The sequence below is a fragment of the Cavia porcellus genome, unplaced genomic scaffold (assembly GCF_034190915.1).
Source record: "Cavia porcellus strain 051 isolate PalLab524CR breed Dunkin Hartley unplaced genomic scaffold, mCavPor4.1 scaffold_24, whole genome shotgun sequence".
NCBI classification, from domain to species: Eukaryota; Metazoa; Chordata; class Mammalia; order Rodentia; family Caviidae; genus Cavia; species Cavia porcellus.
In genome coordinates, this window is record NW_026947507.1 from 19,985,739 (window position 1) to 20,241,392 (window position 255,654).

General features: G+C 35.2%; 1 long non-coding RNA gene across 1 annotated transcript; it reads left to right on the forward strand.

Annotated features, from left to right (window-relative positions):
- The first annotated feature begins 29,530 nt into the window (after positions 1 to 29,530).
- LOC134472675 (uncharacterized) lies at positions 29,531 to 171,128 on the forward strand. The gene is made up of 4 exons (XR_010042591.1): positions 29,531 to 30,649; positions 90,314 to 90,415; positions 135,424 to 135,544; positions 170,911 to 171,128. It is a non-coding gene; the product is annotated as an uncharacterized LOC134472675 (long non-coding RNA).
- Positions 171,129 to 255,654: the final 84,526 nt, after the last annotated feature.

The following is a 255,654-nucleotide window of genomic DNA, read 5'->3' on the forward strand; positions in this document are numbered from 1 at the left end:
GAGAACAGAGCAAGAGAGAGAACACTAAATTGTTGGCTTTGCTTAAAGAAAAGATACCAGTATGATAAGACCTAAAACTATGTGAGTCTTAAAAAAGATAAATGCGAGGAAAACAAAGATATAAAAGAAAAGGGAAATATGGAAGGAGAAAAAAATCTTGATAATAAAAACACAAAACAAAAGAGTAGAACTTTGTTTGCATAACACAATAGTTTCCACAGAAGTGTACACTCACTGGTCAAAATTACTGTAATTAGATATTTAAGTATCTGTCTAAACATGTATAAAGTATGAGCTTTGGAACAACTGTGCAACCTGATAAATAAGCTTATATTCATATATACAGTATTACATTTAACAATGACATGCTATCTATTCTTTTGAATCATAAAAAAGGAAATTTATAGTAGGTCACAAAAACTACTATAAATTCCAGAGAGTGAACATCATGCAAACTGTGATGCAAACCATAATGCTACAAAATTAGAAATCAATAACAAAGGAGAGCTAAAATAGTCCCATATGTTTGCAAATTTTTTAAAAAAAAGACTACTAAAAAGACTGTTGCATGTAAACTATAAGCAACATAAAGATGAATGACAGTGAGACCACCACATATTAAAATTTATATGAAAATGTACTTAATATCTAGAAAAAATTTAAAGCTTTAAATATTTGTGTGCATGTATCAGAAAAAATATTTTTAAAATGAACTAATATTTGGTTCAAGAAGTTAGACAATGAGCAACTTAAACCTCAATAACTCAACATGGAAACCACAAGGGAAAGAGAAAAGCAACAAAATGGAATAAAGAGATGAATGATACAGCTTAAGCTTCGTTCTCTAAAAAAAGGGTAAATAAATGGAATGCCAGTGAGAAAATAAAAATAATTAGAAAATTTAAAAATGTACAGAATGAAAGCAGGATATAAATAGAAATAAAACAACAGCATAATAGTGTCATGCATGTCATTATGTTATTACACAATAATTTATATATATCAATATAGATTTAGGTTTATATATCAGTATAAGTTTATATTCAATATAGGTCAGATGAAACTATAAATCTTTAGTGGTAGGAACTGACAAAACTGATTATTAATAGTACAAAATTTCAGTACATAGTGAATAGTACAGAATCAGAACTGATAATTATCTGAGAACAACTACAAAGACAAGTGATTTCATATACAGCTACCAACAAGGTTCAAAGAAACACATAACTCTTACTTTAAAAATGATCAAGAAAATTTTCTTTAATATTTGAAACCTGTAAAAATCTTTATTTACATATCTATCCCTATCTATGTATATCTCCTATGTGTGTATGCATGTATCTCTTTGTTAATTCAATGACAGATATAACTATTACCACATTAAAATTCAAAGTTCAATTATTATTTTATATTATTTGAAAATATATGCGCTTCCTAAATCAAATGTTCTCTGATTCAACTCAATTATGTATTAAAATTTGATATACTATGATCAAGTAGGATTTATCCTAGAGTTACAAAATAAATTAAGAGAAGAAAATATATTAAGGCTAACCACAACAGATATAAAAAATTGACCATTTCAACAGAGAGAATGACTATGAAATAGAAGCTCTTGTAAAATTAGAATGTAGAACGTATCTTTAGTTTATAAAAGTTATTTTCTAAGACACTCACGGATAATATTGCATTTATCAATATTATTCCTTTTTAGTTCTGGGAGAGCAGCACGCTTTCAACCAGTGCAATTTTCAATAAGATACTTGGAATTATGGCTAACGTAATAAGACAAAATCAAGAAATATGAAATGCCTATATTAACTAAAAGATAGTCATGTGTAAATAATCGTTGCATAAGAATTAGCAGACAAACCATGGAATTAATATGGTAATTTAGCAATTTGTTAAATACATGATCAAAATCAATCCTTCTGTTCTCCTTTGATTATTCTTTTTTTTCTTCCAGACTTTCTCATGTTAAAAGTATTGTAGGACTTAATTCCCATTTTTTTTTCTCTGTACATGCTCTGGAAATTTGATGTAGTCCAGTAGTTTGAAATATTGCCATGTGTCTCTAAATTTATATCTGTATCCTATACCTGTCCTCCAAAAACTGTGCATGTGACTATCACTACCATATTTCTTTTTTATATTTACAGCACTTGCCACTTGAAACATTCCAAAACTAATTCCTGGTTTTCCCTACACCTCTATCATATCCTCATCTTGAGTTAACAACAACAGTTGGCTCCTTGAAATTGCTCAAATAAAAATCCTTGGAGACACCATTTCCTCCTTCCACATCCTACATCCATCCACATATAGATTCCATTATCTCAAACTTAAGGAAAATATTTAGGCTCTAATCACTTTGAACCATTTCCTGCTGTGTAACCTGGCCCAGGCAATATCACATGTCCCTGGAAAGAAATAGCTTTCAAACAGCTCCTGTTTATATCTCTATACAGCTATTCTCAGCACTGTAGCAGTTATCTTCCTAACTGTAGCAGAGGAAAACATCACTTCTCTACTCCAAACTGTGGATCATCTGCACCATCACTCAGGATGAAAGCTAACTTCCTTATAAGCATCTACAGGCCCTATGTGACCATGTGACTGGTACTCCCAGCTTACAATTTACTCTTCTTCCTGTAGCTCTTGTCTCTCAATCACTGCAGTCCAGTTACATTGGTGTACTCCAGTCTTTCTGTCCCTCCTTTTTTCTCCCTCTGTCCTTCCTTTTGTCTGCCTGTCCTTCTCCCCCTCTTATCTGCCTGGAGTGCACTTCTCCTTCCAGATACAGCTTATCTAACTCCCTATCCCCTTCGAGTCTTTCTCCAAACCTCACTTCTTCAATGAAGTATTTAAGACCATTTTATTTAACTCCAAAATGCCCCCCCACACACAGTGTTTGATTCCCCATAGCGTATAAGTTTTCTCCTGTCTTGTCCATAGGATAGTGATCACTGTATATGAAATGAAATTTCTATGAAATAACTAATTCATATACACAAAAATTCAAATGTGTATATACTAAAAAAATATGTGTATAAATATAAATGCAAAATGTCAAGACATTGTCAGAATACAAACACAAAAAAGTGAATGAAAAAAATAATTTTATTGATGTTTAACTATAAGTGGTAATAAAGAAGTATAGTGCAAAGTCAGTATTTAATAATATGTGATGTGGGTAAAATCACTAAATTGGTAACAGCCATTCCAGAAGTAACTTGACAGTTTTAGCTAATTAATGTGTTCAAAACCTTTTATGTCCTTGGTCAAACCCTGCAAAAAGTCTTATTCAGATTAAAAAAAGACATGAAGGACATTTGCCATGGTGCTCTTCATGGTAGAGTGCATCACACTGTGAGAGTACGTGGCAAACTGATTCTTCTTCAGCAGTATGTGATTCCTCTGTCTAGGACAAAAACAAATATTCATGGGAAATCTTCAGAAAATGAGAGACAGAGACAGAGAGAGACAGAGAAAGAGAGAGAGAGAGAGAGAGAGAGAGATTCTGTTGTTGGTTTCAGAGCTGAGTCCTATCACAAGATCAGTTTTGCTAGGAAGTTACTATTGGCCTTACCAAAATAGAGCCCGACTCCACCACCACTGAGCTCTTGTGTTTGCTGCAGCTTGTAGGCTTGTGCAACTTCTTATGATGCCCTCAGTGCTCTTCCAAATCTTTACCTAATTTTCTACACCTTTAAGAATTAATAACAGTAAGCTCTACATCCTTCCTGACTGACAGGAGAAAGGTAGAGGTGAAGGGAAAATCTTTCTACTGTGCTTTCTCCAAAGTAAAAGATGGAAAGTGCTCTGCACCTAATCTCATGACCTGGTACAGAAGGAGAATTAGCTGAGATCAAAGACAAAGTACAAGTGTAGAGCAAACTGAAAATGGTAGATGTCTGACTACCCTTTCTCCTCGGGAGCTCTTTCTCCACATATCTAATTTATCCCACACTCACACTTCCTGTCACCTGTCCTGTGTTATGACTATGCCTTGCACTATGACCAAAACCACATGTACATTTTCCCCTAGAGAAAGAGCTCCAAATTCAGTCACGAAATACTGCCTCTGCCTCATATCTGAACAACAGGAATGTCAATTCTTTCTCCAACTCTTTCTCGTTTTCATACTCTCCAAATTAGAGATCAATGAACCTAATACAATAATCACTGAGGGAATTCAGAAAAAAAGAAAAGAATTAAAATAATTGTTTATTTTATTGATTATAATGATTAACATGTAAATGATTGAAAGGAAAGTAAGAATATTTATTTGTACATTTATATAATGATTATAATGATTATGAACCCACTTTATAAACATACTCTTTAATACTATCAATTCAAATTACCTTTATCCTAGGTCCAAAGCCTCAGTTTGTAGTGGTTCTTTCACTGAGTTGCTTGTTGGATCTGAGCTCTTGCTGGTCATGACTTTACAGAGTTGCCTTCGGCTTCTATTAGCTCCTCTTATTGAACTTGGTCACACAATGAGGAATGTTGGGAGATGAGCTGGGGCCTTTCATAATCTTCCCTTTTAAAATATGTTTCAGCAACCTTATTTGCTTTTGATGGTAAGGATTAATCATCTCCCCTAACTCTGTAATTAATTTACTGAATAGTAAGGGATGAGTTTCCAAGCTGCTTGCCCAATGTGCTTGATGAGCTAGAAAGCCCTCTGCTGTACTGGCCCCCATCAAGCCTGAAATCCTTTCAGGTCCCCCCAGAGTATCCTCCTCCAAACTGCCCTGCATTCCCTTTGTCATGCAGAAATGCCTCTAAATAATGTAAATAAAACACAAAGACAGTTTCCCTTTAGTTTGTAGGTCACATAAAACTATATATTAAGTCTGGTTGGAAGCCCATCACTATTCTTTTGTTGTTGTTGTTTTGTATCGTACTGGGGGTTGAATCCAGGGCCTTCACACTGAGCTACATCCTCCACTCTTTCTGTTTATTTTTAATTTTGAGCCAGGGTCTTGTTAAGCTTCCAAATTGCTCCAGTTGGGCTTCAACTGTCTATCCTCAGTGTCATAGTTTTGGGATCACAGATGTGCCACTATACCCAGACAAATACATTGCATTTTAAGAATTCGTGGTTTGTGGTATGCAGAGTTCTTATTAAGCATCCAGAAATCTATTATCTCCTGCTTCTTAAAACCCACCAGGTTGATGTCACAAATGTAGTGGAGCAGTGTGATAACCTTTACGATAATAAGAGAATCAAAGTCCTTGAAAACTATACAACTTAGCTGCCTTTATTCAAAATGTATGTGAGGGTATAGAAAAAGAGACTGTGAAAACATGCATAAGCACACATGCAAACCTATATTCCCTTGAATATAAGGATATGTGTTTGAAACATTTATTCAGGTTCACTGGAAATCATCATGAAGAGGGTCTCTTCTTTTGCTAAGTCTACATTGCAATCTGGACCCCAAACTATTTGTCACTTTATAAGTGTTCCTTCTGACCAGTGGGCTGAAAAATCATTCCAGATTCCCATAAATTACTCAAAAAGTTACCACCCAGCAAAAACACTCAGACAGGTATAGTTTGCCAGTGCATAGTCTGATGGGTAAGGATGACTGTTCCTTTGAAAAATCTCTAGAAAGAATATATGTGTTGCTATGATTTTATTATTGAGTCACCTCAGGTCAGGGTTTTCAAACTAGTTTTACATCATGACAGAAAGTACTATTTCTACAGCTTGGGGGAATAGATGGAGAGACTAGAAGAGCTGGCTGTGCCTGCCTGTAGGTGTGTATGCTGCCCTTGCCCTATCTGTGTAGGACCAAGCGGGACAGTACCTCAGTGACCTGCAGCCCCTGCAGAGCACGCCAGGGTGCTGCACCCCTTGAGCGGGCAATGCTGCTCTACACAGAGCATTCTGGGCCAATGAACCCGCTCAAATATGGAAATCAAGTGTACAATTGAAATTCATGGTGTCATACTGGGTTTTTGCTCACTGGAATTAGAGCTTTTTATAGTTAAAAACATTGTATTATTTTAATGATTGCTTATTTGTTAGAACACAGAGATCCTATGTAAATTAACCATTATCAAAAAAATTTCTTCTCAGGGAAGTATATTCTGTTTAACATTCCAGCCTTGCTGTTTATTAGGCTAGTAACAACTATTTTATTCTCTTGTTTGTTTATTTGCTTTTCTTCTAAGACAGGGTCTCACTATGTAGTTCAAATTGGCCTTGAACTCACTATGCAGCACAGGCTGACCTAGAATGCATGGTGACCATCCTGCCTCAGCCTCCCAAGTGCTGGAATTAAAGTATAGGCCACCATGCCAGCTAATTCTTAATATTTAAGTTCCACTCCTTAGATAGGACAATCAAAGGTCTTCTTGTATTAGTGTTCTGAAGAAGCTAAAACAAAGCACCATAAACCAGGTAGAATAAACAAGACATTTATTTCTCACAGTTCTAAAGTTTGGGACACACAAGATCAAATAGCCAGTTGAGATTCTCCTGAGGGCTCTCTGGGAAAGAGGCAAAGGAGAGAGGGAGAGGGGTGTGGAGTGAGGGAGGGAGAGAGAAAGAGAGAGAGGGAGATTGAGAGATCTCTGGTTTGTGCAATAAATGCATTAATCCCATTATGAGACCACCCTCAAAACCTACTCTAAAGCTAAAAATTCTCCAAAAGCTCCATTTCTAAAAAACTGTTACCTTCGGGGTCAAAATTTCAAGCTATGAATTTTGGAGGGACACAATTCAGACCATAACATCTCCTATCATTATTGAAATGAGGATTTCTTCTAACTGTGATTTCCTGTTCATCTGTGAAGAACAGTTACCATAAAGAACTTTCCAAAGATTCTCTGACTCTCGCTTTACAAGCATGTTTCTCAAAATCCTAAGGTTAGGAATGTTTTGTGCCCTGTTGTGGGAACATAAGTAGTTTATTTACACTAAATTCGCATTAGCGTTTGTACCTCCCAAAGTATTTGGATTATCTTCTTACCTTAACAAGGTCATTCTGATGTCCCAATTTTGTTTATAGTAGATCAGCACAGAATTCAGACTGCGTCAGTTCTCTTGACTAAACAAACAAGTCTAGCTGCTCAAGCCAGCGTACAGAATTCAGAATCTCTGAAGAGTTCACGTATACTAATAAACTTAGCCTGAGTCTTCCTTCTTGGATAAATATCCTAATAATTTATACCCACATATTGTTCTCAGATTTTTGTTGAAATACATGAACAAATGCCTTGCATTGTTTTTTACATAAAACTTAACTTTCTGGAACACACTGAGACCTGGCTTTAAAGTGTGGGCACTGGGAAAGGCTGGAGGGTATGAGACGCGCTAGAAGCACAGATTTTCTACCACAAGGAAACTGGACGAGGTTATAGCGACCTTGCAGCAGCAGATGCACCAAAAGAGAAGTGAGAGGAACACGGATTAATAAAGCAGAGTCAGCTGGGATTGAGGAGCAGAGACCTGCTGATCACTCTAAACCTCACTCTAAGTCCTGAGGTCACCCTTCAGCTCCTAATCCCCACGCCACACTTTACCATTCACTCTGAGAAATCTGGCATAGCTATGAATCCAACCAATAGTACAATTTGGTGATCAAGGGCTCAAAATTTTGATGAATAAATCATATCAGGCATATGGTGGCATTTGTAAAGCCTATTAGCCTAGTTTTAAAAATTCCCCATGGTTTAATCTATTTCTAGAGTTGAGAATTTAAATTTAGTGATTTGAGCCTTCTATGCTTTTGTCTTTATGCAGTTCTATGCCATTGGAAGTCACATTGCCTTGAGTGCGGGAAGTCTTTACATCTTTCATATTCTTCTGAGACAGAAGCAATAGATTTCCTGGAAAACTTGCTTAATACATACCTCACTCCATGTAGTGATATAACTAGGTGGTTTTATCTTCATGTGGAGTGCTGCAACATTCCCTTCCAGGACTATGAGATTTTTGTTGTTCAGCCTCAGCTTAGCTCCCACGCATGAAAATATTTCACAAGCCTCAGTCATCTCTTCCTGCCACCTATAACCTTAGTCTCTTGTGCTAGTTGATATGTTAGGTAGAATTCTTTTACAAAAACAAATAAAATAACTGACTAATTTAGGCAAAATATTAATTATTGACCCAATATCAGATGATTATGGAAAACCAGCCTTAGAAAACTGACATGAACTAGGTTACAGAGGCAAGATCAAAACACATGAGCCACTTGATTAGAAAGATGACTTGCACTGTGGATGTCCCAGCTCTGATTTTGCTCTTGTTCGTATGATGCCCTTTTAGCCTCAAGAGAAAGGAAAAAAGCTGCTGTCTCTGACCATTTATGTATAGGATTGGTAGACACTACCTCCTAGCAAGATTCACACAAATTTCAGATATATAATAAGTTACTGAATGGCAAATAATTATATCATTATCTTTTTGTTCAGAAATGTACTATATGGGACAGGCATGGTGGTGCACACCTGCAATCTGAGCAATTGGGAGGCTGAGGTAGGAAGATAACTGTTAGTTGAAGACCAGCCTGGAAATTCAGTTTGTAAACTGAATTCAAGAAGTACTTAAACTGCATAGTAAAATACTGTTTCAAAACGACAAAAAAAGTAAAAAAGAAAGAAAGAAAAAAAGAAAAGAAATTTGCTGTATCAAGTTCTTTAATCATATTTTCTGTTTGTTGGCTTTAGAACTGTAGTTATATATCTTTTTCAAAATATCAGTAGGTACATCTTTATTGAGGTGAAAATCCAAATAATTGCCTCAATTTAAGCACAATTGCTACTTAATACTTTGCCATTGATTCCTACATCTGATGCTTTGTTCTTTTCATAGAAAACATGTCTTCTTGTACACTGTGGACAGCACAATACACTGTTCTGGTTTACATGCGTGTGTGCATGAGTGTGTGTTGATGTGTGTGTATGTGTGCATATGTGAAGGATGTCATTACTTTGGACTTTGAGGATGCTGTCCAATTTTTATTGCAACATAATACTTTTTACGGCTTTGGTGTTTTGTTTTACTTTGCTCAATCTCAAAGGAAATCTGTCCACACTAAGGACAAAGGAGAAACTTCTATACCATGGCTGCTATCTGTTTTAATAAAACTATGAACTGATAAATGTTTTCAGAAATTACAGCTCTGCACCTGCTGCTTCTCCTAGCCCCATCCAGAGAGGTTTTCTTACACTGACTAAAGCTCTTGTATATGGTAAAATGTACTCAATTATTGTATGCATTTGCTGCGTTCCAACAGTTGAATTTGGCAAATTTTTTTAAGAAAGAGAAATGGATACTAATGTAGGGTGACCTATTGTCTGATGATGGATCCATGTTTTGTGTGTAGGCAGTAGTAGGTTAATAAAAGTCATGTTTGTAAACCTTTTTCAAGTCAGAAAGTTCTCTGTATTTCAAGCTGAAAGTCACTACCGACGTCCACTAAGACAGATTGCTCTCCCTTTAATGAATTTGTAGTTAACTGAAAAACTTCAAAATTCTTATACTAGTTTCATTATGAATCTTAAATTTTTTGATACTATCAACTATTGACATCTTCTGTATCTACTATAATCTTAGAAAAACAAAATATTCTTATCTGAGACAAGTGTTCAGTAAAATTGATTCAGTGATAATTTATTTTTATGTCTCACTAAATAGACAATGGACCTATTAAGGACCAAGGTGATGTCATATTTTGATGTGTTTCTAGCGTGTATAATTATATATGTCATCTAGAACATGTTTAATTACTTTTCCTTCTTTTTTCCCCACCACTGGAGTTGAACACAAGGATTTGAACTGAGCTACATCTCAACATTTTGAAACATTTGTTAAATTGTCCACACAGGGCCCAAACTTGAGACATTCCACCCCAGCCCCTAAAAGCTTATATTCTTCATTTAAGAATATGTCCCTTAATATGTCCCAGGCAGAATGCATCACTCCTCTTTCTTGCCCGCCAGTTCTCCAGAGCTCCTTTTCTTCAGGTGTTGCAGAATTGATTAATGGTTTTTCTATATACTCAGATATTTTGAACTATAAATTGAGATTATCAATAATCCTTTTATTTTTCCTTCTACTACTATTCTTATATTTAACTCATTGCTAAGCATAGTCAAGTAGTTCAAATGTTTTTCAAATGTGCCTCTTCTTTACAGTCTTGTTGATTCATTCAAATCTGTATTTTCTCTTGATAGATAATCAGTTCTCTCCCATTTATGTCTCTTTTATGTGCTATCCTAAATTACAGTGCACCATTTTCTACAGCGTGCTCCCAGACTTCTGGCCTGATATTTAAAGCTTTTACTGTACTTCACAATGTATCACATCAATTTCCCATCCCACCTTCACTCTGTCTCTAGCCTTTCTTCTGTGAGTTTTCACAGCCCTGTCACTTGGCTAACACTCCTTTCTCCACACAAATGGACTTACCCTTGCCCTTTCTCTCCTCCTGCTAACCGGTATACCCAATTTGAAATTAAACTACAACCTTGGCCTGATTTCCCTCATAATTCATGATTTCACTACCTCTTTTTAAAAGTTACTAACTGATTTCAACATGAGTCTATTTCTTCTAGTATTACAGCATTCATCCTTCCGCTACCCTGAAACAGTGTGGGTATGTGAAAAAAGCAAAAGATAGATTTTTAGAATTTCATCACAGTTGAAATTATATAACAATATTTTAATGAAAATCACAAATACCACTGCTTCTTGAATTTTTCGTCCAACAAATCTTAAGTCAAGAATGAATTAACTAGCAACATTAGATTCTAGACCTAGGTTTACCTTGATTTGTGATTCAGAAGTTCTTATCTAAAAAAATGTCAATAATATATGTCTCTTATTTGCCCTACATGGAATTTTTGAGAAATTCTATATAAAATAATGGTAAATACTTGTGAGTATTATAATGCATTACAGCAACAATTGTAAGAAGACTTTCATATGTTTATGTGTGAAATATCAAAACCATTGCCATAGAGTCATAGGTTTTCAGGAAACTCTTCAAAAATTTTCAAGCCCTACCTGAAATTAATCATAGAGATATCTGAGTCATATAATTATTAAAGAATTTTAAGAGACAATATATAGCTTTAATTTTTAATTTCAAAGCTGTTTTAAGTTAAACTAATCAGGAAAAATAAGTTTATTAATTTCATGTCAACTTATAAATAGCTGGTGTTAGATTCCTCCACAGAATTGGTTTTAGAATAAAAAGGCAGATAGTGTGGGATACATTGAGTTCTTCAGTATAGTTGAGGTGACCTGAGAGTAGAGAACATCATTAGGAAGGCGAATTAAGAGAGTAGTTTTATTCAGAGGGCTCCTACTGTTGATCTAGCTGCCACACAGAGATGGTAATTTTATGTGCACTTCTATAAACTCTAGGTGATTGAATGAAAAAGCTTGAGGTGCATTCCAGACCTCAACCACAGCACTACTGTGATGAGTTGAGACTGCCAGTAGTTATGCCCTTTCTCTTTTAGAGACTGATTGTCTGTCTGTCTGTCTATCTGTCTAATCTGTATCTATCTCTAATTTCATTCTGGAATTCAGCTATGCCTGTATCCACACAACCCAAACATTGCCAAATTGGATTCCAAATGGATAAGAATTCATTTAGGGACATTCTTTCTAAGAAAGGGAAAACAATACACATTTTAAGTGTTTCATCATATTAAATAATTCATCATAAATTACATCCTTATTCTTTGTTACCCAGTTTCTCTTGCTTAGACATGTAGTGATTATATGATAAATTGTAATCCCCAAGCAGATCTTCACTTCTATCACCTTTGGATTTAATTGAACTCTAAACCTAAATAAGGGTTTCATGGCTGAATATGGTTCACTCCATTCCTGCAATTATTCTCTTGACACTTATTTTGGAAGTATTAAAATAATTTTCAAATTTGAGAGCAACAAATTAATAAATTGGCTAAAATTTCAAACCAGTAAATGTTTGCCAGGAATATTTTTATGTTGAGTCTATTCTCAAGAAAACAAAACAAAAACAACCCCGTCCTTTGCTTTTCTTACCACAGCTGTTATGTAGCGAAGAAGACCAGGACTTAGTAACCAACACCACTCTGTGATGACTGCTCAATCTGAGCTTGATTTATGTGTTAAGAGTAATGTCCTCTGTGGCAAGGGCATCCTTAGCAGCAAACTTTTCACCATGCCACATGTTTTCATGTGATTGTGGGGAGCAGCCATTAACCTTGTTTAGAATCTTATGGGACTTAATCATGGTTTATGCATCTCATACTTTGCATCTCTTCTAGCTGGCCTTTGATACTTTCAAAGACCAGTATGGTACTTTGTCCATCTTAGACAAGCTTCTAAACTCATTCTTTCTTTTGGGCATGGTTCTAAAAATTATGTGAGTCATTCATATTTCTAAACATTCTAATTCCAAATATATGCAATATACTATCTATCTGTTAAATGTTAATATGAAGATATGATAAAATATGGTGAACTTACACATTTTAAAATATCATTGTAGTAAAGGACATCATTAATCCCCCTCAAAATACTCAAAATCTTTCCCCTATCTTCAAACACGTGTATCCCATCATGCTTGCCACTTCATAAAGCACTTCTGGAAATCCTTTTATGGCTGCCTCAAGGTCCTAAATAGATTCAAAATATTTACTTTTCACGGTCATCTTGACGTAGAGGAAACAGCAGAGTTGGTGGAGTGCCAGGCTCAATGACTAGGTGGGTCAGGACACACAGCAACGTTTTTATCAGTTTGTCTTTCTGTTCAACAGCACTTGGCAGCCGCCTTAATAGTGCTTTTTGCTTTTAATCCTGCCTCCTAAGAACAGTCATGCAAGAGGACTTTGAGAACTGCTTCAGAAAGTGGCAAGAATGATGGGTTAAGTGTGTTAGAAGCAAGAAGGAATATTATGTAGGGGATTAATGTTAATGAATCTTCTATGGTAATACATTTTTTAAGATTTAAATATTCTCTACATATTTTAATCAACCTGTGTACATTCTATGCTCAAGGAAAAGTTAGACTGATACTATAACAAATTTGAAATAAATTTCCGTGCTTTACCAGCAGAGAAAATCTGTAAACTCTTTTCTTAGTTTCTGTACTAAAACAAAGGAAAAAAGAAATAATGTGTTATTTTTGTAAACAAGCACTTTGTTCACACGAACTGTCAATTTGTTTTGTCTGTCTTTCTGTGGGCCCATGCATTGTATGTTTTACCTGTGTCACAGCACCTTATCTCTGAACTCCCATTTGAGAGTTGCACAATCTCCACCTGTTATCACCACAATTACCCAAGGTGTTCACAGCCCTCTGCCTGCAGGTGCCTCGTAATGTGAAGGCATCGTTACCAGCGCTGAGCAGCTGCTGCCTCCACACATTTCCTCTTCCCATCATCCCTCTGTGCCTACCCTAAGCCCAGGCAGCAGAGCGACCAAAGGTACATGTTCTTGAGATGACTGACTCACAGCAGACACAGTCAATGGCTGTCTAACAGGAAGAATCTGATGGTCCCTAGGAAGATAATGAGGCATCAATACAACCCATGCTAAACAGAAAACCAGGCGTTTCAGGGTCTCGTGAGCTTCACCAGTGACTACCTGACTGATCCCTGATAAACCCCTTGAATTCTCTGAGATTCAATGTAAAAGACCTAAACTAAACTGCTCTTTATCATTCTGCGAGCGATTTATGGAGCTTCTCATTATACAAATATCTAAAATAAACAAGTCAGGGGAGTAAATACAGTGTGGCACTTGAAAAATTATCAATTTGTGTGCTTCCAGAAAAAAAATATTAAATTGCATCGTTAGCATACTTCTTTTGTCCAAATAATTTCCCAATGAACAACAACTATACAAAAAAAAACCCATAAAATTCTAGAAAAAGCATAATATAAATATTTTTCATGTCTCCATAGGAAGTCCTTTCTAAGGGAATCACAAAATCTCTTTGGTTTTGTGTAAGGACATATTGGTATGGGCAATGTATAATAATAATAATTTCTGGGGCTGAGGATTTAGCTCAGCGGCATAAGCGCCAGCCTGGCAAGTGTAAGGCCATGAGTTCAATCCCCGGTACCAGAAAAAAACATAAATAAATAAAAATTCCTGAATATAGTCAGAAGACACAATAAGGACATAATTGGGATAAACCTTGGGAATATGTATCTCACAGAGTTGATTTCTTTAATATGGAAATACATTTGGCAAATCAATCAATAAAACCATACTTCTTTTAAGTGGTTAAATGCAAAGATATGCTACATATAAAAAGCAAAAAAATTAGCTTTCAAAATGAGTTACTCAATGTCATTTAAATATTCAAATATTTTGGAGATAAGGATTGAAACACTATCATCTATGTTTTAAAAATGCATTGACTTGTTCTAGGGTGAAAAACAGGTAAACTAGATGTTCCCTAAGATTCATTAGGCTCTGAAATTATGTGGTCTCCTTGACTCTGCGATTCAAATGATTTTCTCTTCCCTGCTATTTTAGGGAATACCATGACTCACACTACCATGCTCCCTGTGAACACCTGACACTGTAGCACACTCTTTTCTTCACCTAAAGGGGCTGGGCCTGGCTAAAGGGAAAATACACATTTACTGAATTTAGATGAAATTCAGTTTTCTTACAAGTTTGAGGCTTCAACTCAGTTATCCAAGAGTTCGCTCCTGTTTGGACTTTCCCTCTCCCATTTCCTGCTCGACTTCTTCCTGTGTAATCTCCACTTCCCTTGTCCTCCCAGTCACCCTGCTGCTTGCTCACTTTTACTAGATGAGCTCATATCCTTAACCCTTCTTCTTCTGATCATACTTCCAACCCCAAAGGCCAATTTCTTAACCTGCCTGTGCTTTCTCCCACATTTTGGTGTAGGGGGAAGATAAGCCTCCTGTGCACAAAGCCCCTGTGTATGTGTTCTTATTAATTAATTAACTAATTAATTTACTTATTTGATACTGGGAGTTGAACTCAAGACCTCACACTTGCCAGGCAGGCGCTATGCTGCCGAGCTACATCCCTAACCCTGTGCCTGTGCGCTGAACCTCAGTCAGTACCTTCTAGTACCTCGTAATTAGGTTTGTTTCTTTTCTTTGGACCTTTAACATCTTCCACTGCTTTCTTCTCCTAGCACTGTGGTTTTCAGCCAGGAATAACTTTTCCTCATTTTTCTGCAGGGAATATCTGAGGATGTCTGAGGACATTTTGACTGTCTCAATTGTGGAACTCTTAGAATTTGTGTGTAAGACCATGGATTCTGATCAACATCCTGCAATGCAAAGGACGCTCCCCTGACCTTCACTTTCTACATGCACGGTGAAGTCTTACCTGGTCCAGTAGGGTCAAGGTTGAGGGACACGTTAAGCTATGTACATGTTTAATTGTTCTTCCCTTCCTCAATCCCTCTCTCCACATCTTTTTTCATCTTTTCTACCTTTCATTTTGTCTGCTCTTTCCTCTTCTGTCTTCCCCAGCACCCTTAAAATAATTACATTTTTAAAATGTTTTTTCCTGAGCCTTTTAATCTCATTCTAGCTGTTCTTATCTTTCCTTTTTAGCTCAGCCAAACTTTTGGCAAAAACAAAAGGACCAAAATCCATTGTTCTTCCTTGCTTATGTATCACACACCCAAGGCAATCTGGCTCAGGTCACCTGGGCTTTGAACCCATCTTATCAAAGGTCACAAATGAACTGATGTTGCTAAATCCTTAAAGAAAGAAAGAAATGACAAAAGCCTCAGCCATATCTCTGAATCTTCTCTAGGCCATTTGCTAATTTTTTTACCTTTGTCTTTAATATTTCTTTTCATTCTTTATTTTGGACATCTTACATTCCTAGATACAGCTCTTTGAGCATTTTCTCAATCTCTTTTTAGGTTTAAATACATATAATTTAAATTAAAAAGTTTATATTCTATCTCTTACAGTCTACACTTTCAGATATATTCTCTGTTACAAACTTTCTATCATCTAAAATCAATGACATATAAACAATATAACTTCACACAAACTAATTCTGTAAGAAGTCAAAGAAATATAACCAGACACTGGATAGGGTCTTAACTTGTACATCTCTAATGTACTTCAAATTTCATGCATGAAAAAGAAAATTATATTTTATACATAAAATAATGCCCATTCTTCTATATTTCCTATATCATTACAAACAATATTATCTAAGCAATTTCTGAAGCCACACATCTGGGAGTGATACCCTAACACTCCATATATTCAATCAGTAACAAGTCTTCTCAAATTGGCATCATTCCTATATCAAATATGCTCTATCCTATCCAGAGATGTCACTGACAGTGCCATGGTCTGGCCCCATCATCTCTCACTTGGATAATTGTAATACCTGTCAACTCATCTCCCTACCTCTGACCTCACTGAGCTGCTTCTCAGGCTGGCTTGGAAGACCATACTTTATCATGATTTTCTCTTTTGTAAAATCTTTTCATAGTTTTTTATCACCTGAATTAGACTATACGTTGTTTTACAAAGCAAAGAAAGTTTCAATGAGAAAACTCTTGCTAAACTCTTAAGCTCTGTATCTTTTTTTCCCTTCTACTTATGTTCCAAGAATGTGAAATTGCTTCTGCTTATCCAATCTCAACAAATTATTTTGTCTTCTTGTATTGAAATATTTAGTCTTTAAAACTCATGTTTCATGTTATTTTTGGTTGGATCCATTGGCATGTTTCATCTAGCCAACTTTTATCTTTCAAGATTCCAGCAGGTGTTATTCTAGAAAACTTGCTTTGGCCCTGTCTGAGAATTAGTTATTCTCCTCATTGTCTTTCCCCTTTTTTACTTTAAGTGCTATGCTCCACACATTTTATTGCAATTAATCATGTCCTGTTTAATCTGTCTTAAGTGTTTAATCTGTCTTAGTGATCAATGATGTAACATCCGAATCTGGATGAGGGCTTAGGGTTAGAGACTCTGAATATTAAGGAAAAATGGTAAACAAGCGGGTTACCATAAAATCTTAACTAACCAGCTACAAAATGCAGATAAAAAGATTTTGACTTCCTATTCACAACATGTATGAAATGTCTGTGTGCCCCTGATAGTTCGTTGGAAAGTGTGCAAACAATTTAGCTGGTGAAATATTGTATTAGTCATTTGCTGCAGTTAATAACACAGTACCACTGACTGAACAAGTTTTAATGAAAACAGATTATTTTATCTCATTGTTGGGCTTCTGGTTGAAGAACCACATGTGGTGATGGCCTTCACTCCAGCAGAGTCCTCCAGAGGTACAGACAAGAAACAGAGAGCTGCTGTGTGTCTATGCTCCACCTTTTGTCTCTTCTTTCTTTTTACAAAGCCATATATATTCAGACTTGAACACACGCTCTACAGACCTTATCTCATCCTAATTACCACCCAAACACCCTGTCTTTAAACATAGAAAGTCAGAATAAGTTTCTCTTCTACATAAGGATTAAATTCAATATATGAAGACTTAGGAGACACCCTCAAACCGTATTTGCATGACCACAGACATGTGTCAGATAAAGATAACACTAATAGCTAATCCTTAATCTTATTCAGTGTGGTATCATGCCATCATCACAGTAGTACACACTAGTGATTTATTCCACCCATGAGATTTCCTTTCTTAACATATCAGTGAATAGTTACTTTCCTCAAATAATTAGAATTCATTTTTTAAAAAGAACAAAATGTCATAACTTGTGTTCCAAATATTCAGTGCCTATAATACTTGCTCAGATAAAAAGTTCCTGTGGTCAATCATGTTTGTACAGTATATGTACTGAATCTCTCTTTTGGAGATGGAGAATATTTCATATTAAAATCTCTGGGTTTCATAGTAAGGAAATGTGCTTGTGCTTGCTGAATCTACTGTTCCACAAGCTCATATCGTCATGGAACTTTTTTTTACATGACTTATCTATAAGATCTCATGAAATTAGTGATCTTTGAAACAGCTTTGAGAAACACTAGCCAGAAGGGTAATTTAAAGAACATCAGCATACCCCATCCCCAATTCTCCAATCATCCCTTGCTCTATTTGGGGTGAGGTTCAGGGAAGGGGTTAAGAATGATGGCTGGAGAGATGGATATTCATTTCTAGAACTTGGTACGTTCCTTATTTATTCACAGTACTTTTGCCTACGTATATTTTGAAGGTCAGATTGCTCTTTACTTTAAAAACAAATTTGGTATCATTTTCCCATAAGATGTTATAGAATAAAAATAATACTCATGTTTTTGATGTAGAATTAGGGGGCAAAGCAAGAATCAGTCATAAAAGATCTTTCATCAGAATAATGTATGAAAATAAAAACATTGAAGACTATTTTGTAACCAGCCAGCATGACAGGCTTCTCTATTTCCTCAAGAATGTGCTCTATCTACAAAGGAACATTATGATGAAAAGAATTGAGAGATCACTTAACTTATTTGCTTAATTTCACCAGTGAGGACTTAAAGACACAAAGAAAATAAATGCCATCAAATATTACCTGAACCTTTAGAAGATTTGAAAGCACAGAGCGTGTAATTTCCATTTCACTGATTCCCCTACACTTTGTTTCCAGTTAATGAATTTAAGTCCAGGAATAGTGTTCAGGGTTGGAAGAAAATAAAATGCATATTGATAACTAACTTGATCACATTGCTTATGAAACGCTGTCACATTCATTATCGCATCTGACAGCCACATTGGCCTTGTAAAGTGAATTGGGCAGTCCTTGCCTCCTTAATCATCAAGATTTACAACCAAGCCTTAGGTGAGTTGATGTCTCTGAGTTTATGTCATGTTAAAATGTGAGGAAACCTAGTTATGCTTTCCAGAGCATAAGTCCAGGAACAGCTTATACAGACCACCGATACACTTTACCAAAACTATGATTCTGAGAAAATTGTTGCTGACTGGAAGTTGTACTCAGCTTTTAATTCTATTACCCATCAATTGGAATTCCAAACTCACATTGTTAAAAATAATCATTTCCAGAAATTCTAAATGCTTAATCTGAATTAGGTCTAAAATAAAAGATAAACTTTCTGGTGTATGAAGAGCTGTTCTAAAACCACTCTTCCAAAAGCTAAAGAAAACACAATTGGCACTGAAGTGGAGCCATTCTCCAAACAGCTCCCTTCAGCTGGAACGGAGATCCCACTACACACAAGTGCGTAGAGCTTCATGGAAGATTAGAAAACATCTTCTGCAAACAGCACTCCCAGAACTATGGAAACCAGGTTGATACTACGTAAACATTTTGCACTACTTTGTAAATAGATAAAAATATCAGGTCAGTTCGTGTAAACAGGCCAACAGCAGGAGAAATCAACATCCTTCTCAGATGGAACTCTGGATAAACAGAGACACATTATTAAGATTTAGAATTGTATTTGACTGACCCCATGTAAGTGACATATTTTTTTTTTCTGAAGTAAGGTCCATTTGTTGAGAAACTAAGGCAGGATAACAGTAAATTCAAAGTAGCTCATAGGAGACTTTAAGAACTAGTCCATATAAGTTTCATATATGCCTATTCTAAAGCATTAAGTTCTTTCTTACCTGTTCTGTTACACACATAATAATAAAACCTGTAAAATACGATTCCTGGTCTTCAAAAACATATCTTCTATAGTCAAAAATATTTTAAACTTGTGAAACACTTAAGAAAATATAGTCATTTATAATTTCCCCTTCCTATAATGAAAGCAGTAAGAGGTAGATAGAATATAATACACAGTACACACCTGTGCCTGCCAATATGTGTCTCCATGAGATAAACTGCTGTCTATAAGAACTGTTTCTAAGACACCTCTTGTGATTTGCCTTAAGTTGTCTGGCATTTTATTTAGTTACTTCTGTGCTGATGAGTTCGTGCAGGTTGCCATCACCTTTGCACAGGTGTAACTTAAGACAGAGCCTCACATCAGACACTTGCTGCTTGTCTCTAACTTGCTCTTCAATGAATTTTGGGTGGCACAGAAAACCTGCACGAACTGTTGACATTCATGTGTACATGCACAGAGAGACAAAAGAGTTAACACTGGGACAATCCTTGAAAAACAGAGCCATTTCCCAAGGGACTTTCCTCTATTATCTATCATAATGAGAGTTCTGAGAGTCACAAAGATGCTCAGAAAGTCACAGTGAAATCTGCAATATGTAAATTCAGTGGTCAACTTTAAAACATCTTTGTATGAGTGTTCTCTCCTTCCTGGTTTTACTGACCCTTGATTCTGTCCCTTGATCCTGCTACCTAAAGAATATCTTCTGTTTAAACTCCCCACCTACAAGCTTTATCTGAGGTCTGCTTCAGGGAACACCATAATACAATTTGAATGGGCCTTCAATATATAAATTATTTAATGCTGTTCAATCTAATTTCTATTTTTCACTCCTTTCAGTGATTCTTCCCTTAGACATGTGACTTTGAGAGTCTAGAAAAGATTTTAATTGAAAGATGAATCACTATCCTTTTCAAATCATTTCCTTTAATTTATACTTAAAATTTACATGGAACTACAGCTAACCATAAGAAGGAAAGAAGGAAGAAAGGAAAGAAGTCAGACAAGAAAAAAGGAGGAAAGGACAGAGGAAGGAAGATGAGGGGAGAGGAAGGGAAGGGAAGGAGGATGGGAGAAGGGGAACAAAGAGGGAAAAGTGGAAGAAATAAAGCCGTTTTAATTTCTTGACAGAATCTGAGAAACTAGCATTTAAAGAGATCATTTCCTATAGTTAAGTTTTTGCAAGAGCAGCAAATCTAAAATGTTACTTTTAACCACGCTTTCCTTTATTTCACTTACCCTCTGGTTGCTTCTTTTTCCAGTTTCTAACATTCTGGATGTTTATGGTGGTAAATGAAACAGAGAATCAGGGATGGTGCAGGTGGCTGAGGAGGACAGAGATTAGGTTCAGTCAGACCCAGAGGAGTCCAGATACGCACTGACCGTGGCTTTGGGGCAGCATGGGATGAGTCCATGGCAGTTGTTTCCTGTTGGTGCTCCCAGCTCTGGATGTAGCAGAATTTTCAAAGAAAGCTACAGGTGGAGGTTTCAGTGATCTGGCTTAGGAACGGTGGCAAGTTTCTGCTCACTTTTCATCACTCCTTCCTTCTGATTTTCTTTCACCCCTGAATTTCCCCGTTTTACTCTTTGTATCCAATTCCCTCCTACTTGAAATATAAAGTATAGTTTTATTCTCCTGACTGCACATTGACTGACAGTCTATGTTTACTGTAACAATATCCAGTATCATTCCTGATACAGAAGTATTTTCCCATGATGCTCAATTTTTTTTAACTTAGTTGATGAGTTTGCCTTGGATAATCAGGAATACACTCTCAGTTCTCTCAGTACATGCTCTAACACATGAGGTTGACTTGAATTTAGGAAAGATTCATTGGCCCTCAACAGGGAAAATCCTATTTTATAAATGTATATGGTGGCCATGTTAGTATAACACAAAAATATCAGATGTCAAATGGAAGTTTAGGTCCAGATGTTTTATACCCATGATGCCAAACATACATGCATTTGAAAACACCTCCGTGTTTGACTCCAACCTTCCAGGAAGCTTGACATGCAGCTGCAGCTTCGGGAGCCACTCAGATGGTTGTAACTGTTTTGCTTTTAGCATGTGCCAGCAATGCAGTATCGTATTTCCATCATGCGTATCTCTATGGCACTCAGCCCGTTACAGTGCCTTTAAGGAAGACATTGATGAGTCCTCTGTGGTTTCTGAGAGAAGAGGTCAACAGCGAGTGCTGTCAGAATTACATAGCACCAAGGGTAGACAAATAAAGAATGCTCAGAATACACGTATTAATATGCCGCAGTTAATATTTCTGCACAGTTTGTTTTCTCAGCAGTATTTTGCTGTCCAGGGACCAAAAAAATGTGTTTTGCTTTACAAGTGTGACATGATTGATGCTTCACTAGGAGAGACTTTTCATAACACAACAGATGTCTCCTGACATGAAAGTTATTGGTACAAGCGAACTACATTATTTCAATAATGTTAAAGCAAAAGATAGCAAGATAGTGTAGGGGAGGGCAGTGAAAAGACAGGGAAAGCATGCGTGAGCTAGAGAGGCAGGTAAACTCGGTCGGAATCTACAGGCGTAAGCCTACCATATTGACTTACTTCCCAGGACACCACGACAGCCCAGAGCCTTCAGAAGGTTAGCATGCGAGCTTTCAAAAGTAGGTGTCCTTACATATTCATTTGTCAATTTTTTAGCACTCTTAGGCTTCCACAACCTGAGTTAAGGTTCTCTTAACTTTAGTATATCAAAATGTCATCATGTACAAATTAAAAATGGTAATGCCCCTACATGATCATGGCAAGCTCAAAGCATCATAAAATATATGGCACATTGAACATTTAAATTTTTGTCCTGCTGATAATTTAGCTGTCAAATTTCACATATATATGTTTGGTGGAAGTGGCACATAGATTTAGAATTAATGAACCTGCTGGAGAAAGATGAGAAAAGACTGTTATGTGGGTCTCCATAGGAAAGGGAAGTCCTATATTTAAAAACAAAATAAAATGAAATAAAACACCCTTAAATTACAGCTGAAATTTATCTCATAAAAATTTGCATTCATTCATCTCATCAATACAGTTATCAATATCCTTAATATCTAACAATAAATCTTACTCTATTTCTCTACGCATGCAACTGAAAAGATGATGGTGCCTTCAATTATGCACAAAGTAATACATTGGGAGGGGGGTTTAACTATTCTTAGAATATTTTTCAGCAACTGGACATGGCTTGAATCTCTGTCTCTTATATTCAGAGTCTGAATGTGTTCACAAGCTATCATCTAGCCCTGGTTCCCTTTATTCCAGATTTGTTATTACCTACTATTATTTTTTGTCACATCTCATCAGTATTGAGTTTGTGTCTTAAGAAAGCTTAAAAGCATTTTCTCTCCATATTCCACTTTTGACTATTTCCAATTCTACTTACACAGCAGAGTTTCAGAGTAACCTGCTTTCAATCTTTTGCACGGGGCCTGCCAGCCTGGAAGCATTTAAAAAGATCCAGTGTTTTGGGGTCCTCTTACAAGACAGTATTGATTAACAATAGATCTTGCCAAACACACAACAACAATAACAACAAAGGCATACTCATCACTAGTTTGATCTCAAATTTTTTCAGTCAAAACTGTGAGTTCATCTAATAGTTTAGACATATTTTATATTCATCGGCATTCAATTGTCAGTAAAATAGATGTCCAAATTTCAGACACCCAGTAAGATATTGGAAATCCATGACGCCTTCTCACCTTTTCTTATAGAACAATTTAATAAACTTTGCTGGGGAATTTGAATCTACTTTCTCTTGTGACAGCTAATAAATATTTTAAAATTTATTATTTTCTTGAATATGAGTGATTGATATACAACAAATTCTGAAAGTCTCAAGGAATTTTGATAATTTTATATCATAATAAATTGAAACTTTCACATTGCCTTCCAGAACTGTAGACACACTATAAACTAAAATGTAAATAGAATGAAGAACATGTAGGTGTGTTTGTTGGAATTTCCTTCTGTAAATGTGTATTTGTGATAAAGCAAATAAACAAAAGCAAACATGAAAGCAGCACATTTAAAATTTAGAAGTAAGGACAAAGCGCATTGAGTTAATGCCGGTGTCAAACACTGGTTTTGTAATTCTTATAATGGTTTAGCTTAAGTTAAATTGTAACCTTCAGAATGAGAGCAAAACATTTAGGGAAAAAGAATGTAAAAATACAAAATAAGAGATTCCCCTGAACTATTGCTACCAGGAGAGGTGTTAATCTGTATACAACAAAAAAACATCAACATGGCTGGATTTATTTTTTAGAAAATGTACTTTGAGCCAGGGAATGAATTCTTCCCATGAGAAAATGCAGAATATAACCTTCTTCTTTGCTTCAGCAAAACAAGCAGTTCAGATAGAGCTGAGAATAAAATTCATGGGGCAGAGACTTTGGAATCCATCCATTCCCATGAAACATTCCCAGTTTGGCAACCGGCTCTCTCCAGAGCACTTTAAATTTGTGTAAAGCAGTTATTAATAAAGCTTTAATAGTTCGAGTAAACTCGGGCAATTGCATCAACAGATATGGTAAATCTGAAAATAGTTAGAATGTTACTGGATAGTAAAAAGCTAGCATAGTAGTGTGGAACATGTACAAGAATAAATCAAACATGCTAGAAAAGACACCTAGACCTGAGCAGGGCTATTCTCTCCATCCCAATAACAAACCGTTGCAAGTTCCCAGGGAAGAGGAAATAGACATTAAAACTCCTCATCTGAACATTGCACTGTATCCATTTGGTTCTCTTTCTAAGAGATAGCAGCAGACATTCTTAATGTACCCTGTTAAATATTTTTCTATAATCTCATGTTTGAACACTTTGAATCAGGAACCAGAAATAGGAACCAGATCAATGCTATATGTCACTGAGTATCTTCTTGTCTTATGAACACCTTCAGTAAATAAGATAGACCTCAGTTCAATTTACTAAAGTTAATTTTGACTTATTAAAACAAAAAATTTAATTTACATAAATCCATGAAGTTCAATTAATAGCTTATTTTATTAACCTTTTAACTTGTTTGTGAGGCTAAAGATTGAACTCAGGGTCATGTGACTGCTAGGCAAGCTCTCTACCACTGAGCTACATTTTCAGCCCACAAACTTGATAAGCATCAAAAGAAATACTTTGGATAATTATACTTAATTTTATCTATTACTTTACTGTATTTGGTTGCCTCCTCAAATACTTCTTACAAACCTATGTATTTAAGCATTCTTATAAGTATAATTAACTGACTTTTAAATTATAATAAAATAGTTTACTAATGATGCACTTTCTTGTATTTTGTTTAAAATTTTGAGTCTAACTCAAATTTTTATCATTTTGTAAACTGGAACATTAGTGAAATCTCATACTCTCTGAAACAACAATATCATTATAAATACTTAAATAGCACATACATTAAAGTAAATTTCAAACAATAAAAAATTTTAACACTTTGAATTTATTACTTTTTTAATTATACCTGATTGGGGTTAAACCATATGCCCAATATATTTAATATATAGATAAATTTGATTTTTGACTGAGTTCCACCACAACAGGAGAAATCATTTTTAACTGTCTTTTTTTTTCACTCTATTACCATCCATTCCGATTGGTTGGTTCTAGTAGCAGTTTGGTAAGAATTAAAATCTCTGTTTTGTAGTAATTTTTGCATTTCTGTGGTAAAAATACTCGCCATGAGCTCTTTCAAAACACTACAGATTTAATAATAAACATAAAATTTCCAGCATTTTAACCATTCGTTTTCCTGAGCTAGTATGAACAGGCTTTCACATGCTACTAGTTGTTTCCTATACTGTACGGCCCTGTACTAGTTATTAAATTTTTTTAACAGCAGTTTTTATTAGAAGTTCAGTTGTAGTAATAGACTTGAAAACATATTTGCTATATATACATGACTAGTAATAAAGTAAAGGGCCATAACCACTTTAGATATTACTTTGGTATTTCCCCAAAATGTTAAACAGAGTTACAACATTTCACAGTAACTACTCTTTAGGTATTCTTGGCCAAACGAAAACATATGTCATGCAAATATATATTATGATGTTGGTATATATATGCCAACATCATAATGACCACAAAAATTTGGAAACAGACCGAAGGTCCTTTGATTTATGAATCAATAATCAAAATGGGTTATACTCATACAGTGAAGTATGATTTAGAAACAAAAAGGAGTAAAGTAGTAAAACATGCCATAAAATGGATTAATCTAAAATATGCTTAATTAAATAAGCTAGACAGAAAAGGCCACATATTGAATAATATATATCGTAGCATCATATCTAAGTTTATATGTCTAGGAAATGTAAATCTGTGTAGACAGAAAGTAGGTTAGCAGTTTTTTAGGGTTAGACGTGGTGCTATTGAGGGCTTAGGAGTAGGAAATGATTGCTGGTGGATGCAACTTTCTTCCAGGATGATGAAAATATTCTAAAATTAAGATATAGTATTAATTGTGCAAATAAGTAAACAATAGAACCATTGAATTGTCCACTTAAAGCAAGTGAACTTTATGGCATAAGAATAGTATTTTAATAAAGCTGACCAAAATATGTATTTTCTGAAACAAAATAGTTTTATTTCTTGCCAGTGTAACAACTTAGAGATAATATGTGATATGGATATACAATGGCATACTATTCAGCCATAAAGAAGAACAAAGCCATGTCATTTGCCAGAAAGTGGGTGGAATCAGAGATCATCATGTTAAGCAAAGCAAGGAAGACGCAGGCAGACAAGTTTACCATGTTTTCTCTAGTATGGGGAGTAGAGAAAAAGAGATGACATTAAAGTAGAAGAGGACTGTTAATGAAGACACAGAGGTATGAGGAGAGAGAAGGTACAATAGAGGGTATTACAGAGGGCTGAAAAGATCAAACTACATTATATACACATGTAGAAATGTCACAATGAAAGCCATTGTTTTGTATAGGTAATATGAGCTAATAATCATAATAAAATGACAACAATGGCAACAAAAATAACAACAACCAGAGTTTAGTGGAGAGTAGAGGGAGGATTCTTCTCCCCTGGATTAACGAGACTTATTTTTCCATCTCCAAAATGTGGTTTCTATTTTAAAATCCAAGGCAGTTGTCCCCACATGTGCCATCTCTCAACCAGCAGGAAAGAGGAAAAATTCATAGTATTCCCCATTCAACATATTCTGATGGAAAGAATCCAGAAGAGCATAATACATTTGTACTTACAATTTACTTAAAAGGCCATACCTGTAACCAAATCTAAGACATATATTCTCCAGAAGAGTTACCATGCACCCACCCAAATCTCAGCACATCTAAATATTTGAACCAAGAAAAAATGGATATTTAATTTATCAAGTGAATCTGCAATACCCTCTAATGAAATAAGTTTACCTTATTGAGATAATTTGGGGTCATTAGCCCAAGAAAATGGATATTGCCTCTCAGACAATGATGTTTTACAATTCTTGCAAACTCTTATAATATGAAATATTAGTCTTATGGTCACCTGTAATAGCACTAGAGACTCAAAGTTCAAGTTTATTAACAAGTACTCTTGAAGAGTTTGCCTTTGAATTCTGATAACATCTCATCAAATTTTGAAAGCTGATTTGGATTTGTAACTCTCTCACCTCATCACTTTACCATTAAATTGGGTTCAATGAACATGTTTCTTGATTCTCTCACTAATTCTTTTCATATTCATCCTATCGGGTTACACTTCAACTTTATTTACACTTAAATGACTTTTAGTTGCATGTCGTATATCTATAAAAGCCACATTTGGCTCTTTAGTTGCAGATATGAAGGCACAATCATAACCAAGGTTTTAGGTTCCGAGGGCGAAGAACCATATTAATAGCATCACTAGTGAGTATAATCTTAAAGCTCATGCTTTCCTTGGTAGACTAAATTCAAAATCATTTTTGTTTCCAGTAAAGGAAGAACTGAGAATGCCTAGGGAAATTAGGATGTTAATCAGGTCAAGCATGTCACTATTGGTGAACCAAGAAAATAAATATATATCTAATAATGATTTCAATTGCTAACATACAAGAAGAGGGCTATCAATGACACATATGCTTTCCCCATCTATATAGACACTGTTATGACAATAATTCTTGAAGAAACTGGAGTCACATATCAGTGTGAACTTTCTCTACCTATTGGCAACAAAAAAAATGAGAAAGTACTCTTATAGCATATTATATAGTGATCACAAATTCCAGGAGTATTTATCTCTGAAGAAAACACATTTTATTTTCAGGAGAAAGAAAAAAAACTCTCATCTATAGTTCTTGCATGGTAATCTTTCGTATAAAAATTAAACTTAGGTTGTACTGTATGTGGCAGTAGGATTATCTTTTACCCTGTATATCTGCTATTTTCCTGATCTTCTGTATTATCGGATGCATTTTTCCAGGACTCCTCTGGTGAACACCTCCAGGTTTGATAAAGGCACAAAATGTAATCAAGACATTTGTCTTGTTTTTCCTTTATTTGAAGTGACTATAGATCCCTAAGTAGGGACGTCCCTAAGTGAGGACATACACTGTTGTAGGGAATCACCAACCCTATGTGCCCTTGTGTACATTGTAATGGCTGAATTTGGAGTGCTATTAGCAGACGACATGCACTTTCCAAGTTATCTTGTAACAGCACTTCTAGGAGATAATTTACACATCAGATGGAATATGCTCTTTGAGCTTCTGCATCAAAAGTAATTGTGCCTACTCATCGCATATGTGGGTTTCATTAAGGCAGCTTGTCAGCACGACAAATGATTTCCTTCATGTAAGCTTCAGCTTTAGAAGCCAATGAGAGAAAAATGTTCTTAAAATGAATACATGTGAGTTTTAGCTACAGTATTTATTTTTCTCCTTATATTCACCCATGTAAAATATATGCCTACAATCACAAACATATAAATGTGGCATGTATGTTTATATATGTGTATATGTGTACATATATATTTTATGCTTTAATACAAACTGAAAATTTTAATGAGACTCGAGGTACAGCCTATTTTTAAGAACCCTAATTCAGGTGTTTTCTTTCACTGCAGGTATTTTATTCTGTTTTTACTTTTATCCATTAAAATTCTGGATGGCTAGTCTGTCCTTTGCTTGATGTCGAAAAAGTGGAGATGTGAAATTAGCTTCAACTCAACAAGACAAAATATTTGAACAAGAAGCACTAATTTCTTTTAGTCAATAATAAATTTTGATACACGTGTCCAAACTTGAAATAAATTTTAAAGCTTACTTCTCCCTAGAATTGCTTTGTAACAGATGTGTGACTTAGTCAATGAAAGAATGGATAAAACTTTTTGAATTAGAATTCTGAAAGTTAGTAAGCTGGTAACCTATGCTTGCAGCAGACACAGACACCAAGGCTGCACGCCCTATTCCAGAGCGTGGGTGGCCAGTGATGAGTTAGTCAGCCCCATGGGTAAGACACTCAAAAAGTTGGAAGAGCTGGTCTTGGGTGGAAGAATTCATCAATAAAATATGGTGCCTTCATATACTGATTATTTTAAGCTGAAGGAAACTGAGAAAAGCACAGAAGTGAAATATTCTCTTTGATGTGTTCTTGTTCTTTTCTGTGGACTTTTCCCACCTTTCTACTCAGAAACCATATAAAGAAAAAATTCTGGCTCACTTCTCCTAAGAGTAGGTTTAAGATCTTTATTTTAGAGAGGTCTTACGCTATACCAAAAGGTGAAATTATCTGAATAAACTGGCCTTGCTAAGTTCCTGCCTTTAGCTTCTAAATCCCTTGTCCAATCACATTCCTACACACCTGTCTTTTTATCAACTCTGTGCATAAAAATTGCAGTTTTCTCTGGGTCTTTGAGTAATTTCTAAAGGTTTCTGGGTCGTGTATAATGTTATTAAATTAGTAATATTTTCCTTTGTTAATCTTTGTTGGGTGTCACCCATGAACCTTGATATGGATGAAGAATAGACTATTTCCTTCCCTAGAAAGGAAATAGATAAAAAGGAAAATTTTTTATGTAACCAGTGGAAATCTGGAGAGCATATCAGGCATGTGGCCAAACCAGGGAAAAGTGAGAGTAAAGTGTGAGTAGTACTTTCTCCTGACTAAACTGCTTAAATTTAGGATTTGTTCTTAATACTCAGAAACCTCACACTAAATGAATTAATATAAAAATAATATAAAATTGGTTGTCAGAAGTGGAACTCCAACAGAGAAAAAGAAACTATGAAAATGTTTAGGGCAACAGGGTAAATGATCCTATTCAGATTTCTAAGGCGAACACGGGGTTGATGACACACTGAATTTGAAAGTGGAAATTAGAATATTAATTTGTGAAACTGGAGATGTGGGAGCTGTGATTCCAGCTACTGCTACTTGGAAGATGAATTGGAGAAAATAAGCAAGAAAAAGGTCATTGGCAGGCAAGTATCTAAATGCTCTTTTTGATTAAAACAAAAATACAGTCAAAGGAATCACTTCATAACTCAAAACCCTATCAAACAAGAGATCAAATGTTACAGTCAAATAGCCAGTGGATTTTTCTTTTTTCATAGTTTGTAAATATCAGAAAGAAAATGAACAATGTCTACAATGACTGTATATGCTGATATGAACTATAAAATAAATGTCAGAATTATGATACTGAGTAAAGTTTTCTATTCTACATTTTCCTTATGTGTTAAATTCAAAATGTCTGTAAAAAAAAGAAAAGAATAAATGAAAATGAAATAATGTACATACTTCTCTTTCATACATTGCCATGGAAGAACCATCTGTAAACTTGTCAGGAGGCCAAAGTTTTCATAAGCGTGCCTACTAGTGACCATGCAGACTGCGGAAAAGAAGGAGGCCACCACGTGGGGAGCACTTTTTGCTTGCTTTAAATATGTGATGCCATATAAGCATGATAAAGCTTGAGTAAGTTGAGTGAATTATTGCCACTTTATAGCTGAAGACAGCAAAGCTCAGAGAACTTCACATGACTATCGCCTATTTTAGGAGAATCAATGTGCAGATTTCTCAACCACTGTAATTTTTTTTGGTGAGTATATTTCCATCTGAATCTTATACTGAGGCCTTTAATATTATCATGTTCAGATAATTCCAATAATCTGATGCTCATCTTGATCAGATATTCACTTAAGTCTACAAAAATCAAAGGCTTTTTGTTTTCCATGACAAAGCTAAAATTTTGCAGGGATTCTTGGGATCCTTGGTGAGTGACTTGAGAACTGTGGTTTGTGAGTCAATGGTTTTGTGGGTTGGCAGAAAAAGAAATTGTTGGGATGTTTCAAAGTGAGATAGTAATGGCACTTAAACTATATACAGGACAATCTATCATTAATACTATTGAAGACTATTTTCCAGGCAATGAGCAAATATTTTTAAATTACTAAGATGGTTAATTTGAACAACTCTGCAAATCTCTGTGTGTGGGTGTGGGTGTGTGTGTGTGTGTGTGTGTGTGTGTGTGTGTGTGTGTGTGTGAGATTCCTGCTATCTTCTGACCTAAAAGTAAAGATAAAGGTAAAAATCAAATCTTGGTTATATAAACAACCTTTTAAAATTTTGAATCCTCATCACATTATCTGCAATAATGCTTTCATATAAGAACCAACTAATTTTTAAATTAATGGCCTTTTACAGGATCACAGCTGTGTATGTGGACCTTAGTTTGAATACTTAGAAGGGGTGATTTTTTGTGAGCTAAATGAAAGCTGGAGCAGAAGTAAGAAACAAGGGATGGGAAGTATGCAGAATTTCCATTTCCTCACTTCAAGGACAAGGGGAAGGAGCCTGAAACCATATACCTGTGGCCTTATGGGGAGGAATGTAGCCATGGTCAACCTGTAAGCTAGTCTCAGAGAAGATGGGAAAATAAATCTACCTCTACTCCTGTCTTCTTTTACCTCGTGTAGCACTCCCCATTTGTCATGCCTATAGGACTCGCTGAAGTTAAGTTCTAGGATTCGAAGCAATGCCATGAAAAGCTGAAGAACAAGTAGGTATATCCAGAACAATTGCTTTTTCTAATTAGAAAGTATATCTTATTTGCAATGTGTTGTTTATTCTTTAATTCCTTCAATTTATACACATTTGTGACCACCAACTATATTCAAGCTGTGCTTCATCTAAAGAACTACTTAGGAAGAAAAATTGTGTAAAAATTGTCCATATTCTCAAGGAGCTTTCAGTATCAGAATAGCATACAAACAGTACTAGAATGTGATCCACAGAAGACAAGTCACAAGGACAATGTTAGGAGGATTAAGAATAAAAAAGAATGATTGAGGCAATCAGGAAAGACTTCATAAAAGGCATGACAATTGAGATCAGTCTTGTGGGATAGGTAAGGTCTTTATAGAACTGTTGAGCAGTGATATCTATCCCATATGCCAAGAAGACATAAGAAAATTTAAGCTATGTCTAGAAAGTCTGATGGGAATAAGGTGCTCCTTTAAGGAAGCAATGGGAGATAAAATCAGAAATAAACCAGGTAGAACGTGAATGCCTGTGCTCTCTCTCTCTCTTTCTCTCTCTCTCTCTCTCTCTCTCTCTCTCTCTCTCTCTCTCTCACACACACACACACACACACACATACATTGATGCTTTCACTTTCACATGTTCACTAAAACAACGCTGCTCTTCTGCAAAGCTTCAGCAAGGTCACATCTGAGTAAATGCAAACTTCATGAAAATGAATTATATAATTTGATATTAGTACTACTCTGGTAGGGAACAAAATCCAATATGCATATAGGGCATAGTTTTCTTTTCTCTAGCTTTATTATACATAAATGCTGCTTTCAAAGTACGATTGCTATTAGGATAAGAGCACCATCTAGTGTGTCCTAATCTTATGTTAAGTTCCAGATCTGTTTCTAATGCCATTAGACAAGAGTAATACAAATACAAATAAATAAAAGCCTAACCTTCACACGCATTTTTGTTTTTAAAATTCAGAATTTAATCAATTAAGATTTTGGAAGAGTGTGTGATACTTCTAAAGAGTATCCCTAAAAGAAAATTAATCTTTCTCATCATTAACTGAGCAGAGGAAAGCATAGAAAATAATCTATCATCACTTTTCTAGCATACCAAATCTGGCAAATAAAATGCAAAAAGAGAGACAAAAGACAATTTGATTCCTAATTTCAACGTTAACGTGCAAAGTCACATCCTTGCATATTAAACTTCAGTGATCACTGTTTATTATATTATTTAAAGCAACATAGAAGCTGGAAGAAAGATTTACTTTAGTGATTGTAATGTGAGGGTAAAATTTTCAGCTTTAAACAATTAAACAACATTAGAAAATAATCAGATAATGAACCCATAAAATTGACATGAAAATAATCTCCATCTCCTGTGTTCTGCTACTGCTTTGTTAACAGAAAAGCAAATAGAAGAGGGAGAAAAAGGGGTAACTGAGCCACAGATTGATGAGAAGGCAAAGAACAGGAAGCACACAAGAGCAGTGGGAATTCAGAAAGAGAAGAATGAAAGCTGTGGGTTTTAGCTCCTCGTTTCCTATCCTTTAGAATTCTGCATTTCAACATTAGACCAGAAATCCTCCAATGGTTTTGAACCAAGGCAGTAATCTCCTAATTTATCATTATTAAAAATATAGCAAAATAACCAAAAAGAATGTGTCTACACAAATTGATATTCATCTGAGACCGTGCCTGTGCCTCTCCCAGCCTTCTGCAGTGGACCCTGACAGCTTTAAACAGAGGATGCAGCTTTCTCTTTGGTGCCCCAGCCATTAAGCCAGTCTCCTATTTAATTTTTTTCTGTTGATACCTTTGAAAAGAGCTGATAGTTTGCTCTCAAATGAGAGCAAATACACCATTTCCTGAACAGAATGTTTCATGCGGTGAATGTAGGTTGACTGCTAACAAAGAACAAGTGTGCTGAGACTTTTTCCTACTCTTTATAGGTTTCTCCTTTCAGAGCCACTCTGGGGAGAGTTTCTCCTTAACTCAGGGTACCCTCCTACCCATGGTCAATGGCCAGGTTTGGTGATGGCTTCCTATCTCTGTGTCTCATTATAGACTGAATTTCCAGTATCACAATCAAATATTCTTGAAATGCATAAATATATTTTTGCAGTCCACAAAACCAGTATTAAATACACTTTCACTATAAGGAATATTGGTTCTTAAATCCCTGTGGAAATACCAATCCAGGTAGGGAGTTTTTTGGAAAAGTTCAATCTACATATTTGCTCTCAGACACACTAAATCAAAAATCCCTTGGGGCAGGGGAAGAGATTTGGTATTTCAGTGAGCCCACCAGGTGATTTTGCTCTCTCTAAATCCTCATGGACTCCCAGGCAGGTTTTGAGGGAGGTGTGGCACTGTACTGGTTGGTAAATCATCCACTGGTGAGTCTACCAGCTGTGTTATTGGAAGGCAAGTCATCAGGTGTGATACGGAAGGGAATATCTCCTCCCTTTCTGGTTCCTTCCTATTTTCTCTGTTTCCGGGCTACCAGGATCTCTCTCAGAGGGCATGAGCAACTTCCCTGCAACATCCCCTTCCATTGCAGTTTCTGTTTTGGAGCTGGCTGATGCTGACCATACACTATAACCTGGGCCAAAACAAACATCTCCTCTTTTAAGTTGCTAACCTCAAGTATTGTGTCTCAGTAATGAGAAATTCGCTAAGGCAACACTCTTATGAAAACAGCATGAATACCTGTATTGTTTTCTTTTTCCTTAAAGCTTTTCTGTGCATACTGCTTAAAACCGCTGTAGTTTGCCCTTTGCACAAGAAATCTTATCTATTGAAAGATTTCTACTGTTTAATTTTTAGCAACAATGATCCTTACAGTTTCTGATGCATTTATTCAACTGAAGAGGTCAAAGTTCTAAAATATAGTATCTTAGTTACTTTCTCACTGCTGGGACAATATATCCAACACAAACAACTTAAAGGAGCAAAGGTTTATTTTGGTTCAGTCCATGGTCTGGCTGGCTCCAAGGTAGAAACAACACATCAGCAAAGGCCAGGGCAGAGGAAAGAGGTTGAGGCCATAATGACCAGGGAGTACAAAGTGACAGGAGGATCCAGGAAGAAAGGGAGCCTTTTAGGTTATGCCTCCAGTTATCTGCCTCTTCGGAACAAGCTCCACCTCCTAGCAGCACAGTTAGCTGTAGATTAATCCCTCCCCACGATTTAGTCACCTTCCAAACATATGGATTTTAGGGGACATTTTAGATCTAAACCATAACACCTAAGATCTGCCATTAAAAATTGTGAAATAACATTTTGGTTACTAAAAGCGATAATACTCACAAAGACTTAACAGTTCATCCAGGGTTCACTCTCCAAGGTTCACATCTCTAGTGAGATGTGTTCTTTCATTTATTTCTTCTCCAGTTTCTTCCTTTCTAGAGTTTCTGAGTAGTTTAGTTTCTATCCTCTGTCCTCCTTTTGTGTGGTACTCTGATTGCTAGGGAAAACCATTCACCTGATCTCAGTATTCACTTCTCTGTCTCACTATTCCAATTTTTGTCTCTGATAGAAAGTTTCTTTCCTAATATTTATCTGCCTAGAAAGCTCTGATGCACCTTTCAAGATACAAATCAAATGTCACATCTGTCATGAGCTCTTTGCTGTACTCCTTAGAAGATGATCACGTTAGTCCCACCTGATGTACTGTGCTCTATCCATAGCATGGTGCACCTGACGTGAAGCACATCTATTCACTTACGTGTCTATCAACAAGTGCTGAGCACTTAAGACAAAACGCCTTCCTAATAGCTTTGTAGTACAGTACCCAGCTTTGAACAGTGTCAATAAGTGTTAAAAGATTTAAAATATGGCCTGTTCTAAGTAACTGCTCATTTGGGACTACAGGAGAGAAATCTAAAACAATAGTTTGAACAAAATATTTGGAATAGTTCAACAGCTTCAAGAGTGAAATGCCAAAGTCCTCTTTTGGCCTTAATGTGCGTTATTTGAAAACGGTTTCTGGTTTCTTAATCCATTACTAACAAAAAAAAGATATATATTTGACATGAAAATGTGTGTAAAGTGGCAGAGAATATAGACATAGCAGCTACAAATCTCTTTAGATTATTATAAGCACTCATCTGAGATTCTTCGAGATGTTTTATTTTGCTTTCCCTCTTGGCTAGATAACAGTATGTTCAGCAATGCTGCTCTCTGGGAATAAGAAACTCTATCAAACACTATTCATCATTTCCCAGTAAGTTACAGGAAGCTTCAGATTTCTTCAGTATTTCTTACAACTAGCAATGATTCCAAAGTTAGAGCAGTAATCTCTCTCAGAGGAATGAATAGACCTCAAAGAGGTCTTTGTAGAGCGCTTTCATATCAAAGGTTGTCGAGACATTTGTGAAATAACCCTAAAGGCTTATGGAAGTAAAGATACGTTTATCATAATTTAATATAGGCTCTACTGCAAAGTACCTCTCCATAGAAAATATAATTATTAATAAATACTAACCACTCGAGATACAGTATTTATCTCTTTACAGTAGCCAGATGCTTTACAAGATATTTATCCTACCCTAGTAAAAATAATATCATTCTCCTTCATAATTTAACATGAAAAATTCAAATTGGTAGAATAGACAACTTTAACTATTTGTACCTCTCATTTTGTCAAGAATGAAACTATTATTACTTTCTTAATTTCATACTGGGGTTTACTAAGGAGAAATTATTTGGACTTGATATTTTTTAAAGTTATACTTACATTGTGCACATACAGATTCTGAAATAAAGATATATGTCTCATGCAACTTTTGATAGTATAGAATATTATACTATTACCATCATTAGAATTCCCATTCATATATACTAAATAATCTCAGTGCAGCTAAATCTCACTAATACTAATGAACCTGAAGCAATAAAAAGTAAAGTTCATAATATTTGATAAATAAGTTTAGCAATATGATATTTTTATCAGTGTAGTTCTGATGTCATGAAGAAAGCCAAAAATCAAATATTAACATTAATAGTACATAAACTAAAAAATAGAGTTAGAATAAAACATTTTTAATGTGTTTTAGTGCTACTTCATCATTAACACACTGGAAAAATGCCCTGAACATGAAAGATTTGACAAAGTGAATTCCTTGAACATAAATACTACCAATGATACAATAGAAAATGAATCAGCTAAAAAAAAAACCACAAAAAACAGTAACAGTTGTAAGCCCAGTGATTGCAAAACGTATATTGATATCTTTTTAAATATACAGAAATCCTGTGCCCTCTGTTGACCTCACTACACACACAATTTAGGACCCTTATTGCCTTTTCATTTGTCTTTATAAGTTTTAAAATTTTCCTTGTGTTCCTCATTACACCATCATCTTATTTCTTCATGAAATTCCAGTAGCCATTGACTTTCTGTTATCTCATGGGTCAGTGTTAACTTCTGTCAAATTAAAATGCCCAGATTAGTACTGGACGAAAATATGCAACACGTTTGTCTATATGACTTGACAACTGGGTAAATAACCCGTATCTTATTAACAAACTACTGGATTCCAGTGGTGATACTGTGTCACTTACTTCAAATAATCTTATTAGCGTAGTTTTTGTGTGAATGTTGTAATAGTACTTGACAACAAGTTCACAAGAGCTCTAGATACAGACTGAAGTCTGGACAGCCTGCTTATTATCAGTTTTCACAGTTTGTGCTTTTTGTCTCTTTTTGTTCCTTTATTTTTAAAAATTGTTCTCAGTTTTGCAGTAGGTTTTCCTTTAGCATGTGGTCTTTTTACCTTTAGTGGGTTTAACAGTTTTGGCAGATTCATGCACGTACCTCGCATACTTTATCATTTTCTGTTCCATCATCGCCCTTGTCCTACCCTATTCCCTAATTTCACATTTTTGGGAGTTTCAATGTGTATAATGTTATTTTTTCATATCATACCGTAGTATCTATCCTTACATGTCCTCTCATTCTTGTTTTGTTTTTAATATGAAAAAGACAAAGAGAAGGAAAATGATCAATTAAAAATAATTCACAACCAGTAAATCAGTGATATTCTGTTGCTTCTCCTTTGATGGGTGGAAGACTGTAATAAAATTAGGTTTTCTTGCTTTCTTGCTGGCATTTTGTATGCATTAGCATGAATCAATTTCTAATATATTAGTAATATAGTATGTTTCATTAAGAACTACTTGATAAGCAGTAGTTTATTTGTACTATTATATAATTAAATTTATAAAAGATTATTTTATTATTCTATTTACTTATATTATTAAAAGTTACAATAATTAATAAAATATAGAAATATTTTTGTATGTTCATTAAATGATTTTTGTTATAAAATAAATAGCTATTGTCACTAAACATCTCACCAGAGTAGTAACATAATTCATTTATTTTTCAATTTTAAATATAAATATGTCAATATGTATGAAAAAGCAGTGAGTCAGTCAAATCAAGTTGAAGCAAAATAGCTACAAATATCTTTATAATTAAAGCGCAATTCCTTTTTTTATCCAGGGTAAATTATGTGCAGGCATGGAATGAACTCCAAGAATGTGTTCCCAAGAAAACACAGAAGAACAAAAGTTTAAAAAAGAATTTTAGTACAAGATACCCTTAAAATTATCAGTGACCTATGATGCTCCAGGGTTAGCATCATGTTAATCCTTTAAGGAAATTGACCTTACTGTTTATAAGACAATAATTTTGAGCTCCGATATCAACTCTGCAGCTCCTGATTTCAGTGTTTGGCAATTCAAAAATATGACAGCTTCCAAGGGCAGTGTATTAAAATGTTACATTTGGACCTAACTCAAACTATGTAGCATTAAATTTCTGCTGTTTGTCTGATCTCATTTTTTAGAGAGCAATTTTCCTTTAAATCAGGAATTAATGTATCTTTAAAAGACATTCACACATGATAAAATAGGTTTTATCAATCACAGATGTCAAATATCAATCACAACCTTTAGGTCTTTCTGAAAGTATTTTTATTCTTAAAAGTATTTTTAAGCTGTAATTTTGAACTTATTTCTTAGCTGTGCTTAAATTAAAGAAAAGCATAGACAAGACTGAGTAAGATTAAATAACCTATCTACTTTAGATATTGGTCAATAGTTGATAAGAACAAAAATAAACATTTTTCATTTAGCAAACTAGGCCTTTCATTGAAAAACAAATGACATATTAAAATATAATATAAATATTTGTTATTTTAAGGTAATAGAAATTTCCTTAAAATTAATATAAATAAAATCAGGAGACATGTATCAAGCTATAACCTTCAGCTGACCATATGATAGGTTCAGCAGTACATCAAAGTAAGCAAGCGAAGTTTAAAGGTTTGTAACTTCCTCCAATGCCATCCAGCAACTTATAAATCTCATTCTATAAGTTCCACACAAATTTACAATGTGTACAATTTTAGAATTTTAAAAAACATTTATTACAATTATTAATTCTATTGATTGTACAGATCAATGTTTGCATTGTGATGTTTCCATACGTGCACAGTTCCACCTATTTCCTTAAAAGTGACATGATTTTGTTCTAGTTTGCAGTGGAATAATACTACATTGTGTACATGATCCACATCTTTACTGATTCATCTCCTGATGGGTGTTAGGCTGATTCTATTACTTGGCTACTGTGAATAGTACCACAGTAAACATGGACATGTACGTATCTGTTTTATATCCTGGCTTGGTCTCCTTCAAATGTACACCCACACATGGTACAGATGGACCATAAGGTCTTTCTACTTTTCTTTAGACATTTTAAATGAACTTTATTGAGGTATAAATTATATTCAGTAAGTTATAAATTATATACAGTAACCACAAAAGTATGTAATACAATTTGATGGCTTTTGACTAATAACCATTTAACCCCTTCTTCTTTCAAGATATAGAACATTTCCTCATCTGAAATTTTCTGATCTCTCTTTGCAATCAATATACAATATTCCCTGCCTCATGTAAATAGTAATCTCATTTCTTTATATAGATTAAATTGTTCTATAAAATCATATAAATATAATCATAGCACATGTACACTTTTTGGGCTAGCTCTTTCAACAAAAAATAGTTTGGAAACAGCCATCACATTTCATTTCTGTTTTATTGCTGAGTAATATTTTACTATATGGATAACGCATTAGTGTCAGCTGTTGGTAGATAATCCAGTTATTTCCAATTTTGAGCTACGATGCATAAAGGTGTTATGAATATCCCTATAAAAGATTTTAAGTGATTGCTCTATTTGAATTCATGCTTAAAATATTATCATTTGTTTTCCAATTGTTATTTATGCTTGGATTCCTTTCTACCACCTTTTTTGAGTTAATCCAATATTTTAGTGTCTGCTGTATTTTCTCTATTGATTTCATAGACATATCTGTTATTACTTTATGGCTGTCATTTTAGGGCTAACAGTATTCATTTTGGTTTTTGTTATACAGCTAACACTGCATCCATCTACTTAGAGTTAATGTTGTATTTTTTTTAAGTCTTCTACACTGTCCATGGTAGTAACATAACTTCCCACTTCTGTTTCCCACCTCCAATTTCCACTTCTTGCTTCACATTTCACAAATGTAATTATCTTCAAACAATATAATTTTTTACCTCCCATATCCTTTCTTCACATGTATTTATCTTTCACATGTGTTTCAAACATGAAGCAGACTGTTATTTTTAAATTATGAGAAGAAAGTAGAATCATCTGAATTAGCCATTTTCAGTTTTTATTAATACTCTCTATAGATTTGTTTCCAGTCACTATAATTTTCTGTTGAACTAAGGAATATCTTACTGCAATGTTATGAGCTCAATGTTATAGGTAATGAATTCTAATTCTTATTTTTTTATATACTTGAAAGTAATTTTCTTTCTTTCTTAGTTTGAAGAATGTTTTAATTGACTGCAACAGGGGTTAGGGATATAGCTCAGTGGCACAGTGACTGCCTGGCAAGCACAAGGTTTTGAGTTTGATTTTTGCTACAGAAAAATGGATACAACATCTATAGTGATGATTTTTAAATATCACTTTAAATCAGCCATTCCATTGTCTTCGAGTTGACATTGTTTCTAATGAGAAATCTGTTATTTTTTTGATTGTAGTTCCCTTGTACTTAATCTTCTTCATTTCTGGGGTTGCTCTTAAGATTTATTCTATAGCATCTCAGCAGTACAGCTATAATGTGCTGAACTGTATTTCTTTATATCTATTATACTTGAAGTTTGCTCAACTATTAGTAGTTATAAAGTAGTAATTTTTACAAATTAGAAATGTTGTTAGAAGTTGTTTCTTCAAATACATTTTTATTTCATTGTCTCATTTTCTTCTCTAGAACTAAAACTAAACAAAAGCATATTACCATATTTTGTCCTATGCATTCTTTAAACTCTATTGTTGTTATGGACTGATAACTGGTGGTCAACTTAATGCCAGCTGGATTATTTCAGCATGCATTGAGTGAAGATGCTCCACTTGAGGAGGGTTACCAGGATAAATAGGTGGAGAAGAAGGGAGGTGTTGAAGGGATGAGGCATTAAGGAGGCATTGTGGGTTCTCCTACAAGTTTCTGTCTGAGCTGTTGGTTCTCCTGGAGAAGTTTTGGATAACACAATGAGCATTGTTTCCTGGCTCTGGAGGGGAAGACATGTGCTGCTTGGTCTCCAGGATGAACTCGTCATGCTGGCTTCGTCGCATGTACCCAACTATGCTTGTCGTTGGAGGAGCTCAGGGCCTCTGTGTCGCTGGGGACAGCTGTGGTGCCTTCAGAATAGTCCGCTCTTTGTTGTGAGTGTGACTTCTCGGCTCCAGCATAGAACCCTCATCCCACTAGCACAGCTCCTTCATCCTGCTGGCATAGACTTTCTGGCTTCCACCGCTGAGCCTTGGGTCTTCCCGTCACGGATCCGTAAAAGAGACTGGCATGAGTCCTTCTTGTGGGCTGTGGACCTAACGAGTTGGATTCGTGCGAGGCATTGTCCTGAGCCCTGGGTTTTTAATCTGGACTCATGTGGGACATTGCTATGGGGTTTAGGCTCTTGGCTAAATAATGTATGTCTTTGGTGTTGCAGATAGACTTCCTGCATTTTCCTGTGTTAACTTTTGGTGACCATTATAAAAATATTATAAATTCCACGTCTAATCCTAGTTGTTCTCTGTGTACAACCCCTGACTACAACAATTGTTTTCTTCAATATTTTTCTCATGAAATCAAATAATCTCTGTGTAACTGTCATCAATGTTTCTTATTTTTTCCATCTAGAAGTTTCTCTTTTCCAGTACACATTTTTACTTCTGTTACTACTCTTTTCCATTCCAGTATTTACAGTTTTTTTTGTACTTACCATTTTTCTATGGAGTTAAACTTCTCATTCATTAAGGTAATACTTTCTCTTTTTTTTTGAGAAAGTTATATTAGTTACATTAAATTCTTTGCTTAAATTCAACAACTAAGTTATCTCAGATGTAGCTTCTTTTGATCACTTTATTCTTGACTACAGATCAAATGTTCTAGTTTCTTTATATGTGCTGTGAATTTTAAACAAAATTCTGAACTTTTAAACTAATACATTGAGAAGATTCTGGTTTTTAAAATCTTCTTATATACAGTGCTCATTACTGTTATAGAAGGTGTTGTACCCCAAAACAAGGCCTTAAGATGTTTAAAAAAAAAAAAAGCGGGGCAAGACATCTTTTTAAAAAAAAGAGCACTTTTATTTAAACTGGCACCAGTGGCACAGTGCAGATGGAGTTTGCAAAGCTGTGCAACTGGATTAGAATTTGACAGAGTTTTATAGTGATTAAACCACAGAGTAAGGAGTGATGTGAAGCAAGCAAGAATGCAGAAGGCTTTTGTTCCCCTTTGCTTGGGGTCAGAGACATTTCACAGTTGGTGGTCAGCTCTTTCTTTCTTAATCTACAACCCTTAGTCTGCTAATCCCAGGAACATTTGTTTCTCACAAAGGGAACAAAGGTTGATACAGCAAGCAGGTTACTAGGGTGATGACACATACAGAACAGTATGATGACACGTCAGTTAATCTATAACTGTGTGGTTGGTGCTCCAGTCAGTCTTTTTAACTTTGCATTTTAGTTTTTTAGCATTTTAGTACAACAGAAGGTAGTTCAATTGCTACCTGATTATGTTGTAATTTGCAGACTAGAGCTTTTATTTTGTTAATGTGGATCTTCATAGACTACAAAGTAGAACTTTAATTCCTATCATTTAACAGAACTCTATCTCCAAACTGTTTTTGACTTTCTGAGTCTTGATTTTAAGCTTTGTATGAGAAAGCCTATAGTGTACTTTACTGATGGATTTGTCTTTGAACCTACTACAGAGATTTTACAGTGTTTAGCCAGTTCCAAGGTTCCATTTTGTTTCTTTCCTGTAGCAAAATGCCATGGTCTTCAGAAGGTAGATACTGAGATCCCTCCAGTGTATCTCTAGAACTGCTGTTCCCCAGTGCTGCTAATTTATAGTAGCTCTCTTCTAGTGTTAATCCAGTATTTTCAATCTCATAAATACATGATCTTTGCCTATTCATGTACAGTTCATTTCCTAGGTGTGGGCTGATGGTACTATCACGCACAGTATTCTGGAGCTGTCTCTTTACACATCTGTCTTATCTATCATGATTTATTCTATAGAGTTAAACTGCTTAAGCTGTCTTACACTATGCTCTGTGACTTCTTAGTGCTTCTGAGCATGAGAAGCACTTTTACAGATTTTAAATTCTTTCTACCATAGTCAGAAAAGTCAGTCTCAGGCAATTAGGGATACATAAAAGAAGGTTCATTCTAGCAGAAATGTCATCTTAAACTGCTGTTTCCCACTGTCTGGAAATATTTGCTTTATATATTTTCCCCGTTCAGGAGGTTATTATGGCAGGACTCTTTGAATGGTATCAGTCATTCCATCCAATAAATGCTGGTTTTGTATATTCACAGTTAGATACTAAATTTATATTAAGATTTTCATTTGTCTTGATGTGTTTATAATAAATCTTTATTAAAAAAAAATTAAAAATCTTTTAAAGGTTTCCATAGTTTCTTAGGAGAAATTATTAATCAGCAATATTTATGAAGCCCTGAAATAAGAATACAACAGCTTAATAATGTTCAAAAGTCTCTTTCATACTATTGTATTCTTATTAGAGGTATTAATTTCTTAGAAGTTTATTGGACACCTGAAATTAAAAAGAAGCTACAGAGATTGTTAGAGGAGCAAAGATTCTTTTATGGAATTAAGAGGATAAAATTTACAGTACAATGTAGAGATGACACGGATGCATCAGATAAAACATTAGAAACATTTCAAAAGTAAAAAAAAATAAATCAGAGTACAAGGTTCTTAATAAGTTAAATTAACAGAGGTAGAACTAAAAATAGTCACTGTTTATGGATGAAAGGACAAGGAGTAGGCATAACAACGTTAAAGATAAAGGATGAACACAAACGAGGCTGGAGAACTAAAGCTCTTTACAAGAAACAGTGAGCACATAAATTTGATTTAGAGTTTAAAGTAAGCTTCCCAGAAAATGGGAGTATTTTAAAGTAGACTAGAGACAAGTCTGAAATTGTGACTATCAAGATTTTTGCTTTATTCTTTGGATAGTAACAAATCATTGAATAATTTTGTAGGTGGAAAATGTTTTGACCTGAGTGAACATTAATGTGTTATGAGTGGATCGATGCCTTCAAATGATCCAGAATATTACTTAATCTACCATGAAAGTTTAGTACATTTTATGGTCATCTAATCACAGATTAGTCAAAACATAGCAAAATTTGCAACAATCAGTTATTTTTCATTGTGACTTAAAATCTTTGAGTCAAAGGAAATTTCAGCTCATTGAAATAAAATTAAAATACAAAGCAAAAGACCTATAAAAATAATTTAACTCATTAACAAATTTAATCATTATTTTAACATGTGGAAAAGTTAGATTATTTTTGCCTTGCCAGATGTCAAACTCATGAGCTACATGACATGTTCAGAGTGATTTTCCTTCAGAAGTCAGACACAGTAGTTAAAACAGGACAAATGACCTCCAGTCTGGATTCTGTCTTTTGGATTTTGTGAGCCTCAGCTATCTTATATGCAAATTAAAGAGCTATAGACATTTCCAGGGTCTCTTGAACTTTAAAATACTGCATTTCAAATAAAATACTTCTTAATATCTTGGTAAAAGTTTCCAAGTCATTTTCTTGTGCTCCTAAAAGTTGATATAGGAGCTCAGAAAGATCTCTTGCCTTCTAATACTATTTATATCCTCTTGTTAAAATTAGTTGATATTCAGCAACTTTAATTGAGCACCTACTACATATACAAAAACACTACTTTGAGCCTATGAGAAATACTATCAACCATCTTAAACAGGATCTTTAGCTTCAAGAAATGTATGAGCCCTAGTCTACATTAGAATGAAGGGGAAACAGTGGAGTAATCATAGCAAACTTTGAATCACAGACTTCTCTCATGACCAGCCAAACAGAGAATGCAAATGTCTAAATATTATCAGGGGGGACCTGTTTAGCACCTTCCATTTCTGTTAGAACACTGCTCCTGTCAAGGGCCAGCCATGTTAGTCTTCCAGAAAACATGAGTGCATCAACCCAAATGCACATTGCTTCCAAGAATGCCTGTCTCCATTTGTTGCAGGAAGACAACATTAAAATGGACATTCATGGCTGAGCCTCCAGTTAAGGGAAAACAGAAATTCTGGTTTAAAAAAGCAGAAATTTCTGTAATTTTCCTCTCCATGACCACATTATTCCTTTCTTTCCCACACCCTATCCCACAGTCTCCACGGATAAAGGGAAGAATGGTGACTTATTTATGCACCAGAAAAGCAATGTTTAAAAATACTTCAACCATAGATTCCTACATCTAATATTATAGAATTAATTTTTGAATAAATAAATTATAAAATTACTGGCAATTGTAGAGCAAAAATCGGTGAAATAATTTTTTGCCAGTGCAATAAAACAAAAATTTAAAAATGAGAATACCAATTTCCAACATAGATGCACCATAAAAAAACACTCTCACCTATGCTATGGAGATATAATTTGATTAAAAGGTTTGGAAAAGCAATTTAATGACAGTTTTTAAGAAACAAAGGTATTGACACTTCTGACCTAATAATTCTCCTAGAGTGATCTAATTTTTTTGAGTGGTGGAATAAAAATATCACATTTTATCAAGATTTTTTTCAATACTGGATTGAACTCAGGGCCTCTGCACTGAATTATCTTAGCCTTTAAATTTTTTTTTAATTTTATTTTGAGACATGATTTTGCTAGGTCAATCAAAAATGGATTCAAACTTGTGATCCTTTTACTTTAATATCCTTAATTGCTGGGATTGTATGCATGCACCACTATGCCTGGCTCTTACGAAGACTTTTGTGTTTTCAAGACAGTATTGTTAACTATAAGTACAATGTTGTACACAGATCTGCAGAATGTGTTTCATCTTACATGACTAAAACTATGACCTGTTGAACAACTTACTATTTCCATTGCTCCCAACCTCTAGAAAACATTTTCTACTTCGATGAGTTTAAGTATACCTCTGATAAGTGAGATCTTTTTGTATGTCTTTCTGTGACAACTGATGTTTTATTTAGCACACTGCCCCTAAAATTCATCTATGTATGTAATAGAGTTTCCTTTCTGTAATGGCTGAATAGTATTTCGTCTTATGTGTATATCACATTATCTTGTCCATTTAGCTATCATTGGGCATTTAGCAAATTTTCACCTCTTGGTAATTGTGAATGATGTTACAATGAACATAAGAAGTCCAAATATTTGTTTAAGATTCTGATTTCAATTCTTTTGGATAAGTATTTAGAAATGGAAATGCAGGCTCATATTGCTGTTCTATTTTTAATTTCTTGAGGAACTTGCGTTGGTTCCCACAGGAGCTGATAATTTCACATTTCTGCCTATAGTGAACAAGTTGTCCAATTTTTCTACATCATTTCCAACACTGTTATTTTGTAGATCTTTTGGTAATGGCCATTTTAATGGGTGTGAGGTGGTATGTCATTGTGTGCATACACCACTATGCCTGTCTCTTATGAAGACTTTTAAGTGTCCATTTCCATGATTATCAATGATATGCAGTTCTTATTTTTTGAACATTCATCCTGGTTTTGGAAAAATGTCTATTCAAATACTTTATTTTATTTTATTGGTATCAGGAATTGAACTTAGGACCTTGCATTTATCAGGCAGGTGCTGTGCAGCTCAGCTATAACCCCAGCCCCCTTAGTCCATTTCTAAGTTAGGTTATTTGTTTTGTTTGTTGGTAAGTTGTATGCATTGCTTTTATATTTTGGATACTAATCCATCATCAAACAAATGGTTTACAAAAGATTTTTCCCCTTCATTGAGTTAATCTACTCATTCCGTTACAGCTTAGTAATATGTTCCCCAAAGCTCATATGTTAGGGGTGTGGTTCCCAATGCAGAATTGGTAAAGAAGGAGCTTTTGAGAAATAACTGGTTCATGAGGGCTTTAACATCATCAATAGATTATTCACTACTAATGCCACAGCTCAATGGGCTTGTTAGGACAAGGTTCCTAACTACATGAGCCAGGTCACAAGAGTTAAGCCCAGTGTTTTCCACTCTGGTGCCTGCTTTTGTGTTTCCTGACTGCCAAGAAGTGGGCCGTGTTTCTGTAGCTCCCCCTTCTGCCCTGATGTTTTTACCTCCCCACAGGCTACAAGCAGTGCCACCAACCAAATATGAGCTAAAACCCTTGAAATCATGAGAACCCCTCAAGTTTATTTTGCCAGGCATTTTGTGACAGTGATAAGTGACCTGAATAACCATTTCAAAAATGATAGTGTGTAATCTATTAACTGGTTATATCTTACTGTATTGTTTTTTTGTAGTTCTGTATTACTCGTACCCTTACACTGTTTTGTTTTTTTCTGTTTTTTTCTCTTTTTTCCTTTTAAATAAATAAAAAAAAAAGCTGACCAACACACACTCTGTTGGTTGTTTTTCAACTCCTCAGTGGTACAGTAGCTTTTTAGTTTCATAGAACCTTGTTCATCTATTTTTGTTTTTATTGCTTGTACTTTTAACACATATATAAAAATATCATTGCTATATGCAATGGCATCAAGATTTTCTCCTATGAGTTTTACAGTTTTAGGTATCGTGTTTAAGGTTTTAATCTATCTAAAATTAATATTGTGTAAGGCAAAATTCTAATTTCACTCATTTACATATGGATATCTTGTTTTCTCAAAACTTTTGAAGATTATCCTTTCTCAGTATATTCTTGTCAAAGATTTGTTGAGTGTGCATGCATTGATTTATTTTTTGGCTTACTATTTTGTTCCATTTATCTCTATATTTGTCTTTATTACAGTATCATACTGTTTTGACTACTGTAGTCTTGTAGTATCTTTTAGATCTGGAAGTACAAGGTCACTAGACTTGTTCTTTGTTATAATTGTCTTGCCTACTTGGGCTCCTTCATGGTTCCTTATATATTTTAGGATTAAATTTCTAATTTCTGTGAAAATATTTCTGCAATTTTATTTGGGATTGTATTTAATTTTTGTATTGTGTTGTGTGGTATGAACATTTTAATAATATTTTTTCTAATCTATGGTTTGGATATAGTTTATCACACAAAGTATATGTGGTAGAAGGTTGACTGCAGCGTGGTGATCTTAATAGGTGGTGAGAGCTTCAAGAGGTAGGGTCTAAAAAAATGGGATTAGGGCAGTTACAGGCATCACTTTCAGAGGAGATTAAGCTACCATGTTTAAGGCTTTAATGTATTTAAATAACTCAGGCGACCCTGAGTTAGTGCTCTGAGAGGACTGTTACAGGAAGAGCAAAACTGGCTCTTTCTTCAGCTCTGACTGCTTTCTTGCCATTTGATCCCCACCTCCCACGCACATTTCCACTGTTCCCATTAGGTCTGCCATGAATTCCTCATCATAGCTAAGCTGACACAGCTACTATGTCTGAGCCTCCAGGACTGCAATCTACATAAACTTTTTTGACTTATAACGAGTCAAGCTCCGATAGTTCAGTATAACAATGAAAAACTGATGAGTACATATTCTACGAATGTGGATGCTGATTCACTTATCATGTCTTAATTTCCTTCAGGAATATTTCATATTTTGTATTTCCAGGGTGCAAGACTTTCACTTTCTTAGTTAAATTTATTCCTAAACATTTTATTGGCTTGATGTGATTTTAAATAGAATTGTTTATAATTTTCTTTTGTGGGTTTCCCTTTTGTTAGCCTGTACAATTGTTTTATAAAGTTACTTTTATATCCTATAGCTTCAACGATTTGTTGTGGAATTATTAGATCTGTACATACAAAATAATTTGTGAGAAAATAATTTTAATTCTTCCTTTTCGATTTAGATGGTATATTATTTCTTTTTGTTACTTATTCGCTCTCACCCATACTCTAGTACTCAAATAGAAATGGCAAAAGTGCACACCATTTGTCCTATAACCTTGGAGAAAATATTCAGTTTTATACCATTGATTGATAATATTGAGGTAATTTCCTTCTATTAAATTTTTATCATGAAAGAATATTAAATTGCTGAAAATGTTTTTTCAGTATTATTGAAATGTTCATATGATTTTTACTCTTCATTCTACTAATGTGGAAATACAGAATTTATTTCTTTTTAAGTACTGAACTATCCTTACATACAAATAATAAATACAGGTTATTCGGTACTACACTAAGATCTTTATAATGTGGTGCTGGATTTTGTTTTAATTTTGCTGAAAAACTATGAATCAGTATTCATCAGGTAAATCAGCCTATGGATTTATTCCTTCATTGCTTCATAAAAGTGAGTTTAAGCTTTTTGTCAGGTAATTAATCCATACAACCCACTTTTCCCAGGATCAGTTTCTGGAGTTTCCCTGGTTAGTTTGATTGTCATGCTTCCTATTTTTCTTCATTCCTTGTGACTTTGTGTTAGAGATCTTGCATTTAATGCACATCCTGGTATTATGTCTCAAGGAAGTGCCATGAATTTTCCTATCTTTTGATGCAACTGGTTTTGCACTTTCCTGGGTTTCAGGAGTTTCTTAACTGTCTTTGGAATTTTCACAAAAGAAATTGGTCTGTATATCATCATTAAATCAATGTCTTTATGTAGCTTCCTATTCAGTTATCATGCTGACATTTTATTAGAATTATTTCCAACTTGTGATAGTATCCTAACTGAAAGTATCTTAAGCTATAATAACAGAATCATGAATACAAACACCTGAAAATTGATGGCATGGAACACAATTAAAATTCAATGATGAAGTACAAAGCTCTTCATTTTCCTCTGTCATGTGAGGTAGATTGCTTTAATGAACAAAATGTCAAGGGAAAGACTACTTGTCAAGGCTGATCGCACTTCCTTTTCTCTGAACTGAGCGTAGTTTCTGGGAAATGCAATGATATTCTGATGTAGATCTCACGTATGCTCAACCTGATGGATGACATTGATTTCAACGCACTAACAAAACTAATTACTGTCAGGAAAGGGACTTCTGTTTTTGTGAAATGGGAGGATTTGCATACAGCAATGATGATGCACCTTTTAGAGACGAGCACCCAAACAACAGCCCAAAACCCACAAATTTATTCGTCACAAGTGCCATTACTGTATGTTTGTTCTAGGTTCACAACCATTGGCATATAGCAAACATCAAAGAATTTATCTCTGTATCCTATTCATAAAAACTATTTAGTACCTTATTATTTACAATAGCTAAAATTTTATAATGCACAACAATATCAATGGGGTAACAAAAGATTATATATTCATATGATAAAGTACTTTGAAATGGTTGAATTTTAAGTATGAATAAAAACATTACTACAGTCTTTTTAATTAAGTTTATTGGTAACTTTTAGATACACAATGATCACATTCAACATAGGGAAGTTGTGCCTGCACATAATATATCTTGATCCTTGTTTTTATCACGTTTCCTTACCTCTCATTCAATCCCTCATATCTTCTTTATTTACAAAAGCATAATTTCCATTATTTTCTTCTTTTCTCATTTTTTATTTTCCATTCCTTTCCCCTTATGCCCTCTTTCCCTTTCCCATTTGAACATTTTCTTCCTATTTTGCAATAATCATTATACATTTTTGCCCTTATTTACACTTTCAGTCTCTCACATGAGAGAAACAAGGCAATATTTATACCCGTGTCCTGTTTATTTCACCTACGAGTATGGAATCAAGCTGCATCCATTTACTGACAAATGTCTCAATTTTATCCTTCTTTATGACTGAGTAGCATTGCACATTGTATTAAAAACAAAACACATTTTCTTTATCCATTCTTTAGTTTACAGGCATTGGAGCTTTTTCTAAGATTCAGCTATTACAAATTGTGCTTCTATAAACATGAGTATGCGTGTATCACTATAGTATGGTGTTTTCAACTCTTTTGGGAAGATATTAAGAAGGAGAATAGCTATATCAAATGCAACCTCTAGTTTTAGGGGTTTTTAAAAATGTTTATTTATTTGTTTATTTATTTATATTTTGATACCAGGAATCAAACTTATGACTTTGCACTTTGCAGGCAGACATTTATGCCACTGTGCCATACAATGCCCCTAGTTTTAGTGTTTTGAGGCATCTCCACACTGATTTCCACAGTGGTTGCATCAGTCTACACCACCACCAACACTGGAGTGTGAACTGGTTCCTTTCCCCACAGCCCTCCCATCATTTGTTACTGGTTGATTTCTTGATAATTAGCCATTTTATCTGGAATGAGATGGAATCTCAGCATTGTTTTGATTTCTATCTCTTGAATAATCAGTAATACTCAACATTTTTTCAATATTTACTTGCCATTTCTACTTATTCATATAAGAAGTATCTTTATTTCAGAGGTCCATTTTTGAATTAGGTTTTTATATTTGGGAGATATGATTTTCCTGGGCTTTTTTTTTTTTTTATATTTTTGAGATATTAGTCCTTTGTTTTAGGAACAGTTGGTAACAATTTTTTCTCACTCTGTGGAATTTCTACTCACTTTGTGCAAAAGTTTTTTTTTTAATATGATAAGATTTCAGGTGTTGCCAATATCTACTTTGAGAAACTTTATTCAAATAAGATGGAAAACACAGAAAAAATGGGATAGACTTCTAGATGCACATGAATTACCAAAGCTGAATCAAGAAAACATAAAAATTCTAAATAAATCAATATAACTCAAATTGAAGATGAAATTGAAAACCAACCAAGACAGAAAATTCCAGGTCCTGATGGATTCACTTCTGAATTGTATAAGAAATTTGGAAAACATCTAATGCCAGTAGACCTCAAACTCTTTTATCAAATAGAAAGAGAAACAAGCCAAGGACAAAAATCACATGATCATCTCAACAGATGCAGAAAAAGCACTTCACAAATGCCAACACCCAATTTATGATTAAAAAAAAAAAACCTACAGAATAGTGAAGTAGATTGGCTATACCTCAATCTGATAAAAGCCATCTAGAACAAACCAAGAGTCAACATCATACTAAATGATCAAGCACTGAAAGCTTTCATTCTAAAATCAGAAACAAGACAAAGATGTCCACTGTCACCACTCCTATTCAACACAGTTCTGGAAACATTAGCCAGCACAGTTATACAAGAGAATAAAACAAAAGGAATAAAGGTGGGAAAGGAATAAATTAACATCATTATTTGTAGATAATGTGATAGTTTATATAGATGGCCCAAGAACTCCTTAAAAGACTTCTAGATTTAATAACCAAATTCAGGAGTGTAGCTAGATACAAAGTCAACACTCAAAAATCAATAGCATTCTTATACACAGATAATAAACTCACTGAGAGACAAATTAGGGGAAACACATTTTTCACAATAGCACTGAAAAGAACGACATATTTAAGAATTGGAGTAACAAACTAAGCAGATCTACAGGCTGAAAAATTATAGCATTCTGAGAAAGGAGATCAAAGAGGATGCCATAAAATGGAAATATATCCTTAGCTCTTCGTTAGGAAGAACCAACATGGTGAAAATGTCTATACTCCCAAAATTGTTAAACAGGTTTAATGCAATCTTGATCAAAATACCAATAGCATATCATACAGAATCAGAGAAAACAATCCTAAAATTTATTTGGAACCAGAAAAGATCTAGAATTGCAAAAACAATTCTAGGGAACAAAGGCAAGCCAGGAGTTATCATAATCCCTGACTTGAAATTATTCTACAAAGTTATTGTGATAGAAAGAGCACGGTACTAGCAAAAAATTTTAAAACAAAACAAAAACCTGAGGATCGATGGAACAGATTAGAAGATCGAGAAACAGCTCCAAACACACAGCCACCTTACTTTTGGCAAAGGAGCCAAGCATGTGCACTGGAAGAAAGATAGTATCTTTAATAAATACTGCTGCAAAATCTGCTTTCTGCTTGACAAAGACTAAAACTAGACCCATGTCTATCACTATTCATTAAACTACAATGGAAATGGATCAAAGATCTAAATATTAAAACAGAAACACTAGCTGCTGAAAGAAAGACTAAGTAGAACTCTTAAAGACGTAGGGGTGGACCAAGACTCTCTGAGGGGCTGGGGATTTAGCTCAGCGGCATAAGCGCCTGCCTTGCCAAGCAGGCAGTTGTGAGTTCGATTCCCGGTACCGATAAAAAAAAAAAAAAAAAAAAAAAGAGAGAGAGACTCTCTGAAACTCTAAGACACAGGAAAAGTTACAATGTTAAATGACCAATCATGGACATGATTCTCTAAAATTCTACCACATTTTCTGGTCATAACTAGAAAAAATCCATAGGAAAGGTCTAGAAAAAAATTGTAATATAGAGAACAGACATGTTAGATAGTGAGTTAAATTTTTTCTTTTTTTCATATTCTCCTATTTTTACATAATACGGACCTTGTGTTTTGAAAATAATAATTTTACTTTAATTAGGGATAAATATTATTTATTGTTTATATTTGGAATGAGTCTCATAATTAGAACATGAAAAGGAAAGGAGAAATTACAGGTGCACAATCTGTTTCAGAGCAGAGACTTAAATGGACAAATCGGGCTTCAACCCAGTGATGGAATTTTCACTTCTTTTGAAAGTGAAAATATTATTTTGTCAGGCATCGAGGATCTGGGAAGAGTTCCAACACTTCACGCTGAGATGCGTTTCTTAACCCTCCCTTTAAGTAATGCAGGGCACATGGGTACCTTGATTAACAATCCTAGGTGAGTTCACTGTGAAATAGCAGCGATCGAGTTCCAACAGCACCACGAAGGGATGCTTTTGCTCATTAACAGGATAGCTCTTGCATTTGGCCTAGAACTTCAATAAAGGCAAGAAATGAACGAGACTATGCAATCAAAACTGCATAAATAGGGCCATAGACACAGCTCAGTGCCGCAGCATCTGCCTGGCAAGAGGGAGGTCCTGAGTTCAAATTCAAAGAAAGAGCAACTACATAAACACTAGAAAGAGACTGCCAATTATATGGTACTAAATTAAGTAGAGTTTCTTTAAACTCTACCTGCTTTTTTTTTTTTTTTTAATTTGTTTGTACCTGGGACTGAACTCATGACCTTGTGCTTGCCAGGCAGGCACGTATGCCACTGAACTAAACCCCCAACTTGCTTTTTAGTGAAACTACAATTGAGAATTTTCAAGGTGTAAGAAACCAATAATAACTTCAGAAAACGATGTCCAACAGGATTCTTGTTGTAACTGTTCTTGCCACTTTAATTAAAATCCTTATTTTTGTTTGTTTACTTATTAAAGCTAGCACTTATATCTCAGGGTTAATTTTTAACTTTTTCATTATAGCCCTGTGAAGATTTTACCTCCCACTCTTCCTCTGTGCCTCACGGGTGAGCTAGCCCATCCAAGATTACAAAGGCAAATAATGAGAGTGCATCAACTAATTGGGTGGGAAAGAGCACGTAATTTTAGTATCCTAACTTAGACTGTTTTTCTGAGTTTAAAATTCATGCTCGCGAATGCTTTTTAATCACTTGCTTTGTCCTTGCTACATATAATGAGTGAATTCAAAAAAATTAGACACGGTCCCTCCACTCAAGGAGCATATAATGTGATTACAGAAGTGAATGTATAAGCCACTACTATGGAGCATGATAAAAACAATGAGGATTACAAGAGGGAAATTTACTAATTAAGCAGAAAGGAAAGAAATCATAGTTCATATTTAAAGCATGAAAGCCTTAGAGAAATTCAGGCTGAGAAATCTTTTTGTTTTAAATTATTTTCCGAAAAAGATATGCATTTCTGAAAGTGCTCACAGAAACAGGGACATGTCCAGCGAGCCTGCAGTCTAAGTGTGCGGGGGAGAAAGCAAGTTGTAAGCCGATTGTTCAGAGCGTTGGATGCCAAGCTAAGGACTGAACATTATTTGTAGACTAAGGGGAGCCAGTGGAGCATTAAAGTAGCAGTTTGGCATGAATGGGTCTGGATTTTAGTAAGATAAAGCCTGTGACAGAACGAGTGATGGATTTAAGGGGCGAGAAACCATAAACAAGGCGACCCGTCAGATATACTAATGCACAGGAGAATGGGAAATAAGCAAAAACTGTGGCTGTGGATATAAAAGCAGGGCATGCATTCAAAAGACAATCTAGAGTTAGATGAACAGCAATAGTAGCTAAATGCATGTGGCTTGTTTTTGTCTGTGTCCATCCCTGTATTAGGAATCCAGGCACATTTACCAATGAATCTTCATAGCAACCCTATGACATGCAATCGACTTACTAGGCCTGTCTTACAGATGGGGATGTGAAGATTAGAGAAGTTAAATAGCTGGCTGAGGGTCACACAGCTGGTCATTACAGAGCTGGGACTGAACCCAGGTCTAATTAATTTGAAAGCATAACAAATCCCTAAGATAAACAGCTTTTAACTTGCCTAGATGACCATTGGAAATAAAGAAAAAGAGGAAACCGAAGATAACCTTGTTATTTCTAACCTGGTGACCCTGAGAAAAAAAGCCTGATTATCTAGGTAAAGAAAAGCAGGTTTTGGTGAAAGGAGAGAGAGAAAAGAGAGAGAGAGAGAGAGAGAGAGAGAGAGAGAGAGAGAGAGAGAGAGAGAGAGAGAGACAAGAAGAAGAAGAAAGGAAGTTAGACAACTTTTGGAATCCAGTACTTATTTTGAATACTGAAAATACCCACATGTTTAATTGGAAGTTGAAAGTTTGTTTTGGGCTAGCAATATTGCATTTAGAGATACTTTCGTGGGTTTGTAGAGACCATGACAAAGATGAAGAATTGTGAAGATCGACAGTATATAGTTAGAAGACAAAGCTGGCGGCAGACATTCTAGGAATTGCTATACTCAAGGCATGAACACTATGATGTATCTGAGAAGCAAGAAAAGAAGGAGCAGTTAGAGATACGGCTAAAGAACCTAGAGAGAATGCAGGGTTAAGGAAACCAACTGAGAAGAGAATCTTGAAAAATAAATATTGGGGGAAACATCATTTTTCAAAGAATCATAGTTTCAGATATCAAAGAAAAATCATATTGAAAGAGACCCAAGAAATGTTTACTTGGTTTGGATTGCAGGAGACCATTGTTAACATTTTGAAAGATGATTTAGACAAAGGAAAGAGTTTGGTATCATATCACTGTGATGTGCAGTGTAAAGGGAAAATGAGGAAAAATGCATTTCTTTGACAAAACTGATTCTTCCTGGCAAGTGTGTTCATCTCTTCCCCAAATCTCATACAGAAAATATTTCAGTGACACAAAATCACAGTTATATTTTCCAAAAACAATCTATATTCCCCTAGGAGACATGTTTTACTCCTATAAGTCTCAGATATAAGCTTTAAAAGGACTCTTAATCATACAGTGAAAAGAGTGAGCTTTCTCTTCACTCCTGATATTTTCTTTCTTATAAAAGGTATTCAACCAGGGTAGCCTACTCCTAGCTGATTTCTCAATCTTTGTTAACTCAAACTCAGCCTAAGTGAGTCTTACCTTGTTTGTAAATTCGGGAAAATAGAAAATATATGCAGTTCAGCCTGCTTTCCATTTCTCTCCTTGGGAACAAGCCTCTGGGCAGAAACAGCATGATCGCAACTGCTTTTTCTAGAAACAGTGTGTTCCATCATTTATGAAGGTCAGGTTGGGGGCACAAATTTCAGGTCATCCACATTAGGTGCTTTAAATGGAAATTGAATAAGATAATAGGAGAAAGTCTAGGGAGGGAAATGAAATAAGCATACATGAGAGATTTAATTAGGTTTCAGTCATGTACTTTGAAGTCTGCCATAATTTTTTCAGAATGCCATGCTAAGATCTGTAGTGGCTTACATGCAGCCACCTAGTGACTGCTGTAGCAGAAACCAGAACCTTTAAGATTTATAGCACACGGTATTTTAATCTGGGTATTTGAATGCAGATTGTGGTGTGCTTCCCGTGAGAAAGCAGCTTTGTGTGGAGAGACGTCTAGAAGAACCTTGAGGAGGATGCTGGAGGCAGTGAAGGTCTGCAGTTGGGAAGGCACCCCAGAGACTGTTGGCTCTTGATCTAGACATTTCCTTGTGTGGAAAACCACCCCAGAGGAAAGCGGCTGCTGGGTGTGGTCTGAATGTACAAGGGCAGCAGAAACAAACACAAAGTTTTAAGGCAGAGCTGGATTTTTTTGGGGGGTGGGGTGGGGGATTGTCTCTAGACCTTGGTAAGGTTGCTTTTAAACCCAAAGACAACTGACTTGCCTGTGTGCTAGGAGTACTTCTGACAGTGTATCATTAATTGTTAGCACCTGGTTTGGAAGACAGCAATAGATCCATAATCACCTGCCTCAAATTATTTTTCTGAAGATGGCAGATGAGTTTTACTAAATGTCTTGCTGAGGACTTGCCTCTATTAAATTTACATTAACAAATCAGAGACTCTACTTAATTTGTACTAACGAAGCAGTGGCATCCTGTTGATAATAAAAAATAAGTTAGAATCTTTTTCCCATTTGTCTTTCTGAAAGCCAGTCTCTGAGATGGTACCCAATGATCCTTGCCTCTTGAAGCTCGAAACCATGTCTAATACTCTCCCCTGCAGGTCTTATTGGACTTAGTGACTCATTCATAACAAATGTCTAAGGCGGAAGAGACAGGTATGAGTCAGAAAGTGGGGCATGAATGACAGTATATGTCACTCATCTGCTTTCTGTCAGGTCACTGCTCTGAAGGAAGCTAGCTGTCATGTCATGCGGCCTGTCATGCAGGTGACGGAGAGGGTCATGTGGCAAGAAATCGAAGTCTTCAGCTAACTGCAAGCTACAGTAGGCTGCCTACAACATGAGCATTTTTGGAAATAAATCTTCCAAGGCTTCAGCTGCATACTTCCCTGATCCACAGCTGGACAGGCAATTGAACAGAAGACCCTGAGCTAGGACCGAACAGAAAAAGTGCTCTCAGAGTCCTAAAACACAGGCATCATGAAACAATACAATAATTGTTTTAGACTACCAAGTTTCAGGTTGATTTGTCTGCAGCCGTAGATAATTAACATTTCTTCTTTCACTTAAAAACAAGTGAGTCTTTACTACACTTTTATATAGTACTAAATATATATATATATATATATATATATATATATATATATATATTCTAAATAATAGATTGTACTTGGGAAAACTGTGAAGAATTCTTTTTTTAAAAATTGATATATGTCTGGGAAGTATATTTATAATCTTTTGTATCTTACTAATTCTGGGGCCTAACAGGGGAGTTATAAGTCTCAATATACAATACCTATTTTCATTTATTCAGGCACTGAGAAAGCTTCTGATACAGACAGAAGATAATAAAAAGAGGCGTTTTTACTTCTAACATTTGACTCATATTGTCAAAATTGTAGACAATAATTCCCTTAAAACTTTATGTTTAGTTTTTAATTTCTTCTTATGAATTTTGAAAACAAGAGAGGGCTTCTATCAAAAGTTTTCTAGCATCTACTACCATATCATTTATATATTGTATTCTTAATAATATCATTAAATCTCTTTGCAAGATTGGACATATTTGAGTATGAGAAGGGAACTGAGTACAGTTTCAGCCTTAAACAGAGTAACTCTGTGGTAGATTTAATTATTTGACTAAAGGACTTGTTTCAGAGCCTTCTCCAGACAAAACGTATCTTTCCCGTTAGTGGTTTCAAGATGATAATAAAGAAGCAGTAATTCCTCTTTGAGACAAGGGTAAGGGATCACTCTGCAAATTCATGGCCAAACTCTTCTGTATCTTGCTCTCCATTAGGGAGACCTGACTACACATACAGCAGCTAAGGTGAGGAAGAAGAAGAGAAAGTTAGAGGGTAATACTGGACTTTTCTCCCTGAGAAGGAGGTATTATCACCATAAAACCCACCCTTTCTCTGCCCTTTGTTTTCTACTGTCTGGCAGATCAGTGATTTATCTGATGAACAACTTTCAAAGGTGCACTTATCTGATGAATGAATTTTGCTTTGGACAGTGCTTAGCTCCATTGTAAACTTTCACTCCTGCTCCAGCAGCAGGCTATGGTACCCGTAGTACCTTACTGAGTGCCTTGGTTACTTTTCTCTTATTGTTGAGACAAAATACCTGACCTCCTGAACAAAGCAAGGGAAGGTTTATTTAGCTTACAATTTTTGGAAGTTTCTGTCCTTACTCAGCTGTCTGCAAGGCATGGTGGCACGGCTAGACAGCCATTTTGGTGGCCAAAAGCAACAAGAGTGAAAGAACAAAAGAGCCTCCTTCCCTCCCTATATTATATGCTAGTTACACACCCCTGGGCAGGTGCAGCACTCATTCCATCAATCCAGTGTTATGCAATGAGCCAGTCAGAAACACTAGCTTCATGTGTGTCCATGACTGCATGAGGCTTGGAGAGCCAACCAGTCACAAACCATAACACTATTAAAGTACTCTGACCAACTTGGTGGTCCATTACAAAGCCCATTTTGCCATGAAATCTTAGTTTTTATCAGTTAAAAGAAAGAAGCAATATTTTTATTTTCCACATACCTTACTCATGCTCATTTATTTCTCAATTTGCTTAAAACCTAACAATGGAAGTTGTCATGTCTTCTCAGGGAAGCCTCACTCCTATCAAAATTCAAATAATTAAAAAGATTTACTTTGAACTGAAAAAAGGATTTCCTTTTAATTGTATGTTTTTATTATGGTCATTTAATAAATTATTCAAATATTAATAAAACACCCCTATGTATTTTTATTAATTATGTAACAACAAATATCATGGAAAAGATATAATGGAGAACAGTATCTAGTTTGTGGTCCAGATTGAGGTTGGAGACAGGCAGATATGGCAGATATGGCCACAAACCCCAAGTCTGGCAAATTATTTAACTTCATGAAAGACTCTTTTTTCATATGTTTCTTTGTCTTTATTTATATAATGAGCAGCTACTTTGGAGGTTTAATGTGTAGGTAAATGAAATAATGAATGCAAAGTCAAGCACAAGTCTAGTGTCAGGGTACACCCAATTTATGGGTATAGTTACTCTTAGATCATAAAGTTTATTTTGTTTTATTGTATAATAATGTATTAGGCAAAAAAATTACACCTTTTTTTTACCCAGAGGATTTCTACACTATAAATTTTCTGAAGCTATAATTTTCATAAGGTATTTTTTTTCTTTCATGAAAAACTTGTATTTAGCTTACGATTAGTGAGTATCTCACTTTAGGCTAATGTCAGGTCATCTTCTGTCACTCTGTTTGAAATTCATAATATGCTCTGTGACACTAATTCAAACATTTTGTCATCTTTCATCACCACTTAGTTTGTATGGAATTTAGATCAGGGAAAAAATAATTGAGGTCAAGGAATAAATGTCCCTGTGGATATTGCTATAAAAAGTCTTTTAATACTTTAAATAAATATTAGATTTGAGTGTAGAATGTCCATAGTACAATTTAGTAAATTCTGGTTTTGTTGTCTGAGAAACAGTTTCCCATATAAATCCTTAGGGGACTTTTTTGGATGTTATTTTCTGGTTAAATTTCTCCACAAACTGGACCGTCTACCAATGAAGGGTCCAATTTTGAAAATGAAACTTTAATAACTTCTAATGCCTAAAATTCACCTATCTCCTTCCCACACTTAAGTCTGATGATGCCAAGCTGGAAGGAAATTCCTTACTCCATATCTTGTGCCCACAGGGATTCTTGTTGGCTCAAATTTCCAAACTGACCCAGAGACACTCTAAGAAACTTTGCTTAGATTCCCATGTGTGTACTATGTGATACTACGGACAATTCCTAGCTTCCAGTTTTCTCTCTTTGCCTCAGATCTCTGTCTCCCTCTGCTCTGGGTCCTGAATATTCAGAGAACACAGAGCCCAGGATAAGTCCCTTTTGTGCTTTCAATATAATAACATTCAAATCAAAATAAGTAACACTCAAAGAGACTTTTCATGACATAGCTTATCCATATTCTTGTTTTTAACTTTGTCATTGTTACATGGAATATAACAAACTCATAACTTTAGGAAATGAATATTCTCCCTTTAAATAAGGCAAAACAAAGCATGAATTTTCACATGTAATATTAAAGAGAATCCATAAAAGTAACAACATATGAGTGTTATAATTTTAATGAATTTTTATAAAGTATTTTGTTCACTATAATTAGAACATATTTATATTTCCTTACCAAAAGAAAATCCTTTCATAAGAGAAAATTACTTGTTGCCAGACATTAAGTGACTCATGAAAAAAATTTAGTAACAATAAATGTTGGCAAAAATGTGGGGAAAAAGAAATTCTTTTCCTTTGTTGGTGGAAATATAAACTTGCATAACTACTCTGGAAATCAGCATAGTGATTCCTCAAAAAATTAAAAATACAAATTCATTTTGACCTGGTGAAATCACCGTGGAAATCAGTATGGACATTCCTCAAAAAAGTAAGATTGTAAGTTCCATTCAATCTAGCTGCTTCTCTCCTGAATATTTTTCCCAGAAAAATTCTAAAGGTCATGTCACAGCAATATATGTGCACTCATGTTTATAGCAGCACAATTTGTAATAGCTAAATCTTGGAAACAACCTACATGCCTGTCAAATGCAGAATAGATGAAAAAGATATGCCATTTTTATACAATGGAATATTACTCAGCTATATAAAGGATGATCTTGAGGCTTTTATAGGTAAATGGAGGCAACTTGAGACCATACTCATAAGTGAAATAAATCAAACTCACATTTGTAAATATCATATTGTCTCTCTAGTAAAAAAAATAAAAACTGAAAAAGTAGTAAGATCCAAAATATATAATAGATATTGTGATAATGAAAGGGAAAGAAAGTGCTCTGAAGGATATAACTGTATGTATGTTTAAGTGTGTAAGATAGATAATCATATTACTAAGTTTTTGTTGGTTCATCAAACAGAATGGTATGCACTGTCATTGTTTGTCCATTTTTTATGCTTTGATTTTGTAACTTGAACAACTACTTCTAAAATAACAATATGTAATTATTGACTAGTGATTTCTTAGTGTTATTTTTTAAATTCTATATTATTTCTACCTTTTTTGTTTTCCTTTTTTTTTCTCTGAATAAAAAAAATTCAGTTTGACCCAGTTATCCCTCTAATCAATATCATCCCAAAAGAGTTAAAATTATAATATTACAGGGATGCATGCATATCCATGTTTACAACAGCATAATCTATAATGGCTAGATCTTGAAAACAATGTGTATGTTCATTAACAGATGAATGAATAAAAGAAATGTGGAGTACTACACTACCATAAAGAAAAATAAACTTGATGTATTCACAGGCAAATGGGTGCAATTTGAAAATATTAATGTCAGACACACAGGCTTAAATATCACATGGTTTCACTTAGGTCAGAAACATTATCTATACATGTTGAGATACATGTATATAGATAGCAAAATAGAAAAATTTGAAATGGAAATAGGAGGGAGAAGTTCAAATATTTCCCCAAATTATCTACCTATTCCATTGTTTCAAGGTATTTCAATATATATGCTAATTTATTTCATTTATATGACTTATTTCCCTAGATTACTGAAAATAAAAGTGTGTTGTTATCTATCTCTTTGTTTCTTTCTTATCAGAATATTTTTGGCTATGTCTTGTACTCTGAATGACTACTTTGAAAATAAAAATACACAGTATATTCACTAGTATTATTCTCCTTTTTAATGAACGTTTTCATAAAATAAAAGACAAAGTTACTTATTTATAAGAACTATCTTTGCAAGAATAAAGATATGTCTAATGTCTAGAGGAACATTTTTTGAACAGCTAAGAATACTGATACTTTAGTTTAAATTTCATTCACTAGCTTATATTCCATGTTTAATGCAGCATCATTCACATTAACCAAATAATGGAGGCACTCTAAATTCCCTTCAACTAATGAATGAAAATATTGTATATATCTATGAGAGTATTACTTAAAGGAAATGTGATACATACACAAATGGAGTTCTACTTAGCCACGAAAAGAACAAAACCTTGTCATTTGTAGCTCTGTAGTTAGAACTGGAGATCATTATGCTCATGAATAAGCCAGGCAGAAAGACAAGCAGCACATCTTACTTTTATGTGGAATTTTAAAAAGTTGATCTAGAAATCTAGAGTCAAATGGTATTTAGTAGAGGCTTGGAAGGGCAGGGTGAGGAAGGAGTTGAGAAAAGTTGATCAGTGGGTACGAAGTTACACTTAGATGGAGGAATACCATCCTCTGGCATGTTCTTAACACAGTAGGATGTAGGTAGTGATTGTAGACCGTGTGTCTCAAAAAGCTTAAAGAAACGATTTTGAATGTTTTCAGGATAAAGTAATGAGTGTCAGGAGGTATAGATATGTTTGATCCAGTGATACATATAGGTAGTATCCTAAGAGTACAGGTATAGCAACAAACAAAATTAACTTGGATACTGCCCTCACAGAGTTTCATAGGCTTCTACTCTGTATCTAGTTGTATTGACAATATTATTGCAAGTTTAATAATTACCTTTAAGTTAAACTATGTAAGGAGCTGAATAGTCTGATTTTCTTCAGGTGTGTCCCTATATGTCCCAGCCTCATGTGTGCCTTGCAGTATTCACAAGCACAGTGCCAGGAGGAGGCATACACAGACAGGTCCTGGAAAGGAGCAGGCATCAATGACACCGTTCCTTTAATACATCAATAGCTGGGTCACAGAAGCTCTACCTGCAGATGTGACAAGCATCCTGTAACAGTAGGTAAGAGGACAAACTTCCAGGACGGCTGACCCTGTCTCTCCTCAGGCACTGAGTCACCACCAGTGATTCTCCAGTGCTGACTTCAGGCTGTGTCAGAAAATCACACACTTATGATGTGTGCTGCTCCTGCTTGAATGGCAAGGGAACCCCGTCTCACAGAAAGGGATTTTTGTTTCTTCCATAACAAACAAAGTGACTCAGAGAAGCTAATCTACCCAAATCACTGGATCTGTGCAGTACAGGAGCCAAGTTTATTAATAAATGCAAAGTTTGACTTTTATACAAACTCTTATTCCAGTATCCCAGATAATAATTTTGGCACAGTGAATGGTACATACACGTTTCCACTAACTGCCACATTTTGTAGGGGATGAAATCCAAGGTCACTTATTACTCTGTCTTTGAATTTTTCAATTGTGGTGTTAATGATGTTTTATTTCTAATAATTTTGAAAAGTAGCGTGGCTAAGGAGAGCATGTCAGAAATGAGTTTGTTAAAACAGGCGGAGTGACCCACTAATGGAAAATCATGATGCTCGCTCTGGAACGTTCCTTCTCTTAAACTAATGTCGTAAAACAAAAGGTGGACGTAACTTCCATAGATAAGGCCCTATTGTACAAAATGTTGTGTACTAATTTATCTACAGCAAAAATGTGGATTTTCCCTCTTGAAAATTCTTTCCCATTTCAATCCTCTGTAAAACAATTAACCTGTCAAGTTTAAGGGCTTTACATTCATAATTTGGACTGTATCCTGCCATTGATATTTATTTTAATCTCCTATTGATTTCTGTGGGAATTCTTCGTGTAGGCTGAAGGCAGGATATAGCCCTAAAGGAATTTCTGCAAAGACATTTCCCACTTTCATCTCTTTGTGTTTCATTTTTATTAACTTTAGGTCATGACGCTGTGTGTCTAAAAATAGCCCTACAGGCTAAAGCTATGATAACGTCTTCTATTTTTGCATTCAGGCTGAAAGGTCAGTGAGACTACTAAAGTCTCACAGAGCAGTACCACACTACACTAGAAATCATTTTTAACCCTATGCTTTTGGTCCCTTTTCAAAAAAGAAGCAAATAACAACAATAAAAAACAAAGAAAAAACATTTGTATAAAAAATGTCATTTTTACTTTATATATTCTGTAATGCCTATCTACCCTTAAAATGAGATTCATTTTAAAGGTGACCATTTGACTCACTACTAAAACACAAGGTATAATATTGTACAGTCATTTAGAGTTAAAGTAATAGCACCTGTGGAACTGTGGAGTTTGGACATTCTTTAGAATGGTATCAAGTTGCTCAAAAGGCAAGGTACAAAAATATACATGCAAAAAATTCTCTTCTGGGGAAGAAACCTTCCTCTTTGTCGTTAGAAACTATGGATCAACTTCATCATTATAAATAACCGTATTACTGGAGGAACTCTGTATGGTAGAGTGAACTCAGGTTCTTAAATCCTTTCCAGTAAAGGATTGGATGTGAGGTAGCGACTTTGGCTGAAAAGCTATCAGATAACTTTTGAGCCAAGGCCACCTCTTTCCAGAATGATTTCAGCTAATGACTGAATAAAGCTGAGATCCAAGGACTTCATTTCTGCCCAACTGAGAACTCTTTTAACAGGTGCTTCTTGTCCTGGAGCTCTCCTCTGAACTGGAAGAGATTTTGCTTAATTTGTATCACGGCCTGACTGTTCCTCCTGCAACATCCTGCTTCCTTCCTTTTCCTCTCACAGAATATCTCGTTTTCAGTCCTGGTAAAAGTCTAATGCCCTGAGAACTAGGCCAACAGTGAGTATAGTCCAAAACACCACACAGTAAAGATGAAGTTTCAGGATTAGGTCACTGCCCCTTCATCAGAGAATAAGAACGCTGTCCCTTGTGGTGAGCACATTGTGAGTCGTCCTCAGTGACTGCTAAACACTCATTGGTAATGATGTGGGAGACTACAGAAGGAGATCCCCTGACTGCTGAGTCTAAATGGTAGTGGAAATGGTCTAGAGAAAAATAGATGAAACCACTTGCTCTCATTAAGTGATGCCAATGTCCTTGATAATGAAAAGCAGGTGACATTTAGTAGTAATTGAACCTCCTACTCCACTTGGAAAGCCCCTTTTTCTCTCTTTGGAGAGCAGAAAATGTTCTAGGTAAAATTAAGGATTTAGAAATGTATGAACTGATCTCAGATAAAACAGGTTTGTTAACAATCTCAGTTCCCTAGTTTGGAACATATGCAAGGTGAGTAAATGTGCATAGTTGATTCTTAATATTTTGATACCCTCTGACTTTTTTAAAGTAAACTTTTTTAAAGATCCATTTTTGATTCACAGTAAAAGTCAGCCAACCTCTAACATACATGACCTCCTCCACTATCATGAACCCTGTGCTATGGTAAGAGCCCTGGGGGTCTGGGTAATAAATGGAGTCCTCAACAAAATTTAAGTTACAGTGAGACTGGTGGTTCTGTGGACCCACTCAACAGTATTATCCAAAATTAACTTGAAAACTACAGTGCTGTGTAATTTGTTCCCATCAGGACCATGTGTTGGAAGCTTGCACTTTGGTATGACAACACTGGGAAGTAGATCCCCAATACGAAGAATCAATCAGGCTGGGTGCAGCAGAAGAAGGGGGGGGGGTGAACTGTCATTATTCCTAATGACCCATTAGGAGATTTTACTTTTCCTGTCCCTGCACTCCTGGCCTCCCCATGGTACAGGTGCTATTCCCCAAAGGAGAGCAATAACCCAACAGCCAGCATCTTATAATCTACCAGTTACTGCTATAAGCATGTTACATGTATCGCCCATTTTATCTCCTCAGATCATTGGGAGGTATTCACTATCACTAACTATTGGCTAACGTGTAAGCCACAACATGGAAAGAAGACTTATTTTTGTTCACATACTTAATAAATGAAAAACTCAGCCACTATGGCTACCAAAACTTGCAACATAATGAGTCAGTTGATATTCAGTTGATGTTAGACAACTGCTATGTTGTGGTCATGAGATATTTCAGTCAGGCAATCACTCTTTGCCAGAGCCAGCCTACAAGTCAGCAGCTATTTATGGAAGAAGGTATGATTTCCCTTTATAATCTTCACATCCTCATTGAGGTTTCCAGCACAGAGTAACTCAGCGTCCACAGATTCACTCAGCCCCGAGGGCCCACAGTAGAATTGTTCCCATTGCAGTCTTTACCACCTGTTCACTGTTCATTTACTTTGGGTCAAACTAGAAATATTTAGGGCAGTGGGTCAGTGCAGCTCACAGATACGTGATTTCTATTTATTTCAGAATCAACAAGGCACTCATTTATTTAATACTTATTTTCTTCTACATTTGGTGGAGCATACTTTAGAGACATTAGTAAACCAAATGAGTAGCAAGTCCCTACCCCTTGGGGACATTTATTTCCTAGGCTGTGTTACCCATCTTCTTTATTAAGGTAATGGACACTTGCTATGTAACATGATGTGATCCCTGTGGCAGTCACTCTGGAGTCATTTGTTCCTGAAGAATGGAACAAGTGAATGGAGCATTCACTTTGGAGTCATTTTTTCCTCAAGAATGGCCTAGAACACAAAGTAAGAGTTAGCATAGCCCTGTGGCAAGAGTGTGCAAACATCCTTCTGTCCCTATCATGTGAACCTGTGCTATTTTCAACTTTAAGAGCAGAGAAAATACACTTGTCAACTCAATGAATATTTATCAAGGTCTATATCAATCTGCATCAATGAAGGGACTACATCCTCTACAAAATTATAGTATTGATTTCCTGCTCAATTAAACTTCTGATAATCAATTTATCTTTTCTCAATAGCCAAAAAGGATAACTGCCTGTGAAACTGTTGGGAGTCTGCAGTCCCACGGCTTTTAACCCTTTAATGTTGTTCCAAATGTTTTTATTTTGTCTGGTCTTAGCCATTCCTAGCAATGATAATAACACCAAAATATATGTGGGCTGTTCTTGGCACTTTACAAATCTACAAATTAACTTATCTAATCTTATGATAACCTTAAGACATATATAGTATCACTAGATAAAGTTACATGCTGAAGAAACAGGTGTTGTGTCTCTCTGTTAATGGAACCATATATGCTTAATAATATTTGTGATAGTTATTTTCCATAAAGTTGACCCAACCCTGAATCAACAAACACCAAACTGTTGGTCCAATGGGAGATAAGTACAAGTATGTATGATTATCATGTAGATTATAATCTTAAATCTAAACAAAACAATCATGGTTGGTTCTACTTTTGTTATTTACAAGGCCAAAACAAGGTTTGAAAGTGTTTTGAAAGTTGTCCAAGGCTCCCGGCCAACATGTTGCAAAACTGCGGTTTAATCCCACCTACCTGTCCTAGGACTGAAACTGCTGTACTACAGGACATGGCTCCTTCTCATCGCTACCTTCTGGCAACTCTTTGACAGCTGTACTATTATGATACATATATTTTTGCTTTTATGTAAAAAATACATATTTTTTTTTGTTTCTGACTCATAATCCCTCCCAAGACAGATCATATAAACTGAATGTCTTTTCCCCAACATTAGCTATAGAGATGCTAGTGTTTCCTACCTTTCTATCTTGAAACTGTCTCCAAAGACATTATCTGACTTACCTCTGTCTTCCAGAGAATTCCAAGAAGAGGAGGTTCCTAGAATGCGGCATACTGGAAGGCACAGAACCTCCACACTCTGCCCTCTTACCTCACCTCTGATTCATTGCTTTCTTCCTTAATCTTCTCTTCTCTACCTAATCCACAGAAGAGGTATCCATCCAACGACGTTTGTGCTATTCCTTGGCAATGGCAATTTATTCTCTCAAAATTTACCTGTAACGTAAAGCTCAAAAGATTTGAGTTAGCTGCAGATGACTGCAGGGTCCAGACAGGAGAGCGACAGTCCTGTATCTTGATACTGTCTGGATGCTTCTCGCCTTCAACCTCAGAGGAATGAATGATCTTTGCATGCCTTCTATTTTCTTGAGGTTTGGGGCCACAACTACTTCTAATATCAGCTTATAGCCCATTAAAACATGTATCTTACCAAAACAGGGGCTTCTGCACCTCAAAGAATTTCACACAAAAGGCGATCTGTAGGCAGTACAGGCTTCAAAGTCATTTAATCTACAAAGCAGCTATGCTAAGCAATATATACAGATTATTTCTGTTCTTCTTTCTGCTTTGACAGCTCCTAAGATTTATCCTAAAGCTGTTTTACACCAAAACACTACAGGAAGGACACCATTTCAATACATGCATGTCAAATGCAAGAAAACAAGTTATTTTCCTTGGCTCTGTGTCATGAGCTAGGAAGAACTTGAGCAGAAGCTTCTAACAGAATTTCCTTGTATCTCTATGCCAAGTGAATGTATTAAATACTTTACTTTGCATTTACAGCTATGGGTTCAGCTTTAAAATTAACTGTTGTAAATAAGCCTACTTTTATTTTACATGTGCTTACTCTGCCTACTCTATATGAATAAATTCACCCTTTCGGCCAATGGCAAATTGATTATATTCACAAACCCTCTTAAAAGGCGAACTCTAAGAATACTCAAATCCACTGATTCCTGTCTTGGCCAGCCATACTTTCTCCCCAAATGGCCCTGCATACATGCAAATGTGTGGTAGTCTAAGAAATTTATTACTTTCTCATTATCTCCATTCTGTGCTCTAGTGAGTTTGGTTGAATCTTGAGAAAGTATTTTATTTCTTCCCTGCAAGCTGGATCTAAATACTCCTGAATTAAGAAAGCTGTGGTGCCTGTTCTTCTAAAGCTCAAACCAGAATCTCAGGACTCACCTAACAGTGAAACACAAAACCCCACCTGTCCATAAGAAAGGAAGAGAGAATGTGTCCTTCACAGGGAAGTCACCACCCTGAAGAAAAGTGGCTTTGAGTAGTGCCCCAGAACCTGAACAACTCAGACAGAATCTTACCTACATTCTTGGAAAAAGATAAAACTAGAAAAAAGGACAGCATTTTCCAAAGCTTAGCTGACAAAAGCCAAACTTTCCACATTAAGATTTCCAGCTCAAAGACTTAAAATAATGAACACAATTTTTATAATCTCTTTTCCTATATTTGTGCACCCAGAACAAGAACAGGCGGCTGATGGACAATTCAGATTTTCAGTCATGCACATCTATTTCTTTTTATTTAATGTTAGTCCTAATAGGAAACCTAATAACCCTCCTGAATTAAAATGCATGTATTTTATATATTTGGAAGTAGAGTGACATGACTTAAGTTAAAATAGAGTGACATAAGCTAAGACAAAATTTAAATGGCACGTAGTACCTCTTCCTCCTTCTGTGAGAAATGCTCCTCAGAAGATTTTAAAACACAATTTTTTTAGAATTCATCAGAAGAATACAAAGTCTTAGTGTCAAAGTTTCCTTGGAAATACACTGAAATTAAAATTTTAAAGCAATTTGTCAGTTTGGGAAGTGATCTCAGGAAGAAATGGCAAGGCATGGACAGGTGCAACAGCGGAGGGAAAGGTGCTAATACACCGTGAGTTACAGGAAGGCTGCAGCTTAGGGCCGGGGGAGACAAAGCACACAGACCTGAAGTCGCTGGGTTGTTTATTCACTGCTCCTACCCACCATTCCCCGAACCCAGCTAGCAGGTCACCTGCCTTGGAGACTGAGCCATTCCAGAGAAACGCTGTTGGGCAAAGGTTCTCAGAAAACTCTGGAAGGAAAGTTTCAGCTTGCTTCAGAAAGGTACTGCCCCAGGTGTGGGAGAGATGAACTAATTTTTGGTATAGATATCTTGGATTTTCACTCTGTGGAAGGAGAGTGAAATATAATTAGAGTTGATATCCTTTATAGATTTTTAATCTATTTATGACTATAAATTTGTATATATAGTCTTCACAATGGAATAGTAACATTTTTCTACACACAGTTCTTGCAAAATTGACATTATAAAACTTATCCTTAATATTCATTGAAACATACATAATAACAACCATGCTTATCTTGAACCTGTATTTTTTTTTGTTAGTTATATGCCACATTTCTACAGCTTTTCTTGAAAAGGGACTAATATTAGAAAATATTTATTCAAAGTTTATATGCCCTAGGCATCATTTTAAATGCTTAGATTATTTAAATCATTAAAGCCTCATGGTAATTTTGTTTTCAGCACAGACATGATCATTATAAATGAATTTCTTCATTGCAAATGAAGAATATCACTCGTTTGCCCCGGAGCATAATAGTTACGCAGGCAGAGTCGTCTCAGAATCACAGTTTTAACCTCTTAAGCCAACAAAAATATCTTGCTACCTAATTCCAGTGCAAGTGACACTGATTCATTCATTCATTTGTTCATTCATTCATTCATACCAAGCCCTACTTCTATCAGTTAGCCTTTTTCTAAATAAGGGCTATATCCTTTGGGGTAACTGTGAAAAGTCAGTCCTCTACTGATTGTATTTGCATTTGTTGGACAACAGTTGACCTCCTCTTTGGTCATTTTGATTTATATTCTTATATTGTTTCAGTGTTCATATTCAGTCTTTTTTAGCTGATTTTTTTAAAACCTAAGTTGTTAGGTTTTTCTGTTCTTGGATAATAAAAAAATTACAAAAGGATTAGAGGGTTCTTTCTCTGTATGTAGTGATTTTAGAATGCATTATGCTGATATCTCTGTCCATTTCATTTAGATGATAAGATGGTAGAAGATATATCAAATTGCTATTAGTTCTTAGGGAAAAATTTCCAGGATTATAAATGGTCTAGGAGCTTTATGAGAAATAGTATTACAAATCCCTATATCCAAAGAAAGATAGTTGATATAAAAAGTAATAATATATTATAAAAATTTTTGAGCTATTGTATATAAACATTATATAATCAAATAACATGCATAAAATTACTCATCAAGGATCAGACTCATAGTTTTAAAATTTTATTAATATTCCCTTGATTATATTATTTGCACTACATTAAAAAGGTGGAGTGTTTGAGAAATCAGGTTTAATTCAAAACATACAGGATCCTCTCCAGCAATCTACTTTCACATTCGGTTTATAAAATGTATAATCATTTTGACAGATGGTAAATATTTTCATATTTCAAAATCTTTTGTAGAAATGCTTCTAAAACATTTTACATTAAAAAATAGTGTCAATTTCCTCTTCCAAATGTTTATGATTTATTTTCACTTTTAAAACAAAAAATGAAAGCATCATTCTTTTTCTTTTACCTTTTCCAAACAAAACAAAAGTATTGTAGGAGTTTCTGTAGTTACAGAAAAGGGCATACATATAATATTTTATCTTTTCTGGCTGTTTTCTAATATTTATCTTTTCTGGAATTATCTGTAGAGAAGATAATGTGCCAGAAGAAACTAGTGTGCCACTTGGGAAAAGACATTAAGTAAAACATTCTTAAAATGTGGCAAAAACCTCATTTTCCTAATGAGTAATCCAATAGCCAGTCCATTTAATTTAGAAATTTTTGAAGAAATTTTTTAATTCCTTGTTCTTCTTTGATTTAGCCTGCATAAGCTAGGGTTATACATAAAGATGATTGATTTTGGCTACAACCTATAGACAAATCAATTCACATATTATTTTTGTTTTTGACACAACTTTCTTCAGTAGTTTAATTTTTCCTTTTTAGCAGTTCTTCAGTTGTTCATCAGTTATAATCAATAATTATCATTTGTGATATCACCATTTTTGCTCTATCTTTAGTAAATCTGTACACTATTTTATGTTTTAAATTTATACTACATAATTTTAAGCATTTAAAATATTAAAAAAACTGCTAAAAACCTTTAAAATATTAGTATTAATAATTATTTCTCGGAGATAGGCAAAATCTTGAAGAAGATTTGGGGTCATCAGGAATAACTCCAAATCTCAGGATCACCAAGTCCAAGGAGTATTTTTCATCAGTGCATCTGGACATGAACAGGAACCTCCACCTACTCGTGTTTGACAACCATGGATGAATTTACAGGTCATCAAACAAAGGGAAATTTTTCTGGGGTCATCTTTGTTACAAACCGACAACATCTGATAACGTGACAGGTTTTATAATTCTGACAAGCAAAGAGCAAAGAAATCAGTAGAGGAAGGCAAATGAGAACAAAGATCGCTCCCGCCTCCACTTGGGTCATTCTGTAAATATTTTGGTCTGAGTTTCATATGCTTTTTAGATTCTTTCCATACCTATAAGACAATAAGACATTGTGCAATGGTATATCTTTTTCATAGTCAACATCAAAATCTTGATAACTAATTTAGAATCTAATGACAGAGAAAAGGCTAACTTTCCCTCTTGGTAATTCTTCTCAATAAAAATAAAACGACTCATCTATCAATCTATATTACATACTATTTATCGATATATTATTATTCAGATTTGTTTCCAATTAGCTAACGTTTATTTTAGCTAGTTTTATATTTTCTTGGAGTCGAACATAGCTTTTTATCTTTTTTTCTTTTGGTATGTATTGTTTTGTGAGACACTGCACAATTCCAAAGCCAAAACGAAAAGAAAAACAAAAATATTCTAAGAACTCTCTAGCTCGTCACCCCTTCTCTTCTCTGCTTTCTTCTTCCCCATAGAAGTAGTTTTATTAGCTTCTGTATTGCCCTGCCATTGTTTCCTTCTGACAATACAAGCAAACACAGACACACACATATACACATGCACATAGCAGTGTATATGCAGACATATATCACTGGAGTCTATTGTAAGCAATATCCTGAAAACTGCTTCTTTTTAACATAGTGCATCCTACAATTACATGTGACAACAAACAAAGATACTTTTTATTCCATTCTGCAACAGCATAGTACACTGTGCGGATCCACCATAATTCATTAAGCAAATCTCACACATGCTACTTTTGAGTTGTTTCAATACTTTGATGTTACAAATAATACTGCAAGGAATTCCATGTACATATATCATTTTCTGTTAATTTTCTGCTACTCTACACAATTTATTTCACAGGGCAAATCACAGTTCACACATAATCCATGCAATTTGAGATGCATTCATTAGAGTGAGCTTAACAAACCAAGTGGAAGTATTCCAGGATTCAAACTAGTTATTTCGCATTAAGCCTCAAAGGGCCTCTCTTGGATGAGAAAAGCACAAAAAGTGAACTAAGTGCAAAAAAGTAAGCAAGACTCTGCATGATATTCCTTGCAGAATCATAAACTCTGTGAAAAAAATGTGTCATCAGTAGCAGATGGAAGGCTCTGGAGATCTAATCATTAAATAATAATTATGACAATACACATACTTACCTCTTAATGACAACTGGGAAAGTTTCTCAGATGTAATGAGAGCTAGATGGAAGTAATGTGTTTTAGGAAGGAACTAGTGATCGTTTAAAACAGATTTTGAGAAGATGCTGTTCAATCCTCACATTTCATTTTTACCCACTACTACATAGTAAACAATATTTCAAGTTGAGTAACATGAACATAGACAAGTCCATGTTTGAGGTCTTACAAGAATCAAACATTTGATTTCATTTCAGGCTCCAAATGTTGTAAAAGGACAGAAATGGAACAATGGTAAGCTATGATAACTAATAATTCATTTTAAAAAACATTCTCTAGGAAACACTAAGTTGTTCTCACTGCCTCTCTCTGCTTCCTTTGGTTTTAATGTTATTTTGCTTGCCATTCAGTGAAACATACTCTCTTAATAGAAATATCATATGCAAGCTGGGGAACTATGAAAAAGCATGATAAATAAATTCAATTTATAGATGAGTCAATCTGCCCATACTTCCTTGAATCAGTAGAGTGGAAAAGGTACGAATGAAGACTCTGGAACTTTATTTTTTTTTATTTTTTATTATTTTAAAGAGAAAAAAAAAACAGAAAAATCATGAAGCAAACAACCAACACCAAAAGCAAAATGACTCTCTTCATAACATAGTAGAAACAGATGTTCATGTTGAGAGAGGGACACAAATATCTTTAGAGAAAGCCATAAAATATCCTCAGGAAGTAGAATCAAATCATAGTACACTAAAAAAAACAAAACAAAACAAAAAAAACCCAGCTTTATGGAATACCTTCAATTCTCCAAACACAAGATAATCCAAATTATTTTGAGCTACAAAATTATGAAAAATGGTTCTAAGTAACAAGAATCAAAAATAGTTATAATGTATTTCTAGCAAAAAGGTCAAAATGAAATATCTTCTAGTAACATATTTTGTATCTTCCACAAACCTAATTTAAACTGTTAACCTGATTTAAACTGTTAAGCCTAATTTAAACTCTCAATTTTCTGTTCTGAGTTGAAAGACTCTCGAGGACAGAATGTTTCACCTGTTCATCCCTGCCTTCTTCATCTTCATTACCAAGGGCAGTTGTTGAATAGATGGCTTGGTATCAGTCAGTTGAATTTTGAAGAATGTTTGGGAAAGAAACATTGTTTGAGAAAGAAACATGTTTGAGAGAGAAAGCACTTGGAGTCACAAAATAAGTAATTCTGAAGTATACTGATATATAGTAAGACAAATTTTACTTTATAACCTGTCTGAATTTGTCATGGTTTAATTTTATCATCCAAATCATAGACACCCTAAGTGCCTGTCCTCTGTGGCAAGAAATACAAGTAGGGTTTCTAAAAATTAATGTAAGCTCATAAAGTAGAGGAGCTATAAGGGGTTTTATTTCCCTAATTGACTCTCTTGTCAGATCATGAAGAGACTTCCTCTTGTCAACCATAATTCTTACAGTAATATTCAAGTATGGGGTTCATGTTGTGCTCACAGGGATAAAATATAGCTTACAAAATTAAAAAAAAAGGAATCAGAGAGGTCAAATTAAGCTCTAAAAATACTGTGTCAGAGTTAGGTATAATTGTATATTAACTAGTTTCCTCACAAAATCTAATTTAAAAGAATGTTGAACAATGTGATCATTCCTGAGGTGTTTGTCACCACCAATATGATATATCACAGAGGAAACAAGACCTCTGAAACATGAAAGCCCCTAGTATTACCCAACATATTTTGGTCTCTAAACTGTAGCTGAAGTTAACATGTTCAAGAAGAGTGCTGTCTTACAAAGACTTCTGAATATATCTGCAAGGTTTTCTAATGCAGCACATAATGTTACATAAAATACCCTACCCTGGTGTTGGTACCATTACCAACCATTAGTCCCCGACCTAAGGAGCTGGGCCAAGTGAGTAAGAGGGCCGTCAGATTGGTAGTGGAGATGCTGTGTGTTTACCCCCCTTTTCTATGTGATCATAAAATGATTAAGACTGCATTTGCTACCACAAAGAGAAATGACCTTTTGCTTCATTGAATGACTATTTTTCCTTTTTAAATGTTTTGATATTAGTTTATGAATAATTATTATAATGAATTGTAATTAATCAGTTATATTAATAATTTATAATTATTGATATAATTCACAGTCTCCAAAACTCATTTATTTTGTGTATACTCAATTTTGAATATTTTATTAGCTCAGAAAGAAACTCTATTCCCTTTATTGATATATTTCTAAGTTCCCTTGATATAGTTCTGCAATTAGTCTCCAACTTAATTACTTTATTTTCAGAGAACAGCCTCTATGATATTTAAACTTTATAACTTTCTGGGGATTCAATAAACCTACCATGTACATCTGAAAAGAATATGCATTCTACTCTTGTTGAGTGATTTAATGTCGCTTATACATACCATGTTTACATTATTATTTATAGTTTCTGCGTGTTTCTTTTGTGTCTATATATTCTATTATTAAATAAAAGGATTCTTGAAATCTCTGGTTATAATTGTTGATTTTCTTTTGTGGCACTTTTCATTTTATTTAGTATGACTTTATATATATATATATATATATATATATATATATATATATAATCTTCATATCCATTATTAGATACATAACCATTTGGAATTATTACTTTTAATTGGTTGACATTTTATGACATGTCCCTTCTTGTGAAATGTCCCTTGTTATTCTGTGTCCTGAAGTCTAGTATTTCTGCTACCAATAAAGTAAAAGAGAGACAGAGACAGAGACAGAGACAGAGACAGAGTGCATAGAAAGAGCAGAAACAAGACTTTCCTTAATAAAGAGGGGAAGAAGGGTTAATGGGCAGGGAGGGAACTGGGGAGAAAAAAAGAACAATCAAGGCATATCATGTACAGGTACAAATTCCCTACAATTAATGTGTTCATTTTATAGACTTAAAATGTAGAAGTAAAATTAATTTACAAAGTAATAATTTCTTCATGAATAGTACGTTATTATTTAAATAACTCACGTATGCCTTTGTGTTGAAGAAGTTTGCATTCAGACTGAAACAGTTGTTTCTTAAATTTTTTATAGTCTACAAACTTCTGCATTTTGTTTCCATTAAAAATATGCCTTTATGAATGAGCAATGGAGAGAAGCCAAACCTGGCAAACAAGGGCAAAGCACTGATCAAGAACAGGGCTGACCCCTGCATTTGCAGGCAGGCTAATGGCTATGGCGGGATTAGGAGAATCAGAGGCTTGCAAGCTCCCATGGAGGGCTCAGCATGAAATCTCAGGCAGTGAACTGTTAGTAGCCCTGGGAGGGGTCCAGAGAGGTGTGAAATTGGCCAGAGGACTTCATAGATGACTTCTGCTCCAGTGTCTCCCTCAAGGAGGAGGTTGCAACTATTTGGGGAAAAGGGCCAGGTAGCAGATGTTTTCATTTGATCTGCTGGATTGGGCTCATGAGACCTAGTTGTCTGACTCCTAAAGTCCAGCTCCCTGTCCAGGCTGAGGTTTTGGCCTTTGTGTCCGCTTTACTGTCTTCTCCATCTTTAAGAGACTCGTGAGAGTTGCTCATCTCATCCATGCCCTGTCCACAAGCAACATCCCCAGGGCCCTCTTGATAACGTCACCCTCCTCAGCATCCTTGTCCTCTCTGTTGTTGTGGTCCTGCTGATGCAGCATGACTGTTTCTTTTCCTTATCCCTAGAATGATAGTTAAAAGTCTTTGTCTTCTTGCATCATCACTGTCATCTTTGTAAAGATTCATACTGATGTATTTTTGATTGTTCACATTTTTTCTCTGCACATGTGATAACTTTGATGAGACTATAGACATTATTAATAAAATGATAGGAAAGGTCTAAATATTTTCGTCTTTTTAAAAGAGCATTGTTTTGTTTTGCAGGTATTTAAGTGTTTTTCTGCAGAAAAAGAAGAAATGTAGAGCTTACCTCATTTTTTCCTCCTTTCTCAAAGATCATCCGTGTATAACATCCATTGTCCTATATCCTCCATATGTTTAAAAATTTTTTATACTTGATAATAGTTGAAGGGTAAATCCCATACCAGTTATTCCAGTATGATTGGAATCAGTATTAAACTCATTATTGAGTTGTAATCAGGCAAAGTAAAACCAATCTGCTTTAATATATATATATATATATATATATATATATATATATGACTTGAAGACTATGCTTTTAATCTTCTTTTCTGTTTTCCTGTGAGAATTAAAAGTTCCATTTGTGTTTATTTGTGAGCCTTCAATTAGTTGCATGGCAGCTGTGACATGCTGGGTCCAGCACATTGCTTCTGCGCCAGAGTATCTTACCTTGCTTAAAGATCAATTTTGGTGTTTATCACCTGTACTACCTTATGAAGTTATTTAATTTCTCTATGCTCTGGTTGTTCATACATTATTTTAAAGTAATCATAATAAATGCTTCAAAGGTTATTTTGAAAATTATTAAGTGATGTCATGATAATGAGTACATATAAAAATGCTTACTAAAGTGAGCAACAACTCCATGTATGAAATTATGAGAATATCATCTAGATTATACTATTACAGTTTATATCTCAAAATGTTTATTTTTTGTGCTTTGTGGGTTTTTCATTGATATTTTATTCATTTTTTTCAGTTGTAGGATAATTATTTCTCTCTTCTTCTATCCCTAATCGGGAGTATAGATATTGGGTCTGTTTTCAAAACTCATTGACCTTTTATTTTCTCCTGTCTGCCTCCTTGTTATTTTATTTTATTTTAATGCATTTTTCTAAAAGCTTAGGATTAATTTTCTAATTTATCAGTTTACTTCCCCATGGTATCTATTTCACTTTTCTAACTCTTTGGTATTTTTCTGTAATTTGGCTCCCCACAAATTTTTCTGTAATTTGGTTTCTGATTTCCAGTGTGGAAGAGGAAATAGGTAAATCTACTTTTCAGAAGACTGCAATAAGAAATAATGATAAAAACTGGGTGTGGTGGTGTGCACCTGTAGTCCCAGGTAGCAGAGAGGCTGAGACAGGAGGATCACTTGAACCCTGGGATTTGAGACCAGTTTGGGCAACACAACAGGACCCAGTTGGGAAGGACGGAAAAATCATAGGACCAGATAGACCTACTCTTCTACATTATGTACATTACTTTTATATTACATATTCTAATGTACTCACTAACTGCTGGAAACATAATATTTTATATTAAATAATCATGAGCACTCAACAACATATGACAATAAGCATTTATTGTTCACTTTTCCTGGAATTGCTTCTTTGTCTTCAAATCAGCTATTGTCAGACATAGTTGAGGTGACTTGACTCTATTTCATGCTGGCCATGTACAGCAAGAGCACTGAAACAAGACACGTACCTGAGGGCTGTTTGTTTCTGGTTCACATTTCTGCTAATATCCCATTAACAAAACAAGTCACATGACTGAGTCATGAGGGGAAAAATACTCCATCACAGTTGGAAATGCACTGTGTAGGTACAGATGGACCATGGATACATAGATAGATAGATAGATAGATAGATAGATAGATAAGAATTAGAAATAAAATTGTCAACAACCTATCATATTTCTCATAATGAAGATCAAATGATTAAAGAAAGAAGAGTAAAAACAGTCTTTTTTCTACAACTAGATAAAATTCTACCAATAAGAAAAAGTAAATACAAGTAAAAATATTAGTTTTGTAATAGAAAAATAATTAAAATAACTTCTTGGATATTAACAAGAACATTAAGAAAGACATGCCCATAGTTATTAAATATTTATAATCCTTCTATAAGAATATGTAAACCTAGAGCATAGGTTAGAGGATAAGAATATTTTCAAATCCAAGACATCTTACTGTTTATGTGACACTGAAAATTTTAATAAATATGAATGGATTTCATTAAGAAATTAAATAATAATAATGAGGAGACTGCAAAGAAAAGGACTTCTGCTAAACTGTCAATGAATATGTAAGCTACTACACTGTGAAAACTCTAAAAGTCAGTATGAAGATTCCTCAGAAACTTAACAGTAGAAATTTCATTCCATTTACTGTTTCCCTTCTAGATATTTTCTCAGAAGAGCTAAAGGGATTGAATTACAGCCTACATGCTTCTCCATATTTTTCCCCACTCTTCTCTCCTCTATTCAACCTCTTTCCCCTTCTTATTTACAAAGTTTTGTTTTCATTTTTATCATTTCTTTCTTCTTCCTCCCATTCCCCCTCTTCCCTCCATAGTTCCCCTTTATTTTGAATAATTTATTCCTATGGCACAATACCTTTTATATACTCTGATCCTTATTTAAAGTTTTGGTATCTCACACCAGAGAAATAAAGCAATATTCATATATGTGTGTCATATTTGATTCATTTAAGAGTTATGGCTGATATTTATCTATCTATCTGTTCATCCATCCATCGTCCACCAACAGTGGAGTGTAAACTGCTTATTTTATCCTTTCTCAGTGCATTTATTGTTAGTGTACAGGAATGCTATTTATTTTTGAGTGTTGACTTTGATCAGTCTTGGATTGAAGTTCACATTAGCTACAAACAGAATAGCTACCTGATTTTTTTCTACATCATACTACTGAATATGGTTATTTGATCTAGAAATCTTTCATTGGAGTTTTTAGGGTCTTTTATGTAGAGCATCATGTTGGTGTAAATGTATTTATGGTTGTAAAGGGTGTAAATATTTATGATGTAAAAGTACAAAAAATAATGATGTTTTAATGTCTTCTTTTTCTCTCCTTGTTCTTTTTTTTTTCTCATTCTCTCTTGTCTAATTGATCTAGCTAATGTTTCCAGAACTATATTGAACAGGAGTCTTGATAGTAAATGTCTTTGTCTTGTTTCAGTTTTTGACCTTTTAGTAGAATGTTGACTGTTAATTTGTCATAGATGGCCTTTATCAGATTGAGATAAAGACCTTCTATTCCAATTTTCTGTAGGATTATTTTTAATCATGAATGGGTACTAACTTTGTCACATGCTTTTTATGCATCTATTGTGATGGTCATGTGATTTTTGTGTTTGATTTTGTTGATATGACACATTTCATTTACTTACTTGCGTATGTTGAAGATTCCCAGCATCTCTGGATGAATTCTAGTTGGTCATGGGGTAAAATATTCTTGATTATTTACTGCATTCTATTTGCCAGTATCTTATTCAGATTTTTCATGTCATTAGATAGATTGGCTTGCAGTTCTCTTTTCTTGGACTCCAAACACCAGTAGAAATAAACTAGAAGACAGGGCAAGCTATTAAACAGAGGAGAAAGACAGATCACCAAAAATGGGAAAATAATATGAGAAGGATAAGTCACTCCATATCATTTATAACCATCAATATAAATGGTCTCAACTCATCAGTCAAAAAAAAAAAAACTAGAAGAATGAACCAAGAAACAAGATCCAGCAAAGTTGCATACAAGAACCACATTTAACTCAAAAATAAATTCATAGATTGAATGTAAAAGGATAAAAAGAAATACTAGATGTCACAGGAACCCAGAAAAAAGCAGGGTAGCTATTCTATTTGTAACAATGTGAACTTCAATCCAAGAGTGATCAAAAGAGACAAAGTCAGTACACATTTGTAAGGGAAAGCTCCAAGAAGAGATAAGAATTATAAATACATATACACCAAATACCAGTGTACTCAATTACATAAACAAATGAATGTGAAAAGTCAAATAAGCATTACAACAATTATAAGGGGAACTTCAGAACTCCACTGTTACAAACAGACAAATCAATGAGATAAAAACTAAACTATAAAATATTAAAATTGAATTAAACCTGTAAACAAGTGGACTGAGTAGATGTCCACAGAGTGTTCCACCCCATAATATTAGCATACATATTTTTCTCAGCTGCGTATGGGATGTTTTCAAGATAGACCATATACTAGCCTACAGAGCACGCTTAGAAAATGCAAATGAATTGAAATTATCCCATGCATATTATCTGAACATAGTGCAAAACAAAATTGGAAATCAGCAAACAAAGAAACCACAGAAACTACATAAGCATCTATGTGTGATAGCTTAAACAAATTTTTTAAGGAAAATGAGATTTATTATTTACTATCAGTTATTTGGTTTTGGATGTCCTGTAATACTTTCATTCTCTTGAAAGGTTTTATATTATTTTGTTATGTTTGATACTATTGTGTGTGAAGGTATGCTCACCTATTTCAAAAAAAAAGACATACAGAAGCTACTGTTGATATCTAGTTGTCTTGTCGTGAAGTAATGTGTTGCTTGCATTGTTCTGTTCTGATTTGCTTTGTTGTGTTCTCTTTTGTTTTATTCTCTTTAAAATAAAAAAATTAAAAATTAAAAAAAATAAAAAATCTGTAAATTAACCCCTTCCTGAATAATCAGTGTGTCACGGATGAAATTAAAGAAAAAAATTAAACAATATTTACAATTAAATCATACTGCAATAAAACATACTAGGATTTATGGGATGCAGTGACAGGAGTCCTAAGAGAGAAATTTACAGTGGCAAATTCTCATACTAGAAAAATAGAACAAGCTTAAATAAACAACCTAAGTTTCAACCTCAATCTTCTAGAACAAGAAGAGCAAATCATACACAAACTCATGTGAGGAAACAAATTATTAAAATAAGAACAGAAAATTAATCCAATTAAAACTAAAAAGATACAAAGAATAATGAGTTGAAAAGTTGGTTCTTTGAAAGATTCAATAAAAATTATAATCTCATAGTCAGCCATTTCAAAAAGGGGGAAAAAAGACTCAGATTCTCACAATTAGGAATGAGAAGGGTGAAATAACAACAGATCTGGTGGAAAATCAAAAGATGATCAATACCTACTTTGAGAAACTGTACTCTAATAACATAAAACACAGAAGCAATGGATAGATCCATGTATACATATGAATTATCAAAACGGAATTAAGAAGATATAAAAATTCTAAACAATCCAGTATCAGTCAGTGAAATAGAAAATATGCCAAAAGCTTACCAATCAAGAAAAGCTGAGGTATGATGAATTCACAGCTGAATTCTACAAGAAATTTGAAGATCTAATGCCTTGATGAAACCCTAATGAAATTGAAAGGGATGCAATACTCCCAAAGTCATTCCTGAAAACAAGTATTACTCTGATATCATATTCATGTTTATAGTACAATTCACAATAGTTAAATCTTGGAAGCAGCCTATAGGTTCATCAACAGATGAAAGGATAAGGAAGTTGTAGTATTTTCTATTCAATATAGTTCTGGAAACATTATCAAGAGCAATTAGACAAGAGAGAGAAATAAAAGGAATAAAGATAGGAAAGAAAGAAGTTAAATTATCATTATTTGCAGGTGAGATGACACTCTACATAGAAGACACTAAAAACTCTACCAATAAACTTTTCAACTTAATAAGCAAATTTAGCAGCACAGCTAGATACAAAGTCAACACTAAAAAGTCAATAGCATTCCTGTACACAACAAACTCACTGAGAGGGGAAATAAGGGAAACCACACCCTTTACAATAACAGAAAAAAAAAAAAAAAACACTTAATCAATCTAAGAAAGGAAGTAAAAGATTTACACATTGAAAATTACAGTATTCTGAAAAAAGAAATTGAAGGAGAATTCAGAAAATGGAAAGATATCATTGCTCATGGATAGGAAGAAATAACATTGTAAAAAAAAAGGCTGAACTCTTAAAACTGTTATACAGATTTAGTGCAATCTTAATCAAAATTCCATAAATCATTCTTAAAATTCGTATGGAACCATAAGAAACCTAGAATAAGAAAGGCAATCCTGGGCAACAAAGGCAAGGCAAGAGGCATCAGAATCCCAGACCTGAAATTATACAAAAAACTCCTATGATAAAATCAGCTAGATGGTGGCAAAAAAAAAAAAAAAAAAAAAAAAAAAAAAAAAAAAGACCCGAGTATCAGTGGTAACAGACTAGAAGATGCATACACTATTCCAAACATACTCAGGTACCTTAACATTTTACAAAGGGGCCAAATATGTACACTGGAAGAAAGGTAAGCTCTTTAATAAGTGGTGTTAGAAAAACTGGGCTTAAACTAGACTCAAGCCAAGCTTGGCATGGTGGCTCACGCCTGTAATCCCAGCACTCAGGAGGCTGTGGTGGGAGGACCATTGCGAGTTTGAGACCAGCCTGAGCTACAAAGTGAGCTCAAGGCCAGCCTGAACTGCGTAAGGAGACCCCCGCTCAAAAAAGACAAAAAAAAAAAAAAAAAAAAAAAAAAGAACTAGACCCATGCCTATCACCATGCATTAAAATCAAAGTGGATCAAAGATCTAAATATTAAAACAGAAATACTAAACCTACTGGAAGACAAAGTAGGTAGAAATTTCTACACATGGGTATAGGCAGAGTTCATGAACAAAAACCAAACTTCTCGGAAAGTACTTCAAAGAATCAACAACTGGTATCTTATCCTGTTAAAAGTTTTTGCACATCAAAAGAAATCACCAACAGAGTGAAAAGAAAATCCAAAGATTGGGAAAAGATTTTGTCAACTGTACCTCAGACAAAGGACTTCCATCTATAACGTATAAAGAATTTTTTAAAAAATCAGGCCCCCCAAATTCAAAAGCCCAATCCAAAAATGGGCATTGATATAGATACACAATTTTGAGATGAAGAAACACAAATGACAAGTAAATATATGAAAAAATGTTCAACATCATTGGTCATTCAAGAAATGTAAATTACAACAACACTGAGATATTATCTCACACCAGAAAGAATGGCTAATGTCAAGAAATCAACCAATAACAAATGCTGGCAGGGCTGTGGGGAAAAGGGAACCCTTCTCCATTATAGGTAGGAGTATAGACTGGTGGAAATCAGTGTGAAAATTCCTCAAAAAACTTGGTTTAGAGGTTCCATTTGACACAGCTATTCTCCTTCTGGGTATTTTCCCAAAAGAACTGAAAACATCATACCACAGCAGTATATGTGTACCCAATATAGAAGCACAATTTATAATATCAATACAACCCGAATGCCCAACAAGGAATAGATTTTTTTTAAAATGTGGTATTTTTATACAATGGAATACTTTGTCAGCCATAAAGAATAACAAACTTAAGGTTTCATAGGTAAATGAATGCAACTAGAAACTATATTCATAAATGAAATAAATCCAACTTGCATGTGTAAATACCATATTGTCTTGCTAGTGTAAGACCCAAAGAATAAATATGATCCAAAAGTTACAATCGATATAGTAAAAGGAAAAGAAACTGTTCAAATGGAAATTATGTTGTTTGAACAATTTTGCATGTCTTTATCTTGTAGTCTAAGCAGCTACTTTGAAGATAACAATATGCAGTATAACTACCATTGTTAAATTCCTACCATCTTGGTTTGAAATCCTATACCGCTATTGTTTGTTGTTGTTGCTGTTGTCATTTTGCTTTTGTTGTTGCTACTTGTTTTTTTTTTCTTGATTTGTCTATTCTTTTTCCGCTTTAAAATAAAAAGAGAAAAAAAATGACGATATTTACAAGTGGAATACTACTGTGGTATTAAGAAGAAGAAATCTGAGTCATTTGTAGAAAAATGAATTCACCTTGAGAACATAACATTAAGTGGAATAAAGCAGACATACAAAATTGGATATCATATGGTTTTTCTTGTATCAGATACCCAAAATATGAAGGAAAGAGATATACAAGAGATATATACAATAATAGGAAACAAGGAGATACATCTTATCCAAAGGGAAGAGGACAAAAAATGGAAGAAGTTAGGAGGGAGAAAAGAGGGATAGGAAGTGAAGAGAATTAAGATGTTCATGGACCAACTCCACCCAAAAAATGCAATAATTTTGTCTGTATACACGTGCTGGTAAATATATATTTAAAATTATTTTAACTATATTAGTATTTAAAAATCATTTAAGTTATATTATTTTATTTAAAATATGGATAATATTTTACCTCAGTGGACAAGGACATGGATGATTACATGCAATAATGTTTGTATTTATTCCCATGTGTATGACAGCATTGCAAGTCAAGGTTTAGCAAACTTTTTGTGTAAAATATTTCAGACTTTCTCACCTGGGATCCTCTTTTCTGTTATTTAGCCTCTCTGGTGTAATGAAGACGGCCATAGATAATATGTAAATGAACAGAATGTTCTGATAAAATTTTATTCACAAAAAAATGCACTGGGTTAGATGTATAGTTCATGGACCTTAATTTTCCAACCAGTTTTTAACTATAGAGTAATTATGTATCTGTTACCTCTAATACCATTATAAATTACTGGAGTTTAGAAAGGTTTTTCTTATTTTGTTTCTATGTTTTGCATCTCTTAGCCAGTATTTGATGTGTAATTAGGTGCTTATTACATGATATTTATAAAATAATTATTTATTGGGAACAATACTAAAGCACTAGTGAAATGCTTGTTCATATTCTGCCTGATTTTGCTTTTCTACTCAAGAGTCAGAAGTAAATGCAACACAGAAATTAAAAAAGAATGAGCTTATTCTAGTACAAACAATCTCGCTAAGCCATGTTTCTCTCCAGCGTTTGGATCGTTTATGTTTCCTCTGCACCTTGCCGAAGTACTTTAACCTATTCACAGAGCCACCGGACCATTTTTAATTCTCATTATCTTGCTACATTCTCTGGACAGGACATTACGGGCTTCCTTGTGCAATCGCTTTGCTTTGAACCTAATGGAAGGGTGGGTTCAGTTTATGGTCCTCTAAGTATTTGAGTCAGGACAATTTGAGTGACTCTGCTACGTTAATGATGAGGAAAGCAATGTATAATGTTTGATGAAGAGGATATCCTGCCCTACCCTACCCCATCTCTGCTTTCACACGCTCATCACGCAACTCCTCTTACCTCAGTAAATGTCCCTCATGGCATTTACGTTCCTGAGGGTTTTCCTTTATCAAAGAGTTCTCTTCTTCACCAAAACATTTCAAAGGGTGTAGAAAAAATTTATTCTCGTCTAAACCTTCTGAGTATACCAAACAAGGAAATGTTATAAAATGGTCGGTTATCAAAGTTAAGAGAAAAAACTGTATTCCACTGCTATTTTAGTCAATGTACAAAGATGTTTGATCTCATATAAATTGTGTTATGCTCCTTTGAAAAATAGAGTAGATGGTTACATCATGAAAAAACCCTGAAGTTCAATGTGTTTAAAGGGATGTGTGTGTCTGCTTGTCTGTGAGACAGACGGGCTACAACGGTGGTGGCGACAGTGGCATGCACGCTGTAGCTGGCCGCTTGTTATCACTGCAAACTCTAAAAGGTTGCCATCACTGGGCTATAATGTAAACACATTTAAAAACCAGTACATCTTAATTGAGGCAGAGTTGGCAACGCTTAGCTGATAGGGGCCATGTGGTAAAAATTACTTCTTGCCTTGTTTAAAATCAGTTTCCTATGTTGACTGCAGGTGCAGATTCCCCTTAGAGAAGCCAAAAAAATGACCTGATAGCTGAGACATTAGGCATGGGTGTTGATGAAAAGATTTCCTTGTATTATTTTCGTTAGGTTTCCTGCTTGCCTCATCAATGTTTGATGGAGTTGGGTGCCAAAAAAGTAGAGATTAGTTTTATGGAGCATCTTGTATATTTATTTCCTCTAAAACTTGATGATATTTCACCTCAGTGATAGAGCAGGCTCCTTACTGCAATTAGCAACAATTGGGTCAGGATGTGCGTAATCACCAAATGCCCCAGGGAAAGCCACATGAGCCTGAACTGAGATAAAGGCCAGTCCATCTGTGGTCATTGTCTTCCAAGTTCACAGATGATGCCACCCACTACTGTGTTGATATTCCTGTTAGCAGCTCTCCTGCAAGAATCTTTGTTCCTGCAGAATAAGACTTTGTTTTTTGGATTAGTAACCCCTGTTTTCTAGCTTTGCCCATTTTAGCTAAGTTTTTTCTGCAATCTCATCCTAAAATCAGAGTAGCTTCACTTGTACACTAAGGGTTTTCAAACTTGGCATTTGACATTCTGAGTTCAATGATTCTTTGGTGGGAACACTGAACGCTTTAGAATGCTCTGTAGCATCCATGGTCTCCACCATCTAGAGATCAGTAGCACCACTGCCCCAAGAGTGTGATAACCACATTTGTCTCAGACTTTGCCTTAAATTCCGGAGGAGGAGTGAGGGTTATACACAAACATCACATCTTTACTTACCGAGTTGATTTTTCTACCAGTCAGGTCTGTAGCCCTATCAAATCTGCCGTATTCTGTAATTTATTACATCCTTAAGTAAGCATTTCCTTCAATGCACATTTTTACAGAAAAGAAAATAGAGATCCAAGGTGATGTATTCTATTAGGCATGATGACAGTTTCACTGAGGACAAAGCCAAGGACCTTATCTTATCACAGTGCTTATTATCTGCCCCTGCTGCCACTTATTCCATCACACACACAAAAAAAATTGTTGCTAAAAAGCTGCTACACTTTCGGCTCAATCTGTCCAAGTAACTGTGCTATCAAGTATCTAAGTATTTTAGGTTGTCCATGTATTCATCCATTAATTCAACAAAAATTTGAATGATCTCTGCCAGACATTGTTTTAGATTCAAAAGATATGTAAATGAACAAGCTACACTGAGTCACTATCATCCTTAAGAACATATAAATTGGATGATGATTGGTACTGTAGACAGAGTTCAATCTGCAAAGGGAGACTGAGATTCATGAAAGGATTCTAAATATGGTAGGCAGATCTCATAATGCATTGTTTGAGCAGGAAAAAGCTCAAAGGGTAATACATCTGGGTGGCAGGAATAGAATTAGTCAGGCATCAGAAAAAGTAAGAGAAAAGACCCAGAGATAGGGATGTGCTCAGGAAATTTGAGAACTGACAAGAAGACTATTGGCTGGAGCATAGTAACTCAGGATTTTTACAAAGGGCTATCTAGCAGGTCATTTGAGGCCATAAAGATAGATGGTGATGCTGATTTACTGTGAGATTTATTCTGAAGCAGAAAGGCCATTTGTCAGTTTCCAATCAGCTCTGTTACATTCAGCTGTGTAATTTGGGAAGTTTTATCAGGTAACTATTTGCTTCAGTTCTTTACCTATAACATGAAGGCATTTAATAATACTCCCTGATAAGGGTGTGTGGGAGGTTTTAAAAAGATAACATATTTTTAAAATTTAGCAGAATTCCTACAGGTACTACAAAAGATATTACTCCATTTATTTATTTGTTTGTTTGTTTATTTATGCCATGGATCAAACTCACAACCCAGCACTTGCCAAGTAAGCATATTAGGCCTTTCATTGACTTAAATGATCATCCTTATTGCTGACATTAGAAAATATTGTAGAGGGGTAGTACATGCAATTGTAGGAACAGGAGAAACAGTAAAGATGTTATAGTAACTCAGAATTTCTGTCCAGCGTGTTATATAAAAGGTTCAGAGAAATAGCGTGAGTACTTGGTATACATCTTGACAGTAACACCAATAAAATTCTGGGTGGTTTGGACGTGAGATATAAAAAGAAAATTGAGAAGTCAAGGATGGCAACAAGTTCTTTAACCTATCAACCAGAAGAATGGAGTCAGTAGTTCCCATGATAGAAGACACTGGAGCAGCGGCTAGTCTGAGAGGAGTCCAAGTTCAGTTTGGGAGGTATTAAGGAAAAGTGTTTACTGACAGCTAAATAAAGATGTTGAATAGTCAATTTATAAATCTGGAGGTTAAGAGAGAAAACTGAGCTGGATATAAACTTACACAGGAATTACTTGAAGCTAAGAAACAACAATTTAAAGAGAAAGTTTGACATAGAAGGAGAAGGGTGAGAAATGAGCCCAGGCATCCAGCAGCATTTATAGGCTAGAAAGACAAGGACAAGTAACCAGGGGCAGGGGTGAAAAAGCTAAGAGCTTAGAGAATGGAAGTGCCATTATAAAACCCAAGGAAAGAAAGGCCTGTTAGGACTTTCCATTCCAGTAATGGCAGAATAAATACATATTTGAGGCCAATTTTTCCTCTAGATAAACTCCAAAAGCTATACAAAAGTAACACTATCTTTCTGAAGAAGCAGAAAGCAAAAAAGAGAGAAAGTGGTTTAATCTGAATATATACTTAGAGTTTCATTGTACTCTTTAATTGTTTTTCAAGAATTAATTGAGCCATGATCTAAGAAGAGATGAAAACCCCAGATGATGAGCCCAGGAGCTGAGACTTCTTTTCCTCTGACGATTGTAGCTGATTCTGGAGAAGGTGGGTGAGAGGTTGGGAAGCTAAAGTAAATGAGTTTGAGGAATCTTTGCATACTGAACAAAACACAATCTGGAGCTCGGTACCCTGCAAATGGGAATAGGGTACAGGTAGCCCTTATGTGCTTAGTTTAGAATCCTAATTTGGTGCTTTGTAAGAATTCTGAAGAAGCCCACAATCTTTTCCATTTTTGGACTGCTTACAACTTATCCTACAATTTTTAATAGTGTATTTTATACAATAAAAACAATCTACTCCCTGGGAAGATAACTTTAAGAAAAGATAGAATTAAATGACAATAAAATCAGACCCATCAAGCAGGTTATGACACTGAATTTAAAATAATCATGTCTCCTGTGATCCAGTAAATAAAATAATTTAGAAATTGGATAAGGAATGAAAACATATAAAAGAAGGTAGAGTGGAATTGAAAAAGCATCAGTAATAGCAACACCATGAAACTATTATGTGGGCTTAATGGATTCGTTAAAGCCATACTTTGAAAACTAAAGGAAAGTTCAGAAGAAACTATCCAGAAGGAAACACAAGGACACAGAAGTTAGAAAATGTAAAATGAACTGAAGTCTCTAAAACTATAAGCCTATATAAATCTTCCTTCTGTTAATTTGTTCCCCCCAAATATTTTGTCACAGACATGGAAAATTGACAGTATAGCATTAAAGTAAATACAGTTTATTCAGAAGACATGACGAAAGCCAGAGGAACAGCTAATGTTGAAATCAAATGACAGACGACTTATAATTGTGTTGATGAATATAACTTTTAAGATTAAGGGTGAAATATAGATACATGTAAGTAAATAAAAAAGGCAACTTTCATGAGCAGAACACTAAAGAAATATTGAAAGGAGTCTAATAGAAAAAAATCAGGTAGAATTGTTAGACACTGTTAAAGATCAGCATAAAATTTCATGTTTTTCTTCAATGACCTGGATGCAAATGCAGAAGCAAATATAGCAAGTTAAAATTATTTCAGCTGGTGGATAAAGGAGTAAACAGCTATGCCATGGACTATAGAGTGGGAAAGAGTGAGGAGAGAACATCATAGTGAGAACAGATCATGAAAAGCCAGCCTAATCTATAGATCCTGATGTCACAGAGTCATTCAGGTTCAGAGACTCAAGGCAGTTGCCTTTGAAACATGTAAATTGCTGCTGGGAGTATACAATCCTTGAAATGAGACCATTGTAGAGACCTAGCTAGCCAAAATACTGGAGGTGCACTCAAGGGAATCAGCAAGGAGTCATATCTATGAATTGCTTAATCTTAGAATTAATTAACTAATATTCTTACCGGGTTTTCAAATCATTCTAAAATTGAAACCTGATCATGCTATTACAGAGAAATCCTTTAAAGGTCACCACTTTCCCTAATATCTGAAATAATTTTCAGAATAAAATTCAATTATGAGAGGATGACAAGAAAATCCTTTAATTATCTTATTTCTCATTATATTTCCAGTATCAAAAACAAATTCCTTACATTTACAACTTGCTTAGATTTTGACCCCTACAAAACTGCATTCCAGATGTTATTTTGTTTTTCAGTGACATGAAACTAAAATTTCCGCTAGTTTAGGTTTTTATGTAAGACTTCAGTTAAAATACTTATGTCTGGTAATAGTATAGCAGTCATGTTACATTTCCATTATTTAATATTTTCTCACAAAGCGGAAGCCCTTTGTGGAAGCAGGGTACATTTTATGTTAAAGAAGAGAGTAGAAGATGGTTTAGGAATGGAAAGTCTATCCAAATATCAGTCACCTTTGATAGCTGTGCCAAAAAGTTGACCATGCAAGACTCCCATTAATTTCCTCCAACCTTACATGGGCTGCATTATAATCTCAGTTGTTTAGATGAAAGAGGTAATATTTGCCAAGAGAAACAAAACAATGACGCTCAGTTGTACCTTTATTCAATTTCTGTCAAACATCTCTGGTTTCTATGTTCAGTTGTTTATTGGTATCTAGGTACTTATTTAATTAGCTACTTGTTTAATGAAGTAATTTATTACTGCCAAGGTAGCTCTAATCAAGGACATAATTCAAATGAAGTATGTAAAAGATTCAAATCAGTTCATCAACCAAATATGAGCTCCTATACAATGGAGACATTTAATCGTTTCAGGTCTGGTGTTGAGATTAGCCTGACTGGCTTTCCGGCTTTCGTTCAATAATTTATTATCTTATTTTGAAATAAAATAAATCTGGTGAGTGATAGCCTTTGTATCATTTGTTGTGCAGGTACAATCAAGGAAAGGTTTATTTATTTACTTACTACCACACCTGGCAAAACAAATTACTAATCCAAGACAGAATCTATGATAGCTTTTACCGTACTCATCAAGCTTCACTACATAATAAATGTCTGTGCTGTTCTAGGCTTCATTAAGATGAAAGTCTGGAGTTGTCTGATCACATTATTTAGACAGAAAGTGATTTCTTTATGTTATTATGATATACCTCAACAAACTATTTTTCTTTAGAAACACTTATAAGCCGCAGGAGAAAAGATATACTATTTTCTGTGTTTCAATTAAAAACAAATAAAGGGAGAAATAAATATTGAAAAACAATTAAAATGCTACACAATTTTAAGAGTTTTAGAAAACTTTAACTGATATATCAAGCATATGGCCAAAAAATGTATACATTTAAATAATGTATGTTTTAGCAAATACATTTAAAATTAACACGAAGTTATTTATTTTTCTTTAGTTCCCAGTTACCTCTAAAATAAAATCTTAGCTTCTTAAACTAGCATACGTGGTTCTGTTTTGTCTCCTCAAGATATGCACAACACTCTAACACCCCCATTATAAATCGAGCTATCTTCGCCACAGAGCTGGTTTCAACCACCCCAGCGCAAAATCTGAGTTACTTTTACTAAGACAAAAACATCTTTCCTAAGTAAGAGAAGAGTAGGAGTGGAAGTAGAAACACATGTGAAAGGATGACGACTAGCATACACTTAAATTTGAAACTGCACAGCAATATTCAAAGAGTTCTATTTGGTTTTAGCAAATTTTATCTCATATGGTTTCAATTGATGAGAAGAGTTTGGTACCTGAAAATATCGTGTTACATAAACTAAATTATATAAGCATAATTATATAGCATAAGCTATGGCCTTATGAATGTACAGTGATGTTTTTCACATACAAATCTTCACTGTTTTTATGCTCTGGAATTATGGGTAGACAACGAAATGCTCACACCGTGCTATCAGTAAGTCAGTCAGCTAAATTAAGTACAATGTCACTCATAGGAGATAATTAGGTTTTCTAGGTAGTAATTTTCAATAAACTGTTAGAATGAGGTATCAGAAGATTAAATGGCTGGTTTGAGAGCTTTCAGTCTCAGTCACGTATCTCTTTTGAAATAGCTTAGAAATGAGGAAAATTGTGCATATCTGTCAAGGAAATGAGGTGGTATAGTGACAATTTCATGGGGGATGTTTTTATAATAAGAATGCTAAGCTTAACTGCAATAAAAGTAAGGTAGCTTTCCATTAACATAATATAACAATATAATTTTAACATAATATGGTATTAATATGATATAATTTTATATAATATGATATAATTTTTCTAGTCCAATTAAACCATTTTCAAAGCTCATATAAGGAAATTTTATTTAAAATAGGACTGTTACCATAAAAAGCTTTACTATTTTATCAGATATATTGTAATATATCTGACATATTGTAATATGTCAATCTAGTAATTGAGGACATGACCTATTTTCTCTTTAAAAATTGGAACAAAAAGGGCATACTAATTGGCTTTTTAATTTGTTATTTAAATTAAAGGTATTTTTACTTATAATTAAAATCTAAAGGACCCTCTGTCCCAAAGTACTGCAAAGTTTTACTAAAATATTATTTTAATTCCACTTACTAAAATTTATTGAGGATCTGCTTTGTACTGATCCCTGTAGTGGGCACTCTAGAGAAATACAAGACAATTATAAACATGGCTTCTACCTTCAGAAGTTAATTAATAAATTAGAAAGATAGCAACATATGTAATCATATTTATGTTTTACACGTGCTTACGTGTTTAGTACCATGCGTACTACAATATACATTCATCTAACGATGACTTTGAATTGAGGTATGTATAGATGGACAGAAATTCATGTAAAGCTGAAGGAAACCTTAACAGAAAAAAAGAATTATAATTACTTAAAATATAAAACTTAAGATGTTCTATTATTCAAAATTATTGTTCAAAATTATCAGATTAGATTCAAAACCATAAGAAAGATAGCCAAAGAAATGACACATCAGCTCCAGAAATCAAGAACATGTCACTGAAATAAATCTACATTCACCAAGAAATAAAAGTAAAATTATTAGTCTGGAGTAATGAAACCTCATTTTCTCTAATTTGCGTCTCTCAAATGACCAGTGATTCTGAATATCTTTTTATGTATTTATTTGCCATTTCTACTTCTTCATCTGAGAAGTGTCTATTCATTTTGGATGCCCATTTTTTGATTGGGTCTTTAAATCTGAGGAGCATGATTTTTTTGAGTTCTTAATATAGTCTAGATATGAGTTATTGTCTGAGAAAGAACAGGAAAAAATGTTTCCCTTTCTGTGGATTTTCTCTTCACTATGTTGTTGATTTCTTTAGCTGTGCAAAAGCATTTTAATATGACAAATCCCAGTTGTTGATTCTAACTCACTCCAGAAAGAATATGGTTATTATCAAGAAATCAACTGATAACAAATTCTGGATGGGCTGTGGGGAAAAAGGAACCCTTCTCCACTGTTGGTGGAAGTGTAGACTGATGCAACTGTGGAAATCAGTGTGGCGATTCCTCAAAAAAGTAGAGGTTCTATTGGACCCAACTTGGTATCTTCCCAAAGAATTAAAAAGAATTAAAAATCATCATACCACAGTGATATATAGGCACACTTATGTTTATAGCAGCACAGTTTGAAGCAAATAAGTCTTGGAAATAGCCCAGAGGCTCACTGACTGATGAATGTATAAAGAAGATGTGGTTTTTATACAATAGAGTGCTATTCGGCCACAAAGGATAGAGTTGATACATTTGGAGGTAAATGTATGCACCTTGAGACCATACTCTTAAGTGAAATAAATTGAACATACATATGTAAATATTTCATGCTTGGTTGTGATAAACTGAAATTTTAAATGCGGACCAAAATGTAAAGTAGTTATTATGAAACAGGGGAAAAAATTGCTCAAAGGAGAAGGGGAATCAGGGAGAGAGAGGAGAAAAGAAAGAAAGGGAAAAGAAAAGAATGAGAAAAGAGGGAAAAATGGGAACAAGTCTTTTGTAAATAAGGAGGGGAAGTGGGTTTCAAAGGAGGGTAGGGGAATAGGAAAAAAGAATTAAGACACATCATGTACAGGTACAAATTCCTATGATGAATATGATCATTAAGTATATTTAAAATGTACCAATAAATTTAATTAATAAAAAGAAAACTGATGAAATCTTAAGTATTCTGAGGCAAAAGATTAATGCATAAAGAAAAACATGGAAAGATGAAATACTTTGACTCTCATAAAACACACTGAAAAAAGTAACTTCCTTAAAAGTTAAATTTCCGGAACTGGGGATTTAGCTTAGCGATATAAGGGCCTGGCAAGAGCAAGTAATTAGTTCAATCCCTGGGAAAAAAATAAGTTAAATATGAGTATCAAGTTTCAATGACTGTGTATAGTTAAATGACATTTGTCCTATAAATTATCTCTTTCTGGAAATAAAGGAGAAAGAAAACTGAAATTTCAATTGTTTGGAGATTTGAAAAGCTACTATATGAGAAGAGAAAAAAAATACATGACTAAATGCAAATTTTTAAAATAGAAAATCCATAGTTTTCAATGACATAATAATTCATTCCAAGCTGTATTTTAATGTTTCTATTCCAATAATACATAATGTATAATTCTAATATATATGGCATTTTAATGTATATATTCATATAATGTATGAATATATATATATATATATATATATATATATATGCCTTGTTCCAAACTGTGTATGTGAGTCCAACAAATATATTCTCTCTTTATGTAGAAAACCTGATAAAATTATCATTCCCAGTCATTTGTATCGTGAAATCAATAAGTGAATCATTCTCTTTAACTCAGATATTCATGCATCTAACCACTTTTTAATCACTAGTCAACATCTTCTTGTTTTTATAGATATCATATCAAATTTCATTCTCTAGAGTCCTTTGCTAATTCTGTTTTCACTGTTACATATCAAGTTGGCCAATTATTTTCTCTTAGAATATATTATCAGTTCACATTAAGTAATATGATAATCAAGTATCTATTTTTATTAATGTCTCCATTACATGATTGGATGACTCATTAGTGTAATACCTATCAGCATAATTTGCACATAATGAAAATTCTAAAGTAGTATCTGTTGATTAAATCAGTGAAGGAATAGATCAATTAACTAGGCATATTTAAATTCCTTGATTCTTTAAAAGCTTTTAACGTCATGAGAAAGCCCTCTTTTATTTCCTCAGAATCCACAACATTATCTTCTTTATATGGTGATTTTGCTCTACGCCTATATTTTTAGTTTAAAAGGCCTGGTTTTCTATTGTCTTAGGTTTGTTCACATCCATCTCTAGCGCTATAAAAAAAACTTCTGAAAATCATGAATCACGTCATTTCTTAATTGTTTTCTACAATATCTATGTAGACTGTAGAATAGCAAATGTACAGAGTTTTTACTGCCCTGAATTAAACAAGGTGATGCAGTTTTGGGCTAATCTTTTCCTTGTCAAACTTCAGATTGTCAGGAACCATGCTAGAGCACCCAGAATGGATGGCATTATCTTTAACTCAGATATTCATGCATTTTGTTACAACTAATTCAAAGCCAAGAAGTTCTGTATGTACCTTGCATACTGTTCTACCATGTCAGCCCTCCCATTAAATAGGGAAAATATTTAGGGAAAAAAATGTTCAAATATGCAGACTAACTGTCTTATATCTGTAAAATACAAACCACATGTTGTTAATGTTAGCGGCCTCTGGACTCCATCAGCAAATTTTGATACTGTGAACTCATAATACCGACAGTTTTGAATTTCAAATGCAATGTTCTTATAAAAGACTTGACCCTATACTAGGAATTCGGACTGCTTTCCCAGGAGTAATGTTGAGGTTTTATGATTAATTCATACTTTCTCACCTCATCCCATCGTGGACAAAACGTTTGGAAGCTACCCATTCAGGTGGGCCTATAGATTGTGGCTGTGGAACTAAAGCAGCTTCTGCTGCTAGCTTGGAGAAAAAAGCCAAATCCCACCAACTGGGTTTTATCAGTACCATGTCCTTACCAAGCATCCCAACACACACACACTTGATTCTACTGTCCATGGAAATACTACATTAGAAAACCAGGTAACGCACGTGAGGCACTTCCAGTCTGTGTCTTAGATAGTAGCTTTCTTTCTCTCAGTGAATATATTCTACTCTTCACCTCCATTGTTCCTAAAATTCATTCTTCACTTTCAAAGAACATGAACTCATATTGGAAATCTAGCAGTTAGGAGTTTCTTTCCCCTAAGTCATTTGGAGGTCTTCCACCAAGACCGCTGGACGGTAGCAAGAGTTTAATTTGTTTTGTAAACTCTGGGCTGGGACTCATTTAGGTAACAAGCATGCTTCAAAATTTGTTATGTCTTTGGCCATTGCTTATAACTCCTTGTGCTTTGTTTTTGCTCGTTGCTTATAATTGCTTTGTCTCTTATGTAGTTTTGTTAAAATAATGATAAATCTAAGTTAAAATGTGTGAAAGTTTTAAGATTATGGTATTTGTTTAATGGAACATGTTTTCCTGTTCTTTTCTTGTACATGCTGAAATTGAACTAGATTTACTGGAGTACTTGCTTGACTTTATTTGGACAATAAGTGCTAGAGAGAGGAACATTAGAACAACGTAGACTTTAATATAAACTTCTGTAAAATGGGTCTTCTTAAATAAAATCTAGCTCAGACTTAGAAAATATACATCCTATAATTAAACACAGGACTCCTTCCACCAGTTAAATGACACTATGTCGATGAATGATCTTAAGACTTGGAGGGCACGTTTCACTGGGCCAGACTGACTCTGATCGTCCTCTGCACTCTAAAGGAAATATCAAGCCTGTGCTGCTTCCGTTTCCTTTCTCGGACCACCATCCAACAGTCTTGGTGGAAGACCTCCAAATCTTTTCCTGCCTCTTTGTATTTTCCTTTTTCAGAGGCATGTAAAATGAGAAAGAAAAGAACTCTGGACTTTTACATGCTTTGGTTAAAATTTGTTCTTGTCTAAAGGATGCCAAACCCCAAATAAACATACAGATAAAGCCAATAACAAATATGCTAGATTCCTTTTAGATTCTTTCTGCTGAGATCCACCAGATCTTGTCCAAAGACAGTTATATGACACATGTGGGGGCCTTAACTAACTATACTCAACAGGCCTTAAATGATACCAGAGCTGTTCTCTTTCTCCTAAATAAAAATTAATGAGAAAGGCCATCCTCCAAAATCAGATGGCATTAGACATTCTAACAGCAGTAGAGAGGCAAGCTTGTGCAATTGTAAAAACTGAAAATTGTGTGTACATTTCTGTCTCAATAGCTGTTCAAGAAATTAGATGACAAATCAATGACACGTCAGACTCTAAACTTCCCTGGACTTTATCCCTATCCTTCTTATGAGAAGCCATTACTTGCTCCTCTTGGTGGAAATCTTTGTTAGTTATACTCACAATTATCCTGTTGATTCTATTATTTGGCCCATACATACTTAATTGTTTCTTTGACATTGTCTCCTCCAGACTTAAAGCTGTTCACATACCCAAGATGAAATGGCTTAGTGTCTCTCAGTGAGCCAAGATAGAGACTCTGTAGAGTATCTCTAACTGCTGATCCAAAACTATGACCCCCCTCAGCCTAAGCAAGCCAGATCAGTTACCACCCACTACTCCTTCATGGCAGTTCAGGTTACTTCTTCAGAAGGTGAAATGTTATAGGCAGCTAAGTTAGATAAAATATTATAGGCAGGCAGACAGGGCTGGGCGCTTGAAGGAGCCAGTTCAGAAGACCAGATATATTGCAACCTTTGAGGAGATAAACACCTCCCTCTGCGGGCCGGATCTCAAGACAAGACAAAATAAATGCGGTCGTACTCTAAGTATAAATATTCATCACCTTGAAGAAGTCAGAAGAAGCCAACCCCTTACAGGCAAAGGCCAAGTTCTATTTTCATGCCCACTTGCTATGTGACTCACTTCCCCCATTTGCTCCCAATATAATCAATTTTACCTGAGCAATTACACTTGTGATCTTACTGGTTATCCATAGTTCTGTCCCTCTCATGCCTATCTTGTAAATTTCCATTTTTCCTCACCTTGGACCCACCTCACCTCAATTATGTTCTATAAAAGTCCCTAGAAAAGACAGCCTTTGTCAATCTACTTGGGCCCCTTTTGTCTTTCTCTCAGACAGAAGGTTCCTTTCTTTCAATAAATATATTCTGCTCTTTAAAAAAAGAAAAGAAAAGAAAAGAAAACTAGCTCACCAAAATCCCAAAAATGGGCTGAAATTTTTTTGGCCAACTCTACTTTAAAACTAAAGTTTCAAATTATGGAATGAACATAGTAAAGGGTATACTACATGCTATTAAAGGTAGTGTTTTCATAGGATAATTTCTTTATATTACTAATTAATTTTCATATCATCAAAAATAGATTTGGTAATTGAATGCCTACTTTCCAAGGAATCCAGAAACAAAGGTCTTTGGTCCAATAAAAGTTTCTGGTACTACTGGATTGTTTTCAACAATCATAACAAAAAAAAATTATCCTATTTGTTTTACTGGGAATTGTGATCCTTTATCTCCAACTCAAGACCTAAAATATGGAAGTCTACAAGCAAAGGTATAGAGTTCATCCCATAACATCAAATTTACCTTCCCATGGAAAAGTAACCCTCCTCCTAGTTCCCTTCCCATCTCCCTTCTCTTGGACTCTTACAAGGTACCCTGCACTCATTAAGGTCTATGCCTCTGCTCACTCTTCATGAAGAGTGTGAGGTATAATTTCCAGATTCCAAGAACATCCCCATCTGATTCTACTCCAAAAATAAATCCTTGCCTGGAATTTTAAGAAATATATCCAGGCAGAGGAGGAGCTGGGCAGATCTGGGGTGCCCTCACTGGCCTCTCTGCGTGTCTGGAGGACTCTGGATATCTGCGCCCAGACTGCTGGAGTTCCCTCAGGCTTCCAGGTGCAGTGAAGGGGAGAGGTGGGTTTGAGGCTTCCACATCAGCCTCCCCATTCCCGGCTTCATTTGGAGACCTGCTGAGCTCCCGATAGGTGGGCTGGCCCACACTACCAGCCTAGCCCAGCCTGTTTAGCTGCGGCGCCTGGCCATAGGTCTGCAGAGGAGGAGCTGGGCAGATCTGGGGTGCCCTCACTGGCCTCTCTGCGTGTCTGGAGGACTCTGGATATCTGCACCCAGACTGCTGGAGTTCCCTCAGGCTTCCAGGTGCAGTGAAGGGGAGAGGTGGATTTGAGGCTTCCACATCAGCCTCCCCATTCCCGGCTTCATTTGGAGGCCTGCTGAGCTCCCGATAGGTGGGCTGGCCCACACTACCAGCCTAGCCCAGCCTGTTTAGCTGCCGCGCCTGGCCATAGGTCTGCAGAGGAGGAGCTGGGCAGATTTGGGGTGCCTGCATCGGCCTCTTCATGTGTCTGGAGGACTGTGGATATCTCTGCAACCAGGGAGGGTCCACAGGTTCCTGAAGCACTGCGGCCTGTGGTGAGTACCCTAACCCGGCTGCGATTGAAGAACTGTGGAGCTCCCAAGGGGCAGGTGGGCGCACAGTGTCCCTGAGGCCCAGCTTGTCTGGAACTGCGGAGTTCTGAGCAGGCAGAGGAGGGCCACTGGTTCTGTAGGCCTAATGGCTTGGGGTAGCGCGGCGCCAGAGTCTCAGTAGCTCCAAACATAGAAGGGGATTTTCAACAGATCCTGAGGAAGCTTTCAAATAACACTTGAAACACAGAAATATAGGAAAATGACAAAACGAAAGACCAAATTACAACCTCAAACCTCCAGCCCATCTCAAGAAACCCTAGGAGCGATGTATATAGAAGAAAATATATCCCATCCACCTCATATATCGGACACAATAGCCACTGAAATTGACAAGCAACTCCAGGAAGCTTTAAAGAAATTCAAACTCGAAATAATCTCCCAGATAAAAGAACAAATGATAAAAGAAATGAAAGAGATTCTAAATATATCTAAAGAAAACACAGATAAAAAATTGGAGGAACTAAACAAAAAGATAGAATCCCTAGACGAGCAATATAAGAAACAAACAGAATACATAATGCAGATGCACAGAGATATACAGGAAATAAAAAACTCCACTGAAAGTTGTAAAAACCGCCTTAATGAAAGTGAAGATAGAATTTCAGACCTTGAAGACAGGATTGCAGCTAGTGAACAGGAAAGGAAAGATCTTTTGAAAATAACAAGGAACCAGGAAACAACAATTCAACAACTGCAAGACGATGCAAAGAAGAATAACATAAGAATGATAGGGATTAATGAAAGAGAGGGAGACAACATGAAGGATGTCAGGAGGATATTTAGAGAAGTAATAGCTGAAAATTTCCCAAGCATGAGATCAGAAACTGACATCAGGATCAGTGAAGCATATAGAACTCCAAACAGTCATAACCAAAATAAAACTACACCCAGACATATAATAATCACCATCCCAGAAATCCAACACAAGAATAGATTATTAAAAGCTGTCAGAGAGAAAAGACAAATCACTTATAAAGGAAAACCTATCAGAATCACAGCAGACTTCTCAGCACAAATGATAAAGTCAAGAAGAGCATGGAGTGAAGTATTCCAGATCCTAAAGCAAAATGATTTCCAACCAAGACTGATATATCCTGCAAAACTATCATTCAAAATAGATGGTGCAATACGATACTTCCATGACAAAGAACAGCTGAAGAACTTCATGAACACCAAACCAACCCTGCAAAAAATATTGAAAGACAGTTTAGATACACAAAGGAAAAAACCACTAAGCAAAGCAAATAATTAAACAGAACCGAAAGATAAAGATGCAACAGCAGAGAGATAACATTCCTACAATTAACCAGCATTTAACATTAATAACCATTAATGTAAAAGGTCTCAATGAACCAATCAAAAGAAACAGACTAGCAGAATGGATCAAGAAACAAAATCCAACCATATGCTGTTTACAGGAAACCCATCTAACCCAGAAAGATACTCACAGACTGAAAGTCAAAGGATGGAAAACAATTCTTCATGCAGCAGGAATCCAAAAAAAGGCAGGAGTAGCCATTCTGTTTGCAGACAACGTGAACTTTAAACCAACAATGACCATAAAGGACAAAGAAGGTCACTACATACTCGTAAGGGGAAAACTCCAAGAGGAAGAGATAACTATCTTAAATATATACGCACCAAACTCCAGAGCACCCAGTTATATAAAACAATTATTAACAGAAATGAAAACTCAAATTATCAGTAACACAATTGTAACAGGAGACCTAAATACACCACTGACACCAAGGGACAGATCAACCAGACAGAAAATGAGCAAAGAAATAACAGAACTGAATCACACCTGTGAACAAATGGGTTTGATAGACATATACAGAATGTTCCACCCAACAACATCAGAATACACATTCTTCTCAGCAGTACATGGATCATTTTCTAAAATAGACCATATATTAGCTCACAGAACATATTTAAGCAAATGCAAAAGAGTTGAAATCATCCCTTGCATATTATCGGATCATAGCGCTCTGAAATTAGAAATTAATGACAAAAGATACTGCAAAAATTCCGCAAACACATGGAAACTAAATAACACACTCTTGAGTAATCAGTGGCTCACAGAAGAAATTAAACAATACCTAAAAGAAAATGAAAATGCAGATACAACTTACCGGAATCTGTGGGATGCAATGAAAGCTGTTCTGAGAGGAAAATTTATTGCACTGAGTTCCCACATCAGGAAAACAGAAAGAATACAAATAAATAACTTGATGCTACACCTCAAACAGCTAGAAAAAGAAGAGCAAGTCAAGCCCAAAGCCAAAAGAAGAGAGGAAATTATAAAAATCAGAGCAGAAATCAATGCAATAGAGACTAAGAAAACAATCCAAAGAATCAACGAATCAAAGAGTTGGTTCTTTGAAAGAATAAATAAAATCAATAAGCCCCTAGCCAACCTTATTAAAAAAAGGAAAGAAAAAGCTCAAATTCATGCAATAAGAAATGAAAAAGGAGAAATCACTACAGACCCAATAGAAATACAGAGGATCATCAACACCTATTTCGAAAACCTCTACTCTCAAAAGTTTGATAACACAGAAGAAATAGACAGATTCTTAGAAGCATATGAAGTACCAAAGCTAGATCAAGAGGATATAAAACTGTTGAATAACCCAATCTCTGCTAATGAAATTGAGAATGTAATTGGGTCCTTGCCCACCAAGAAGAGCCCAGGTCCAGATGGATTCACTGCAGAATTCTACAAGAAATATAAAGAAGACCTAATGCCGACACTCCTCAAACTATTCAATGAAATTGAAAGGGAAGCAATCCTTCCTAAGTCATTCCTGGAAGCAAATATTACTCTAGTACCAAAACCTGAGAAAGACCCAACTATAAAAGAGAACTATAGACTGATCTCCCTAATGAACACAGATGCAAAAATCCTCAATAAAATATTGGCAAATAGGATCCAGCAAATCATCAAGAAGATTATACACCATGACCAAGTGGGATTCATCCCAGGAATGCAAGGATGGTTCAACATACACAAATTAATAAATGTAATCCACCATATCAATAAAGCCAAAAATAAGAATCACATGATCATCTCTATAGATGCAGAAAAAGCCTTCGATGAGGTCCAACACTTATTCATGATAAGAACTTTACAGAAAATTGGAATAAATGGTCTTTACCTCAATATAATAAAGGCCATTTATGACAAACCAACAGCCAGCATCATACTAAATGGCCAAAAATTGAAAGCCTTTACTTTAAAATCGGGTACAAGACAAGGATGTCCTTTATCACCACTCCTATTTAATATAGTACTGGAAGTACTAGCCAGAGCAATTAGGCAAGAAAGAGAAATAAAAGGGGTAAAGATAGGAAAAGAAGAAGTTAAATTATCATTGTTTGCAGATGACATGATACTCTACATAGAAGACCCCCTAAACTCCATTGAAATACTCTTAGATACAATAAATAAATTCAGTAATGTGGCTGGATACAAAATCAATACTCAGAAATCAATAGCATTCCTATACACGAACAACAAAATTACAGAGAGGGAAATAAGAGAAACTGGACTATTCACATTAGCAAGCAAAAAAATGAAATATTTAGGAATTACTCTTACGAAAGAAGTGAAAGACTTATACAGTGAAAATTATAACACACTGAAAAAGGAAATTGAAGATGATCTCAGAAAATGGAAAGACATCCCTTGCTCATGGATAGGAAGAACAAACATTGTGAAAATGGCCATTCTCCCAAAACTGTTATACAGATTCAATGCAATCCCAATAGAAATACCATCAACATACCTTATAGATCTAGAGAAATCACTCCTAAATTTCATCTGGAACCAGAAGAGACCTAGAATCGCAAAGGCAATTCTAAGCAGCAAAGACAAAGCAGGAGGCATCACAATCCCTGACTTGAAGTTATACTACAAAGCAACAGTAGTAAAATCAACATGGTATTGGAATCAAAACAGAGCTGAAGATCAGTGGAATAGATTAGAAGATACAACCACAACTACGAACACACTCAACCACCTTATCTTTGATAAAGGAGCCAAGCAGGTTCACTGGAAGAACGACAGTCTCTTTAATAAATGGTGCTGGAAAAACTGGCTCTCCATTTGCCGAAAACTAAAGCTAGACCCATGTCTATCACCATGTACTAAATTAAAATCTAAATGGGTCAAAGATCTGAATATTAAAACAGAAGCACTAAATCTATTGGAAGACAAAATAGGTAGAAACCTTGGAGACATAGGAGTAGGTAAAGAATTCATGAACAGGACTCAAACCGCACGGGAAATACTTCCCAGAATCAATAACTGGGACCACTTCTTATTAAAAAGTTTCTGCATGTCAAAAGAAATCTCCAGCATAGTGAAAAGAAAACCCACAAACTGGGAAAAGATTTCAGTGAACTCTCTCTCAGACAAGGGCCTCTTGTCTAAAACATATAAAGAATTAAAGAAACTCAGACCTCCGAAATTCAAAGATCCAATCCAAAAATGGGCATCTGAGATGAATATGCAATTCTCAGTTGAAGAAATGCAAATGGCAAATAAATACATGAAAAAATGCTCATCATCATTGGTCATTAGAGAAATGCAAATTAAAACCACACTGAGATACCATCTCACTCCTGAAAGAATGGCCAGGATCAAGAAAACCGACAACAAATGCTGGAGAGGCTGTGGGGAAAAAGGAACTCTCCTGCACTGCTGGTGGGAGTGTAGACTGGTACAGCCTTTGTGGAGATCTGTCTGGAGATTTCTCAAAAAGTTGGGACTGGAAATCCCATTTATTCCAGCTATTCCACTTCTAGGCATATTCCCAGAAGAACTGAAAGCATCTTACCACAGTGATATATGTGCACCTATGTTTATAGCAGCACAATTTGTAATCGCCAGATCTTGGAAACAACCCAAGTGCCCATCAACTGAGGAATGGATAAAAAAGTTGTGGTATTTCTATACAATGGAGTATTATTCAGCTATAAAGAAGGATCACATTGAGATATTTATCAATAAATGGGCGCAGCTTGAGACCATACTCATTAGTGAAATAAATCAATCTCGCATGTGTGAATACCGAATAGTTTCCCTAATGTAAATAATGATTCAAATATATAAAAATATGTGGTAATCATGTTTCCCCATTAGGTGGCCTTGAAGCCTTATAAAGTTTTCACTCATTAATTAGAAAGGCTTTATTCTGGGCTTCTTGATATGAAAATATTTGAAGCTAGAGTATATGAAGTTTTACCCAAATATTTCAAGGAAAAAGACACTATGGTAACTACTATTAAGTCAGGTTATAAGGTGGTGAAGTACTAGGTTGTTGAAACAGTCATGCTGTGACCTCTATTGTTATATTGTTATGTCCTGTTTTATCTCAATCTCCCCCTTATTGTTTCAAAAAAAATTATTTAGTCATTTCTTATGTTTGTCTTAATTAAAGAAAAAATTCAAAAAAATTAGGATATATAAATAGTAACTCTTTTCGATTTCCTATTAACTTGTTTTGAAGTCCTGTAGTACTTCCACGATCTTGTTTTGACTGATTAGACTCTGTTCCATTCTATATGATAGTATCAAGTTTGAAGACATAGGCAACTACTTTGAAGACAATAAGATTCACTAAGATACCCATTCTGGTTTGACTATTGTCTTCTTTGGAAGTCCTGTAATGTTTACAATGCCTAAGTTTTATTGGTCTTGTTCTCTACTGTTTTGTCCAACTTTATAATATCTAATAAGATAGACAATTCTTTTTAAGGAAACAAGGGACAACGTTGATAACCATTGTTGATAAACTTGTACTCTGTTCTACACCATGTGCTATGTCTATCCTTGGTATTGACTGACAGCTTTGTTTTGCCATATTTGACTGTATTCTCCCCCCCCCAAAGAAAGTAATAAGCACTAAGGAGTAATAAAATCCAAGATGTGTAAATTTTGTTGTAAAAAAGAGAGGGGAAAAAAAAAAAGAAAAAGAGCTCTAACGGATATAACAGCAAGTGTGTTTGGGGGTGTTAAATAGCTGACTTTATCAATGTTTTTGGAACATTGAACACAGCTGTTTGCAGTCTCCCTGTTTGAATGTCCACCTTGTGTTCTTTGATACTGTGATTTGAGGAACTATTATCAAGAAAATAGTGTGTAATCTACTAGCAGGTAATTTCTTACTGTTATGTTTTTTTGTTTTGTTTTGTTTTGTTTTGTAGTTCTGTATTGCGTATACCCTTACGCCGCTTTGGTTTGTTTTGTGTTTTTCTCTTTTTCCTCTTAAATTAAAAAAAAAAAAAAAAAAAAAAAAAAAAAATATATATATATATATATATATATATATATATATATATATATCCAAAGACCCTGAAATAGCTTAATTATTATAGGTGCTTCAAATGATACATAATATAAAATAATATTGGCTTTTTAAAAGGAGAGAAGAATCATATATGCTAGCCAGTCAAATCACTCTATTTTTAAAATTAAGGAATTAAGTCCTAGAAAAGTTAAGTTAAATTTTCCAGTTAGGCCAGGGATTTAGCTCAGCACTTAAGTATCTGCCTGGCAAGCATGAAGTTGCAAGTTTGATCCTCAGTACCAAAAAAAAAAAAAAAAATTACAGAGTTAGCTGTGGATCGTGGACTGAAGTCCATACATGAGAGATTACCAGACACATTCCCTTTCCACAAGCTTATACAATAATGTTATTTTTAATAATATCTGGAGGCACACAGTGGATTCAATCCAATGCAGATAAACTACAAATAAACTACATCACTACTGTTCACAAGAATAAGGTCTCATGAAATGAGAAATAGAGACACTGAACGTTCAAGCAGAGCTACAACTGGAATATAGGTCATTAGTTTTTTCTATCTTTGTATTGTGTTAATGATCTCTTTCTTTGACTCTGTACTTAGAGATAGATTTTTGGATCCAATTTTTAAAAAGTGAACAAACTTTTGCAGCCCAGAACAGAGTCACTCAGGTAAGCAGCAATCTTTTCACCCACAAGGTCTTTTTGCAAGGTTTATTCCTATAAGGTGTGATGCATGAGGCGCCAAGTCATTTACTGCGAATATTAGATATTTAATATTTTATTTCAAATATTAGAAACTATGATTACTACAGAAAAAGATCACCCATCTAATGTGCAATCTACTACTCCCTGTCTCAGTTCATCTATAGATGGCAATGAAAGTGTTTATTCCGCTTTGCACCTCAAAATGCAAGGCCTTCCCAATGGTATAATAGAATTGCTGGATGAAAGAAACTGCATAATATTATTATAATAAGTGAGAAATAGCAGTGTCTGGAGGATCATCACTTTTCAACCAAATATAAGAATCCTGTTTTTCAACATTAATAATATTCCAAAACCCAAAGTGCATCAAGTTGCTTCATTTTCTGGTCCTCTGAGAACTGATGAAGATTACTGACTCTATTATGGTGTGATTTATCTACATTTGGTGCCATAAACAGATTTTCTCTAGGCAAAAAAAAGAATAATTGTGCATAATGGCAATATCCTTCATGTTACAAATGTTTGATTTATGATAAATATTCTATGAGCAACTGCAGAGTATATTGGCTGCAAAACAAAGGAAGTAAAAACCTTAAAAGTGTGCTTCATATTTCCTACTTTGGCAAACAGTAAAAAGTATTTTAAACTTAAAAAATCTTCAAAATTATACAGTCAGTGGTAAATGCTTAAAATTCTCTTAGTTCAGAAACCAAAGTACATAATAGCATGAAAAAAATATTCTGTAAGAATAATTCATGGTCCTAGCACAATTATTTATGTATTTTACTTTTTATTTTACTTTTACATATAAATGTGAATGCCTTTGAAAAACATCTTCACTAATATTTGTAATATAGTTCATCCAAAATAATCCCCACTATTTTAATATATCTAATTGTATAATGTCAAGCTGCTGAAGTAGCAATTGAGTTGCAAGATTTCTGTACACAATTTTGGAAAATAACCCTCCATGAAATACATGATTTTCAGATTTCCTTTGCTGTGCAGAAGCTTTTTGATTTCTTGCAGTAGTACTTGTTTATTATTGATTTCATTACCCATCTCTAATTTCATATCTAAGAAATTATTATCAAGACCAACATCAAGAAGCATGTCCTTTATGTTTTCTCCTAGGAGATTTTCAGTTTTGGGTCTTACATTTAAGTTTTTAGTTCAAACTTTCAGTTGATTTCTGTGTATGATAAAAGTCTTGAATGGATATTTCCCCCCAAAATGATGTATAAGTGGCTAAAAGGTATATGAAAACATACTCAGTGAAACATCATCCAGGTAAAGTGGGCTATCGCCTTACAGCTGTTAAAACGGTTATAACAAAAATTATTTAAAAAAAATAAGTGTTAGTACTGCGTGAAAAATTTGAGATCTTTGCATATTGTTGGTGGAAGAGTATATGACACAGCAGTAATGTGTAATAGTATGGAAGTTTCCCAAAATATTAAAAATAGGATTACCACATGATTGAGTGACACCATTTCTGAATGCAGGGTTTTATTAGAAAAGCAAATAATGAATACTTACATTTTAAAAGTTTATTACAGTAAAAGATGCATTGCCATTAACTACCCTCAAAATACACCCCTGTCACTTCCAATGCATTTACCCCAATGTCCTTGTCACTTTCTGGAGCAGTTCTGGAGGCTCTCTCCGGAGTGTCTTTAGTTGCACTGCTGTGGCTCTTTCTCTGTCCTGAATAACCTTCTATGGTCATTCTGACTTTAGGGAAGAACTAGAAGTTACTCCATGCCAGATCTAGTGAACAAGGTTAACAAAATACACTGTGATGGTTTTAATCCTGCACTTTTGTTGGCTATCACTTGGAAGAAACATTCACCATATTTTTTTTTAATCACAGCTTCATAAAGATGTTCATGAAAAACAGCTTCCCGAGCTGCTTCAGAAAGTGGCAAGAATGATAAAAACTGTATTCAATGGAAAGAAGAGTATAACACAACAGAAATACACATTTTCAGCAGGCATTATAATTGGAGAAAAACAAAATTCTAATAGTAGTGTTATTCCCATGCATAAATTCCTGATCCTGTAGAAAGGAAACTATCGGAGGCTTTTTGTGACTTTTATTTTGGCATAGAAGTTGTAAAATATAAAATAAGAGCATGAATTTTATAGGAAAATTGAAAGACAGGATTAGTAATTTATCCTTTTAAGGATTGTGTTCTGTTGTATTTCTCTTTTCTCTAGAGTATTTGGTGGGGGGTGTTATTTGTTTTCTGTACCTGGAGTTGAACCCTAGGCCTTCACACTGAGCTATATGCTTATCTTCGGGAGGGTCCTACTAAATCGGTAGTGCTGGACTCAAATTCTTGTGATTCTCTTACTTTAGCTATGCAGACTCCTGGGGTTACAGGCATGCACCACCACACCAAGCTTCTCCTATGATTTTAAGGTATACATTCTTTCTTTAACTTTCTTCCTTTTATGTGATACTCATGAATAAAGAAAAACAAAAATTAAAGGAAAAGGATTTAAATAGTGAGGAAAAAATATATCTTATAAACTGATCATCTTTAATAAGAGGCATGATTTTGGAGATAAGTTTGTGTCACTGCAATATTAGCATAGCTTGTTCACAGCAGATATTTTAATCCTGTCTTTCATGTCACAAACAAATGATCTGCATGCTGTTTTAATCTAATCAATGAATTTGCTTGTGTTCTCTATTTCTGTGTAGGAATACATAGTGAATTGTCACTGTTTTAAAATACTAAATTCTCTTTTATTCTATTATACTTTCTGGGATTCATTGTAGTTGGTCACATAATTTTTTCCGTTTTGTTTTAAATTCTTCCCCTGCCCCAACAAATAGAGTTTCGTTTATTTTGCTGTGACCAAATCAAGCAAAAATACTTGTGTTTATTTATTACCAATAATGTTGCCTCTTTAGGATTTATTTCATTAAAAATAGAAGACATTATTTAGAAGAAACTGTTATCACTATTTCATAAAACTCACTCAGTTGAGACTCTTTCTCCCCGTTGTTAATTTAGTTCATCGTAAGATCACATCCTGGTCATAAAACATCAAACATCTAAACATTTTTCTTTCCATTCTGGAGAAAGACAAAAGTAAACAAATTGTTTTGTGTTTCATAAAAGAAAAAGATAATCATGTCAAAAAATTCAGAGACTAGCAAAAGCAATTAGTCACAAATTGTAACTGTTTAATGCAACATAAAAATGAGACTTAAAACAGTCTTTATAAACACTCCATGAACACATTGCTGAGAACTTTTCAAGCTTTGTGGATCACGTTGCCATTTAAAATAAGTCTTGCTCAACATTGACCCAGAGATCTAAAAAAAGGACAATTCCTCATAACATCAAATTGTCCTTATTTTTAAAACAAAATTTGCTGTTGTGACTTCTCCTTGAGCAGTGGAAATAGAGATAACACTGTAAATATTTTCCAAAGAAATGAGATTTCCTCTTATTGTGAAGATGAAAACACTCCCTCTTAGTCACAGTGAGTGAGGAAAAAAGTCACTTATTTGATTGTTCTTTGGTTTTAGGTGTGCCTTCCAAATTGGATGGCATTTACAGACACTCAGGATGCAAGACAAGAACCTTCTTTAAACAATTCTTAAAGTAAAATAATGTGGATCTCAGATTCTATCTTTAATCCTGCCTATTTAATATATATGCAAAAAAGTAGATACTATTTAAAATGACTCCTGCTTGCTTATAAAAAAAAATCAGCTAATAAAACTAGTCCCAAAGAATGACGCTGCATTTTAGTATTCTGAGCTAAGAGACATTAAACTGGCGTTTTGCTTTCAAAATGACAAGTACCTTTACAGCAGAAAGCAACTTGCTTTCACAATATGTGTAGTGATAAAATATCCAGCTTTAAGAAAAACAAGACAAATATCATTTCCATAAAATTCTGACTTTTCTTGTCTGAAGAATTATAGAATATGTCTTAAGTGTGTTTATTCTCTCTTATCTGTTGATGATGATTTTCAATGAAGTAGGAATAATTCTGCTTCAAACTAAAAATAGTGCAAGAAAGAAAAATAGGAAATCAGAGAAAGCTCAAATATTTGGTTTCCTTTAAATGACAATGACTTTTTTGATACAATTGAACAGGGTAGACTCGTTTAAAATAGTGCTTGGTGACACAGGGAATATAGTTCAGGGTAGAGCTGGACGTGCACACGTAAGGTATAGGGTTGACATTCAGCACCACTTTACAAAGAAGACAACTATGCCTATATAAATAACAACATAAATTTTCAGTGATATAGTATATGCAGTAACATTAATTTCACTTACTAAATGATATATTTTAAAGTAATTACATTTGCTGCTGTGTTTGAAAGCCAGCTTGGAGTTCCTGAAAGAATTCCAGTTTGAGGCAGATCTGAATACAGGACACAGTTGTCCTGATTACTAACTGTGACCAGAACCAAATCAGTAACAACTCACTTGTACTACTCCACTGAGTTTTGTCATGAGTCTGACCACAGTATCTGTCATATTGTTCTAAGAAGTCAATAAAATACATTGATTCATTAGGTTTTATTTCTACCAGTACAATTAGGCCCACTTAACATTTCAGTGTAGTAGAATCAATGATTAGACCAAAATTGTATTATAACATGAGTACACCACACTTACTAAGAAGTTAGAAGTGAAAGTTCCAAAGAGTGTCTATTTATGGGCATGGAGGTATAGCCAGAACTGTAATCCCAGCACTTGGGAGGCTGAGGCAGGAGGGTTGCTCTGAATTCAAGGCCAGCCTGGGCTACTGAGGCTCTTTCTCAAAAAAGTAAGAAAAAAGAAAAACAAACAAAGAAAGAAAGAAGAAGAAAAGAAAGATAACTAAAGAGGTTGTCACTTGATTTAATACTATCATTTTCAAAAAAGTATATGTTTAGTACTTCATGGGATTTCTCCAATTTAAAGCAGTCACTATTTTCCAAGCATTGTTAGTAATCACCACATATTAAATATATCTTCCCCTTTTTTGAACATAATGGAGAAAATAGCTAAATGAATTCAACCATGCACCCATCTATCCATTAATTCAGAAAACACACATTATTATCGCTTCTTTGTTAAGAAAAAATATTGTGCTTAAATTTCTTGAAAGAAAGATAAGTACGAAGGGTGAGAAGTAAGGGTAAGTATGAAGGATAAAAACAAGTCAGAATCAGACTGACAAGTAGTAAGTGTCTCGTCAATGTCTGGGCCATGCTTACCTAGGAGCGAGAGCCGAAAATTTTGTCATTAATCTCTATCATTTTAAATGTCCAGGGTTGGGAAACAATGAATCATAGAAATAGTTGGAATACTTCCTTTTTAAAAACAGTTTTTTATATTAAATATTTAGATTCTCTAAAGCACATAAAAATTTTAAGTCTATTGGTATGGATTTGCTCTTATTGTGGTCTATATATAGATTTAATTTCCCTGTATATTTACTGTTTGTACTATTTGAAGTTCTAAATTCATGTCATTTGGGGAAACATCCTAGACAACTCTAGACCAAAACCTGAAACATTTTGCACAAGATATCTCTCTCTCTCTCTCTCTCTCTCTCTCTCTCTCTCTCTCTCTCTCTCTCATTGGTAATTCAATTGATTATTGATTATGGAGTAGGGATAATATCTTAAACCCTGTTAGTCTGTCTCTTAAACCCTGTTAGTCTCTGTGTGTCAAAGTTATCCTTTTTTACAGGTCAGTACACAATGTTTATATATAGTCTCTGTTAGTTGATTGCATCTCCTGAAGTTGTTGATAATTATATACAATTTGAATAATGAAACATGACAATCTCAATACATGATAGGAATACCACCCTTAACAAAAGATATTGTCAAGAAAAGATATCTTCAGTGGCCTGTTTTTATTTTCTATACAGTTGATGTGCTATAATTCTTATGCCATTAAGCACCCTTTTTACAGTGCAGAATTTAGTGCTCTTTGTTATACTCGTAAAGTTGTACATTGAACACCATGGTCTAAACTCTGGAGCAAGTTTAGCATTCAAAAAAGAAACTCCATATTTATTAGACGTCACTGTCTGTGACAGGAAGGATAAAACCCTCTCACAGATGTCCACATCCTAATCCCTAGACTTTGTGAATATGTTACTTTACATAGCAAAGGATAATTAAAAGAATTGATCGAGCAAGACCGTTCATCAGTGACCTTAAATTGTGGAGGCAGGTGAGCCCAGGTTAGTCACAAAGACCCTTAAATGTGAAAGAGACAGAAGTGTTAGTGTCAGAGTGATGCAATGTGAAAACCCTTAAACTGTCATTGATGATTTAATGATGGAAAGGGGCCATAAACCAAGGAATGCAATTTCTAAAGGTAGACAAGCCAATCAATTGGATTTTCTTCTAACACTTTCAGAAAGGCATGCCACCTTGCTGACATTTTTATTTTTACCCAATGAAACTCCATTCAGACTTCTGACCTCCAGTCTTATGAGATAATGTGTGTTGTTTTAAGCAACGAAGTTTGTGGTGATTTATTAGAGCCAAACAGGAAACTTATTTTTCTATTTCTATTTACTTCCTCTTCCCAAGTCCTAGCACATATTCACTGACTTTCAATGCTTCTGAATTTTTCTGTTCTGAACAAAATAAACTCAGTCACGAAATGTGTAAAATTTTGCATGAAACTTGTTTCATTTGGGTTAATAATTTAAAGGTTTACAGTGATGGAGCGTGTATGAATCTGCGTTTCTTTCCATTTAGTAAATGAATAACATTCCATTCCATTGTAAAGACATAGCACACTGTATATCCACTATGTTGAAATTTTGGAGGAATTTTCAAACTATTTTCCAAAGTGATTGCCGTATTTTGGATCCCCACTGGCATTGCCTAAGGATTGCAATTTCACAACAGTTTTACAGTTTTACCAATTCCTATTATTGTCCATTTTTTAATTTTAACTATCCCAGTAAGTAAAAAACATTGTCTCATAGTTGTTTTGATGTGTATTTCACTAGCATCTACTTTTGAGCATCTCTTTATGTATTGTGGTCATTAAATATTGGAATAGCATTTATTTATTTGCCAATATTTTGATAGCTTTATTTAGTTATAAGAATTCTCTATACATTCAAGGCACAAATTCTTAACCAGTTATAGAATTTACACCTATTTTCTCTAAATTTATTGGTCACATTTAAACTTGCTTGATTATGGCATTTGAAACACCAAAGTATTTAACTTTGTATCCACTTTTCTCTTTTGTTGCCTGTGATTTGGGTGTTATAATGAAGAAGTCATTGCTAAATCCAATCTCATAAAAATTTGCATGTATCCAGTCTTCTGAAAGTTTCATAGTTTTAGCTCATTATACATGGATCTTTTATTAAAGTTTTTCTTCGTAATGTTTGCAGTATATGATACGTTCCCCATGGAGAGTTACTGTATATACATAACACATCTTAATTCTTCATCTTCTCCTCTTCTCAATTCTGCCTCCCATTATCTCGTGGTCTGAATTTATTTTTCCATGTGGTATAAAATAGAAGCTAAAGTTTATTGTTTTACATGTGAACATTGAGTTTTCCCAGTATTATTTGTTGAATAAACCATTTGTTAAGCACTGAATACTTTTCTCTCTTGTCAAAAATCAGTTGACTTTAGATGTATAAGTTTACTTCTTCTCAACTCTGGCCTCTCCACACTGATCCATGCATTGACAGGTATCTAGTATCCTAGTACCATATAATCTTGATTTATTTAGTTTTGTAGTCATTTTTAAACTAACAAGTGTAGTTCCTTAAAAATTTTGCTGCCTCTTCAAAATTTTCCAGGTACACTAGGTTCCTTGCAGTCAGATAAAATATATTAGGAATATTTTGTCAATTTCTGCATAAAAAGAAGCTAGATATGGATGGAGCTGACCATAAGATTAGATTGGAAATTATTATTGTCTGAACAATATTGAGCTTTCTAATCAATGAACACAGGATGTCTTTTCATTTGTCTAGGCATTCTTAATATCTTTCACCATTGCTTTGTGTTTTCCAGGATGTAATTTCCAGACTTCTTTTGCCAGTAGTAAAAAAGAGACGATTTTGTTTTGTTTTGTTTTTGTATTGCTCAGTGATAGTTTGCAGAAATACGATTTTTATGTTGACTTTATACCCTAAATCAAGTTGGTTCTTTCACTTGTTAATTTGCTTGTTAAATTTCAAGTCTTTTACATAACTTCGTTAGAATTGTCTTCGTACAAAACAATGCCATCTACAAATAAAATAAATGTACCTTTTTTCCTCTCTTTCAAACTGAATGCCTTTTTTCTTCTTTTTCCTGCTGAACTCCTCATAGTGTGTGGTGAGAAGAGGTGCCTTTGTAATATTGTTGGTCTCAGGAGGAAAGCATTTATTTTTTCCCACTAGATATGATATTATCTAAAGTTTTTTTTAAAAACGACATCATTTATTAGTTTGAGGAACTTCCCATTTATTCCTATTTGCTGAGTATTTTTAACATGAAAAATGTTGGAATTTGTCCAATAACTTTTCATCATCTATTGAGATTAGCTGTGGATATTATGATTTTTGTGGATTTTTTTTCCTTTATTCCACAGTTAATAATGTTACATTGATTGTTCCTTGTATGTTGATCCAATTTTGCATTCCTGGAGTAATGCCATTTACATACTTATTTTTTATATTTTGTTGGAATCAGTTTGATAATATTTTGGAATGATTATGATTTCTATATTTATAAATAATTATGGTCAGTAGTTTGTTTTCTTTCAGTTGTACTATAATATTAGTTGGCTTTATAATTGAGTTGAGAAGAATTCCCTATTTAATTTTTTGAAATATCTGTGATGTATTGGAAATAATGTTTAAACATACAGTAGAATTCACAAGAAGTTAATTCTGCCTTTTTCATTGTAGAACTTTATGAATCCAATCTCTTGTTTGTTTATATCTAATGTAGGCTTTTTATATCTTCTATAGACTGGTTTGGTAGTTTGTATAAAAATTTGTCTATTTTCTCTAGATTATCTGAGCTTTTAGTATGTGATTATTCATAGTATTCCCTTATAATCGGTTTTGTTTCCAAAGGCTCAGTAATAATGTCTTCCATTTTTTTTTTTATTCCTGAATGAAGTAGTTTGAATCTTTTCTATTTTTCTTCTGGTGAATCCTAGCAAAGGTTTATCAATTTTGCAGATGATTTGAAAGACCAAATTTGATAGTCCTTGGTTTTCTTTACCATTTTTATATTGCCTATTTTATTCACTTTTGAACTTTCTTATGTCTTCCTTTTGTTTTTTTTTTTTTTTTGTTTCTTAAATTTCAAGGTAAAGTTATTGATTTGAGTGAGACTTTTATTCTTTTTTAATATAGCTTTTTATGCCTATCAATTTCTCTTTAAACATTAACTGACTGATTTCATTATTAGTTCTTTGCTGATTCAAATAATTATTTAGAAATGTGCCTTCTAAAATTTTTTTGAGGGCTGGGATTATAACTTAGTAAGTGAAAGGTCCTGAGTTTGATTCCCGGTACCAAATTTTTTTTTTAATTTCCTAAATTTCCTTTTGTAGGTGATTGTTAATTTTATTCTTTTGTGGAAGATGATATAGTTTGTATAATTTTAATCTCTTAAATTTTTAAAAAATCTCTATTATGGCCCAACATATTACTTATACTAAAAAGTGAGTTCTCTAGGTACTCTGTAAATATTTGTCTCAATATTTCTATGAATATTAGAATTTTAAAAATTTAATGAAATTTTTCTTAAAAAATAAATGACACTGTTGTGTTAAAATTTGGAAAATTCCTTAATCTTGTCAACAGTTCCACCTGTGTAAACATCATATCGTCTCACTAGTGCAAAAAACTGAATGAGTAAATATACAATATACAAAATGTACAACAGATATTGTAAATTGGGAAGAAACCATTCAAAAGAAAAGAGAAATTGGATGTGGGAAAAGGGAAAAGAAGGAAGGGAAAAATACACACACGATAGGATAGTTACACAACTAATTTCTCTTAGTTCATTAAAAAAAAAGTTTGAGCTAATATTATTTGGACAATATTTCATGCCTATATCCTGTACTCTGAGTAACTACTATAAAGATAACAATATGCAATGTATTAATTATTGTTACTCTCTTACTAGCCTGTTTTGAAACTGTTTTATTGTCTTCATTTTTTATTCTTTAAAATAAAAAAGAAAGTTCAAACAATTATCCTTTTAAATTAGAAAGAATTATTCTAATTTGCAGTGAAAATAAGCAATTCTCTTAGTGCAGCAAACACTCACACTGTCACATTGCCAGTGAAAAGCATTAGAAGTCTTCATGCTGTAAGTCATTGTAGTGCAGGGGAATCAAATCGGTATGACAGAATGTTTCAAAAATTCTTTTTTAAAGTGAGTATATTTGGTTTTGTGTTGTTGCTGTTGTTGTTTTTGAGAAAGGGTCATACTATGTAGCCCTGGCTGGCCTTGAACTCACAATGAATCACCTGCCTCAGCTTCCCAAGTGCTGGGATTACAGGTGTGCACCATCACGCCCAGCTCCAAATTCTTAAATATTTCATTTTTTTTTAACTTAACTCATGACAGTATACATATAGAAAGTAGATTGTCTATTTAGTTTTGTCTTTTGGAGGTTTAAAATATATATTAAGGCTCATGGAGGAGATAGTTGTACAGTCGTGGTCGACTCTTTTTCTGTGGACTCATTCTCATTGTTTCTTGAAGAAAGCCTCAAGAAACAAAGTCATGTGATACATTTTAAGCCTATTTTGTATAAAAAATTATTTAATAAATATCCCAAGGAATTTGTAAATTAAAAGAAAATTAACAAAATAGAAATAGAAAATGACCTGCTTATATTGATACCTGAATTCACAGTGAATATTACGGATTGACCCATTTAGTATCTATTCAATTTATTCCAGTAGAATTTTTGAATAATTAAGGTCAGAAGACTAAAAGCTGAATCTGTTATACTTTTATTACAGCTAGTATTCTGCATGGGACCTGGCGTTTACCAAGGAAATACTTACATGAGCCTTGGAAGCAGGAAAGCAGGGTGAGGCTGCGGTAGCTGTGCTCTACAAGCCCTGGAGAAGCGGAAAATGTCAGATCACTTAGTCCCCAAAATTTACGAGTGCTTTGTAGCAGGCAGCAATCATGTCTTCCACAGACTTTGTTGCAGTGTGGGTGCATGTTTCCCATTGCTGGTCTATTCCTATTTAAAATCTGGGCTATATTTTATCCTAATTCCTTTCTGTTTAAATTAGCTAATGTCTATGACTTCTACAATAAAATGTCAACTTTACAATGCCAAAAACTGCAGCAAATGTCCCAATTAGTGGAAAAGCATTAAATTCAGCTTTTTTAAAAATTAGATTTATGCTAAGCAACAAAAAATAACTCTGAATGGAAAAAAAGAAGAGGAAATGTAAAACAGAAGCAGATAAAGCTGTCATTTGTGTAAACTGGAAATTCATACACGTGTACAAACACAATTCCATGAGGACATATGCATTTGACAGTGTATGTCAAATATAAAGAGAGGTGGCAGAGTGTGACTTTCCAAGTATAAAAAGAAATGGACCAATAAATGAGAAAAAGAAAGAGAAAGTTTCACTCAGCTCTTCAGGGCTGATTTAGATCTTCTTAGTCCTCCATGCTTGGGGCTTGGGTCACTTTCCTCTGGCCCAGCTGCTGCTGCAGAGCTCAACTGCCTGAGACTGACCAGCTCACACGTGGGTAACTTACCATATCCTTCCCCATAAGGACGCCTCAGCACACAGATATTCAAGGGTTAGCAACTAAAGCATTGAAGTAATTAAAAGAAAGCAAGTGCAAAACTCAGAGAGGCGATACATATATATTTTCTCAGATGTTTTCGACAAGGTCAAATAGGCTTCCTTGCAAATTCATATTGATTCTTCCTCCTCTGCCTCATTCGCTTTTATCCTCATTTCTGTCCTCTGAGATTCAATATCCTATAATGTTTTAGCAAATAGGCCATTAGTTCAGGCCCTGCCTTGTGGAGGAACCTGGTCAAAAAAAGACAGATAAATAAAGGAGACTTGTGGAGTTCAAAGCTCGCATGGAGCTCAGGAACAGGAGTAACTACTCTACCTGAAGGTCAAGGGAAAAAGAAAGGGTGGCGAAAGGTGGTGGGGAGAGAGAACAGTAAGCAATGAAGTTGTAAACAGCTGAATAATACTCACAAACAGCAGGTTTGATCTTTTAAAAGATGAATAAGATAAACCTCTAGAAAGACATAGAAGGGAAGTGTAAAGAATAGTAGAATAATTAATACCAGAGAGATATTTTTAAAAATTTAAAGATACTGTTCACTAATAAATATCAATAAATATTAAAGCCCAGACAAAATGAATATATTTATGAAAATATTTTTAAAATCAAATCAAAAGAAAAAAGAGTCAAAGAAGCTAAACTCAATAATAATTAAGTAAATTAAAATGTAAATATAAGTTATCAAGTATTTACACACTCACTGAAAAAGAATTCTCAGCCCAAACACGGCTCTAATTAGTGAGTTCTAATAATAACAGACAAAAAAATCTTAATTTATAGAATTATGAGGAGAGAATTCCCTATATAAGTATACGAAGCTAATAGAACTTTAGAAACAAACTCTGGTACACACAGTTTAAGCACAAAATAACTTACAGAATAAAAATTACCATATGGATGCCTCATATCATATATATTATAAAGTTATATAGTTGTAGATCATAACATTATGAATTAATTTATAGTTATATTATTCATACATATGTGCATTATTACTAGAAAATGAAGAGGATTTACTAGCAATAAATACATCAGTCTGCTTCACAACGTAATTGACTAAATGACACAATGAAATGATCCTAAGTTTAATATGGAAAAGTAAAAATGCAAATGAAAATTTTTATAAAATAAAACATTTTCATTATAACTAAAAAGCATCATAAGAGTTCTTTCCAGGGCAAGATTGAATAAGAGACTAGATATAACTTCCTATCTCACACAAGTTTTAATAAAAAGAACACAGTGAAATAATGGTTTACACGTCACGGATATGGGGGCCAAAAATGAGTGAACCTTTAATTGGGAAAAAATTCAGTGAACCCTGTGACTTTTCTAGCTTACCCTCCTGGGAGTTTCTAGTCCATGTAAACTTCCTGCACAGGAACCAGAAGCCCAGACAGACTCCTGTCTTATCTCAGCCTTAAGAAGATGGAAGTGAATCTGCAGAAGATCAAGGAAATTGGAGTATTCAGGACAGGATATCAAAAAGGAAAAAACTGCACAGAGAGAAGTGTGAAGTTCCACAAAATGTCCTCTTTAGCCATGTATGTGTGTGACAGAAGCTGTTTAAATCCAGGGAAAAACCCAGCAGGATTCGCAGGAACAATGCTCAGCACTCACACAGGGTTGGAAGGAGTTCCTATTACCTAACCAGGGATGAAACCTCATAATTTATGTGGTTGTAGGTACAGTACTCAGAAGGATATTGCCTGAAATAATTATCCTTCAACACTGTTCTACCTCCATCTAAAATATCAGAAAAATGATAACTGAAAAGATCAGTTTCAAGTCATTTGACTACATTCCATAAAAAAGGGAAAAGTTTTAAAAGATCAGAAGATATGGGCTTCTCAATACTGAATCAGAGACTCAGACTTATTCTCTTGGTCCACAGCAAGCAGGGACCACTTCAGACTCCCAAGACGCTTGCAAGTATTTTTCTGCAAGATAGAACAGGTTCTTAGGCCTGCTACACAATCACCTTCCTAAATCTACAGTGAATACTGTGTAAGGGTAAGAAACTCTTCAAAAAGGAAAAGTAATTAGAATAAGGGAAAGGAGGAAAGAAGAAAGAGAACAAGAAAAGACATAAATTTACACACACACACACACACACACACACACACACGATAGCTAAACTTACTACACTAAGTGTATTAGTTATTGGAAAAGAACAGTTAACATTCCTATGTTTAGATCAGTTTTACACGTCTATATCTGTTAACCTAAGCAACCCTCTTGAAGGTAACAATATACAATATTACAACCATTGTCATCCTGTTTTGTAAACCTAGACTGTTACTGTGTTTGGTTTCTTGTTTGTCTGTATTACCTTTTTGTTTTTCCTTTCTGTGTCTTTTTAATCTTAAATTTAACAAAATTAAAACAAACTCCTTAAAATTATATCCCCAAACTCCAAATATTTTGATTTAGTTTGGGAATGGCACCTCAGAAGTTGGATTTTTGTTAAACCAGGTGTTCATTAGAAAATGGTGATGTAGCATTAACCAAGCATTTTGAGTAGCACTTTTCTTTCATTTAGCAGGCATTCCTCACAGGAAACGCAGGAGTTGCCGGTACTGAATATGTGAACTTGGGGATAGACGCCTTGGATTGCTTCAAAGCCCAGGGCATTTGAGGACCCACAGAGACACAATGCCCCTGTTTAGCGCATGTGCACAACCGGAGTTTACGTAACTTACGTAACTGACTTAGCATCAACAACCACGCATGCGCTGTATAATTACATTGGTACATAAGACTGTAAAGGTTGCTGTTGTTGCTAATATTGGCTTTGCGTGCTTTCTTGTCCATGGGAACCCGAAGGGCAAAAATACCCCTTCAGCCCAACCCTGACAATAGGGTTGTTTTCTTCCAAACTCATCTCTCAAAATGTGAGAGAAACTATAGAAAGGAGGCAGAAAGCTGTAGTGCTTTGTTAACACGATTCCCTCTTTGTGAAAGAAAATAATGTCAAGTCTCTCCCTCCTTGCACAATGACTCATCAGGACTTCTCACCCACTTCTAAAACAGATGTTCTCAGTATCTTCTAGGAGTACTTGTTGGGAAGTCTGCATTTTTCCCAGAGAAAGCTCTGGAATGTGTTAGGAAAGTACATCCATTACACTTACCTTGAATCCAATATATTTTTAAAGCTAAACATCCTTCTTCTATCCCCTGTCCATCCATATTTTTCAGCATACACTGTAAGGAAGACATCCAACCATCCTGGGGTCAGTTAACCAGAGAAGAGAGTTTCTGAAATGTGAGAGTTTCTCGTTAAAAACCAAGATAGTTCCTGGTAAACCAGGACAAAATTGATCACTTTCTGAAATACAGTCAAATGACAACAGTAACATGAATGTTCCTTGACTCTAAATATAGCTCCTTCCCAATTCTCAAATTCTACGAAACCAGAGCCAAAGTATAAAATAATTTTCTAAAAGATACAAAACATACAGAGCAAGGGGGGAAATCTCTCATATAAATTTCTTTTTTACTTCATTAGCTATAATTTAAGAAACTTAAAATTGAAAACTTCTCTGTTCCAGTATTCCATTCTGTTCCATCTGGGTCAGAAAGGTTCTTGTTAAAATGGTCATTTATTTAGTAAATAAAGTGTGGGAAACCTCTCTCTGGAATGAATGGTATTTCTCTGGGGGCCCAGAAGTTGTAGCATTAGTTGAGTTCTAAAACTCTCCTGATGCCCACTTGCAAAGAACCCAGATTCACATGATTACCCATAAGATTATCATGGTCATCACCTCAAACCCATAACATTTAGAAAATGAACCTCAAGTGAAAAACATTATACAAATAAAATTACATTCTGAAAATCATATTCACAGGAAGCTTTGATGACAAGTATCATAATACCATCTTATACTCAGTGTAGGTAAGGATTATGTCCAAAACCCCTTCCTGGGATCTTCCTCAAGGATGAAATTAGGAGAAAATCTGTTTTAGTTTTTCTAGCAGGCCAATTTTTCTAGGTCAGCTGCCCAGGATACGTGATTGGTGAATTTAGATTTTATTAGGAGGAAACTCAGAACCAGAGGCAAACTTTGGCAGTCTATTTTTACTGTCTCCAAGTGAAAATCTGCATGGGATTACTGCTTTCCATCTCTAAGAGAAATAAGATATTACTACTGTCTTAGGAAGTTTAGAAGTTTGCAAAAGAGAAGCTCCAGTCACCAGTTCTTATTGGAGATGCCTTTCTTTTCCATTTTGTTTAAAATTACTTAATTTGCATTCCTCTCTGAGTCATGTTCTTGATACCAATAGCATCAGCATCCATTCTCTTTTCTTATACCAGAGTAGCTTTTTGCAATGTCTCAGGCTGTTTGTACTTAAGCCTCACAAAGCTGCCATTATGATGACTCCTTTAAATGCAATTCATCATCTATATTTAATTTGAGAATCTATGGTCGGGCCTGATTTTAAAGCTGTTGTACAGTTAAATAAAACTGTTGTTTTCTTCTTCACAGCGGGTCATCAATACTACATGATGAATGTATTCTGTTACAGCTAACCTGGCACTGCCAACCTATACTTGACATCAGTTATCTAAAACAAAAACTTACTGAGGCTCTACTCCAATAAGTCTCTTTTCTGAAGTCCTCACTGTCTAAGCAGTCAGTCAGTCCTCTGTGGGCATAACTATCATAAGCCATAGTCACTTGCCAAGATCAAAAATTTACATGGCATCAGAATTAAATCTATGTACTCCAGCCTCTGGTTCTAAGGAGCAGCCATCACAGGACTGCAGACACGTACAGAGGTGCAAAACAGTAAAACCCGTCTCAGTGCAGAGAGAAGATAAAATCCCATAGGCAGCATATAGCCTCGGGCAATGTCACAGACTATTTGGACTCCCCTCATCTGTTTCTCAAGGTCCCCTGCCCCAGAACCAGGAAACACAATCTGTTTCCTAAATTGAATATATCCCTGAAAAACTGCAAGTTTATCTAGTGTCTGTCAGAAGCTTATCACTTAGAGAGGCTGAGCTGGACCAAGAAAGGAAGGATGCCAAAATATTTTAGTCCATTCAAGTGGGAAAGCATTTCTTTAAAATGATCCAGCAGTTCTGTTTGACTGACAGAAATGAGAAAAGAATTTAATGAGTGAAAAGGAAAACAAAACAAACAAACAAACAAACAAACAAACAAACAGAAATAAATATGTCTCCCCTCAAATCTTACTGAGGAGAGGTTTTGTGTTAAAAATTGTATTGTTAAAGCATATTGTATTGTCTTGATATTTGTAGAAATTGTGAAATGATTTCCACAGTGAAGCTAATTAACTCATCTAATAGTTCTTACAGCTAACATATGTGGTGAAAAACTCTCTGCTCTTAGAAACTTTAAAGTATACAATAAAATATTGTTAAATTGTTACATTAGGGTACATTAGATCTTCCAAGCTATTTATTTAGTAAGAACATTACTAAGATTTTGCACCTCTTGACCATTTTTCACACTGTCTCTCCATCACCTCCGATAACCACTATTTTTCTCTCTGCTTATAAGATTTTGATGTGCTCAGATTATATATAAATAACAGTATTTATCTTTCTGTTTTATTTCATTTAGCATAATGCCTTCTAGATTCATCCATGTTATCTTTAGTATTTCCTTCTTTTTAAAAGACTGAGTAGAATTCCATCAAATGTACTTTAATTATATCTACTATGTTCATCTTTTGACAGACATTAAGGGTGTTTCTATATTTTGTGTTGCAAATGCTGCTGAGATGAACAAGAGAATGCAATTATCTTTTGAGAGATTGATTTGTTTTCTTTTAATATACCCAGAAGTGAGACTGCTGTATCATATGTACTTCTATTTTCAGCACTATTTTGAGGGAATAGCTTATAGATTCACAGAGTTTTCCATAATATTTTGCACCAATATCTTATGTTGACTGGAAAAAGAACATGAGTTCAATTGAGCAAAGTTCAATTGGCTTTAATATCTGGGGAGAAATGGAAAACTAATCTGAATGACAAAAAAGCAATCTGAGTCCTTATCATTTCTCTGAGCTGGCAAAATGCAAAAGTGCCCATCAGACAAGATGTAGGCGGGGTAGATAGCAATTAATAAATCATTAAGAAACAAAAAAATGCCTGAAATGAAATGAATACTGGCATATTTAGGAAGATAAATGTATTATGACATTTCATAATTGAAAGGAATCCTGAGTCAATAATTTTAAAGATAAATACAATCTTTACTTATTAATTTTAAACAATTTGAAACTATTTTTATGCCAAATCTTTTCAGAGTCTTATTTTTTAGAGTACTGTTTCAATAGATAATATAGTCATCTGTTTCAAAATTCAAAATTTACAAAGGATATATATTGAAAAGCTTCCTTTCTACCCCTTTCCCTAAGCATTCAGCATCTCAGAAGATGAATCAGGTTCACCCATTTCTTATATGTTCTTTCAGAAATATTTTGTGCCTAAAATAGTTCAGTATTCTATATACCTTTTGTTTATTTGCTTGTTTTTCTTTTTGAGGCAAGGTATTGCTATGCTGTCCAGGCAGGCTTTGAAATCAGTTGTATCCCAGGCTGGCCTCACACACCCAGCAATCTTTCTGCCTCAGCCTCCCAAGTTCTGGGATTACTGGCATGTGCCACTATGCCAGTATAAAGACCATGCCTGGTATATACACACTGTTCTTAAGCCTCTCTTTTAAGGTTACATCTTGAAGTTCAATATTTAAAACAATCTCAAATTTCTTTTTGTATTGTATAACATTCCATTAAATGAATATAATCTAACTGTATCACCTAGTAATGCATATTTAGTTGTTTCCACTCTTTTGATTTCTAATAATGCAACAGATAACCAAATATATTACTTTTAGTTGTGTGAGTATGCTTGGAGGATAAATTCCTGAAAATCTAATTGTTGGGTCAAAGCGTTTTAAAAAACCTTAGTCTCAACTAGCTATCATATCTGGAAATGAAACCATTTGTTTTTGGAAACACTTTTCCAGGGGTTTGTGGGTAACTTTGCCTAGGGTATTATGTCATTGGAGGAAATCACTAAAGGCATTAACATTTTTTTAGATTTCTATGAAACAGCTGCAGAACAGGCCATGAGTAGAGTAATTATTATAAAGAAAAATCATTCCCAAAGATTGTTTCATAGTATACATTTTGAAGTTTTATGAAACTCAGTATAGAATAAAAGATTAAAACATTTTTTCCTTTTTCCAGTGAGAAGGATAATTTAAGATTTTGGTATACTATATCAGCAAAACAAAATGCTCATGGTTAATATCTTAAACTCCTAACAGCTATATTTTATGATGTTTTGAAAATTGATCCACTAGGGGCTGGGGATTTAGCTCAGCGGCATAAGTACCTGCCTTGCAAGCAGGCAGTCATGAGTTCAATCCCTGGTACCGATAAAAATGAAAAAAAGAAAATTGATCCACTAACATTTTGTTTAATTATTGTTAACCTTTATTGATTACTTGCCAATATTCCAAGGGTATAGGTATCAGTAAATCTCTCAGATTGGATTATCTGAAACATGTATTCATAGTACTGTTTGGCTTTTAAACTTTTCCACTTTTTAGTATAGCTGGTGGATTGAAAGGAGATAAAATAAATATCTTAGAAAGGGAATAACTTACAGAATGAAAAGGAAATCAGGTAAGAAATAGAGCTAAAACAATTTGACCATTAATTAAAAAAAATCTAATCTTTGCATGACTGTACGGCCTCACAAAATTATTTTCAAAGAAACTGAAGACTTATATGTGGGAAGCTAACTTTAAATGCTTTAAAATAAAATATAAGAAAATGGTATCATGCTTTCAGGAAAAGATTTATTAGGTAAGATGGAGCATTCTAAACAAAAAAACTAAAACTAAAACTAATAAATTTGATTTACCATATTTTTAAAAGTTGTCATATATATAGCTACCAAGAGTGTTGTAAACTAGGATTATGAAAATTTTAGAATTTAACTTAAAATTACAAATAAAAAGAAGAGAAAAATGTCATTATATTATTAAACACTCTCTCTCTCTCTCTCTCTCTCTCTCTATATATATATATATATATATATATATATATATATATATATATGTCTATGCAATGTATCCTGCGTTAATAGGCAGGGCTTTTGAAAAGTGAAGGATTATGAGACCAGGACAGCTAACTTGCTGTTCAGAGGTGGGATCTGGTTGGAAGAGGTGAATCACTGAGGTATGACCCGTAAAGGTGTATTTGTTCCCCAGTTCCTCCCTTTATATTCTGATTTCTAGTTGCCAGGAAGTGAACAGTTTTTGCCCACAGCGACTTTCCCATACCTTTTTCTGGCTTGGGAGCCAACCACTAGTGAAACTTCTACAAATTGTGAGCCAAAATAAACCTTTCCTCCCTTAAGTTTCAGCTGCCATGAATCTGTGTCCCTGACAAGGAAAATGACTAAGACAAATTTTGCTACTGGAGAAGTGGGGTTGTTGCTATGATACTACCTAACCATATGGTTCTGAAGTCTTTGGCACTAGTTTGTGGGAGCAGTTTCAAAAAGTTTGGGAATCTCAGCTGGATAAAGAGTTCTACATGCTGTGAAATGAGCTTGAAGCAATATTCTTGTTACAGCTCAGAAAAGCAGAACACTGATAAAAGTGCACACCATAAAGACCCGCTTCAAAAAATTTCAGTTGGGAATAAGGAACCACTAGAAATTGGACTCCAGACCATGTGTGTTACGGCCTGGTAGAAAATTTCTTCACATTTTGCTCAAGTACAGAGACTGAAATTAAAACTGTTTCACTAATTAATCTTATGGGGGAAATTCTAAGTCAGTCCAACATTCAGGCTCTGGTATGAATACTATTGGGGACTTTTAGCCAACTCAACATTGCAAATTAAGAGAAAATATACTAGGTTTTGAATTTCACCAGAAAGGAAGCTCCTGTAGTTAAGCCCTGTAAAGCTGAACTAGAGGAAAGTTATGTTGCTAAAAAGATCAGCATTAAGAAGAAGCCAAGTACCCTATAACAGGACAAATGTGAAAAGCTCTTAAAATCATCCCAAGAATAGCAAAACTATACTCATCTAAGGCTCAAGGTTCGAAAAATAAAAGATTTTGCTTTGAGAAGAGAGCTACAGAGAACCTTGCCAGAAAGAGGCTACCTAAGAAATTGGCTTCATGGATTCAGTTCACAGTGCTCAGGCATCAAGGCAGTGAAAAACCTCTGCATCTATAATACAAAAGGGACCAATGCTACTGGAGCCAATGGGAGAACTTGGCAACATCCACAAAGTGCTGGTGTCAGAGGAATGCAAAATGCAGGAGTTGTGGGGTCAGGAAGGCTTCCATCTATATTTTGACAAAAGACCTGGAAAGCTGGGCAGTTTTGCCCCTGAAAGGACACTGTATGAAGCTGTAAGAGTCAGTGTGAAAGGTATTCATAGACAACTGAAGTGTGAATTGATAAAACTACTTTGAGAAGCCACTTTTTAATATTCTTAACTGGGATTTTAAAATTTATATATAATAAGGTTAAAGACATATAATCCATAGAAACTAGAAACTTATTTCCAACATATAGTTTGAAAAAATTTAGATATATGTGCCCAGAGAATCATATATGATGATGTTCATTACAGCTTAACATGTGGAAAAATCTTATGGATAAATTAAGTGCTTATTAATAGAATAGGCACACATAATCAAACTTATACAGTGTTTCTATACATGTTGATTTTTACAGATCAACATGGCTAAATGTCTCTGGGATAAAACAGTAAAAAGTAACAAAATGCAAAAATTTAAAAAGATATTATTTGTAATATATGCTATTTAAAATTTGTAATTCTACAAATAATTATAGATATCAGTTCTTAACAATGGTAAAATATGTGTGAATATTAACTTGAAAATAGTTATTTCTGGTGAGGAAGAGCTAGCTGAACCTGTAATCACAGCGGACTGCCAACAAGGTTTCATCTAATCATTGAAGTAGTGTATTTTTAAAAAGATAGATTTAAAACAAGATATTAATAATTGTTCTAGATAGATGATGAATTGTGTACGTTTATTTTAGACTCTACATTTTTATTTTTAGATCCTTTCACTAAAAAGAGAAGATATATTCATAACAATTATATTGTGCTTTAAACTGAAAGGACAAAAGCAAGGTATTGAGTATACTGTGAGATCTCAACAACATGAAACAGCAATAGTAAACTGGGTCTGTAATGCTCTGAGAGACTGAGGTAGGAGGAGAGCACTTTCTGGCTCAGCCTGGGCAATTCATCAAATTAGAAAGACCTTGCCTCATATAAAAAGGTAAAAAACCCTACATTTAATTGTCAGTGCTTAAAAGTACTGGGACAATGGTAAGCTGGAATCCCACGGCTGGATAAATCCTTTTAGTTGATTTCACAGAAATTTGGCTCTCATTATTTTTTGGTAAGTATGTGCCATAATTCATAAATTAAGACAACCCCCCCACATACACACACACGTACACACACACAAACCCTCTGATAACTGGTTCTCTGGCAAAATCAGGCAAACTGGCAATGTGGAAGCCAGGCTCACAGAGCAGATCAGTGCAGCAGAGTGACTGCTAACTCTCAGTGGTGTCCAGAACCTGTCTGCAGCATTGTCCCTGTGTGCTGGGCATCATTTTCTCATCACTGCACTTGTTCTTTTCCCTTGTAACAGAGAAAAAACTACACATCTCACTTGGCTGACTGCCCGCCCCCCATGGGTGTCTATATTTGCAATCCACAATTTAAAAATCACAATCATTGAAAGCAAATAAAATATTTTTGCAATTATGTCTGTTATTTGATGGTCAATTTTCAAAGGCTAATAAATATTATTTTAAGCTTTGAAAACAGCCAAATGCAAAAGATTCACCCATATTATTGCTTCATATGATAGCTCAGCACTCAATTAGACTTTAGGGTTATTTTCTGCTCCAGACTGACCATTTTCAGTTTTTATCCCAAGAAAAATCAACACAGTTCCCAAGCACATCAACCTTTTAAGATACAGAGGGTTTTTTCCCCAGGCCATTCCTTTTAAAAAAAATTAATTTTTTTGGAAAAATGTATTTTCTTTCATTTCTATACTTCAGACAACTAACTTCTCAGCATAGTCATAAAGTCAGAGCATAAGCACACTATGAGCTTGTCATGAATTTTTACTACAGATATTTTCTCGAGTCTCTCACACCCAGCCATTCTTTCTGTCTCTGGCAGCATTTACCACTACGCACACACATCATACCACCCATGTCACTGTGGAGTTAGGGGATGGACCCCACTTGGAAAGTAAGTATCTAAAAAAACAGTAGATACTTAAAATATTAGTGAAATACAACATACTGATCATCATTATAGGTAAATGATGTCATTATAGTCAAAAAAGTTTCATCTGTATTTTCTATGAGACACCATAAAAGTTACTTTTTTGAGCTGGAATTTTATCTTCCCCATAGAATTCAGCCAATATAAAAATATGACAATAAAATAATCATGGACACATTCCTATTTTATATTTTAAAGAGAATTTTGTTGTAAAATTTTAAAATAAATTTTAAGTAAATTTTAAAATTTAAAATAAATTTTAAAATAAAATTTAAGATTCTATTTTATTACACGACATTCTGATCTTGTAAAAAATATTCATTCTGATTTCTCCAAATTCTCATTAAGGGCTCCTAAACTTATGCAGGTAATTTAGACATGTTATTGAGTGAGATTTAGGTCACTTCTAACTCATCATATTCAATATGTTTTAAGAAAACTCCCTAAGTGAAACATATAGTAGTAGTCCAACATCTATAGTGTTTACTAATTCATTGTGGAACAACTTACAAGATTGATTTCTGTCCGTATTCCTGCTATGAGGCCGTTTCTTCTGACTGCCATTCAGGAAAATTAAAAGCTGCTATTTTATTCACTCCCTGCAGTCAAATAAAAAGTCATGAGTTATCTCTCTGCCCAATATGAGACATCTCTACCGACTTCTCTTTAATTGCTGAGTTGTTTGAGTTTTCTCAAGGCACACTTTGCTGAGAATTTATCTCTTTAGCAAGGTAAACAATAACAGGTTGAAAAATGGAAAAGAGCCAATAAGAACTACAAGTTTATATTTGAACCTACCGGAATTAAGACATTTTCCATTCTGATCCGTATCATTAGAAACATGATAGGCACATATTCTACCTTTAAACGTAATTATTTAAAATATTTAGAATGTAAAGCCGAGCAACCTTCTTACTCTTGTTCTTAAATTCGAGAGTCTCACCAGATCACAAAAGATGCTTTGTGAATGAACAGTCTTTCTTGAAAGCAGATTCCCAAACGTTATAAATGTAGCAGACAAGAAGAATGCCATAAATGATCTCAAAAGTCAAGGATTATCACTATGTGAGCCACATACGGATCATCTATGTTCCATTAATTAAAGCATATTTTCTGGCAACCATTCCAGGATAAAATTCTATACCATGACCAGCATCAAAACACAAAGTAACTCAAAGTCTAAAATATTTCTTATTGCTAAATTACCAAATGTGAAAACAGCATTCGAAAAAAGATTTGTATGCATACATCTTACCATGCATCATATCATTCACTGTGCGAGAAAGAGAATAGCTGTCAGGGATGACCTTGCAAGTTACTGACTTTTAAGAAGGCTGTCTGGCAGATGGACTATGCTATTTCAGGATTTTAATTTCATTTTGTATTTCCTCCCTTCCACCTTCCTTGAAATACAATTGATACATACAAGTAGCATGCACATAATGAATGTTAGGTGTAAATGTGAGGATCTGACATAGGAATGCATTTTGTAGTGATTTCCATGATCGAGTCCATTAATATATCACTATCCCCAGTTACTGTATATGTACACTTAAAATCTGCTCACATCAAATTTTAAATAGACAATATCAACTCTACTGACTGTGTTGTTTAGTACTCCCTGAACTAAAATATTTCTTATTGCTAAATTACCAAATGTGAAAACAGCATTCGAAAAAAGAATGCAGACAGATTACTCTTCAGAATAATAGAAATAAAACTACTTTAAAAATATAGCTTAAAATATCCCACCCACAGAGTGGGAAAAATTATAGCCAGTTGTCCCTCAGACAAAAAATTTATATTTAGAATATACAAAGAATTGAAAAAAAAATAGTCCCCAAAATTCAAAGATCCTATCCAAAAAGGGGCATCTGTGATGAATACACACTTCTCAGATGAAGAAATGCAAACAGTACATAAATACATGAAAAAATGTTCAACATCATTAATCATTCAAGTGGTGTAAATTTAAACACTGAGATTCCATCTCAATCCAGACAAAATAGTACCTCCAAGAAATCAAACAATAACAAATGTTGGTGGGACTATGTGGAAAAAGAAACCCTTCTCCACTATCAGTAGGAGATGCAACAACTGTGGAAACCAGTGTGGAGATTCCTTAAAAACTAAGAGATCTCATTCAACAGAGTTATTTTCCTTTAGGATATCTTCCCGCCCAAAATTAAAAACATCATACCACAGCAATACATGTGCATCCATGCTTATAGCAACACAATTGTAATAGCTAAATCTTGGAAATAACCCGAATGCCCATCAGCTGAGGATTGGATAAAAAACTTGTGGACTTTTATATAATGGAGTACAATTCAGTCATAAAGACAGATAAACTTAAGACTCTTAGAGGTAAAAGGATGCAACTTGAGACCATGCTTGTTAAGTGAAGTAAATCAGACCCACACGTGGAAATACCATATTGTCTGACTAGTGTGACAAAGTGAATGAGTAAATGAGATCTAAAATGTGTAATAGACAGGGTGAATTGGAAAGAAATTGTTCAAAAGAAAAGAGAAACTAGGGTGGGGGGAAGGGGAAAGGAAGGAAGGGAAAAGGAAAAATACACATATACACACAAGATAGTTATGCGCCTACTTTCTCTGAGTTCACTGAAAAGAAATATTTTAGCTAATATTGTGCAAACAATATTTCATGTCTATGTTCTGTACTCTGAACAACTACTTTGATGATAATAATATGCAAAGCATTAGTTATTGTTATTCTAATAGCCTGTTTTGAAATTGCTTTATTTTTAAATTTTTTCTCTTTAAAATAAAAATTAAGAAAATGTTACTCTAGAAATGGTATGTTGTTAATGAATGACCTTTACTGATTATCTAAACTTAAAAGTTATATAAAATATCATTTATCTGGCACATTTTCATTTTGACAAATTTATCCTGCTTGCCATTTAAAATCCTTAGGAAGGATCACCTACCTAATAAACATACTCACAAGCAACGTAAACCACAGTGTTTATTTGAAAACAAAGAAGATACTATTTCTACAGCATTCAGGAACATTCCACAGAATGCAGAACCTTCAGGAGTGTTAGTCATGATTAACTGCAGTATTCTAGAACCAGATCCTCTAGGTTCAATTTCTGGCTCTGATGGCTTCCAGCCGTACTACCATCCATTCTTTAGCTTCATCATCTGAAAAATAGTCCTATACACATAAGAATATTGAGGAAAACTGTTGTGACATCAAAATCTATAAAGTTTAATCAAATTCTTATAAAATAATATACTAAAATCATTTACTTTTAAATATAAAATTCTTAAACATGTAATTCCAATAAAAAACACTGTTTGAGACACAGATTAAGCTTTTTTGTAATAAATCTCACATTGTAATTTTATAGTAAATTAGCATATATTTTCTCAAAAATCTTAGCTAGTCATACTCAAAATTTTATCAAAACAAGTAAAAATACAAATAACAATAAAACAGTGCTGTCCTTTACCAGACAAGGAGAAGACGGGCTGTATAAAAGAGTTGCTTGAGATGAGTCTCAAGTATAGTAAAATACTATATCTGACATTTGTAAAGTACTAAAGTAACTATAATATGGGGCATAAAAGAATAGTGATCTAGGGCCCAGGAGAGGAAACTGAGCTAGACTTGGAGGTCAATAGCGTGTGGATGACATGTGAAACGATAAATAAGTAAGAACACCTAAGGAGAGACGAGAAGGAGAGGATCCATAGATTAGACCGAGTAATTAAGCTTAAATATGTGGCAGAGGAGGAAATGCTGGGAAAACAGGCCCAGCACCATCTACTGCACTACAGCGATTCTTCAAAAGAAACTAGGAAAACCATTACTGTTGGTAAAGGTGATAAAATTAAAAATCAGAGAAATTGAGTTCAGATTTGACAAGAATATTACTTTTTCCCTTTAACAGTAGCAATTTTCACTAACTGATGTGGTAACAAGAAAGACTGTGAGACTTGGAGAATATGCAATATCTGTAGCCAACTCTTAGAAGTATGAACATAAAAGGAACAAACAAATGAAGTTCAAAGGTAAGTTTTGCCTTCCTATATCCCCTCAATTTAATAAAGGGTTTTTTTTTTCCACTTGGTCACAGCCTAAAGACCTTCATGAAACAAGTTCTTACTTTAATGCATTGTTACAGCTCTGCAGTCAAATAGCCTCCTCTTGGCTGCAACCAACAGGAATCCAGAAGTAACCTACTAAAGCTTTCAGAATTAGGTAAATGCTCAATTAATGAAATATTATTTGAATAAGTAATAATAATATTATGCAGTGATATTTTTGAACAGTAAACAACAACCTACAAAACTCCCAAGTCTAATTTTCACGAACCCTCTATAAAATATTTATTAAAGACTCCAAAAAGAAACAACTGCATAGAGAGAAACATGCTTCCACTGAATTTTAATTAGCTAAGTTCACACCTCATTCAGTCTTCCATAGTTTTTACCTAATATACATTTTCTCTCAAATGATTTCATTCAAAATGCTATAGAACACTTGCTTATTATGTCTTAGGTCCGTCTAGGTTGTGACAGTTTCTCAGCCTTCCTTTCTTTTACGTGACCTTCCTTTCTTTTTTTTGTAAACTGTGAGACATAATGATATTTTGTAGATAACCCCTGAGCTGAGATTTGCTTGATGTTTTTCTCCCGAGTAGGCCAGAGGTGTTGGTTTGGGTGAATCCATTAGAAGCAAGGTTCCATTTTTCTCATCACTTCATATCAAAGGTGCATGGCTTATTACTTTTAAAGTTGGTAGGCTCTCCTGGCTGAGATGTGTTTCTTGTGTTTCTCTTCTATAGCTACTTTTTTTTTCACTTTCACACTGCAATATTTGAATGGAATTTTTAAGACTCCATGTAAAGAGTCAGGAGTGATACTCCATTTTCTTTAAGATGAAATATTTACAAGAGCTACTGTATTATCATTTATTTAAAACTTTGTGGATTCATGGATATTTATGTTGGTTTACAATCCAATACTAAATTATTTATTTTTGCTATTCGAATCATTCCAAATTTGTAATTAAGAGATCTTACATTTGGTTCCTTTGCATACCTACACTATTACAGTTGTGTGTGTGTGTGTGTGTGTGTGTGTGTGTGTGTGTGTGTTTGTCCTTACCTTCTGATACTACTACCTGTTGTTTTAGGCTCATTTATTTCCTGCTCCAGTTCTAGAATCAACCATTTTCTAAGAAGCTCTGGCTGCTTCTACTTTACAAAGGTAATAGAAACCAAGGTCCAGGCAGTAGATACGCTACTAGAGTTGTTGTTTCTAGGCCCTATCAATTCAAAGATCAAAGAAATATAGGTGAGATATGTGAGTATGCTAACTCATGATAAATAGTATTTCCAAGAGTAAGTTTCTATATGTATATTAACCTAAAAATTAATTCATGCTAGTTTCTGCCACACATGAATCATTCTAGCTTCCCCTTGATTATCTGTAATTTTATATGCCAAAGCGGGAAGTGTGTCTTTCAGCATTCTTTATTATTTAACACATTGTTCACTTTCTGTGTAGTAGTATTAGCACTGCTATCGCTACTTCATTGGAAACAACTTTATCAACTGCTGTGCTCATGTGAAATTGATTATGCCTTTAATTTTCTGCACTGTATTTATATCCAGAGTAAGTTACTACTCTTTATTCACCATTTCAGTAAGATTCTTACACATATTTGTAATGTAATTATATTATTTCATCTTTGTGTGTATTTTATTCTGAAATTCTCCTAACTTCCAGAATAATTCTTAAAAATGTATATTCATTAATTTTTACTCAATGTGCTTTAAAGTTCTATGAATCCTGACTAATACATAGTTTTACACATCCACCATTAAAGTATAATATAAAATTGTTTACCAACTTAAACTAAGGCTGTGCTTCATCTATTGAATCTTTATTCTCTCCCCATGAACCACCAGCACCCGCTGATCTTCTTATGATCTCTCTAATTTTATCTTTTGTAGAATGCCATATAATTAGAGTCACGTAGTTTGCAGCATTTTGATTGCCTTCTTTTAATTCACAGTATGCATTTTAGACCTAACCATGTTTTTGCATGGCTTGTTAGCTCACTTATTTTTATTTCTGAATAATATTCCATTGCATCAACATGCCAAAATTTGTGGCTTTCTTCACCTTTTTTAAGGGATATTGTAACTCTGTGTTTTGGGACAAATATTAATCAAGCTATAATAAACATCTGCATGCATACTTTTGAAAGAGCATATATTTTTGTATTAGTTAGATAAATATGTAGGAACCTGATTTTTGAGTAGACTGAAAATTATCCAGCACTTGTCAGACTATTTTCAGTGGGCCTATACCACTTTACATTTCTTCCAGAAATGAATAATAAGTATTTCTTCTCTACATTCTCACCAGAAATGGTGGTCAGTTTTCTGGATTGTAGTCCTACTAAGAGGAATGTAGTAGGATCTCCTTGTTTATTTTCATTTGCTCCTCTCTAATGAGAAATGCTAGCTAGAGTTTTTGCATATGCTTATTTTCCATCTGTATTTTTTGATGAGGTATTTTCAGATGGTTTGCCCATTTCTTAATTGAATTGTTTGTTTTCTTTTTGTTCAGTTTTGAGTTCTTTGTATATTTTGGATGTAAGTCTTTTATCAGATATGTGTTTCACAAATATTTTCTCCCAACCTCTGGCTTGTCTTTTCATTCTCTTAACAGTTTATTTCAAAGAAAAATAAATTTTGTTTTAATAAAATTCCAAACAACAATTTTTTTCTTTTATGGATCATACTTTGGTATCATATTAAAAACTCAACACCAGATTCAAGTTCATGTAGAATTTCTCCTATATTTTATTGTAAAAGTTTTATAGTCTAGCACTTTAAATTTAGTTCTATAATAACTTTTCGGTTAACTTTGGTGAAACGTGTAAGGTTTGTGCACGTGCTCAGTTTTTTGACTGAATATCCAGTTTTTTCATTTGTTAAAAAATCTACCCTATGTAAAATTTTCTTTGTCCATTTGTAAAGGTTACTTGATCCTGCTCCAGTGGCAAAATGTCTGTTCTTGCAGTAATATTACACTATCTCGATTATTCTTAAGTATTATAGTTTTCCAATTTTGTCCTTTCCCTTTAGAATAACTTTGGGTATTCTATGTCTTTTAGTTTGCAATATAAATCAGTTAGTCAATATCTTAATATTACTTGCTGTGATTGTGCTTGACATTGTATTTAATCACTAATTTCAGAAGAATTAACCCTTTTAACAAATTGACTTTCTTAATCTAAATATGGAGTATCTTTCCATTTATTTAGAGCTTCTTTGATTTCCTTCATCAGAATTTTATCATTTTCTACATGTAGATTTGATATCTATTTCCATCTGTATCTATCTTTATCATCTTAGTTACTTTTTCCCATTGCTGACTCAAAATGCATTACACTCAAAGTTATAGCAGGAAAAGTTTATTTAGCTTACAGTTCATAGAGGTTTCAGCTCATAGTTGTCTGGCTTCGCATAGTAGGCTGGTTCCGAGGAGGCAATGTGACAGAGAGGTGTCAGAGAAAAGAACGTGGTTATGGTTGGCAGAATGCAGGAACAAAGTAGCCCAAAATCAGAAAGCACTAGGTGATCCAGCAGCCCTCTTTCTGTCCATTATACTCTATCCTTGTTACATGCCCTTAGCGCAGGTAGTACTCACATCCAGGGCTGGCTTTCCCATCCTCTACTCCCAGAGCTATGCAAAACCAATCAGTAGCTTAATTTAGTAATTGTACACCCTTGATCCCAGCATCATGCACTCAAACCATTTCTGAAAAGCCCCACGTATGACCATATGAAGCTTAGGGAGTGTCTAGGCACAAATATATGTATTTTGCAAGAATTTGGTTTGGGAAGAATTATAGTCTTTTGCTTTAAATTCCAATTGTTCACTGTTAGTATGTAGGAAAGTAATTGATTTCTGTGTATTCAGTTTTATCTTGGGACCTCACTATGCCTATTACTTTGAGAGAATTTTGTCAATTGTTTGGGATTTTCTACAAAGACCATCATGCCATCTGTGAATAAAAATAGCCTTATTTTTTTCCAATCTATACAAATATAATTTCCCTTCTTTTTCTTATTATAGCAGCTATAATTTCCAACATAATGTTAAGCAGAAGTGACTCCTTTGATATATTCCTAGTATTAAAAGAAAGTATCTAATTTTCACAAAAGCTAGTTATCCATAGTTTAGCAAATGTTCTTTTCAAATTGATGATATTCCCCTCTATTTCTAGTTTGCTGAGAGATTTTTATTTTAGTTTTCTTTTTTGTTCTTATATCTTTATCTGGTTTTGATGTTAAGGGATTTCTAGTCTCATAGCATTTGACAACAACTATATCCTTACAAATTTTTCCCTTTTTGATGAATTAATTACTGAAAAATAGGTATTGAAATCTTCAACTTCAAGAGCATATTTGTCTATTTTTTTAGTTACATAAATTTTCACGTATATTTGAGACAGCATTTGTAAGTGAATACTCCTTAAGGATCTTCATATCTTCCTAGTGGATTAACTCCTCTGTCCTTCTGTAATTTTCTTCTTTATTTCTTCTTCTGATGTCTACTTTATCTAAAATTATTACAGCTGGGTTATCATTGTTTTGGTTAGTTTTAATATGCTATATCTTGGCCTTTACTTTTAATGTGTCTTCTACAGCAAATATGTAGTTGAGTCTTCTAAAGACTACCCACCGACAGTGTCTTCCAGTTGATACATCATTCATTTTGAACACAATTGTTCAAACTGTTGATTTGCTACTTGTCCTGTTTTTATGTATGTTGGCATACTACTTACCATGTTTGTAACTATGTATTTCTTATTTCTTATATTTTCTTTTTTCTTTTTCAGATTTCTATGACTTTAATAAAACATTTTTATAAAATTTCATTGCATAATATTTATTAGCATATAAATTATACTTTTTTGTTTAATATTTTATGGGTTACTCTGAAGTTTATTATATGCTTTTAAAAAATCTCTGTTGACTTTTTTTAATAACTAACCTGTTTTAAAGACAACACCAGTTACTTGTAAGAGAATATTATCCTCCAAGTAATGCTTCATTCTTACCATTTAGTTTACTAGTCTGTAATTCAGAGTCAAGAAATACATCATGGGGCTGGGGATTTAGCTCAGCGGCATAAGCGCCTGCCTTGCAAGCAGGCAGTCGTGAGTTCGATCCCTGGTACTGGTAAAAAGGAAAAAGACAAAAAAAAAAAAAAAAAAAAAAAAAGAAAAGAAAAGAAATACATCATTACCCCTGTACTTTACTTAAACATTTTCTTAGGCTCACTTTGGCAGCATGTGTATATAAACATATTCTTTTAGATCAACTAAGAAAATTTTTTTCATTTTATTGTCGTTCATTATTTCTCTGATATTCTTTCTTTAATAAAGATCTGGGGTACTGATATATGATTTTTCTTCTCCCTGAATTAATTCTTCTAAAATTCCTTTCAGGGAAGAATAGCTGGTAACATTTCTTAAATTTTTTTTTTTTGTCAAAAAAGTCTTCATTGGCTGTTATTTGTGTAGGAAAACTTCATTGTATATTGAATTATAAATTACAACATATTTTTCTGCAGACATTTTATTTCTCTCTCCTCTCCTCTTGATTGCATGGTTTCTGACAAGAGTTAAGTAGATCTTATTCTTCTTTCTCATAGAAGGTAGTGATTTTCTACCCTTCTGGCTCCCTAAGGGAGATCCCAAAGCTTGCTTGGCTTGGCTGCTGCTCGTCTGTTCAGAATTTCTCATTCAGTATTTTCGCATACCACAGAGAAAATCTGAAAGTTATTTAAAATTCTCAGTCACATTTACTTTTCATTTTATTAAAGGGGTGCTGAAATTATTTATAAAGGAATAAACTTATACATTGATTAGCCCAAAGGCAGACTCTTTAAGCAAAAGCTATGCAATTAATTTATAAAAAATAATTAACTGGGAGACCTTAAAATTTTTTGCTAATAGAATAGCTTTACATTGAAAGAGTTAATAGGAACTCTATATGTGCTAATTCTTTTACAAAACCTGACTCAAATCAAGTTACTCTCCATTTTGCTGCCTTGCCTGATTGTGTCCTTTCTGGTTGCTATTTTTTTTTATAAACTCAAGTTCAATTAAAAATTCTAAGCACTTAGTACTTTTAAAGAAGCCCATAAGCACATTTTTCTGCACAAACAAATTAGAAAGTTGAAAAGGTTTTTTGTAGTAATTGTTGTTGCTGCTTATTTGTTTCAAAATGCCAATATCATTTTTCCTAAAGGTTAACATTTTGATTCTTACATTTCTGTAGAAATACAAAAGACTCATAATAGTCTAAACAACTTTGATAAAGGAGCAAAATTAGAGTTCCAACTCTTCCAAATCCTATGACATCACAAAGTTACACCAATCATGACAAAATAGCACTGATATCAAGATAAACAATTCACCAAAGTACCAATATGAAGTCCCAAAATAGATACCCACATAACAGACAATTGATCGATATCCTATGCGCTTGGGTAGGAAGAATCAATACAATAAAAATGACCATACTTCCAAACCTATTATACAGATTTAGTGCAATTCCAATCAAAATTCAAATAGCATATCTTACAGAATTAGAGAAAACAATTCTGAAAATTCATCTGGAATCAGAAGAGACCTAGAATAGCAAAGGTGATCCTGGGCAACAAAGACAAGACAGAGGGCATCACAATCCCTGACTTGAAAACTTGAAATTATACTATAAAGCTACTGTGATGCAAACAGTGTGGTACCGGGAAAAAAAAAAAAAAACCCAGCCTGAAGATCAATGGAATAGATTAGAAGATGCAGAAATAACTGTAGACACACTAAGATACCTTATCTTTGACAATGATGCCAAACACATTCGCTGGAAGAAAGATATTCTCTTAAATAAATGGTGTTGGAGGGGTTCTGGTAAAGATGGCAGATAGATAACAGTAGATCACAGAAGCTCCCTGAGATAGTCAACTTAGATGCTAAAACAACACAGCATGGGGAGTCCCAGACAGAGGGAGATGGATCCTCTAGATCCAGGAAGAAACCAAGGTGAGAAGAACCAATCAAACAGGCAGTCCCGGTGCTAACTATCAGAACAGCTAAGGGTTTGGCACTCCTGCTGCAGTGCCCAAACTCACTCAGCTCCAACTTACAGAGCTGCCCAAAGTCCCACTGTTTTGACTCACTGGAACTGGCATCATACCGAGGTCAGGGGTCGGTGGGCCCAACAGAGAGCCAAGCACAGGGGGACCTGCATCAACCTGTGGTGAGAGCTGGGAATAAAACCCTTTCATGGAAAAGGTTCACCAATGGGATGACATCTTGGAACCAGACATGACTGGCAAGAACAAGGAGCAGCAGTGACTTCAGTCAGTTGTTCCTTTCCCATACGGGATAGGTGGGGTTTGCTTGGCCTGGGTCACGCCCCTGGCTGAGACCCAATAAGCCGTCCCAAACCAATTCCTTACAGGCGCTGTCCACACTAACCCAGTGAAAGTCTCAGCAGGTTGACTGACCCAGAGGAAAAGTGCCAGCATTCAATGCCCCTGTTTGCATTATAATAGCACACTGAAGAGGACAAGATCACCTAGCCAGCATGCTTCAGAAGAACTGGAGTCAACAAAGAGAGTCTGGGGCCTCCCCTATATGCCTGTAAGGAAGAAATAAAGAGAAGAGGCAGCAACAAGAAAAAGTCCCCAGCCCCAACCCTGAGAACATTGATCTAGGAAAGATAATATAAAAGAGATTGAGGACAGAAAATATGCAATATTACAAACACCACCAGTGGACATAAAGAGATATCTTCAGGACCTCGTAAATGAGTTCAAAAGTGAAATATTTAACCAAGTAAAGCAAGATGTAAATATATTAATAAAAGAAATGCTAAGTACCTCTCAAGAAGACACAGATGGAAGGATGGAGGAACACAAAAAAGAGTCATATGATGAAGAAAATAAAGAAAACGTAGAATACATGAAGCGGGTTCAAAGATATTACCAGGAAATTAAAAACTCCATTGAAAGCTGGCAAAACTGCTTGAAAGAAACTAAGGATAGATTATCCAAACTGGAGGACAGGTTTGCAATGTAGGACTGTGAAAGGAAAAATTTCTTAAAAATAACAAGGAAACAAGCAGTAACACTACAAAGAGAAGATGACAAGAGGATCTATAACTTAAGAATAAAGAATGTTAATGAAGAAGTAGGAATACAAACAAAGGAGCTACAAAGGCTATTCACAGAAATAATTAAGGAAAATTTCCCAAATATAGGAAAGGGAAATGATATTCAGAGGTATGAGGCATACAGAACTCCAGCTACCTACAAACAAAACAGCTACACCCATGTAATAATCAAGATTCCAGAAATTCAATATAAGAACAGAATATTAAAAGCTATCAGAGCCAAGAAACAGATTACTTATAAAGGAAGATCCATCAAAATTATAGCAGACTTCTGCACACAGACAATCAAAGCAAGAAGAGCCTGGAGCAAAGTATTCCAAGCCCTGAAAGAAAATAACCTCTAGCCCAGATGTACTGTGAAAAACTATCTCTAGAAATTAATGGAGAAACAAGATGCTTCCAAGACAAAGACGAACTGGGGGAATTCACAACCACCAATCCAGCTCTACAGAGAATACTGCAGGGCATTCTAGGGAGAGAGAAAAGTACCACGATTCCAGGAACAGTGGCAGAGAGGCCTCAATGAATGGAGCAGAAAGTGAAATGAAGATGACAAACAGACAACTAATGGCAGAAAAAGAGCAAAATGAGGCAAAGAAGGATGGCTATAATCTCTAATATAGATGGCCTTGATGCACTAAATAAACAAAAAGAGAATTACAGACAGAGTAGATTAGGAGGTAGGGTCCACCGAGATGCTCTTTATAGAAATATAATTAACCTGAAAAAGAGTATATGGACTGAAAATCAAATATGAGAAAAACAATACTCTATATGACAGGGAAACAGAGAGAAATAGGGGCAACTAGACCAATATTTGTGGATAGGTTGGAAAGACAGGCTTTAATAGGTAAAGGAATACAATTAGAGGTCAAGTTCAGGAGGGAGAAAGTTCAGAACTAGTTAGGTAAATTGTTCCCCCAATTTAAAACTGGGGTTGTTGGTGAGACCCAAAAATGCACAGCGTACCCTGCAGGAGTGAAAGAGGAGGAATAGTCTTAAAAAAGATGGCAGAAGATATTGTTAATAGTGTATCAGGAATTAAAACCCCTATCACTTGCACCGCTCTGCTTAGATAGAATTTATTCTGCCCCAGTTTGTCTACGTGCACTAGATCTGAGGGCACAGACAACTAGCCAAAAATAACAGGATATAGTACAGTAATCAGCTTTAATTTCCTATTAACTTAATCTGGAGCCCTGTATAACATATGCCATTTTATCATGACTGATCTTAATTAAATCTGGTTTATTTTATTGCTATTTGGTATCAACAAATTTTATTCAAAACTTATGATTGATAGTATCAAGTCTGAGAGTATAGGCAACTACACTGAAGATGACAAGATTCACTATGATACTCATCCTGCTTTGATTACTACCTGTTTGTGTAGTTTTACACTATCTACAAACTTATGTTTTTAGTAATACTGTTATGTACTGATATATTCAATTATACTATGTTTGATGATATAGCCAAGTCTATTGAAGATAACAAGAAACAACACAGTAACCATGGTAAAACTCCTTGTACAGCAGTTTTACATGTCTTTTTCATTTTATATGTTTATAGGAATATGTTTTGTTTTGTCCTGCTTTGATTTGTTTCTCCCTCTCATATAGAAAGTATAGAAATACATGTTAAGACTCATGCTCGTGTAGAACCTATAAACTGATCTTATGACACATGATGAAAGGAACAAATACTTCCAAGAAAAAAATACACTACTGTACCCAGCGCTGACCCCAGAGTGTCATGATGTGAAATCCAGCAATACTATTCTTTGTTCAGAGTGATTTTAGCCTGTTTTGGTTTGTTTAATCTTAACATAAATGAAGATATGGATAACTTCATGTATGTTTAAGTGTATAGAATTCATAATTTTATTACTAAGTTTCTGTTAAACAGTTGAACAGAAATTTTTGCAGACTTGCTGTTTTAATCTCCTTTATATGTTTCACTTTTGTATCTTGAACAACTATTTGCAAGAGGACAATATGTAAAAATCAATCAGTGATTTATTACTGTTTATTTTTTCTTTGGAATTGCGTATCATTTCTACTCATTTTCTGTCTTATTTAGTCTTTCTTTAAATAAAATATTTTTAAAGAAAAAAAAATAAAAATAAATGGTGTTGGAAAAACTGGCTTTCCACATGCCAAAGATTAAAACTGGTCCCATCTCTTTCATTAAGCTAAAATCAGAATGAATTAAAAATCTTAATATTAAAACAGAAACATTAAATCTGCGGGAAGATGGAATACATAAAACTCTTGAAGTTGAAGACATTGGTGTAGGGGAAAACTTTATGAATAAAACTGAGATTGTACGTACGGAACTTTTCACAAAGAATCAACAAATGAAAAGCTTTTGCCCAACAAGAGAAACCACCAACATAGTGAAGAGACAACTCACTATGAGGAAGAAATGTTTGCTAGCTGTTCATCAGACGAACAATTATTATTAAGAATATACAAAGAACTCAAAAAAAAAAAAAAAAACAGTCCTCCCAGATTTAAAGACTCAATCCAAAAATTGGCATCTGAGATGAATAGACACTTCTCAGATAAAGAAATATGAGGAGCAAATACATGAAAAAAATGTTCAACAGCTCTGGTCATTTGAGAGATGCAAATTAAAACACTGAGATTCCACTTCACCTCAGAAAGAATGGCTAGTATTAAGAAATCAGCCAATAATAAATGCTGGAGGGCATTTGAGGAAAAAGGAATCCTTCTCCATTGTTGGTGGGAATGCAGACTGTTGCAACCATGTGGAAATCAGTACAGAGATTCCTCAAAAAACTAGGATTGGAAGTCCCATTTCACCCAGCTATTCCCCTATTGGGTATCTTCCCCACAGAATTAAAAACATCATACAACAGCAAAATATGTGCATCCATGTTTATGTATACCAGCACAGTCTAGAGTATTTTGTTTTTACCCATTTGCCTTAAGGCTTCACTCTTACCTTGGTCAGCCATTCCCAGCCCTGGAACTTCGGCTTGGCTGTGGGTCTTTACTTTCGTCACATCTAGTTTTGCTGGAAAGGATACACATAAATATTTTCTGGCATTCTGCCACTCACACACAGAGAACACACAAAGGGACAGAGCTCTTTGAAGCACTGAAGTTTTCAGAACCTAAAGCTAACCTTGACTATGCTTTGAACAACGACCCTACAGAGCAATTGTTGCACATGTGGTCTGGTGTAACCTGTGGACATTTTTCATGGCAGGTTTATTTGGAAATGTACAGTAAATTTTGTAAACCTGTACCAGGTTATAAAAAAAGAACTATTTAAAAATATCTTGTCTTTGGTTTGTACAGTTTGAATATGATAAATGAAGGAGTGGTTTTTTGCCATCCTTTGGATCTGTGTGGTTTGAGGTCTGTTAACCAGTTTGGAAAGTGGTTGGCCACTATGACTTCAGACACTTCTGTTCCTGTTTCTTCCTTTTCCTTTCAATATTATATCTTCACCTGCATTACTAGTTCTGCTTTGTCTCAGAATTCTGTTTCTTTCTTTTGTCTTTTTCATTATTTTTTCCTTCAAATTTCAGTTTGCATTGTTATGTTACTACTTTATCTATTACTTTCTCTTCACTTTTTTCAATCTCTTGATCTTTTTCTCATTGTGCTCAAATTTGATCAATCTATTGAAATCGTTCTTTGATGCTTTTAAAATTTCTCATATTTTCTTCTCTTTCTTTCGTTTTAGAGTTTCCATATTTTCCACCTAGCTATTCTTCAGTGTGGTGTACTATTTTCATTAGAGCCCAACTTATTTACCACAACTATAGAGAACTTATCATTGGCATTTCCAATGATACTACTTGAGTCCAGTTCTATTGTTTATTTGGTTTCTTCAGACTTTGTTTCCCTCTGTTGCCTTTATTATGGCTATAATCTGATATATTAGCTATAGTAGGTAAGGAAGCCTTTACTGTGAAATTTTATGTTAATCTGGCTAGGAATTGCACATTACTTAGCATTTCTTATAATTGCAAACACAAGATGTACAGCTATGGTCCTTACAGCTATCTCTGCTGTTGGCTTTGAATTGTTCTAAACTCTCTTCCTCAGTTCCCTTACAGATGCTGCAAAAATATGCACACATTTTTAGTTGAATCATGATCACTGTATTCTATCCTCTTCCTCAGAGAGCCTGTATTTTACAATTCTGTGAGCTCTAGTTCACTGTTATTGTTCACTATCCCTACACTATGGTGTAGTGGTGGTCAGTGTTTCCACATTCCTGTCAGGTCTAGTCACTTCTGCCCTGTGTAACTAGGTTCAGCTGTGACTCTGGATTCACTTATCTCTCTGATTTTCAGAGTGACAGTTTGTGTTAAAATGCAGTTCTCTAATAGGTCCAAGAGAAGTCATTTATCCTCAGGTCATTCACCTGTTCCTTGCTATAAATTCTAAGCATGAATATGATCAGCAGATTGTTCATCTGTGATCCATAAGTCAACTGAAAATGTATGCATATTTGTGCAGCATCTGTAAGCATGTTGCAAGGCTGTTTTAAGTATGTCAGGCTGTTGGACGTATCTCTTATGCTATATGTCACATGAATACTATTAGCAATAAGGCATCAAGATACAAGATTACTTTGCAATTTTGCACTGCTGTGTAAATCCTTTTACTTATTTTCAAGACTGATTAGATGGCACTGGGGAGAGAAGGCAAAAAAAAAAAAGGCCTGTGTGTGAGCATTAAATTAATGTAACTTTATTATTAAGAGAACATTACAGTGATGTTTTCTAGCACTTTCATTAGGTTCTCAAAGGTTTCCATGACTTGTAACAGTTATGAAGTATGTGGTAGAGATACAGGTCTGTAAGATAGTAATAACAAGAATATACAACAACATCACTTTTATTTTCCTTTGGATATCTTTGAATAATAAATCTAAATTCAAAATTAAAACACAGTACCTGCTCTATATATTCAGCCTGTGAAAATTTACCTTTCTTCAATAATTCATCAAAATATTTTCACAGTCCAAGTTGCAATTTGTCTTTGAATTAATTTAAGAAGCAAAACATGGCTTTTACAATAAAGTAATTGAAGAGCAGACTTGCCTAGATAAAAGACTAAAATAGTACAAGACAAAGAACACACTCAGTGATTTTTTTAACTTTTATAAGATACAAGAACTTAACTTCAGCTGCTCATGTAACAGAGTAAGCTGGCGATTAATTCCCAATCCAATGTTGGAAGTATCTCTTATGCTATGTGTCACATGAATACTATTCGCAATAAAGCATCAAGATAAAAGATTACTTTTCAATTTTGCACTGCTGTGTAAATCCTTTTACTTATTTTCAAGACTGATTAGATGGCACTGGGGAGAGAAGGCAATAAACAGCCTATGTGTGAGCTTTAAATTAATGTAAGTTTATTATTAAGAGAACATTACAGTGGCAATATCAAATCCCCAGCTGATTTCTGTCGACTCTAGCGGATGAAAGGGAAAGAAGCCCCACTGTTTACCAGGAGAAGATCCCGTGGATAGTCCATCACTATTTCGCAGTTGCTCATATTTGACATTATCATCAGACTTCCTAACAGTAGTCTCTGAAAGATGAAAGTGGACTCTCACTGAGAATTCTACACAAATGGATTAATTTGCGTCTCCATTTTTGGCATGTTGCCATGGCTACAGCCATCTGAAGGCCTCCGTGCAGCTGTGAGTTGATTGATGTCCATTCACAGTGCAAGCCTTTACAAAACCAGGAACATGAAAGGATGTTCATTAGTGGACAAAGGCCTTCCATACGCATTTGGGTAAGGCTTCAAAGGCTGGCTGTTACCTCTCCACAAATCTGACCTTCATGCTAATATCACTAATGAAAGTTAGAACCACATTATGAAAGAAAATGCTCAGAAGAACAGAGGTAACATATTTATCTGATACCTGGCTTTATTTTGCTTCATGTAAACCTAACTAAAGACAGTGGAATGCATACACAAACAGAAAAGTGCTTGTGTAATAAATCCTATACTTTTCTTTAAAAATATCAGAGGACAAAAAGTTGTTTTGCATTTAAACAGATACATACTTATAATTTCTGCCATGTACTCTGGAATGGAAAAGAGAACAGGTCTCATACTTCTTTCTGTCTTCTTTTATGGTATAACACACTGTAAGATATAATATTGCTATTTACATTTCACATACCGAATTGCAAAAGTTGTTCCTTTATTTCTTGTATTAAAACTTAGCTCACAAGACTCTATTGCTGCTTGGTAATGGAACACCTTTCTTTTAGGTATTCAAGGTAATTGTAGCAACTCTAGTCCAATTTCCAGGGTATCTATTCTGTCAATGCAGCGGTTTCCCAGGTTACGTCTCTAATTCTCTTCTTCCTTAGTGTGATTCATGTTCCTGAAGTAATCTATATGTTGCCTTCTTTTCAAAGGACAGAAAGCAATTTCTTACTACTAGCCACGCTGGCCCCTCCAGTCCCATCCTGCTGACCTTGAGAGCTGGCTCTCCCTTGTTAGAGCTTCTGATGATAATTTCAGGCCTACACAGTATGCAGCTATTCATGTCCATGCTCCTGTGTGCTCCTCAGCCTCTATGCTAGCGCCTCCGTCTGCTCCCTCGGCCCTTCCCTGTGCTTCTTAGGATGCTCAGGAATGCTACCACACTATGTGAAGATGTGTGAGACTGTGAAGCTAACTGCTGACCTGAGCGAGTAGATTGAAACACAGAAATCTGAAACACAAAGAAAGATGTCAGCTAATTGGACACAGAACAACTTTGTCAACCTGCACTGAGTCATGACAAGTTTTAAGGCCTCATATTGTATTTCATCAGATGGGTAAACTGCATGTGAAATTGATTTTGACACTTTGATGTTCTCTAGTTATGAGTCTCCCTTTACTTATATCAAAGGGCCAGAAATAACAACTCCTCCAGGACTTTCATTGCTTAAGATTCCTGCCATTTTTTCTTGAGTCAGAATCAAAAGACATCATTTGGCATATAACCCATGTGTAATATAAGCTAATTCATCAACCTGACAGCATAAATGGAACTGGGATTCTACTGTTCTCTCCATTGCTTATATGTTCAGTAGGATTTACTATTCAATCCTCTCTGTTTCAGTTATATTGAGCAGAAAAAAACAAATCAAAATTAACAGTTTGGCACTGCTTACTTAAATATTTCATGTGAGTTAAAATTTTAGCTCCTAATGAGTCAGAATGCTAATGAACTATGGAATACAAGAATATTTGTGCATACATATACAGGTGCAAGTGGAAATTTTCTTTGTCATAAGATATCTGATTAATCCATTCTAATGCAGTGGGATTAGATAAAAATATAATGTGAATCACATATGAGCATACTTCATGCATGCAAAACATGAGTCTGGATGAGATAGTGTCATAAAATAAATCATCATATAAAATTTACGAGTAAAAGATTCATAATTCACATGTTTTTGGTTAATATTTATAAATTATCCAAGCTCATTATTCTATGGGACAGAAAGAGACCGGGAAAAGGAAGCAGCTGAAGAATCTGCATCATGTGATGAGAAAGAACTGCAATTAAATAGAAAAAAATTGTTCTTAAGAGAGAACCTCATATGGCAAAATAAGCAATTCAAAGTACGTTACCAAAACAGAGCAACTACTGTGCAGAATAAACAACACAGAAGTCAATTTTTAATTAAACCACGTTCGTATCTGTTGTAAAGTCCACTTTACTGTTCTATTTCCTTTTGGGTAATAATAATACTATCAGGTCTATTTCTTCTTTCTATACCTGTATTTATAATTTATGGGTATTCAATTGAGATGATCTTTTGATAAGAAAAATATAAACAGCCTATGTATTTGTACTCACTTTTCTGTGATGCCTCAATTCAAAACCTTCAAAATTGAAAAGCGCTACAGAAAGGTCAAAATTCATCGGCCCTATAAGTACTAAATAGTACTAACTAACAGAAAGAATGAATAAACTGGTCATTTATAAAATTTTACTTGTAAGAATCATTGCTAGAGACAAAAAGATAGTGGATAGTGTGTTTTGGGGGCCTAATTTTGCAAACACATGCAATTATGAAACAACAAATTATCCTTAAAAAAGTATTAAATATTTTTACGTAGGAAACCCACAGTTTGTACCTTTGAAATATTTTAAGTTTCCTATACAGGAGCCCTCTTATGTTTCAAAATACCTCAAACAAAAAAATTGTAAAACCTAACACCATAGGGAAAAGTTATAAATTAATATAGAAATACATTGGTCTTGATTATTTTAAATATGTAAGTAAATAATTATCAATTTTATTTCTGCAAATTTCTGATGTTTTACATCTGGTAAACCAAGGTTTGAGTAATTTTAAATTTTTAGTTCTATTTTTTCAAATGGAAGCCATGTAATTATTCTTTTGGTAAGAAAGATTGCATGCAAATTATATAAAAAAAATACTGTTACCTGATTGCAATATCAGTCCTGACATCAGGAATGAATACTGTGACTAAATGGAACACCATTACTGGTTGTAATTATAATTTTAGTGATAACTGTAAAAGAAATGTTAGTATTGGTTGGTGTCAATATGCTTAGCAGTTAACAGACAATATGACCTAAAATTCCATCAATAATACAACAAAATATAAATATAATAATACAGCTTGATAGTGATCTATTTTATAAAAGTGTTTTAAATCAAAAATCAAAACTATGACCTTAAATGCTATGCAAAGTGTTATGGGAATAAAAGCGTGTCTGCCACATCAGAAACGGCAACAATGAAGAAAAGAGTAATTTAGAAGGTGAGGATCTGCCATTAATTGCACAAAGGTGGAGATTGGCAATTTGAGTTGTTAACTGTGCATTAGGGTCCCTTGCTTCCTTAAGTGTGAAAATTGAAACGACAAAATCTTCTTATGTCAAATTTATATTTCTGAAAACAATGATGTATATATAGCATGCCTAGGTCAAAAATCTAGTATTATTGTCATTCAGTTATTGATAAAGACTGGAATTTTTTTCTCTGCCTATAATTTATAACATGCTTACCTCTGTAATTTTGTAAAAATTTTATTTAAAGAGAAAAAAAGCAAAACAAAAAAAAGGATAGAAATAATACAGAATTTCAAAAAGAAAATAAACAGTAAGAAATCACTGGTTGACAAATTACATATTGTCCTCTTAGAAATAGTTATTTAAGTTACAAAATTAAAACATATAAATTAGATATTCAAAAAGTGAGACTGCAAACAGCTCTGTTCTATGACCCAACAAAAACTTAGTAATATGGTTAATAATCCTACACACTTAAACATACTTGCAGTTATATCTTTTACAGCACTTGCTTTTCCTATCTTTTTTACAACTGTAATTACACATTTTGGCTTTTATTACTTCTATAGTTCTGATTACTTTTTACACTAGAGACACATGTGATATTTATAAATATGATTATTTCTTTCACTTATAAGGCTAGTCTCAAGTTGTCTCTATTTACCTATGAAGGCCTCAAAATCATCCTTTTTATAGCTGGGTAACATTCCATTGTATAAAAATACCACATCTTTTTCAACTACTCTGCAGTTGATGGGCATTTTGGTTGTTTCCAAGATTTAGCTATTACAAATTGTGCTGCCATGGACATGGGTGCATGTATATCACTGTGATATGACCTTTTCAGTTTTTCTGGGAAAATACCCAGGAGGGGAAGAGCTGGATTGAATGGAGCTTCCAATCCTAGTCTTCTGAGAAATCTCCGTACTGATTTCCATAGTGGCTGCACCAGTCTACACTCCCTCCAACAATGGAGCCATGTTCCTTTTCCCCCCCGCAGCCTCGCCAACATTTGTTATCAGTTGGGTTTTTTTTTTTTTTTTTTTTTTTTTTTTTTGTCTTTTTCCTTTTTATCCGTACCGGGGATTGAACTCACGACTGCCTGCTTGCAAGGCAGGTGCTTATGCCGCTGAGCTAAATCCCCAACCCCCTATCAGTTGGTTTCTTGATGGCAGTATTCTTTCCAAATGAGATAAAATCTCATTGCTGTTTTAATTTGCATTTCTCGAATGACCAGTGATGGTGAACATTTCTTCATGTATTTATTTGCCATTTGTATACCTTCATCTAAGAATTGTGTGTTTATCTCAGATGCCCATTTTTGGAGAATTTGAATTTGGGGGTGGGGCTTGATGTCTTTCAATTGTTTGTATGTTCTGGATATCAGTCCTTTGTCTGAAGGATTACTGGGTAAAATTCTTTCCCACTCTGTGGGTTTTCTTTTCACTCTGTTGGTGATTTCTTATGAAGTACAGAAACTTTTCAATAATATGAGATCCCAGTTGATTCTTTGAGGTGTTTCCAGTGCAGTTTGTGTTTTGTTCATGAATTCTCTGTTTACCCCTATGTCTCCAAGACTTCTACCTACCTTGTCTTCCAGTAGATTTAGTGTTTATGTTTTAATATTTAGGTCTTTGATCCATTTAGACTTTAGTTTTGTGCATGGTGATAGCCATGGATCTAGTTTCAGTCTTTGGCATGTGGAGAGTCAGTTTTTCCAACACCATTTATTAAATAGCCTATCCTCTTCCAGTGAACATGTTTAGCCCCTTTATCAAATATCAAGTGGCTGAGTGTCTTTGTAGTTGTGCTTGCATCTTCTAATCTGTTCTATTGATCCTCAGGTCTATTTCTTTGCCATGCTGATTTTATAGTGGCTCTGTGGTATAGTTTCAAGTCAGGAATTGTTATCTTTCTTGCCTTTCTTGCCTTTGTTGTCCAGAATTTCCTTTGCTATTCTGGGTTTCTTCTGTTTCCAAATGAATTTTAAGAGTGTTTTCTCTAGGTCTGTGAGGTATGTTGATGGTATTTTAATTGGGATTGCATTAAATCTCTATAACTGTTTTAGGAAAATGGCCATTTTCACAATGTTGATTCTTCCTAGCCAAGGGCAAGCAATATCCTTTCATTTTCTAATATCATCTTCAACCTCGTTCTTTAGCATAGCATAATTTTCAGCATATAGGTCTTTTACATTCTTAGTTAGATTGATTCCTAAGTATTTCATTTTTTTAGATGCTATTGTGAAAATTGATATTTCCATAATTTCTCTCTCAGTGAGTTTTTTGTTTGTGTACAGGAATGCTATTGATTTTTGAGCACTGACTTTGTATCCAGCTACACTACTGAATTTGTTATATTATCTCTAGTAGTCTTTGAATAGAGTTTTTGGGTCTTCTATATAGAGTATCATGTCATCTGAAAATAGTGTTTAACTTCTTTCTTTCCTGTCTTTATTCCTTTTATTTCTCTCCCTCATCTGATTGCCCTGGCTAGTAGGAGTGGTGATAGTGGACATCCTTGTCTTCTTTCGGATTTTGAAGTGAAAGCTTTCACTTTTTGTTCATTTAGTATAATGTGGGCTGTTGGTTTGTCATAGATGGCCTTTGTGAGATTGAGGTAGACACCATGTATTCCAAGTTTCTGAAGGGTTTTTATCATGAACGTGTGTTTGACTTTATCCAAAGCTTTTTCTGCAGCTATTGAAATGACCATCTGGTTTTTGTTTTTCGCTTTGTTGATGTGGTGTATTACATTTACTGATTTGCATATGTTAAACCATCCCTGCATTCCTGGAATGAATCCCACTTGGTCGTGATGTATAATCTTCTTGATAATTAGCTGCATTCTATTTGCCAGTACTTTATTGAGAATCTTTGCATCAATGTTCATTAGTGAGATTGGTCTATAGTTCTTCTTTCTGGTTGGGTCTTTCTCTGGTTTTGGTATGAGAGTAATACTTGCCTCCAGGAATGATTTAGGGAGGATTTCTTCCTTTTCAATTTCATTGAAGAGTTTAAGAAGTATTGGCATCAAATCTTCTCTAAATTTCTTGTAGAAATCAGCTGTGAATCACTGGGGATTTAGCTCAGTGGCTTAAGCACCTTCTTGGCAAGCGTGCTGTCATGAGTTCAATCCCTGGTACCAAAAACAAAAAGAAATCAGCTGTGAACCCATCAGGACCTGACCTTTTCTTTTGTTGATAAGTTTTTAATTACATTTTCAATTTCAATAGCTGATATTGGGTTATTCAAAATTGCTATATCTTCTTGGTTGAGCTTTGGTAGTTCGTATGTCTAGAAATCTTTGCATTACCTATGTGTTTTCTACTCTGTGTGAGTAGAGATTTTCAAAGTAGGTATTTATGATCTTTTGAATTTCCATGGGATCTGTAGTAATTTCCCCCTTTTTGGTCCTTATTGCATAAATTGGGTTTTTTTCTTTCTTTTCCTTGATAAAGTTAGCTAGAGGTTTGTCAATTTTGTTTATTCTCTCAAAACAGTTTTTTTTTGATTCATTACTTCTTGTATTGCTTTTTTAGTTTCAATTGCATTGATTTCTGCTCTAATCTTTACAATTTCCTTTCTTCTATGAGCTTTGGGTTTAACTTGCTCTTCTTTTTCTACAAGCTTGAGATGAGGCATTAGGTTGTTTATTTGTGTTTGTTCTGATTTCTTGATCTGACAATTTACTGCTATATGTTTCCCTCTTAAGGTCTTTTTATTGCATCCCACAGATTACAGGTTTTTTTGCATTTTCATTTAATTGTAGGTATTGCTATATTTCTTCTTTAATTTCATCTGTAGCCCACTGGTTGTTCAGAAGATTGTTATTTAAGTTCCAGGTATTTATGCGGGTTTGCAATTTATTTGCCATTAATTTCCAATTTCAGTGGGCTATGGTCATATATTATGCATGGGATAATTTCAATACCTTTGTATTTACTTAAGAATATTTTATGGGATAATATATGATCTATTTTGGAGAACGTCCCATGTGCAGCTGAGAAGAATGTGTATTCTGATGTGATTTGGTGGAACATTCTGTAAACAGCTACTAAGTCCAGTTGCTCACAAGTATGATTCAGTTCTATATTTCTTTGCTGATTTTTTTCTCTAATCTATCTCTTTGTGACAATGAGGTATTAAGATCCCCTGTTGTAATTGTGTTATTGTATATTTTTACTTCTATAATTTTGAATTTCACAGTTTATTTTTTCTATACCAGCCCCATTTTACTTATTGATATACTAAAAAATTAAAATGCAAAACGAACTCTGTATTTAGTCCACACATAGTAATATGAGCTAGCTTCTCTTGATTAGTTATCATGTGCCAAGCACTGTGCTATTTATACTGTGTGTACTTTATTATATTTAAACTTCAATACATATCTCTAAACAGGTACTGTTAGGCATAAAAAGATTATAAAATTCATCCAATGTCTCACACAAATAACTGACAGAGAAAAAACATAAATCTAATTTTGATTATACTTTACACTTCAAAAACTATTATTTAATGTACTTAGATTTCTGTTTTAATAAAAAAAATTCCATAAATTTGATTTAGGTTTACCTAAATGTGATTGATATAAGTTAAACTATATATATATATTTTTTTAATATACATATATAGTTTTTAATATATATATATATAGTTTCTAGTCAGTTAAGATCAAAAAGTGGCAAAGAGAATTTTTGAGAGCTTTCAAGTACCTAGAAGCAGAATCTGAGGAAATAGACAAATACAGCATTTAGACAGAGAGTAAACTAAATGGAAAGGAAGGCGGTAACTTTTGTAATAAGAGTGTAAAATTCTAGAGTTTCCGTTCTTTACAATGAAGCAGGATGGAACACTGTAGGAGAATTTCATGATCTTAGTTACTTCTTTTTTTTTTTTTTTACCAATTTTGTTTTGCTAGAAAATTTCCCATTATATTCCCATTAGGCATGTATGTTACATTTTCTAATGTTGACTCCAATATGGAGCTTATTCTCTCAAAATTTATTTTTAAATTCATATGTCTAAACATAAAAATTATACATATAAATGGAGAACAAAATTTCTTCTTTTATTTCTACAAGCAATTTTCAAGCCCATGATGTGTGAATTAAAGATTTGAGAGGAAAAATTAGGTGACTTGTTCTGACATAAAAAGTCTGCATTCCCAAATTCTTTTCCTGCACTAAGTATTCATGAGTACTATAGATGACTCACTGAATTTTCTGTGATGAAATATACTGAGGAGTTTCCTGCTTACCTTTAATCGTCATTGACCATGGAATGTCTAATGCTTCAAATTGCTTCACTACAGCCTGATACTGGTCACAGTTCTTACAGAGGTAATTCCATGAGAGTCTACCTTACAAAAATAGATACAAAAAGCATAAGTAAAATGTCAGTCATCAGTGTATAGTAGAATATTTTAATCATAACAATAAGAGAATAGAATGTATTTCAGTAATAGAATGAAATAGAAGATAGGTACATGGGAAGTAGGGAGATCTTTTTTAAATGGATGAGAGGAACAAGAGATGGAGGGAGAGGGAAAGGGGGAAAAGCATGAAATAAAAGAAAGGAAAGAAAAAAATGAAAATAGAGTTTTTACAAATGAGAGGGATTCCAATCATTGATAGGAACAGGGAGTCGGGGGAGAGACAGGAGATGAAGAAAATAGAAAGAAAGAAGAAAGGAAGGAAAAAAGAAAGGAAAGAAAAAGAAAAAAGAAATAAAAAGAGAAAGAAAGAAAAAGTAAGAGAAAGAGAGACAAGAAAGAGAAACAAACAAAGAAAGAAAGAAAGAAAGAAAGAAAGAAAGAAAGAAAGAAGGAAGGAAGGAAGTTGAGATGTGTTATGTTCATGTATGAACTCCCTATGGAAAATGTAACTATTATGTACTGCAAATCTGTAATAATAATATAAAAAATTAACAAAGTTAAAGAGGAGACTATCTAGATCACAACTGCAAATCAAACACAAAAAAGCACCTGATAAAATATATTTTCTTACATAAGCTATTAGCAAATAAAGAAAATATTCTGATTGCAATAAAGAATACATCAAACAATGTATCTTCCTTATCAAGGAAACCCTAGAAATGATGCCAATAAAGTCTGGAAAAAGATAAACATAATATTCATTGGTGTTTCTTCAAATTACTTCAAATATGCTAGCCAATGCAGACAGAAGAAAATCAACTCACATAAATATTTAAAAAGGAGATGATAAATAGTATCATCATTTACATATTGCATTATGTATTGCCAGGAAAATTCAAGAAAACAGATTGAAAAGTGTTCCAAATGAACTAAAAAGATTAGAGACAAACAAAACAATTACACTGACGTGAAATTGTTTTAAAAATATAATAGGATCCCTGTAAAATCAGTTTCTTTGCTCATCTGTTACAACAAAATATCTTAGGGTAATTTAGAGCAACAGAAATCTGTTTCTCACTTCTGGAAGCTGAAAACTCCACGATCCGGCACCAGAAGACTCAGTGTTTGTTTGGTGAGGACCTATTTCTCATCGCTGGCATCTTCTGTGTGTCTCCTCCTGGTGAAAGAGGTGAAAAAGCTCCTACAAGCCTCTATGGAAGGCATCAATCCCATGCTGAGGGCTCTGCCTCTTCACCCTCTCTCCTCCCAAAGGTTCACCTCTTTGTACCAGCACTTTAAAGATGAGATTTCAGCACAGTAATTGTAGAAGAAATAAGCACTCAGGGTTTAACCAATAGCAAAATAGATATGAAATACTCATATATTGACAGATAAGACTTACATGAAAAATATCTCAAGGGGTGATACATTGAACAGTTAAAATGATTATGTTTATAAAAAGATTACAATTACAAAAGATTCACTAGTATGAATATATCCATTCTCCCACCCTCCAGGACTCTAGAATTATAATGTACCAGTCAGCTATCAACAAGGGGGGTATTTTTTAGATAATGCTAATTAAGATAATTTGTTAATTCATGTGGAAAAATAATTGAATCTATATTTATATGAACTATTCTGCAAAACATTGTGGTAATGCAATAATATCAGAACAGAAAATACACAGTCCGAACTGGATGTTTTATTTAAAATATGGAAAATAAAAAGTTTCAAAGTACACAAATTAAAACATGATAGAATGTGATGAATAACCATGTATTTATATAATAGCATAGAACTAATTAAATGATGAAGGCTCCCTAAGAAGTAACATTTAAGCTACACCAAAGAATATCCATACAGGTTAAGAGCTCTGCCACTGAGCCACATCCAGAGCCTCCACCAAAGAATATCCAAAGGCAAATGCATTCTCTCTGAAATTTCAGTAAAATGCAACCAATGGAACAAATCTTTTACAAATTAGAAAGAGTAGTTTTTATTTTCTAACATCTTTAACCAATGTAAACCCACTTATCAATTTTTTCCATCAAAAGTGAATATTTGAGCATATTCCCATGCAAAATATGAAGATAATTTTAGTAAAGGTTTAGATACATAAACTATTCTAAGCTTTTTACTGTACAATCATAAAATAAGTATAACTATGAACAGATTTCTATTCATAATTCACTAAGCTGTTTAAGCATCCTAAATCTGAAAAATACACCTTTTATAGACATTGAATTCTAATGCTCGTGAAACAGAGCAAATGATCATTGTTAAAGGTGATGAATTACTTTGATTTCCATGTGTGTAATCAAATATAATCTCCAATCAAATAGCCTGTGATGTTTCCAAAAGAATTCAAGGGTTGCCAATTCACAAGGAACCAGTATTCAAACAAATTTCAGCTTTAGAAATGCATAAACTCATTTCAGTGCTACCTCAATGGCTGTTCTTGAAAGTAATTGCCAAATGGAGGGAAACTGTCAATTGGAAGTTTCCACAAGCAACTGGGAGCCAGAGTTGTGGTCTTGGCTCAAAATCAACCTGGCGAAATGTCCTATCCAATACATCACGACCTGAGTCCACTTTGTTTTACCCGACAGTTGTATACTTCATCAAGAGAAGTGTTAATCAACATGCAATAGCTTTTATTTCAACATTTAATGCTTACAATGGTTAAGTCATTGGTTGTTCTTTTCAGATGATCTGCAGGACAGGAATAGAGAAGCCAGAATAAGCAGGACAAACTTTCTGTCCCCTCAGTGACCTTCATCTTGAGCTAAAGTTACCTCCTGATGTAGATGTTGGAGACAGTTCAGTTCCTGTGACTTTAATCCAAACCAGCTCCCTTCGATGAGGTAAAAATGAAACTTTAGATGTCAAAGAACAAAAAAAGGGTAAGACATGATGTGTGCTACTGCTAAACATGAATCGCTAGTACATCTGGCGGGATTTTAGTTTTCTTCTTTTGTGTGATATGGGCTCACTGTCTGCACTAAATTAGAGAAAATGGCGATGTGCCCATTTACCTCCAATTTACAATACCTTCAATTCATATTTGCAGTAAAACCTTGAACAAGGAACAATTATTTTGAGCAATAAGAGAGTGCTATATTGAGAGATTTACTGTCAGGAATTGTCTTGAAGGTCTGGAACAAAATGTTTCTGTAAAAATCTTAGTGCCAATTAGGATGGAAAAAAATAACTGAGCATAGGATCTGCTTGGGATAAGGTATTAAGCCTGTTAATATCTTACTTCAACTTACTTCATAGTTGAATTCTACAGTGCAAAAGCTAGCTAACTTAGCCTCTGATGACCCTGACCTACAGCTTATACCACATCTCAAACACCTCAGACTTTCTAGAAAACCAGAAAATTCAACACCAAACCCTCAACCACAAAGCTTATGACAGAGAGTAAATAAAGACATCATAGTATTTATTCAGTCGATTTGGACACAGTGTAACCGCATTCTTTTTTTTTTTTTTAATCCCACAAAGATTTGATGGACAAAAATAACTGGAATAGGAAAAAAGTCCCTAGAAGTACTATTCATTTTAATTACCCACAATGATAAATAATCAAAAGGAAAAAAATTATAAATATATCTCAAACCCTGTTTTCAGAAAAAGACAGTAGAATAGATTTATAAAACATCATATTTAAAGAAACTATATTCCTAGAAAAGGCACAATTTCTCTTCCCATCATCTATCATACAAAATTACCTGTGAAACACAATGAAGGAAGAGGTTTTACAAATAGAGTGAATAAGACTTTGTAAGCCTAAGGGAAGACTTAAATATGAAAGGAAGGAGCTTTTTTAAAAAGGAGACAGTAAATCAATTTTGATGAAGACAAGATAGGGTCAAGAGCAGTAATACAGTACAGAAAGCTTGTTTAGAAAGAATGAGAATTTAGAAAGAAAAATTTAGAAAGAATGAGAAGCACTTTCACAACATGAGGGGCATAACAATTCAGGGTTTTGAGGAATTTGAGCAATCAGTACCCTCTCCTAAACAGAATGGAGGGACAGAACTTGACCAGTACATTTTGATTACTTTTATATGCCCACTGCTCTGCTAGCTGTGTCCATTCCCCTGACATACAGATCATGTTCTCTCAAGCTCACCATGCTATTGATTTGCACCCCCACTTTACATGTGGGGATTCCAGTATTTCGAGTTAACCTGTTGCCAAAAGTTGCAGTGTTATAATACACAAGGTCCTCAGCAATAGCCTACTAAATATGTGTAGATGCTAAGCAAAGACAGAGCAGGAAAGGCCAAAACAGTAGAAGCATCAAATGAATTCAAACGAAATTAAGGAACTTGGCTCTAACTCAAGTCCCGAAACTACTACCCTTCTTGGGATGCTCCCCTGCCCGAGAAGTCTCTGTCCTCTTGTACCTTCCTCCTTGCAGAGTAGATGATAACTCCCATGTGGGGCTTCCCGGTGAAGGCCTAGGCCTTGCTGCACAGGTGAGGTGATTCCCGTCTCAACTCTTCAATTGATGGCAACCCATGAGTGGCAGACCAAGTTTAGACAAGGAGAACACATTGCTACTGGTTCTGGGAGCCGCATGGCTTTGGCCTTGAAGGAAAGCAAAAGACCATGACAGACCCCATGGTTCAGGAGAGTAGCACTGAATAGAGTACCCGGTGACAGGGCGGGGTGAAGAAGATTTGAATACCTGACTGATTGTGTCTCTTAATTTGTTCATCTTGAAGATGCTTTCCATGTCACATGGAATAAAGTCTAACCCCTTTTTTGTACCAGGAATCAAAATCAGGACCTCATATCTGCCAGGCAGACACTGCACCACTGAGTCAAATCCCTGGCTGCAAATCCCCACATCCCTAACCAGTGTAATTGGCCCTGTGAGATCCAGCCCATTCCTAATTCTCCAGCCTAATCTATTTATTTTTCTCCTCTCATTCCCTATGTGCCAAAACCAGTAGCCTTCTTGCTATTTCTGGAATGTACCATTCTTATTTCTGTCTCAGGCTGTTACAGAGCTCACTTGGCTTTACACTCCAGTTATCACTTCCATCAGGAGGATATTGACAATGTCAATATATGACACGTCTCCTGCCTCCTCACCAAACATTTCATGCTCTTTGAAATATTTTGGGTCTCTAGATTTATGTTATTTGCTTATTTGATAATTTCATCTCAGCCTTAAATGTTAGGTTCCATAAGGACAAGTACCTTGCCTTTTAATTTTTAAATCCCCATTATCAGGAACAAGCAAGTGCTTAATAAAATCATATGAATAAATTGATCCACTAACCTGTCATTTTTCCATGTGGCATCATCAGTAGGCATTGTTAGACATGAAGATAATAGCTAACAAAATAGCTAACATGTATTATTAAATTACTGTATCCTGGGCACTTTTCTAAAAACTTTGCATGTGCTTTCAAACTTTTGCAAAATCAAAATGAAGGCGTCAAGAGTTTAAGGTACTGTATATAGGATAGAGCATACTACAACACAAGTTCAATGAAATGTTAAGATACATAAAATGGCAACATCTGGCTTTCTAACTTGTCATCCAACACATGAAGTCATTCTAAAATGCATCACTTCTACTTCCTTTGACTCTTCTGCCTTGAAGGAAATTCTTACCCTTCCTTTAGGATGCGTCTGCAATATCTTGCAACTATGGCTTAGTTTATCTGAAATGTTACCTAAGATATTCAATGTGCTAACCTCTGTTTCTACTTCATCTTCTGCATAATTGTGATAAAGCTCATAGCACATTTAAATTAAAAGTGTATGTTTATCTGGCTGTTTAATTATAAATCCTTGGAAGCAGGATTCTTTTTTGTGTTCCACTACCATCAATATTTGTCATCACACCCAAGAAAGAATAGTTTTAAAGTATTCATTAAATTAATTTCCTTCCTTGTTCACAAGCTAAGAGATTTTAAAAAACTATTCTTCCAAACTTAAGAATCCAAATTTTCATGGGTACATTTTTTAAATAATCTTGAGATGACTAGAGCTTTTTTATTAATTTTTTTTCTTTTTATTATGAAAGATTCAGATTAATCCAACCACATATTGATCTGTTAAAGGTACATAAACTTGTTTTATTGTTAACCATGTGTTAAAGGCATCACCACAAGGTTATAGATTCTTTCACTTTTAAATACTGGCTCATTTTTCTCCTGCATCAGGTCGCTCAATTATGTACTTACTTGATTCTTGCTAAGAAAACCTCTAGCACTGAGATGTGGTTTAAGCAGATAATCCAAAATATCCAGTGATATTTTCATAAATCTTATCTGAATAATCCAAATCTCAAGAGTTTACTCTACTGGGCTAGAAATCTTAGAAGAAGAGGTATTCTCATAATATTTTTCAACACAATTCGTTTCTGGTTATCGCCAAAAATAACGTAAAAGAGATCTGTTGACACATTAAGTTCCAACCTTACATTTTTTAAAAAATGAAGGAAAAAATAAAAGTCTTTGAAAATTCAAACGTTTTATTCTGGTTTGCAGTTAAAACAAAAACAATAATAAGTGGCAAGCTCATAGGACTTGGGGTCTAGCCTTTATTTTAATAGATAATAGTGTGGATCCCACTCGGATATGAACAGAGCCCATTCAGTTTTCCCTGCCTCTGGCAAAGTTACCTCAATCAGGACTAAAAAAAAAAAAAAAAAGCGATGAAAAGATAAGGGTTCCAAGGAGGGCGGCTAATAATAAGAAACACAGTAACAGGAAATAGGTGGTGGTCACAGAAGCATTAAAATGTGCTTTAAGTGTGAACTTGGGAAAAAAAAAAAAAAAATGGAAACAAACCAATGGCCGAGGCCAAGAGGCAGAGAAGTTCCTTTACTAGAGAGGACATCTTTACCTACATGATTGGCAAGGCAACTTTTCTCATTCTCAGGCAATTTTAATTAAATCCATGTTCTGGAAGAGGCAAAGAAAGAGAAAGGGAGAGGGAAGGATTGAGAGAAAAAAGCAGAAGAAAGGCAGGTACCACCTGGGATTGATTTTAAATCTAGTTTGCACACATGAAGATAATTTAACATTTCCAAAAGTATTTTAAATGTTGAATTTGCTAATACAGAAGCTGTTTTGCTTTTAGTATTCTGCAAAGGCAAAAAAGTACAACGTAATTATCTTAACTGCGACTGACATAATTAAATACTTGTTCGAAGTGGACTAAAGCTCCAGGAAGATTTAAAGATCCAGCCCAGCTGCATGATTTAGACAATCAATTCCAAGCAAACTAGAGTTTAAATGAAACTACAGCACATAGAAGGTGGATGAGAAGAGAAAAAGTGTGATAATCTGGAGTCAAACTCTCAAATAGTCATTTTACAAAATTATAGTATTATCTTACAGAGGCAGCAGTGCAGAATTTACATGGAAAAATCATTTCCATTCCCCTTCTTTTAAAAGCTAAATTGATGTAAGCTGTCATGATCATCTACCTTGGTCACTGGAGTCTTCTTTTAAGCAGTCCTCTAAATTTAAAGTCTACTCTTAAAGAACAAACTTCTATCATCACAGAAAAACTTCATGACTCTAAAGGTAATTTTTCAAATGCAGTGCAAATCTTGTGAATAGAACAAAATGTAAAATATTGTAAGGGGGAGAAAGTGAAATAATTTTAGGATCTTGCTAGTGGCAGTGTTTTACTTTAACTTTTCTTAATCCTTTACATTTCCATCACAATAATAAAACATTATTTGCTTCCCTGATCTCTAAATATTCTCTTCAGATATTTTCTAAAATTATATCAAATAAAGTCAATACAATCATCCAAACGTGCATTTGCCTAAGTGCCCCATTGTGAAATATGGTGCTCATTACTGACAGTGGAATTGGTGGGGAATTTGAAACCCACTTAGAAATGTCAGGAATTATCTCAGGAGGTGTAAGAACCTTATTTGGACTGAAACTGTCTGCAAAAATACAGACAAAAAAAGACTCAAAGGGTAGACCGCTATTTGTGCATCTTAATGTCCTCCAGTCACAGCACAGTTGGGTAGAGATGGCTCATTCTCTTCTCACGGAGGGGAAAAAGGGAAAGTTACTGAAAACAGTAAAGAAAAGTTCTTCCAGCTGCCTGCCTTTCTCTACCTGGAGCAGCAGAGAAGGTTTTAAAAAAGTCTGTTTACTCTTGAAAGATTTCTTCTCATTCATGAAGCGTATGTAGTTATGATCCCACAAGAAGACTTGTTTGCCATATTCTCTTCTGAGCTGTTTTGAATCCTAGGACAGCTGACAGCAAGAATGAAAGACAATAGAACTACTGCACTGAGGACAACACAGAATTTCAGAGGAATCATGTCCTGTGGATCCCTTTTCAGAATAATCAGATCCCTTATTTAAACAAAAATAACAACTAAAATTTGGGGGCTGCCTGTGAATCCAGACTGCCATTAGGCAAAACCCATGGAAAGCAGATACGATTCTGTGGTGAATTTAATCTGGCCACACATAGGGACAGGTCAAATTAGATTGTGTTGGCAGTCTGTGCAAGCCACACTGGGGTGTGAGGCATCTACTACTTCCTGATTCTGACAACAGTTGGGGATTCCCAGATAAAGAAATATGTCATTACAGTTTTGTGGTGTAGACAGAGGTTTAGAATGACAAGGCGAAGCCAAAGCTGTCTTTTATTCTCCCTCGGCCAAATTTGAAGCACTTCTGGGAAGCCTTCCCCAAGGATTAGAGTTAGTAATTTTCACAACTGACAGAAACCACTCCTTTCTCTGGGGTTCTGCAGTCACAGCGCTCCCCCAGCAATATCCTGGTAGGCAAAAAAGGATCTGAAAAGAAAGGTGAAAGATAAGGCAAGACATTAAACAGATCAAATCCAGATAATTATTTTCATTACAATTTTGATAAAAACCATAAAGCTTATATATAGGATACTGGGAAATCAAAGCTTACATATTCTCTACCAATTAACATTCAATATTCAGGGCTTTCTGATAACTCTCTAACCTTTCTGGGTGGACAGAAAGCTTGTGGTTGACAGGAACATGATCTGTAAGAATAGTCCTCTAGCAAATACCTATGTCAATAGCCATTCTGAAATATATTATGGTTTATTTATTTATTGGTGTATGTTTGTGATACATAATAATTACATTCGTCTTAAGGAATAATATATATCACATCTTAATTATTTTTATCATTTGATTGGCTGTATCAAAAGAGATACTTAGGTAGGCAAATAAGGGAGAAATTTTTTCGGACAAATACAAGTAGCTGCTGTCTGGGTCTGGGGACTCTTGAGGAAGGGAAACTCCTAAGTCTCTATAGCTCTATACTCCTCCCAACCTCTATGTGAAATGCATTGACTCCCCCAATGCTTTTTGGCGTTGGATACCTCTTTCTCAGTGTTCATCATGCTGTCGTCATTCCTCTGAGATAAAATACTATATGCTTTTATTAGGGTGACAATAGACTGTCTGGGAGGCATATCAGTCACTGCTGTTTTATCCACCCTTGTTTTCTCAATCAAAACTGCTCTCTGAGTATACAATACGTTCAGGCTCCTGTTTTCTGCAGGTTTGTCTGATGAACTGAACAGTGCTAAAGGAACAGTAACTAATAATGCGCCAGATAACTTATTTTTCATTCTAAGAGAAGCATACAGGATTTTATCCTAGAGGAATGATTACAATATAGGATAAACACTGAAAGAGTGATACCTGATTCCAAGGCCATCGTGTAGCTTCTCAGATCACATCACACAGGCTACACCCATCTGCTTCAACTTCCAAACAGCAGCTCTGTATAGACTTCACTCACTGAACCTCTGCACCAACTTACCCTGATTCATGCCAAGCATACTGGCAAAGGCCCAAAGTACTTTAAATCTCTGATTTTCTTCCAGCCGCTAGAAGTAATGCTTCCCTTCCTCTATACCATAAAGAAGATTCAGCTCAGGAGTCACTGTCAATGCATATTCAAACTTGATGCAAATCAGTGAAATTTATTCTGTGCCTTGCTCCTTCATCAAAAAACACAACAACAACCACAAGAATTTTCCATAATTCTGCCTCCAAAGCTCTCCAGAAATAGTGAATCTATTAAGTTGGCGTTCAGAATGTAATATTAGAAAGATCAAGTCTTTCTAAAAACCACAAAGAGAATAAAGTTGCAGAGTTTGGTATTGGCAGGGCAGAGGTCCAGCCTCTCTGCAGGGCTCAGCCTTGTAGTAATAGTTGTTCTCCTTTTCCAACTTGGCTCAAAACTACAAGACCTTACAAGCTCACATAATGTTTATCGTTTTTCTCCCCCACTGCTCTTCATGATTGAAATGGCTCTAGAAGGCAGGTGTGGGAAATGAAATATTTTGGAACTATAAATTGAGGATAACCATTAGATATCAAGCTAAGTTTTCTAACCAGGGCTTAAATCATTTAAACTTCATATAATTTCAGAGATTTTTTTTTTTCTTGAAACAGAAAGAAAACACCTGGTGTACTGTTAAACACCTGGTGGATTCAGGTAGAAGGAATCCAGAGGAAATTATCCTTGACTGGCCGTGAGGATAAGTGGTTATATATGTAAGCTGTGTAACACAAGTGTTGTATGTAAATCCTATTACAACTGCTTCTCCTCTTCTATTTTTCTTATTGAGTCCCCAATTAATGCTTAGATTAGAAATTAACCTATTAATTAAACTATTAAACTTGTTCAGATATTAGAGTGTCCAAAATTTATTTCACTTACCTTTATTGTTTATTAAATAAAATTGAAACAAATAATTAAGAATTCCTTGGATAGATGTATACATAAAAGTGAAGCTTGAGGCATCAATGTATTCCCTAATGAGATAAAAATGAACCTCAATACAAAGAGAAATTGAGCTCCTAAAAAGGACCTCATTAAATTTAAAGATGTGTTTGTCTACTTCTTCTTAAAGTAATGTACCACCTAAGAAAAAGTGAATGTCAGTGTAGTAGGGTGATAGTGTACATCAGGAGCCCGAGCCTTGCAATTCTAAGTACACTAGTTATCACCAGCAAAGTCTAATCATTCTAAACTCTTCCTTGTTTGTGGAAACCGTTAGAAAGACAAGGAAAGTCTCAATGGCTTTCAAACTGTGCTGTAGTAGAAGTCCCAGTTTTAAAGCATAGATATAGGGGTAAGTTTCCTGTTTCTCAATTCTGTCTCAAACACATCATTATCTGTTCCAGTCTCCTCATGTTTTACATGCCATACCTCAGTCAATATTAAGCATATAGCTGGTACTCAATAAATACTTGTTAAGTGACAGGATAAGTGAGTAATTGTTCAAAAGCAGTGTCTCAAAGGACCCATGGGTTTTTTAAAAAGAGAAAAAAGGGCAAAGAGTAAAGAAGAAAATTTTTTTAAATTAAAATTTTTTTAAAAATTTAAAGGAATGAAACACCCTGATCAAATTCAACAGTCGGAAAGGTGAAACACCTTGCCCAGGATTTTCAGGAAGTCAGCATCCACACCTGTGTCCTCATACAGTGTTTGTCACTCACTCATCTCCCTTTTCCTGTCTTCACAGGCTCCTAGGCCAGGGGATGGAGATACTATGACATCTTTATTCTGCTAAAGAAGCTCCAGATCTTACTTTATTTTCCAAACTTTGACTCAAACACTTCTATTCAGAGATATGCTTAATCAGCAAGCAATAAAAGTATCTAAATAAAAAAATTTTAAAGTATATATCTGATTGAGAAATACAACCCATGAATCTTTAGCTTAAACAAAACAGAAGTACTAAAAAATAAAAGTCATGATTCCATAAAAGTGATTTTCTCCTATTGTGGATTCTTTTTTTTTTTTTCTTTTCCTCAAATTTCTCTAAATTATGGAAGCAAAGAGTTAAATTTTCTGTTAGGGATGTTTCCATTTAACTCAAACAGAAAATTCCAGAAAGACCTTAGGCAAGATGGTTCTTGAGTAATTTCTAGCCCACATTACCTAGTCCAGAGACTGAAATGCATTGAATAATATTCAAAAGAAAAAATAATAGTAAATGAAAATGTTACTCAAATAAATCATTTGCAAAATAGTCTACTACTAGTACTAAGGTTTTGGTGGAAACTTATTTGCAGCCACCCTCGGAGGCTGAGGCAGGAACATCGTAGGTTCCTGGTGAGGCCAGACTGGGAAACTTGATGACTTACAGAGCACCTGTCTCAAACTAAAAAAGAAAGAAAGGGAGACAGAGAGAGACAGAGACAGAGACAGAGAAGATACAGTGGGGAGGGCTTGGCATGTAGCTCAATGTGGAGGTTGTAGGCTTAATTCCCTGTGCAGGTGCATTTGCACATGCGTGTGTGCACACACACACACACACACAGACACACACACACACACACAGCACCTAGTTTTTGTAAATCCTGTAGCTTTTGTTCTTCTATTCCATGTGTCCTTAAACACATACGTATGTCATCTAGTAATCATTTTTTGTTGGACAATTTTAAAGTGATTACTATTGTACCAATGTAATGTGATTTACTAATTTGTCTAAATATCTGATACTATAATAACCCACAATCAACAGTTCTTCTTTAATTATAACCCACAATGTTATCAATGCAATTATTAGCAATTTTGCAGCAATTATTTGGCAAAACAATTTAATGACTCCTGGAGAACCTGTAAGTGCTAGAAAGGAGAAAGCTCTAACGCCTCCCTTAAAACTAGAAATGCACATAACATTTGAATGTTGGGAATTTTAAATGCACTACTATTTCCTCACAAATGTAATTTTCAAAAAATTTACTCATAAGACACACTTTAATAGCTTTAATGGCTATTATTTAATGTCTTTAAATAGTGCTTCCTAGATTTCTTAATATTCTAAGGCAAAATGAACTAGTCTAGTGTACAATTCCAATTACATGAAAATAATCTAAAATAAAAATAATAATAAATATAGATGAAACCTAAAAGAGGTAAACTTTTGGTATTTCAGGGCTTGGAAAAACAACTCATTGTCAAAGTACAAGATTCAACAATATTCTCACCAAAGTACTCTTGTTCAGGAGTTGTGTATCTTGGCTAGACAACTTTGAGAAAAGGAAACTCCAATTTACCTCTGGATCCAATTTTCCAGTATAATACGTAAGTACAAAGTATACCAGTGTTGACCTTGCTGAGTGCCAAGAAGTTAAAATTACTCTATTAAGTTTACAGCAGAAACATTTAAAATTGCTTAGCAGAGGATTCACTTGTTTCTCATTCCCTTGTTTCTCAGCAGGGATGGTGCTGTCTTTTACAAGCTGTTCTTTGAGTTTTATTAAATATCAACAGAAGTTCAACAATATGAGACAGACTTCAAACATAATCACTGCTGTTAAAAAATAAGAGGAACAGCCCCAAAGCAAGACAATGTTCCCTGTATCGAGTCCTCAAGTAATCTTGATGCACAGAAGCATGCGTGAAAAGTAGGACAATTATCTACTGTAAATTAATGTACTTTATATATTCAACACCCCACATTCACACACACACACACACACACACACACACACACACACACACGCATGCACACACGCACGCATGCATGCATGCACACATTTTGCAGTTCAGGCTGAACTTGAACTCACTATGTAGCCCAGCAGGCCTAGAACTCACGGCGATCCTTTTGTCTCGGCCTACCAAGTGCTGGGATTGCAGACAGGGACAACTATGCTGGCTGTATTCATACTTAATAAAATTAATTGTTAAAATTTGACATCCATTCATGATTTTTAAAATGCTAAAAAGAAAGATTAGGTATAGAAGGAACATGCTTCATTGTAGCTCATTCCATATAGTATAAGCCTTCTAACATTATATAATGTTATATATATATATATATATATATATATATATATATATATGTATAATGTATAGATGGAGAAAAGCTGAAAACTTCCTAACATCTGGAATGAAACAAGAGTAGCCATTTTGCACCACTTTTTGTCAACGTACTACTGGAAGTCTGAGCCAGCACAATCAGGAGCACACAGGCTGGAGAAGGAAGTTCAACTCTCACTATTCGCAGATGATTTGATCTTGCATGTAGAATACTCTCCCCTCATGCCATCAAAATACTCTTTGACCCAATAAGTGAATTTGGTAAAGTTGTAAGATATAATGAACACGTAATAATCTGTACAGTTTCTGTACTCTAAGAGCAAATTATCTGAAACAGAAATCAAGAGGAAATCCTACTTGCAACACCAAAATGAACAAAAACACCTGAAAATAAATCTACTCAAACATGTGAAAGATCTCTACAATGAAAACTATAAAATTTTAATGAAAGAAATTGTAAAGACATTTTCCATTCATGGATTGTAGTACTCAATTGTTAAAATTCCCATACTACTCAAATCTATCTACAGATTCAATGCAATACCTAAAAAATAAAATAAAATAAATGACATTATTCACAGAATGGTATAAAATAACCCTAAAATTTGTATGGAATCAGAAGTAAATTCACACATCTTCAACAAACTGATTTTCAACAAAGGTACTAATGACATGACAGTGTAGTACACATGGCTTCTATGCCAAATGTCAACCGAGTCCGTGTCTCCCACTTGAGCCTGGCTTTTGTGTGTGCGCGCGCGCGCGCGCGCATGTGTGTGTGTGTGTGTGTGTGTGTGTGTGTGTGTGTGTGTGTGTGTGTTCTGGGAATTAAACTCATGCTCTCATGTTTGTGCCACTGAGCTATATCCCCAGTCCTGAGCCTGACCTTTTATTTCTGGATTCCTTTCAGCATTCTGGTCTTCTGAGCTTCAACCAGAATTTCCATCAAGCTAAGCTTACAGTATTGTAGGGCTTGTTTAGCCAACACGCCCAAACCTTTCCAAACTCCTCTTGAAAACCAGTTCCAAAGACTTCTAAACTACATGGTCAGGTACAGTCACAGTACTGATTCCTTTTCTCTGGTACCAGAATCTGTATTAGCCACCTTCCTATTCCAGAGACAAAGTGCTCCATATTCACAACTAAGGTCATGGCATCAGTCCGTGGCTGGCTGGTTCTAAGACAGAAAAGGCATGGAGGAAGGACCTGGGAGAAGAAGGCTGTTCAACCCATGGCAGCCAGGAAGCAGGGAGAGAAAAGAGGAACCAAAGCTGAGAATAAACCCTTTAACACCACACCCCGCAGCTTTCCTTTCCAAGGAAGCCACAGCTCTGAGCATGAGGCTTTGGGCAGACATTCCCAATCTAAATTGTAACAGAACTCCCCAGGAATCTTGACACAGTGAATGTTCTCCAATGATGCAGATGCTCCTGGACTGTGAAGCACACTTGAGAGAGAAAACTGTCACAAGTTTTCTTCAGTTCTCCGGCTCTTCTTCACTTCCTCAGTAAACCCAAAGTTTCACAATAGCCAGAACACAGTAAAACTTGGAAAGGAGAAATTAAATTGCCTTCAAATTGACCCCCAAACCAACCATAGATGTGTATTTTAAAGAAAAACTACACTCCCTGAAGCTAAAATAACTCGTGAATCACTGTTTTCAGTTAAGTGATCCGTCTTGCAAAAAATAATTACCAAACCTTTTGGGAGGAAAGACAAGATGACACCTTATATTTAGACTTAATCCTTTTATATTTCTACACAGTCCATCGCGGGGGATAGTATGATGAAAGTTGAAGTCTAAAGCTCTATGCAACCCCTTCTCTAAATATGTTTTGTAACACTTTCTTATGCCTTAATTTGTATTCTTTAATATTTATATTATCCTCAAAAATCTGTCAATATTAAAATTTTACTTAGACATGAAACATGCCGAGATGATATATAGTTATATAAGTGAAATATAAGTTATATAAATGAAATATAGTTATATAAGCGGTATATAAGTTATATAACTTAAAGCTAGTTATATAAGTGATGTACAAGTGAAAAAAGTCCTGCACAGATATATATTTCCAAGTAGGGAGGAGTACCAGAAATAAATGATTTACACCTTTTCCATTCAATGGTATTTTCATGTTTCTTGCCACTTAAAATACACAGTAATATTCATTTGTCTACATCAGAGTTTAAGTACATTCTTAAAATAAACTTTGTAGTTCTTTTTAAGCCTGTGTGTGCAGATACTGTGTTTTAGGAAAAAAAGGAGATATATAATAAAGTATTAAGGTAAACCATTTATTTAGAATTAAAGAAATTTGTATATTTCTTCAAGTCAGGTAAAAATATGACCAATAACAGTTATATACAAATTGTCTTATTAGATAATTGTAAACAAAAGTAAATTTTATGTAGTATAAACGTTACAAATTTGAGTTGTGCTCATAAATTGTATAAGACTGTGTTGCTTATTAGTTTACCATGATTGTGTTTTTAACAGGTTAAAGCGATGAATACCTCTCTACATTTATCTTTCCTGTTTACATGCATGTATTTAAAATTCAGAAGAATACTGGGAAATGCTAATAGACTTAGCATTTGGTGTCTGGAAAACCAAACACACTTAGTAATCACTTCTGTGTATCTGCATGTTTGAGCGAGCATTAATGTTTACTTTTTTGGTCAAGTAATTAGGAATCTCTTACATTAGGGGTTTTAGAGATGGAAAATCAAGAATAGCTTGCCCTGTGAGTAGTCATATAAAGCAGATAGTTGGCTGCTGTTGATTAAAGAATCCATAATGAAATTTCTTCAGTTCATCTAAAGAATATTATCTATCTCAGAGAGATAATACAGGCAACAAAAGCAAAGAGTACAACCTGATGGAGTTTTAACTTGATGAATGAATCTGGTATATTTAGAGAAAATAACTTGAAAAATTATTTGCTACCCCATAAAAGTAATATTAATTCAACAAATTTAAATATCAAACTTTGCATCCACAAACTCAAAAACAAATCATTTAAAGCCGGTACTTTTTATATTATGCTGTGACTAAAACAAACAAAGTAGATTAATCAGATCGTCAGCTCTCTCCTTTCTTTTTTGTATTTTGCATAGCTTTGGTTCCATATAGCTGAAGGATCTGTGCTGCACCCTCATATTCTGGAGCTTTGACAGCCATCTTATAATCTAGCTCTGTTGACAATATTGTCCCCTGAGACTTACTTTTTCTATTCCATTTCCCTCTCCTCATTTACAAGGGAATAGATGATTTTTAAAAATTTATGCACTGCCATAATGTTATTGATTTTAATATTCTTTAAATAAGACTACAGACCTAGAATCACATTTCTCATGAACTCTTTTGAAGCATTTACTTTTAGCCAAAGTTGAATATGTCCATTTTGGCTACTATGTAAAATTATTCCTTTGATGAGTCTTCAAAAACACTCTGATTATCTGTTCATTTGCTTACTACCCTCACTCTTACATAGTTTTTCACCTTTTTTTTTCATATCTTGTGAAAACAGGAAAAAAAACTATTTGACACTGAGCTTGAGAGTGATTTTTTTGGATGTCATTCCCAAAGTTCAGGCAACAAATGTAAAAATCAGCAAGTAGGACTCATCAAACTAAAAGGTTGTTTTCACAGCAAAGTAAAATGTCAACAAAATTACAAAGCAGCTTTCAGATCAGAAGAAAATACTTGCAAATTATATATAATTAAGTGTGTTATATAAGGTGCTCACAGAAGTCAGTAGTAAAAATTAATAACCTGACTTTACATGGTGGGTAAAAGACCTAATAAACATTTCTTGAAAGAATCTAAATAATTGATAAGTAAATGAAAAGATGCTCAGTATTACTAATCATTATGGAAATGTAAAATCAAAACCACTTATCTACTGTCTGGCTATTATTGAAAAGACAAGATAACAAGTATGGAAGAGAGTACAAATAACAAGAGAAGGCAGGTGATAAATAAAACATAAGTGAACAGTGTAGCGGGTGGTTTCATGTGGCAAGGCTACAGTCCTCAGTGGTTGAGGTCGACCTTAATTCTAGTGTTGCCTTGAAGATATTTCTTAGATACTTTAAAGAATGTATCAGCAGACTGAGTAAGGGATATTATCCTACATCATCTGTGCGAACCTGGTTGAATCAGGTGAAAGAGTACAAATAACGAGTATGTATATATTCTAATGTTAAAAGCTGTAATTCATAGTAAAAGTATGATCAAAATAAACTAAGAAGAAGGAAATTTTGTAACTGAGGGGATAGGGAATTGAATTCAGAAGAAAGCAGTATTTGTTGGATGATAGCTAAGATAAAAATCTCAGAATTATACATATGAAGCAGATCTTAAAATAGAATGGAATAAGAGAATAAATAGGAATATACTTATATAATTGGAAATACAGGATCCTATTCAGAAAACGTTTATACATTACTGTATTGAGAAAATTCTGGGATATATACTTTGAAAAGATAAATAAAAATCTAAACAGTTCTAGGAAAAAAATGTTTATGCACTAGACTGAAAATGTAATCACATATATTGGATGTTTCTGCTATGAATAACAGTCATAATAATGTGGAAATAGTGTTTGGTTTTCCATGGTGAGAGGGAGAGAGAGAAAGAGAGAGAGAGAGAGAGAGAGAGAGAGACAGACAGACAGACAGAGACAGAGACAGAGACAGAGACAGAGACAGCATGAGCAAAAGAGAACAGTCTTTTATTGAAGGCACAGGAGGGCTGCTGAAGAGATGCAAGCACCCTCTGGAAGCTTCAGGAAAGAATCAAGAGCTTTTATTTGGAATTTGACAGGGGTGGAGCTAAAGGGGAAGGTAAAACGATGTTTTGATAGCTGATTGGAGGAGAATTTGTGCATGCACAAAAAGTAAATGGGTTCACCAGAACAGGGGGAGGCATTTTCCATGACAAACCTGTCAAGTAGCATATTCATTAAACATAAACTGTGATATAACTAAATAAGAATATGGATGGGTAGAAAATGTATTTATTGTGAGGACAAAAAGTGATAGAGACTGTATCATGCATAAGGTCTAAAGCTGATTTTAAATGGATATAGCAGGTTATTTACAAATATTTCTTGAAGGTTCAGTCCTTTCAGTCAATACTTCCTAAGCATTGGAAAATCAAGGAAATTTGTAAACTTGTTTACAAGAGAGAAGGCAGGTGATAAATAAAACGTAAATGAACAGTGTAGCAGGTGGTTTTATGTGGCAAGGCTACAGTTCTCAGTGGTTGAGGTCCACCTTAATTCTAGTGTGTCTTGAAGGTATTTCTTAGATACTTTAAAGGATGTATCAGTAGACTGAGTAAGGGATATTATCCTAGGTCATCTCTGCGAACCTGGTTGAATCAGGTGAAAGACTTTAAGAGCAGAACTGAGTCTTCTTGCGAGAGAAGAAATTCCATCTGTGGACGGCAGCCTTAGCTCCAGCCTGAGAGTTCTGGCCTGTTATTTCTGACAGCCATCCTGTCAATTTCTGACTTGCCCTTCTAGACTTTACAATCCTGTAGTTCAAATGTATATATTTGTTGGTTTAATATCTACCAGACATAGCTATAAAAACAAAGCCGAATAGCAGTGATAAAGAATGTGAGTCAGGGAAATACGCTGCTATTTTATAATGGGTGGTCAGGAAAAGCTCCCTGATAAGATGTTGTGGTTGACTGATTACATCATTGATCTAATTCTTCATCCCTCCTTTATCCAAGCCTTTTTATCATAAGGCTTTGTGGTATCTCTCACTAAAAGACAAGATCTATTTTCCCAAGCATTAAATCTGGACTGACTTTGCAACTTTGGGGTAGGGGTTAAGATATTAGCAGACAAGTCTAGAGCAGAAGCTCAAGAAAGAGCTGTCACAGTTTCACATGCCTCCTATTCTAACCATAAAACGTTGGTGGAAGTTTGAAAGAAGTGCTAGTCCTAATTTAACTAGCAGAGGCCATGTTAGATCTGTCAATCACCAGTTGACTCCAGACATACGAATCTTCCCATCAGCAAGAGGTGCGTGGTGGACCCGCAGCTAAAGACTGACTTGGGGTGAGTCCAATTGTGATCAGACAAGTCCTACCCAGATTAGCTGAAACTCATAACTTAAATCAGTACTTACTGTTGGGATGTCTCTAACCTCCTGTTGATGCTGCTGCACAAAATGATATATATAACTGAAGGAAGCAAACGATCAGGTTGCATGGAAGGAACAACATTCTCAGTAACAAAAAAGGAAAGTGGTCTACACAAGGGTGTGCTTGGGATTCCTATGGCACAGCAAATGGGTTTGTGTGGCAGGAATATGAAGGGAGAAGAAGCACAAGGCAACAAAGTCAGTCAAGTGGCAGGTAGTCAAAACAGGGATACCTGATAGGGTGAGGTAGACTTGAGTGGGACAGAGAATCAATAGATGGTCTTAAATAAATTAGTATCAAGACCTAACTTCTAATTTTAAACATGGACGCTGCCTACCCTGTGAAGACAGAACTGCAGCAAAGGAACTACAGAAACAGAGGCTGACCCTGCCTTCTGTAAAACTTCCGCATGAAGGTGGAAGTGGCTTTTGCTGGGATCAGGTTACAGCAGTAGAAGTGGTAAGAGATGCTCAGACTCTGTAAATATTCTCAATAAAGTGTCAAGAGGGTCTCTAGAGGGATGGAATATGAAAGAACGAGAAAAGGCAAGGATGAACCCAAGGCTTTACCTTGAGCAATTATAGGACGGAGTTGCCATTTTTTGAATGGAGGAAGAACGTGGAAGGTTCAGGTTTGGATGTAGACATCAGAAGCTGAGTTTTGAACATTCTAGCTTTGATATGATATTAGGAATCTGTGTCAGATGCATACATAGGTACAAGGTGTTAAGTGGTCTACAGTGTTGAAAGGTCTCTGGTAGTTTAAGTTTATGAATAAAATCTTTCCCACAAAATCATATCCATCAGGGCACTTGTCAATCAGTAACAGCCATGGGTGGACCAGTGACTCACACATGGCTGTAAGGAGAGGTGTTATCAAATTAGTAAATTGTAATTATTTTTCAGTGTCTTTATTACTACCTATTGTATTACATTCTGCTTACACTGCTTGTGGAAACTTAGTACATGTGTGGAACACATCTTAATTCTTGCCTTTATCTCCTTCCACTGCCTGTCTCCTCTCCCTCCTCCTCTTGATCTCTTTCCCTTTTGCAAAAGATCTATCTCCCTTTTGTCTATTACCTCTTTTATTTTGCTCTTTAGTAAATTTTGAGTTTCTTATGTAAGAGAAACCATGTGATATGTAAGATGTATGTTTGATTTATTTCAGTTGAACTCTCAGGCAGTTGAACTCTGCCATAAAGAAGAATAGTACTCCATTGTACACAAATACCACATTTTCTTTATCTTCATCTGTTCATGGACAGTGAATGTTTAAACTTTTAAAAATTATTAGTCTTTCTAGGTTTTTTAAAAATATATTCTAGATATTAGTCATTTGTCCAAGTAATAGCTGGCAATTTTTTCCCATTGTACCTGCATTTCTGACCATTAAAAATGCAAATGAATATGACAATTAGAGTCCATCTTACACCCGAAAGAATGGCTGTTATAAAGAAATCATATTTAAAATGCTGGAAAGTTTGCAGAGGAAAAAAAAAGAACCCCTTCTACAATTGTTGCTGGGAATGTTAAATTAGTACAATCATTGTAGATGACTGTGGAGTCTTCTCAAAAAAGGCCAACTAGAAATTCCATTATACTCAGCTATTCCCTTCTAAATACCTTCCCAAAAGAGGTAAAGACATCATATCTCAGTGACAATATACACTTATACTTAGAGAAGGATGGTGTTTAAAGGTGGCAAGGTATATTTTACTGTATAATTTTTCACAAATATAAACTTTCACATATTTTTAGGTCACACAGAAAAACAAGAGGGATGCTCTTTAGGAGATTTCTCAAACAACTTTGAAGCAATATGAGAGAGGCAATTAATTACAGTTTTGCAAGTTGGAACTGAGCCAGAGAAAATATTTTGAAATTGAAATCCTGCAGTATGTCACAGGCTGGGGTATACTTGAGGATGGTATGGAAGATATAGACTTTTCGAATATGTAACATGTGAAGCATGTAAGATGATTGGTATGAGATTGGGTAAAGATGGCAGAGAGATAGGAGCAGATTACACAGGCTCCCTGAGACACTCAACTTAGATGCCGAAATAACACAGCATGGGGAGTCCTGGACAGAAGGAGAAGAATCCTGTTTACCCAGGAACAAACTAAAGAAAAAAAAAAAAAAAAGAACCAGTTAAACATGCAGTCCCAGTGCTACTATTAGAGCAGCTAAGATTTGGAGCTCCCGCTGCAGTGCCCAAACTCAAACGGCCAGGACTCATCAAGCTGCCTGAATTCCCACAGCTTCAACTCACTGGATTAACAGTCACACTAAGTCAGAGGTCAGTGAGCCCAACAGAGAACAGGGTTGGCAAGGGACCTGCATTGACCTGCGGTGAGTGCCAGGAATAAAAGCCTTCCACGGAAAAGGGTGTCATTCCAACAGGATGACATTTTTGAGTTTGGTAGGACTGGCAAGAACAAGGAACAGCAGTGACTTCAGTCAGTTGTTCCCTTCACAGATGAGAATGGTGAGGTATTCTTGGCTTGGATCACACCCCTGGCTGAGACCCAATAAGTTGTCCCTATACATGGGACACAAATTCCCCATGCATGGCGCACAGTAACCCAGTGAAGGCCTCAGCAGGTTGAATGATCAAGAGGGGAGAGGCCAGCATACACCACCCCTGTTTGCAACTCAATAGCACACTGTAACAGGCAGGACAACCTAGCCAGTGTGCTTCAGGAGAAGAGTAATCAAAAAAAAAAAAAAAAAAAAGAAAGAAAGAAAAGAAACTGGGACCTTCTCTACATGCCTGTATGGAAGAAACAAAAAATATGAGAAGAGGAAGCAACAAGAAAAAATCCCCAGCCCCCAACCCTGAGAACATTGATCCAGGAAAGGTAAATACAAAAGAGATTGAGGAAAGCAAACATGCAATATCAGACACAGCACCAGTGGACGTAAAGTGATATCTTCGGGATCTCATAGATGGGTTCAAAAGTGAAATGGTTAGCCAAGTAAAGCAAGATATAAATAGAATAATAAAAGAAATGTTAAGCACCTCTCAAGAAAAGACAGATGGAAGAATGGAGAAACATAAAAAAAAGAGGAGAATTGTTTGATGAAGAAAATAGAGAAAACATAGAATATATGAAGCAGGTTCAAAGAGATTACCAGGAAATTAAAAACTCCATTGAAAGCTGACAAAACTGCTTGAAAGAAACTAAGGATAGATTATCCAAATTGGAGGACAGGGTTACAATGTGGGATCATGAAAGGAAAAATTTCTTTAAAATAACAAGGAAACAAGCAGTAACAATACAAAGGCTAGAAGATGACAAGAGGATCTATAACTTAAGAATAAAGAATGTGAATGAAGAAGCAGGGGTACAAACAAAGGAACTACAAAGCTTGGAATAAACTCCAGGCTCTTCTTGATTTGATAGTCTGTGTTGAGAAGTCTGCCATGATTTTGATGGGTTTCCAAGCCCTGAAAGAAAATAACCTCTAGCCCAGGACTTCTGGGAGAACATGGTAGGTAGATAGCAGCAGCTTTGGAGGCTTTCTGAGAAACTGCACTTAAAATCCAGGCATGGTGCCAGGCAAGAAATCCTAAGCAAGGGGAGATATACTTTGCCGACCCAGCAACAAACTAAACTAAGAGTAACGAACTGGAAATGAAATCCCAGTGATAATAGGAACAGATAAGGTCTCAGCATGGAAGCTGGACCCCGTGCCACTGGAAGCTGGGATTTGAATTTCCTGCAGCTGCTGCTGTGTCCCAATCGGTGCAGCAAGGGGAGAGGCGCGAAAGCTCTGAGAGTGGGAAGCGGTGAATGGAGTTGAGAGCGGGGCTGGCCAGGAGCCCTGCGTCGACCAGCGGTGAGTGAGCAGATCGGGGACCCTTCCATTAGAGTAGGAGCCTTCAGCAAAGGTCATATTGGGACTGGGCAGACTAGCCAGAACAGGTTGTTGCAGTGACTTCAGTCACATATTCCCCTCTCAAGCGGGATTGGTGGGGAGTTCCTGGCCTGCGTGATGCTGCTAAGACCCAGTAGCTAGCCCAAACCAGGTCCCAGTGCCTGGAGGTGCACCCTAGCAGTGAAGCCTTCAGTAGGTTGACCTGGAGGGGCAGGCCCAGCTTAGGCTGCCCACGTCTCTGTCTCCCTAGTACACTGCAGTGGGTGGGAACACCTAGCTGGCAGAATCAAACAAACTGTAACTGACAAAGAAAGAAACTGAGCCTCTTATATATACTTGTATAGAAGGAACAAAATTATGGGAAGAGGGAGCAACAAGAAAGGGTCCTCAATCCTAAGAACACTGATCCAGGAAAGGTTAATGCAAAGAAGAATGAGGACAGAAAACATGCAATATCAGACACAGCACCAATAGACATAAAGCACTATCTCCAGAGCCTCATAGATGAGTTCAAAAGTGAAGTATTTAACAAAGTAAAGCAAGATATAAGTAGAATAGTTAGAGAAATGCTAGGCGCCACCCAAGAAAAAACAGATGGTGAAATGGAAGAACAGAAAAAAAGGGAAGAATTATTTGATGGAGAAAATAGAGAAAATGTAGAATACATGAAGCAGGTTCAAACAGATTACCAGGAAACCAAAAACTCTATTGAAAGCTGGCATAACAGCTTGAAAGAAACTAAGGATAGATTATCTTTCTGGGAGCATGAAATGAAAAACTTCTTAAAAATAACAAGGAAACAAACAGCAATAATACAAAGGCTAGAAGATGATAAGAGGATCTATAACTTGAGAATTAAGAATGTAAAAGAAGAAGTAGGGACACAAACAAATGAACTACAAAGGCTATTCACAGAAATAATCCAGGAGAATTTCCCTAACTTAGAAAAAGGTAAAGATACTCAGATGTATGAGGCATACAGGACCCCAGCCACCTACAACCCAAACAGAACTACACCCAGGCATACAATAATCAAAATTCCAGAAATCCAATATAAGAACAGAATATTAAAAGCCATCAGAGACAAGAAACAGATCACTTACAAGGGAACACCCATCAGAATTACAGCAAACTTCTCGGCACAAACCATCAAATCATGAAGAGCATGAGGGGAAATAATTCAAGATTTGAAAGATAATAACTTCCAGCCAAGATTGATATATCCTGCACAACTGTCCCTAGAAATTGATGGAAAAACAAGGTACTCTAGGATAAAGAGGAACTAGGGGAATTTGCAACCACCAATTCAAATCTACAGAGAATACTGCAGGACATTCTAAAAAAGAAAAATTCCATGATTCCAGAAACAGTGGCAGAGAGGCCACAATGAATGGAGCAGAAAGCGAAATGAAGAAGACAAACTGATAACTAATGACAGAAAAAGAGCTCAACAGAAATGAGGCAGTGAAGATTGGATGGTAGGATCAGCTATTTTGGAGAAAACAAGACATCATAATAGCTAGTCCTGATTTAATATCCTCTTGTTTTGAAATCCCATCAAACTTGTATTCTTCTGCCTCCATCAGTCTTAAAAGGTTGTATCTTGTTGGATTTTATTATATATGATAATGTAAGTAAAAACTTTTATAGACAAGGAGATTATTCAGAAACTATTGTTCATTTTCTGTTAATTGGTTCTAAATGCCCTGTAATAATGTCATTCTCTTGAATGGTTTTACAGTGTCTTGATATGTTTGGTGCCACAGTATAAGAAGTTATACTCAAAGATTTCAAGGAAAGAGACACTATGATAACTATTTTTATGTCAGGATATCTTGTGGTGAAACACTATTCTGCTTAAATTGTTATGCTTTGACTTGCACTTTTCTGTTGTTATGCCCTCTTTTATCTCAATCCCCTTTTTAAAAAAAATTCTGTACTTTTTTCTTTTTATCTTATTAAGGGAAAAATAAATAAAAATAGCAGGATACATTATAGTAACCTACTTTGATTTCCTATTAACTTGATTTGAAACCCTGTATTGCCCTTACCATCTTGTTTTGACTGATTTTCCCCTATTCTGCTTAGCTTGATAGTACCAAGTTAGAAAGTATAGGCAAAACTGTGAAGACAATAAGATTCATTATGACGCCCATTCCGGTTGACTATTATCTTCTTTTAAAGTCCTGTAATGTCTCCAATGCTTTGGTTTTATTCTTTACTGTTTTGTTCAATTTTATTATAATTGGCAATTCTTCTTAAAATAGCAAGAGGTAGTATGGTAACCATTGTTGATCACCTTGTGTTTTGTTTTTACATTATCTATTATGTCCATCCTTTTGATTTGACTGACTCTGTTCTGGTATGTCACATTTGGTTTCACTCTCTTCAAAAAAAGTAATAAGAACTGTGGGAGTAATAAAACCCAAAATGTGTGATTGTCATTGTACAAAAGAAAAGAAAAGAAAGTGCTCTAAATGTTATAACTGCATATATGTTTAAGTTTATAAGATAGATAACCATATTACTGAGTTTTTTTTTGATCATTGAACAAAACTGTTTGCACTCTCACTGTTTGAAAGTCCACTTTATATGCTTCAATTTTATAACTTGAACAACTGTTTCTAAGATGAGAATATGTAATCTATTAACTAGTGATTTCTTACTGTTTATTTTTTAAATTTTGTATTACTTGTACCCTTTTTCTGTTTTTTTTCTATTTCTCCTTAAATTAAAAAAAAAGCTTTGTTCTTTAAAAAAAAATAACCTCTAGTCCAGATTAATGTACACTGAAAAACTGTCTCTAGAAATTAATGGAGAAGCAAGATGCTTCTAAGACAAAGGGAACCTGGGTTAATTCATGACCACCAATCCAACTCTACAGAGAATTCTGCAGAACCTTTTAGAAAGAGAGAAAAGTACCAGGATTCCAGGAACAGTGTCAGGGAGGCCTCAAAGAATGGAGCAGAAAGCGGAATGAAGAAAAGCACACAATTAATGGCTGACAAAGAGCACAATGGAAATGAGGCAGAGAAGTTTGGTTATAATCTCTAATATAGATGGCCTTGATACACTAAAAAGAGAGAGAAAGAGAGAGAGAGAGAGAGAGAGAGAGAGAAACAGACAGAGTAGATCAGGAGGTAGGGTCCACCGAGATGCTCTTTATAGGAAATATAATTAACTGGAAAAAGGGTATAGGATGGAAAATCAAATACGTGACAGGGAACCAAAGAGAAATAGGGGCAACTAGACCACTATTTGTGGGTGGATTGGAAGACAGGCTTTAATAGGTAAAGGAATACAACTAGAGATCAAGTCCGGGAGGGAGAAGGTTCAGAACCATTTAGGTAAATAGCAGGTTGCTCCCCCAATCTAAAAACTGAGGGTGTTGATGAGACCCAAAAATGCACAGTGCACCCTGGGGGAGTGAAAGGGGAGGAATACTCTTAAAAAGATGGCAGAAGATATTGTTAATAGTGTATCAGGAATTAAAACCCATATCACTCGCACCGCTCTGCTCAGATAGATTTTATTCTGTCCCAGTTTGTCTACTTGCATTAGATTTGAGGGCACAGACAGCTATTCCAAAAAATCAGGATATAGTACAATAATCATCTTTAATTTCCTATTAACTTACTCTGGAGCCCTATATAACTTATATTGTTTTATCATGACTGATCTTAGTTAAATCTGGTTTGTTTGATTGCTATTTGGTATCAACAGATTTTATTCAAAACTGTTATGATTGATAGTATCAAGTCTGAGAGTATAGGCAACTACACTGAAGATGACAGGATTCACTACGATAGCCATTCTGATTTGATTAATACCTGTTTTTGTAGTTTTGCACTATCTACAAAGTTTTGCTTTTATTAATATTGTTATGTACTGCTGTATTCAATTATACTATGTCTGATGATATAGCCAATTCTATTGAATTTAATAAGAGACAACATAGTAACCTTGGTAGAACACCTTGTACAGCGGTTTTATATGTCTTTTTCATTTCATATGTTTATAGGAATATGTTTTGTTTTGTCTTGCTTTTTTTTGTTTCTCCCTGTAATATAGAAAGGATAGAAATACATGTTAAGACTCATGCATGCGTAGAACCTATAAACAGTTTAAGAGAACTGATCTTCTAACACATGATGTAATGAACAAATATGGATAACTGAGTATATGTTTAAGTGTATAGGATTGAAAACCATGTTACTAAGTTTTTGATGGATAGTTGACTAGAACTGTTTCAGTCTTGCTGTTTGAATCCCCACTTCACATGTTCAATTTTATATCTTGACAACTATTTATAAGAGGACAATATGTAATCATCAACTAGTGATTTCTTACTGTTTATTTTTTCTTTGAAAGTATGTATTATTTTTACCCAATTTCTGTTTTGTGTAGTCTTCTAAAAATAAAAAGTTTTAAGAATGATTGGTATTATGGCCATTGTCCACTGGTCCACTGTCAAGTGTACAAACATGTTTTATGTGACTAGGAGCCCTCATAAGGAGATAAAGGCCCAAAGAAGTGACTTAGTCTAAATGCTCTTATAATAGGTGCACAAAGAGAAGTTGGTGATATAATATAAAATGAGGACTAATATAACTAATATAAACTAATATAAAATTTATGTCCATTTGGAAGAACTCTCTACTAATGTCAGAGAAGTATGTCACAGTAAAACCAAAAATTAGAAGTGAATGGTATAGTATAAAATGAGGAATATAATTAAAGAGTATAATATAAAATGAGCAATGGGATGGGCCGGGCGTTTAGCTCAGCAGTGTAAGTGCCTGCTTGGCAAAAACAAAGTTGTGAGTTTGATCCCCAGTACCAAAAAAAAAAAAAAAAAAATTAAAAAAAAGAGGAATGAGGCTAGAAGAAGCTAACAATTACACTAACAAAATACATTTATGTAGAATTCTCTCAGCTATAACTCCCTGTTGAAGAATGATTTTATTTTCTGCTGGGGCAGGGAGAACATGCTTCACATAAGAGTTATCTTTTTCTTTTAAAAAGGAAAATGGAGATTAGACTGAAATTCTTGCATTTTTTAAGTACTTTTACCCAAAAATAATTCCACAAAATAAATTGTTTTGTGGGGCATACCCTTCACTTCTAATTTTTGGTTTGGTTTGGTTTTACTGTGACATACTGCCTCGACAATAGTAGAGAATTTTTCTGAGTGAATAATTTTTTTAACTTTTGCTGTTTCTTTTGAACATAAATTTTGAATGCCTACTATCTTCGCCAAAGAACAAAATCTCTATCATTGATTCAGATACTTCAACCTATATTAATTATGATTTGGGAAACTCCATACCACCGCAAGAAATGGAGAGTTTTCATATTCGTCTTCACCACGAAGTAAGAGAGAAAAACCTGGGAAAGAAAAGAATCATGTTGCATTGGTTAGATTTCTTTAGAGGAACAGAAGCAATATAAATATTGAAAAAAAAATTTGTATATATTATATATAATCACATATTTTATATATGATTGTATATACAATATATGTGCAGTTATGCAAGGAAATATATTAAGTAGCTTTATAGAACTAGGGACAAGAGAATCTCTGCTGATCCACATGCTGGAGACCAGGAGTAGCTGGGAGCTGCTCATTGCAAGAAGCTGGAAGCTACAGAAAAGATGGATCAAGTATGCAGACCACCTCAGGTTGAAGGCCGGAAGCTCACTGCTGAGTAACAGGTACAACTCTGAGATGAAAAGCTGAAGGTGATCTACTGTCCACAGTGATTACAGTAACAAAAGACAAACCTACTCAAGCAAAAGAAAGCTTTCAAATGCAGGCCAACTTTCTCCTTCTCTCCCTTTTATTCCATCCAGGCTACCTATTGAATGGTGCCACCCACAGTCAACCTGAGTTTTTCCACTTCAATTTGCTGGCTGCTGTGCCAATCATTTTTGCAAAAATCCCACAAAAGCTGAACTTTACTAATATGCTAAGCATTTCTTAATCCATTCAAATTAACATACCACAGTGGTCACTAACACATATATTTTAAAACATTAATTTTTTCTTAATTAATTTTCAAAATAAACTTTCTTAACTTAGACAAATTTTGCCCTTATTCTACTGTTTATTAAATTGTGCCAATTTCTATCCTAAGAACACTCTATGAAAGTGCTATAATTGAAAATATTGACATCTTCCAGAAAACTGTACAGACTTTTTTCAAAGCAGAACTTAAATTTTTTTAAGTTGTATATGAATGTGAAATAGGAGCCCTCATAAGAATATGAAAACTCAAAGAAGTAACAAAACCTAAATGGTTTGGAGTGTTGTTTCAGGAAGATATTAAAATTTGAAGCCACAAACTTTCTTTGAATACACTGTTGCTGCTGAAAAAATAATTTTCAATAAACTGTGAAGGTGACACTTACATCAACAAATGCTTATTAACTGTGGTAATTTGAAACCTGCTTCTATTTGTGCCCCTGGTGTTACTGGCAGGCCATACACAGTAACATACTATTTCCTGAAGTCTTTACAGTTGCTTTACGACTAACCAGCGCAGTGCCTCTCTTTATAAAGATCTTTTTAAGTTTCCTAAGGAATTGACTATAAGCAGAAGCATTCAGTAAATCTGCTGTTTGTCAGTCAGTTATTCACGAAGTTTATTTAACTTTCTTACTTTCCAAGAAAAGAGAAAAATGGCTGCTGAGTATGCATGTGGTCCCAAAGAAAATTTCATTTGTAAGAAATAAGCAGTGTAACATAAACTTCACCAGGTTTTATAGAATCAGTCCTTTATAAAATGGACAAGCCTCTTACCCAAATAAATACACTTAGCTACATTATATTATCTTCAAAGATACTAACAATCACAGTACTTTAAATTGATGGAAAATCCTTATAAACACTTATATATGCTTGGAAAATTTATTCGTTGTTCCTATCAAATGGATTTCTATTCAAATATTTAATCAAGGAAGTTATTTGCCATCTAGTGAATAAACTTTTTATGCTTTACTCTAGTTCTTTTCATGAAAATGTAGTTGAACTATTATGATTAAACAAGCCAATCTTTACCAAATTCTTTTAATTGCTAAATGAATAGAAATAATTTCAAAACAGTCCATTTATTTAAGCATGCATTTCTTGGTTTACTGCTTGATATTACTGAAAATTTCTCTGATAATAAAAACTTGAGAAAAAGACTTCAGTTTTGAAAGAATTTAATCAAAAATAATTTATCACTTAATGTTTCTAGTGATATTATTTTACTTCAAAAAATAAGCAAACTAGTAAAGAGTGCTTCTAAAGAATGCTTAAATTTCATTTTGCTTTGGGAACAGTAACCCAGGAACAATTTGTCTGATGGTATGATAGCCACATAGTAGTCTTCATGAAGAGTAGTTGGTCTATTGTACCATAAATGAACATTTCTCCAGATGAACAGATATTTCGATTATATATAACAATTGTGCAAATGCCAAGTCCTTTTTGAACATTAGGGGTTGATTTATGGTTTCAAGAATTGCTGTCCTTTTGTGTTACTTTATGACAGAACCGTGTATGTCCCATCAAACAGTGATCTAATGCAGTAGACTCACAGATATTAGTACTGGCTCTCTGTGGGCAATGCCTGGCAATTTTTATTTTGTTAGTCTTCAAACTGTCAAAAACTTCAAGGAGTAATTGTTTATTGGTTATCTAAATGATCTATTCATTATCTTCAGTTTTAATAATAGGGTATCTGAAAGCAACCTTACATCAGTACTACATGTGTCCTTGTTTCAGCTCCTTTAAATATTTAAGAATGTAGATTTTCATAGACAAAACATTATCACAACCATTCTAATGTTATAATTTAGGTCCCGAAAGAATTTAGAGGTAATTGATTTATGGCAAAATCAGTAGAGCCGGAGATGTAGCTCAGCGGTAGAGTGCCAACATGTATGAATTCCCAGACCCAAACCCCTGTAAAAAATGATGATGATGATAATGATGATGATTGTGTAATTATCATCCCTATAGTAGCTTCAATCAACCAAATTAGTTGCATCGTTGTTTAATAATATGGTCCTCTGCAAAACATTTGTCTAGAAAGTGTAAAAAGGAGTTTTTTTTTAAAAAATGAAAAATATTAGCCTTCATTAATCAGACATTATTATTTTCTAGAAAATATTTCAGAAACAAATATTTTCTAGCAATGTCTGCTCAAAAATTCGTGTTTTTCTATTTCTTTTTCTTTGCTGTTAAATGATATTGTGTATTTTTGTGCATTTGTGTCTCAGATTTTTTTTATTGTTTAGACAAAAAAGTCAACATCTATAAGGACAGAAAGGTTTATTTAACTCATAGTTTGTACAGATTTCAGTCCATAATTTTCTGGCTTCAAGGCAGGATGGCACATGGCAAAGGGGCAACAGTTCATGGCAGCGGAAGACAGCAGAAGCACCAGGAGAGGGAGACAAGAATCTTTCTGTCCCTTACATTGAATGCAGGCAGCCCACCCTTGGGGAGGTGCAGTGCTCACAATTTTAATTCCAACCAGAACTATGCCAGACCAATCAGTGGATTGATTTACTAATCACACACCCTAAGCATCACACACGCTAGATTCAGCCACCTCTGAAAACCCTGTGACCACATGAGACTTTGGGGGTACATCTAGACACAAACCAGAATGACTTGCTTTTTTTAAATTTTTGTTTTGTTTTGTTTAACACAAATTGGAGTAGATGCATTGTAGCAGCAAATGAGACTATAGCTACTTCTAGTGAATTTGTGTGTACACAAAAAAACAGAACGATGCAAATGAGCTAAGAGAAATATAATCATTTAGGTAAACCAACATTTAGCTTTAGTTTTCATTCCAACAAAACAATTTAATCTATGCAGGCTGTGGTCTGAAATAGGAATAATGGTTACTATTTATTGCAAAAGACTGGTACAAGGCTTAAAAAGAAAGACATCCTAACCATAATTTTTTTTAAATTTGTAGTGCACAAGGTAGTCATTATAAGCAGTTCATAACTATCAATGGAATGATTCAATAGTAAATTATAGAAGTCAGCAAACTCTGTCAAGGAACCTATAGCAAACAATTTTGGCTTGCAGAACATATTGTCTCTTTCATCTCTATTCAATATTGCCATTGTTACCAGTGAGACTCATATAATACCTACACAGTGAACATAGCTGTGTGCTAATAAAACTTCCTCTATGGACACTGAAATTTGAATTTTAACAACTTTTAAAAATTGTGAAATATTACCCTTTTGAGGTTTTTCGATAAATTAAAATGTAAAAACTACTTATAGCAACAGATAATTCAGAAACAAGCTGTCATGCTATAGTGTAAAGGGCATGAATAAAACGAAACTCCACCCATCTGCAGAATGAGGTTGTTGCCTGGAGTTTCAGCTTTCTCCTTTCTAAAATGTCAATGCTGAAAGGCCTCTAATATCTCTAGTGATATTAGAGATGTCACTATCCCATTTAATCTTCAGATTTACCATGATATATCATTTTTGCCAACTTTCAAACCTAGAATATTAAGGACCTGTGAGTTTAAGAAATATTTCTAGTCACACAACTAACAACAACAGAATTTCATATTGAAGCCAGATCATCAAACTATTTCAAGTTATCATGACATTTGTAAAATTTAAGAAAATCACCCTGGGGAAAAAAACTGTTTAAAATGTTTAGCACTCATCTCAATATTCCATCACCTTGAGAAAAGAGTACAAAAGCTTTCAATGGAAATTATTACATTCGTCTCATACTTCCCAAGGATGTAGGCTATAATTCTGAGAAGAAGGTAATGATGTCTAAGGGAAAAAAGGGGAAATTAGCTGGAATACATAATAGAGCATCTGTGCCTCTTCTACGTATCTTGTAAAATTGAGAAACTGGTAGCTGACACTTACATTTCAAGGTAATAAGCATTGCATTTAATTTTATACCCTCATAAATGCAATGCCTCTTTTCATTTAGCCCACCAAAGTAATAGGCTATACTCTTTATGGAAGGATCAGTACTAAACAGAAATAGCAAATCTCAAAGAATTTTTTATTGAGTTTACGGAAGAAAATCCTTACTTAAACCTTTATTTTATATCAATTCTTTGACCTTTAAAAAGTTGCACATATGCTCTGAGTCTTGTGCTAGACACTATATTGCAAAAATCAAGAAATTTATAAAAAGGATGTTTTAAGTATTTGTGGTAAGAATCAAGAATAAACTGAAAGAAACACAAACCAGTAACATCTTAATTTACTCACAATATAGAGAATGAGTCACCTCACTTTTACAGAATTATGCTTTTTCATTCAGAAATTACTATGGGTGACCATTGTATGTCACGAAACTTTCTAGGTTTTGGAGATACAGCTACTTATGAAACTTATATTTTTGGGAGGAGAGAGGTTAAAAAAAAAAAAAAAACATGACTTTTTCCAAATGTTAATAAGATATTTGGAGAAAAGCAGAGTAAATTAAGGGGAAAGAACTCATGAAATATGGTGGGCAGAGAGGTCAGGCAAGGAGAAAAGGATAGACAGAGGACCTGAGGCACAGTGGGATTAGAAGAAGGTCCAGGGTACAGCAAAGAAGCCCAGGAAGATGTAATGAAGAGATGAAAGTGGTGACTAGTAAATAATGAGTTTAGAATCTGCTTACACTTGTTAAGATGCCGCATCTTGAAATCTCTTTGGACAGTAGTATTAAGACCTAATTTATATTTTAAAAGAATCACTCTGACTGTAGGTGAAGGATCCACCATGAGAGGAAAGGCCAGATTACATAATAGTGCAAAACAGTTCCACTGAGAATTTATATGACAGGATGGGTCATAATAATGGAAATAATAAATGTTAGTCTGACTCTTTTATATGTATATCAGAGGAAAAGTTGCCAGGGTTTACTGGTGGTTTGGCAGTGAGGACTGAGGAAAACCAAGAATAACTTAGAATTTGGCTTGAGAAACTGGAAGATAAAATGTTCAATAAGTTTTGAAGAGGGGAAGTAACCTGATCAGTTGGGTGGTAAAATTTGTAAATCAGGAGTTCCATTTTGGACATTTTAAATTTAAGAAGTTTCTTAAATGTTCATATGGATATCAGCTAGGAAGTTAGATGTAAGACGTCCAAGTTCAGCAGAGGTTGGGTATAAATTTGGCCTTTGAAGGATGAGTTCACCCTGGAAGTAGAGACACCTAGAGGAAAACATAAAACAGCCTCCTGCGGTTTCCACAAATGTTGCAAAGGTGAGAAGACCAAAAAAAGAATGGAGGAAAATAGTCAAGGTGGCTCAAAGAGGAATAAGCAAAATAAAAGTTATGGAAGCCGAGTTGAAAACCAAAATGAGGAAGAACAGGAGCTATGTAAAATGCTACGTGTAGGCTGAATAAAATATGGAGGACAGCAGCAGCAAGGGAAACAAATGACCACAGAACTGGCAATGCACAAGTGCGTGATGGCCTTGATAATAATCTGTTTCAATGCAGCCATAAGGAAAAAAAAAAACTTCATTAGAGTTGAACAAATGAATTAGGGAACTAGAATGTATTTCCTAGCAACACTGAATCCACTTGAGATTAATGGTCATTAAAGTTTTTTTTTAGAAAGAACTGTGATTGTATGCCTCCAGCCACACTCACTATTATCTATGTACAAGATATCTGAAGAGTCAAATTTAGGATGAGGTGAGGGTTTTCTGGGAAAGCAGCGTGGTGGTCAGTGATCAAAATTTAAGGATGATAATGGATCCAAATTTGTTGGTATTTTAGACATTTCAGGAAAATGAATGGAGGAAAGAAAGAAGCAATATCCAGAGAATGAGATAACTGAAGTTGAATTTATGTCAGAGGCATTAGTAACAAGAAATTCCAGGGTATGACCATAAAAGCGGGTGACAGGAAGGCTCAGGCAGTAAAGTGTTGGAGATCAAGGAATGGGGAGATCATTTCTCCTCAGGTATGTAGCAGGCAGTTCCAGGACTGACAGAGAGAAGACATCCACAGGACAAAGAGGAGTCTGAGCATCACTTGACTGTCCTGTTAATGGTGACAACTTGGAGAGAACATTGTTAGGGAAAAGCATCTTCTGTCACAATGTAACAGACTCCAACCTATGGAACTCTGTGGACACCTCCTGACAGCTGGAGTGAATCTAGAGAAAAATTAGAAAAACACCCTGTACCCTAGATATCTGACAATTAATTTTATGTTCTAGGGTGGCCCCAAAGGTCATCTGCTTTTATTCATTTGGGGCCTGTCAGGCAAAATCCATAGCATATATTTTGTTCATGAAGAATATACCAAAAAGTCACAAGAGGGTCAATGTTGATTTCTTCTATTTCCTAACAGTTTTACTTTCCTTTTCCCCATTAGAAAAATGGAATCAGCCAATCTTTTCCTTTACTTCTGTCTTGCTGTCATTGCTAGAACTGCAAACAGAACAAGGGTGAAATATTAGGGGAAAGCTGAAAATAGACTGCTCAGTGAAAATGATCTTACATATATCAGGAAATAGGCAAGAATTTTTCCCTGTGAAACCCAGCACATAGGATAGGCAGCCCATTAAAAGTCAAAAGTGAGATCATTTTAAATGTCTTTCATATCCTCCTGTCTATACCTAACATTAGACATAAATCATTTTGTCAATTTATGTCTAAAACATACATAAATTTTTTTGTCATGGACTATTCGTTTCAGTTTTAAAAATGACATTAAAGGGAGAAATACTTTTGTCTGTACCTTTAATAATTTGCTTTGAATAAGTCCTGGAAGTAGAATATATTAACACTTTTTAATACCCTCTCTGCATATCTATATTATATATATGCATAGATTTACAAATGTCATCTCTAATCAGACTACAGAATCAACAAAATCACATCAGCAACATGTTGAGAGTATCTCATCACTATTTTGATATACCCTTACCGTCACTAAATATTAAATTCAAAATACATCACATAGCTTTAAAAATGAGACTCCAAAAAGGTAAAGTAATTAAAAAAATAGTAACTCTGCAATTTAAGAAAATGTTCCATTCTGGGAGAACATACATAAGCCATATCTGTCCATAAGACTGACAAATGGAGCCTTATCTAACTTTGATACAAATATACACTGTAAAACATAAAAAATACACACACAATAATATAATAAGCCCCTGACTACAGTCTACTACTCTATGTTAGCATATTATACACTGTACAGCCAACACACAGCAGCGCAACTGTGAACATGTCCAGCAGACATTTGAGCTACTTCTGCAATTTGTCCACAGCTAAAAATGTTCTTAATGCACGGACTGTTCATGTCTGTGTAGGTTCACAACAGGAATATTTGTAAGATGGGGATTTACTGTATTGATGCTTAGGGAAATATATTAAAGAAGTAAGAGGATATTATATGTCCATGAGAATACAGTAAGAATATAGGAGATGAAAAATGTAAATGTTCATTTGAATAAAGCTAAAAAGAAAGCAAAAACAGATAATAAAGCTGACATAAAACTAATATATTTCAGTGATGAGAAACTTCATCCATTCAAAAAGCTGACAAAGGCTCATTAGTTCAAAGTTGAACATCTGTCAAGGTTTGACCTTGCTGATAATTTTCATTGATTTGAAGGTAGAAGCATGGAGACTGGCACTAGAATTAGTTCTAATCAATAGATAGGAATACATTAGCAATGAAAAATTATCATGAGAAAAAATAGTTGTCTTACCAGAGCTATGAAGAAAATTTCTTTTGTATAATTCTGTGAGGCAGCCATTAAATACAAAAAGGGATTTAATTCTGTGTTCAGGATGTCTCTTAAGAAAGATGGATTAATAGAGTTTGAAGCTCTAAAAATGTAATTATCCAGGCAATAACTAATTATTCCAATGAGGTAGAAAAATGAGGGGTAAATGAAGAAATAAATGAGTTCTGTGGAGTGTTCTCAGTGAATTAAAATGTGTATAACAGCAGGAAGAATGAGCAATAGCCAAGGACAGATGTGAAATGCTGGCACGGATAAATCATGAAGGTGAAATCTTTACGTCATCCAAGGGTTTGCACTAAGTGCTAAACAAACAAAAATGGACAGGCCCTTCTTGAGACAGATATTTGAATGTTAGCAGAAAATGGAAATAAATTTTAAAAACTCCCTAAATTTTTATTTTACTCATGTTTTTTACTCTGATGATATTTAAACCAAAAAGTAATTGATTCAAGCAATGCATGTTAAAACCATTAGGTTGAAAGGTGTTGGAGAATACAATACTTGCAAAATACTGAGTCTTAGAGTACTCAATTACTAACAGAATACTTACTAAAAGATTACCTTCTAACTGGAAAGAGAAAAATCAACCTTTATAGGTGAAAGGTTTTTGCAGCAGATGGGACACTGTAGCAGGTGAAGCCTTGGAGGCAGAACCAAGGGGCTCTATCTTGAGGTCACCTTTCCCCACTCCTAGGCCATTTACCTGTGGTGCCAAATGAACACCAATGGGCTACCTGTGCATCACTAATGCCCCTTAGGCACCACCTCAAACCTAAGCTACATGTATGCCCCCACACCATGTTTCTAGCAGAGAGAATGCCACACCCCATAGTTCATGGAGTCTCTCCACATTCTTAAAATAAAGGCCATTTTTATTCCATACTTTTTATCTTTTTAGCCGCACCAAAAATTCTATCAGATGGTTCCCTTCGGCACTGAAAATCCTATCGGATGGTTCCTTGACCAGGAATGGCAGACCAGAGACTGCTGGTGAGTCCCCTGCTGTTCAGGACCGGACTTCATACTGGATTAATTCCTCACTTCTCAACACTCGGGAGCTGCTAAACTTGTTGCTGCTGGTTTGCAAAAAACACCGATTTAATTCATTTACCACAGGTGAGCAACCTCCGGAGATTACACGGCACTAGACCAGGCCCCACGTGGGTTTTCTTCCCATTCCTTGGACTCGGATGCTCTTATGTCCTTAGACAGCCCAAGGCAGAGCTTTTAAGCTCTCAGTCCTTTAGAGCCCCAGGCAGAGCCTTTAGCTCCAGGCAAAGCCTTTAAGCTCTCATGGGCAGAGCTGATACTGTAATCCACAGGAACTCCATTTGTGTCTTTGGTGAGGCCAAAAATCACGAGCTTTGGAACTGATTTCCAATTACCATTAGGTCTAAAAGATTAAGACAGTGATCTGACCTGGTTAGACCATTGTCCATGCCCTACCTGACTGTGACTCCATTGGCCAGGCCCCACACTGGATTTTATCTTGGGGACTACTTCCTCCCATCAAAAAACCAAACCACAATTATAGCTTATCACACTGACAACAAGTTTGCAAAAACTCTCTATCTTTGGACCTTTGTTTTGAGAATGTGTACCTCTCTCCCTCTGCTCCTCCAGGATCCCTCCCCCTCCCCACACTTAGGACATAGCATCTTTCTTTACAGCCTTTCAAAGCTTTCTCAGCGTCCTCCTTTCCTCTCCGCTCACCTGCCCCCTGTCGCATGCTGCCTTTCTCGCTGGAATGGGGGAGGTGTGCCCAGACAATGTTGGGGAAAATACCTTCGAACTGCTCTGGGCCCTCATGCCACGCCCCAGCTCTGCCCCCCACCCGCCCTGCATGCCCTGCCTACTCTGCGTGTGCTGCACCCCCCCACTCAGGGTGTTCCGCCCACCCTCCGTGTTCAACTATGCCCTGCTATGCTCCGTGCATCTCTGGAGCAGTCCCAGCCCCACTCCCAGACACAAACTTGTCTCTGAGCAAGAACACAGCTCTGAGTGCCAGCTCAGAGACAGAGACAACAGGTTGCAGCAGATAATTCATTGTTGCTAATCTGATGGTATATTTATGCTTTCAAATATAAAATTGGGATTGTTCTGCTGCCTTTTTTTTTTTGTGTTCCAGCCAATAGATACAAATCAGACCAACATGAGTAACCAATCAAATAATAATTTTTTAAACAAAAATTTATATAATGTATGATGACAAATGTTTTCTTTCAGAACCAGACATACGCTTAGAGATGTTTTTTGACAAATTCCTTCCGCATTCAAATGTTAAAACACTCATGGTTGATAGCCATTTAATGTTCTATGTTAAGCTTACTGCCTATATTGTACTGTACTGTTATCAATCTTCTAGATGTTTAACAACCAAGACCAACACTGAGGCAGAGGCCAGGCTTGAGCCTTTCCCAGCCTGTCTGCCTGCCCTGACTCGCCCTCCACTGAGCCATAATTAATTATACTCATCTAGCATTAAATGACACAGTAGCTGATCTCTCTCCTAAATAAAAAAGGTAAAAATTAATAAAACAGGCCATCTTCCAAAAATCAGATGGCATTAGACATTTTAATAACATAAAGAGATACTTATATATGACATAAATGACATGTCAATTCCTAAAATTCCCTAGATCTTGTCCTCCTTATGGAAAGCCATTACTAAAGTTATAAATACCTTGTTGATTGTATTTGACTCCTGCATACTTAATTAATTCTACAGACATCTTCTACTGTAGACCAGATCCCAAGACAAAAGGCTAAACTTGGCCCTCAAACACCATAGGGAGACCTTCTTAATATGTCTTTTGGTGTTTTCAACAACAGAGATAAAAAAATATATCTTTTAGCAGTGACACTTGGAATTCTGAGACAGGTAAACCTACACAAGATGGAGCTGCCTTGCCCTCCCCCATGGACCATGCCTCAAATGCAGCAGAAGGACATTGGGCAAGAGAGTGCCACATCCTGGCATTCCTTTGAGACCTTACCCCAGGGCTACTGGACTGTCCTAGCCACCAGAGAGTGGGTAAGCCATCCTAACTTCTAGCCCACACAGGAAATGCCAACACTGCCAGATTCATCACTGACAGATCTGCTTAGACTTGCTGCTGAAGACTGATGTGGCCCGGGGCCCACAGCCTCCATTAAGGTGTCCTTCTCAGAATCCCAAGTCCCACTAAGTCTCAGGTAAGACATTCTCTATACTTGTGGACATAGAGGCCATGTATAGGGTTCTTCCTGAGTTTTAGGTCACTATATTAAGTCCTCAGTCTCTATAGGGGGTATTGATGGCCTTTACAAACAGGGCCTATTTCATGCAGATTCCAGACTGCTACTTCTTTGGTTGATCTTTCAATTTTTCCTTGTGTTTCCCAAAATCCCATGGCTTCCAAACATTTACAGGGACTTAAAACTATAATTAAGTATCTTTTAGACAATGGTTTTCTTAAGCCTACCCATTCACTCTAGAATACTTCTATTCTCCTAGTACTCAAGCCTGAAGGGTCTTACCCTCTAGTATAAGACCTTAAGACACTCAATAGTGCTGTTGTTACCCCGGTCCACCCAGTGGTGCCAAACCCTTATACCATGCTCTCTCATATCCTTCCCTCCACCACTCACTTTACAGTCCTAAATCTTAAAAATGCTTTTATTCCCTTGTATTTATGCAGACTAACCCAGACACTCAGGTCTCAACAGCTGACACCTGTTATCACTAGTAAACCTCTCCTCAGAGATATATAGCACTCCCTTCCTTTCCTATTCACCAATTTCTCAGACACAACCCTGGTCAAGACTGACAGATAAATCTTATCTTCTCGCCTAATTTTTTACTTTTTCAGGATGCATAAAAGCCTTTCCCACAACCAGGGAGACTGCTGATATTCTTACTAAAGTCCTGTTACAGTAAATCATCCCAAGGATTACAACCAAGTTAGAGCGGCCCATACCTGGTCTTCTTGGCAATCTCAACAGCAGTCAAAGTTGCTAGACTGCCATCCTGGTTTCACATCACTCAGGGTAAGTGGTGCCCTTCCAGCCCTAAATCTAACCATCCTTTTGCCCACTCATCTCCACCTCTCAGGCTGTCATGTTTTGTTATCCAATTTGGTTTCTAATTTCTTATCCTTTTTACAGCAGGACTCTCAACAGTCTTTCCTAAAGACTCCCACATCATGCATATCAGAGACAAATCTTACCTACCTACACTCTTAATTTTTACCCTTTCAGATGGGGGAACAATCACCTCTCATAACCCCACATTTATTTTTCAGAATTCTACCTTACCATGGGAAGGATTCTACCTCAATATAGTCCTGATAAAATGACATATCCAAATCAAAGGCACCTTTCCTTCTACCTCACCTGGGCCCTTAAATATGATAGTGGCCTGCCTCCTCATAACACCTTGTCTCTTTGTTTTTCCATTCTAACATACGGGCATTCACCAGTGATAAAGCTGTCCTGGTTAGAACACCGGACACCAGCTTCTACATGGACATCAACTGTCATCCTGTCAACACTCCTAAACCCCAGTACAGTGCCCCCTTTCAGCAGGAATCAATAAAAGAAAGAAATCTTTGCCCTTTTTCCTAATAATCAAAAGATGGGAATGAAAGGTTTTTGCCCCAGATGGGACACTGTAGCAGGTGAAGCTTTGGAGGCAGAACCAAGGGTCTCTATCTGAGGTCACCTCTCCCCACCCCTGGGCAATTTACCTGTGGCACCAAATGAATACCAATAGGCTACCTGTGCATCGCTAATGCCCTTTAGGCACCACCCCAAACCTAAGCTACATGTATGCTCCCACACCATGTGTCTGGTGGAGAGAATGCCAGATGCCAGAGGTCATGGAGTCTCTCCCCACATTCTTAAAATAAAGGCCATTTATATTTCATACTTCTTATCCTTTTAGCCGTGCCAAAAATCCTATTAGATGGTTCCCTTCCATGCCAAAAATTCTATCAGTAGGGAAGAAATCTAGCATCACACTGTAACAGAGGAGACAATTTTTGCATTGCATGCTGGTATTATGTGTCAAAAAATACAATTCAGCATAAGATATTCTTCTTGAAAATGTTTGTCCTTAATCTGAGTAAGATTTTAGAACTAATTTCTCATTATCAAAAAAAAAAAAAAAAACTAGGTAGGGTTAGATGAGCCAATATGATAGGTGTACCTGAATATTGAAATTTGAGATATTCTACTTAAAAGACAAAGTTCTGGTACAAGTTTCTAGAAAACCTGTTTTGCCAGCACCATTTGTTAAAGGGACTATCTTTCAGCATGTGTTTTTGCTCTCTTTGTCAAAAATCAGAGGACTGAGTGTGCTTGTGGTTATTTCTTCAGACTCTATTGTGTTCTGCTGGTTTACATGTCTGTTTTTGTACCAGTATTATGCTGTTTTTTATCACTGTAACTTTGTAATATAACTTGAAGTCTGGGAATGTAATGCCTCTTGCTTTGCTCTTGTTACCCAGGATTGCTTTTGTTATTGTGAGTCTCTTCTGTATCCATTTGAATGTTAGGATTGTTTTCTCTGGTTTTGTGAGGAATGCCATTGGTATTTTGATTGAGACTGCATTAAAATCTATGTATTAGTTTTGGGAGTATCGCCATTTTCACAGTGTTGGTTGTGTCTATCTAGGAACAGGGAATATCTTTCTGTTTTCTGATGCCCTCTTAAATCTCCTCTTTCAGGGTACTGTAGTCTTCACTAGCAGTCTTTCATTTCCTTAATTAGATTAATTCCTGGGTGTTTAGTTCTTTTCCTGTTTGCTATTGTGATTGGTAGGGTTTTCCTAATTTCTTAAAGAATTCATTTTTGGTGCACAGGAATGCTGATGATTTTTATATGTTGATTTTTTTTATCCTGATATAGTGCTAAATTTTGCTATTAGTTATGGGAGTTTTTAGCAGAATTTTTTAGATATTCTATATAAAGGGTCATGTCATCTGCAAATAACTGTTTGACTTGTTTTCTAGTACATATTATTTTTACCTCTTTCTTTAATCTGATTGCTCATGATTACATTTAGAGTACTATATTAAATAGGAGAGGTAATAGGAGATAAATCTATCTTATTCTTAATTTTAGAGGAAAAGCTTTCACACTTTTCCCCATTTAATATGATGTCAGTAGATTTCTCACAAATGGTCTTTATCAGATAGAGTTAAAGTCCCTTTATACCTATTTTCTTCAGGTCTTTTCTCAAGAAAAGATGTTGGATTTTGTCAACAGCTACTTTTCTGCATCTATTGAAATGGTCATGTGACTTTTGTCCTTGTTTTTGTTTATGTGATCCATTACACTTGTTGATTTGCATATATTGAACTTTCCTTGCATTCCTGAGATAGAACCTACTTGGTCATGATTCATTTTCTGTTTAATGATTTGTTACATTCTGTTTACCATGCTGCTTAGGATTTTTATATCTATGTTCATAAAAGAGATTGATCTATACTTTCCTTTTTTTTAATTTGAGTCTTTGTCTGGTTTTGGAATCAAGATAATACTAGATTTCAGGAATGACTTTGGTAGTACTCCTTCTCTTTGAATTTTGTTAAAGTTCAAGTATTATTGGCATTAGATTTTCCCTGAAATGTTATAGAATTCAGTGGTGAATTCAGAAGTTTCTGGGATTTTTTTGGTGGGAATTTCTTTTACTATCTCAATTTTATTGCCTGTTATTGGGCAATTCAGGGTTTTTATCTTCTTGATTCAATCTTGGTAATTCATGCATTTCTCCCAATCTATTCATTTCTTCTGGATTCCCTAATTTATTAGAGTGTGAGTTTTCAGAATAGTAATAATCTGGATTGCAACAACATCCTCTGTTAATTTGTCTTTTCTAAATTTCTAGCTGCATTGATATATGGATCCTTTCCTTTCTTTTTTGGTAAGATTAAGAGTTCTATTTTGCTTTTTAACTAAAAGAAATTGTTCTTGTATTCATTGACTCTTTGTACTTTTTCAGTCTCAGGTTTTATTAATATCTTCTGATTTTTATATTTTCCTGTCTTCTACCAGCTTTAGAATTGAATTGCTTTTGTATTTCTAGGACCTTAATATAGATCATTAGGTTATCTGGATTTATTCTGTTTTTCTGAAATGGGCATTCAAAACTACAAACTTCCCATTTGGGGCAGTTTTGTAGTGTCCCATGGATTGTAGTATGTAGTATTAAAATTACATTTCATTCTAGGAACTATCTTGTTTCTTCCTTGATTTCTCCTGTAACTCCACTATTATCAAGACTGTATAGTCTTGCATAGGCTTTGTGGTTTCTTGTGCTCTTGAATCCTAATTTCATGGCACTATGATCTGATAGTGCACAAGGGATAAATTCAATTCTTTTGCATTTGCTTATCATACATGATGGCCTAGATATGGTCTATTTTGGTGACAGTTCCATGTGTTGCTGAGAAAAATCTGTATTCTGTTGTTGTATGAAATATTTCAGAAATCCATTAAGATAGTTAGTTAGTTTGTTTGTTTATTTGTTTGGAACTGGAAACTGTGCTTCAACTCTTAGACATCGTTGTTGATTTTTTATCTAGTTAACCTGACAATTTGTAACAATGAGATATTGAAGTCTCCCACTATAATTGTATCACTGTTTATCCAGTATTTTATGGCTAGTAGTGTTCATTTTATTAAATAGGTTGTGCCGGGTCCATTGCATATATGTCTATCATTGTTATCTCTTTCTACTGAATTATTTTCTTAACCAATATGTACTGACTTTTTCTATGCCTCTTTTGATTAGTTTTGTATTAAAGTCTATTCTGTCTAAAAATAAGGTATGTTGTTCTGCTTACATGAAATATTGTATTCCATCCTTTTTTAGTTTATGGGTGACTTTTGAGATTAAATGTATTTTAGTATATAAGAATACCATTAGGTTTTGTTTTTACCCATACTGTCTTTTATTTGGGGAGCTGAGACCATTCACACTGAGTGACTAGTGAAAGGTACTGACTTATTTTTGACAGACTGAATTATTTTCCTATTGCTGGTTCTTTTTTTTTCCCCTTCTGCTTAATTGTTCACCATACTTGATATATTCACTTCACTAGACATTTGACATCATTTGGCTTCATGGTCTGTTTGTAGGGTATACCCGAGAATTGGTGGTGCGATTATTTGTTAGTCACCCATACACCTGTCTTAAAGTGTTCTGTGTCATACAAAGCCTTACTTCTCCATCAATTTGAAAGACAGTTTTGCACAATATATTAGTTCGGTTGTCCCCCTTTGGAGCTTGAAACACTTTACTTTAAGCTCTCCTGGACTTTAAAGTTTGTGTTGAGAACTCCAGGATATTCTAATGGTTTTGTATTTATAATGGTATTATATTTATATTTATAATGGTTTTATATTTTACATTTATTTTTATAATTTGTTACTTTTCTCTACTATCATTGAAGATTCTGTCCTTATGCTGGACTTGAGATTTTGGCTATATGTTTCATGAAAAGTTTTCTCATTGTAGCTATTTGTGGTTCTAGCCTCCTCACTTATGTATATGTTTTCTTTTCCCATGTTTGGAGAGTTTTCTGCTGTAATTTTTGCAAACGGATTTTAACACAATTCATGTTTTCTTCTGATTTTCCACTAATTTCAATGAACCATAGATTAATCTTTTTTGTGTGTGCTATACAACAGCTGTTGGATTCATTTTCCATGATCTTTTATTGTTTTTGAAGATCGCTGAGTATATGGTTACCTGCATTATCCCTAGGTTCAAATTCTGATACTCCTTCTTCATACTTGTCACTTCTTTAGCCCATACAATTAATAAAATCTTTTTATCTTCTAGATTTGGTTTTGTACCTTTGCATCAATTCTAATTCTTTGTTAACCTTGTTACTTATATTTTGTATAATTTTGTTTAACAGAGCTAGCTTTTAATTAATGTCTTAAGTAATGTCACTGATCATTTTCTTAATTAAATCCATTATTTGTTTGGTTAAATCATCTTTGAGCTCATCAAGCACCTTATTATTGATTTTTGTCTACTCTTTTATCATTTCATATGATTCTGCTCTTTGGCTTTTGATTTCTTCCCCATTTATGTTCCATGGGTCAGCTTTGCTGCAGCTGAGAGCTTTGGGAGGCATTTAGCTGGCTTGTCTTCTCCTGCTTCTATTTTTTTATTTATTTTGTGCTGAGGGCTGAGCGCCAAGCAGAGTGAAAAGACATGGTTGCTATTAAGGAGATCTCTTTAGTTAGTGTCCTCTTTCCAGTGATACATTCTGGGCATGAGTAAATACAGACTCCAACCATGTCCATTAACCTGAGAAAGGGAACAGTGTGGTGTAAGGGTCTAGTATCTAGTTCTTTGAAAATGAACCACAACATTGTTGATAACACAAAGACAAATCAGATATCGTCATATAATAAAAATCAACTGATAGGAACAGCTATGCCACCCTGGAAATAGTAATGAAATAAGCAAAAATAATAGTTGAAGGCAAACTGGATTACTGACATAAGATCCAATAAAACTATCACTGTATCACTGTATTATCCTTAATAATAGAAAAGTGATCTGCAATAGTAATGGAGATAGAAAGGCGAGCCAAGTATTTACAAATAGTAAATATCTACTAAAGTGCCATCTGTACCACCATTAACAATAGAAAAAAATTAAGAAATAATAGCAGAAAGACAACTAAATATCTATAGATTAATAAATCTTAAAAGAAATTCTGATGACAGTGATGGGCAAATAAGGAAATGAAAGAAATAAAACTTGAAAAATAAAAAGAAGAAAGAACATAGAGGAATGAGATAAATGATTTTATTAAGGAGTAAAAAAATAGAATTACATAAAAGAACAAGAAACAGGAAACAGCCAGACCCATTGGCATGCACCTCTAATCCCAGCACTTGGGAGGCTGTGGTAAGAGGACCACTGTGAGTTTGAGGTCAACCTGGGTTACAAAGTGAGTTCAAGGCCAGCCTGAATTGCACAGTACAATTCTGTCTCAAAAAAGACAAAAAAGAGAGAGAGAACAGAGTCAAAGAAAATTGATTACACCAATCAAAAACCTGCGTCAGCACCATTTGTGGCCTGGGGTGGGGTGGGGTAGAGAGAACAAAGCCACATCAGCAAGCAAGCCCATGTTCGGGCAGCTGCTGAACTGGAACAGATAGACCCCAGTTTCTTCTGGCCTGAGGGCTGGCAAACAAGAAGTACCAGTTCCCAACTCTTACCCTGCTGTGACAGTCTTATCTGGAGAAATAGGCTGTGATGATAGCTATAGAGGTGAAATACAATTCGATGTCTGAGGCGCTTTGGTGTTTCACTAACATTGCAGATCTAGTACAAGGTGTAGCACCTAGGAGAGATCTCCTTCTGAGGGTTGCAGCCATTGTGGATTCCCTATGGTCTTGTTTTGAAAGTCCTATATCATTTACATCATTTTGTTGAATTGGGCTTTCTTTTCTTTTGTTTTGTTTGATCATGTCAAATCTGATGGCAGGAGCAGCTATTTCAAAGAGAGCAAAATATATTATGGTAGTAATTTTGGATTTACTATAGGCTTGTTTTGAAGTCTTTTATTGCATTCATTGTTTTGTTTTTTATTATTTCTATTCTATTCTGTTTTAATTTTTACTATGCCTGAAGTCATCTGCAGCTATTTTGAAGACATCAAAAGGCATTATGGTAACTATTGTTGATTTTTGTAATGTTTTAAAGCCTTGTATCTTTTACACTGGTTTGTTTTGATTGGTTTTATTCTGTTTTACTCAGTCCAAGCAATTCTCACCAATTTGCTCTGCGCTACGAGTGGCTGAATGAAGCAGGCTGCAGTTCTGGTTCAGGGCTTGTCCTGCCCGACTCCAAAATGTCACCCGGCCAATCACTCACTCCCACAAGAGGACTGAGTTCCCCACACTCACCATGAGATGGTGCAGATATCCAAAGCGATGCTGCCTCTTCCCTGACTGCATCCTCCCACTGAGGCCCTTGAGCTTGCCAACCCCTAAGTTTACCTCCACTGCGGGTTTTCAGATTCCAGTGGCATTCGGTACACAGTGGGACTGGCTCCAGTGACGGTGCGTCTGGCTATAGCCTTCCATCCACGTTTTTCTTTTCTCCCCCTGCCCACCATTTAGTTTCTTCCTGGGTCAAGAGAATCCATCTCCTTCCCTCTGGTCTTCTCCAGGATGCTATTTTCCAGCATCTAAGCTGTTTCTCTCAGAAAGGCTCTTTACTTTGCTGCTTATTGATCCACCATCTTCCGGTCATCCTTGGCCATATGGTCCTTCACCTCCATTAGGTCTCGGTTTTTCAGGGCCCACATGAACTGCTTGTCACACATCACTGCAGTGGGCAGGCCAGGTGGCCTGGTGGCCAGGCTGGGCACAGCGGCAGAGGTGGCAGCATAAGTGGCAAGCGAAAAGTGAGGACTGGGGAGCCATACTACAATGTTTAGAATATTAAATGAATTCAGAGAATAATGGAATTTGTACAGAATAATTAGCCAATCCATTCATGTAATAGGATAATTCAGTCAACATTATTGAACAAACGTTTAAATCCTAGTGCTATCATAGTCACATGTATAAATACATAATATATACATGTTAGAGTTAAATTTGCTTAATAAACTGAAAGAGTAAATAAGATTCAAAATGCATAGTACATATTGTGAAAGTGAAAGGGAAAGAAATTGCTCAAAAGGAAAGAGCTACTGAGATAGAAGAAAGGAGAAAAGAAAGAAGGAAAAATTATATGTGTGTATATATATATATATATATATATATATATGATAGATAACTATACTGCTAATCTTTGTTAGTTCCTCAGAAAGAACAATTTGTGCTTCCATTATTCAATTGTTTGATCATTTTTTTCATGCCTATATACTGTAATCTGAACAACTACTTTGAAGATAACAACATACAACATATTAACCATTGTTAATCTCCTCTTACTTTGTTTTGAAATTCTGCATCGTTTTTATTCTTTTTGTTTTTAAACTTTAAAAAATTAAATTTTTTCTTAATATTTGATGCATATAAATTTTAATTTAAATTTAGTCAGACTCAGAGAGAAAGTCAATTTTTTAAAAAGAGTATTTAATTTTATATCAAGATTTTTAAATTATAGTTCCATAAAAACAGTAGCACTATACCACTCTGCCAAAAAGTTCATGTTGTGATACATCCCATAGGGAAACAGTTGGATCAGCTTTACACAATTACATTAATCCACTAAATCCGGTAACAAGTGTTGAATAAAAAATTTAACTTTATATTCGACATGGGAGATGGAGGAGGTAATAGATACTTGGAGAACCTATGAAGTTATTTTTTGGGGATTATTACAAGAAATGGAGCCTGAGCTAAGCCGAAAATATAAATACTAAACCTAGGATCAATTTTAATTCTAAAACTTGCTTACTTGCATGAAATGGTTAATTAATTAAGTCTCTTATCTATCCTCTCCTTTCCACAATACTTAGTACATTAACTAGTATTAATCTGTTATCCATTACTGGGACAATGTACCTAACCACTTAAAGGAGGAAGAGTTTATTTTAGCTCACGGTTTCAGAGGTTTCTAAGTCCATTGCTGTTAGGCTTGTGGTGAATGAGAAATATAGCAGACGGAGTGGTAGAAGAAAGCTGCCCGCTTTGTGCTCCTAGAGATGGAGGGCACCAACGAGACAAAGTATAATCCCAAAGCACAGGCCCCCAGTGACCTGTAACCCTCAACCAGATCCCTCTGAAATTTCCATCACTTCCTACCAGCCCAACCAATTTCAAACCCAAAATCATCCATGGTGTAATCAGTTGATGAAATAAGGCCCCTCAGAATCTAATCCTCTGAGTATTGAATATTGAAAACTGAGTATTGAATATTGCTGTGTTGGTGCAAAGCCTTCAACACATGAGATTTTGTATAACATTCCAGATCCAGTCCATAACTCTTGTATTTGTAGTATCCTCAGAAATATTTAAGGAAGATGAAATGTTAAGAATCGTATTCTTGTGCACTTAGAGCAGGTTAACTTTAAGGGTTTTGTGGAATTTATTTTTAATGTACTTCAATATGGGAAAAGACACAGGTTCAGATAGGTACAATGCAAAATGCATCCTTGGAAGCATCTGAATTTAAGGCTCCCAATAGAGAGAAGTTATGAAATAAGGTGATACAGCGAGACAGCAAGCACCTGGGATACTTCAGTTAAAGCTTCCATGTCGCTGAAGATTCCCTGCTAGTGAGAGGTTGGTTTCTCAACTGTAATCACTACCTTCGATTTTTAGAAATAAATGATTTCCACATATATGAGTTATATATCATTAAATTTATCTTTCACTATTAATGACAAATTATAACCTTAACAGGAGGTCATTAGATAGCTTTCCTAGTTTACAGTTAAAGTCTACCAGCCTTTCGCCTCTTACACTGTAAAACCACCTTCCTCACTGATATACGTGATCTGCCATACTTAAGCCCCCACTCTGCACAACTCCCTAACGCTCATGCTGGTCCCAGTCTCCTTTTTTCTGACCCTTTTTGTATTATTTGCTCTGCAAAGAATTTCTTGATTTACTCATGTCTCATGCCAGTTCAACCTCTTCATTACTGCCTATGTAAAACCTTTCCTTACCTGCCTAGCTTCCCTTAATCTAGGTACACAAACTAACAATAATTGTGAAAACGGTCCTGAGCTCTCAGTGTGTGACAGGAAATGTACTTTTCCTTAGAATGAAGACTAGGACCATGGTAAAATTATTTGAAACTAGAGCCATAATACTTGAATGGTGATCTTGGTTTTAATTTCACTAGTTATTTAACCTTTGGTATCTCATGTAATTTTTTTATGCTTTCAATTTGTTCCTCTGTGGAGTAAACCTAATAATAGCATCTGTTGTTAACTTTACTGTAATACATACAAAGTGCTTAGCATGTATCAAGGACTACTTTTATATATGCATTTTTCTGGTTACAATCCACTCACAAAGGAATTAATTAAGGCTTATGGTTAATTATAGCTAATTAGTGGTAGAATTAGAAATTAAATAATCTCTAAATTCAAATTTCATCCACTGTAACCACTGCATTATCCTGCACCCAGAGATATAATGTCTTGTGACACCTCTTATTCCATACCATATAATTATCTCCTTCAATACTGATCACCTTGACAATAAGGTCTGTGTTTTATTTATCTTTAGGTTGTAGTCATAATGGATTTCCAGCACTAAACATAATGGCTAGTACAATATGGATGTTCAATAATTGTGTTGGACAAATGACTACAACTGATATTAAGGCTATAAATGCAATATCTAAAAAACAATTTCTTGGTGTATCTGAGCTTCAAAATTAGGAATAGAGTCTGAAATTGAATAATCATATTGATAGGATTGTATGTTCTTGGCTGTGTGTTCACAAGAACTGAGGAATTTACACAATCCAGGGGACTCATCCCACCCCATCACCAGGCCAGTATTAACCTGGAAAGACTACAGTCTGGATACACCAACTCCCATATTCCCCTAATGGCCCAAGTTGATTTATTTTGACACTTTCCATAAAAGGATTAATGTTCCATTAGACTTTACACTCACAGGTCCTGGAGAGTGACCTAGGGACAGCTCTTTATTGGATGAGAGAAATATGGGTGGAATTTAAGAATGCACCTGATCTGAAGCATGCACTCTTATTCCTAGGAGGGCTTTCATGCTGGGAACATAGCTGAGGATCGGAAGGGAAATGGGTAAATCACAAGCCAGCTCCAGCCCCTCCCATGACTTCCCAACTCAGAACATAGAATGGTGCAAGAATTTTACATTCAAATCAGCACTTTCAAATCATAACAAAGATAAATATTTGTATTAAGGCAGGATAAAGGGGCATTTTTAGATGACTTGGTTTTAGTTTCAATGATAATTCCCAGGTATTTAGTCAAATGTTATAGGGCCCTATATTAGTACTTTGCCTGAAACTCTGTAATGTTAGGGGTAGGTTTGCAAGCGATAGTTTTTACAGTTAAAACTAAGAGCATTTCTCCCTTTTCCTAAAAAGAATGAAGGAGGTTAGTAAGAAAGCAGTGCTAGCTTAATGCCAAAATACCTAGCACATCCATTGATGGTAGATTTAACCGATGTGATTAGATAGTTTTGCTTTAAGTCTTTGTAATCACTAAAAGGACTAACATAAAAAATTTAAAAACTACTTTTTAGTGTCACAGTTACCATATTTATTAGAAAATAAGTGTCTCCAATGCTATGCTTTTTCCTAACAAGATCCATATGCAGAAAGGAGACATTAGCAACAGAAAAAAAAAAAAAAAAAAAAAAAAAAAGAAACCTATTTGTCAAAGTCCAAGTTCCCAAGAAAAAAGCATGTTTTCATTATGTAGTACAGGAAAGTTTTCACTTTATCATCAATAGAAATGCTTGTTAATCAGATTGCAATTTCAGAGATCAGATGGTAGAGAGCCCTGGTAAACAGAGAGTACAGCTGTGTTTCCATACCAATAAGGAAAAGCCACTTGCCAGTGTAAACTTGGACTACATTGTTTAAAAGCCGTGGCTGGTTCCCTTATCAGAAACGTGCTTGTCAAAAAAGCGAGTGGGGAGGTCTCAAAAGCCCACCTCTGTTTAATAGAGCAAATGCCACATCAGATTGGTTCCCCTTGCAAAGATGGGCATTACAGTTTATAATAAATCCAAGAGGTAATTTTGCTCTTTAAAGAAAGGAAAAGGAACTGTGGGACCAACCTTGTAGGAAAGGAAACTGCCAATTGAATCCAATTTACAAAGAAATCAATTTCACACGGCCATAATTCAAGGAAACAGGGCAGTATGTAATGACGTGGACGTTCACTTTGCTTTTTAAAATTCGAACTTTTTTCTTGGATCCTGTAATATTTTTGAAAAAGCTTGGATTTTTTTCTTATTCTCTTCTTCAAGAATTTTTGCTAAACACGGAAATGCAGACTCACATTGTGACTCATTATTATTGTTTCCTTTAATTTTTCTCACCATCTCATCTTGCATCATTTTTCTTTACTCAAGACCAAAAAAAAGTAGTGAAAAAAATTGATGTTTTAAAACATATCCTGAACATGTAGTAAGAAATATATAACATAAACTAATTTTGCTTTGATTTTCCACTAGTGCATACTTCGAAGTTCACACACAAATTACATTCAAATACAGAATTATGTTATACATAACCACATAACCAGTAAATTTTCATTCATTCTCCTCTTTTGGGATTGATGAAAGGGACTATGATAACTTTGTTCTTGTTTTTACTTAACTGAATATATCTGATTGATTTTTCTATGATAGCTGTTACAAAGATAACATTTTAATACATTTCAAATGTAATGGCAATAATTTGTATATTGCAAAATAACTACAAAAATCAAAGAAAGAGAAAGCTCCATGAGATAAAACTAGTGACTTAGAAACACCCTGGCCACTAAAGCTATGATGGAGAGTGTTGGGAAAATTATCTTTAGGCAGCTAGAGCATGAAGGAGAAAGCAGCCCCGATAATCTCAAAATGGGGTGATGTAGACTTGAAACACGATGGTGATGAGGCATCTACCATCTATCTACCTGCCTAACAGTAGCCACCACGTGAGAGAATAGTGCTGTCAGGTAAAGCAAGGATAGGCTGATTGAGGCTGGCATTTTTTATCTCTAGTTTGCAAGGTCAATCATTTTCCAGGTAGGTCTTATTTTTAGGGAAAGAGGGTATTTGTGTGGAGTCCTTCAAACCCAACTGTGGGCCATTTACTAAAGCTTTACCTGGGCAGGGCCTCCCTGGGAAAACTGTCCTCTCCACAATAAGCTTGGTGCATCGAAGCTTCAGAGGCTCCCTCCCATTGCCAAGCCCCTGCTAGCCAGGCCAACACATCTCAGCATCTGGGGTTTGCACACCTCCATTTGCAGACTTTTTCAGCTGTGGCTTTCTGCTGAGGCCTCCTTCCTGGAGAGGAAACACAAAGACATTCACACCACTCTGACTCACTATTTGTACATTTGCACACTTGGGCCTTCCTTCTCTAGCTGACCTTTAATCCCTGGGTCCCTAAAGTAGCATGAGTCCTTTCTTCAGGGCTTCTATGTAAGTGAGATAATTCCCTCTATGTGCACAGATACATCTGATTGTTACCCAGTGTCTTCTGTGAGAAAAATGGAGCATTCTGGGAGTCAGAACTCTGTCCTCTTGATTATCTTAGAAAGTCAGGAAATCTTTGCATGTTGCTTTCACTTTGATGTTCTACCTTAATTGACTGTTTCAACAACTGAATGCTCAGCTAACTACAGCTCAGCTCTGCTCTTAACAAGCAGCAGAGAGATTAAAAAAAAAAAAATTCTAAACATAGAAGAGGCCAAAGTTTAGATCACCATTCTTGTTTTAAGCAAATCTATATTCTCACTCCTTGGAAATACAAACTATATTTGCAAGATATTTGGAGAAGAAAAAGTTATTAACATTTAAAACCTAGTTTTAAATTCTTTAAACTAAGGCCATGGCATTGTTTCAATTTCAAATTTATATACAGCATATTAAACACCCATATTTCATGGTGTAGACTAATTTAACAAAACTTTCAAAACACTAGCATTTGTAATATAAATCCTAGAGTCAAGAGATCTCTAAATTATTGTATTTCAAAAACACTACTGAAACATGATAAACTGTGGGGACTTGAAGTCTCATATAGCTATGACGTTGATTAAATACCTGACAACTGTTTAAAAGTAGGGATGTGGGAAAATAGGAAGGAGAGGATTTATTTACCTCCTTTATGCTCATCTTTAACACTGAATATTTTGAGTTCACCCAAAAGGCAGAGCGTTTATTTTACTGTCACTGATAGTGTGATAACTATTGTGACTTCTAGTGAGAATATTGCTGCATAGCAATTGCCAGTAAAGCTCATCAATCAGTGTTCCTCAGATGCCAGCAGCTCATTACTACAACCTCCACCCAGGGAGCACGTGGAGCTCCCTTCTCTGTCCACCTTGCACTGTTTTCATCATGCCCCTGGACCAGCGTTACCATTTGCAGAGTCCTCTTGACTCTTCCTTTCCGTTATCATCTGACCACTTTCTGACAGGCTCTGCAGGTTGGCTAACTAAGTGCTTGGTGACTTGGATAACAGAGTACAAAGTCACTCTCAAAGTGGCCAAAAGTGAATGAATGAAGGTCAAGAGTACTGCTTTCTTCCTTTACCTTATCAATCTTGTACCTTATCAATCTATGCATTGATAATATAACATTTAAAATATTACCAAGTTCATGAGGAAAAGTCTAGTAAGAAAAGTTTAAAAATCTATTCTTGATATTACCATTATAAAAGTCTTCAGATATAAAATTTTCAAAATTTAATAAATGTATTTTCCAACAGAACTATGAAACTGTATTATTTTTCATAAAGTTAATAAATATTATTTGATCTTTCCCCAATTTTCCTTTGTTTGTTATCTTTTTTGTCAGGAATTATTTCTATATGTTTCCGGACAATAGCTACTTTTTAACATATACCCCTTGCAATGGGCTTTTGTATTTAAAAGCCAAAAAATTCTCATTACCAGAAGCCAAAAATTCTCAATAAGTAAAGCAAATAGAAATACTGTAACTTTCATATTTCCTGGCTGCAAATAACCTATGGAAAACAAAGAACTTCAAAATAGATGAGATCTTGTGAGAAATTTAATGTTCCATCAGGAAGGGCCACCAGAGATAAGCATAAATTCCTATTCTGAAACACAGCAGTTAGCCGAACTGGCTCCGTAATCTACCTTGAAGCACAAGAGTCACAAAACCTTTCAGAGTAATTATTGACTTTCTCACAATAAATTCAGAGTTTTCCAAGAAAAGACTACTAATATTTCTCACTTTTAATGAACATACTCATTAAAGAATGAAATACTAATCTTTTTTTAAAGAGAAAAGAGATTTAAAATACAAGAATATTTTGAAAAATATCTCAGAATGCATTGCCTTTTGCACTTCACTATATTTTCTTTGGAAGAGCTACTTTGTCACTTTCAGAAATTGGACAAATTAAGCTCGTTTTCCTCTGGTTGTATAGAATCAGCCCGTGCTAACAGTAACTGGGATGTATTGACTGTTTTGCTGTTCAGGACACTGTTTTTGTACACACCTGCATAAATGTACCCCATAAACCACAGTGTGAAAAATCATAACTTTACATTGCCATTAAGGAGTGACTTGTCTTATCTCATGCAAGTACAAGTTGTTTTAACACAAATGCAAATTTAAATCCCGTGCATGTCTTCCCTGGCCTCTCATTTATTTCCTAGTTACAATATTGGAAACAAAGATGCGGATTCAAAAAATAAAATTAAATAAGAAAGTAAAATTCATTATTCCTTAGACGCAAATGCTTCAAGTCCCTAATAGGTCAAGGGGAGCATTGTTGTTCTCACAGATCAACAAACTTGCCAGTTTCACATGCCCAAAGGTGGTTTCTCTTCAGCTGATCACAGGCAGGTGAGACTAAACGTTGAGTATCTAAAGAGAATGACTGACATCTGCTGGAATGCAAGAGAAATGAAAAGGAAAATATCCCAGTATAGAAAGGCTCATTGTTTATGGACATGGCGCATACTTTACGGATATATGGATGCCTACAATTTGTAACATGTTACAATGAATCCTTAGAGATAAAAGAGTAACAGGATATAAGTAAAGGAGAACAGTGTGCAATTCTGGGCTGTGACATCGTGATAAATCCAATCAAGGCAACCTCAGCCTTGGACCACTATAAACAGTGTAATCCTGTTAGCCGTGATTTTTCAACATCCTATGGATGCCTGTAGTCTGTTGGTTTCTATCAGCTTTAGTCTGGCTGTGTCAGTGCAATCAATCAAATGAGCTTTGCCAATCTAGACCCAAAGAACAACAAAAATTGATCACTGGGAGAGTTGGAATACAATTTACTTTAAAAAAAAATGACAGCTCGGTGACATCAAATATTGCTGGTCCACTTGTAAACTGAGATTTTTAAGTTATTTAAAAATTATTTCATAATGAGGTAAGAGGATCGCTGTTAGTTGAGAGTTGCTATATAAGTCTATGACGTAGGTACTTCAACTCTGTTTCACAGTTTTTCTTAGATTGTTTGTTGTGAGATAGGATATCAGTGCATTGCCCAGGTTGGTTTCAAACTTCTGGGTTTAAATATCACACACACACAGCTTATTTTTTTTTCTTTTTTCTTTTTTTAATTTGTACTGGGGATTGAATTCATGACCTTGTGCTTGCCAGGCTGGCACTTACACTGCGCAGAGCTTCTTAAGTAGCTAGGACTAGAGCGCACACCACTGCTTCCAGTTTAACTCTGAAGTCTGAGTGTCAGAGAGGCAAAGACCTTGACCAAGATTTCACAGATTGCAAACCAGGCACGTCCAACCCACAGCCTTGGACAGCCAGCAACGCAGGCCCCATAAGATCGTGAACTTTTAACATTCTTATGTGATTTTAGGCATATTTTTTGTGATTTAACTGCACAGTGCAGTGTAGTGTCAGCTCCACCTCCCACACCCGCCACACAGTCCAGTGGAATCCCACAGTACCAGAATTACAGGTGTCACATTTCTCTATCCACCATACTGTCACCCATGCCACTTATCAACTACGCCAATTTTACAGAAAGTAAGAGATAGTCCAGAAATGCTGATTGAAGACTGAGTCTTTATTCATAATCCGGTCTTTCTCTGGAGACTGTTATGAAGTAAATCCTTATAAAGACCTAGTCAGTAAGAGATAACGGAGTCAGGGAAACCCATCTTTCTTGCAGTTAAAAATATGGTCTGGTCCTTGGTTTCTCCATGAGTACCATGATGGCAGTAGACAGATAATCTCTGTGATACCTTTTAGCTGTACATTTAATTAGGAATACGGGGAAAACACAGGAGTCATTTGGCTCATTATTACTCTGCCATGACACAGAGTATCAGTGTATAATTAGCTGTATGTTGTATTCTTCATTCACTAATTGAAAGAAGTATTATTTATTTTGGAATTTTTGTCTTAGTTTATAATGCCTCATACACTTTGTGTGAAAATTTGTACTCAAAGTATTCTACTTTTACAAATAAACATACTCATTGAAAATGTTTTCTTGCCAATAAAAAATTGCAAAACTTTTATCCTACTCTTAAAATAGTCCAAAAGTAAAATCTACATTTTGCCTGAAAAGAAAAATAACTATGATCAAAATTTATAAAACATGCAAAACTGACTAGAGACTATGATTTATAGTAAAAGATAATTTATATGAAGTACAATATATAATATCAGGTATCATACAAGTTCCTCTAGTCAAATAATGTTTTTAAATTTCCAGATATGAAAATTTTTCATTATTTTACCCACAAACTGAATAAAAATAATCTGAATATTGTTTGAAATATTATTTTAGAATGGAAAGTAACAATAAAAACGTCTTCAAAAATCATTCATATTCCTGTGTTAAAATATACAGCGTTGTATTTTTGGACTCCATAGCACCATCTTGTGGAAATCAATCAGAAACGTTGTCGGTTGACTATATTTCCTAAATAGTTAATAATAGTTTTCCGGTGCCTAGCAAAAGCCACCCTAGTGATCAAAGGATTTATGGGAACCTCCTTGAAATAAGAAGTTCTTTGCCACAAAAATGCTATTTTCATGAAAATAACCTGATCATAGTTATGTAATAGACAGAACAATCTGATTTTTAAAATATAAAGTATATAACCATGATCTTATTTTTGACAACTAATCCTATATGACATTGAAAAATGTTCCTTAGCTATAATGAAGTGGCCTAGATAAAACAATATCTGTCACTGAAAAATAGAAATACCGTAAGCTGCAGAATCACACTGATACGGAGGAGCACAGCAGCATCAGCAGCATTGCCCAAAGATGACCAGATTTCGGTTCACAAGTCTGAAGCACAAAATAGTGTTTACTTTGAAGGAGGTTACATTGTTTGTGTGTATATCACTTGTTCAGTCACTTTTACCACGTACTTTTATTCTGCCCTCTGTCATCTTGCACAAAACTCCAATAGTCTCATTTATCTGATTCCAACAGACACTAAATAAACCTCGGCATTACACTTTCTCTTTTTTACTAATTCTGTTGTTGTTTCCTAAATTCTCCTGGCTACCTGGGCTCGTGCTGTAGTCACTTCTACGTGAATCCATTCTTACTGCATTTAGAAGATAACCCTTCTTGGGCAGCATAGCACTGAAATTTTCCTCAAAACTAATTCTGAGAAGAGGCAAATAACTGAAGTTTTATAAAGCGCTACCAACCAAAACACCCCTGAAGAAGTAAAACTCTTATTTATTCCTGATTTGAGAGAGAGAGAGGCAGACAGACAGGCACAGAGAGACAGAAATGAATATGAGTATAGGTCTATGGAGGTTTTGGAAGTGAAAGCTGTTAACTGGGGATTCTTATTGTGTAGATTACAACTAATGTCTTACTCAAAGATGCCCAGGCTGACCTGATTCACCATATTCTCTCCTCCTCTTCCTTCTCCTCCAATTCCTCCTTCTTCTTCTCCAACTCATCCTTCTACTTCTCCAACTATTCCTTTCTCTCCTTCAACCCCACCTCCAGCTCCTTTTCCTCCTTTTTCTATTGCTCTTCCTCTTCCTCCTCCTCTTCTTTTCCGTTTTCCAGGCTCAAGAATTCTGAGTCTCCAGCTGCCAAAATCAGGAGCTCAGTTATGAAGATTAGAACCTTGCTACTCCTCTTGATATTTATTGTGAGTAAAAATAAACATGTTATTAAGCCACCAGCATGTGTGGACTGTTCCCTTTTGCAACACAGCCTAATAAATCCTGATGAAAACAAATGGTTAATTAAATGTAAGATATATACTACAATTCATAAATGTATTTAACGAAGTAAACAGCAATACATTTTAATACACTGACAGCAAATGAGAATATTATGCTGACTATTTCACACTTTGCACATTGCTTAAGAATATGTGTAGGTTTAATATGACACGAGACCTTCTAACACGTGAACTAAACAAAAGTCAGTAGGTGGCTATTTAATCTTGCTGATCACAGCTACTTCATTTGTAGTAATGTTAATAATGTTTACCCGCCTAAGAGGTTTAGAGACGGTTGAAGTCCCTTGCTATCATGAAATGTATGATTTTGTAGATGAAGTGGTAGGTAAACATTCCATTCATTCATTTAATGAACTGCCAGGTATGACATTATTTCTCTATGACAGAAAGAACATAAAGTGAGTTCCTAACAAAGTGAAAATGTGTAGAGAATCATGTCTACAGAAACAAGGCGCTGTGAATAAACCCTGAGCTGATTATTCTAAATTACTAGTAGTTTGGCAAGCAGTTAATTTTGGTTCCCAAGTTTGTTGTTAGTTTTCCTTTTTCTTTGTCTCACTAGCTCATAATTCTACAGGCTCCCAACTCTGCAGAGTTTCTCAAGAGTTGAGTATAATCATGTGATGTAGGGAGGTAAAACACAAAGGGGAAAAAAGAAACATTAATTAAATAGTTACTATATAAGAGACTTTCTTATAGAATATTTAATCATACTATATCAAGTCTCACAGTAGCATTGAATAGTTGGTAAAATTAATGCAAGAATAAGTAAATGGAAACTTTGAATAATAAATGCATAATAGCAAGTACAAAAGCCTTTGGTGTTTTTCCACTGTATCACGGAAGAAATATTTAATTTTTAATTGAGAAATGTTTTACGGGAGAGCCAGTGGAGGATCTGTCGGCCACAGAGGAGAGGCAGTAGGGGAGAAATGCAGACCATCCCCAAGCACTGGCGGAGGTCCTTCCCGCAAGGAAGCAACACAGTCCCCACCCTCTGTGTGACAGCAGAGGCCTTACTGGCCGGGGAGAAACATCAGGGGAGCTGTGCAGCCTCCCTGTGTGCCAGTGGAGGCCCTGCCAGTCAGGAAGAGGCAGCAAGGAAGCCAAGCAGCCTCCCTGTGTAAGTGGAGACCCTGCTGGCCTGGGTGGAACAGCATGAAAGCTGTCTCTGCCTTCCCGCCAACCTGTGAGCAACCAGACATACACAAGCTGGCATAATAACAGAAATAAGGGCGCAAACTGACATTTATGATATTTGATTGACTTTGCAGGCCTGGGACCAGTGGTCTGGGCAACTATTTGGAGGATAATAATATGTAATATAGTAACAATTGTGCATTTCCTACTGTCCTGTTATTGTTTTGTTTCGTTTTACTGTTCTGTTTTACTTCCTTTAAAATAAAAAGAAAAGAAAAGAAAAGAAAAGAAAAGAAAAGAAAAGAAAAGTCTTACAAAAGTAGAAGAGAAACTACTAGAGAAAAGGAGGAAGATGAGGAGGTGAGCAAAAGGAAAGGGATATCATATTTTAAAATCATGGGAAAATGTCACCAAAGAACCTTAATTCATACATTGTGGTACTGTATCAAAATACATAGGACTTGATAATTCATAAAGAATAGAAGATTATTTCTCATAGATCTGGAGGTTGGTGGTCCAAAATTAAGGCACTGGATTGGGAGGGTTTAGGCACTCGCTTCCAAAGTGCTGATGTCCTTGCACCCTCCGGAGGGGAGTGATACGCTCCTCATGCAGCAGAATGGACGGAAGGGGAACCATGGCATTCACAATAAAGCAGTTCTCCAAAGAAGAAATATTAACAGAATGAAGTATTAAATCAATTAAATTTCATAAAAGTCATACAATTTTGATTTTTTATCTATAAATTGGCAATTAAAGAAAAACAAAACCTAATGCTGGCAAGTACGCCAACAAGCAGGAATCCTTATAAATTTTCAAGTGACTTAAAACTTGTCAAAAATTCTCTGGAAACTAATTTGATAATATACATTATAAAAATTTTTCTAAGATACTTTAAATCTAACCCGATAATTCCCTGCCTAGAGTTTTATCCTAGAGACATAAGTTAAATATATACAATTATATACAAATGTAATTTGATAGTCATTGAAGTGTTTATAGATTTCAAAAACACTAAATGTCAAAAAACACTAAATGTCAAATAATAGATTGATATAGTATATGGTGATACAAATAAATTAATGCTACAGAATAATATTTAACAACTTAGTAAATGTTTTATTAGTAAATGGAGGACACGTTGGAAAATAGTAACTGTTTTAAGATCCCATTTTTGAAAATATTTTTATAATACATATTTATATAAAAATTTTAAACTTCCATTTCATATGCATAAAGAATAATACACACTATAAAATGCATACATGGATATGTGCATATGTGTTTTTTCAGGACACACGGAGGCCACCACTGCCTTTATTTGTGGTTGTGGCCTGGACCTCATGAACTATGCTTACTCCTAAAACAAAGTTCTCATTTATCTTCAGGTACAATATCTTAGTCCCTTGAGCAGTAAATACTCTGTCACAGTATGGATGTCCTCACATTTAGAATACTAGAATAACAGCTGGCACTTTTTGGCTTGTTCGTCTGTTTTTAACAATATAATCTATTACAGTTTACCCAGAAAGTATTATAAGAGCTCACAGAGCTGGTAGAAAAATTGAAGGAACAATCTTTAGATGAACTTTGTAGAACCAGTTTCCCAGACCTTAGGACCAGACAAAGAATGAAGTTTCCGTCTCTGTGATGGCCAGAATGCCACTGCCGTAATATTTCACTCATAAACAACATGTTAGTTTGGTGACATAATCTGTGTAGCCAAGTGTGTGCCCTACATTTTGCTACTCTCCTCTTGTGACTCACTTCTGAATAGCTCTCATATAAGTGCATCTGCTTGGTAGAGTCTAAATCAGTAGCTGCAGTGGGTATTAGCTGCATGTAGATTTAAGGATGCGAGGTGCTCCTTCAGTCTCTGAATACTAGCGTGTTGTAAAAATGGATGTTGGCATAAGCAATCCAGCTTCCTTGAGAGTCTGATTCATGAACAGCATAATATCCACACACATCATTCTTCCAACAGTTACATTTCTGTATGAAATGCATTTTCCTCCCCTAATTTAATGAGATTATCCCTCATACAAACAAAAAATCTTGTCTCTGGAAAAAGCCACTTGAAATTTCATCAGCAGTTGCACTAATCATTCATTTTCCAGTTTAGTTGTACTCCTACTTTAATGTTCTATGATTTGGGGGCTCCAATTAGAAAGGGAAAATCAGCAAATACCTACATTATCATGCAAGGAAAACCATACTGATAACTACCACAGTCTTTATTTCTGTAACAGGTCAAGAAAGCTTAGTTTGGATTTATAGTTTCGTCTACTACCACTAACAGTCTTAGGTCCCCAGTTTCTGTACCTGGTTGATAGTCCAAGTCCTCCCTGAAAGGAAGCACTTGAAGGTGGCCTGGTCTCCTCGTTTCCAGATGTTTCCTTTCCTTGCTTTACTGTGTTCCTATAACAACATTTCTCCTTCTTAATGAAGACAAATATCCTTAGAGAAGGAAGCTCTCAGCAACATAAAAGACCAAAGAAGAAAGATGAAAGATCTAGAATTCTCATGATAAGTCCAGAAATTATCTACCAAGTTTTCAGGTAGATTACCATTCAGAAGGTTAAATTTAAACCAGACAAAAGCAAAAATGAACCCCTTTATTAGAAAAATCACCAACTTAGATATTCAGTAATTTTAAACAAAAGTGACTCAGTGTCAGAGAAAGTAGTCTTCAGAAACTAGAATTATCAGTCATAAAACATAAAATGAAAATATATGTTCAAGTATAAAAGATGGAATTAAACAAATGAACAAGGGCCAAGAGATTTAAAAAGATGATGGAAAGGGAGAAACCAGACCCTATGACTGTGGATATTAAATCCAACAGTCCATAGTAACCCTCCTCGTGAGACCCACATCCAGCAGAGAACAAAAGGCTGATCACGTTCCCCTCTACCAACAGGAGCAGAGATATTCCTTGATTTGAATGGTAACCACAGTCTGGGGTGAATGTACAGAGGGGTCTTCAGTGCAAGAGGGTAACTCAGAGACCCAAAATCCTCAGATAGATATAAAAAATCATATCTGGCTGGATTCTAGTACTGCAAGTCATGGAAAGTATAGTACTGCAGTCTTGGACTGTGGATATCTCAGCAAGCAGGCGAGCATCGCAGGTTCAAGAGGCCCCACGGCCTGCAGAAAGTGCTCAGTGCACTCTGCCCCAAGGCCAGACTGTTCAGGACCCTCCAGGCTTCTGGGTGCAGTGAAGTCACTAGGTGGGTCTGAGGTGGCTACAACCGCCTCCACATTCTGGCTGCACTCAGAGAACTGTGGAGTTTTGAGCAAGCAGGACGGCGCACAGTGTCCTTGGAACCCAGCTTATCTGGAACTACGGAGGTCTAAACAGGCAGAAGACAGCCACTGGTTCCAGAGGCTCAGCGGCCCCGGAGAACTGGGTGCCAGAGTCCCAGGAGCTTGAACATAGAAGTGGATTTCCAACAGACCTTGAGGAAGCTTTCAAATAACACTTGAAACACAGAAATATATGAAAATGACAAAACAAAGACGAAATTACAACCTCAAACCTCCAGCCCATCTCAAGAAACCCTAGGAGCAATGTATATAGAAGAAAAATGTATATAGAAGAAATGATAAAAGAAATGAAAGAGATTCTGAATATATCTAAAGAAAGCACAGTTTAAAAATGGGAGGAACTAAACAAAAAGATAGAATCCCTAGATGAGCAATGTAAGAAACAAACAGAATACATAATGCAGATGCACAGAGATATACAGGAAATAAAAAACTCCACTGAAAGCTGTAAAAACCGCCTCAAAGAAAGTGAAGATAGAATTTCAGACCTTGAAGACAGGATTGCAGCTAGTGAACAGGAAAGGAAAGATCTTTTAAAATAACAAGGAATCAGGAAATAACAATTCAACAACTGCAAGATGATGCAAAAAAAAAAAACAACATAAGATTCATAGGGATTAATGAAAAAGAAGGGGACAACATGAAGGATGTCAAGAGGCTATTTAGAGAAGTAATAGCTGAAAATTTCCCAAGCATGAGATCAGAAACTGACATCAGGTTCAGTGAAGCCTATAGAACTCCAAATAGTCATAACCAAAATAAAACTACACCCAGACATATAATAATCACTATCCCAGAAATCCAACACAAGAATAGATTATTAAAAGCTATCAGAGAGAAAAGACAGATCACTTATAAAGGAAAACCTATCAGAATTACAGCAGACTTCTCAACACAAACAATAAAGTCAAGAAGAGCATGGAGTGAAGTATTCCAGATCCTAAAGCAAAATGATTTCCAACCTACACTGATGTACCCTGAAAATTATCATTCAAAAGTGATGGTGAAATATGATACTTCCATGACAAAGAACAGCTGAAGAACTTCATGAACACCAAGCCAACCCTGCAAAAAATATTGAAAGAGAGTTTAGATACACAAAGAAAAAAACCACTAAGCAAAGCAGATAATTAAACAGAACAGAAAGATAAAGATGCAACAGCAGAGAGATAATATGTCAACAATAAACCAGCATTTAACAGTAATAACCATTAATGTAAATGGTCTCAATGCACCAATCAAAAGAAACAGACTAGCAGAATGGATCAAGAAACAAAATCCAACCATATGCTGTTTACAGGAAAACCATCTAACCCAGAAGGATACTCACAGACTGAAAGTCAAAGGGTGGAAAACAATACTTCATGCAGCAGGAATCCAAAAAAAGAGCAGGAGTAGCCATTCTGTTTGCAGACAACATGAACTTTAAACCAACAATGACCATAAAGGACAAAGAAGGCCACTACATACTTGTAAGGGGAAAACTCCAAGAAGAAGAGATAACTATCTTAACTATATACACACCAAGAGCACCCAGTTATATAAAACAACTATTAACAGAAATGAAAAGTCAAATTATCAGTAACACAATTGTAATAGGAGACCTTAATACGCCATTGACACCAAGGGACAGATCAACCAGACAGAAAATGAGCAAAGAAATAACAGAACTGAATCACACCTGTGAACAAATGGATTTGATAGACATATACAGAATGTTCCACCCAACAACATCAGAATACACATTCTTCTCAGCAGTACATGGATCATTCTCTAAAACAGATGATATATTAGCTCACAGAATATATTTAAACAAATGCAAAAGAGTTGAAATCATCCCTTGCATGTTATCGGATCATAGCGCTCTGAAATTAGAAATTAATGATAAAAGATACTGCAAAAATCCCACAAACACATGGAAAATGAATAACACACTCTTGAGTAGTGGGTCACAGAAGAAATTAAAGAAGAAATTAAACAATATCTACAAGAAAATGAAAATGCAGATACAACTTACTGGAATCTGTGGGATGCAATGAAAGCCGTCCTCAGAGGAAAATTTATTGCACTGAGTTCTCACATCAGGAAAACAGAACGAATACAAATAAATAACCTGATGCTACACCTCAAACAGCTAGAAAAAGAAGAGCAAGTCAAACCCAAAGCCAAAAGAAGAGAGGAAATTATAAAAATTAGAGCAGAAATCAATGCAATAGAGACTAAGAAAATAATCCAAAGAATCAACGAATCAAAGAGTTGGTTCTTTGAAAGAATAAATAAACTCGAAAAGCCCCTAGCAACCTTATTTTTAAAAAGGGAAGAAAAATCTCAAATTCATGCAATAAGAAATGAAAAAGGTGAAATCACTACAGACTCTACAGAAATACAGAAGATCATCAACACCTATTTCGAAAACCTCTACTCTCAAAGGTTTGATAACACAGAAGAAATAGACAGATTCTTAGAAACATATGAAGTACCAAAGCTAGATCAAGAGGATGTAAAACTGCTGAATAACCCAATCTTTGTTAATGAAATTGAAAAATGTAATTAAGTCCTTACCTACAAAGAAGAGCCCAGACCCAGAAGGATTCACTGCAGAATTCCACAAGAAATACAAAGAAGACCTAATGCCAACACTCCTCAAACTATTCAATGAAATTGAAAGGGAAGTAATCCTTCCTAAGTCATTCCTGGAAGCAAATATTACTCTAGTACCAAAACCTGAGAAAGACCCAAATAAAAAAGAGAACTATAGACCGATCTCCCTAATGAACACAGATGCAAAAATCCTCAATAAAATATTGGCAAATAGGATCCAGCAAATCATCAAGAAGATTATACACCATGACCAAGTGGGATTCATCCCAGGCATGCAAGGATGGTTCAACATACATAAATCAATAAATGTAATTCACCATATCAATAAAGCCAAAAGTAAGAATCACATGATCATTTCTATAGATGCAGAAAAAGCCTTCAATAAGGTCCAACATTCATTCATGATAAGAACTTTACAGACAATTGGAATAGATAGTCTTTACCTCAATATAATAAAGGCCATTTATGACAAACCAACAGCCAGCATCATAGTAAATGGCCAAAAATTGAAAGCCTTTACTTTAAAATCAGGCACAAGATAAGGATGTCCTTTATCACCACTCCTATTTAATATAGTACTGGAAGTACTAGCCAGAGCAATTAGACAAGAGAGAGAAATAAAAGGGGTAAAGATAGGAAAAGAAGAAGTTAAATTATCATTGTTTGCAGATGACCTGGTACTCTACATAGAAGACCCCTAAACTCCATTGAAAGACTCTTACATATAATAAATAAATTCAGTAATGTAGCTGGATACAAAATTAATACTCAGAAATCTATAGCATTCCTATACACTACAAAAAATCACAGAGAGGGAAATAAGAGAAATTACACTCTTCACATTAGCAAGAAAACAAATGAAATACTTAGGAATTACTGTTATGAAACAAGTGAAAGACCTATACAGGGAAAATTATAATCCACTGAAAAAAGAAATTGAAGATGATCTCAGAAAATGGAAAGACTTCCCCTGCTCATGGATAGGAAGAACATTGTGAAAATGGCCATTCTCCCAAAACTTATACAGATTCAATGCAATCCCAATAAAAATACTATCAACATACCTTATAAATCTAGAGAAATCACTCCTAAAATTCATCTGGAACCAGAAGAGACCTAGAATAGCAAAAGCAATTCTATGCAGCAAAGGCAAGCCAGGAGGCATCACAATCCCTGACTTGAAGTTATACTACAATGCAATGGTAATAAAATCAACATGGTACTGGAATCAAAACAGAGACAAAGATCAGTGGAATAGATTAAAAGATACAACCACAACTACAAACACACTCAACCACCTTATCTTTGATAAAGGAGCCAAGCAGGTTCACTAGAAGAACGACAGTCTCTTTAATAAATGGTGCTGGGAAAACTGGCTCTCCATTTGCCAAAAACTAAAGATAGACCCATGCCTATCACCATGTACTAAATTAAAATCTAAATGGGTCAAAGATCTGAATATTAAAACAGAAACACTAAATCTATTGGAAGACAAATTGGGTAGAAACCTTGAAGACATAGGGGTAGGTAGAGAATTCATGAACAGGACTCAAACCGCACGGGAAATACTTCCCAGAATCAATAACTGGGACCACTTCTTATTAAAAAGTTTCTTCATGTCAAAAGAAATCTCCAGCATAGTGAAAAGAAAACCCACAAACTGGGAAAAGATTTTAGTGAACTCTCTCTCAGACAAGGGACTCTTGTCTAAAACATATAAAGAATTAAAAAACTTAGACCCCCAAAATTCAAAGATCCAATCCAAACATGGGCATCTGGGATGAATACACACTTCTCAGATGAAGAAATACAAATGGCAAATAAATACATGAAAAAATGTTCATCATCATTGGTCATTAGAGAAATGCAAATTAAAACCACACTGAGATTCCATCTCACTCCTGAAAGAATGGCCAGGATCAAGAAAACCAGCAACAACAAATGCTAGAGAGGCTGTGGGGAAAAAGGAACTCTCCTACCCTGTTGGTGAGAGTGTAGACTGGTACAACCTTTGTGGAGGTCTATCTGGAGTTTTCTCAAAAAGCTGGGATTGGAAATCCCATTTATTCCAGCTATTCCACTTCTAGGCATATTCCCAGAAGAACTGAAAGCATCATACCACAGTGATATATATGCACCTATCTTTATAGCAGCACAATTTGTAATGGCCAGATCTTGGAAACAACCCAAGTGTCCATCAACTGAGGAATGGATAAAAAAGTTGTGGTATTTCTATACAATGGAGTATGACTCATCTATAAAGAAGGATCACATTGAGATATTTATCAATAAATGGGCACAGCTTGAGACCATACTCATAAGTGAAATAAATCAATCTCATGTGTGTGAATACCGAACAGTTTCCCTAATATAAGTAATAATTCAAATATATAAAAGTATGTGGTAATCATGATTCCCCATTAGTGGCCTTGAAGCATTATAAAGTTTTCACTTATTAATTCAATGGCTTTATTCTTGGTTTCTTGATATGGAAATATTTGAAGCTATAGTATATGAAGTTATATTCAAATATTTCAAGGAAAAAGACAGACACTATGGTAACTACTATTAAGTCTGGCTATTTGGTGGTAAAGCACTAGGTTGCTGAAACCGTCATGCTTTGACCTGTATTGTTATGTTGTTATGTCCTCTTTTATCTCAATCTCTCCCTTATTCATTAAAAAAATATTTAGTTATTTTTTACAATTTTTGATCATTTAATTAAAAAAATTAGCAGGATATATTATAGTAACTTTTTGATTTCCTATTAACTTGATTTGAAGTCCTGTAATACTCCCACTATCTTGTTTTGACTGATTAGACTCTGTTCCGTTCTGTATGATAGTATCAAGTTTGAGGGTATAGGCAACTACTTTGAAGGCAATAAGATTCACTAAGATGCCCATTCTGGTTTGACTATTGTCTCCTTTGGAGGTCCTGTAATGTTTACAATGTTTAAGTTTTATTGGTCTTGTTCCCTACTGACCGGCCGGCGCAGCCCCAATGAAACAGGAGACGCTTCAGGTGGTAACAGGAACTGCCCACTTTATTGTTGCGGGTTCTGGCTTATATATCTGACTGTGGCAAATCAGGCTGCCACGAGGGCTGCCACGAGGAGGAAGGGCTGGAATGAGACGCGGGCTCTGGCTAATATACTCAGCTGTGGTGAATACGAAGTGAGCACGGGGTGGCTAATTTGGAGAGGGACGTAGCGCATTGCGGAAGCTGGCATGGTCCTTAGTCCTGGGTGGGGTATGGTATGTTGAGCACCTGCGCCCAACACTCTACTGTTTTGTTCAACTTTATAATACCTAATGAGATAGACAATTCTTTTTAAGGATACAAGAGGCATTATGGTAACCATTGTTGATAACCTTGTACTCTGTTTTTACATCGTGTACTATGTCTATGCTTGGTTTTGACTGACAGCTTTGTTTTGCCAATTTGACTTTATTCTCTACCAAAAAAAAAAAGTAATAAGAACTAAGGAGTAATAAAACCCAAAATGTGTAAATTTTGTTGTAAAAAAAGAGAGGGAAAAAAGTGCTCTAAAGGATACAACTGCAAGTGTGTTTAGGGGTGTTAAATAGCTCACCATATTAATGTTTTTGGTTGGGTCATTGAACACAACTGTTTGCAGTCTCACTGTTTGAATGTCCACTTTGTATGCTTTGATACTGTGACTTGAGCAACTATTTCTAAGATGATAATATGTAATCTATTAACTGGTGATTTCTTACTGTTTTTTTTTTTTTGTAGTTCTGTATTACTTGTACCCTTACACCACTTTGCTTTGTTTTGTTTTTTCTTTTTCCTTTTAAATAAAATTTTAAAAAAGAAACCACTCACTCATTCAATAACACAGAATTTTTTTTCAATCCTTTTTAAAAAAATTTTCCTACTTTGTGATATTTTTATCTTTCCTTTAGCTGATTTTTTCAGAGTTAGCCTTAAGGACATCCAAGTGCCTCCCTGCAGGGAGTATCAGTTGAGACCTAAAAGAATGAAGTATTGGGGTAACCAAAAGTAAAGACAGCTGGGAGCCCCTTGACTCTTAGTGGGTGGTAGAGAAAACTATAAATCTGAACTAAGTTTTCATGACCTATCACATAAATAAACTTTCTTTTACTTCTTTTAGGGTTTTTTCCCTCTTTTATCTTTTATCTTCAATTTTTTTCTCTTCTCTCTTTCTTTTTTCTCCTGGTTTTACTGTTTATCTGTTTTCTTCTTTTTTTGTTAGCTCTTTCCAGTTCTCTGTCACTATGAATTCCCTCTTGTTCCTTAATAAGGTTCCATCATACTTTTCTCTTTTCCTTCTCACATCCCATGGACTGATTTTTCAAATTTTGCTTTTGGTCATTATCCATTCTCCAGTTCCACCCTCCCTTCATCTTTCTTAGAAAAATTACTGACCTTTTCCTAGAAAATTTTCCTAGAAAATTACTGACCTTTATTAATATCTAAATAAAACTCAGTTTTTGCTTGCTATTGTATACTGTGATTTTTTTAGTAGAAATAAAGTTGCTCCATTTGGTAGGTCTTTTTTGTAAGTTAATAGTAGATTACTATTTGTTTTCTCTCTGTGTTCATACTACAATTATAGACCTTTTTTCTATGGACAAAGATGGTACTTTATTGGTCATTCAGGGTTGTCAATTTGTATTTAATACTATAATTGATATTATTTTATTACCATAATATAGGTATCATAGCTGTTATTATTAATTGACTTTCTCGGGATGCCAAAATCCGTGATGTTGCCTATGGGTCATTAACAACACTGTGACCTATTGTGGGAGAACTAGGTTTTAGGCTAAACATCATACAACCTCCAACCAAGTAAACAGAGGTGTTTGCACCATGTAGTCTCCCTAAGAAATGGTAAGAGTACATGAGAGTTTATTGTAATTATGATTCCCTATTACATTGATGTGTTGCTTACATTGTTCTGTTCTGATCTGCTTTGTTATGTCCTCTTTTGTCTTAATCTCTTTAAAATAAAAAAAATTTAAAACTTCACAGGTTAATAGGGAACTAGCTTTATTTCTATTGTCCTCAGCAGATGTTATCTTGTTCTCAGAGCACCTTGATTCTGAATTTTCCCCACTTAGCCAGAAAACAAGTAACTTTCCACATAATTTTCCACTTCTGAAGCAAGACAACAAGTGGCTCAGTACCGTGGGGCTTAGGTCAGCATCTTAACTCTTATACACCCCAGTATCTAGGGATCTGATTATCCCCTGACATTCTTCCTCTTTTTGTTTTTGTAGTTGTAAAAGTCAAAACAGCATGACTTGAGGCTGTAAAGCATCTAAACATTGTTAGATTTTTTTTCCTTGTGAAAGAGGAGGAGCAAAAATAAGAGTCACACATATTAGTATAGCCAATCAAATATAAGATCCATAATGGACTTTTTGGTAATACCACAGATTAAGTTGATTAAGGGTATCAGCAAATTTATCCCAATCTTGAATTTGTTGATCAAAATTTTGTGACTGTCAAGATATGGATAATACTCCTTTGTGTGAGACTTCTAAGTTCATGGTTATTTTTTATATACAACACAAAATGTGTTGGATATAAATGCAAGGATGGGCAGATCGATTATAAGGAAGAGGAATTATACAATATTTGGTAATATCAAACTGGCATCAGAGGCCCTGTTGTAACTGCACATTTCCTATCCACATAACAGTAGTCTCTAACACACTGATTTGTGATCACAGTTCAGCATCAGGGATGTTGCATATTCCAAGCTTTTTCTGCAGTTTTTGTCCAATTGTCTACAAAATGAGCTAGTCTATGTGGAATGAGAGCTACAGAAAAAATAGCAACACCACTAATGAGCAATACCAGAGAAACTATTCCTGCAATGATCAGTCCTATCATTCTCTTTATTTTATAAATAAGATAATCAATCAAAAAGCACAGCAGGAGTATCAACCTTTGGCTACTCCAGGTGTGTGCCCCAAGAACAGAAAGGTCTTATTTATTAAGGTTTCAGTTGGCATACAATGACTCAATAAACATTTTTTGCATGAAACAGAAGTGAGGATCCATTAAACAGTTCCATACAAGAAGACATAGGGTTATATGCACATATAGAAAACTGAGAAGTTTTGATTTTTTTTCAACATCAATGCTAAAAATATTTGGACTGGATTTGTCTAAATGTCCTATCCACTTTTGTGCAACATAGTAAGAAAAAGCCAATTTTCAAAATGTCTTTTGTAAGGGTCCAAGTTTGCCATTAATAATAGCCTGGGGCAACAAGGAGCTAAAGCTGACCTGATGCTATGTCATTTTCTCCTCCAGAAAAATATATTTTTCAGAGGGGTTTCTCCCATAATAATTAGTATGCCAGCACCAAGATGTCTCATGCTAATCTGAATAATTGTCATCTCTTCCATCTAGTCTCCTTTGAGGACCCTGATCAGTGAATTCAAACTGATTTAATTACATTTCTTATCCTCTTTCTTCTCTGCAAAAGGTCGAAAAGGGTGGGGGAGGCTCAGGTGCATCATTATAAGGTGCACATATTGTACCAAGAGGAACACGAGATGCAGAAGGACTAACCCATTCCCCAGATATATTAATAGATCCTATCTCTATAAATATCAATTGTTTTTCAGATGAGCCATCCAAAATTGAGGGTGAACAGGTAGACAATCCTTAGATTGCAAGGATTTATATTCAACACATAAAGGTGGATGTAGAAAATGAGATGTATAATTTGTGGTGATACTGGAGTTAACAAATTCCAGGGCCATAAATGGTCTTAAGACTCAATCCAATTGATCATGATAGATTTCAGGGGGGAAATCAGCCCACAGAACAGGTTGCAGCAAGGGAGGATTAGGCACACATGCCCAGTACTCTCCCATTGACAATGGGCTTATACATATGGTACAGACCATGACAGCCATCACTGAAGCAAACATATTTTCTGGAGTTCATGTAAGACCCTGACTTGCCACCAATTTCTCAGCCTCTTGCATTGTCTTTTTTATTTGTCTACACATCATGCATTTTGCTGCTTTTGTGGTTGTCATCATACCAGTCACTGGGTTGTCACCAGTGAAGTGGCCTCCTCTAGAGTTAGCAATGAGAAAGTTTGCACCACCAGGGCTGGTGACAGTAAGCTCCATCACAGCATGGGGATGTTCCTCTTATCATGGTTGCACGTTCTAGGAGGGCAGACACAATGGCATTCCATTATCTTTCAATATGTAATTATATCATTGTTCCCATGTTATTAACTGCACCAGGCCATTCCATTCACCCATTTGAGGATCTTTCCATGAAACTTGTGCTCTGAGCATAGTTTTTTTTTAAGGAGAAAAAGAAAAAAAAGCAGAAAAAGGGTACAAGTTATACAGAATTTCAGAAAAAATAAACAGTAGGAAATCACTAGTTAATAAATTACATATTGTCGTTTTAGAAATAGTTGTTCACATTACAAAATTAAAGCATATAAAGTGGACATTCAAACAGTGAGACTGCAAATAGTTCTGTTCAATGATCCAACAAAACTCAGTAATATGGTTATCTATCTTATACACTTAAATATACATGCAGTTATATCCTTTAGAGCACTTTCTTTTCCTCTCTTTTGTACAATGACAATTACACATTTTGGGTTTTATTACTCCCACAGTTATTATTACTTTTTTTGAAAATAATAAAACCAAATGTGATATAACAAAACAGAGACAGCCAAATCAAAAGGATGGACGTAATACATACTGTAAAAAAAAAAAATGCAAAGTGATCAACAATGGTTACCATAATGCCTCTTGCTATCTTAAAAAGAATTGCCTATATCATCAGTTATAATAAAATTGAACAAAATAGTAAAGAACAAAACCAAACATTGGAGACATTACAAGACTTCAAAAGAAAATAATAGTTAAACCAGAATGGGCATCATAATGAACCTTATTGTCTTCACAGTTGTTGCCTATACTCTTGAAATTGGTACTATCAAGCAAAACAGCATAGAGGAAAATCAGTCAAAACAAGATGGTGAGAGCAATACAGGGTTTCAAATCAAGTTAATAGGAAATCAAAGTGGGTTACTATAATATATCCTGCTATTTTTTATTTATTTTTCCCTTAATTAAAAAGATAAAAATAAAAAAGTAAATAATAAAAAAGGAGATTGAGATAAAAGAGGACATAACAACAAAACAGCACAGGTCAAAACATAACCATTTAAGCAAAATAGTGTTTCACCACAAGATATCCTGACATAAAAGTAGTTACCATAGTGTCTCTTTCCTTGAAATCTTTGAGCATAACTTCGTATACTGTAGCATCAAACATATCAAGACAATGTAAAACCATTCAAGAGAATGACAATATCACAGGGTATTTAGAATCAACTAACAGAAAATGAACAATGGTTTCTGTATAATCTCCTTGTCTATAAAAGTTTTTATTTATATTATCACATATAATAAAATCCAATAAGATACAACATGTTGAGACTGATGGAGACAGAAGAAAGAAAGTTTGACGGGACTTCAAAACAAGATGATATTAAATCAGCACTAGCTATTATGATGTCTTGTTTTCTCCAAAATAGCTGATCCTACCATCCAATCTTCACTGCCTCATTTCTGTTGAGCTCTTTTTCTGTCATTAGTTATCAGTTTGTCTTCTTCATTTTGCTTTCTGCTCCATTCATTGTGGCCTCTCTGCCACTGTTTCTGGAATCATGGAATTTTTCTTTTTTAGAATGTCCTGCAGTATTCTCTGTAGAGTTGAATTGGTGGTTGCAAATTCCCCTAGCTTCTCTTTATCCTGGAAGCACCTTGTTTTTCCATCAATTTCTAGGGACAGTTGTGCAGGATACATCAATCTTGACTGGAGGTTATTATCTTTCAAAGCTTGAATTATTTCCCCCCATGCTCTTCATGATTTGATGGTTTGTGCCAAGAAGTTTGCTGTAATTCTGATGGGTGTTCCCTTGTAAGTGATCTGTTTCTTGTCTCTGACAGCTTTTAATATTCTGTTCTTATATTGGATTTCTGGAATTTTGATTATTGTATGCCTGGGTGTAGTTCTGTTTGGGTTGTAGGTGGCTGGGGTCCTGTATGCCTCATACATCCGAGTATCTTTACCTTTTTCTAAATTAGGGAAATTCTCCTGGATTATTTCTGTGAATAGCCTTTGTAGTTCATTTGTTTGTGTCCCTACTTCTTCTTTTATGTTCTTAATTCTTAAGTTATAGATCCTCTTATCATCTTCTAGCGTTTGTATTATTGCTGTTTGTTTCCTTGTTATTTTTAAGAAATTTTTCATTTCATGCTCCCATATTACAAATCTGTCCTCCAGTTCAGATAATCTATCCTTAGTTTCTTTCAAGCTGTTATGCCAGCTTTCAATAGAGTTTTTAGTTTCCTGGTAATCTCTTTGAACCTGCTTCATGTATTCTACATTTTCTCTATTTTCCCCATCAAACAATCCTTCCCTTTTTTTTCTGTTCTTCCATTCCACCATCTGTTTTTTCTTGGGCAGTGCTTAGCATTTCTCTAACCATTCTACTTATATCTTGCTTTAATTTGTTAAATACTTCACTTTTGAACTCATCTATGAGGCTCTGGAGATAGCACTTTATGTCTATTGGTGCCGTGTCTGATATTGCATGTTTTATGTCTTCATTCTCCTTTGCATTAACCTTTCTTGGATCAGTGTTCTTAGGATTGAGGACCCTTCTTGTTGCTCCCTCTTCCCATACTTTTTGTTTCTTCCATACAAGTGTATATAGGAGGCCCAGTTTCTTTCTTTGTCGGTTACAGTTTGTTTGATTCTGCCAGCTAGGCGTTCTTGCCCACTGCAGTGTACTAGGGAGATACAGACCTGGGAAGCCTCTGCTGGGCCCACCTCTCCAGGTCAACCTACTACAGGCTTCACTGCTAGCGTGCACCACCAGGTGCTGGGACCTGGTTTGGGCTAGCCTACTGGGTCTTAGTCTGCGGCGTTACCCAGGCCAAGTGCTCCCCACCAATCTGCTTGAGAGGGGAATATGCAACTAAAGTCACTGCAGTGTCCTGTTCTGGCTAATCTGCCCAGTCCCAGAATGTCCTCTGTTGGAGCCTCCTAGTCTATGGAAGGGTCCCCGTTTGTCTCACTCACCACAGGTCAATGCAGGGCTCCCTGCCAGTCCCGCTCTCAACTCTGTTCGCCGATTCCCGCTCTCAGAGCTTTCACGTTCTATCCCTGCTGTGCCAATTCAGACACAGCAGCGGTGGCAGGAAATTCAAATCCCAGTTTCCAGAGGCACGGGTTCCAGCTTCCACACTGAGATTTTATCTGTTCCGGTTATAGCACTGACATTGCATTTCTAGTTGGTTTCTCTCAGCTTATTTCATTCCTGGGTCAGCAGGGTATATCTCCCCTTGCTTAGGACTCCTTTCTAGAACATCTCTGGATCATTCCTGGATTATACAATAGACCCTATTTTTTTGGAGTTAAGAGTAGACTATTTATTGAGAGAAAGAAAACATCTGTCCAAGAGAGATACAGAAGGTGTCCTGAGTGGGTTGCAAAGGACTTTGCCTTTTCTAAGGACTTTTATAGAACAAAACCTTGAGGTGTGATGGGTCCAAGGTGGGACCACACCATTCCTGGATTCTAAACTGGCTATCTCAGAGAGCCTCCATAGCTGCTGTTATCTATCTGCCATGTTCTCCTGGAAGTCCTGAGCATAGTTTTTGATTCAGCCTTTTGACAGTAAAGTTAAGATGAAATAAAGTTATTTTACACGTGCTGATTCAAAATATTTAAAGTACAGATGGCAAGGTCTAATTTTCTTTGGCAAGGTAGATATACTCCTCTTTTTTTGTTTTTATAATTGGGTCTTTAAGGAGAGATGTTATATCCTATAATTTCTTAGCCTTGCAGAGTATAAGGAAATACCTCTGTTGTGTTTAAAATGCCAAAGCTGAAAAAGGAAGATAAAGTCTTATTAACATATGAAGACATGCTATCAGTCTTAATTATATGGGGGACTGCATAGCAGCAAAGGCAGAAAGGCAGTGTTGAACATTTCCTACCTTCTTATCACTATGACAAGTAGCATGACTCATATGGAAGTAGGTATCTGTAGATACATGAACATATTGTAATCATCCAAATGATGGGAGGTGAGCAACATTCATTTGCCAAAATTCCTTTTGTTGAAGGCCTTCAGCATTGAATCCCTCAGTGGAAAGGAAGAGGGACATGCTGATAAAGAGATAATGACAAAACAAGAGTTCTCATTTGTGACAAGATAATGGGAATTCTTTTGTTCAGGCTCTGCTATTTTGAGGATCATGTGTATGGAATTGTCTAGCTAGATCAAAGGGAGCAATATAAGCCACTAAGAAATCAGCTTGTAGGTTTCCATAAGCCAAGGGCTGAAAGATTAGAGTGGGATCTAATATGTCTGATATATAAGGGGTCAGAGTGACTTTGAATTTCCAACTGTAATTGAAAGAACATATTATGCAAGGGAGGACCTAAAGTAGTTTTCAAAATAGCACATTCTAATTACTAGGTATAGATCACTGCATAGACTGAGTCATTAATATTTACAGGAGTAAGTTTGGTAAGTACTATAATATATATAATGGCAGTTACTTTTGACCTCTGAGCCAATGGTCCAGGGATCAGAATAACACACTGAAAATCCATACTCCAGATAGTTGCTTTTTGTTTGGAGGAGCCATTTATAAAATAGGTTTATGCCTCAAAAATGGGGTCCAGACATACTTCTGTCCTACCTCAGGCCTGCCTGCCTTGCAAGTTCCCATTTTTTCCCACCTTGGACCCATCACACCTCAAGGTTTTATTCTATAAAAGTCCCTAGAAAAGGCAGAGTCCTTTGCAACCTACTCAGGACACCTTCTGTATCTCTCTTGGACAGATGTTTTCTTTCTCTCAATAAATAGTCTACTCTTAACTCCAAAAAAATAGGGTCTATTGTATAATCCAGGAATGATGCAGAGATGTTCTAGAAAAAAACTGAAAAACAGGATCATTAGGGAAATAGTCCCTAAGTCCTATGAAGTCATCAAAAGCAACTTGCCAATAAATGGATTATTATAATAAATTTGCATATTAGAATAATTCTAAGAGTAAAATGATCTTAGAAGAGTCATTGCCAAATAACTGAATGAATTCTCTTAGCTATCATAATTTTTGCTATTTGTTCAATATGTAACAGTAAAGTTCTTTTATTTTCCTATTAGGAAGATAAAACCACTCAATGGAGAATAACTGAATGTTATAAAAACCATTCTAATAGACCAGAAAGGGAGTGGGGGCAGTGTCTAAAACATATAAAACAAGAGGTTGATGGTCATTTACTCTATACATTTGTCATTCCTGTAACATTCTTTCTACTAACTGTAATTTTTCCTATGATTTAGGAGTCAGTTGTTGAGGGGAATTTACACGAGAAGCACCATATAGAGTATTATATAAATATTTTAATTGATACATAGAATGCCCAATTGTGGTCAAATCCAATTTGTATCTCTCGATAAATTTTGAAAGTCATTTAAAGTAAATAAGGAGTCTTGTCTCACCTTTATCTTTGAGGACTCATTCCCTGTTCTGTGAATAGGGTCCTTAAATAAGCATAAGAGCTAGAGGACCACACATTTTAAGGAGCAATGCAGAGACAATGATTCTTAAGGACTCCTTTATTTTAGCAAACAAGGAGTGTAGCTGTCATTTTGATGTTGTGGACAACAAAATGTCACCCATATTGCGAATGATATAAGCTTGAGAATATTACTGTAAGGCTAGACTTACAAAATTCTTGAATAGTGTGGGACTATTCATTCCCTGAGGCAAAACTGTCCACTGACATCTACTCATAAGGTCTTTGAAACTGAATTGGAACAAAGCAAAACCCTGGTGATCAGGTGATATAAAGAAATTACAAAAAGTCAATCTTTAAGGTCAATAATAATTAATGGCCGCTCTCAGGGGATATCTGCTGATCTCTGGAAAGATCTTTCCCCTATAAATTTACTGGTGAGGTGCCTCATAAGGCTGAAGAGTCCCAGTTTGATTTTCTGGTCCTAAATAGGGCTAGAGAGTTGTAATCTCTAACACATGCTGAGAAGAACTAAGTCCCACTAATAAAGTAGCAGGGACCAAAGAAGGCAAGAGGAAGGACATTGCTCAATGGCCATAGCAGAAATGTTTGCTTCAGTGTTCAATAAGCCCTGAAAATACTTTCCTTTTATTTTTATCTTGCACATGGGCCTTCCTTCATTTAACTCTTAAGTAAAATAGAATGCTTTACTGAGGGTACTACCAAAGCTCTTTCTTAATATTTTGCTTTCTGTGCTGTGTCAAGGGGAGCCCTATTATAAAAAGAAGTATCAATTGAGCAACATAATCACCTAGTTCAAAAACCCAAATGTCCATAGAATGATCCACAACTTAAATTTCTCCCTCATGATCAGAGTCAATTAGCCCAATCATCACAGTTATACCTTGCAAATTGAGCCTAATTTTAACCATAGTTAATCTGACAGTACCCTCAGGGAATGACCCCAATATTTCAGTGAGTGTGTTTGCTGATTAAGCCCCCTCAATAAGAGTCACTGTTTCAGCAGGACAGAGATCTAATGCTGTACTTCATGGTGTTCCCAGAGAGAAGGAAATAATGTTTCACCATGGTTGCCAGATCAATTGCTGCTCATTGTCTGAACAGTAAAGATCCCTATTGTTTGAAGAGCTCAGAGATGGGCCTGATTTCCATTTCCTGTAAGGGGACTGCCATCTTTATATTTGAAGGTCTTTGCCCAGTGATTTCCTTTATTGCACTGACAACAAAGACCAGGGGCTGAATTAGTATTCCCTTTTGTAGTTTTCATTCTGGGAGGTAAAACTGTGGCTACAGATTTACCTGGAGTGGTACCCTGCTTATGAATGTGGCCTGTTTTTCTACAATTAAAACACCAAATGTTATTGTTCTTTGTTCCTTTTGTAAGACTCTGTAGCTTTCACCAGCATGGAATTTTTATAAGATATTTTCCCTATATCTTGGTAAGCCTTAATCTCATCCACTTGTGCATGAGGGATCTCTCCGGACTACCTCTTGTAATTAAGCAAGGAATTGAGCATAAGTCTTTTTAGAGCACTGTAAGATAAGCAAAAAGGACTAAAGAGAAGTGCCTTCCTCAGAAACAGTGGTCCATGCTCATTTCATCAAACTTACCTGTTATATGCCTCATTGGGACAGGCCAACTGTTGCATTTGGTCTCAAAAGTCCCACACCCACCAACATCTCTTCTGTAATAATTTGCCCTACTAGCCATTGCATTTCTGTTTCTGTGTTGTGTAGTGAGCTCCTAAGGCTCCTATTAAAATGAAGATACTGGCCTACCAATAAGTAGAAATGTGCAAAGTGTTTAATATCCTAGAGCAACATGTACTGAGCCCCCAAAATGGAATCCAAGAGTCTCAGTGTAAGACAGCTTTGTGCTCATTATTTATAACACTCTGTTATAATTCCATTAATACCTTACACTCTGTTCCCTGATGTTCATTTATTACTTGTTGAGAATTAGTGGGATCCTGTCTGGTCACAACAGGGAAACAACAGGCCCCAGCAGGGCCCAGTCATTCCAGCCTGCTGAAGAATTTGCTGATATTTTTAGACAAGCAAGGATGGCTCCTGCAATCTTCCAAAAGTCTAGAGCTCAGAAAGTCTAGAGATGCAGGCCACAGGGAGATCTTTCTTCCCTTCTCAGGGTCTTACTCTTTTTCCTCTTTAGGGGAAGTAGGTGCAGCCGTGCTAACCATTGTAGTATATAAGGGTTCTAACACAGATTTTATTAGACGCCATGCTGAAAAAATGTCTGGCACAATTTGTTCTTTCCTGGCATAGGCTCTCCTTAGATTTTCACCTACTCCATCAAAGTTCTCAGCATCCAAAGTTCCCACCTATTGGAACCAAGGATTAAATTTGTTCAGATTTTGCAGTATTTTAGAAAGAGAGTGTGTGCTGACTTGGGTCCCTATTTATTTCAACATTATATTCAAAAACTGCACATGTCTTTCCTCCTTTACTGACAAATTCTGCCCTTTTATCCTAGTTAAGAAAAGCCGTTCTGCAGTGCTACTACGTATTTTCATTTCTCATGCAGTTGTCTCCTCAGAGTTTTCTGATCTCTGCTCCACTCTGTCCTACTCTGGTAGTTCTTCCACTTCAGGTCTCAGGGTGTCCTTCTTTAGGGTGTCAGTTGCAACACCTAAATATCTGTGGTGGGGAACAGTGGGGAATAAAGAAAGATAGGATACAATAGTCAAGCTATAAGGGGACCAGGAGGAAACTGATTCTAGTGAACAGGCTCAGCAACCTCCACTGTCACCTCACTTTTGTCGGCCAAGAAGAAGCACAGGGGAATGGAGTCACGCGACATTCAGGAAATGATTGAAAGAGAGTTTCAATAAGGAATAGGTGTGACTTCAAAAGTGGGAAGGGTGAAAAGGGGAAAGACTGAAAATGAGAACAAGCCCTTCTCCATATCCAGATCACTGCACAGATGGATAGGGAACCAGCTTTGTATCTATTGTCTTCAGCAGAGTTATCTTGTCTTGAGAACACTGTCATTATGAATTTTCCCTCATACATACAGAAAACATCTAGCTTTCCACATAATTTTTCATTCCCAAAGCAAGATAATACAGGCCCCAGGATGTAGAGCTTAGGTCAGCATCTTAACTCTTACAAGGCCTAGTCTCCAATACAGACAAAGTGTGCTGCAATCCAAAAATCATGAAGAGAGGCAAAGGAAGTCATTAAATATTGGTTAGGGAACAATTCACCAAAAAGAAGTATCAAATATTACCATATATGCATCAAGAAATGTGCACCCAAGTTCATAAAACAAGTACTAGTGGACATAAAAGATCAAATAAACAGAAATACAATTATGGTGGGCGACCCCAATGTCAAACTATCACAAATAGATAGATCAACTGGACCAAAAAAAGCCAATGAAATATCAGAGTTGAGCAAAACCTTCAAAAAATGGACTTAGATTTCTACAGAGTATTCCTATCAACAGTAATAGAATACACATTCTTTTCAGCAGTTCATGGAATTTTCTACAAAATAGGACACATATCAGCCAATAAATCAGCCTTAAGTAAAAGCAAAAATAGTGAAATTATATCATCTATTTTATCAGACCATAGTGCAATGAAATAAATTACAAAAGAAAACAGAAATTATGCAAATGCATGGAAACTATACAATACAGTTGTAACTAAAAAATAATAATGATAATTCTAGTACAAAATAGCAGAATTTACAGGACACAATGGAAGCAGTCCTCAGAGGGAAGTTTATAGCTATATATGCCCACACCATAAAGCAAGATCAAATAAATGACCTAATTATGCAACTCAAAATCTTAAAAAGACAAGAATGATCCAAACCCAAAGCCAGTACAAAAAAGAATATTGTAAAGATCAGAGAATAAATCAATAAAATTGTACCCCCTAAAATACACACAATTAATTAATCTAAGAGTTCTTTGAAAGAATAAATGAATTGATAAACTCTTGGCTAATCTTACCCAAAAAAACTCAATTAGAAATAAAAAAGATAAAATCACAATGGGAACTACTGAAACAAAAAACAGTATGAATAGTTACTTCACAGCAAAGCAAGCCTCCATTTCCCTTCTATCTCATCTAGATCATAAACCTTTTGGTATGGGGCCACCATACCCAGATTACACTAAACCCACCAAGTGACTGATTTAGTACCACAAACCCTTAATCCTAGTGTCACATAGCAGATTTGAAAAGCTACACTTCTGAGCACATGAGGCTTTAGGGGAAAAATCTAGATACGTGCCATAAAAACTGTTATGAGAATTAGTATGGAGATTTCTCAACTAAAACTATAAATTCTATTTAATTCAGCTATTCTCCTTCTATGTATCTTCCCAGATGAGTTAAATCTTCATATAACAGAGGTACATATATACTCATATTTATAGCAATTCATAATAGCTGAATCTTTCCAGAGATTGAACTCAGGACCTCATGCTTGCCAACCAGGCAGTAATGCTGCTGAGCTAAATCCTTGGCTATAACAGCTAAATCTTGAAAGTCGCCTAAATATATGTACATCCACAGATGAATGGATAAAGAAAATGTGTTCTTTACACACCATGGAGTACTACTGTCACACAAAAAATGAAATTGAGCCATTTTTTGGAAAAGCATCAAGTGAAATAAATCAGAAACACAAGCTTAAATATCACCTCATTATATTAGAAATCCAGATTTAAATTAAGAGCAAAATAAATGATAGATAGATAGTAGTAAGTAGAGAGATAAATCATTCTCAGAAAGGAATTAGACCAAAAGATGTAGAGAAGACATCACATTACAGCAATACATGCATACCAGTGTTTATAGAAACAGAATTCATAGAAGCTAAATCAAAGAATCAGCCTGAATATCTATAAACAGAAGAACAGATAAAAGAAATATGGTATCTATACACAATGGAATAACACTCAGATATAAAGAAAAATAAATTTGAGATATTTGTAGGAAAGTGGATGCACCTAGAAAATATAATGAATGAAATAAACCAGACACACAAGTTTAAAGACTGCATCGTATCTTTCACTCGAGTGAGGCAAAGTACAGTACAAAAAGCAAAATAAAAGATGGATAAAAGATGGATAGAAGGAAACAAGCGGATAGATGTTTTGCAAATGGAAAGGGGTCCAGCAGGCTGAAGATAAGGAAAGAAGGTGAAGGGAAGAGGAAGTAAGCCTTAAAATATGCCAGGTAGAAGTACCAGGAGTGCAGAATGAATGTATTTTATTTCATAAACATGAACTAAAAATATGGAGGGAATCTGGAGACAAAGGGAGGTGGCGGATGGGAAAGGATTTAAAAAAGAATGTGTGTTATGTGCACATATCTACTCCTGAAGATGAATGCAAATTCAACATGTACTAATGAAATAAAAATTTAAAAAGAATCATTAATTCTACAGTTTGTTACATATGTATGGTAATAGCTAAAGGTTAATGCTAATATTTTAATCCAATGAATGAAAACGTAACAGAATTAAAAGCAAGCAAAAAATATTAAATTAATTCAACACAGACAACAAGTAAAAACATTGAAATACAACATGTATAAAGTGTGAAAAAGAGGGGGTCCATATATATTCCCAAACACTAACCACCACCAGTAAAAAAAAATCTACCAGGCCGTATTTTAAAAATTAAGCTTTATCTGACTGAAAAAAGATAGAACTACAATATAAGAACAAAGAGTAGATAAAATTAAAAATTATAGAAAACTATAACAGGACCATATACTATCTGTGGCTGTCAACCACTTTGTAGATCAGTTTGCCTGGAAAAATCCCACCTTGTCTCACTGTTGGTAGACTTTTAATCTCATTTTAAATGCCTCTTAAACTTAGATTTTTCATTTTAAAAGGATTTATTGACAACATTTACTCAGAAATGGTAAGCGTAATGTGTTCCTGTTAGTCTCTTAAAGATTTATAATGTTTTTCATAGCACTGGCTTCTTGAGAATAGTCTCATTTTATAAGGTTAGACATTGTTATCGCCTTAGCATTCTCATGGCTTTTAATAAATTTTTATGAGACAAGGCTGAATTGACAAGTGCACAACCATTTCATGAATATTTTTTCTTTGCTTTGCAGCACTGCACACTACAGTTTAAAGCACAATACTGTATATAAACTAGAGTGAGAGCTAGATGAGCATGTGGCAGACAGGATTTGTTTTCACCAGCTATTACCACGAGAGGGCACCAAAGGACTATTATCAACTATAGATAGGCATGAGAAAAAGGAGGCAAAGAGAGTATGCCCTGGTTCCTCCAAATCTTTTCACAAGGACATAGCTAGCTAGCTAAAATGATAAGTTTACACTTTTTGAAAGTAAAAGGAACTATAAGGTCTCAAAAGATGATGTCTGGATACCTTTATCCAGAAAAGAAATAAATTTGAAAAGCTAGAAAATAGAAAAATTGTATTGCTGAAAATTCCTTCTTGTGACTTTATAGAGGACATACGACTAAAAATATTTCATTTATAAATGAAATGTCTCTCTTACATCATGTCATTAATCATCTAAACACACTGGGTATTTTCTTCTTTCTCTTATTAGCCTTTGTAAAGCTTATGGAGGTTGAGTGAATTTCTACTATTGAAAAGTTCCTTTAGTACATGATTTCCATCCTGAAACATCTGATTAGTGTTATGGTTTGTGTCTAAATGTCCTCCAAATGCCTCAGGAAGTTATAGATGGGGCTTTTTTAGAGGTGGCTGAATCTAGAGTGTGTGATTGCATCACAATTCAACCCTGGCATTAGAAGTGCTGGGATTCAGGGTTGGCGATTGCTGGACCAGTGCACTGATAAGATTGGCACCGTCCTAATCCCGGTAGACTGGACACCATGTAAGGAACAGAAAGAGATTTGTCTCTTTCTTGCCTTGTTACTTTTGCTGTCTCCTATCACTCTGTCACCCTGCCTTCAAGCCAGCTCATAATAGACTGAAACCTCTTTAAACTATGAGCTCAATATGCTCTTTTCCCTTTAACTTTGGGTGTTGGAAACTTTGTCTCAGCAATGAGAAAAGTAACTAAGAAAATGTTAAGTGATCACCAAATATTGAAAGGAAGAGGCTAGTTAATCACACATAGTAGGTGACCACTCTGTTATTTGTGATGGAAAAAGACGTGACTTTAGCCATCAGATAGAGTTGTGGTCAGAATGTCTTGTAGTCTGACAGTGAGCTAAATTTCCCAAGCCTGTTCCTTTCCCCTAGAATCCATCCATGGAAGGCTCCAAGAACCGTCTTACCGCAGGATATTATTCTTGCTACGCCCCAGCCAGGATTTCTCTCCACCTGATACCCACAGCCACCTCTGTTATCTTCACATCACCTGGTGAAAACCCTCTCCTGCACCTCACTAACACTCCTTTCCCCACTTCAAGGATTATTTTTCTCCTTATACCTGTGACATAAAATATATTCTATTTTCCCGTGTGTCTGCTGTCTGGATTCTCGCACTAGACTGTAAGTTCCACAAAACTTAATTTTTGCCCCTCTATGGATCATTGCTTTATGGCAATGAGAGTTGTCTGGGCAAAGAAAAGCACAATAAATATTTGTTGAAAGAATGAATCCCAAGAATGTTTTGAATGATCATGTTGTTTGTAAAATCACTTACTGTATAATATGTATTCAGTAAATTGTAGCAATTACTATGAATTTTGCTAAACTCCTAACTTCTCGGTTTCTATTACAGGTCTGAACTGTTCTTTTTTTTTTTTTTTTTTTTTTTTTTTTTTTTTGAGAAGGCATCTTGAAAGTGATTTACTAAGTAATGAACACCAATATATCAAATAATATGAAAGAATATATAAGTATACCCTCATAGTCCTACTACCATTTTGTGGAACACTAATGCATTTTTGCATTTAATGTGACATGAAAGACATAAGATCCTAACACAGGACCAACATCTTTCATAGGTTCTCATGGAGACCTTTTGATGGAAGGAAACTGACCAACACAAGATGACACACTCGGAAGAATTAGGTTCCCTGACCTCAATTTGTAATCCCAATTAAGTAATGCAGCTCATCTGTCTCACTTTATAAAAACTTTGCTGATGTTTCCCAAAATTGGTACTTAACACAGCCAACACATTGTCTTACATAAGGAAATGATAAGATCGTCTTTGGATAACATGACCTATTGTCACAGGGTGGAGAACTTTTGAGTTCTACTGCAACCAGCTACACCAAGCTAAAAGCAGAAAGCGGGTCACTGAGGTGTCTTCCCCCAGGCAGGGATTCTCAGCCCCCTACTACCCTAAATATCTTTTCCCACTGCACCAGAGAATCTGAGCCGGGAGATGCACGGGTACAGGTGACAATGTCATCCCTCTGCCTGCAACCCACTTCAACATTTATTCTCTAACTGTCACAGTAAGTAAAGTAGTTTACTTCACAATTCTCTAAGGGAGAAATTTTAAAGGCTGAGTTGAGAGCAATCTGCTTGGGTACAAAAGGAAGAAAGCACAATGTGTTTGAGGCAGCTGTTCAAATTACCACCTCCTGCCCCAGGGTGAAGCAGGGTCCAGTCCAGGCACAGGGCCAGATGCTGTTAGGAACACTTACAAATGAGTAATGCAAAACTGAAAAACCCTGAGTAAAGTCTACGGTATACTGATGTCAATTCCAGGTTCTGATACTAAACTGCCATTATGGAAGATGTCACCAGGAGGGAAAACTAGGCAAAATATCCTTACAATCTTTTCTGCTGTCTTTGCAGCTTCCAGTGAATCTATAATAACGTTTAAAGGATCCACAAAGGACTTTAAACAATATAATTAGTTCTCATCTTAAAAACTGAAACTCTTGTTAAATCACCTAACAGAAATGTATTTCTAATTGGTAGGGATGTGTTGACAAAGGAAAACATTTAGAACCTGCTAACAATCTTATAGGAATCCTTCACTGTTAGAAAGGTTATCAAGAATTGTCAAGTAGATATCATTTTTTAGCTTTCTAACTAAGATCAAGTGAAAAACTGTCAACTGCACAAATGACCAGCTGAGAGGGATTATAATGCGATCCACTAACTTTACATAGAAATAATATTTTAGAACATGTAGAAAAGATATACTTGCTTAGTTGATTTTATTCATTTATAATTCAGTATAAAAAGTCGATGGTTAGTGAAATATCAATCTTTAGTTTGAATGCTTTAAATAATTTGAGCTACTTGCCTTATGTTTCTCACCGCCTTGGGTGTGCAGTCTCATGGTGAGGTTTGTGATGGATTATCTCATGTAACTGTATGCAGACCCATACGCAGCCTGCTATCGCAGTAGAGATTTTCTTAGTTGTACTAGTACAGTGGTGGCAGACCTACGGCACACATGTTGTTTGTCTTTTAAGACAGAAAATGTTAATGTATGAGTTGCTTTTTGTAAACTAAGACCTCAGTATTCAGGTTTCACTACAGTGTGGTACTGTATGACACGTAAGTGGATTTTAGGTTACAGTGTGGCACTTGGTCTCTAAAAGTTTTGCTACCACAGTCCTAGTACCAGTAACAGTGTTGAGCATCTGCTGAGCCCTGTGCTCCCAGACACAAGCAACAGTTAAAAAATAACTTTGTGTGTTCTAAGGAATAGCTAACTCCAGGGACCTTCTCTGCATCCCCAAAACTAATCCTCTGTGCCTTTCATCAAGACCCACTTCAGACCTCCTGCCATCCACCTCCTTCCCGCCTTGTTAAGCTGCCTCTATAAGATTACAAGCTTCTTTTTTTTACTTTCAAACATTGTTACACAGAGTGAATATGCCCTTTCTGCAACATCCAGGATAAAATCATTTTAATTCTCTGCTGTATTTTTTGTCTTTTATGCAAATTTTTGGGCAAAGTTTAGTTCTCTTGTTTTTTCTGGTCTTTATGCAAAATGGTTGAAATAAGGGCAAATTTTTCTATCATTTTCAAGGTTATTAAAAAGTTATACAATTGAGCTCAGAAATAGAATTTTTCCCACTTTATCAGAAAAAAATTAAGTATGTAATTCTGAGAACATATTTCCTACATTGACTCGTTTTTCATAACATGAAACAAGTATTCAACTTGTTCCATAATTTTTTAAGTTTATTAGTACAATTAGGCTATACATAATGATCACACTCATCACAGGGAGTTTCTACCTGTATGTGATATATCTTGATTCCTCTTTTTTTCCCTATCTCTTCCCCGCCTTCAATCCTCCTCCCCGCATTTACAAAGGATTTTTTTTCAGTTTATCCTTTTATCATGTTCTTTTCCCTTCCTTCCTTTCCCCTTCTCCCCACTGTACTTCCCTTTTCTTTTAAACAATGTCCGCCTACTTTACAATACATGTAATACTTTGGTCCTAATTTACGCTTTCAGTTTCTCACGCCAGAGAAACATGCAATATTTAGGTGTATGCCCGCATCTTCTTCACTTAAAAGTAGTCTCCAGGTACATCAATTTACCTAGAAATGTCTCAAGTTCATCCTTCTTTGTGACTGAGTCCATTCCTTGGTTGAGGGACATTTGGGTTGTTTCCAAGATTTAGCTATTACAAACTATGCTGCCATAAACTGTGCTATAAACATGAGGGTGCATGTATCACCTTTTAAAGATGTTTTTAATTCTTTTGGGAAGGTACACAGAGGAGAAGAGCTGAATCGAATGAGGCTTCTAATCCCAGTTTTTGAAGAGAGTGGTCTCCACAGTGGCACCAGTCTATATTCCCACCAACAGCGGAGAAGGTTCCTTTTCCCCTACAGTCCCTTCACCCTTTGTTATTGTTTGATTTCTTGATAATAGTCATTCTTTCTGGAGTAAGATGGAATCTCAGCAGTTTTTATTTGTATTGCTCGAATGATCAGTGATGCTGAACATTTTTTCATATATTTACCTGCACTTTGTTTTCCTCTGAAAAGTGTGCATTCATCTCCGATGCCCGTTTTTTTGATTGGGTCTTTAAATTGAGGGTGGGGTCTGATTTTTTTTCAGTTCTTTACATGTTCTTCATACTACTCCTTAGCCCAAAGGACAACTGGTTAAAAAATTTTCCCAACCTGTGGGTTGTCTTTTCACTCTACTGATGATTTCTTCGCTGTGCAAGAGAGGAGATCCCAGTTGTTGATTCTTTGGAGTATTTCTCATGCAAACAGGGTTTCGTTCATGAAATTTTTGCTTACATGTTTGTCTTCAAGGGTTCTACCTATTCTATTTTCCAGTAGATTGTGTTTCTGTCCTGATATTTAGATCTTTGATCCATTTCAATTTTAGTTTAGTGCATGGTGACAGATATGGGTCTAGTTTTAGATTTTGGTAAGTAGAAAGCCAGTTTTTCCAGTACCATTTATTAAAGAGGCTATGTTTCATCTGTGAATGTGTTTGGCCTTTTTGTCAAAGGTAAGATGGCTCAAAGTGTTTTATTTTGTGTCTGCATCTTTTAGTCTGTTCCACTGACCCTCATGTCTGTTATTCTTTGCCAGTACCATGGTGTTTTTATCTCAATAGCTCTGTGGCAAAATTCCAAGTTAGGGACTGTGGTGTTCCCTGCTTTGGCTTTATTGCCTAGAATTGTTTTTTTATATTCTAGGTTTCTTCTGGTTCCAAATGAATTTTAAGAATATTTCTCTACCTCTGTGAGATATGCTAATGGTATTTTGATTGGGATTACATTAAATCTGTATAACAATTTTGGGAATATTATCATTTTCACTATGTTGGTTGTTCTTACCCACCAGCAAAGCATATCTTTATTTTCTAACATTCTCTTGGATTTCCTTTTTCAGAGTACTGTATTTTGCAACGCATAGTGTTTTACTTCCTAAGTACTTCATTTTTTTCAATGCTATTGTTAATAGTGTTGTCTCCAGAATTTTTCTCTCAATTTGTTCTTTGTGATAGGCATGCTATTGATTTGTGAACTTGCTCCATATTAGAAAAAGAAAAAAAAGCATATGCTTTGTCAACAAACTTCAAAGTTTGTGTCTTATTTAGCTATTTCTTCAACTACCTACATGCCCTCCATGAGAAATAATAGCTCTGTTCCATGCCAAGCAGAGGGAGGTTCTTTCCCATACACACATCTTACAGCAATGCTGGGGTGTAGCACTATCTCCAGCTTTCTGAGGAGACAGTACTACTTGGGTGAAAGCACTCAACCTCTGAAGAAGCTGCCAAGTTTTGAGTACTGGCTTTACTACTAACTATCCTGGGTACCTGGGCAACTACTTTTCTGTCATTATACTCCACTTAAAATGGGAATGACAGTCATGCCTACTTTATAAAGTTGTTATGAACATTAAAGAAGTGAAATGCATATAAGGCAAATACAATATAATATATACATAGTTAATATCAAACATAATACTCGGGGAAGTTATTCTCTGTTATGCAATTGAGTACAACGTACCAGGTACCAACAGTGGTAATGCTAAAATTCAAACTCAGATATTTCAGACTTTAAAGCAGACCTTTTTTGTTGTTGTTGCTACGTAGCACCACCTGAGTTAGAATAAAGACTACAAAGCAGACGGATACTGTTTATAGTAAGAATGTTGATCTCTGAAACGCAGCGTGAAAAAAGTGAAAGAGCAAGAAAGAGAGTGCAATGCTTGAAATTTTTGCAAATTAAAAGTTTTTCAGGCGGGTGGGGATTTAGCTCAGTGGCATAAGCACCTGCCTTGCAAGCAGGCAGTTGAGAGTTCGATCCCTGGTACCGATAAAAACGAAAAAGAAAAAAAAAAAAAGTTTTTCAGTAAAGTGGACAGCAGAAAATTGCAAGACTTGAACAGTCACTTAGTAAAAATACACAATGCAAGCAATAAATATACATGTTAGAAATCAGAGAAATGTAAATTGAAATGAAAAGATATCAGTGAATGTTCACTGGTTCGGCAAAAACTGAAGACTGCAAACCCAAATGCAAGCAAGGAGAGGACAGCCATCAAGAGAGAGCTGCAACATAAAGAAAAGATGGTGGTAGGACTTCTACACAATTTAAAAATTTCCATCTCAGGCATTCACAGAGAGCAATGGTCTTCAATTAGGTGGACTATAAAGCTTTGCACATGGGAACAGCACGCTTTGTGGAATCAGTTTTGCTCTTAGCTGTGCTTTCTTCTCTCTGATGTGGTTTACAAGGTCCCTGAGTGTAAGAGTCTTCTCTGTCTGCTCTTTCACAATCACCCTTCACAAAATTTATCATTGTGCATTGTCACAAGGTAAAAAACTTCAGGAAGAAAGAGAGAATTTGACAATCCCCTTAATAAAGACACATAAATTAGCCTCCTACTCCTAATTCTGTTTCATCAAGTTATATTTAGCAATCACCAGAATTTCTAATGTTCTATTTTAACCAATTATGTACTTGACAGTCACAGAATTAACTTACTCCAGAATACATTTTAAACACTTCAAATACAGAGGTGACAGAAAATTGTAAAAGGTAATTCTGATTTATATGCAGGTTTTTGCTGTCAAGAAGTATGGTATATTTATCAAACAAAACATTTGAAAATAGTACTTTTTATACTACTATCCATTAGAATAAAATTTTGTTGGAAATTAGGAATATAAATATGAGTCGAAAGAGAAATAGTAAAACTTTTAAACATTTGAAAGAATTTGCTCTTGGAAAATGAGCATTTTTTTTGAGTATTCAACCATTATGGTATTTAAATTTATCTGAATACATTTAGAGAGATGTTTAAAAAATAGTGCAAAATAATAATGTAGCAGATTTACAGTTTACAATGTTATGATTTATAACAAATATTTCAACCTGTATTCCTTTGATAACATAAAATTCCAATGTTTAATAATCAAAAATATGTATTTGTAACTGCTATGCAAACAAAGAAAGAAGAGAGGAGAGAGGAGAGAGAGAGCTGAAGATCTCTTGCCTGGAAAACACTGAAAACACACATACCAGGTCATTTACACAAGAGTATTTCCCCAGTAAATGTCTATCAATAGACAAGTAAATGTCTATCAATAGACAAGTAAAAACTAGGGATAACTATATAATAATGGATTATACTCAACAATAAAAAACACCAAACTACAGCTTTATGCAAAAACAAAATGAAACTTTTAAATTTAATGCACAGCTGAAATAGCAAAAGACAAAAAAATACTGTTTTCACTTACACTGAAAATCAAATAAAACTAAACAACATAACTTAAACTGTACTGCCTACAAAGCTGTGATGGATTTTATCACCCTCCTAAGAATCCTCTCCCCTTTTGCCTTAAAAGGCTTACAAAACACCCTATGATTTGTACTATTTCCCTGTGGAAGGTATACATCCCACCTTTGGGCTTTGGCTTTGCCACATAACATGTTTGAGCCAATTCCATGAGAAGTCATAATGCTTGTCGCAAGGCTCCAGCAATTTTCATCAAATCTCCTGGTCTTTTGTGTTTTAAAAGGAATTTTTCTTTTTACTTAGATTCTGGAATAAAGAAAGATGAACCATCAGCCATCACTGATGAAATACGTGCTTGTTTTCATAAGCCACCAAACTGTCCCAACTCTTCATAAGGGCAGCAAAGCCAAGTGATGCAGAAAAGGCTGTAAGCTTTTCAAGGAAAGGAAATCACTCCACAAAAGCAAAGACAATAGAAAGGGAAGAGGTTGTGACCCAAAAGAGGTAGGTGAAGGGGAGGCTTGTAGCAATATGGTTCCATTGTTCTTTTCTAATAGGCTTGGGTAATAGTTATAGGAGTGCTTATTTATAATCGTCATAATGCACTCATGCACCTTTCTGTATTTCCACTTACTCATTAGAAATGTAAAAAAATAAAAGACAAATTCATAAGCATTTATGATTGACCTCTGTCTAATCCATCTATAATATAAATTAATTTATGTTCTCCTCTTACCATTAAGTATCACCAAGATACTACCAAATAGTTGGTGTTAAAAATCAATTATTTTATCCTCATACAATGTATTATGAAATGTTCTAAAATGTTTACACAAAACCCCTGCATAAACCAATATAGTCAGGCTATCATCTCTGCAGATTCCGCATCTGCAGATACAACCACTTGTAGTTCAAAAATATGTGAAATTACATGGTAGCTGACCTATGCTATGTTGTTAGGCCTACAATGGTCACATCTGTATTGAACACTGTTGTAGTCAGGGGTTATACACAGAGAACAATTAGAATCAGGACATGGAGTTTATAATATTATTTTAATAATGGTCACTGGCAGCTAACACAAGAAAATGTAGGAAATCTATCTGCAACATCAAAAACACAGAATAGTTAGTCAAGGCCTAAATCCCTCAGCAATATCGCACATGAGTCCAGATGAAAACCCAGAGCTCATGACTATGCCTCCCAGGAGTCCAATTGGAGGTCCAGAGCCCACAAGATGGACTCACGCCAGTCTCTTTTATGGATCTGTGCCAGGAAGGCCCAAAAGTTAGTGGTAGAAGCCAGAAAGTCCATGCCAGTGGGGTGAAGGAGCTGTGCTGGTGGGATGAAGGTTCTACGCTGGAGCCGCGAAGTCACTCACAACAAAGACCAGGGCTGTCCTGAAAAGCACCACAGCCATCCTCAGTGACACGGAGGCCCCGAGCCCCTCTGATGATAAGCACAGTTGGGTACATGCCAGGAAGCCAGTGTGAAGAGTTGATCCTGGAGACCAAGCGGCACACATCTTACCCTCCAGAGCCAGTAAGCAATGCTCGATATAAGGACCAAAGCTTCTCCAGGAGAAGAGAACCCATGGCTCAAACAGCAACTCGTAGGAAAACCCACAATGCCTCAGTGCCTCAATGCGTTAACGCCTTCCTTCTGCTCCACCTTTCTATTTATGCTGGCAACTTTCCTCAGGTGGAGCACCTATGCTCAGTGCCATGCTGATGTAATCCAGCTGGCATTAAGTTAACCACCAGTTCTTAATCCATAACAATCCACCCCTGGTCAAATTAATAACCACAGGCATTTCCTTCAATGATAGTCCTTAGTGGCAGATTTGTGAAAGTTAACACATCTTAGTCTATTCAGATTTACAGTAATACAACAATTACATATATACAATTCTTTTTACACGTAATTCCTGCACCAAAAGCGCATTTAAAGGGTGACCAAGGTTCAACATTAAAACACAGTACTTTGATAAATTAACCTGGTTACAAACATAAAGATACATTAAAGCCACACTAAAAGAACAATTATAATCACAGTCCTTGCTTCCCATTAACTTTTAACATGACATGGTAAGACTAACACACAAGTATTTCCTGCAATTCAAATGTACTCTTGATTTTTCCGTTGTCCTATTCTAAACAACCATGTTCTCTGCTTCTTCTTTGCAACCCACAGTTCCAATGGAGCCTTCTTCTTGGCCAAGTGTTTTAAGTTACTCTGCTGGCTCTTTGCTCTAAATTTTCACAATAGATCTGTTCAAAAGTTCTCTAAAGTAACCATGCTACAATCCCAACAGTAGACTGAACTGAAATTTTTCTGCCACCAAGGTAATCTCTAATTACAAGCAAAATGAAGACCAACCTTCAGCTAAAGAACAATATACTACCTGGACTCTAGAAGACATTGCAGTCCTTCTCGATAGAAGCCTCCCAGGCTTCATCTTAACTGGCAGCATTTCCATCACTACCCTGATTTTCCAGATTCCAGAGTCTCCAAAATAGTACAGCATACAGGGGCCGTCTCTTTGGCCAGTCTCTCAAATATTTTCCAAATTAATTTCTAAGGCTCTTTAGACAAATGGCCAGTCAACATAACAGCAATAACCCCACTCTTGGTACTAAAATCTGTATTAGTCAGGGTTTTAACTAGCAAGAACAGATATAACACGAGATATATAGATGTAAAAGAAACAAGAAGATTGGCTTGCGATGGTCAGCCACAGAGTCTGATGAGGAAGCATGCAGAGGCTGTCTACACACTGGAGGCCGAAGGATGCAATCCAAGGTCTGGAGTTCACCCTAGCATCTTGTGCAAGCTCACACCAGCAGGCTGATGGGTCTGCAACAGAAGGCCGAAGGCTCTACGATGAAAGGCTGAAGAGTCTATGCCAGAAAGCTGAAGAGTCTACACTGGAAGCCAGGAGACAATATCCAAACAAAGGTGAAGACTGGAAGCTTCTTCCAAAAATGAAATGCATTCATCCTGCCTCCTTCCCTTTTATACCTCCAGATGATGAGTCGCCCTAAGGTGAGTCTTCTTCTACATCCTTGTGTGTAGAGTTGCTAAATCTATTTAGTTAAGCTTCTAAATGTCTCAAGTTGACACAGTCAATCAACCACTACAAACATTTAGACATGTTTTTGTCATTCTTCCCTGAATAACTAAAGAACAATTCTTTTGGGATTTGTGTAGTGCCCCCAACACACACACACAGAATCTTACTATGCAATTCAGACTGGCCTTCAACTTGTGGCAATCCTCCCGTCTCAGTTTCCTGAGTGCTGGGATTAGATGTGTGCCATTACTCCT